We start from the raw sequence: 262,658 nt of genomic DNA, 5'->3' as shown, positions 1-262,658 counted from the left end.
AACAAAATGGGCAATACAGAGACTTTTTTTTCAAACATTAATATTATAATTGTCAGCTTTTATTTGAGGGAAACTAGAAATTGAACCATTAGAATATAGCAAAAGGGGGAAGAGGATTCACATATTATTTTACAACTGCGAGTATTTATAGAATGCCTTTAACATATCACAACATCCTAAAGGTTCACAGAGCACTATAAACAAAATGTGACAACATAATGAGATATTAAGGCAGAAGGCTAAAGGTTTGTCAAAGAGATTGGTTTTAAAGAGCTTCTTAAAGCTAGGTAGAGGCGGAGAGGTTTAAAATTATATTGCACAATGTCTAGGCAGTTGAAAACACAGTGTCCAATGATGGAGTGATTATATTGGATAAAGTTAAGGGTCAGAATTAACAGAGTGCAGCTGGAATCATAAATCACACAATGGTTACAGCACTGAAGAACTCTGTACAACCTGCTGAGTGTAAATTGGCTCTGTGTAAGAGCAAACCTGCGAGTCTCAATCTCCTGCCCTTTTCTGGTAGTCTGCATTTTTTATCTATTTATCCAAATCAAAGTCACATACAAATCATGCTTCCACCACACTTTCAGACAGTGCATTTCACAAGCAAAGGCTGTGTAGATAAAGATTTTCCCTATCTTCCCGTTAGGTCTTTTGTTATTTACTATGTATCTGTGTTCTCCGGTTCTCAACATATTTGCAATGGGAATAGTTTCTTGCTATTTACTTTGTCCGGTCACCACGATTTTAAGCACCCATTCAAAAGAAACCAACACGCCCCTCAGTGCTCTAAGCAGCTGAAGTTGGTGCTGTTGCATCTGCTCCACTTCCTTATCTCAACTCTCAGGTGTGAAGTCAATGCCCATAGTCAACAACACAATGACTGCTGTTGTCCCCTCAGAGAGGACAAGGCAAAAATCCAAGAATGAGAAGATAATTCACGCAAAAACAGGAACTGGTCTGTGATTGAGCCTACGTGACCTGCAGATGGTGATTGTCCATTTCTTGCGAGGGTGAGTGGGATCCATCCATCACTTGTGTATGTCTTGGGGAGGAACCTCCTGTGTAAAGAAGGAGTGTAGCGTGCACCCAGATTGTCACAGTCATTCATGTTTGTGTTGGGCGCTCTTGAGGCTTAGCCCACAGCAACATTTTGGCATCCTCAATGATATGTTTGACATGTGCCAAAACAGTTTCAACACAGAGTCTCTGGGCAGTGGCACAGATAGGAGGTTCCTTTTATCCTTCTCTGACTTTAGTCATGAAGGCATTAAGGAGATGGTTGGTAGAGGAGTAGAAAAATCAGAGATTATCTCTAAATGAGTACTGATCATGGTATAAGTACAGATAAATTTGAACCTCAAATCTATTTCACCATTTGATTGAATCAGGACTGGTCTGTTCCCTGGTTCCATCTACTGATGGTTCTGTATTTTGTAATGTTTATTACTCAGGAGAAATTATTAGTCTTGGTGTAGATACTTGTAATTAACCTAGCTTCAATAGTATTTGGGGGCTGTGAGTTCCTGATTCCTGTTATCCTTCCTGATATTGCTCAGAATGACCCTACTGTTAAAAAACATATTACTTATTCTGAGCTTCACCACCTTGCTAATTATTCTTTGCTACCTACCTGTAGGAGGAGCGGAGTTTGGAATTAAATGGGGGAGATAGCGTCATAGAGTCATACAGCAAGGAAACAGGCCCTATAGCCCAACTTGTCCATTTCGACCAGGTTTACTAAACTGAACCAGCCCCATTCACCTGCATTTGGCCCATATACTGTAAACCATTCCTATCCATGTATTTCTGTCAAAATGTCTTTGAAGTGATGTAATTGTGTAGCAGTTTCAGGGCAATCCCCAGTTTTAAAAGGAAAGACTGTAAGAAAATGGTCTTTTGTGAAGAACTGGTCAACCTGGCATCTGTACAGGCATCTGGGGACGGAGATCTTCAGAGGTATGAGACAACTCAACCAACAAACTGGCACCCGCCACATATTGTAGCAAGAGACAGGCATAGAAATGGTAATGAACCCAAAACTGTGAACAATGGAGCCTATCTAGTTAATGGGATAACGATTTACTCTGATCTGAAAACAGTTTGGGAGGGTCCAGAAGTCATCAAAATTTCAGTTAAGTAAATTTGGGACGGTATTGACCCTTTTGTTTCCACGAGTGATGAGATAAAACCGGCCCCAGCAATCACTGGAGATGCTTGTGAAATGGAATTGCCTGAGAGGTGGAGCTGGCAAGCCCTTTGGAATCGCAGGGGCAGCAGGGCCAGCTATCGCGGCTGCTCTTATTCTTTTTCACGCTCCTCGCTTTGAGCTTGCTGCTCCTCTGGACACCAACACCTTGGGGTTGAAGACGTTGACCCTGTCTGTGACCTCAGACTTTGGATGTCCGCAACACACCCGAGGCAGAGAGGGAGCCCCACCGGACGAGCAACAAGTCCCTGTGAGACCGTTAGAACCCTTTTCAGGCCTGGGGCACTCGTACTCTGGAGTAGTTGGTTAGGCATAGGGGGGACGGTGGTTGTGTGATTCTTAAAGTATATGTACCCTGTAAATTGTATAAGGTTAAAGATTTACATTGTGTCCGCTTCAATTTTCTTATATTTTATATCATAGTATAGAGTATAAGTTTTATCGATGTATTGTGCGGTTCGGGTAAGTTGAATTTTCCTGTTATAAATTTCACTGGCAATTTTGAACTCATATTTGAGTCTGACTGTGCTCCTTTTGCATACACCAATTTTGGCTGAGTTCACAGCAGATCCCAGACCATAATTCCAGCGTCAAGGACCGAAGGGTGATCCGGGCGATTCGAACTGCCCACTCAAGGGGGATTGCTAGCCAGGATAAGCAGTTTGATCTCTCTTTTTCTCTCTCGGGGGTACTGCCCGAGTGGGTAGGTACCAGGTGGCTGTTGTCCCACTAACGAGAGGGAATCGCCCAGGCAATGGTGGCGGTTGCGATTGCTGTGTAGAGATAAGTTCAAACTTGCTGGTCAGGCTGTAAACAGTGAGTTCGGTTCAGCGCTCCCTTCTGCTCCCTAGTGCAGCATTCCGGGTCTTTGAAGTTTCAGAGCCTGCTGGAGAGAGGCCACCACAGTAATCGGGGAACCCCAGACACCGGCCTGAGTGCGGAATAAAGGAAAGAGGCCCCTTCACAATTGTACCTGCCCCTATCAATTCTTCTGGCAGCTTGTTCCATATGTGCACCACCCTCAGTGTGAAAAGGTTACCCCTCAGGTCCCTTTTAAATCTTTGCTCTCTCATCTTAAACCTATGCCCTCTAGTTTTGAACTACCTTACCCCGGGGAAAAGACCTTATCTAAAAACCTCTATAAGGTCACCTCCTATGCTCCAGGGAAAAAGCCATGGCCTATCCAGCCTCTCTTTATAACTTAAACCTTCCATTCTCTGTAAATCTTTTTTGCGCACTTTTTAGTTTAATAACATCCTCCCTATAGCGGGGCAACCAGAATTGTATGCAGTACTCCAAATGTGGCCTTACTAATGTCTTGTACAGACATGATAGAATGCTCCAATTCCTGTACTCAATACTGTGACCATTGAAGGCAAGTGTGCCAAATGCCTTCTTCATCACGCTGTCTAGCTGAGACACCACTTTCAGGGAACTACGTACCTGCACCCCAAAGTCTGTCTGTTTGACAATGCTCCCCAGGACCTGCTGTTAGCTGTGTAAGTTCTGCCTTGGTTTGTCTTACACCTCACATTTTTCTAAATTAAATTCCGTCTGCCATTTCTTGTTCCACTGGCCCAATTGATCAAGATCCAGTTGTACTCTCAGATAACCTTCTTCACCTTTCACTATGCCATTAATTTAGCCTCCTGTATTCTCATTGATGAACAACAGTGCACCTGGTACTAGTCCTTGCCACACAATGCTGGTCATAGGTCTCCAGTCTGAAAAATAACCCTCTACAGCCTTGTCTGTCTCCTGCCACAAAGCCAATTACATATCCAAGGTACCTTGTAGACAACATCTATCACACTGCCCTCATCTATCTTCATGGTCACCTCTTCAAAAACCTCAAACAAATTTGTGAGACATGATTTCCATGCACAAAGCCATGCTGATTATTTCTGAAGAAGGGTTTAGGCTCTTCCTGCTCTTCTGATGCTGCTTGGCCTTCAGCTCTACACCTTGTTATCTCCGACTATCACTTATCAGCCCTTAACTTTCCAAATGCAGATAGGTCCTTTCTCTCAGAAGCCCCTCCAAACACTTATCCACCAAAGGCATTAGGCTCACCAGTCTGTAGTTCCCTGGTTTTTCTTTGAGGTCTTCGTTAAATAATGGCACAACATCAACTAATCTGCACCTCAACCTTCGCTATTGATGATACAAATATCTGTGCTGGGGGCTCCACAGTTTCTTCCCTAACTTCCCACAATGTCCTGGAATACATTCAATCAGGTCCTGTGATGATTTAAGGCCTTCAGCATCTCCTCTTCTGGTAAGTGGACTCTTTTCACGACATCACTACTTACTTCCTTGAGTTTCCTAGCTTCCATGTCTTTCTCCACAGTAAATACTGACAAGAAATAGTCATTTAGGATCCCACCACCTCCTGTGGCTCCACACAAAGATCACCATGTAGATCTTTAAGGGCTCTATTCTCTCCTTAGTCACTCTTTTGACCTTAATATAGAGAATCCTTTTGGATTCTCCCTTCCCTCATCTGCCAAAGCTATCTATTGTTCATTTATTCCAGAACCCTCTCCCCATCCCCCTCTCTGATGAAGGGTCTAGGCCTGAAACATCAGCTTTTGTGCTCCTGAGATGCTGCTTGGCCTGCTGCGTTCATCCAGCTTCACACTTTGTTACCATTGCTGCTCCACTGTCTTCCCTGCGACGGTCCCCTTCCAAACAACTCTGGTCATTTCCTCCCTCATGTCTTTGTGGTTGTCTTTACTCAGTTGTAATGCCATTACATCTGATTCCAGCTTCTCCCTCTCAAACTGAAGGATTAATTCTATCATATTATGGTCAATGCCCCTTAGGCATTCTTTCACCTGAAACTCCCTAATCAAGGTGATCTCATTACAATTCACTAAAACCAGAATTACCTGCTCTGTAGTAAGCTCTACTACAAGCTGCCCCATTATAGACATTCCGAAACTTCATTCATGGGTGATCCATTATCAACCTGATTCTCCCAGTCCACTTGCATATTGAAGTATCCCATGATTATTGTAATAATGCCTTTCTTACATGGGTCTTCTATCTCCTGATTTATTTTCTGCCCACATCTGATTATTGCTAAGAGGCCTATATACAACTTCCATCAGGGTCTTTTATCCTCTGTGGTGCCTCAATTCTATCCACACAGATTCAGTACCTTCTGACCCTATCAATTTAATTTAATTTCTTACTAACAAGGCAACTCCTCTCCCTTTGCCCATCTGCCTGTCCTTTCAATAGGACGTGTATCCTTGGATATCTTATTCCCAGTCCTGGTTCCCTTGCAACCATGTCTCCGTGATACCTGCAACATTGTACCTGCCAATGTCAATCTGCACTACAAGTTCATTTACCTTGCTTCAAATACTGCACACATTTATGTAAAACCCCGCAGTCCTGCATTGGCCACCTCGCTTCGCATAGCTGTGCCCTTGGCTGCTAAAAATGAGATTCCTGACCATTTCCATACTCTTTGTCTTATTACATAGACAACCTCTGCTGAGACACCACAGTTTAACTGGGTTAGAATCCTTGTGGCCAACTTATTCAGCCTTTCCACTAGGATCCCAGACCCAGACCGGTTTCTGTGGAGCCATCCCAATGGTACAGTTCCTTCCTGTCCCAATACGATTGAGTACCCATGAAATGAAAGCCCTCTTTCTTGCACCACTCCATCAGTCATACATTTACTTCCCTAATTTTCTTATCTTTACTCCCTCATACTAGTTGTTGGTACTCAATATCAACACCAAGGCATCAGAAGAATTGAGGAAGCTTATCCTTCCATTTTCCACAAGAAGATACGGTAATACAAGTGGGCACCCAGCCTACCTAGGTATGTGGAGGAACCACATACAGGCCCCCAAAATCTTCCCTCCCTACCTTCCAGAGGAACCTCATCCCTCCACCTCTACCCTACATAAAATCTCAAGCCTGTTGGGATTCAAGCCAAGGAAAGTGATCCTGTATCTGTACAGGAAATGCTTGGCATGTCCAGGACCTTTAGCCACAAATTCCCCTGGGGAAGCCTGTCCAAACCTTCTGAGTAAACAGTCTTGAAAATAGGACAAGCTCCCTCCACACCCACCTCAGCTATGGAATCTATGACTGCACCATAGCAGGAGGGAAAGGAGAAAGGAAACCTTCTAAGGGCACATATGTGGTACAGGTCAGATGTAACTGCAAACGGATTACCGCATTTGCAAATATCTGTTCACTCTTCATCACTAGCTTTGTGTGACTGTCATTTTAGCTGCAACTATGAGAATTAAGCGAGAGAAACAAGCTGCCCTAAGCACCACATGATATTCTATAATTTCGAAAGTGCCCTTTCTAAACATTGTCATGATTGAATATGGAAGCATCAGATGTTTTGCAGGCTTCCATGAGTTTATAACCTTAACTTTTATTAAACAACTTTAAAAAAAATCAAACTGGTAAACTGCATTTGTAGTTGGGATTACCTAGGGGATGTTGGCCTCTGCAGCAGGAAAATAATTACAGATAATGAAAGATGAATTCACACGACTCAATTTCATTGAATGTTCATTGAAGTTCTGCTGCATTACCTTGGCTATGCAGCAGGACTGTAAGAAGCTGAAAGTGCTATTGCTTCTGAAGAATTCCCACATTTTCTTACTTGATGCTATGCTGTGGCTCTCACGGATACTCATTGTTCATCACATAGACTTCTTGCACACTCCCCTCCCCCTGCAGTTGTACAGAGCAAAGAATCCAAGGATTAAACTGTGTCTGTTGTCTGTACTATATTGCAATGTATTTCCAGACAATCCCACAACCACTCCCATGTGGAAGGACAACAGCAGCAGATGCATGGGAACAACATCCTTTGCAATTTCCCCTCCAAGCCACTCACTATCTTGACTTGGAAATATTTCAGCGTTCTTTCAATGTTACAGGGTGAAAATCCTGCAATTCCCTTTCTAATGGCATTGTGGCTGTGTAGCAAATGGACAGCAGCAGTTGAAGAAGACAGCTTACCAACCACCTTCTCAAGGGCAGCTAGGAATAAACAATAAATTTTGGCCAGCCAGAGATACCCACATCTCACAAGTGAATAAAAAAACTTGACCCAAGTGGAAAACAGATATACAAGTAAATCCTTGTGGTCCTGTTGTCACCAGCAGAAGAGGTGGTGCATTGCAGAAATGCTGGATATCATGACATGGTGACCTGACTGCCATCTTTAAACAGAGTTTAGCACCACAGTCCCTTACTAATTTGCATGGTATTCGATGGAGAACAAGCAGTTGTGGATCTCCTGCACTTTTGTGCATCTCTATGATACCTCACTCACGGCTGCTTCACATCCACTAGAGGTTGACTGGGCTTTCAGAAGCATGTGTTTATTATCCCCTCCTCTGGGCATTTTTAATAGTACCCACAGAAATGACACAGCCTCTGAACTTGTATCCACTGGTAATGGTTCCAATGACCCAATGTGGGGCAATATCGGAAACAAAGTAGCTCTGTGATGTGATCATTCGTTAGTGCAACATACACATATAACATATAAATAGCATTCTCAAAATACTAGGTCACGAAGGCCAACAAGACGCACCTACATGGACTTTACATATCATTGGCCTCATTCAAATGTATGCTGTTTAAGCCTTTTAGCATACATGCATGTTTGGTACCAATAATGGAAGGTGTTTGGCATGGCTGCCTTCATTACTCACACCATTGAGTATAGAAGTTGGGACATCATGTTGCAGTTGTACAGAACATTGGCAAGGCCAATTTTGGATTACTGTATACAGTCCCGGTCGTCCTGCTATAGGAAGGATATTATTAAATTGTAGAAGGTGCAGGAAAGATATACAAGCCTGTATCTGCTACTGAAGGTTTTGAGTTATAAGGAGAGGCTGTATAGCTTGGGGCTTCTTTGACCGGATCATAGTAGGTTGATGATAGGGCATAGATAAGGTGAATAACAAAGGTCTTTTCCCTAGGGTGGTGGAGTTCAAAACTAGAGGGAATATTTTTAAGGTTGAAAGAGAAAGATTTAACAGGCCCCTGAGAGACAATTTTTTCACACAGAGAATAGTTTGTATATGGAGGCAGTTGTAGATGCAGGTACAGTTACAATATTTTAAAGATATTGGGCAAGTACATGAATAGGAAAGGTTTAGAGGGAGGGATGTGGCCAAACACAAGCAAGAGGGACTAATTTAGTTTGGGAAATCTGATCAGCATGGACAAGTTGGTCTGAAGAGCTTATTTCTGTTCTGTATGATTCTATGACACTATCTTCCCTCACCCCAATTTACCCAAGAAAGGCTGAATCGCTTATTGAAGAATGGTATCGATATTTCACACAACTCCTGCACTTGCTGCAGGTTATAGAACCATGGAAGGTGATTGTATCTTTTGCAACTAACATACCTTGTTACAGCATGGTACCATTTTGGTGAAATGTTTGTCTGGAACAATTGGTAAGATTGGCAATTGTAGATAACTTAGGAAATGAGGGAAGGTCGGAACACAGGGGGATGAAGGAGACAGGATTGTGAGTCATAAGGTGAGAAAAACAGGGTTCTGTCACTCAGGGTTGGAAGGATGTCTAGCAAGTGGACTCCAAGAAAGAAGAGACTGGGGAACAGGGATTAAGAAAGTTCATGACGTTGGGTGGGGATGGTTTGGTGAGGGATCCGGATTTGAACAAAAGGAAATGGGATCAGAATTTACTGCAGATTCAGGGATTGCAGCTCAGCTGCAGAAATTAAGCTCTAAAAATCTTAGGAGCAGGAAAGCTGATGTTTCGGGCCGAGACCCTTCATCAGAAATGTGGGAAGTGAAGTGGGATCTGAAATAAATAGGGACAGAGGGGGAGGCAGATCAAAGATGGATAGAGGAGAAGATAGATGGAGAGGAGATAGACAGGTCAAAGAGGCGGGGATGGAGCCAGTAGAGGTGAGTGTAGGTGGGGAGGTAGGGAAGGGACAGGTCAGTCCGGGGAGGACGGACAGGTCAAGGGAGCGGGATGAAGTTAGTAGGAAGGAAATGGGTGTGCAGCTTGAGGTGGGAGGTGGGGATAGGTGAGAGGAAGAACAGGTTAGGGAGGCAGGGTTGAGCTGGACTGGTTTTGGGATGCAGTCGGGGGAGGGGAGATTTTGAAGCTTGTGAAATCCACATTGGTACCATTGGGCTGCAGGGCTCCCAAGCAGAATATGAGTTGCTATTCCTGCAACCTAGGGGTGGCATCATTGTGGCACTGCAGGAGGCCCAGGATGGACACGTTGTCTAAGGAATGGGAGGAGGGAGTTGAAATGGTTCGCGACTGGGAGGTGCAGTTGTTTATTGCAAACCGAGCGTAGGTGTTCTGCAAAGTGGTCTCCAAGCCTCCGCTTGGTTTCCTTAATGTAGAGGAAGCCACAATTGGTACAGCAGATGCAGTACACCACATTGGCGGATGTGCAGGTGAACATCTGCTTGATGTGGAAAGTTTTCTTGGGGCCTGGGATGGGGATGAGGGAGGAGGTGTGGGGGCAGGTCTAGCACTTCCTGCAGTTGCAGGGAAATGTGCCGGGTGTGGTGGGGCTGGAGGGGAGTGTGAAGCGGATAAGGCAGTCATGGAGAGAGTGGTCCCTTCGGAAAGCAGATAAGGGTGGGGAGGGAAAAATGTTTATGGTGGTGGGGTCGGATTGCAGATGGCGGAAGTGTCGGACGATGATGCGTTGGATCTGGAGGTTGGTGGGGTGATACGTGAGGATGAGGGGGATTCTGTTTTGGTTGTTATTGTGGGGATGGGGTATGAGGGATGAGTTGAGGGAAATGCGGGAGACATGGTCTCTGTGGGGGGTGGTGGGGGGGGGGGTGCGTAGTTGCAGTCCTTGAAAAATAAGGACATTTGAGATGTGCGGGAGTGGAATGCCTCATCTTGGGAGCAGGTGCAGCACAGGCAAAGGAATTGGGAATAGGTGATGGCATTTTGCAGGAAGGTGGGTGGAAGGAGGTGTATTTTAGGTAGCTGTGGGAGTTGGTGGGCTTGAAATGGATATTGGTTTTTAGGTGGTTGCCCAAGATGGAGACAGAGAGGTCCAGGAAGGTGAGGGAGGTGTTAGAGATGGTCCAGGTGAACTTAAGGTTTGAATGGAAGGTGTTGGTGAAGTGGATGAACTGTTCGAGCTCCTCGTGGCTGCACGAGGCGGTGCTGATACAGTCATCTATGTAACGGAGGAAGAGGTGGGGTTTAGGGCCAGTGTAGGTGCGGAAGAGGGACTGTTCCACATAGCCTACAAAGAGGCAGGCATAGCTGGGGCCCATGCGGGTACCTGTGTCTGTAGGAAGTGGGAGGAATCAAAAGAGAAGTTGTTGAGGGTGAGGACGAGTTCAGCTAAGCTGATGAGCATGTCAGTTGTAGGGGACTGGTCAGGCCTGCGGGACAGGGAGAAGCCCTTAGGCCATCTGCATGGGGAATGCAGGTGTACAGAGACTGGACGTCCGTAGTAAAAATGAGGTGTTGGGGGCCAGGGAATTGGAAGCACCACCCACACCCTCCACCTCATCCAGAACTTCCAATTCCCTGGTCTCCAACACCTCATTTTTACTACGGACGTCCAGTCCCTGTAGGGGATACGAAGGAGATTACCAAGTATTGTCTCTGCAAGGTTCACATGTTGAGAAGAGGGAATATGTTTACATAACTAAACGAGTTACCACAATTGGTTTAAAGTGTGGAGGCAGGCAATAATATTAAAGAATGAGGAAAACCGGCAGTTTTTTCGGGGTAATATCTGAGGATCACAATGACTTGTAGCATTCAGTTTCTGATAATGTATATACGCAAAGTAATGCATGATATAGTAATGCATGAAAAAAAATCAAATGTCTAAAGTAGATTTAATAATAGGGATCTCGCTAACTTCAGCGTAGCCACCTGAACTTGGCACTCCCTCGCGTTCATTGTGGGTAAAACACCTCCAGCGGTTACTTTTTCTAGTGTAATAAAACGAGTGAGCAGCAGAGAGCAGTAATGCTGAGCCATTTAAAGGGGGTTGAACACAAACTGCAAGTGTATAATTTCTACAGAAACACAACTTCATAAAACGGGGCAGCAAATGATACCGATCATTCGGCATTGTCAATTTGGCGTTATAATCAGAGTATATCAGAGCAACGAAAAAAAGGATGGGGGGATGCTTAAATCCAACAGTTTGACGAATGCATACTTGTCTGCTTTTTTACACATGCTGTATGCACGTTCTGTGTTTATCTACAGTTGAAATGCATGTTTATTTTTAATAAGAAAATGAAATGTCAAAAGTAATTTTAAGAAAAGGCTATGTTTCAATGTATTATCAGAGCTGATGAAAATATAGATGGGAGCAGAGTTTAAATCCTAGACTTTGATGCGCACTTTTCTAAGGGTCCTTTTATGCATTTCTATTAACTAAATTAGAGCCAGCATTTAGAGCAGCTGAAGTGTAATAATAATGATAATTTTAAGAAGAGAATGAAAAATGCCAAAAGCAGTTTTGAGAAAAGACTATGTTTCACTGTGTTAACCAGGCTGCACTACAACGTCTATTCACAGGCGCGATCCGACTACTGATGGGCACGGGGGCTTTGACCTGCTCCGTTTCCGACCTGGGCCGATTCACCCCTCTTTACCCGACCTGGTGATCCCGGATTCCTCCAGGGACACCATATCGATGCCCAACTTAGTGAGGACACCTGATCGGCATAGTCCGCAGCAGCCCAGAACTCCTGGTCTCAAGCAATCCGATAGCCTCAGCCTCCGAGTCGCCGGATTACAGGCGCACGCCACCGCGCCCGGCGAATACTGCTGCTGCTCAAAAGATACTTCAACCCAACGTCACAAAGCCTTGTGTGTGATGTAGGCACGTCATTCATCTGTGGAGGCGGTGCCACGGTTCAGGGCCCGCGTTCTACTCATCCATATTCATAGAGGGGGCCGGGCAAGGCGCTGCACGGCTGGAAAGAAAAGTTTCTCCAATTTGGGAAACTTTCCCTTCAATGGATGAAAATTTCTGATTTATAAACTTGTCTGCCTGGTGGTTACTTATGGTAAATCACTGTAGTTAAATTACGATGAGAAATGCACGCGGAAGTAACGAAGGTGCGAAAAGAAGTGTGATCCCTGGAGTGACATCCTTCCTGTTCGGAAAATATTTTTGAAGAATGTTTTACAATAATCATAGATATAGCTGCAAGCACATTACTTCCCTTATATATATTCAGAAGCAGCCAAATTACAGTTGACTCTACAGTCTGGGTAGCCTTGTGCATGAATCACAGAAAGAGAGTATGCAGGTACAGCAAGTAGGCAGTGATAATGGGAACTAGGCAGCTCGCCAATATCTTCTCAAGGGCACTCAGGATGGACAATTAATGCTGATTGGAATCATGTCTGGCATAGAGGAATGTCAGGCAACAACCGTCTCCAGTAAGAGATAACCTAACCACCATCCCTTGATATTCAATGGTGTTACAATCACTGAATCCCCAACTATCAACATCTTTGACCATTGACTAGATACTCAATTGGACCCACCACATAAAAGCAGCAGCTACGAGATGGGAATATCACCACCAGAAAGTCTCCTCCAAGTCACTCGTCATCCTGACTTGGAAATATGTCACTATTCCTTCAATGTAACTGGGTCAAAATCGTGGAATTTCCTCCCAAAGGGCATTTTGGAACTACAGCAGCTCAAGAAGGCATCTCACCAACTTCGCCAGGGCAATCGGGACAGGCATAAAATACTGGCCAGCCAGCAATGCCACATACCATGAATGAATAAACAAAAAATCCAAAGAATCTTTAATTCTCTCAAACTGTTCATTTTTATGTAAAAGAGCAGGCAACATTATCTCTCTCACTACAGTGAATTCCCTGACTTACCCTATCCCTATTATTAAAAACTAATCATTGCTGCCTTCAGACAATAGTTCACTTTGGCTTTTGTCCTTTAAATGAGAATAAAATGAATACAGGATCTTAGGATAATAAAGTGTGAAGCCGGATGAACACAGCAGGCCAAGCAGCATCTCAGGAGCACAAAAGCTGACGTTTCGGGCCTAGACCTCTCTGATGAAGGGTCTAGGCCTGAAACGTCAGCTTTTGTGCTCCTGAGATGCTGCTTGGCCTGCTGTGTTCATCCAGCTTCACACTTTATTATCTTGGATTCTCCAGCATCTGCAGTTCCCATTATCACAGGATCTTAGGATGCGCGTGACAACGGAAGCATTTAGTGATCTCCCTATGTAACAAGCCTTCCACTCCCAGATCCCTACTGCACGTCTGGATTTAGGACAGCAACCAAAGTGTGATTATCTTCTCATATTTTCATTTGGCTGTAAAGAGAACTGGCTATGTGTTGTTCAGCTCTGACCTTTCAGTAATGCTAATGTTCACCGGACCCGAAACGTTAACTCTGTTTTTTCCTTCACAGATGCTGCCAGACTTGCTGAGCTTTTCCAGCAACTTTGTTTTTGTTCCAGGTAATCAGGATGGTGTCACTAATTAGCCATTTAAGGGTCTTAACTACTGGCAAGCCATGAGTGAATGGTCTCACTCAGCATTAATTGCTGAGGTGACAAGAACGAGGTGATTGTCTCTCCAGGGTAAACTTGCCAGATTATTTCTGCTCCTCACCACCTCCATGGACCCAACATATTTATTTCTCCTAGGAAAAAGGAATGGTTAAGCTGAATTAGAAAATTTTTAATTTGGTGAATTATTTTATCAACTTTTAGAGAATTATGGATTGCTGTTTCTAACTGTAATAAAAGAGGAGTGTACACTGTCTTAGTTATGTGTTTTAATGTTGATGGATTTATGAGAGCTTTGAGTCCCTATGGCTCGATGTGAATTATGCTTTGCTTATTTAGTGGTGATCATTAACATTTTATTGCAGTTTCTTCTTCTAGTGGTAGAAGTAGATAAAGCAGCCTTTTTAAGAAGCAGGCAAGTATAGAATATTAGACTTTGCTCTGATAGAAACATATAGTATATAATTTTGAACTGAAATGTTTAAAATGTGTTACTTTAGAGTGTTCTGCAGTCGGGTGTTGTCATTATGGAAACAATTGATGTTGATGGGGGTTGGGGGAGGTGGGGGCTGCCTGAGTGTTAAGTATTTCCTAGCCTTAATGTGCCCTGAATGATAATGCTGGATTGTGGTGATAATTTTATAGCTGATGGTTCACTGCACTCTCCTATTGTTTCTGTGACTTGTTTTCAGGTGTTGCTGAAAGTGATTGAATGCATTCTCCTTTCTCTGTGGTTGTAAGGATGAAAGTGTGTGATATTTGTTTTTGTCAATTTTAATCTCTTGGAATCAAGCGCACAGCAGCACACTACTGATAATGGAGCACTAACTGATAATGATGAGGCACTTTTACTCAGTTCAGTTTCATGAAGAGCTGGCATGGGAAGAACAGATAAAATATATCACACATTGTGCATAAATGGGTTATCTCGCAGCTAACTAGAGAACATGGGACAGCATATGGTAGGTATGTTTGTAATAATGTGTTCAGTACATTGAATGTTGAAATTATTTTCTTCAATACAGGTATTGCAATGTTTCTTAATTGAAGGGGAAAATGCTGGAGAAGAAGTGTTGAGATGCGCAGAAGCATTTAGTATCAGTGGTAAAGACTTTCAGAGATTTCTGGATAGACATAAAAAGATCAAGGGCCTTATGTCTGAATCCCACGAGAAGGTCAGATATGTGGTGATAGAAACTGAACCAGGTGTACAACTTGAGCAGCAGCATTAGATGAGGGAAGCTGCTTAGGGTTTCTTTTATGATCACTTGCTATCAGATTCCATCCTCTCTGAAAAGCGATTCATTTCATCACATCTATAGTCACAGATTTACTTTGGTCTTCAATACTGGCAGCTACCAGTGACATGTTGCATCGTGTGACAGATGCAGTCACATCTGGGACCCAAGTCCAACAATATACTGTCAATAAAAGCACATCTCTATGTCTCTAGTACCAACAGTTCCTTTGTTTGAAACTACAGAAATATGCAGTCGGTCTCTTCCAATTAACCCTGCCAAGGATGACAGCAATTTATGTGAGTGCTGCTATTGTGAGCCCCAGCACAAACACAAAGGCATCTGAAGTTCAATGAGGAAAAGATTCAATGTAATGAATTATGATTAATTATTTGTACAAATGCCCATCAGAAACAAGAAAAGATTATCTAAGTAATTTTCTTAAGCCTACTTTAGCTGACAAAAAATGACACCCACTCACTCTATCTGTCTGAGCTGAACTTCAGTCAACTGACAAAGCAACTATTTCACTGGGCAGCCATTTAAAATGTATGTGCATTCATTTTAAATTTAAATGAGGCAAGTTTTTCTGACTAAGAAATCTGAGAAGCACAAATTACGCCACTGATTGAAACTTCTTCAAGTATACTCCAACGAATTAATGATTTGATTTGTTTTGTATGAACGTAAGGCATGAAAATGTTAACAGACACTAATCAGAGAATAAGATTCTTTACAAAAGTGACAGAGCTGGCTTGGAAGTGCTCCTACCCCACAGTGCATGATCTTTGGGTCAGAAACCTGTTGCAAAAAAAAGGAAAAGAAAGAAAACAGTAGAGGCCATTCAGCTTACCATGAGCCATTCTATTTTAAGTGTACTCCCTGTATCCTGTCATTTCTTTTTACTTCTATGACATTACACTGCATAAGAAAATCTTGGTAAATCTGTCAGGAGCTGATTGCACAATGCATGTACTTCAGGAGCTGATGCTGCTACTATAGCCCAAAATAAAGGATTCTTTAAAAACATATTCTTTAGTTCCTTTAATACAATTAAAAGTCATTTGTCACTTAAATGACTAGCATCTTATGATTATCATTCTGATTACTCACTGATACAATATATTTTGACAGTAAAGTTGAAGAACTATTTTGGATTACTGTTAATATAACTTACTTTGTTATAACTCTGAAACCAGCAGGATCCATATAACATACAGGGGAGCCAGACAATACTATAAAGTGAACCTATTAAAATTAGTCCCAAAAATGAAAAATTGAATCAATATTTACCGAAGCTGTAGCTGAAAGGGTACGTGTACTATCGGTTCTATGTCAATGGGCATCTAGAGATAATACTCACAAACAGTCGGTGACATGATTAATAGTCACATTTTGGCATGAGTTTGGAATTTCAGAACATGTATGAGATTTTACTTATCCTAACAGGAGGAAAGAGCCACGTACTCCATTATTCCTTAAATTCTACTGCTCTTCGTTTCTTCTAGGGTTTTCCTAGTCTTTCATGATTCTTGCTTTCACAGAAATGCACGGCACAACATCCTTCTGTGGGTTCTGTCAAACCAGGGTAGTGTCAAGAGAGGATGCAGCCCCTTTAACTGCATTAGTTCCATCTGAAATGTAAAGGTCGAGTCTGAGCGTTAATTACTGGGTGAGTGAATGGGTGAATGATGAATGAGTGAGCAGGTTTCTGAGTGAATGGATGTGAGTATGGTGGGAAGTTGACTGAGCTAGATAGATGGGTGAGTAATTATGTAGGTGGGTAAGTGGTTAAGTGACCATGAAAAAAGCTAATGATTTTTGATATAGGTCATTGGGCATTGTCTCTCTTGTTTGGCTTACTTCCTACAACTTTATAGTCTGTAGAGAACTGGCAGTAGCTGTGACATGATCCTTCTAAATGTTAAAAGTGCAAATTTTTTTTAAGTGAGTGGCTTAATCTTTGCAAAGACTGTCAAAAATAAAATAAAAAGATATGAGTAAAATTGAAGGGGCTGTATTTGATGCTGATTTGGGGCATTGTGTTGATAGAGGCAAATACTTGTTTTATTTGTCATAGGCTTTTGATCAATAACAGTGGACAAGTAGATTTTGTTGCTGTTGTAACTTAAAGGGTTGAGATGGAAAATAGGGGAATGCAATAGGATGTGGGAGACAAGCTAGCAGCTTGTGGTGGGAAGGAGTTAAAAAAAATCACAAATAAAAATCCACAGACCAGCAAGATTTAATATTAGCTGCCACTGTAATTCTTCCATAACAACCAAGAAGTCCAAGCCTTAAGTAGAAATTTTAAAATTCAACAACAGGGGAAGATTGTAGAAATCATCATGACAAAGGTAAGGGATTATATGCCATAGTATTGATGTGTATGCATTGGGCCTATGATTCGGTAACCGTTAGGGTTTAGGAAAATTCCCAGTGTAAATGACTGACCTGAGGATGCAACATCAGGGTGTGGAAGATGGTAGAACAGCACATTCTACCAGACAATTAATAGGCTACAGGAGTCTTCATTGTGTCTTTTAAACTGCTGCTCAAACAATATGTGAATTCATATGAAAGCAATAAATGGCACAAAATAGAAAACTGAAATAAAATTAAAAATGTTGAAAATGTTCAGTTTCTATGGAGAGTTAAAAGAAAGATGTAAAATTGATGATCTTTCATCAGAACTATTAATAACTCAATCTAAATCATAACCGTTATCAGTATGTAGTCAGCTTTGAAATATTAGACAATTTACAGGGATTATTAAAGATTACAACAACGAGCTTCTGTCTAAATGTGAATTTGAACCATGTTCTAACATACTAAAGCAAAAGAAAACACCAATTAGAAATCAGACTGTTTAGGTGTATTGTATTTGCTGTTATTGATTGAGAGGGACACACAAAGTGTTTAGATATCATTGGAGTGATTTGTTTTGAGTAAAACAAAACTCCATTGTGAGTTACAGTGATGCATTTTTCATCAAGATTATGTCATCCTATTATAAGTCATGTCATCATATTTACCTCAGCTTACTTAACAAATGGAGTATCTTGAAAAGTTTATAAAATGAGGAGCTTTTTTCAAATATACATATATTTGAGTTAATGTAGTTAAGGTGTAAAATGGTATAACTTTTCCCATTCTTTTACCTTCCCATTTCATTCACTGTGTCGCTATCAAGCAGCTCCAGGTGAGGTATACTGTAATTTTGCCCTAGCAATATTGTTGCACAAGAGCTCTATTTAAATGATCTTTCCACTTTTAACATTATTTTCCCTAGAGTGTCAGAGGTGGCCTTAAAGTGGTTTATAAGATTATGAGGGGCATGGATAGGGTAAACAGAAAAGGGTCTTTTCCCGAGGGTGTGGGGGTCCAAAACTAGTGGGCATAGGTTGAAGGTGAGGAGGGAAAGAATTAGAAGGGACCTAAGGGAAAACCTTTTCACAAAGAGGGTGGTGCATATATGGAATAAGCTGCCAGTGGAAGTGGTGAAGGCTGGTATAATTGTAACATTTAAAGGGTATCAGGATGGGTATATGAATAGGAAGGGTTTAGCAGGATACGGACCAAATGCTGGCAAATGGAACTAGATTAATTTGCGATATCTGGTTGGCATGGACAAGTTGGACCGAAGGATCTGTTTCTGAGCTGTACATCTTTACAACTCTATATGGTTTCACTGAGATAGATGGTCAGTTTATACTGGGGTTAATATTCATCAAGAACTGTATGAAGATGGCTCAGAATTGCATCTTCGAAAATATTGACAACCGGTAGCGAGAGAAGACCTTGATTTTGTCGTCAAAGCCAACTTCAAACCTATATATCCTAGTGGTATTCTAATTTATGTCGTAGAGTTTTCAAGAAAGGAAGAATTAACAGCTCAGAAAAATTAGAACTGATACTCAAATGTCTGTGCAAGATTCCTTATGACCAAAGTATACCGTATTTTTCTTGTGAGAATCATGTTGGGGGTGATTATTTACATGCAAAAATTGTAATTTTGATTTAGACCGTGATGAAAAATCATACGTTTCAGCTCAGAAGCAGGCTAGTCAGCCATCAAATCTGTACTGCAGTTCATCTCTATAGCTCTTTAATCTAATCCCATACTTCTTCTGTTCCCCTGATATTTAATTGTTTTGTCAAGCGGCAGTTGAATTCTTTTTTGGAGGAATGAATTAGATCTGCTTTGGCAATGGTACAATAGGCCAACTATTCTTCTTGCATAAAATAAAACAAAGAACTGCAGATGCTTGAAATTTGGAACAAAAATAAAAATTGCTAAAGAAACTTAGCAGGTCTGGTAGCATCTCTGCAGAGAAAGCAAATTTAATATTTTCAGTCCAGTGACTCTTTTTCGGAACTGACAGTAACCAGGAATGGTGGTATTTAGACTGAAGATAGGGCTTGGTGGTGGGAAGGAAGGAGTGAGCAGACAGGCAGAGATAGAACTCAGATGGAAAGAAAGACAAGCAGGCAAAGGGATAGATGATAGTATGATAGGGAGAAAGAAAAGCTGATAATAGGAACCTTAAGTCGGTGAAAATGTGTTAGCTATGCTGAAAGCAGCCCATGTCATGACAGAGCCTAAGGTGTGAAGTTGGGTAAAGGACATAGAAGGAGATGTTTAGGTTCTAAAATTGTTGTATTTGATATTGAGCCCTGAAAGCTGCAGGGTTCTTAAGCAGAAAATGAGATGCTGTTCTTCCAGCTTGCGCTGAGGTTCACTGGAACACAGAAGCAAGCCTAAGACAGAACTGTTAGCCAGGGAGCACATTGGTGAGTTGAAGTGTCAGGCACACTGAATATTGTGCAATCATTGGTAAACATCCCCACTTCTGACCCAATGATGGAGGGAAGGTCATTGATGAAGTAGCTGAGGATGGTTGGGCCGAGGACACTTCCCCAAGGAACACCTGCAGAGATGTCCTGGAGCTGATATGACTGACCTCCAACAAACACAGCCATCTTCCCATGTGACAGGTATGCTCTAACCAGTTGTGGCTGTTGGAAGTCAGATAGCTCAGCTCTAGGACATCTCTGCAGGTGTTCCTCAGTGGAGTGCCTAGGTCCAACTATCTTCAGCTGCTTCATCAATGACCTTCCGTCAATCATAAGATCAGAAGCAGGAATATTTGCCAACAATTGCATGATGTCCTACATCATTCACAACTCCTCAGACACTGAAGTAGCCCTGGTTCAAGTACAACAAATTCTGGACAATATCCAGCTTTGAGGTGATCAGTGGCAAGTAACATTTTCGCTACATAAATGCCAGGCTATGGCCATTTCCAATAAGAGACAACCTAGCTGCTGCTCCTTGACATTCAATGGTGTTACCATCACTGAATCCCCCACTATCAACATCCCTGGGGGTTACCATTGACCAGAAAGTCAATTGGACTCACCACATAAATACAGTGACTATAACAATAGGTCAGTACCTGGGGATACTTTGTCAGGTAACTCACCTGCTGACTCCACAAAGCCTGTCCACCATCTTCAAAGCACAAAACCCGATTGTGATGGAATACTACCCACTTGACTAGATGAGCGTAACTCCAGCAACAATCAGGAAGTTTGACATCGTTTGGGCGGCATGGTGGCTCAGTGGTTAGCACTGCAGCCTCACAGCACCAGGGACCCAGGTTCGATTCCCACCTCGGGCGACTGTGTGGAGTTTGTACATTCTCCCCGTGTCTGTGTCAGTTTCCTCGGGGTGCTCCGGCTTCCTCCCACAGTCCAAAGATGTGCAGGTCAGGTGGATCGGCCGTAAATTGCCCGTAGTGTTCAGGGGTGTGCGGGTTATAGGGGGATGGGTCTGGGTGGGATACTTCAAAGGGCAGTGTGGACTTGTTAGGCCAAAGGGCCTGCTTCCACATGGTAGGGAATCTAATCTAATCGTCCAGGACAGAGCAACCTGCTTTGTAACCACTTCCACAAGCATCCGCTGATGCTCAGTAGCAGCATTGTGTATGATCTACAAGATGCACTGCAGACCTTTGCCCAAGATCCTCATACAGCACCCTCCAAACCAACAACCATTTCCATCTAGAAGGACAAGGGCAGCAGATACATGGCAATACCATCACTTGCAAGTTCCTCTCTGAGCGTGAGTTGGAAATATATTGCTGGTTTTTCAGTGTTGCTGGGTATCCTGGAATTCCTTTCCTAATGGCACTGTGGGTCTACCAACAGAACACAGACTGCAGGGATTCAAGGATGCAAGGGCAACTGGGACAGGCAGCGATGGCCACGTGCCAGGGAGAATTTTAAAACATGGCAACTGGAAGCTCAAAGTCATTTTTGTGGACAGATGTAGCTTTGCAAAGAGGTCACGCAGTCTGTGCTTGTGTCTCTAATCTAGAGAAGATCACTTTGTGAGCGGTGAATATAGCCGATTCAATAAAGTGCAGGTAAATCGCTGGCTCACATGGAAGGTGTGTCCTTAGCCTTGGAGACCAAGGAGGGTGGAAGTGAACAGGCAGACATTACACCTTCTGTGATTTTTTTGGGAAGGTGCTTTGGAGGTGTGGGAAGGTGTTGTGAGTGGAGCAAGAGTAGACCAAGGTGTCCCACAGGGAATGGTTGTTATGGAAGGCTGACGTGGGAGGTCGGGAAATATGTATCCAGTGGTGACATCCAGCTGGAAGTAATCAAAATAACAGCTGATGATCCCTTGAATATGGATGCTGATGGGGTGGAAAGTGAGGATAAGGGGGATCCTATTGGTGTAGTGTTAAGGGAAGAGAAAGGGTGAGGGCAGAATTGCGAGAAATGGGTCAGTCACAGATTAAAGGCCCTGTCAACCATGGTGGCAGGGAGTCCTTGGTTGAAGAAAAAGGTGAATATTTCTGAGGCACCCCGTGGGATGGGGCATCATCGGAACAAATGCGGGAGGGATGGAGACCCTGGGAGAATGGAATAGAAATGTTTCAGAAAGTAGGGAGCGAGAATGTATAGTCAAGGTAACTGTGAGAGTGAGTGGATTTGTTATGGATAACAATGGCCAGCCTAACCCCAGAAATGGAAACCAGAGATGTCATGGAAGGGAAAGGAGGTGTCAGAGATGGACCAGGTGAAGGTGAGAATGGGGGAAACTGGAAGCAAAAACTGACAATTTTTTCCAAGTGCAGATGAGAGAGGGAAGCAGCACTGATGATGTCATCGAGGTATCAGAGAAAGATCTGTGGGGAGGGACCAGGATAGGAATAGAACGAGGAATGTTTCACATACCCCACAAAGAAACAGGCAAAACTCAGGCCTATGCAGACTCCCATGGCCGCACCTATATTCTGAAGAGTGTGAGAGGAGTTAAAGGAGAAGTTGTTCAATGTGATGACGAGTTTACCCAGGTGGAGAGGGTGATGGTAGGTACGAATGGTTCAGGCCTTTTTTCCAGGAAGAAGTGGAGAGCCCGAGACCATCCTGATGGGAATGGATGAGTAAAGGGATTGTAAGTCCATGGTGAAGAGGAGGTGGATAGTGGAACTGAAAATTCTGAAACTGATGTGAAGTGTCAGAAGAATTGCAGACGCCAGGGTCAATAATTTTAGAGACAAAAACTCTGCAGATTCTGGAATCCAAGGTAGACAAACAGGAGGCTGGAAGAACACAGCAAGCCAGGCAGCATGTGGAGGAAAGGAGAAGTCAACGTTTTGGGTATTACCCTTCCTCAGGACTGAAGAAGGGTAATTCCCAAAATGTTGACTTCTCTTTACATCAATGATTTTAGAACCTGAACATCTTCCTCTATGTTCTTTATCCAACGCCATGCCCTAAGCCCTGACATGACATAGGCTGCTTTCAGCGCAGCTAACCCATTTTTACCAACTTATGGTCCTCATTATCTGTTTTTCTTTCTCCTTCACATACTATCATCCCTTTTTCTGTGTAATTGTCACTCTCTCTCTGAGCTCCAACTCCACTCATCTGCTCATTCCTTCTGCTCCTGATCTTCAGTTAATATACCACTTGCTGCCAGACGTGCTGCGTTTCTCCAGCAATTTCTATTCTTTTTGCAATTGGACTGATTATTTCTGATAAAATGTATCCTCACCTTTTTGTACCGTGTTAATAGAACATAACGTATTATGGCAAGAGAACAGTTTATTTTAGCACAATAACATTCATTTTATAGGCCACTTTACAATTGTGTTAAACTGTAGATAATTAACTTTCTGTGCAAAACTAATTATGAGTAATGCATATGTTCAAATTACTGAATATATTGTGTTAAGAGTGTCATATTTCTTTGAAATGTTCATATTAGATTCAATCTATAAGAACACACAAAGAGTAAACAAAATGGGGCAGCCTGTTTCTCAGGCTACTCTCACTGTAAGTGGCCTATTACTAAAGTAGATGCTTATCTCATGTTCTAAACATAATGGAGTGATATTGTGACAATCGGTTGCTGATATTGTTGATATTGTTAGGTAGTCCAGTTACTTAACCATAATGAGCTCATTTTGTTGTTATAAAGTGACATTTTCACAGAAAATAAAAATCCTTTCCTGGAATAAGTATGTTCAATGAGGTGAACTCAGCATTTTTTGATATTTTAGCTTAATTAGCATAGCTTAGCTTTAAAATATACATGCAAATTTACCAAGGTTTCTCAGACGGCGCCTTCCAAACCCACAACGACGACCACATAAAAGGACCAGGCAGCACTGACCTGGGAAGACCACCAGCTGCAAGTGCCCCTCCAAGCCCCATACGATCCTGACTTGTAAATATATCGCCAATCCTTCAGCGCCACAATGTTAAAATCCTGGAACACTGCCCTAACAGCATTGAGGGTGTACATACACCACATGAACTGCAGTGGGCTGAAGAGCCAGTTCACCAACCCCTTCTTAAGGACATCTTGGCAGGGCAATAAGTGTTGGCCCAGCCAGTGACGCTCACATCTCCCTATTAAATCTTAAACATCCCCTCCGAATTTGATACTGTGACTTTCATTTCCCAGTTGAACCTTAACTGCTGATGCTTGTTAACTGCTGGAGCTGCTACTAAGTCTCTCTTACTCTCTATTTCTGTCTGTCTTGCTCTCTTTCTCTCTGCCAACAACAACTTTCTAATGAAGAGTAGCTTTCCCAAAAGAGTAAGATTATACATTACTGATCGCTGACAGTGGATTCTATGGTAACTCAAAACATGCAACATTCACTGTAATCACTACTATTTTTTATGACCATCCTTAAACCTTTGATAATTGTTTTCATTACTGCTGGCTTTTCACAGAAATTCACCAAACTGAGACAAATGCCAGTTGATTGGCAAAGTCATTTGCAAATGCCAAATCCCTACAAAAGTTAATTACACGTACTCTTTTAGTAAGTGTCCAACTACTCCAAAACCCTGCCTCCACTCCCACATCTATTCTGCAACAAATACCATCTTTGGGTAAGATTAAAAAAAAAGAGTAATGCACCCTTATTGTTCTACTGTTTTTGACTTTGTAACATTTAATGTCTCTCCACAAATTTAAGTTAAATTGACGAAATATTACAGTTTAAAGGCAATTTTTAATACATGCTATTGCCACAATAGGGTTCATTGTTTAAGACACCACAGTGGGTGATTGGCTGTGGGAATATCAAGATGGCACATTTTCAAAAGAAAGAGATCATGGTCAAGAAAGTACTTTGTACAGGGCCTTGGAATTGCCCATAAATGCTTTTCAAGCCACACCATACACCACCCCCAGCTCTTGTTTTGCTTTAAATAAAAACAGTAAAGTGCTTATTTCCTTCTGTTTAACAGGAGAATTTTCATTGAATTCCATCAATGCTTGTTAAAAAGCTGTGTCAGCTATTCACATGTCATTGTTTAATAATCTGTATTACCTAAGCAATCTACTTCCTAGTATTATAATTCTGCAGCCCGAATGCTACCAATGATCAGAGAGACAGAAGCCAGATTTGTTGCCCTTCTTATTATTCAAACCCCGATAAACTAGTATTTAATATTTTTCTAGTGAAGCATTAACTTCTACTTAAATAATAATGGTGGAGTGTAAGAACTCCATCAATTTATTAACTACATGTTTTCTTTAGCTATTTTTGACAATCTTTGCAGCATATTTACTGATTAATGCCCACTTTTCTTTCTTTGGGGCAATCTTTTCCAGTTCTTTTAGGATTGTTTCAAATTCATGAATATACCTAAATTCAATTTTGTACATCTCCTTTCTTTTTGATTATTCCACCTTTCTGTTCCTCTGCCCTTGCATCACTTTTGTGCCAGTGACACCAACAGAATAAATGCTTCTTATCTCCTAAATATCTTTAACATTCAACAGCTCACCTTCCAGCCTCTTGATATATTTTATTTTTTAACCATGCTCTTCACTTCTTTCCAATGTGCTCCAACACACTCTGCTCTGGAGCGCCATTCATATTCCAGCTTTCTATTTGGACAAGTCCTTACCAGCCTTGGGCCAATTATTTTCCACTTTTTTACTCTGTTTAGCTTGACAAAGCTTTTGTTCTTGACTGTTATTGTGCAATGCCGAAGGGGAGTGATTAATTGTTAATTGCTTTTAAATTATTGCTGACTATGTTTTTCCTAGCATTTTGCAAACTGAAATATTTGGCAAAACCAAATCTCTTGTTTGTGAATACTTAGTCCAGACTAGGCAGCAGAATTCTTTGAGTTCAGAAGAAGTTTTACTCGACCCAAAATGTTAATTCTGCTTTCTTGCCACAGATGCTGCCAGACCTGCAAAGTTTCTCTCGTAATTTCTGTTTTTGCAGCTGAAGTACATCTTTTGACTTCCATACTTTTCCTTTCCATTATAAGTTATTGTCTAACTCTTAGAGGAGTGTCTCTAATAAATTTCAGAAAAGATTCACTGCACTGCAAGCTGAAATAAACATTACCATGTGCTACTTCATTTTGGGACATACAAAGCTCTGAACATTATGTTCTTGTTAATGGCAGTAAGAATTACACATGACCATTCATTCACTTTTTGCTATTTTGTAGATTACAAACTGAAGGATTGAACTGCAAAGTTTGGCTTGTATAACACTCGTGATATACCAACGTGACCTGCTGAAATGTTCAATGCCACAAATTGTAAGTTACAATGAATAGATTTAGTTGTAACATTGCGTGCTTAGTGTTGTAGCTTAGAACAAATTAAAACTGAAACAGCTTTGCACTGATTTCAAGATTAACAAATGTAAGCTTTGTTTGTGCATCATGAATTCCAAGTGGTGTGTCATCAAAGATACTTTTTTTAAAAAAAATTGAGAATGGAAGCTAAATAATGCTAGGCATTGTATCACAACTTTCCTGCTTTAAATGGTTTCAACACTATTACCTGCTCGAACTTCGTTTTCAAATCGATATCTGAGATTTGTGAGATAGATCACTAATTTGAACAGCCATTACTGAGACAGGAATGATTGATGTTGAATCTCCTTCCTCCAATTTAATATCAGTTGCCTCACTTTAATCTGGGATCCCTGTGGTGTGCTGAAGACCAGCTGTAGATATGATCATTATTTCTACATACATAACATTTGGACAAGACTATTTAGGGAATTCAATGGGATCAATTATTACAATTATTACAATTCTTGACCTTTAGCTATATGCATTAATATTAAATTCAGGAATATCTGGCTACATAGAAAAATTTACATTGATAAGGTAGGGTAGGGGGTTGATTTTGGATGGGATACTCTTCGAAGGGTAGGTGCAGACTTGATGGGTCAATGGCCTCTTTCTGCACAGCACTATGATTCTATGATAAAATACTTGTCGCAGATTTGTTTATACATTCTATTTGTTATCTTTCATTGAAAACCTGATGTTTCTTTTAAAGGAGATATGTTGGATAGACTGGTAGAGTGTTGTTGGACTGGATTTTCATACTCGAAATGGGTAATGGAGTCATGAAATTTGCCAACTTGTATGTTGTCTCAGAAAGCACAATCTTTTCTGTGTGAGAGCGCGTGTGCGTGCGTGGGTGTGTTTATGTGTGCATGTGTGTATACATGAAGTTGAATTTTTAACACTTGATAACAGTGCAGAAGCAAACACAGGAGCTGCTCAGTGCCAAACTGGATTTGTTAAGAGATTTCATTCCATCAATTTTATTTAATATTTGGACATCAAGCACTCCCTCCTCAACTCCTGTCCCATCCATGACACATTATGCACTCTGTCAAATGTTAATGATGCCTATAGCAACAAAGGCATACATGAAAAAGCTTTAAAAAAGTCGATCATTCATAATTTTCTTGCATTATTTCCTTTATCACTTTAGAAAAGTGTCAATCAGCTGGGCCATTAAAGTACCCATAACACATCCTACAGGCTCTTGATGCAAATAAACATCATGCAACTAACAATATGGATTTGAGAGAAAGACCAGTTAATGAAGGAATGTTTTCCATTGAATTCAACTGTTTCAATAGAGGAATGTACATTACAAACAGTCATCAGGTGCCAGTAACCTCTTCATCAAAGAATTGTCCCATATACTTTTTGTCACAAACATCTTGCATTCCAATTTTAGCCCTTGTATGGTGTCTAAAAATTGAATAACACCCCTTCCCAGGGGCACCTAGTCTGTAAATGATTTCAAAATCATTTTGATTTCAACATAATTTTGAGAGATTTAAAGATAAACACTGAAATAACAGTGCAGCAGCAACAAGTGGTGCTCACGATGCTACTCCTCAAGGTAAAAAGACATTTTACTTTTATCCAAATGAGTAATGTAACATATGAATTTCAGTGTCAATGAGATACCAAGTATGTAATGTTGTCCCAATGACTTGATGGATTGCATTAAACAGCATGTTCACACCTGACAGAATACTGACCATGCCCATCTAGCCCATGCTACAAAAGTCAAAACATAGTGTCAATATTAGATGTCTTTCTGCAATTGGATAACACTTGCTAAGAATTACAACAAGAATCAATTAAAGGTTATGTGTCAGGCTCACAGTATGCCTGTATGTGTTAGAAACCACATAGATTCATATGCAGAGTCGGCCTTGGCCAGCAGAAGAAAATGTGTCTGTGTATTGCGCCTATTTCAACTGGGCAGGAAGTGGGGACCAGACAATCCTGTTGCATTCCCATAGCAATACTTTGACCAATTAAATTAAAGCTTGGCAGTTAACTATTCCTTGTGCATTTTCCAAGGCAACAATTCCACAAATCAGAATCCACTTGGCACCATATCTGCACTCTCATACTGTGTAAATTATTGATCGATTTAAGATTTTGTAACCTTGTGATTCTGTCTTGATCATTGCAAGATGTAAACCTTCACCAGCTTGCCTCCTTTTTTCAACAGTTCTCAACTTCTATATTGCCAAACAAATATTTGAAAATGGCTTTTCTTGGTATTGATTATTAATGTTGTTTCTCCATCTGTCATATCCTAATACAGTTGATCAGCTATGATGGGCTGGGCATGTCGTCTGCATGATTGACATGAGACACCCCAAATGGGCACTGTACTCCCAGCTCCAAAATGGCAGGCAAACTCCAGGTCGACAGAGGAAATGACTCTGTGATATCCTCAAGACTTCACTGGCGAAGTGGAGCATTCCCACAGATACTGGGAATCACTGTGCCAAGACCATCCAAAGTGGAGGAGGAGCATTTGAGACTTGCCATTGGGAAAAAGTGGAAGCCAGGTGAAAACAGTGGAAGCAGTGTGATGCTACTTTAATGCCCCACCCACCCCTTTCTTTAAGACCACCTTCGGCTCCTTGTGTATCAGAGCCTGTGGCAGCTGCATTGGCCTGTACACCCACCTACAAACTCACACTGAGAGTGGAAGAAAATCATCCTCGTTTGCAAGGGACTGTCCATGATGATGATGAGTTAATGATATTACTGCACCCTACCAATTACATGACATCAGAAAATGCCAAGTTAATTTTTTCAAAAAGTTAAAAATCACACAGCAAGGAATCAATGCATATTTTTCCATCGTTAAATTCTTCTGAACACATTCTTGAAGTGGTTTATTTGAAAGTTGCACTTTCGTCTGTTTGCAGGCGTTATTGTGTTTAAAGTACTTCCATTGTTTCTTCCCACATCTCATAATATCAAAAGGAATATAATTTGCTGCCATTTTTTTCCTTTCAGTAAAACTGTAAACTTGCCTTAAACGTGCTGCCAGTTTACGTTTCCAGATGTTGCTTTCACTTGGGACTAATCTGGAAGATCTGTCGGCCCCAGTGACCTGTGCAGTTCAGAAGGTGGAAGGTGAAGAATGTGTACCAAAGAAAGAGGTGCTGACGGAAGAAATGCCTGGGCAGGTAAACTGGAGTTAAGTCTTGTGCAAGTAGCTAGTTTTAGTATTAGGGCCAGATTCAAATAGAAGGGCTTTGAAGTCTGGCTGTGATTATGGGCTGATATGGGATAGAATGAGGCATTCTGCTCTTTTCTAAGACTTCAGTGTTAAAGTTATTTAAACCTTCTATAGGTTTATCCAAAATCTTCTTAAACCTCAGAAACATCTTTTCAAGCCCAGTACGCTGTATACTTAAATCATGAAAATTAGGGAAAATATAAAACAGAGTAAAGTAGAGTTAGCAACCAAATGTCTTTTATTCCCCAGGAGGCCATTGTTATATAAATAAATGGCATATACAATAAATGCTGTTTAAACCCACAGGATTTATCTATCTGGTTTAGCTAAATCTCTGGTCAACAGTGAGCTCAAGGATATTGATAAATAGGGGTTTTGTCAATAGAACATCAACCTCTCCAAGTTAAACATAATCCTGTCTTGGAAATTGATCACAGTTGTTGCCAGTGGGTCAACATCATTGAACTTCCTGTCTGCACACACTGCAGTGATTCAAGAAGGAAGCTCACTTGAACAATTAGAGATGAAGGAGAAATGTCCTGTCTTGCAGTAATGCCCACATCCCTGAAACAATCAAAAAAAATTCACAAATTCTGCTTTATTCCCTTCACATATTTTCTCTCCCTCACCTGAGATTATTGTCAACTCAGTAGCCAGTCTGCAAGATGTGATTTCAGTCCATTTGTTTACTTGTTGGCTTTTCATCTTTATTCCACTCCAGGGCTCTGTCCACTGCGGGAGAGATTTCACAATCTTGGGAATGCTGCACAGTTAGCCTGAAGGATAGTGAAAGTGCCTGGTACATCCCCATCCAAAATAGAGGAATTAGTGACCCATTGATCCCTATCTGGGAATACTTTGTCATGTGTTGCCAAGGCCTATCAGCAGCTTATTCATTAACTGTGTATAACTGAGTAAAATGTGATATTAGCTGGTGTAGTTATCAGCTGTTGTCTAATGGGGAATTTTTTTGTTACCCAGTTTCCATGATGGCAGAGAAACCTCTTTAGTCTAGGGACAGAGGGACTGCTCTGCCGCAGAAGGCACTGGGAAAAAGAGCTTACCATTTCTTTCGTTTGCTACCACCTCACATTGACTACTGTGTCTTGCGTTTTAGGTTCTAAAGTGACTTGGTGCATTGTTGCATAGTTTGAAATTTGGCAGTGTTATGATTTTGAGGTGCAATTTGAATTTGTTACAGTAGACGTTTTTGGGACTATTATATCGGCAAGTCCTTCTGTTGTTACCATCTCAAGGTTATGTTGCGATACACTATTGGTTATAGTCTGGGCAGGATTCTGTAGTTCTGTGTATTTACCAAAACTGATGCTTTTTAAAGATGAGACATTCCCCTTTGTTGAAATATTTTTCAACAAAGCCGTTGTCCAATTGATTTCAAATAATTTGTAATATCAACCACTGATGTCATGCTTTTATGTCCATAAGGGTATTTAGCCTGATATATAATGTTTGTATTATTTCCTGTAACATAAGAAATTGAACATGGATGTTGTAGTATTGAAGAATCTAACAAACATCTATTCCAACTAACAATTGTGTACAGATAGCATATTTCTGAGACACAGGGCTAATAGTAAGCTAATAGTTTACAACACAACAAGATGTTTCTAGTATGTCATGTTCAAATGTTCTAAAGTAATATGGAGTATGAGACTTTTATAGCCTTCAGTCAATGCTATGTTAAGCGATTATAAACCTAGTGGGGCATCTGTATTGCTGCTGGGTGGTGAAGAGTAGGTGAAGAGGTTTCAAGGTGATTTAGGCAAACTAAGTGAGTGGCAAATGCAGTGCAACACAGAAAAGTGTGAAGTCGCCCACTTTATTAGGAAAAACTGAATGGCAAGATATATTTAAATGGTAATAGCTTAAGAAACCTTTAAATATAAAGAGACTGAAAGCAAGCGTGCAGGCGCAGCAAGCAGTTAGGAAGACAAATGATATGTTGGCCTTCATTGTAAGAGGATTTGAGTACATGAGCAAAGAAGTCTTAACTCAGCTATACAGGGCTGTGAAGAATCCACATCTTGATTGTGTGCAATTTTGATCTCCTTACCTCAGAAAAGATGTAATTAAATAAATGAATGAATGAATGATTTATTATCACATATATCTTGGGAGATGCAGTAAATAGTGTTCTGTCACCACAATTTGATGCCTTTGGAGATACAAAAGAATAAAAAAAAGTATTTAAATGGAGTTCATTGTCATTGGCTGGGCCCCCAAACATGGCTGTAGGACTCCTTTGAGGTTCCCCCCTCCAGGGCTACTGCAGCCAGGAGACCCTGCTTCATACACTGATATTGCTGTGTTTGATGACCTACCACTGCCGAAAGAGTGCACGCTCTGGGCCTAGTGCAGCCAAGAGCCCCACTCTGCCATCACTGCAGCCAATGCCCCACCACCACTGCAGGAGTCCACTCTCAGGCCTATGAGCCAGGAATTTCCCCGACACTGATCTGGCCAACTGGACTCCAGAGAAACATCCTCAAAGTAATTGCCATATAGGGAGAGCAGCATATATTCACTGGATTGATTCCTGGGATGACATGTTTGTCTAGAAGCTGAAATTCTGTTGATTGAGTTTATATTCACTGGAGTTGAGAAGAATAGGAACAGATCTCGTTGACACATATAAGGTCTGACAGGACAGCACAGACTGGTTGCAGGAATCATGTTTCCACTGGCTGTTGGTATCCAGAATATAAGGTCATTGTTTCTGGACATAAAGTAGACTATCTCAGATTGAGAAGAGAATTTTTTTCACTCTAAGAATGGTAAACTTGTGGAATTCTCTATCATAGAAAGTTGTAGCGGCCAAGTTAATAAATACATTTAAGATAGAACTAGATTTCTAGACTGTGAAGATGTCAGGGTGAGAGAACAGAGGAATAGCCTTAACATAGAGAATCAGCCACAATGATGGGCTGAGTAGCCTAATCCTGCAGCTCTGTTTCCATTATCAGCCTCGACAACATTTCATCTGGTCTGGTGACTTATCCATTTTCAAGGATGCTACAAATCTTAATATTTCTTCCTTCTTTTTTTTTGTCTTAACCAATAGTTCATTCTCCTCCTCTTTAACTAAAATATCTGTTTTATTTTTAACCTCCTCCTCAGCACCTTGCTAAAATACCACATTGTATCTCGACACATAGGTTACTGCTAGTTCTAATTAATCCTATCCTTAGCTAGCTCTTTGCTCTTTGGGGTTTTCATTGGTTATATTGACCATTTTCTCCCATTCTGGGCTGCAAATCCCTCACTAGTGTGGGCAGAATCATTCTATTTGTGTTTAACTGCAGGATCCAACATCCACCATTTGTGTTTCAACAAAACAACTACGACGCAAGCGTTTGGCTGAAACAACAATGAATGAAATCTTATCTGAAAGGTTTGATTTTATCTATCAATTCACATTTTGAGTAGCATTTAAATACTGAAAGCTGCTGAAAGATGAAGTTAAAAAAGTATATGTTCATTGGAGCAATTTTCAGTTTTGGTTGTCAGAAACGTTAATTTTAATTGTACTAATGAATATATATTACTTTTATATATTCTAAATCTGTTTACTTAATCAGAAAGTGGCAAATTCGTGCATGACAACGATGCTCAGTACATTAGCAAAATTGAACATTATATTTGATCTGATGGTCTGATACCCTGGAAACAACATCATTGTTTCAGGACCTGAAAATCGCATTTCCATTTCTCTCATTGTAATGACTTTCACCAAGTTCCGTGCTCACGTGTGTGTATGAATTTTTTTACCTACTGATAAAGCTAAATTTGTTTTAATTCTGTTTAACATTACTGTCTCCACTTTTAAGTCCATGTTAATTGAAGGGTATATTTATGTCCTGAATATAATGTCAATAATATGATCAGGTGTTCTTGTATTTTATTACCACAAAACAACTTTAATGTTAATATTCTCATGCTAATGTTGGACAAGCTGAAGTGTTGAATGTATTTCTTGCCATTTGTTATTGAAAAACTGTAAACCTAATTGTCACAAACTTTTGCAAATGTTGTGTTCTGAAAATCTTTAAAAGAAGTCCTGTAATAGGCCTCAATAAATCATCTAATTTTGTCTGGTGCTATTTTACAGAGAACTGAATTTTATAGTCCCTTATTCCAAAGAACGACTACTACACACTCCTGGTACAGGCTGTACAGGTTCGATAGACAGAAGACCTGCATCTAAAAGAATCAGCTCCGGTCATTTCTCAGCATGGGGAGTTGAAGATGATGAAGTCCTATACTACATGCAGGTACTACTAGAGAATGATAGCTGAAATGACAATTGACTACTTCACATTCTGTGAGATGATAAGCCTCAATTTAATAGAAGTTGCTGTTTTTGATGCACCAGTGCTCCAAGCCTCAAACTGATAACTTTTCTGTCAAAACACACACCTTCATTTGGTAAATGAGTTCCCCCTCATATAATGAAAGGTGTATAAGTTGCTGAATTGATGGTTTTGTGATTTCTCAAGGAGCTGTCTGTTCCTGAGCAAGAAGGATTGGAGGGTGCTCATGTTCAGTCAGTAACATGTGCCGAGTCGACTAAACTCACCAAATCAAGACTACTACGTTTGGGCACGACAAAAAATAAAATCAGCTTTTCCTCTTCTTGTTGTGGAGCAGCCAACCCAAAGGGATTTAGTTGCTGGCAAAAGTCAAGTGAGCTTAGCATCTGGCTGAACTGAGCTGCTGTCTATTCCACTGGTGCTTTCTGCTGAGCATGCTGTCATGTTTCATAAAGTGAAGATGGGCAGCACTTTGGAGAGCCACCACTATCTATGAAACTTTTACCAGTGCAATGTTTAAAGTTATTTATATTGTTGGAAAAGGAACAAAACAAAATATTCTTTCAGTTTACATAAAGCTGTGATCCTTAATTGTCAGACTCTAATTTGAGTGCACGTTTCAAATTCCATATTTTTGAAAGATAAGATTTTACACAACTCATGCAAAGATGTCACAGTTTACCGTAAAGGACTGAATATCAAGAAAGAAAACATCCACACTGGGGGAATAGCTTCACCCGATGGATGACAACAGATCAAGAGAAAGGAATACCAGGCTCTTTCCAAAAGCAACAAGGGATGAATAATAAATTTCACATTTGTCAGTGATGCTAACAATCCAAAAATGAACTTCAAAAGACCATCAATGAAGTTACGTGGTCTGGTATATATAAACTTAATAGTGGAATTAATGCAGTTGGGAACAAGCCACACTGGGTTGAGAGCAGAAACAGCCCTTGCTTCTGGATGTTATAGTGTATACCATGAGAATATGAAGAAAATCTCAATTCTTACTTACACACTAACTATTATTAGCCACTAGCAGTGTCCATTAACAGCTATTCACCCTCCTAGCCAGATTGTTATCCAATCCTTTGTCTGTCCACCTGTTCCTCTCTCTTCTTGGGGCCCTTCCCCACCTATCGTTTTAATCCCTACCTACTTCCCATCCCTATCTTCTGCATACAAACTGACGTTTTTGTAGCTGCTGTCAGTTCTGAGGAAGTGTCACTAGACCTGAAATGTTAACTATGATTTTTTATTTACAGATGCTGCCAGACCTGCTGAACTTTTCCAGCACATTCTGTTTTGGTTCAGTTCTTACTTTGTAGCTTGCATCATGCTATAAAATACTAACTGAAAGTTTATTTTGGAAGAAACATGTTAATAGAAATCTGCTGATCCCTAAAACAAGATCTGTTAATAAAACATAAATAGAGTGTAAAAGCAAGAAAGTGATGCTACAACTCAACAAATCATTGGTCAGACCACATTTAGAGTATAGTGTTCAGTTCTCGGCACCTTATTGAAAGAAGGATGTTAAAGCCCTGGAGAGTGTGCAAAGGAGATTTACTAGAATGAGACCAGAAATCTGAGGGATTTTAGGTACAAAGAAGCATGAGCGAAATTGGGCTTATTCTCCTTGGAGCAGAGAAGATTAAGAGATGACCTTTTTCAGGTGTTCAAAATTATGAACAATTTTGACAGCGGAAAGAAGGATATTCTGTTTCTCCAGTTGATATATCAATAACTAGGGGTCACAATTTCAAGATTGTTACCACGACAGCTAGGATTGAGATGAGGAACATAGAACATAAGAACATGAGAACTAGGAGCAGGAGTAGGCCATCTGGCCCCTCGAGCCCTGCCCCACCATTCAATAAGATCATGGCTGATCTTTTTGAGACTCAGCTCCGCTTACCCGCCCACTCACCATAACCCTTAATTCCTTTACTGTTCAAAAATTTATCTAACCTTGCCTTTAAACACATTCAGCGAGGTAGCTTCAGCCACTTCACTGGGCAGGGAATTCCACTGATTCACAACCCTTTGGGTGAAGAAGTTCCTCCTGGCCTCAGTCCTACATCTGCTTGCCTTTATTTTGAGGCAATGCCCTCTCCTAGCTTCACCTTCTAGTGGAAACAACCTCCCTGCCTCCACCTTATTTATTCCCTTCACAATCTTGCATGATTTTATGTTTTCTGAATTCCAAAGAGTATAATCCCAGTCTACTCAGTCTCTCCTCATAATCCAACCCTCTCAACTCTGGAATCAACCGAGTGAATCTCCTTTGCACCCCCTCCAATGCTAGTATGTCTCTTCTCAAGTAAGGAGACCAAAACTGCACACACTACTCCAGGTGTGGCCTCACCAGGATCCTATACAGCTGCAGCAGAGCCTCCCTGTTTTTGAACTCCATCCCTTGAGCAATGGCAGACAAAGTTCCATTTGCCTTTTTAATCACCTGCTGCATCTGCAATCCCACCTTCAGCGATTCAGTCACAAAGATATCCAAGTCTCTCTGCACAGCAGTGTATGTAATTTTTCACCATTTAAAACATAGTCCATTTTGCTGTTATTCCTACCAAAATGGATGACCTCACACTTATCAACATTGTACTCCATCTGCCAGACCTTTGCCCACTCACTTAGACTATCTATATCCCTCTGCAGACTTTCAGTGTCTTCTGCACACTTTGCTCTATCACTCATCTAAGTGCCATCCGTAAATTTTGACACACCACACTTAGTACCCAAGTCCAAATCATCTATGTAAATTGTAAACAATTGCAGTCCCAACACTGACCCCTGAGGCACACCACTAACCACTGACCGCCAACCAAAAAAAAAATCCACTTAACCTTACTCTTTGCTTTCTACTGGTCAACCAATCCTCTATCCATGCCAATGCATTACCTGTAATACCGTGCAACTTTATCTCATTTAGCAGCCTTTGGTGTGGCATCTTGTCAAATGCCTCCTGGAAATCCAGGTACACCACATCCACAGGTTCCCCATTGTGAACCATCCTCAAATAATTCCACCAGATTAGTTAAACATGACCTACCCTTCATGAACCCATGCTGGGTATTCCCAATGGGACAATTTATATCTGTATTTTTCCAACTACCAAAGTTAAGCTAACTGGCCTATAGTTACCTGCTTTTTGTCTACTTCCTTTTTTAAACCATCACATCATATTGGCCGTTTTCCAATCTGCAGGAACAACCCCAGAGTCCAGTGAATTTTGGTAAATAATTACAAGTGCATTTACTATTTCCCCCATCACCTCTCTTAGTACCCTGGGATGCATTTCATCAGGTCCAGGAGACTTGTCTACCTTTAGCCCCATTAGATTAGATTAGATTACCAACAGTGTGGAAACAGGCCCTTCGGCCCAACAGGTCCACACCGCCGCTTGAAGCATCTCACCCAGACCCATCCCCCTATAACCCACACACCCCTGAACACTACAGGCAATTTAGCATGGCCAATCCACCTAGCCTGCACATCTTTGGACTGTGGGCGGAAACCGGAGCACCCGGAGGAAACCCACACAGACACAGGGAGAATGTGTAAACTCCGCACAGACAGTCGCCTGAGGCTGGGATTGAATCGGGTCCCTGGTGCTGTGAGGCTGCAGTGCTAACCACTGAGCCACTGTGCCGCCCCAAATTAGCCCCCATTAGCTTGTCCAGCACTGCCTCCTTAGTGATGATGGTAGTTTCTAGTCCTCACCTGCTATAACCTTCTTGCCATTAGTTTTTGGCACGTTATTTGTGTCTTCCACAGTGAAGACCAACATGAAATAACTGTTAAATGTCTCGGCTATTTCCTCATTCCCAGTTATTAAATTGGCCTTCTTATATCTAAAGGACCAATGTTTACCTTTGCCACTCTTTTTACAATTTACATATTTATAGAAACTTTTGCTGCCTGTTTTTATATTCTGAGCTAGTTTACTTCCATAAACTATCTTATCTTTCTTTGTAACTTTTTTTGTGGCTTTCTGTTGGCCTTTAAATGTTTCCCAGCCTACTAGTTTCCCACTACTCTTTGCTTTTATGTTTGTGTTTTTTTTTCAATCTGATACATTCCTTCATTTCCTTAGACTTCCATGGCTGGCTCTCTCTTTTCCTGCAGTTCTTTCTTATCACTGGAATATACTTCTCCTGAACAATGTGATAAATTGCTTTGAAAGTCCTCCACTGTTCCTCAGTTGACCCACCATAAAGTTTTTGCTCCCATTCTACCTTAGCTAACTCCTCCTTCATTCCTTCATAGTCTCCTTTGTTTAAGCACAGGACATAGGTATTGGATTTAACCTTCTCATGCTCCATCTTTATTTTAAATTTGACTATACTGTGATGGTTCCTTCTGAGAGGATCCCTAACAGCGAGATCATTAATTATTCCTGTCTCATTACACAGGACTAGATCTAGCATAGCTTGCTCCCTTGTAGGTTCCATTACATATTGTTCAAGGAAATTATCACGGATGCACTCTATGAACCCCTCCTCAAGGCTGCCATGTCCGACCTAGTTTGACCAATCGATATGTAGATTAAAATCCCCCGTGATAATTGCTGTAGCATTTTTACATGCATTAGCTATTTCTATGTTTATTGCCCGCCCCACCACAATGTCATTATTTGGTGACCTGTAGACCACACCTATCAGTGACTTCTTCCCGCTGCTATTCTTAATTTACACCCAAATGGATTCAACGTTTTGTTCAGTAGAACCTATATCATCTCTCACAGCCGCCCTGATATCATCCTTAAAAATCAAAGCAACATCGCCTCCCTTTCCTTCCTGTCTGTCCTTCCAAACAGTTTGATACCCCTGGATATTTAACTACCAGTCATGACCATCCTGTAACCATGTCTCTGTAATGGCCATGAAATCATACCCATTTGCCATGATTTGCCCCGTCAACTCATCTACCTTGTTTTGAATGCTCCGAGCATTCAGATAAAGTGCCCTTATGCGAGTTTTTGCAACTTCTTTTTGGGTCCTATTACCTCCATTACCAACAGCTCTTGAGTTCTCCTTCCTTTTAACTTTTTTCCTAATTTTCAATGGAGTTGAAGCTTCCTCATCACCTGCTGCTTTGCCTTACATTAATTGTTATTGTCCCTCTATCCTCACTTCTCCCTTCTCCCCTACTTACTAGTTTAGAGTTATAGTTTAGAGTAACCAGGAGAAACTTCTTTACTCAGAGAATTTTTAGGATTTGAAATGCACTGCTTGGGAGAGTGGTAGAGGTGGATTCCGTAGGAGGTTTCAAAAGAGAGCTGGATATATATTTGAAAGTGATGTTTCCATGTTGTATGACCCTATGACTATGACGAGGCTAGAGGGTTACAGATTTAGGGCTGTATTCTTAGCACTGGAGTAAATGCTTGGTTTCATGAAACATTGATCAAATGGGAAATACACAAAAATAGAACTTTGACGATGATATGCTGAAGGTGAATCTTGACAGCTGAAGTACCCTAGGTCTGACAGAAGGCCAGTCACTTCATCCTGTCTGTTTCTTTCTTTAACAGAAAGACAGTCAATCTGTGGAAATGGTATCAGTTCCAACATCTAGTCAAGAAGGTAATGTTTGCCCAATAATTTTGTGAAAATGCAGAGTAAGCTTCATATTAATTCAAAAACTTAAGAAACTTATAAATAAATGGAATACTGAATTATAGATATTGTTTTGGACTACAGACATATTTCTTCTCATTATCATTTTAATACATTCTAACTGTATCATTGAAAGTTTCAGAATCACATCTTACTGTATTACTTTGTGAAGTGTCTTAAAGTATGTGCTATGCAGCAGGATCAGTAATGGTTTGGAATAGATTAGATTAGATTCCCTTCAGTGTGGAAACAGGCCCTTTGGCACAACAAGTCCACACCGCCCCTTGGAGCATCCCATCCCCCTATAACCCGCACACCCCTGAACACTACAGGCAATTTAGCATGGCCAATCCACCTAGCCTGCACATCTTTGGACTGTGGGAGGAAACCGGAGCTCCCGGAGGAAACCCACACAGACACGGGGAGAATGTGCAAACTCCACACAGACAGTTACCCAAGGCTGGAATTGAACCCGGGTCCCTGGTGCTGTGAGGCTGCAGTGCTAACTACTGAGCCACCGTGTCACCCGAGGTTTGATCAACTTGCAAGCAATTCTATGGAAAAAGCAATTCAATGTTGCTTTTTGCCATGAGATAATGGGTGAAATCCTATCAGGGTCTGAACAACATGGACAATGGAGAGAGTTTTGGCAGAATTAGGTGAGAAACCTGGTGAGGCCTATCTAGCGCAACCTTTTATGTTATGCTTTTGATAAGAAACATGGCAAATTTCTTGCCTTGGTCGTGGGCCAACCCACCTCATTATTTACAACTTTTTATCTTATGCATCAAATCACGATATGGAAATCAGAGTGACTACGTGGTAACTTCAGTTTGTAGTTTGTTCCGTAGGACATTTGGGTTAGACATTGGGTACAAACATCTCAGGGCATGTTCCATAGACACTGGTCCCATGCACCTTCATGTACATGGGCATTTAACATGTGTCAGCCTCTAAGAACCCACATCATGCATTTCCAAATCGCACACTGGATGCTTCTGCACGTCAATGCTGTACCTCGTGCTGAATCAGCAATGTTCATTGTAACAATATAGCAAAGACATTGGGTGTTCAGGGACACACACACGTGGCTCACAGAAAGGATTGGGCTGCATCTCTGAGCTGTTCATTTACAGTCATTGTGCTCACTCACTCTGAACCTGCCTGGATGTTCACAGCATTCCTACTTTGCATTGCCTTGTCTTTGTGTGCTTTGTCCCTTTAACCAGAACTACTGAACTCATATTGCTGCTGTCTTGTCTTGCTGCTTAGTCCAGGCACAAAACCAGGAAGCTTGCCATGGTTGTCAGCAGGCCTCAATCAATTCAAGCAGCATAGGCTTGACTCAAGAGTTCCCAGTCAAGTGAAGGGCAGCTTAGAAACCATTGCTGGCCCTGCTCAGGGCAGTCAGAGTCAGGATTCTGTCTTTATTAGAGTTTAGGAGCTAAAAGCCTATCACTGTCTCAACTCTTTCTGTCTTATTGGGGGCTGTTTTCTTCTTGGAATGAGACAGAGGCAAGTATTAAGGGATCAGATCAGATCCCCCTCTCAGCCTCCTCTGTCCCAAGGAAACTAAACTCAGCCTAACCAATCTCTCCTCATAACATTCCAATCCAGTCAACATCACGGTGAGTCTCCTCTGCTGCTTCTCCAGAGCAAACACGTCCTTTAGGTAGTATGATGTCCAGAACAGCACACAGAATTCTGTCTGTGGTCTAACCAATGTTTTATAGCATTGCAACAAGACTTCCTTACTCCTATATCTATGCTTCAATTAATGAAGACAAGCATCCCATTTGCTTTCTTCACAAACCTAAACACCTATACTGACACCTTCAGGGATCTATGGATTTGTACAGCAAAGTCCCTTTGTTCCTCTGTACTCTTTAGGGACCTACCATACTTTGTGTATATCCTTTCCTTATTAGACCTCTTAAAATGCAACAGCACACACTTATTGGGATTAAATTCTACCTGCCATTGCTCTGCCTAATTTACTAGTTGATCCATGTCAGACTGTAGCCTGAGACCATTGTCCCTACTCTCAACAACAACACCAGTTTTCATGTCATTTGCAAATTTACTAATTATATCTTCTACATTCAAGTTGTTAATATATATAACAAACAGAAGGGGTCCCGGCATCAAAGGCTGTGATATGCTGCTGGTCACAGGAATTCTGAGCAAGTAAGTAGGCAGCAGAGAGGGCACGTAGGGTTAGTGGTGGCAGGGTTTGGGGTGTGTGAGACTGAGTGAGGAGAAATGTTGCAGACAATAGTGAGAGTGGTGGCTGATGAGAATTGGTGTGGGGTGGGTACAGTAGCAGATACAGAATGAAAGTGGTGACACCGGTGGAGAAGATCATTGACATCCTTCTACAGTGTTGTGCATTCCTGCAGAGGGCTGGCGCGTTCCAGAACCCTTTATAATCTTAAAAAAACCTTCACTGTCCACTACACCACCAATTTTGATGTCATCTGCAGACTTACTAACATGCCTTCTATATTCTCATCCAAATAATTTACATAAGTGACAAACAAAAGACTATCAGAATCGATCCCTGCAGAACTCTGCTGGTCACAGAACTCCAGTCTGAATTCCGAACTCAGAACTAAGTTACTTTATTTTAAAGCTGCAAAGACAAATTGTTTTAAAATAACTTTATCGAGTTCTATGATCAAGTAACTGAAAGTTGATGACGGTAATGTAGATTTTATTACACATAGGGACTTCCAGAAAGCATTTGATAAAATACTGCACTTTGCTGGCAAAATTAAAGCCTGTGCGACCAAAATGGTAGGGACAGCATGAATATTAAGTTGGCGAAGAGGCAAAAAGCAGAATGTTGTGATAAATGTTGATTGCTCCAGCTGAAAGAAAATATATAGTGGTGTGCTCAAAGCTCCATATTGGGACCACTGCTTTCCGCAATAGATTAATGATTAGTTTTGGGTGTACAAGGGTGATTTTGATGTCCACAAATGACAGAAAACTCAGAAATATAATCACCAAATTTAGTTGGAACTTGATTTATTCATTTAACTTCAAAAGTGGGCTGCCGATTTCAGCACAACACCTATGCACACCTTCCTCCACTGTAGTTTGGGGTCAGCTCAGGGATGAATTGAAAATGGTGGACTTTCTTGCATTGTCTCACACACGCACACTGTCAGATAAAATCTAGCCCACTGCTTCCAATGGCAGAAGTATCACTGACAAGAGGACACAGATTCAAGATGATTGATAAATTAACTTGAGGCAGCAAAGGAGAGCATTATTGTACATAGTGACTTGTTATGATCTAGAGTGCACTGCCTGAAATGGTGTAATGCAGATTAAATTGTAATGTTCAAAGAGAATTGGATAAATGTTTGAAGGAAGAAACATGAATGTGGGAAAAGAGCAGGAATGTGGATTGATTAAGTATCATCATTGCCACATTTTAATGGCTTTTCCTTTTGCTTTACTTTTCTAACAGCTTTTAAAGGTTTTGACTGATTTACAGTCTGGCATTTGAATATACTGTTAAGTGCTTTCGGACCAGTTGAGGTTATGAAGAGTGCTATATAAATACAATTTCCAGTTTGAAATTACAAACCTAATATCTTTGCCTGAACATTGCAACTTGTTTTGAAGAGAGTACAATTTGACATTACTTACTCTTCATTTTTTAGCATCCAAGTCCTTACAGAATCACAACAACTGTGCGAACCAAAGTGACAGCTATACCATCTCCCCATTCAGAGCGATCCAGACCAGCAAAAAGTGTAAACATTTTGCAACCTGGATGAGATCTAACTCAAAAACAAACCCAAAGACTTTGCTTTATTCTCACTTCAATAAGAGCCCAGTCAGCTTGTCCAAAAGATCCAGTAACTGTGGTGAGAAAGATTCTCCCAATTCGAAGGAGACATGGATTTGCGACACTTGTTCAATAACAAACAAAGCTCCAGCAATTAAATGCAGAGGCTGTGAGGTACTGAAATATGGATTATCACCGCAAAGACAATGGATTCCAGAGGCTGATGTGAGCTTAGCCACAAATTATGAAGGGATCCAGAAAAATGGTAAATACTAGTGCCAAGATTTGTGTAATAGGTACAATTGGTTTTCTTAATATAGTGGAGTTAATAGAGATACCCTATTTTGAAAGTGATAATTGATCAGCCTTATACAGTGGAGTAGCTGTTTTGTGGCACAATAGGTAGTATCCCTGTTACTAAGCCAGAAGCTCTGAATTTGCTTTCCACACCAGGACTTGTTCATGATAGTACCAAACAACTATTGTAAACCTTTCTAATAGGCACCAAAAGAAGCTGATAAGAGCAGGAGAGATAATAGGAACTGCAGATGCTGGAGAATCCGAGGTAACAAGGTGTGAAGCTGGATGAACACAGCAGGCCAAGCAGCATCTTAGGGGCAGGAAAGCTGACGTTTCAGGCCGGGGCCTGCTGTGTTCATCCAGCTCCATGCTTTATTATCTCTGATAAGAGCAGGAGATGTTCATGGTCAGCAATATGATGGAAAGAATTTGAAATCACAACCGTCACTATCCTTGACTCTGTGTAAAATTGAATGATGCAACAACGGAATGGACTCCTTGTGGGGAGGTCAGTTGTCTCAGTTTATTGGATATCCAGTGTGGCTTATTGGTTCCAAAAGCATGACGTTCAATCCTGATCCAGCTGGGGTGGATTCAGGACCTGACTCCTCCCTACTGTCTATGGCAGAAGTTGTAACTTTGTGGCTCAGACCCGACCTTGGGCAGAGATCTGAAGAAGAGGATCAATTTTGGCAGCTAAATCAAACTCATTTTTTAGAAACCAAACAGCGACATTAGGCTCAAAAATGGGCTTCAAGGTGCTTTTGCACAGTTCTGATGAGAATGCACAGGACACCAAATTGGTGTGTCTATGTTGTCTCTACGGACCACCAGCAACATGGAGAGCAGCAGGCGGTTGACAATGAAACTTGAAAACACTACTGCCATTTTCATCACCTAGACCTGAAGTCTCAGAGCCACAAAGAAATATCTTTAACATACTTTGCAATATAATCAATGCACGCTTCTTCCACTGTGTACTTTGGATCCTCACAGTGGCATTTAAGTGCAGTTAAATGTAAGCTTTGAAAGATGAAGTGTTGATAACCTCTATATATACACACACAGCGTTTGACCATGGACTGAAGGGCGATGAATAATGGAATCCAGCTCTTAAATCTGGACAAATTTTACTGAAAGACAGACTTTATCATTATGGGTCAGAAATTTAGATTTAGGTTTTATTATCACGTGTACTCAGTACAGGTTACAAGAGTACAGAGAAAAGTGTACAATATCAGTGGCATAATCAATACCATCAGTGGCATAATCATAGGTACAAAATCTTAGTTACAGAAGTTTAAAAAAGGAACTAAGCTTAAAAAGTTCAGCACTACATCTTTTTGTTACAACCAGTGAAAGATAAAGAAATTAAGTTAAAAATCAAAAATAAAGTTAAAAATCATTGCTAAAATAGCGATGGCCTTTCATTTATAGTTGAGTTTGTAGAATCATGGTCACATTTCCAAGAAAACCTTTTGATTCCATGACTTCTCATTCACAGAAATGAGCACTCAGACACAAAGGCGTACTTATCTTTGCAGGGTGGAGAATAATAGGGTGACACCTCAAATCACAAGCAGCATAACAGAGATATCTACATGTTCGCTCAGCTTTACTACTTCTCCACTGCTGACTGATCCAATTTCAAAAGACTCTTCAAATGTCAGTGCAGATGAACTTCTTCCAACTTGTGCTGTGCGTCCAAGAACGCCATCACCCACTGAAATAACCCCTTCTACCTGCTCGCTCCCTGCATCTTATGGAACTGGCCTTGATGAAATTTTTCTCTCAGAAAACTGGAAACAGTGTGAAAGTGTGGAAGTGGAAAGAGATTCCCAAGTCCAAGGTCAGTGAAATTCTATTTCATGGCTCAGTATGATTTCAATTGATGTTGATGACAATAATTAATAGGTTTACAGTCATCTTGACATTCAAAAAGATTAGGAAGCTAGGTAACTGTTGCAGGGTAGCATTCTTAATCAAGCTGGTATTGATTATCTTGGTTCAGGAGGTTAGAATGTACTATCAGCGTGGGTGGAGATGAAGAATTGGAAGAGAAGTCATTAGTTGGAGTGATCTTCTGCCTCGCAAATATCCATAATGTAGGGTGAAGTTTAAAAGAAGAAATATTCAGTCCTTGTGATAAAAGGCCTGCCATAATCTTGGGTGATTCTAATTTAGATTAAAAATTGGAAAATTCAGATTGACAACATAGCTTGGACAAAGAGTTCATAGAGTGCTTTCAAGACAATTTCTGACAGCAAAAGAGTTCTGGACCCAACTGTAGAGCAGGGCACCCTGGATTTAGTATTGTATAATGAAACAGGACTAATTAATAAGTTCAGAGTAAAGGCACCTCTATGTGGCAATGACCTCGATATGCTTGAATTTTACAGTCAGTTTGAAAGACTCTAAGATTAGTAAAAGTGAAGTCACCATAGTCTTACCAGACCATAGGGCTGCCCTCCCATTCGAGGGGGATGACTTGTGGTGGTGCAATCTGAGGGTCAACACACCTCAAGCAATGTGAAAGGTCAAGATCCTCACACAAAGCTCAGCCAATGTGTGAACTGAAACCCACGTTGTTCGTGTTAACTCTGTATCATAAACCTGACTGGCATAGTTAGTGACCGTGGTCTCTGCTGCTGATCCTGGAGGGAGTGGGTGGAGAGGGGAATTCTGGTATCAGTACCATCCTGTATAGCAGCTTCCCCAGGTTCCTGTCTGCAAAGCAAGGTGCTGATTTTCCCCTATCTGTCATGTCCAAGCCAAATGTCAGGAACCATAAAGGTGTGCTCTGGACTAACCGTGTTTGTCTGAGTGCGTGATGGGCTTTTAAAGGTGGGACGGGTACAAACAATACCTGTGCATTCCAGGATTTCTCTTGAATGGTGATATGTTGTGGGTGACTTGAGGTGAAAATGGGATGTGAGAGATGCCTTCGGGCTGTGGAAGGCAATTAATGAATTTGAATTTGGTAAGATAAATTGAGAAAAATCATTGGATCTAGAGTGAGAATCACTCCTCACAACTTAACATGATTTGCACTTAACCAAGAAAGTGCAAGATTCAACCCATTAATCTTCCAGAGGATGAGAATGGAGAGCTGGTAATAAATAATAAGGAAATGGAGGCTAAGATGAATGGATAATTTGCTTCTGTTTTCACTGCAGGGGTTATAAAAGACAGTAATTATAAATTAGGAGTTGGGAGAAAGTGTATAACTTCGTAAAACTAAAATCGTCAGAGAAATAGTACTGAGCAAACTGATTGAGCTGCAGGCTGAAATGTCTCTCGGTCCTGATGGACTTCATCCCAGAGTCTTAAAAGAGATGGCTATCAAAGTTGGAGGATATTGTGGTTAATTCCCTAAAATTCACTAGATGCTGGAAATGTTACATTAGTCTGGAAAGTAGCACATTTAATCCCATTGCTGTACTGTACTTGGATTTCCAGCTGGTATTTGACAAGGTGTCACATAAAAGGTTATTGTGCAAAATGGCATCGCATGATGTAAGGGTAACAGACAAGCATGGAGAGAGATTGACTGGCTGGTAGAAAAAAGAGTTTGCATAAATTGATCTTTTTCAGATTGGCAGGATGTGATGTGTGTAGGCCTGTATGGTTACATGTCGAGGCCTCAAAGTTTTACAGTTTGTAACACTGACTTAGATAATTTATATAATAGTTATATTTGCAAATGACACAATGTTATATGGGAAACCATGGTATGTACAGGTCAGGAAGTAGCAGATAGATATGGATAGGGTGAGTGAATTGGCAAAGGTCTGACAAATGAAGTATCATGTGGGAAAGTGGTTAATTTTGCAAAAAGTAAAGAAAATATACTATTATTTACTTGGAGAATGACTGCAGAATTCTGAGGCGCAGACGGATTAAGGGAACATGAAAGCCTTGCTGTCACAAGGTACATTATAGAGCAAAGCATCAGACTGTTTTCACAAACTGGCCTACTTTGGACCATCATGCAGTAATCTGTGCTTATGTGCTGCATTCAGAGCAACATAGCCATTATGAGGGATTAGCCCTTGCCATCACTCGTCAGATGAGAAGCTGAAGAGCAACAGTAGAAGGAAGTGGACGGAAAGGAAGAAGTGGAGGAGGTGCTGGAGGGAGAAGATGGGAGACTATAATGTCGCCTGGTATATAGCCAATGAGCAGGAATTTTTTTCTGAAGAAGGGTCTAGGCCCGAAACGTCAGCTTTCCTGCCCCTCTGATGCTACTTGGCCTGCTGTGTTCATCCAGCTCTACAGCTTGTCATCTCATATAACCAATGATGCCTGGTTAAAGATTTACGAGCTTTCAAAAGTGGTTGAAGTACCTGGAACTGTTACCTCTTGAGGGCAGAGGCCTCTGCAGATGTAATCAAAATCCTTCAGGACATGGATAAATTGAAATCCTGAACACGGTCAAGGTTTCTACACCCTGGAACTGTGAATGTGAGCATAAAACTAAATCAAAGAAAGTGCATGAGCAATTTAGATTTAACTACTAAATTGGAGATTGAAAGTGATTTGATTGTATTTGTTGTGCTGATCAATACAAACAGACTATGCATTTTATATTTGGGTCAATATTTGTGGCTGATTTAGGAGCGCAAAAGAATTGAAATAAATGGTTTGGCGTTTTGGAATTGTCTCCTCACCTGAAATAATTACCCACTTGGTGTATCCTTCAAATAATTTGTTAAAGTAGTACATGGTGTCATCTAAAATAAAAGGAAAATAAGGTGGATGCTGAAAATCTTAAAATAAACACGGAGAATATTGGAGAATTTCAGCAGGTCTGCAGCACGTGTGGAGAAAGATACACAGTTAGCGCTTCGAGTTTGGTTATGACTCTTCATCAGAACTGGAAAGGGTTGGAAAATTTTTTAAAAGTACTTTATACAGAAGGAGAAGAGGGGTGAAGGGAACATATGGTATGGAGGCCCAATGGTAGTGAGAGTGAAAAAGAGTTGTAAAATATGTGTAAATTAAGGTGTGAAAGGGAGAGCATGTTAAAAATAAACATCAAGCAAGACAAGACTGTGGATGTGAGTCTGATGGTGGGGTTGGGGGTGGAGTGTAAGGAAAATGGAAACCAGATCTCATGCAGCCAGGTTCTGAAATTGTAGAATTCAATATTGAGACCTCGAGGCTGCACAGTGCCTAAGCAGAATTTAAGGATATGTTCCTTATGCCTCAGTGGGACATTGCAGCAGGTCCAGGACAGAAATATTAGTTGAAAGCAAGGAAGCTTATTGAAATGACAAGCAACTGGAAGGCTGGGGTCATTTCTGCTGTTTTACAAGAAGGACGACCGGGGGAGTGAGGAAGTGTTGGGAGTGATGAAGGAGCAGATTGGGGTGTCACAGAGGGAACAGTGCCTGCGGAATGCCAACAGTGGGAGGTAGGGAAGGATGTGTTTGGTGGTGGCTTCCTGCTGGAGGTGGTGGAAATGGCTGATAATGATGCTTTAAGTGAGGAAATGTGCACGTTGCAAAGTAAGGGCAAGGGGAACTTTATCTTTGTTCTGCGAAGGAGGGAAAAAGTGAGGGCAGAGTGTGGGAGATGGGGTCAGACATGGTCGAAGGCATTGTCAAACAAAGTAGGGGAACATCATCGGTTGAAGATAAAGGAGGTCATGTCAATGGAAGCCTGATGGAAGGTGGGATCATCAGAACAGATGTTACAGAGATGGAGAAACAGGGAGAATGGAGTGGAGTCTGTGCAGGAAACAGTCGGGAGATGTAGTTGAGGTAACTATGGGAGTTGGTGGGCTTGTGGTGGTTACAGTGGACAGTTAAGTGGAGGAGAATAACATCGCTTCTATGGAGGATCCACCGATGATGTCACCTAGCATGGTGTTGAAACATCTGAACAAAAACAAGCCAGCTCGGCAAGTTAGTCAACAACCTCAAGAGAAACTGTGTTTAACTAATCTATTGGAGTTTTACGATTGTGTAACTAGTAGAATAGATAACCAGTGGATGTAGTGTGTTTGGATTTCAAGAAGGCTTTTGAAAAGCTGCTATTTAAGGGGCTGGTGGGGAAAATTAAAGCCCATAGTGTTGGGAGTAATATACTGGCAATTGATTGAGGATTTAGTTGGCAGACCAGAGACAGAGTTGGAAATAAAGGGACTTTGACAAGGTGGTGTACCACAAGGGTCATTGGGCCCAGGGATTCATGATATAGTACATTTCCTGGATGGGGGAACAAAATATAGTATTTCCAAGTTTGTTGATGGCACAAATCTAACTTGAATGGAGTTATGAGGAGTATACAAGAATTCAGGGTGATGAAGACAAGTTGATTACGTGGGTAAACACATGTTGGAAGCAGTATAGCATGAATAAGTATGACATTTTACAAAAACATTGTTTTAACTAATACCTTGTGAACGAACACTCTTGATAAACTGACAAAAATTATTTACCTGAAATATTGGAAGTTTACCTTATTGGCACAATCTCCACGTTGTCCAAATAGTCAGTTGAGGGAGCGAGTGAGAAGTCTCTCTGCTGGTAAGTTTTATTTAATGCAAAGTTGCATTATTATTTAAAAGATTTATGCTGTAAATAAAGTATGACAGTAATGTGTATATGTCCACATTACGTTACTATTCTTTAGTGTGTGTTTTTACATTGATTATGTGGACCTCTTGATCAACTGGGATATTTGAACTCCTGGTCCCATAGGTGATAGTGAATTAAAACGTTTGCTGTACAATTTGGTATTGGAAGCAAAAAGGTAAGTTATATTTAAATGGTGACACATTGGGAAATGTGGAAGTACAAAGTGATCTGAGTGCCCTTGTATAATCAATAAGGTAAACAAACAGGGGTGCAGCAAGTGATTCGAAAGGCAGATTGTATGTTGACCTTCATTGTGAGTGGATTTGAGTTCAGAAGTAGGGAGGTGTTATTGCGGTTATGCATGGACTTGGTAAGACCACAGCTGTAGTATTATGTGCAGTTTTGGTCTCTCTATCTATTGGAGGGTATATTTTCATAGACGGTGTGTAGCAAAGTTCACTAGGTCGTAGAATAGAATCTCAACAGTGTGGAAACCGGTCCTTTGGCCCAAAATGTCCACACCAACCTGCAGAGCATCCCACCCAATCGATACATCGCTGAAGACTACGGGCAATTTAACCTGGCCAATCTGCTTAGCCTGTACATCTTTGTGACTGTGGAAGGAAACTCACGCAGGCATGGGGAGAATGAGCAAACTCCACACAGGTAGTTACCTGAGAGTGGAATTGAACTCAGGTCCCTCAGGCTGTGAGGTAGCAGTGCTAACCACTGAGCCACCATGCCACCCAAGTAGCTGGTGAAATGACAGGAGTGTAATGTGAGGAGAGAGTGGTTTGACTGAGCTGTAGTGACTTCAGGTCACATGGAATTGGAGACCGTGTTACAGGACTCTAGATAGGACGATCTTTTTGTATACACTTATGTTAAGTGAAGCCTGTTACTATTCACTTACAGTGGCATAGACATCACATTACTGCAAGTATCTGTGGAAGAACATATTTTATGAACAATTCTTGCATCCTGCAATGTGGTGTAACAATGAAGCCCTATAGCAGTGTTAAAATGCAGTTAAAGCTGGAGTGTCTGTAACTTCCATCTATACAACATTTGATTATGAAGTGAATGGTGAAGAATATGATCATTGAGTTGCGCAGCATGGAAACAGACCCTTCGGTTCAACTTGTCCATGCCAACCAGTATTTCTCAATTAATCTAGTCCCATTTAGAATACATCTGGACAAATCTTATTGAAGGACAGATATTTGCATAATGAATCAGAAACTTGACCATGGTTGAAATGCTAAGACAGTGAGAGGTTTCCATGGATAGTTAAATATGCACAAATCACAGTAGCTGTTCAGAAACTAACTACTGAATCTATGACTTCATGATTTACAGAAATGAGCACCCAGACACACAGAAGTACCAAGAAAAGCAGGGTGGAAAGTTTTAGAGTGGAAAGCCCTCAGATCATCATCAGCATAGCAGATGTGTCTATATGCTCGCCGATCTTAATTACTTCTCAGGCACATTGTGCAATTTGTTCTGTCACGCAAACAGATACTTCGAGTGACTCTTCAAATATCAGTATACATGAGTTTCTTTCATCTAGCACAGAGAGTGCAAGTACTCCCTTACCTACAGAAACAAACACTTCCACTTGCTTGGTCTCTGCATCTTCTGGATCTGAGATTGATGAAATTGTTCCCTCGGGAAGTAGGAACCAATGGGCAAGTGCGGAAGAGGGTAGAGATTCCCAAGTTCAAGGTCAGTGAAATTCTACTCCACAGTTCAGTTTGATTTCAATTTTGCAATTTGCACTTCCAATTTTTAAATGTGTATGGCAAAAATGTGGGATGTAATGGGTTTAAAAGGGGCAAACTACTTGCTACCCTGCTTACACTGCACTCTCCCAATCTCCACCATTGCCATAAATTTAACTCTGCATTTTAGTGGACAGTGTAGGCCCCAATGCAAATGGTTTAGCATTTCTTAAAGTTGAATAATCTCACCCTCTGATACAAATAAGTCAATGATGCAATTGTAACTGACGGTGAACTGGCAAAGCCTCCAGTGAAACCTGCCAGAAAAAAGGGTTTAGAATGAGTTGCAGCTCAAGAATTAACCTGCCTCTTGTTACTTTCCGTCCAGATTCTTTCACTATCCAGATGCACACTTTCAGGCAAATTTTCCAGGCAATAGTTCCAGGCAATTTTTGTTACTCACTTTGTAATATAGTAGCTTGAAATATAGAGGGAAAGCTTGGGCTTCCCACACCCTCACTACTGTCAGCAATCACTCACCAATGAGTATGATTATCCACCTAGGGAATTCTGTGTCACCAGTGATGGGTTCTATGGGCCTTTGCTTGGTTGATAAGCCCAATTCTAGAGCTGCATCTCCAACCACACACTTGGCAGGTGTTTCCATGAGATAAAACTGGTCCTTTCTCTTGAGAATGTTGGCATTTCTTTTCTCCATTCTTTTTCCATACCTCCTCTTGCTGCTGGGTGCTCTCAAAGAATTGTGTCCCTTCATACAGGAGTTTCCTCCAAGACACCTGCAGATATCCTCCATAGTCAATTACCATGCTAACAACTCATCGCCTTGTCTTGCAAATGAATATTCTTTTGAATGATGTGTTGGAGTGAATTATTGGAACTATAATGAAACTAGAAGTCAACTTTTATCAGCAGAAAATTGGCAGAAATAAGAATTGAAAGACAAATTAAACTTCCTTGCCTGTCGCACATTGAATTAGGACAAATTGAGGTGCATGTCTGTACTGAAGATTAAAATACAGATACAGTTACACTTTTAGAGCTCTGGTAAAACTTTATCCCAGTACGCTATATGATTAGCATGCCTCCCAGGACAGCACACATCCATAATGCCATCCATTATTTAATGTGTTGAAATTTCTGAGATGCTTTCTAAAGTATAAACCTGTTGTGCGTCTAACTTGATCTTGGTTAAGCAAGAGAAAACAAAGCAAAATGTAGAGATCATTTCAAGGAGAGATATGGAGCAGGTGACAATCAAATCAAGATCTCTCATTAAAATGAAAAGTATAACTTTTGGATATAACCTAGTAAAAAAGAAAATATGTGGTGCAACAAATGAGTGATCAATTTGAAACTGGGATAAAGTTGTGAATCAATTAGAATCTGAAGTTCTAAATTTGTCATGCTCTTTTGCTTCACTATTCTTGATAAGATAAGCCTAGGCACTGAAAATAGATACGTTCTGTCCATGTGTCAACTTATCAAAATAATGTGATTTTTCCCCATCATTTTGCAGATAAAACTGTAGCAACAATGTCCTGCAGGACCCAAGATCCACCAATCTCTATAACTTTCCCACGTGTTTTTGGCCCACCTGCCTATGCAACAAGCAACTCTGCAGTACTCTCTATGATTAACATGCCTCCATCATCCAGGTCAGATATGAACACAGCAGCGGTCTCCAGTACACCATTTCAGGCCCCACCTTTTGTCCTTGGATGGTCTAATGGAACAGGCAACAGCAATTTTAATTCAGGAATGTATGGATCCTCTCCCAACATCCCTCCTGTTTCTGGACAGGCAGGTAACACAGAAGTGCCTAATGCTTATATTGCTGAGAATCCTTCAACATATCAATTTACAGGTATGTGCTGCGGTGTAAAAGTTTGAAATTTTTGTGGACATTAGGATTTCTTAAGACTTCAGAGAAAGGGCTTCTTCAAATTCCTTTTCTTAATTTTGGTATGGAGTAAAGATAAAAGAAACATTTAAAAGAATATTCAAGATTTGTGACCTAAATTTAATGAAATTTAGGTCAGGTGACCAGCATAGGCTTATGGACTATCTGGTCATTATTGCAATCTTAAAAATTCATTTATGCAATGTGGGTGACGCAGCCTTGGCCACTGTTTGTAACCCATCTTGAATTGCCCTTGAAAGGGTGGTGGTAATCTATCATCTGGAACCATTGCAATTTGTATTGTTAGTGAGGGAGCTTCAGGAATTTGATCCAACCTATTGATGGCTGTGGGACCTTCCATGTCCAAATTGCATTCTACTTTTGCCATATTACAGCAGTGGCTTCAAAGCTGTTAATTGGTTACAAAGCAGATTGTTGGTTATCCTGGGACTGTGAAAGTTGCAAATTTTTGCTTTCATTCTGGTTAGCATCAATAACTATAAACCCATTTGTCTTTACTTGTTACGAAGTTCTCACATTGTTGAATCAATTTACGATATTCGTACCAATTCAAATAATATTGAAAGTTCATTGCATCTATTAATAGCTTGATAGAAATGCTTTATATATTGGCATTTTGCAGAAAAAGCTGGAAATGTAGCAATGTTTGTTTTCAATCTCATTACAGGAGCTGGTTTCCACTTTTCCGGTAACTTGGTTCCAAATTGTAATTTTGGTTGTCCAACCAGTAACGGCGTCTTCAAATTTGGTGCAAACAACATGAATCAATCAACTTTTCAAGAATCATTCAGTTTCACACCCAACCCCACCACTAGGTAAGTTCAGCAAGTTAACAACCTCACCTCCCTTTTACTCATTCTCAAAACAACAGTAACACACTAAGGCTGTATTGACTTTTCTGATGTGATTTTAATTGCCATGTTACAAATGTCCAAGTGTCCAGTTTACACTGAATGCACAAAGTGGAATTTTCCCCTTTGAAGCTAAAGTATGGTATTGAGTGTATTGACTGGAATCATATCCAACAAGGCTTGGGGTGCATTGTCTGAAGCAATCATGCGCTTCCCAACTCACTGTCTATAAAGTGAGACATTTTTCAGGTTACTCTGTGAATTGCATGGCGCACGGGCTGGACATCCAATCCACCTATGGGACCTTCCAGGATCGCAAGTTCTGCTGCTATTTTAAAGGCCAGCTAGACATGATTTCACTCGCTAGAAGCCAGGAATCTCCCCTGGGTCAAAAGCCCAGAAATATTTTTCAGGACGTCTAAGATGGCACCAAAGTTTTCTGATATTGCCCTCCAGATGCAGCTATACAGGGTGACCAAAAGAAGTTCCATCCCCTTCCTGGGAAACCGTGTTGAGAAGCCAAACCATCAGACCTGTCCAGACTGGTCAGACATAACAGCTCAGGTCAATTCCACTGACAAAAAAGGAGGGAAACAAAGCAGGGAAAATAATCACTGATCTCCAGTGCCCTGCAAGGGTAAGTGGGACCATCTTTTCTCTGCTATCTTCACAGGGCACAATAATGACTCTCACTCTGCCAACTGCACAAGCATCTCACAGAACCTCACAGTCCCTGAACCTTAGCATCGTGTGCATAATGCCCACTCAAGACTTACAACCACCTCATCATTTCAAATGACTGACCTCCTTCCCCTGCTCAACCTTCTTACTAGAAACAACTCATCACCTAGCATGACAGTGCATGCTCACAAATTACTTTTGTTCTTATTTCCATCACACCATCAATCCTTCTATTTATCTCATTGCAGGAAGAATTGGTCCACAACTGGGCTGACGGGGCCAAGACCAGCAGTTATTGCCAGCTGTAAAGATTCTCACTCCCATCTGCGAACATCAGGACCATTGCTTTGGTGATATGGAACCACCAATGGGCCACCAACTCGGTAAGCAATGTTGCTGCCTGCTCTTCTCCAATGGGAAGAAAAGCTCACCAACTCCTTCTTTCTCTTCTCTTTCATAGGTACCCAGTGCCACTCTCTAACGGAGTTCACAGCCTGGCCCCCTCTGCATCAGCACCATCCCTTCGGAGGAAGACTGAATGCTTGGAGGCTGGAGTGGCAAGACATTCACATGCACTTTCCACCAACTCAGAGACATTTCCCTTCAAGGGTACCTTAGTGAGAGTAGTCTTAGGGATGCAACCTGGTGAGCATGTCACAAACATCTGTCCACAGCAGAAGAAATGCCTGTGTACTCCAGCCAAAGTCATTTGCTCAACCTGTAGTGAGAGAGGCAGGGGAACATCAGGCAGTAGTGTCAGAGGCCCTCGGTACGCTGGAGCCAATAATGGAGGAGTCTGTTCACGTTCTCACTTACCACTGTGTGGTTCCGACACTTGGGCTTGCTGCCTCCATTGAAAAGGTGCCATCTGCCTTGGAGACCCTGTTCCAGCAGAACACTCAGCAGTGGCCAGATATACACTTGGATCTGAATTCCATAACTTTAGCTAAGGGTACTCACCTTGGGTGCATCCTCTCAGGATATTACAGAGTGGCTTACCTGCTCCCTGCATGTGAGGCCGTTGGCCCCAGTAGGTCAGACTGCGAGGATGAGCCTCCATCTGTGCAGGATACTTTCAACAGAACAGTAGCCTCTAGTCCCCTGAAGGGATGCTTGCATTTGTCAGTGGGCTTGCTGCCTCCAGCTGTAGGAATCAACACCGCACCTAGGCAGAATTGGAGTGAGAGAAAAAAGACATCCTTCTGAGAACACATTGATGACATGGGTGTTCAACCATTGATTATAATCTGCAGATTTGTAAATGTATATTCACTCGAACTGTTATGCCATCTGTTATAGTTTTGTTGACTTCATAGGATTAGGTAATGTTGTCCATAATGAAAGATGATCAGCATCTTCAACCAGCAAAAGGATGTGTTGCATTTCGACCTCTCTCGGAATCAGAAAAGTGTCTGACTGGAGAAAAACTGTTTCATCGGGCAACCACACACCGAGATATTGGGGAGTGTGGGCAAGGCATTTCAGATTACTGTGGGCGGGGTATTGACATCATTAAGAATATCTAGAGGAGGAGACAGGACTTTGAATGTCCCATTAGCAGACCCTGTGTGCCTACCTTGTAGGATTGATGGTGAAGTCTCACTAAAATTACATAAGGCATTAGTCAGACAACAACTGGAATATAACTAACAGTTTCAGTCCCCTTATCGAAGGAAAGATATACCATCATTGGAGACATACCAGAGAATGTCCATTAAGCTGATACCGGGTATGGAGGGATTGTCTTACGAAGAAAGATTGAGCAGGTTGGGCCTGTATTTTTTGGAGTTTATTGTGACTTTATTGGAACATTCAATGGGGGCATGACAGGGTAGATATTGAACAGTTGATTCCCCTCGTAGGAGAGTCGAGGACTGGCAGGCATCATCTCTGAATAAAGAGTCACCCTTTTAAAGGGTGGGAGGAATTTCTTCTCTCAGACCATTCTGAATCTGTGGAATTATTTAGCACAGAGAGCTGTCAAGGCTGTGTCATTCAATATATTCAAGGCTGAGACAGGCAAATTTTAATCAATAGAAGAATCAAGGGTTGAGGGAAAAGGCAGGAAAGCGGAGTTGAAGATGATCAAATTAGCCATGATCTCATTGAATGGGGGAGCAGACTTAATTGGCTGAATGTCTGCCTTCTCCCCGACATCTCATGGTCTTATGTGACTCATGCACCTTTTGTGCAAGGACTGTTTTAGTTCAAATATTCAGAAGTTAAGGTAGTGGAAGTGCTCACTGTGTCACAGCTGTTAATAACACTAACATTGGTTCAGGGCAAAGTTTACATACACACTGAAAATGTGAGGATATCAGAGCCAAAGATTAAATAAAAGTCAATATGCTATTGTATAGATCAAGCAAATAAAAGAAACAATCCTTGAGGAGAGTGCCATACAGCAATCAAAGCCTGATAGTTACCATTGCAAATGAAATAAGAACAGGATTGCATAAAATCTCACCTTAGCCAAGAAGCACTGGAAGCAAATCGTTGCAAGGTTCTTCCTGGTGTCTCATTGCCTTTTCTTCCCCTCTTTGACAATCAATCTGAATAATCTCAGGATCCTCCTTCTCAGTTCCTTTTTGTGGTGGGAGTGGGGTGGGGTGAGGGGGCTGTGTCCTCTTGTTCCTGCATCTCATCTTTATCCGACATATCTCCACATTGGAGATTAAGATTGATTAAGGCGCAGCACAACAATATGATGTTGGATACCCCATTTGGAGCATTCAGTACAGCACCGTTTGACCAGGCCAGATATTGGAACCTCATCTTCAGGCAGCTTGCCCTGCAGCCTGGTGTAAGCATGGGCAGTGTAGTATCTTGCCTCAACAATGTATGAGCTTTTCTCAGCAGGTGTAGGGTTGGGACTGGTATCCTTTATTGCCCAGCAACTAGTGAGATGAAAGGGCATAGGCCCTTTCAAAGAGGCTGGCACTGGTTACTCTAGGATTTTAGAGATGTAGCAGTCTCCTGCATAACTAACATACACTCACAACATCTGGCTGCTATGACCAGAAATGCCATGATTTGAACATTGGAGTCCTTTTCTGTAGGCAAAAGTGGCCGGTAGATGATATGATACTCTGACTGCTGCGTGGCTGCAACAAATTACACCCTGAGTCTGTGGGAAACCAGCAATGACTGAGAATCCTAATACCCTCGCTGCCTGACCCTGTGGCAAGGGGAAAGAGTTCATTTGAAGGTCTCTTGTAAAGAGAGGATCAGTGACCTCCCAGATGAGTTGATGCCTGTGAAATGCTGTAGAGGTCCCCCAGAACGCCCTGAAACGATGGGCTGGTAAATAATGGCAAGGACAGTGGTTACATTTCAGGTAACAGGATGAGATTGTCACTCAGTCTGTGTGACCATAAGTTCTCTCTCCAGCAGCTGGCATGTGTGACACAATGGCTCATGGCATCCTGAGTTGTATTCTGCGTTGGCTCTCAGTCATTTACACATAGCTCTGACTATCAATACATCCTATTCTGTGCCAGAGTACTCCTTCTCCTGGATTTTGTGGTGGACTCCTGGGTCTTGTGGTGGATCTTGTCTTGCTGTTTCTCCTTCTGCAGACTGTATGCAACAGACAATCGTCGCCATTGTCTTTGCTATCCTCTGTAGCAGTCCCGATGTAATAGTAGGAAATTTTAGCAACTTTGCTAAGAGTGTGTCTATGGGATGTTAGTATAATGGAACAGTTAATTAATAGTAGTTTTTATATATTATTTTGTTAAGCATTTCTAGTTAAGCCAATTCTTTTATTTCTTTTTCTTCGGTATTTTAATGGTAGTCTAAAAACAAAGTGTGTTTTCCTTAAAGTCAAGTAGTTTGACCAATCGAATTGAACCTGGAATGCAATGCCTTTAAAAAAAGAAAATGTTAGGGTCTAGGCTATCTTAATATATTTTGAAGGGGCTTGATCTCATCCGTAACCAGCAGACTAATCATGCAAGGAGACATTAAGTGTCAGTCACCATCAATGTGCCTGCTGCAGTTTCAGTGGTTCCAGCAGAATCACAATTATTACAATGAAAAATGAGGTCATTCAGCCCATCATACCTGCACCAACTCTTTGAACAAGCATCGTTACCCTGCTTTCTCCTCATATCCTTGCAGTGTTTCTATATTGCAAAAGTGATTGCGCCCTCTTAAGTGGGAGGACTTAATTGCAACAGTTTAACTCAGCAGTGAGAATCAGATTTTTGGGTTCTTTGCCCATTAATTTATCATGCTCGCCATTATTATCAACACCCAACTGAGGGGAAATTGCCACCCACTGGATCAAAAGTCTCCAAATCTGAGTACTTGTGCTTTTTGCTAATCTTTCCTGATAGTATTACATAACTATAGCACAAAAGAGTGACTTAGTTAATCAATTCTACGCTGGCTGTTTTAAAGAATAATCCAATTGGTCCCACTCCTCACTCTTCCCCATAGCCCTGCAAATTGTTTTTTGGCCAGGAATTTACCCAATTTTCTTTGGAAAACTCAGATCAAATCTGTATCCACCATGAGATTAGGTAAGAAAATTCCAAATCTTAAGCACTCATGTAAAATGGATTTTTCTCATGTTACCTGTAGTTCATTTGCCAGTCATCAAAATGTGTGACCTTTGCTTAATGGCCCTTCACTTGTTGGAAACCATTCTCTTTTCATTCTTCAACTAAATTGTCCATTATATGAAACATTTCTACCAAATTGCAACTCAACCTTATTTGATCTGAGGAGAAAAACACCATCTGCTCCAGCCTCCCCATGTAACTGGAAGCCTATATTCTTTGAACCATTGTAATAAATTTCTTCAGGATTTTCTTCAAAGCCTTCAGGTTCTTTTGAAAGTATGAGCTCATTTTTCACTTGTGTGGAAATGTACTTAGACTCTATCCAAACTATATCAGCTATAAATATCATCCATTGCTTTATTACCCTCCTGTCAACATGTCTTTCACTCCAACTAAGCAAGTTTAGATGCTTCCTCAATTATTGAGATTAGCCATCCTCCAGTTAAGTATTTTATTTGAGAAAGCTCCTTGCTCTTCTCCATTACTAATCTATACCATGTGTAGCAATATACCCATTCCTCAGGTGCTCCCCTCTGTGATGTTCGCCACTCGATCCATTTCATTTCTCACAATGAGATCTAGCACTGCCTCCTGCCTTGTTAGAAAATACATTGACAAAGTTCTCTTAAACAAATATCAGAATTTATTCCTTTCTTCCACTTTAACATGCCCAACATTGCATTTGATATTAGTTAAACTCTCCTGTTATTACCATTCAATCGTTCTTGCATCTTAATAATTTCCCTGTAATCTCCTTTACCGAAAATTGGCTGAAAACACCCAACAACTAATGTAATGGATCTATGTTTCTTAACTGCAATTAAAGAGCTGCTGTTCTAAGGAGGGGTCACTGGACCTGAAACGTTAACGGTGATTTTTCCTTCACAGATACTGCCAGGCCTGCTGTGCTTTTCTAGCAACATTGTTTTTGTAAAATGCTGCTGCCTTTGATCACTGAAAGATATTGTGTCTAGTACTAGTATTTTATTCAATCACAATTAATACCCTGCTTTTCTGAATGCATTATAGATGGAAATAGCGAACATCAGATTCTGCTCCTTTTAGAGCCTGGTCTAAAGGATTGTCACTTTGTCATATTCTTTGTGACCAAGGACTTGTAGCACCAACCTTAATCATTATATTTCTTGCAGTTGCACACCCCAGTGCATCCAGACTTCACTTAGATATATATTCAGTGAACGCTGCATAGTTGTAAAATCTTCAATAGATCTGCAACCAACTGCAATAATTGTTTGGTTGATATATAAATATGCATACGTATAAAAATATATGTATATATTTGTGAATTTAGGGAGGAGATATAAACAGGCAAATTTCACAACCCTGATCTGATGTTGGTCACCAATTAGCATAGAGGTGAGTGCATTCTAGGTAAATGGTTATTTCTATATAATTCAGGGCAAGGCAGTGAATGTTACTGCTCATCCTCTTAATCAGATGTGAAATGAAGCTGGCTGTTAACAAAAACCTGAAAAAGTTCCCAGTGCGGGAAATCTCTGAATTATTTCAGGTAAAAACAATTGGAGATAATCGTCATCGAAGGTTCTTCTCTAAAACAATAACTTATTCTCTCATGTGATATGGGCATCCCTGGCTCGCCTATGTCTAATTGCTCAGAGGGCAGTTAAGAATCAATAAAATTGCTGTGGGTTTGGAGTCATATGTATGCCAGACCAGGTAAGATTGGCAGATTTCCTTCCTTGAAGGACGTCATTGAACCAAATGAGTTCTTGCAACAATTAGCAATAGTTGCAGGTAATCCTTTCATTAACTTTTCAGTTGTGGAACATATATTTCTAATGTTCGAAAATGGTTTAATTAAATGCTTCAGTAATTTATTAGTCCCATTGAAATGAAGCTGAATGAGGCGATATTCAAGAGTTGCTGGGACTTAACCCGCTGACTTTGTAATCTGAAAGCAAATCATTAATTTTGGAACATGAGGGGAATTATTGAGGACAAATTTTCTGAAAACAATATTCTCCATTTTTCCTCTGTGGCAGAGCACCAAAACCGCTGAACTCATCTCAATCCAGTTGCTACTCCCACCGAAAAATAAAGACCGCTGTATACAGACGAAGATGAAACATTCAGCACATCTCAGTAGCTAGTGTCTGATCGTTAACATTGCACAGGCTGTCTTGTACTGTTTCATCCATTTAGCTTGCCTGCTGTACCAAAATAAATGAAAGGCACCCTCTTTTCCTTGCTTCCCCCTGTCATTTAGATACATTTTGTGCAGTTGAAGGTTATAGGCAAAACAGAACTCAACAAAAACGAGGCCAAAATGATTCAAATTTCCCTGGAAGGTGTATTATATTAGCATACTAATTTATTTTTCTAAATAAGATGCAATATGCTATTCTGACGTTCTGAGGAAGGGTCACTCAAGCTGAAACATTAACTCTGATTTCTCTCCAGAGATGCTGCCAGATCTGCTGAGCTTTTCCAGCCATTTCTGTTTTTGTGCAGCATTTAATGCAGAAATAGATACTTTTATCATCGCAAACTATTTCCATTATAATCCTGGCTTTGGCAGATGTTACTCCCAAATTACAGGCCATTAAGTTCATGATGGGAAAATAATTTTTTGGTGCAAATTATACAGATTGCATCTCTGCCTCATTCATTAGATTACTTATTTCTAGTTTATTTTCACTTAATGCCTCCATATGCTCATGATACTTCTGTTCAATTCACTTTGGGACTTCTGAATTTCCTCATGCATCTGTCAATTTATACAGATAATATGTACAGTGAGACACCACTACGTTTTAACAGTTACTCTGTAGAGAAAGCAATTGAGAGCTAGATTCTAATGGTATTCTGTCAAACACATCATGAGATTGTGACTTTTTTCTATTGGATTGAGGAAGAAATCTGAGAAACATGAGACAAGAGCTAATTAATCACAGCTTCAAAGAGCAAACACAGGCATTTATATTGATATTAGAAATGAACTTAAATAATTAAACAGTCAGTACCTAATATATTAATTTGTGGTTGTGTTAGATACAAGTCAATCAATACTCTCAATACAAGTCAAAACTCTGACAATTTTGAATTATTTATCAATTTGTCCTGTTCAGTGCAGATAATTGAATAGGACCATCAATTGTGCACTTTATTCTTCAGTTGGAAAAATAAATACACTAGGTGCTGAAATGTAGCGCAGCTTTTTGCTGTTTCAAGCTGATTTGGGTTTAACAAAATGAACCTGGTAGGTTGAATTGTGACGAAGGACTGAGCTGCCAGGATTAGATAAAACCTTTGGGCTGAACTCTGAAGCATTGATGGCAGATCTTGTGTAATTTTGATTTGCCAAGATACTATTTCCTATTAATCAACTGTTGACTATTGGCCGGTTGGATTGTGTTTTTTACGATGAAAGTTTTCATTCAATTCGGATGCAATCACACTTCAGCAGGAAAATTCCATCATTGTTTATTGTGAGCCAGTGTGCACATAAACAGATTATTAAAATTGAAGTGCAGATTGTAAAATCCACTTCAAATTATAATTTCATTCCAACAAATGAAATTAATTGAGTTGGCCAACAATGATTACTGGCTTATAATATATTTTTCAATAATTATTGTCCCCTCTGTGATGTTTCACTTAAAAGAGAATCACAATAATATCAGTTGCCAGGTCTGACCAATATGACTTCAAGATTTTGTGGCACTTCCTGAAAATTATTTGAAATTCAGAGGGCCGGATCTTAACAGAAATTAGTTGTGAATCATTTTTGGTGAGTTTCATGGAAGGTTTCTCCGAGTCATTGTGTTATTTCTTACACTATTGTCTGAAACTCACCTCATTAACCATGCACCAAGCCCTTCCGGCTTCCTGCTTGTTTCAATTCTCCAACTTGCAATAGGCTGAAATACTCACTGTGCCAATTGACCAAATGCACGATAATAAAATGTGAGGCTGGATGAACACAGCAGGCCAAGCAGCATCTCAGGAGCACAAAAGCTGACGTTTCGGGCCTAGACCCTTCATCAGAGAGGGGGATGGGGGGAGGGAACTGGAATAAATAGGGAGAGAGGGGGAGGCAGACCGAAGATGGAGAGAAAAGAAGATAGGTGGAGAGAATATAGGTGGGATTCTGCAGGAGAGCATCTGGCTGCCTGTCTGGATGGGTTGACAATTGCTATGGAGAGCCAGGCCTATCATTCTCAGAGTCTGATGGATGTAGACACAGGCCTGTATTACACCACTCCAGCCATTAGTACTCAACACCAGAAGTAAAGGAACATGGGAGCTGGAGATCATAACTCTACTTGAGGTGTCCCTTCCTCACAAGGAGTCAGGATAGTGCCACTACCCATCCACAGGGAAGTGGAGTCACATTATGTTCACCCTTGTCTTTCCCACACCCTCCTCCCTCCAGCCTGGAAGTCTTTTTTCAGGTTGTTCAAAGGTGGACAGGTTGTTATGGACCAGACCAAACCCCCACAAAACATGTCAAAGAGGCAAGTGTAAGGTACCTGTACCCTAGATGTGATTTGATTGGTTAAACTACTAGGCTTTAAGCAAAACATGTTTTATTCTTATACCACAGTTAAAACACAAACCAAGAAAAGAATTGGCACAACTTTAAACACTTTCAAAGTACTTTACAGGATAATACATATTTGTACTACTCATCAATTGTTCCAATGTAGCAGCATCCTATAACCAGCATTGGTGAAGGCAAATTCAGCAAATGAGATTTCCCTCACTTTCTATCTTCACCAGTCCAGATGAAAGAATACCGATAGAAGGAATCTAGCAGCAGAGAAAGACCTTAAGTTTTTTTGCAACAGCAGAGAGAGAGCTGTATCTTGTGGCTTCAACTCCAAGCCTGCGACTTCAACAACTGAAAATGATGGCTCTGAGTTTTTGTAAGCCTGACTCCATCCACTCATTCTTCTTTTGTCTAACTTAGTAAAAAAAATCCAATGCTGTTTACTCTGTTTTCCGTGGAGCGGGCACCTTGCCACCAGATTTACAATGGCCAACTTCAAGAGTACTAAGACAGACAATTCCCTCTTAAGGCACATATTGACACAAGGCCTTCCACTTGTACCTTGTCTGTCACCGTCAGCCCCGTGGGAGGTTGAGCTGAGAAGAGGGCAGCTGCCTCTGAATTAATCACACTCAACATGTCCAGAAAGAAATGCCCCAGAACGAACTCAACCAAAATTCTAAGCCCATTGGCTCCACTGCAGGCTGGCTCTCTCCACCGCAGTTGCAGAAATTGAAACTGCACTGAGACACAGTAGGGGTGTGGGTGGGGAAGGAAGACCACCTGCTGAGGGCACAGAGATGGCACAGGTGACACTCACTGTAAATACATGATCACATTTGTTAATACATGTTCATTTTCCATTGGCAGCTGTGTGTGTGTAAGTGTTCTTCTGACTGTAAACTACAAGATCGATTGTCCAGAACCTAACCATCGTTAGTGCTATGTGAAGATCTATGGTCCAGGGCGAAAAGTGAGCAGCCTCTGAATCATTCCAGGCCGCAGTATGTTGCTTATGTATCATTGCCGTTACTGACGTTGATTCCTAATGCTGCATCATGTGGTGGACAGGGCTGGTGGCCAGGATTAGGACTTCATATAGTTAGTGCGTAAGACGTAGTACTTGTCTGTGCTTTCAGCCTGAGCGCATGGGTCTCTGTTTATTGATGTTGTCCTATGAAGGACCTCACATTGAAATTGATCTCCCTCCCTCACAGAATGAAGCACTCAGCCACTCAGTCTGTGTATTGCAACAGCTATTGCCGGCTCCGTTGCACACTTGCTATTTGTATCGAACAGTTACTCCTCATGTCTCAGCCTTCACTCTTGGTGAACCCCCAAATGTACCCATTCCCCTCTCGGTAACCCTCCTTACCACAATGGCCTCGAGTTCCTCCATGTTCCCGGCCAATCTGCCTGTCAAATCCTCATATTCCCACTTTACCCACCTAGCCTCTGGTATATCAAGTCAATGTGAGACACTGTCTTCCCATGGAAGTTGGGTGCTGCTGACTGATACCTCGCCCACAATACCCCTTTCCCTGCATTACCTGATTGATATTCAGTTGCCCCTTTCCCCTTCACTATTATTCGTCCCTTTGCATCCCAGCATGTTGCCTCTCACTCACACAATTAAGATCCCAAACTTCCTCCAACAGCTGTGGCTCCAACAATTCCCCTTTGACTGTGGTGAACGGAGGCCAGGAGTGATGTGCTCCATTTCCTTGAGCAATGTGCACACAGAGAATGCTGGAGAAAGTCATCAAGTCTATGTAGAGACAAACAGAGTGAGCATATTGCATTCTCTAGAATGGAGGTAATGTCAGTGGACAGCAGCATTTTACAGTATGTAGATTGCATTTTCTACACAACATTGAGATCTGTTTAATTCAGAACCGGCCTGCCATCCAGCCTACTTTCATTGCTCCTCAAAGTTGCTCGAAAATGTGGGGTCACTCTTTCATCAGTTCTGAAACGAGGGGAAATCATTACCATCTATGCTTCCTCCCAGTAGAATATAAACTTGATGTTTGGCATTTGAGGGCCAGTCAGCCACTTAGGGCAGGAGATCCTAAGCTGTGGTACACATTTCCCAAACTGTGGGATTGTGGGAAGAACAATTTGCTTTGGGAGCAACTATGACATTGAGGCTCAAATTTGACTGTCTGGGATTGGCTACCAGGCTCTGATAAATGCTCAATCTAATTAGTTCTGAGGCTTGATTGCTGATGCCTACAAAATGCTGGGTGCTTTAGTTGTTATTTGTGTCTGTTATCTCTGCCGTTTGAACTCCTCCCCTGCTCATTACTCCTTTTCTGATCCCATCCTCACTAAATTTTCACTCTGGGATCCCATCAAATGTAAATTTATAAAACATTTGCCAAGTTCTGCCTTGATGTGCTCCAGGCACCTACTTTAACGTCTTTATCAAAATGGCATCTTGTGTGAAATGTGGGCTGAATCAAGGGTTGTGGGTTCAGAATTCACCATCGCTACCTCAAAGGTTCTTCACTGTCTTATGAATCCAGGACAAAATTTCCCCAATGATTCATGCCATAATGGAAGTAACATTTGCCTGTACAGAGAAATCAATAGATGACATTGCCTTTATGTTGAGAACTGTGTAAAAATATGGATGAGTTTTCATGTTATCCAATACAGATCAAAGTGAAAACAACTAATGTAGCCAGAACCAATCTGAACTGTGTATTGTTTGATTACAATAACATAACACAATAACAGAAGAATACTGATAATGTCAGAGAGGATGCATTTCAAGCTTTTAAGCATATAACATATAAGGACAGAGAAGGCACCTTTACATTATTAAACGAACGAGCAGTTGGCATTAATTATAAAACATGGAGCTGAAAATATTACAAACGGGGGTAATAAAGGGCTTTTGTTCACAATATGAGTGAGTAAAGGGAAATGATTACAGTTTGACTTGGTATTGGTTCCTTGACAGTTGACAGTGGTCTCAATTTCTTTTGGCTGAGGCACTTTTGCAAATGTGCGAGTAACTACAGACCCTCAATTATATTGCAATTCTGTACCTTACTCAAAGAATCTAACTGCTACGTGTAATATGCGTTAAATCATGCTATTTTTGGGCCAGCTTCTCACTGCTGAGTTTGTCTATCATTGTTGTGACATTTGACAGTGTCAGCAATCATTCTGCACTTTAAGCAAGACGTGTGCTTCCTTTCCACAGCCACAGAAATCGGGCTTGCACTAATGTCTACCACCTAGTGAAACAAAGGCGTGACAACATAGCTGTTCCTACATCCTTAAAGGAGCCAAACTACATGGGATAACACGGTGTAGAGTTGGACGAACACAGCAGGCCAAGCAGCATCAGAGGAGCAGGAAAGCTGACCTTTTGGGTCAAGACCGAAGAGTTTCGACCGGAAACGTCAGCTTTCCTGCTCCTCTGATGCTGCTTGGCCTGCTTTGCTCATCCAGCTCTACACCGTGTTATCTCAGATTCCCCAGCATCGGCAGTTCCTACTATCTCTGTAACGAAGTAGATGGGGATTTGTTCTGGAAATTTATTCTTTAGCAAGCAGTTACATTACAGTTACACCATCTTCTCTGCTGGTTTTCCACTACGCAAGTGTTCAAAACTGGTTCCATATTCAATAACATTTCCTGTAGCCATATTTTCAAAATAAACACTGAAGTACTCAGCCAATATTGCAAAGTGAGCAACAATCCTTTTTTTTCCAAATGTTCAACTGCAACTTTGATTGCATCCAGAAACTCAAACAGTAGAAACTTACGTGAAACTCAATCTGTTTTGATTTCCAAACTTCAATTTTCTGCCTAAATGTTGCAAATTTACCCATTACTTCAAAGATAATAGTATTGTCCTCTACTGTTAATAAATACAACAGGTTTAACAATTTAAAATTGTCAACAAGTTATGTAAGCTTTGTTATCCATAACTCGTTGGAGAATTTTTCAAGTGGTGGAGGATTGTAAATAGAAAATAAAGCGAACGGGTCTTCACGAAATCAGAAAAGGTTTTTTGAACCCGCTGTGAGATAATTGATTTACTTCAGTGTGAAATAATTTTTAAAAGTATTATTTGATTTCTGAATGCAGTTTCACAAATAGACATGAATTCAGAGGTCTGGATTTCATAGGATTCACAACCGTCACAGCTATGTTTACTGTAGCATGTCATTTTGATCACATGCCTTTTGAAACAAGAAATTGGTGCAACACTGCATGATTGAGCATTCATTTTGGGTTTTTGACTCTTAGTTTTGTAGCAACACCACTCCAACTTGCTGCTGTAGCAACGGTGGCATCATCTGGGCAAGCACCAACATTGGTGGAAGTTTTCCATTTGAAATTAAAGAATTGCTGTGAATGAGTTTCATGGTGCCATGTGCACCATCCTTCCAGGGTGTGTTATTTCACACAATTGCATGGTTCGCACCTTATTATTAATCCTAACGGAATGTTGGACACTTTTTTTTATTGTGCGACAAGCACGATACATGCTTTTGGCACTGCCAGTGCCTTCCAGGTACAAGACTTCGGTGCCATCTTTAGAGCACAGCTGGATACCAGTTCAGGTGCTGCAAACCAGGAACTGCCCAGCGTGCTGGAAGTTCATAGAACACAGAGCAGTACAGCACAGTACAGGTCCTTCGGCCCACAACGTTGTGCCGACCTCTCATCCTATGAAAATCAAACTACCCTGCATACCCTATATTGTACTATCATCCATGCGCCTATCCAAGAGTTGCATAAAAGTCTCTTAATTATCTGACTCTAAAGTGGAAAGTATCTAAAGTATCAGTCATGTCTCAACACATGGCTCACTTGAAACATATGTTCACTCCCCTCTTCATGCAGAAAGCTCTCAAGGTGGATGAGGTGATGGTAAGATCAGTACTCTTCCAGCTGACCACTATTCAGCCTCAGATATGACCAGAGTGGGCAGAAATAGCAGCACAGTCCAGTACTGTCCCCACCATAAAATGGGATGTCAGGTAATGTAGTTAGAAGGCTAATTATCTCCCATGCTCAGCAAGAGTTAGAGGCATGGCATTCTCTGTTACCTCATACTCAAAATTTCAAACACTAAATAAAAAACAAAAGAACTGTGGATGCTGTAAATCAGGAACTAAAACAAAGTTGCTGGAAAAGCTCAGCAGGTCTGGCAGCATCTGTGAAGGAGGTCACAGAGTTAACTTTCGGGTCTGGTGACCCTTCCTCAGAACATTCTGAGGAAGTGTCACCGGACCCGAAACATTAACTCTGTTTTCTCCTTCACAGATGCTGCCAGATCTGCTGAACTTTTCCAGCAACTTTGTTTTTGTTTTGAACACTTAAGTCTGCTCTTACACACCATCCCATCAAGGGTGATGGGCTAGAATCATCAATATCACATGCATCTTGTCCATTTAAGGGCTCACAGCAAGCTAACAATTACTAACTTTCCCTGTTCATTATACTCCCTATTGACTCACTGGGGGCAACTCATCACCACCCCACCCCACCCCACCCCACCCCACCCCACTTTGTGTGTGATCAGTAACTGTCCTTCCATCCATTTCCACCAAACTCAGTCCTTCCCTTTGCCACATTGCAGGAACAACTGACTTTCAACCAGGCTGAGATGTCCACAGTAAATGGAGACAGTGACAGTAGTGGGAGGCTTGTGGTGTGTGTGTGCATGTGTAAGAAGATAACTGAGTTGACTGGGGAAGACCAGGGCCTCTCACATGCTAATGCAGAAACAACTGACCTAGTAAAAATCCATTCCGTTGTGTTCCTCTCCAACAATCACCAGTATCATATCATTTTCCTTTATCTGCACCACAGTGGTATTAGCACAGAGTGTCCTCTCTATCAATGGGTTAGGCCAGCTCACTAATTGCAGGACAACCAGTACAGAGCTACTTTTGTAGAGTTCTGGTGTACAAATGAGCACTGTTTATTGTTGGTTACATCCCTTAAACACATTAGTTTCTACTTGAAACCATTTTAGAAAATTTTTTTTATGGGAGGACACCCAAACAGAAACTTTAATCTTAAAATTAACTAGTGATTCATGCATTAGTGATATTAGATTTAAACTCTCAACATGGCAAAATAAACTTTATTTTTAAGTTGCCTTTTGGAGGGAAATAGGCTGGTCCTTGATTGAGGCAAAGATTGCACGATACAGAATGTAATTATTTCTAAAGAGAGAACACATGGTTATATGGTTTCCTGGACTGGTTTGGAGTTTGGAGAGGTATTTTCCAGTATTAGCCCTGTTTTTTTTGTCCCTTCCAACTCAGGAGATTACAGCACATTGCGGTGGTGCTGGTAGGGTGGGAGACAATTCTCTGGTCATCACAATGACGAACAAACTGGTCGTCACCGGCTGGTCATTTCATACACTCAAAAGTTGGGAATCAGATAAACACTAGGGGGAGCAATTGTCGAAGTTTCAGCACCACTATTTTCTTCAAAGAGCAAACTCTCACTATTTCTTGACACGGGGCAGGGGGCAAGACGATCTCAGCCAGTAAACAAGGTGAACAGCCCAAAGCTGAATGGCGTTATCAGGGAACAGCGATTAGCTGCTTCCCAGCAAAAAAAAACAAAGGTTAAAAAACTGCGACCATTAAGACTGAAACAGGCCAAGAACATGTTGAAATAAAAAGGTTTTGTTTAGAAAAAAAACAATGATTTTGTGATGAATTGTAATACATATATATTTTGCCATTCTTTTATGGGATGTAGGTGTTATTTGCAAGGATTTGCTGCCGACCAACGAGCGGGCTTACTGGGTTGCTTGTGCTTTAATCTAAAAGAACTGCCTAAAGATTGAGATAATAGGAACTGCAGATGCTGGAGAATCCAAGATAACAAAGTGTGAAGTGGATGCACACAGCAGGCCCAGCAGCATCTCAGGAGCACAAAAGCTGAAGTTTCGGGCCTAGGCCCTTCATTAGGGTCTAGGCCCGAAACTTCAGCTTTTGTACTCCTGAGATGCTGCTTGGCCTGCTGTGTTCATCCAGCTTCACACTTTGTTATCTTGCCTAAAGATTGAGATGCTGGTCTGCAGTATATTGGGCTCTGGGTGTCAGCAAACACCCTTATGACCAGTTCATAATCCCTAATCTTTCATGGTTCCAGATGGGAATCCCCAAATTGTTATTGCCAAATTGATTGGGCCTCTTAAAGAGGCTCCCCTCTTTATTCATCCTTTCCCCTTAGTCAGTCACAATGAGGTTAATTTAAACAGATCCCTTTCTTGTGAGTAACTTTCCTTGAGAACAAATGAATTTGTTTTAAACATTGAGATAACAAAGTGTGGAACTGGAAGAACACAGCAGGCCAAGCAGCGTCTTAGAAGAACAAAAGCTGACGTTTCAAGCCTAGACGCTTCAACAGAACTTGAAAGGAAACAAGAAGCTGAAACTGTGCATTGAGTCATACGGGCACATAAACAGACCCTTTGGTCAAACTCCAGGCCAACCAAATTTCCCAAACTGAATCAGTCCCACTTGCCTGCATTTGGCCCATATCCCTTCTGAGGAAGGGTCACCAGACCCAAAATGTTAACTCTGAAATTCTTCTTCACAGATGTTGCCAGGCCTGCTGAGCTTTTCCAGCAACTTCTGTTTTATTCCTGGTTTCCCCTCTAAACCTTTCTTATTCATGTACCTATCCAAATGTCTTTTAACTGTTGTAACTGTACCAGTGTCTACCACTTCCTCTATAGCAGTTTATTCCACACACCAACCATTCGCTGTGTGAAAAAGATGCCCCTCAAGTCCCTTTCAAGTCTTTCTCATCTCACCTTAAAAATACGCCCTCTCGGCACAACCATCAGATCAGGCTCCTGTATATAGTGGAACACCTTACAAACAGACAGATTTTCAACTGCAATGTGAATGGCTGGTTGCACTGAGTAATCTTGAGGCAAACTTTGAAAAGGGAATGTTTCCACACATTGCAGCTATTTCAAGAAAGAAATTGGGGGCTATGCCAATCTCTTCGGCATTCCCATGGCAACACCCCGACCAGTCTGGACCTAGAAGAATTAAGAATAACTGCTCTTGCGCATCTTCCGCCCAATGATGGCCCAACCAATCAGCATCCTCTTCTCAAACTGTATAAGTTAGTGGTCCTTGGGTCAAGTCTATTATTTGCACTCATCAGTGCAATGATGCAAGTTGAAAGTCTCAAATTCTTCTCTCCTTTTAGCAAAATTCAAGTTCTCTACGGCCAAACAACAATTTGTTTTGGAGCTAATTCAACCAGACTTGTTGGAATAAGGAATGAGAGTTTATTATTTACTAAATGTGAAGAGAAATAAAACATTCAATACTCACCTACATTTTAGAAATGAGAAGTGAGTCACAAAAAATAAAAGATACACAGTTTAGTTTCAGAATGTTGCAGCTATGTTAGGTAATAACAGAAGCATTGATATTTGCGGTTAAGCAGTCAATTTTGAGATTCTTGACCTTGTAGGCTAGCAGCAGTTCTTTTGTCCTTTTTTTGACAGTGAGTGGTTTGCTGACCTGTTTCCAGGAAACAGGTCATTGTAATACCTTTTCTTTCCAGTTGCAGTGCAAGGATGTCTAATGGCCATCATTGAGTTGTGACCTTCAAAGCACATTAATATATCGGTCCACAAATGTACACAGACCAGGGGTTGCAATTGACTTTCACCTCCTTTGTGAATATCCCTGGGAGGGAAAAATGCATATCTTTCAATTCATGTCTAGGCTGGAATATTACCCTAGGAGGTGTTCCCTTGCTGAAAGGAGGTAATTAGATAGCCTCACATCTTTCCCATTCAAAATCCAGGTCTTTCTCTTCGTGGTTTCCTTGGCAACTTACAAGGTATACATACTGGGATACATTCAGTGAATTCAATACTCTGAAATGACATTATTAATTCGGCCTGACTTGTTTTTTTCTGGAACAGCCTAGCTCAAACTTCAACTTTTCCTTAAGCAGTTTGGTATTTTGATCCATTACATGGACAAAACACTGTTATTGATGCCACTTGCTCCTTTCAGTAAGGCTCTTCAATTTCTGATGAAGGGTCGAGGCCCAAAACGTCAGCTTTTGTGCTCCTAAGATGCTGTTTGGCCTGCTGTGTTCATCCAGCTCCACACTTTGTTATAGAACATAGAACATTACAGCACAGCACAGGCCCTTCGGCCCTCAATGTTGTGCCGACCTATTATACCGATCTCAAGCCCATCTAACCTACACTATTCCATGTATATCCATATGCTTGTCCAATGACGACTTAAATGTACCTAAAGTTGGTGAATCTACTACCGTTGCAGGCAAAGCTTTCCATTCCCTTCCTACTCTCTGAGGAAAGAAACTACCTCTGACATCTGTCCTATATCTTTCACCCCTAAATTTAAAGTTATGCCCCCTCGTGCTCGCCGTCACCATCCGAGGAAAAAGGCTCTCCCTATCCACCCTATCTAACCCTCTGATTATTTTATATATTTCAATTAAGTCACGTCTCAACCTTCTTCTCTTTAATGAAAACAGCCTCAAGTTCCTCAGCGTTTCCTCATAAGACCTTCCCTCCATACCAGGCAACATCCTAGTAAATCTCCTCTGCACCTTTTCCAAAGCTTCCACATCCTTCTTATAATGTGGTGACCAGAACTGGACGCAATACTCCAAGTGCGGCCGCACCAGAGTTTTGTACAGCTGCACCATAACCGCATGGTTCCAGAACTTGATCCCTCTATGAGGAAAAGCTAAAACACTGTATGCCTTCTTAACAACCCTGTCAACCTGGTTGGCAACTTTCAAGGATCTGTGTACATGGACATCGAGATCTCTCTGCTCATCTACACTGCCAAGAATCCTACTATGAGCCCAATATTTTGCATTCCGGTTATTCCTACCAAAGTGCATCACCTCACACTTGTCCGCATTGAACTCCATTTGTCACGTCTCTGCCGAGCTCTGCAGCTTATCTATGTCTCTCTGTAACCTAGAACATCCTTCTTCACTATCCACAACTCCACCGACCTTAGTGTCGTCTGCAAATTTACTAACTCATTCTTCTATACCCTCATCCAGGTCATTTATAAAAATGACAAACAGCAGTGGACCCAACACCGACCCTTGTGATACACCACTAGTAACTGGTCTCCAGAATGAACATTTCCCATCAACCACCACCCTCTGTCTTCTTTCAGGAAGCCAATTTCCGATCCAAACTGCTATGTCTCCCACAATTCTATTCCTCCGCATTTTGTACAATAGCCTACTGTGGGGAATCTTATCGAATGCCTTGCTGAAATCCATATACACCACATCAACCGGTTTACTTTCATCTACCTGTTTGGTCTCTTGGATTCTCCAGCTTCTGCAGTTCCCATTATTCTCTACAATTCCTCACTTTTTCTGCTACTGTAATACTGCTCTATTTACACCATTTGTCAAACACAGCTCTTTAGTGTAGTATCTCAGACCTCTCTCTTTGAATGCTCATTCCAGACCGGTGTCCACACTCTCATTGATTCAAATGTGTGTGATCAATTGTACCATCATTATTTACTTGAATCTTATTATAATAAATAGGCCATTTTGGAGGTGGTTATAAATCAATTGTATCGTTGAGAGGCGGCAGGCATATGAAGGCCAGGCAAGGGCGGAAAATGTGCTTCCCTAGAGGACATTAGCGAGCCAGATGTTCTTTTATGAAAATTAATGATAGTTTCTTGGTCCCCATTACTGATTCTGGTTTTATATTCTTGATTTATTAATCGAATTTAAATTCCACTGGCTGTCATGGCAGGATTTGGACCCCTGTCATCAGAACGTAAGGCCACAGCTCTGGATTACTGGTCTCAGTGAGAGTGCCACATGGCCCTTTGAGGGGTTGATCGTGTAGGAGATTGACACTGTCCAGTTCTGGTCGCCCTATTATAGGAAGGATATTATTAAGCTAGAGAGCATTCAGAAGAGACTTACCAGGATGTTGCTGGGTATGGAAGACTTGAGTTGTAAAGAAAGTCTGGATAGACTGAGATTTTTTCCACTGGAACATAGGAACACGAGAGGTGGCCTTGTTGAGGTTTATAAAATCATGAGGGGTATTGAGAGGGTTATTAGTAGGTGTCTTTTCCCAAGGATGGGGATTTCAAGGCGAGGGTCATATTTTTACGGTAAGACAAGAAAGATTTAAAAAAGACATGAAGAGCACATTTTTTATATAGAGGTTTGTTCTTATGCGGAATGAACTTCAAGAGGAAGTGGTGCATGTGGACACTGTTACAGCTTTTAAAAGACATTTAGGTAAGTACATGAATAGGAAAGGTTTGGAGAGATATGGGCCAGGAGCAGGCAGTTGGGGCTAGTTTAATTTGGGATTATGTTCGGCTGGTTGGATCAAAGGGTCTGTTTCTATGCTGTGTGATTCTGTGACTTATATTTCCGCAGAAGAAGAGAAAATAAGGGGGCTGTAAGAAATATTGCACTGATGGAGAACACAGTGAACAGTGACCACAGTAGTGGCAACAGGCAATGCAAGAAATGCTAATTATTTTGTATCCTGTCCAGAAGTGAAAAGTTTAAAAGGGACTTTCAAGATACAAGAACAGGATCAAACCCTTTTACGAACTTAGATTTTTTTTGTCATAGTTGACATTCTACAAGAGAAAGTGACTATTACTAATGAACTAGGGAACTGAACTTCTGATTGGCATCTCAATGACACGATTGATTTATAACCACCTCTGAAATGGAGGTGTGTTAGCTAATGTCTGCAAATCGTGCTTTTGAATTGTTAAAATGAACAGAAACATTTTGGGGCCAGATAGAATCCATATGGTGTGGAAACAGACCATTTAGCCCATCAAGTCCACAGTGATCCTCCAAAGACTATCTCACCCCCTACGCTATCTCTGTAGCCCTGTATTTTCCATGGCTAATCCACCTAGACTGCAAATCCCTGGGCACTATGAGCAATTTAGCACTGCCAATCCACCTAACCTGCACATCTTTGGACTTTGGGAGCAAACCAGAGGAAACCCACACAGACACAGGGAGAATGTGCAAAGACTGGTGCCTGAGGGTGGAATTGAACCTGGGTCCCTGGTGCTGTGAGGCTGCAGTGCAAACCACGGAGCCACCGTGCTACCCCAAAGCTATTGTTATTTAATTAGTGCACTTGAAAAGCACCTGCAGGATACATATTTGAGGGTGTGAATTTTCAATGATGTTGAGGTGGAATCAGCAAGCATGGATTGAGTTGGGTAAATGTAGATAGTCATCCACAGGATGGGAGAAGAGGGATAGAGAGGGGCAAGCCCAGTGAGAAAGAGAAGTACTTTTTTTTATTAAATTCAAATTGCTACCCTATTTTATAGAATAACTAGAATTTTATTGATGCTTTTTTGAAAAAAACTTCCAACTTTCAAGTAATACAATTGATATTGAGTTTGAGCATATTAGGTATTCAAAGTCCATCTGGTTGCTATTTTAAATTGGGAATTAGCTGAATCAGGTGAAACTGGTTAACATACATACACTAAAATTAGAACGATTCAGAGAAAATGAGCGCGGCCCCTGCGTAAGGATGACACAAATTCGGGAAGTGTTCTATATTTAGGGCCTAGTTGTGGCGCAGTGGTAATGTCCGTGTCTTCTGGAGCAGCAAGGCTTTAGGTTCTGGTCTCACCAGCTCTGGAGGGGTGTAATAATATGCCTGAACAGTTGATTAGGAAAAAATAGGTTAAATAAAAATATAAAGCAATTTCAATTTCAGACTTTATGACAAAAAAAGCCTTTGTTTACCCTCCTCTTTTCTTTCCAATGTTTAATAATTCTAATCATTTTAAACTATTTGGAGGCCAACATGTTGTAAAAAGCAGAGGTGCCCATCTACACTGCTATGTGAATCCTAACAGCCTAGACAGTCCAGTCCAATCTGTGCCTTTTTATTCTAATTAATACTTTCTTGTTTTAATTTTATAATGTCTGGAAACGTGTTTTTTTTTTGCTTTTTGCCTCAGTTGTTACTGACAATAAAATAATCTTCTTTTAATTTGCATGTTTAACTTAAAGGGTTATTTTTAGCATTTAACAATAGAAAACAAGTGCTATCGATTGGTACCTCATTAACTCTTCTAATTTCTAGTTCATACAACAAGCCACCCAGATATTGCGTGGTATTACATTGCTCCCTAAACATGTTATTGCACAGCATACGGCACGCACATTCAAAACTCTCAATGTCATAACAATGAAAAACAATGAGCTAGGGAATGAATCAACGTGAAATGCAACTTTGAGAGGAGTGTGAAACCACAATGGAATGGGACATTCCGACGAGTGTAGAAGGAGTGAGCAAAATGTGACTGTGCTTGATGCATTTCTGCTGAAAACTATTTCTCCATTAAATTTGTAGCAATTCTTTGAAGATGCAAAAATGCTAACACATGAATGGTTTAAATGAAAAAAAAGCCAAAAGGACTGAACGTACCTTTCCAAACTATCATTTTAATCCCATCAATGATAATATTCATACAGTCATAGAACTGTACAGTTTGGAAAAAGGCCCTTTGGTCCGACTCGTCCACGCCGACAAGATATCCTAAACTAATCTAGTCCCATTTGCCAGCATTTGGCATCTATCCCTCTAAACCCTTCCTATTCATATACCCATCCAGATGTCTTTTAAGTGGTGTAATTGTACCAGCCTCCATCACTTCCTCTGACAGCTCATTCCATAAACGCACCACCCTCTGCATGAAGAAGTTGCCCGTTAGGTCCGTTTTAAATCTTTCCCCTCTCACGTTAAACCTATACGCTCTTGCTTTGGACTCCCCTACCCTGGGGAAAAGACCTTGGCCTATTTACCCTATCTATGCCTGTCATGATTTAATTAACTTTTTTAAGGTTACCCCTCAGCCTCTGACACTCTGGAGAAAACAGGCCTATTCAGCCTCTCTCTCTACCTCAAACTCTCCAACCCCAGCAACAGCTTTGTAAATCTTTTCTGAACCCTTTAAAATTTCACAACATCCTTCCTACAACAGGGAGATCATGTATGGCCTCAACATGACCTCCGACTCAATTCACTGAACAATAAAGCCAAGCAAATCAAATTTGTTCCTCACTACTCTGTCTACCTGTGGTTCTACTGTCAAGGAACTATGAACGTGCACTCCAAGGTGGGTCGCTTGGTTCAGTAACTCTCCCCGAGACATTACTATTAAGTGTATAAGTCCAGCCCTGATTTGCCTTTTCAAAACGCAGCAACTCATATTTATCTAAATTAAACTCTACCTGCCACTCTTCTGCCCATTGGCCCATCTGATCAAGGTCCTGTTGTACTCTGAGGTAACCTTCTTAGCTGTCCAATACATCTCCAATTTTGCTGTCATCTGCAGACTTACTAACCATACCTCCTATGTTCACATCCAAGTCATCTTTATAAATGACAAAAAGCAATGGACCCAGTACCAATCCTTGTGGCATACTGCTGGTCACAGGCCTCCAGTCTGAAAAGCAATGCTCCACCACCCCACTCTGTCTCATCTTTGAGCCATTTCTGCATCAAAATAGCTAGTTCTTCCTGTATTCCATGCAATCTAACCTTACCAGCCAGTCTACCATGCTGAACGCCTTACTGAAATCCATATAGATCACATCGAACACACTGCCCTCATCAATCCTCTTCATTACTTTTTCAAAAAACTCAGTTAACTTAGTGAGACATGATTTCCCACAAACAAAGCCATTTTGACTATCCTTAATCAGTCCTTTCCTTCCTAACTACATGTAAATCCTATCCCTCTGGATCCCCTCCAACAATTTGCCCACTACCGATGTCAGGCTCACCAATCTATAGTTCCCTGACTTTCCTTTACCACCTTTCTTAAATAGTGGCACTACATTAGCCAACTTCCAGTCTTCTGGCATCTCACCTGTGGCTATCTCAGCAAGGTCCAAGCAGTCACTTCCCTAGCTTCCCACAAAGTTCTCCTAAATCCTGGGGGATTTATCCACCTTTGTGCGTTTTCAAACGTACAGCACCTTCACCTCTGTAATATGGCTATTTTTCAAGATATTTGCAACTTTTCTCCAAGGCCTCTGGCTTCCGTATCCTTCCCCATGGTAAACACTGATGCATGATAACCGTTTGGTATCTTCCGCCATTTCCTGCGGTTCCAAACATAGGCAGCCTTGCTGATCGTTCATAGTATTCCTACTGTGTGGAAACAGGCCCTTCAGGCCAATAAGTCCATACCAATGCACACAGCATCTCACCCAGACCCATCCCCTATAACCCAACTAATCTACATATCCCTGATCACTATGGGAAATTTAGCATGGCCAATCCACCTAGCCTGCACATTTTTGGACTGTGGGAGGAAACTGGAGCACCCAGAGGGAACCCACGTAGACACAGGGAGAATGTGCAAGTTCCACACAGACAGTTACCTGAGGGTGAGATCAAAACCAGGTCCCTGGCATTATGAGACAGCAGTGCTAACCACTGAGCCACTGTGCCATCCTAAGGGGCACTATACTCTCCTTCGTTACCCTCTTTCCTTAATGTATTTGGATTCTCCTACTTGCCAAAGTTATCTCATGACCCCTTTTTGTCTTCCTGAATTCCCTCTTTACTTTACCGCCTTTATAGTCTTCTAGGGATTCCCTCAATCCCTGCTGTCTGTACCTGACATATGCTTCCTTCCTTTTCTTGATCAAAACCTCAATTTCTCTAGTCATCCAGCATTCCATATATCTACCAGCCTTGCCAATATCCTGATCAAAAACTGGGTCTGTAGGTATAACATTGTGGGGTCCAAACTTTTCTTTTCCACAACTTTGCCTCATGTTACTGAATATTTCTACAATTTTTCTGTTTTTAGATTGTATTTCCATTTTTTTAATCAATTGTGCAAATCAGACGCTACAGGGAAATGTAAAATAGACACAAACAAAAGAGTTAGCACTGTCCAAAGATTGTAATTATTGTTTCAGAACAATACTTTCATCTTCGTGGTTTTACTAAAGGCTCAAATGTTAGCTGTCTTTGAATAGCTTACATTTTGTCCCAAGTTCTTTTTGGAAGTTTTCATCCAACCGTTGCCCCTCAACATTCAATAGCATCACCATCACCAACAATATCCTTACGGTTACATCCCAAAGAAAAGAAAGATTATTCAGGGTGGGATTAGACAGCCATGTTGACAAAGGAAGTCAGGAAATGTATCGAAGAAAAAGAGACAGCCTATAATGTGGCCAAGAGCACTGGGAAATCAGAAGATTGGGAAGGCTACAAAAACAAACAGAGGATAACAAAGAGAGAAATAAGAAAGGAGAAGATCAAATATGAAGGTAGGCTAGCTAGTAATATTAGAAATGATAGTAAAAGCTTCTTTCAATACATAAGAAACAAACGAGAGGCAAAGGTAGACATTGGGCCGCTTCAAATTGATGCTGGAAGGCTAGCGATGGGAGATAACGAAATAGCTGAAGAACTTAATAAGTACTTTGCGTCAGTCTTCACAGTGGAAGACATGAGTAGTATGCCAACAATTAGGAGAACCAGGGGCCAGAGTTGAGTATGGTAGGCATTACAAAAGAGAAAGTGCTAGAAAAGCTAAAAGGTCTAAAAATTGATAAATCTCCTGGCTGCAATGGGCTACACCTTAGAGTTCTGAGGAGGGTGGCTGAGGAAATAGCGGAGGCTTTGGTTGTGATCTTTCAAAAGTCACTGGAGTCAGGGAAAGTCCCAGATGATTGGAAAATTGCTGTTGTAACCCCCTTGTTTAAGAAAGGATCAAGACAAAAGATGGAAAATTATAGACCAATTAGCCTAACCTCGGTTGTTGGTAAAATTCTAGAATCCATTGTTAAGAATGAGATTTCTAAATTCCTGGAAGTGCAGGGTCGGGTTAGAACAAATCAGCATGGATTTAGTAAGGGAAGGTCGTGCCTGACAAACCTGTTAGAAATCTTTGAAGAGGTAACAAGTAGGTTAGACCAGGGAAACCCAGTGGATGTCATCTACCTAGACTTCCAAACGGTCTTTGATAAGGTGCCTCACGGGAGGCTGCTGAATAAGGTGAGGCTCCACGGTGTTCAAGGTGAGCTACTGGCTTGGATTGACGATTGGTTGTCTTACAGGAGGCAGAGAGTTGAGATAAAAGGCTCTTTTTCGGAATGACAACCAGTGACAAGTGGTGTCCTGCAGGGTTCAGTGTTGGGGCCGCAGCTATTCACTTTATATATTAATGATCTGGATGAAGGGACGAAGGGCATTCTGGTGAAGTTTGCCGATACGAACATAGGTGGACAGGCAGGTAGTACTGAGGAGGTGGGGAGGCTGCAGAAAGATTTAGACAGTTTAGGAGAGTGGTCCAGGAAATGGCTGATGAAATTCAACGTGAGCAAATGTGAGGCTTTGCACTTTGGAAAAAAGAATACAGGCATAGACTATTTTCTAAACGGTGAGAAAATTCATAAAGCAGAAGTACAAAGGGAACTGGGAGTGTTGGTCCAGGATTCTCTAAAGGTTAACTTGCAGGTAGAGTCCGTGATTAAGAAAGTGAATGTAATGTTGTCGTTTATCTTAAGAGGGTTGGAATATAAAAGCAGCGATGTGCTTCTGAGACTTTACAAAGCTCTAGTTAGGCCCCATTTAGAATACTGTGTCCAATTTTGGGCCAGACACCTCAGGAAGGACATACTGGCGGTGGAGCGTGTCTAGCGGAGATTCACACAGATGATCCCTGGAATGGTAGGTTTAACGTAGGATGAACGGCGATCTAATAGAAACTTACAAGATAATGTATGGCTTAGAAAGGGTGGATGCTGGGAAGTTGTTTCCGTTAGGCGGGGAGACTAGGACCCCTTAGAATTAGAGGGGGTAAATTTAAAATGGAAATGAGGAGACATTTCTTCAGCCAGAGAGTGGTGGGCTGTGGAATTCATTGCCACGGAGTGCAGTGGAGGCAGGACGTTAGATGTCTTCAAGGCAGAGATTGATAAATTCTTGATCTCACAAGGAATCAAGGGCTACGGGGAGAGTGCGGGTAAGTGGAGTTGAAACGCCCATCAGTCATGATTAAATGGCGGAGTGGACTCGATGGGCCGAATGGCCTTCCATTCCTATGTCATATGGTCTTATGGTTACCATTGACCAGAAACTGAACTGGACTAGCCATACAAATACAATGGCTACAAAAGCAGGTCAGAGGGTAGGAATCCTGTAGTGATTAACTCACGTCCTGATTCCCAAAAGCCTGTCCTACCAGCTACAAGATACAAATCAGGAGTGTGATGGAACACTCCCCACTTGCCTGTGTGACAGCAGCTCCAACTCAAGAAGCTCAAAGCCATTCAGCATAAAGTAAACTTTGGCACACATCCAGAAACATTCAGTCCATCCATCACTGACAATCTGTCGTGGCAGTGTGTACCATCTACAAAGGAGCTCCATAAAAATTCACCAAGGTTCACTGGAACACACCTTCCAAACCCATAATCATTACCATTTAGAATTAGGAGGGCAGCAAATGGCAACACTGCATCCACAAGTTACCCTTCAAGCCACTCACCACCTTGACTTGGAAATATATTGTCATTTCTATACCATTGCTGGAGAAAATTCTGGAGTTCCCTCCCTTATGGTAATGTGAGTCTATCTATCTGCAACAATTCAAGAAAGCAGCTTACCACCACCTTCTCAAGGGCAATTAGAGATGGACAATAAATGCTTGCCCAGCCGGCAATGCGCACATCCAACAAATGAATAAAGAAAACTTACCAACATTGAAGATTACACTTGATTTACTGCAAAAAATCAAAAGCACTACAAAATATGCAGCTTTGGGATGGTTGAGGTTGAGAGATTCACTGAAATAGACTTTCATTATTTGTTCAGCTGCAGCTAAATGTAAGTGAAATATGACAAAGGCCTTGTTTCAGAACTGAGTGCAGCACTGTCTTGGTGTAGTGAAAACCCCTCCCAAAATACTTGGTTAAATCCACAAGGCAAAGGTATATCACTGAATTCAATTTTAGCAGCACAAAAGTATAATGAGTACTTGCATTCTTTTATTTTAGAAAATGAGATACCAATTATATATTTTTTAAATGCAGGAATACATTTAGTTATTTACCTACAAGTTTCTTCCATGCTTAGCAATACATAGAATGGAGATCACAAGATCTTCAAACATATGAGATTAGGCAAATACTCTGCATTAGCATTCTAGAGACTGTGCTAACATTAACGGTGTTCACAGAAATATTTTAAGGCATTAAGAACTGACCCTTACGGATTACATACTTAGATTACAAAACCAGAAAGAGAGACCGTGATTAAGTCACATGGAAATATTTTGGAAAGGAGGAAAAAGAAGCTGAAATTGTTTATACATTCCTTATTGTTAATATAAAAAGACAGTAAGACACACACTAAAAATTAACATTGTTTTGCAACATCTCAGTACTAAACGACAGGCCACAAATAAACCATTAAATATTCTCAAAACGAGCATAACTATTCAGCTACACTGATTATACAGAACTTAAAGAAATGAATAATGGGCAGTTTCAACAACGTTATGACCATGTTTTAAAAAAGTACTGAGGCTAAGTGATGTGGTTTGTCACAGACAACCTTCGTATTTAGAGATATTTTACCGAAAGCAATATTTATATTAGATTGTAAACAAAAAAATTTCCATGGCAAAACAATATTGTTTATTACCTATGTGTACAGAAAATACATTTACCATAAGGACCAAAAGAATATCAACCATGTCAGAAATTTATTTTTGAGGCAATCGTATAATTAAGTACTTGGAGAGAGAGAAGGGGACATGCAGTATTGCTGATAAACTCAGATGAAGTAGACCGGCTGAACTAAATGGCCTGCTTCTGTTCTGCAAATTGTATGTCAGAAATAGGGGACACAATTTCCAACATCATGTGTTCCTTTCAAGATAGGGCTTTTCAAGAGTAAATGCACACAGGTTTTTGAGATCCTGTTCAAGAGTCTCCAATAGGGTCCTACGGTTCTCATGGCACAGTGGTAGCTACAGCGGCCCCTATCTCTGAGCCTGGAGGCATGGATTTAAGTCCCACTTGCTCCAGAGGTATGTAATACCATCACTGAACAGGCTAATTAGAAGAATTTCCAATAGGTTCCTATTTTGGGTGAAAATTATCTCAAATTCTAAAGACTTTAAAAATTATAGTAGTCAGGGAAACATATCAGGGTAGATGAAATGAATCTTCTAGTTTATGTGGCATGGAATGGCAACTCTAGAGTAATATTTTCTTCATTCATGTAACAGATAAAGGTGATTATTTTCTCCAGTGCAGAATGGAGATAAATCAAGACCATCACACTGACTTTGAAGTGATGACAGAATGGAAAAGTGGGGTCTGGGAATTTTCTGAAGCCCACTTTCTTCATGCCCACCCTTACAATTGCAGATTTTCAGACTGACAATATTTTGACAGGCAGTAATTCAAACATTTCACTGTGATTTCCAATCTGGAGGCATTTACTCAAAGTTGACTTTCCGAGTTTTTTTTGGTTTGCAAAAAAGATAGTTTTTCCTAGCACAGGAAAAGAACTAATGCTTACAATGCTGCTGTCTAAACCAAGCCAGCCATTTGTACACACTTTTTCTCCAATTTTTTTGTTGTGTTTTGAGTTTTATGATCTGACATTTAGAAAAGTGCTGTGCTTAGTAGGTTTCGTTCCTGGCAGATGACCTAGCTAAGATATGTTAAGTTTCAGCAACTTCCAATTGATACAAATTAATTGGAATATGAATTGAAATTTTATGTGGCTCCAAAGTTTTATGGCATGCGAGTATAAAATTCAGCAGGATGGGGAGGGTGTTTTTTTAGGGTGGGGGAGGTAGTTGATAACTCTAAAGGGTGAAATTGAACAAGTCTTGTCTCTTATTTGGGCATAAAACCAGGAAGGACGGATCTTCAGTTGTAAACTTTGTGGGAACGGTGGCAGTTGCCAAACTGGAACCCGGTGCTTTCCAGTTATAGAGACATACATCATGAAAACAGATCACTGAAGCTTTTGTGCTCCAGCCTCATATTTCGTTATCATGAAAACAGACCTTTTGGTCAAAACAGTCCACTCTACTCATGTTCCCAAAACAAACTAGTCCCATCTGCCAATGTTTGGCCCATTTTCCTCCAAGCTTTTCCTATTCATCAACTTATCCAAACGACTTTTAAACATTTTAGCTGTACCTGCATCTACCACTTGCTCTGGCAGTTCATTCACACGCGAACCACTCCCTGTGCAATAAGGTAACAAAGTGTGGGGCTGGATGAACACAGCAGGCCAAGCAGCATCTGAGGGGGCAGAAAAGCTGACGTATTGGGTCTAGACACTAGGTCCAAAACGTCAGCTTTTCTGCTCCTAAGATGCTGCTTGGCCTGTTGTGTTCATCCAGTTTTACACTTTGTTATCGCGGATTCTCCAGCATCAGTAGTTCCTCTTATCTCTGTGTAATAAGGTTGAAGCTTTCTGAATCCTTGTCCTCCCGCCCTAAAAATACGCTCCCCAGTTTTGAATTCCACACTGGAGAAAAGGCCCTTTATCATTCACCTTACCTATGCCCTCATGATGTTGTGAACCTAATGAGGTCACCCCTCAACTTCCTAAGTTTCAGTGAAAAAGGTCCTAGTCTACTTTTGTATCTCAAACTCTCCATTCCCAGCAACATCCGTCTTTTTTGAATCCTCTCCGGTTTAATAATATCCTTCCGATAACAGGGTGACTGGAATTTAATTTGGATAAATGTGAGGTGTGGCATTTCGGTAACACAAACAAGCACAGGGCTTACACAATTAATGGTAGGACCCTGGATAGTGTTGCAGAACAGAGACACCTAGTGGTACATAATTCTTTGAAAGTTGTGTCACAGGGTAGACAGGGTGCTTAAGAAGGCGCTTAGCATGCTTTCCTTCATCGCTCGAACCTTTGTGTGTAGGAGCTGGGACGCCATGTTGAGGTTGTCTGGGATGTCGGTGAGTCCTGTGGCATACTCTGCTGTGCTCTTCATTCACCCGAACAGTAGTTCCGGCTCTGATTATGGAAATTGAGTTCTCAACATTGGACCCCATCGTAAGTATGGTAATCGAATTCATAGGTTAAAATCCCCATACATGGTTCATATAGCTGTTCCACATTGTCAATGATCTAAGCACGGCTTGACTAAAGGTCTCCATCAGGTTTCCATTGCTTTCCAATTTCATAAAAATGGAGGCATGCGTTTGGATAACACCACCCATTCCACATTAGGATCTGGCACAAGCTGAATTTCTCCTTAAAATTTGTGATCTTTAGCATTACACAATCCTGTTCCTTTAATAAATTACCTTCTTGCTTCTCCAATTAAGCGTTGCAACTTATTATTATTGCAATGTTTAATCATGATGTGAGATGGTAATCACAATTGTTGTGTAAAGAGGGTTCATAAAGAATACTGAGTTACAGTGGGGGTTGTAGTGCCATTAGTACTTTTAGGCCAAACAAATTATTTTCAAAAATCTGGTTTGCAAGATATTGATTTCTGCAATTCTACCTTGATACAGAGAGAGAGAGGGATTAAAAATTAGGCAGTCTTTTTTAAAGATTATTACAATGTTTCTCAGGAATCTGTGGAAGGGAATAAGATCCCTCAATATAAATACAAACAGCTTCAAGGTTGGTTCAAACTATAATCCTTGTTAGATTTAATTTGCGAATTTAAAACAGTCTTTCTTAACTTGGTTGGTTTAAATTAGGAGGTTTGCACCGAGTCTTGGTAAAGGATTTACAGTGGAAGTAGATGGTCCACCCTGAGAAGCAGATAACGAGTGAACCTCACAGCCACATCACACTGTGGGTGGGCTAAATTACTGCAGAGCTGTTCCTCCAGGAGAGAAACTCCCACCCTCTGAATCGGAGTGGCAGCTCTGATGGTGGCAGCAGCTGCCAGGGCTGCAACCTGTCCCATCAAGGCAGTGCAATGTAACCCCTACCCAGGTAAATTCAGGGGGATTTGGTGGGGAGAGTTTGACCACCTTGGAAGATTGGAAGGGTGGATATTAAAGTCCGTGTGGGAGGAAGGAAGTGGCACTATCTTCTGAGGGGGTTGGGGGAAGGAGTGTGGTGCCCTTGATATATACATCCTTCCTTCCTGGCATTTGACAAACTTCTTTAAAGAAAAATGGGTTACTCACTCCCACCTTCCTGCCAATCAGCCCCATGACCATTTGGGCAGGGTATTTAGGGTGATATTGGGGTCAAATGAACGTAACTCTCATTTATTTACTTACAGGGGCTGGTTGCTGATTTTGTCATGTGCCCGCCCTCCCATAGTATGAGGGTGAGCTCACAGCCTGATGGAAAGGTGCAAGGGTGGGGTGCAGCGGGGTGGCACCCTCTTTATTTCACAATTGGCAGTGGCATATAACATTTGGCCCCTTTATAGAATAATCACACTAGGTAGTTTCTTTAGAGGGAAGAATCAGAAAAAGATATAAGAATACAAATACGTAATGTAACACAACAGGCTTGATCATTACCTGTATTCTGCTTGCAAAACTAACGACTGAAGTATGTACTTTGTGTCACTGTAATTCTTGACAATCTTTTACCATTTGGCATCAAAGGCCAAGTCATGGTCCACTGTAGCATTGTTGCATCTTGGGATAAATAAACCGGAACAAAGTGAAAATCCATTCAATCCCTGGGAATGCAATAAATTGATCGGATTCTGTGATGAAGTGAAGGCAGTCTTTGTGACATATGGAGTCAAGGCTCACCTGCTGGAGAAGTCAATGATACTGAACCTACCCAAAATATAATAAGGTGCAGGCAAGTAAAAAAGTAACAAATGCTCTTCGCAATGTTAACTTGCTTTGTGCACACTTCTGGATGATAATTTGAACATTACTAAGTAAGAATTATTTTGCAGAATTATTTTGACAGGAGGTGATGACAAGCTTTAAAGCCAGATGTCATTGAAGACTTTTGAATATTCATTCCATTTCATATTTCAACTCTATTTTGCTATTCCCCCTCACCTCCTCCATCACATATGCTGCTCATCATTACCTGATGCTGTGCTTAATTGACATTTCCACACAAATTAACTGCTTGATAACAAGTAAAACTAAGATTTAACCTGATCGAGAAAAAAAAGGCACATACACATGTAGCCCACTGCACTTCAGGTACCTAATAAAAACAAAGGGCTTTGACCTCTTTCTTGCTGGTGACTGTAAATGATATCCCTACACAAATCATTACAGAGAGTATTTTTGGCCATTATAATAAAATGGCTTGCAATGTGGAGACAGACAACATATAGATATCACAATGAGCTGTTAGGATAGAGAGAAGTTGACAGCGAATAATTGGTTGATAATAACACCAAGCTCAGTGGTTTGATTTTGCTCTTCGATTTGATTTTTATTTTGTAACATACTTATTGTCAATTCTTCTACGTCAGAAGATTTGGTTCGTTCAAAACTGATGGTGAGCCATTGGGAATCTTGTCCATGTTACTCCCCTTCCCTTTATTTTCTTCTCCCACTTACTGGTCACTCCTCCATCTCATGCCCACCGACAAATTGGTAAATTACAAGAACCGGATCAGGAAAGATGCTCAAAATCATTGGATGAAACCATTAAGGCAATGATTTGGAGTGAGAGCAAATGTAACAAAAGTTACAGATGCTACCCTTTACGCTGAAGTGCATCTCTGACATCTACACTATCAACTGAGACCACACGTTAAGACATATACCGCGTTGGCAGCAGAGATGCCAAATCCTACACACATCTTGAGAAAATAGCTTCAAATTATGGCCTTAATTGGCTGCCTGCCCCATTGACTGAGCTACTCATCCTATTCCCATCTCCTTCCTACAAAATTCCTCCAACGGCAGGAAGGCCTTGGGAAGGTGATCTGACATGTTCTTCCCCACTTTCCATGACATTTGCCGTGAAACATATTTCTATAGTACCAGGAAACTTCAGCCTTTTATTGCAGGTAACTGTTAAGAGTCAGTGCACCTTTACACATTTAGCAACTTAAAAACAGAAACATAAAAAGACAGAGATACTAGAAACGGATTCAGATAAAAGGCATCTGTAAATGACCTAATAAGTATGAAATATTTAAATGCCTCATAAAATCAACAAAATGTCTTATGAAGGGTTTTTCTTTAGTAAAATTGACTACTGGTTTTTTACAGTCAGTAACGTGCGTGCTTTTTGCAATAAAAGAATGAACTTATTTTGATAAATAGATAACCTATGATGACATGACCTGTTACAACCATCTATTCTGACAGGACGGTCTGAAATATTGGTGTGCCTATTGTCTGTACAAAATCTGAAGCATCTGTTGTGCATTTTCTGTTAAATAAAACATTGCAAATTTTTTTTCTTCATGTAACCTTATACGTTTTGTAGTTAAGTGAACAGCAGCACATTGCTACGGATATTGCTTTTTTGAAACCATTTAAACGAGAACTTTTCTAAGCTTACCAAATATATTCCAGAGCCTTCGTGCAGAGTACTATGTTTCTGTTCATTTACTATGAATAAATTGTTGTCTGGAAAACCGGATTTCACCTCTTCCAAACTTTTGCGTTTTGATTCACTGCACTCTCGGACTCTGGAGTGTGATTTAAATGGTGGAAATCAGGAAAGCAAATTCTGGCACTGGGATATATGATGGGCTAAAATAAGACAGTTTAAAACTGCAGTTAAAACAGAAAAAACGTTCATTAAATAACTTTGCCCCGTTTCTGAGCACCGGGTCTATGTAGGTAAAGGATCATCATCCCCTTTGTTACATTTGCACTTGCAGCAGAGGACAAATGGTGTGGCCAGCAGGAGGAAAGGTGATGCCACCAACAGCAAAAGGCCAAAGCCTGCAAATATTCCAACTACCTAAACAGGAAAAGAAGATAAAACATGATTATTACAGCACGTAATAATGGATAAAACTAGAACACTTCCCTTCAACAAAAGGTGACAGATCAATAACAATCTTACGATATATAATGGAGAAAAAGATTCCTTTATTGTCTGCATGATGCATAAATGTAATCAGTTATAACAAATATAAATTGAGAGAATTGACCATGACCATTAACCAAGTGTTAACACTATGGGGGACTTTACAGACAAATATATGGGTGATGTGGTAAAAATCAATGGGAAATCTTCCTGCGAATTATCACATCAGAATAGTTCTGATTTTAGTAACTGACACAAACCTTTTCCACATTGTTCCAACTTCAGAATAAAGAGCTTAATTTCTGATTTAAGTGGAAAGTAATTTCATAAGGAAACAAAAGTAACCTGCCGTTCAACAGACCTCAAACCTATACACTCCTGAAATTGCATCAGAAAGCTGTCTAAATTCTGCCAGAACCAGAGTTGGTTTTTTTTCAAATTCTGTGTACAATTAAACTAGCCAGGGTTACTGTTACATTCAAAGTTAGATGCTGCAAAAGTAAAATAAATTTTGAATAGAACAGATAAACATTCAGATTCTAATGACAAACTTCATAAGGAAACTCTGATGTTGTGAGGTGTGGTGTCTCAGTAAAAAGTAAATGTATAGCTGCCACAGCCTTAGTGGACCATAAGACTCTTGTCTCAGTCGAAAGAAACAACTGGCAATGGTTTAAGCAGATGGTCACCACACCTCAGGCAAGGAGCGAGGTCGAGAAGCAGAGTTCCTAATGGTAGCTGCAGCCAGTGTGGGAATTGACACCATACTATTAGTCTATTTTGCATTGTGAACTAGCCTTCCAGCTGGCTGAGCTAACCAATGTTGCAGTTCGTCATGAATTTTCAGTTGATCTGACAAAAACTGGACACACTACTTAAAAGGTTACCGAAAATCACGTGACCTCTGGCAACTGAACTATAGGTAATCCAAAACCTTCAACAAAAAAAAATTAAACAGACACTCAGAGCTAACCAGGGTTTCAAAGCTCTCTTTGGTTGAGGATGAACCAACACAGTAGGATTACAGAATTTCCACCACGCATATCTATTTCATTCTGGACAAAAGATCACATTGAAATGTAATTTCTGGCAGGCGGAAGAGAATGAATACTGATTAACCTTCAAGGAACAGAACCACAAACCCTGCAGTCACAATTACTTTGTTAAGCTCCTTTATTAGATCTATTCCAACAACTACTTGTTTACTTCAATCATTCCACAGTACAATGATGGGTCTGAATCTCAAAAAAATGATAACAACGCAAGATGTTGTAATCAACACACATATCATTTGGAATAGGATTTCAAAGTTGTAAATGTCATATGAGGAGGAAGGCAAGTTATTATCTTTTGTTTTCAAATGAGTTATAAGCTGCTTTGCAGTTAAAGCTTCAACAAACTAGCTGCAAGTAGTTCAAGCAGCCAAGATACTGAACAGCTATGGCTTGTAAGAAAATCCCGATAGAGAAAAGGACTTTCCACAACCTGTTCAAACTCCAAGGTCGTTGGAGAAATAACCTTCTGGAAATCAGGCTCCAATAAACCGCTCAAGCTGCTGAGAATCTTTCGTTTCCTAAGATGCTCACTTCATCTTTAAAGCATGAACACCATTTAAGAAACCAGGCCTGACACATGAACACTCGAGATTGTAAACCGGAGACTGAGTTAACCATAATTTCATCAAAGCGTACAATTTTAGTTGATAACCAATCTTTGCGTGTATGTCAGCATGCGTGTGAGGACAAGTGTGTAAGATGTTGAGTTTTAAATTCAGGACAAGTGTGTCAGAATAAATAACACACTTTGTTTTATATTTGCAAAAGCCTGCTGCCATTTTGGAATTCACACTTACAGGGTATGAAAAGGCACACTTCTTACAAACAAAACACACTTATTACACTCCGTACAGAGACCCCAAATTCTGTCCAAGAATATCTGTAGGACTTCACTGTATTCTTTTGCCTAGAAGATGCTGTCAAAAGTAGAAACAAAATCCACTGTACCAAGAAACCTGTTTGGGAATAACTATGATCCAGAATACTAGAGTGCAGAGGTTATGATGATCTGATATAGGACACTGGTTAGACTTCAACTGGAGTATTCTGTGCAGGTCTGGTGACACTTCAGGAAGGAAGTGAACACAGAAGACATTTACGAGGATGGTATCAGGGAACGAGAAGTCTCCATTACGCAGACAGATTGCAGAGGCTGGGACTGTTTTCAATGGAGAGGAGAAGGTTAAAGAGGATTTGATAGAAGTTTTTGAAATCATGGGAGGTTTGGATAGACTATACAGGGAGGAACTGTTCCTGCACAGAAAAGGATCCAGATTGGGATGGCATAGATTCAAAGTGATTATGAAAAGAAGATATTGCAAATATGAGAAAAAAGAAATTTCATGCAAAAAGGGGTTTGGGTCTGGAATGCAGTTTAGGAAGTATGGTGGAAGCAGGTTCAATTGAGATACTGAAGATGGCATTTGATGATTATTTAAATAGAAATAGGGTATGGGATTATGGCAAAATGGTGGGAGCATGGCACTATGTTAAGGTTATTTGGTGCAGACATAATGGGCTCAACAGTCTCCTTCTGCAATGTAACAACTCTGGTTTACTGCAGCGTTACATTTTCAAGCCTAATTAACACAACAGTAGTAATAGTGAGTAGAAAGCACTAAAACAGAGCTAAATCCCAATTTGGATTCAATTAGCCACGAAGCACAGACATTGAACTTAACAGCATCTGATATGCTTGGTACAGAGGCATCATTGTTTACTAATCATATAGTCATGAATTTACAGATTTATCATCTAATTGATTATAGAGGCTGAAACTTAAAATTACATATTTCCTCAGAAAGAGCCAAACTGTTTGCATATTAGTATTCTTTTCAAGAAGTCATGCATGACCTTAGTGCAACAGTTTTACTGCCCAATAACATCCAAGGTTAGAGAAATGTGGCGGAACATTTATTTTCATTGTACAGAATTCCTTTGTCTAGCATCCTCCCAAATATAATGAAAAAATGAATTTAAGAATAAAGCCTCCTATCTCATGGGAAGTTTTCATAGTTTGCTACTACGGAATTCATCATTTTGTTCTCTCCTCTGTAGCCGTTGTCCAATAGGATGAGTATTAGTGAGCTGTTCTACATTTAACCCTACAAAAGCAATATGCTTCCAGCTTATATACACCAATCAGAAAGTACAGATATTGATGAAAACAACAGTACCCTAACAATGTACACAGCTTTTGTTTTCTCTCACTAAAACTGTAGGATGAGAAATAATATGTATTGTGTCTGCATCAGTGTTTCTGTATCTTGCTGGTAGCTCTGTAGCTCGGTCACAGGACTCATTAAAAAAAAATTCCAAAGAAAGAGAAGCCGAAAATGAAATGCTGAGTATTTCTACCTGATTACAGTCATTTTACCATTCTCCTATATTACCTGGGTTTTGATTTCTTTGGGAAGGAGACAGAAATAGGAGGACAGTCATTTACGGTGAAATTGTTGCCTGTTACACCTACAGTTCTTGAGTTATTTTTTACCAGTGGTTCTTGCAAATGCTACTGGCAGGAAAAGGCAATAATAAGCTGATGAGCTTCAATGCTGGTGAAGTGTGAAACTGGCAAGTGTTCAGAAAAGATTTAGAAGGTTGGAGCTATGAGGAAAGGCTGAATAGATCATAGAATCCTTATAGTGCGGAAACAGGCTATTCAGCCCAACAAGTTCACACTGCCCCCCCCCCCTCAAAGAGCATCCCATCCAGACTCTCTTCCCCACCCCTACATTTCCCATATTTAACCCACCTAACCTGAACATCCCTGGGCACTATGGGCAATTTAGCATGGCCAATCCACCTAGCCTGCACATCTTTGGACTGTGGGAGGAAACCAGAGCACCCAGAGGAAACCCACACAGACACAGGGAGAATGTGCAAACTCCACACAGTCACCCAAGGCTGGAAACGACCCCAGGCCCCTGTTGCTATGAAGCAGCAGTGCTAACCACTGTGCCACCATGCCACGCTAAATAGTCCCAGACCCTAGGCAGAGGAGTGGCAGAAGTGGACAAGTGACCTTATAGAAGTTCATAAAATCATGAGCGGCATGGAAACAGTGAATAACCAAGGTCTTTTCCCCAGGTACAGGAGTCCAAGACACTAGAGGACATTGGTTTAAGGTAAGAGGGCAAGGATGTGAAAGAGCCAAAGAGGGACCTTTTGCACACAGAGTCTGGTGTGTGTATGGAGTGAGCTGCCAGATGAAATGGTGGAGACTGGTAGAATTACAACATTTAAAAGGCATCTAGATGGTTAACGAATAGGATGGGTTTAGAGGGATATGGGCCAAATGCTGACAAATGGGACTAGATTAATTTAGGATGTCTGGTCTGCATGGGCCAGTCGGACCGAAGGGTCTGTTTCTGTGCTGTACAACTATATGACTCTTTTTTGAGCCCAAACTTGCAAACTAAACGTACCACCCATTTACTGAGATTGTGCAGCAGAGATATCAGAAGTAAGTCAGATACTGAAATCTGTCCAGAATCAACATAAAAACTTTTCATGCAGTTAAAAGCTGCTCCCACTTTGATCAGGATTTACATGATCATTGACACCACTAGATAATGAGGAAATCTATCTTGTGTACTGTGATAGAGACAGAACTTTTTCTACTCACCTGGGTTCTGTGCCAAATGACAGAGGCGCGAGTGTGACCAAGTTTGTTGCGGCAAGGTCCTTTGTCATAATGAATTAATAGAAAGTCATCCTGATTTAAAGGGAATAATTTCAAGATATTAACATTGTAATCCAGTCAAAATACACTTAACCTTCTTTTTAAAAGGGTCATTGAAAAGATAGGTTTTCATTCTCCAAATTAATTCCTCAAAAATTTAGATAGGAAATACTATCCCATCCAAGAAAGGAAACAGAAAGTTTAATCTCATTGGATAAATACAATAGATTTTTTTTTATTTACAAAAACAAGTCCCATGTGACTGTCCCTTCAACGATTTTATTTTAAATGATCACACTTACTGGCTGCTTCTTTTTTTCCCATTTGCTGCTGAGAATTTGCTAAAGCATAACAACCATTTACTAGGGACAAGTAATGGGAAAAAGGTTCCCCAAGAGGCAACTGTAGACTGTCAAAAATATGAAAGCAACTTCTCTTTGCTGCAAAGTGGATCCTCTGTGGAAGCTTTATTTGTGCAGAGTATCATTACAGCACATCTCAGTCAATTCACTGATAAACCACTAGCCCAAAAAGCCTCAGGTCAGTGCTAAATGTTAAAAAGGCGAATGGAATTTTGTCTGTCATTGCTCGAGGGATGGAGTTTAAAAACAGGGAGGCTACGCTGCAACTGTATAGGGTCCTGGTGAGGCTATACCTGGAGTACTGTGTGCAGTTTTGGTCTCCTTACTTGAGAAGGGATATACTAGCACTGAGTTGGGGCACAGGATATTCACCTGGTTGATTCCAGAGTTGAGAGGGTTGGATTATGAGGAGAGACAGAGTAGGCTGGGATTATATTCACTGGAATTCAGAAGAATGAGGGGAGATCTTAGAGAAACATACAAGACTATGAAGGGAATAGATAAGGTGGAGGCAGGGAGGTTGTTTCCACTAACAGGTGAAACTCAGACTAGAGGGCATCACCTCAAAATAAAGGGAAGCAGATGTAGGACTGAAGTCAGGAGGAACTTCTTCACCCAAAGGGTTGTGAATCTATGGAATTCCCTGCTCAGTGAAGCAGTTGAAGCTACCTCGCTGAAGGTGTTTAAGGCAAGGCTAGATAAATTTTTGAACAGTAAAGGAATTAAGGGTTACAATGAGTGGGCAGGTAAGTGGAGCTGAGTCTCAAAAAGATCAGTCACGATCTTACTGAATGGCGGGGCAGGCTTGAGAGGCCAGATGGCCTACTCCTGCTCCTAGTTCTTATGTTCTAAAGCAGAGTCCCCTTAACTGGAGATGTAGTTGTAAGCCATGCAAACCAGGAAGGCCTGTTGTTAAATCCCTGGTTTGTACTTCAATTCACCAATCTTTCCCAAGGTGGCAGAACTGACAAATGAAAAAAGACTGGATTGACTGGGCTTGTACTCGCTGGAATCTGGAAGAATGAGAGGGGATCTCATAGAAACATATGAAATCCTGATGGGACGGGACAGGCTAGATGTGGGAAGAATGTTCCCAATATCGGGGGTGTCCAGAACTAGGGATCACAGACCAACAATAAGGGGTAAGCCATTCAGGGCTGGGATGAGGAAGAATTTCTTCACACAGAGAGTTGTGAGCCTGTAGAATTCTCTATCACAGAAACCAGTTGGGGCCAGTTTATTAGATATATTCAAGAAGGAACTAGACGTGACTCTTGTGGCTAAAGGGATCAAGGGGTATAGGAGAGAAAGTGGGAGTGGGGATACTGAGATTGCACGATCAGCCATGATCATATTGAATGGTGGTGCTCAGAGGACCAAATGACCTACTCCTGCACCCATTTTCTATGTTTCCAAGACACACATTAGTAACTACACCATCCCCAACCTTGCTCTATCCTCTTGGAGGCAGGAACAGAAGAAAACCAGGACCGACTCTCACTCTCTTGACTGCTTTCATTTGCTGGAGGATGTGGCCTGCGTGGTCATTGTGATAGAGGTCTGCTTGTGGTATCAGCATAATATAAGCAAAATTCAACGAACCATTGTAAGATGTCAAGGAATTCTTAATGTATGAAACTCAAGCTTCAAACCACTTGCATTTACAAAACTTATCACAACCACACTGTGAACGTGAATCTCATCCAAACACCCTTGTTCTTTAAACTGCACTCATCTTGCACAGGTGCATATTGGCATGTTTTAAAATAGCTTAATACATTAAAAAAAACTACAAAGAAAAAGATTAGTGTACACAAACAAAACTAGCAATTGGTTTTATAGTTCTTTCTTTTAAAACATAATTCAGTCATTTTAAATCAGGTTATTTTTAGCTGGGACATTGGACATTCTTATGAAAGTAATTAGTTCTGCTGATAACTTGTTTTCAGCCTTATTAATAAAACTTCAGCATATTACCATTCTCACATATGTTTAAGAAATACTGCTCAATGGAAAGAAAGGAAAATTAAATAATATATTTTATTATGCTGCAAAAAATATACTGGATTATTGAAGATTTTACTTTTAGTAAATTAATTTTCATTAGAAATTTGACCTGTACATTGCTCAAATCAATTTTGAGCACATTTTGAGTTAATTTTCTCAAATTGCTTTCAAAAGGAGAAACTCCAGCTCATCACATTCAGCTTTAGGATACTGCTGCATAATAGAAACTGCACTATTGGGTTCAGTGATTTACTTAAAACTGTTATGAGATTGACAATAATGACATGTGAATTAATTGAAAGACCAACTGAAATACTGAAAAGGTGAAAATTATTCATTCAAGACTTTTACCCAGAGGCACTGATTCAAAATTAATGAAAATGGTCTTTTGGTTGCTCCTTCTACAATGCTAACATCTTGTGGAATTTACAACTTGACCAAAAATACTCCTCTATAAAAAGAATAAAAATATAAAGTAGCAAATGTTGGAATGGCAATGAAGAAAAGGATTGATATAATCATATTTCTGGAGGCTTGATAAACAAAGTGCACTGCAATGTTCTAACTGCAGAAAGTGATGAAGGGAGAAGGAGAAGAAACATATGGAGGTCTTTAGAATCCAAACAAAACAGCTATAAAGATTTGGCAGATCACTAACACTTGACACTTCTTACAACCTGGAAAAATGTCTAATCATGTAGAAGGCCAGCTCTTAAAACACAGTGAACATTACAGTGCCCAAACAAGGGTTGCTTACGAATGATTCACTATTGTTTGAAAAGTATATCAAAATTATTGATCAGAACTTTAACCATCTATGAGTTTGTACTTGTTGTGTTTATGCACTGATACTGCAGTGCATTTATTGCATTATACCTTGACTGGATGATGAACTAGAATAGAGTTTATCAATGTCATTTGACCCAACACCAATTGGTGAGACTCAACTGGACGGTATATTGTGCCCTTAACTTAGCAGAACGTCCTAATGCGTTTCACAGGACAACATTTGGCAGAGATCATAACTATGTGAAAAGAAACTGTTACTAAAATATCAACAGAGATGCTTTTGAAGATCTGACTGATTTTACATAGTTATAGTGTGGAACTGAAGTGGAATAGAATAGAATAGATGATACAGTTTAACCTCCTAATATCTGTAACCTCAACTGTGAATAGATTTGTTTGGTGGTGGAGTGGGGTTAAACTTAAGTCCTTTTTTGGGTTTGTTGATAATTTATATAGTGTTAAGAGATGCGAAATTTGTCATAATTTCAGCATCTATTTCCAAATCTCACACCTTGAATACCAGTAATTGGCCTCAATTCCTGGCTAACCTCAGCAAAACACTCAATAAAAAGCAATGCCAATAAAATAAATGATCCATTCTCCTACATGTTGAATAGGACACAAGAACAAACAAGCAGAGAGTTATACAATTGTTACAGTGTAGAAGAGGCCATCAGAGAATTTGACTTAGGGCCAATTTCTTGCCTGTTCCCCTTGCACATTGATTCTACATTCAAAGCACAAACATCAGAATGCTTATTTTAAGATGATCGTAAAAACTGTATTTCACAAATAATAAGGTCATTGCTGAGTAATACTTGTTGTCCTGGTAATACCATTAAGATAACTGCAGGCTGGATGTAATTTCATTATCTTCCTTTGGTGGATGGCAGCATGTAACTAATAAACACATTTTGAAACTGCTTTTACAATATTCTATGCACAATTACCTCACTGTCTGGAAAGCAAGCTATTTATAACGGCTACATGTGGATTTTAAATAGCAGCGCAGATAACTTCCAGTCCCAGTGAAAAATGTGCAACGTCCATGACTCCTCCTATGTGAATGTACTAATGTTTGTGTTTCACACATTAACTATTTGTGTAACTCTGAATGTGGATCATTTATGACTGGGTAAATGAGCAAAATGCATTGGGCAGAGCAAATCCTAAACTTAAACCTTTCAACAATCAAAGCAGCACACATGAAATCATGGCGAAAATTGCACTGTATCGTGATGCAGTGAATTTTGAACTGCACGTAGAACATTTGCGTCAACGGAGTTCGTTGAAGTACATGACATTGTGTACGCATGTGGTCTGTGTAAGATCAAGCAACTTCGCATAGCTTATTAATAGTCTGCAAATTTTCTTTTTACATTTTCTGATTTCAAACTCTGCAATGGACCAAAGGACAGTATTAAATATAGAAAGGCTGTTGCTCAGAAGATTAAGTTGCCCTGTGATCTTTTTCAGCTCACTCTGGATGCAAGCAAGAGTCTAACGGTCTCTTGAATGATTCCAGAGTGTTGTTTTTTATTTGCCAACTGTAAATGATTTGGTGACCATTGATGGTACATTACTGCATTACAGGGGTCAATGTGTTTCTTACAAGCTACCTACAACTGTTATAAATGTCAATGACAGCTTCAATTTGCAGGTATCTAAACAGTGGAAGTACTGTGCACAATGAATGAGTCAAGATCACATGTTGGGCCACTCCATTTACTGCGAGCTAGTTCTACGGCCATAAGGAGAAAAGGTAAAAGGTACGTATTTTAGATCTATCTTTCAGAAAACCATGAAAAGACACAGCAATGTCTTTCTTTATTGGAAATAATAAAGTGTATTTAAGAAAAAAGATTTTTAAAAAAGTGTTTTTGGTTGATTAGGGAGCTGGGAGCAGGGAGAAGTAGATCATGTGACAGCTCCAAAAAGTTTGAACAGATGCCTTTGTATAGGGTTTTAACTCAAGCTGACATCAATTTGAAATGCATACTTTGGAAACGTTGCAGTGGCAAATGAAAAGGATACCATTTATGATCTCAGAACTTGTTAAAAAGTTAACTTTTAATCAATTTTCCCAAACTAATTCTATCATCAGACACAAGGCACTGCATCCTGCTTTTCAACAACAACAGGATTTGACACCTCAGTGCTGATGTCCACTAGCCTAAGTAGCATTATCACAAATATGCAGCCAACCAGCTGATCAGCTCCATGGTCGGTCAAGGAAATGGAAATTGGCAAAATTTTAGAAACCAGCGAACTGACCAAAAAGTTGATGAAAAGGGAAGGAAAAAGAAACAATTGAGAGAAACTAGTCAGGCACATAAAATTGAAGGTAAGATCTTCTACAAGTATTTAGAAAGTCAGTAGCACCGGGCATACTGAAAAATAAAAGGGTCAATTCTGGTGAAGCTACCACAGAGGACTACTCACATCTTGAGCATCATGGAATAGAGGTACGTGACCCAACACCAAAGTATCAGATCTAAGCTCTGCAGCTCTATGACATCTAATCATGAATGGGCAATTAAACAACCCACTGGAGAAGGAGACTCGACAGATATCCCCATTCTTAAATGACGGTGAAGTCTAGCTCAAAAGATGAAGTCAAAGTATCTTTAGCCAGAAGTACTGAGAAAACACTTCAAATTGGCCTCATCCTGATAGCCCTCAGTCTTCTTCACATTAGAAAACTCACCAGAAACGGAATGCAACCAAGGGGTTTATAACAGGGAAGAACTTCATGTAGTTAGTACTAACTGTGATAAAATATTGGAGAAAATTAAGGAACTAGAAGAACAAAAAATCCCGAGGATCTAACTGATCACATCCTAGGATTCTAAAAGAGATAGCTACTGAGACAGTGGATTCATGAGTTTTCAAAACTCCCCAGATTTTAAAACTGTCCAAGCAGTTTGGAAGCTAGCAAAGGAAACATCTCTACTTCTGAGACAGAGAGGAAAAGAAATGGAACAACAGGCCAATTACCCTGGCATCAGTCAAAGAAAATGCTGGAATTCATTATTAACAAAGTATCAACATTGCACTTAGAAAATCATTGCATAATCAGACAAAATCAATACGGTTTTACAAAAGGGAAATCACATTTGATGCATTTATTCAAGTTCTTTGAGGGTATAGCTAATTGAGTCAATAAACAGGAGCTAGTCGATGCAGTAGACTTGGATTTCCAAAAGACATTTAACAGAATGCCATATACAAGGCCAATATGCAAGATAAGGGCCCAGTGTGCTACTCGTCATGCATTAACAAACTGGAAGATTGATTAATAGACATAAGCCAGGAAGTGTAAATAAATGCGGCAGTTTCAAGTTGGCAGGCTGTAATTAGTGCAGTGACTCAAGGGTCATGGGGATATTTTCCCAGTTGAGGATACTATATTAATGTATATTGTTGTTGACAGGGTTGATTTTGCTAATTACATTGTTTACTGTGCCATCATTGCATTTAAAACAACTGCCGTTCCATCATGTGAACGCATTTTAAATGGTGATGATCTCCCTTTGGTAACACCTTAGATATAAATATGATCTGAAATGCTCCAGTGTGAACATCCATTTATTTCCTTGCTTTTGCTTTAAAACAAATGTTTATTTCACTTACATCAAGCGATTCCAGGCAGTACCAGCAAAAGGCATGCTTGCAGTTTTTACACATCATCTGTGCACATCCTTCGTCTCTTTCAATGTAGACTTTGCACTTTGGACAACGTTTGATTGGAACATCATCCTCCTCATCATTTTCAAAGAATGAGCTGGGTGGGAAACAAAACAACTATCTTGAAAAAAAATCTGGTACCACTATGTTAAGAAACAGTGCAAAGAAATGTACCACACACACCATTACTCAAAAGCCACACCAGGGTTTCTATTGAAGTAATGATCTTTCTTTACAACCTGCATTCCAACAGCCATCCATCAAAAACCCATAAAACACCGTATGTTTAATTTCGAAGGCATCTTGCATATTTTGGAGAGTTAAAATCCAACTAATCTAAGTGTTCAAAATATTGACACATACCTCTCATTACTCTGACTACAGCAGGTGTCTTATTTGTTTGAAAAATAAGTGATTTTAAAATTGGAAATAAGAGATAACACAGCGTGGAGCTGGATGAATGCAGCAGGCCAGGTAGCATCAGAGCAGCAGGAAAGCTGACGTTTTGAGTCGGGACCCTTCTTCAGTCCCTTTTTCTGAAGAAGGGTCCCGACCTGAAACGTCAGCTTTTCTGCTGCTCTGATGCTGCCTGGACTGCTGCGTTCATCCAGCTCCACACTGTGTTATCTCTGACTCAGCATCGGCAGTTCTTACTTTCTCTTTCAAAATTAGAATGTCTGTTCGCTCAGTTTTTATCGAGGTGAGGAGTTAAAAATCTAATCATCACCTTTTCACATGACCATCTATTTGCTGAAGTGGATGCAAAAAGGTCTCACTATGTTGTCTGAAGTGTTCTGGCCAACATTACTTCTTCCTTAACGAACACCACTATTAACTATTTAGGACTCTAGAATTCAACATTGAATTCAATAAGTTCAGAGTCTGATTCCATTCTTCCATGGTTTTTATCCAATCCTGTTATGACATGGCTCGCTCCTAGCATTGTCACACAGTCCTAGACCTATTATTTCATTAGATGGGTTGCATTCTGTACAGCTCACCCATTTTCTCCTACTCCCAGCTCTAAATTGTCACTTGTTCAGTTTTTCTTCTGTCCTGGCCTCCAAAATTTCCGGGTTTACCTATTCCTTTTCTATACCTCTGGGCGTTATCTCCACTTATCTTTTCAACTCTCCTTCTCTCTCTCTCCCCTCCCTTCCTGGCCCCTCTCCCCACCTCACCACCAAGTTCAGCTTCAGCATAAATACCACGGTTTCCTCTCGCTGCTAACGATGAATCACTGGACTCTAATCATTAATCCTGGTTTCTTCCCACAGGTGCTGCCAGGCCTGCAGCAATCTTCTAGCAATTTCTGTTTTTGTTTAATTGTTTATCTGGTCATTTATTCATGTTTTAAAAAATTGTATGCGACAAATTAGCGTGCTGCTGGCAAGGCCGGCATTTGTTGCCGATCTGTGGTTAACCTTGAGCTGACTGTCCTCTACAATGGCCTAGAGAGTCAAATAAGACACATTGTTGCTGTTCTGGAATCACTTACAGGCCAGATCAGGTAAGGACAGATTTCCTTTCCTGAAGGATATTAGTGAGCCAGATGAGTACTTAGAGCAATTGACAATTGTTATATCGTTGCTGTCAGACTTATAATTCCAGGGTTTTTGGAATTCAAGTTTCACCACTTGCAATGGTAGGATTAGAACTCATGTCTCCAGAAGTTTAGCTTGCATTTCTCGATTAGTAGTCCATTTACTATCAGTGCGACATTCATGATGTAACTTATTCTTTGTATAGCAACTTGAGTCATGCAGAAACTGTGATACAGCATTGGAGACATACAAGTCTTCTTTCTTTACTCAAGCAGTGCAACCTTCATTTCAGTGCAGGCTGCTACTGTTCCTGTTTAATCTTAAGAGTTTGAACTTGTGGGAACACTTAACATTCAACACCAGAAAGTAAAGCGCAGAACGTATAATGCTGCTGTTTCCACAACTGCTGCACTCAGAAACAGGCATTTGGGCTGTCGTGCCTTTGTTTAAGACATACTGCATCTCTAATGAGGGATCGCTGGGCAGAAACATTAACTTGATCTCTCTCTCTCGCTTCCTCTCTCTCTCTCCACCAACATTGTCAGCTCTGCTGAAAATTTCAGCATTTTCTGCTTTTAATCCCAATGTTGACTAACAGTTCCACTGCACTTACCAAATAATATGCCTGGTTGGAAGACCATCAATTAATGGCAGCCTTGTTTCCAGTTACTCTTACAAAGTTCAGAGTGGTACCAGGAATAATCCATTGTAGTTTTGAGGAACATCTTTAAAAAAAAAGGACTGTGGCATCACTCCTCCTTAATGCAACAGCCTTAACAGCAAAAGTAGAACCTGCTGCATTAAGCAAAAACAGTACCTTGATTCACCGGGAAGAAGTGAGCTAACAGGCAGGTTTTCTTGGCAAGCCTGCCCCGGATGCCAGTTTGCTTTGCAAAGGGAGCAAAACTCCAAGTTACAGGCTGCACACTGTACCAACTGGGGCTTCTGTAATTCCTCCTTCAGTTGGCAGACTGACTGGCAAGTGGAGGATGGGCACCAGGTTCGGCATGGATCCAAAAGTACTTCTGAAAAATGAATGGCTTTGTAAATGAGTTAGAAGCCCAAAATATGCCCCATGACAGACAGCTTCTAATAAGCTGATGTACCCACCTTCAAACTATACTGCAATCTTGTATTAGGACTAAGCAATAAGACGTTCAGTCCAAGCAAACAAACAAACAACTGTACTTACTAAGTGCCACATGAAAGTTCATTGCAAAAAACAGGATCACACACACACACTGTTAGGGGCAACATACTTGTATGGATAGAAGATCGATTGGCTGGCAGAAAACAAGCTTAGATAAATGCGTCTTTTTCTGATTGGCAGGATGTGACAAGTGGTTTCCCGCAGAGGTTACGCTAGGGCTTCAACTCTTTATAATTTATATCAAAGACCAAGGTGAGTGAAGTAAATTTACAGATGCAACACAGATAAACAAGAAGGCATGCTGTGAAGAGGATGAGGATGAAGATGGATATAGGTAGTTAAGGGAGCAGGCAAAAATCTGGCAGATGGAGCAGTGTTATGCCGGCCAATGTGAAGTACTTCATTTTGCCAGGCAACATTAAAAAACAGAGTATTCCTTAAACAGAGAATGAGTGCAGAATTCCAAGGTGCAGGGGGGGTTTAGGTATACTAGTCCAAGTCACAAGAAATTAGTATGCAGTTAAGCAAGTAATTAAGACTAATGCAATGCTGTACTTCATTATAACAGGATCATTACAAGGATATTATCACACTAAAAAGGGTACAGAGGAGATTTACTAGGATGTTGGCTGGATTGGAGTGCTCCAGTTATGAAGGGAGGCAAGATAGGCTGGGCCTGTTTTCTTTAGAGCAGAGAAGGCTTGGGTGGCGGAGGCGCGAGAACCTGATTTCAAATGTTCAAAGTGTTGAGGGGCATAGATAGGGTATACAGGGACAAACCTTTCCTCTTCGTCGAGGGGTAAAAAACTAAGAGCATAGTTTTAAGGTAAGCAACACGAGGTTTAGAGGAGATTTTAGGAAATTATTTTTCACCCAAATGAAGGTGGTCAGTATTTAGAACTCACTGTCTAAAAGGGTGGCTGAGGTGAGAATCCTCACAATATTTATGAAGTATTGAGATGAGCACTGATATGGGCCAAGTGCTGCAAAATTGGATCAGAATGGATAGATGCGGATACCCAGCACAGACACAACGGGCTGAATACCCTGGTTCTGTGTTGTAAAACTCTGACTCAAACCTAGCAGCCACAGTTCAAAAATTAAAGATTGCCATTTTATGTCAGCAAATTTTTCTCTCAGGATGTCATGTAATTTTGGAAGACTGCTTCAGAAGGCAGTGCAGATGCAGTCATTAAATATTTTTAATGTGCAAGTATGTAGATTCATGTAAAATAAGAGAATCAAAGGTTATTGTGGGGGTAGACAGGAATTGAATTCAAAATAGCATCAGATCAGCAATGATCAATGCAGCATGCTCAAACGGTCAATAGCCTATTTCTGCTTCTAGTTCACACACCTGTATAACATAATTCACTTGCCTTTTTCAAACTGCAATCTTTTATATCTCTGCATAAGTTCTGCTGCAACAACACATTCGATCTATTGGAAAGAGTGAAATACTGGTAAATGCAAAAAAAAATCATATTTCAAGCCTCATCATCAATGAAATAATGGACAAATAGGCATGATTCTAAATATCCTTTGTTTTAGTTTTATTTCCAGGTCATATTTAAATCAAATACATTTAAACAATAAAACCCACTCGAATATTATACGAAGAAAATGGACAAGCTACAGATGCTGAGTGTACAAATATATGCAGAGTGCAAACTGGAGACAGTAATTGTCTTTATGATGTCATTTAGTGACTACAAAGGCACATCCTTTACCTCATTTTCCTGAAGGTGACCTCGCTTTGGGCAGGCAGCATCAGGACAGCTGATTGAGGATTCCAGGCCCTCTTTAATTAAAAGTTCCACGTATTGTTTCAGACACTGTTGGCAAACCACAGCAAAGTAATAAAACTCTTCTGCCCCAGGATTTATCCATCTTCCCACACACAGCTCTCTCTGTCTCTCCTCCCCACCTCTGTACACCCCCTCCTTTTCTGTCTCAATCCCAAGTTTTTAAAAAAGTAGAATTTCTCAAAGTAAAAACACCTTGTGCCCATTGTCAGATCACAGTTTACTAGACAGAACTTTTGACCCAACTATCACTATCTCAAACAGTAAAGTGCCCAGGCAACATTTGTTTAAGTGACACAGGAACTATTACTCATGCCTTTCAAGTGAGATTGCCAGTCATCAACTGTGCAGTGCTAAACTCAAGCACGCTTGCTGCTGGTTATCAAAACTGTCCGAAGACTCTTCCATAAACCAGACTAGGAGGATTTTATCCAAACAGTCTGGGCTGGATTTAAGTGACTTGGAAGTCTGGTGTTTTCCACAAAACACTCCATGGCCAACACAGTCACTGCTGATGGGGTGCCCATATTTTCTGAAGGTGCATGGCAGCCAATTTAGTCTGAGCAAGAAGTCAGTAATAATAAAACACCAAATGGCTGCATAATTTGTTTTAGCTGATGATAAATTGTCCAGGACACTAGGGAGAACTCTCCTGCTCTTCAAAATCATATCATGGGATCACTCGCACCCACCCTGAAGAGCACATGTTTTAATGTCACATCTGAACGACGGTTTCTCCAAAAATGCAGTGTTCTGTCAGTGCAATGCTGAAATACCAGCTTGTTTACTGGACTCTAGACTCAAGATTAGGAATGGCATCAGGAGGCAAGGCTGCTATTCACTGAAGTCTCATGATGGTAGCAGATTGTGAAAGCCCAATCCCTAACTGATCACGCATTCCTGAGAAAACATTTCACAGAGTATCGTCTCATATTCTGCAAGTCAGAAGGTAACAAGCAAAGAGAGGAGGACATTCATTAGCAATAATTAGAGCAAAGACTCTGGAATTTGGCTCAAATCTAAGCAACAATTTTCAACACCTAAGTGTGTGGCTGCAGCATGCCCAGTTGGAAGTAACAACTAGACTAAAAAGATACACCATTAATCATTCAATTTGATTAAACACAACTAACTCCTGAACAACTCAGGGATCTGAAACTGAGCCAAACCAATTAAAGTCAAACCAGGTTTGATTTTTTATTTATGAGAAATGAAATTGATCTCAAACAGAGTCCTATGATGCCAACAATGGGCACAACATGCCATGAATTCAGGACCACAGGATAATCCAGGGTATTATAATCAGAAACAGAAAAACTGCTTCCCCTTCCAGATGAAACAGTGATTTTATTATATCTTCTTTTATTCAGTATACTGAATGTAGCATACTATACAGTTTCCTCTACACTGAGGAGACCAAAGGGACTGGGTGGGTGACAATCTTGTGTAACACCTCCACTCAGTCAAAAGCATGACCCTGAGCCTCTGTTCATCTCCATCCCTTTCCTTGCCTCTGTACTTCCTTAAAACCTCTAACTTTTCTCAGTTCCAACGAAAAGGCTGTCTGCTTGAAACACGAACTGGGTTTCTCACTCCATGGATGTTGCTAACTATTTCCAGTAGTTTTGATTTTTATTCTAAAAGCTGGGATTTCTGCTTTGTCACTCACTATTCTGATTTTGAAATAACAAATGGCTACTTTAACCAAACGATGGCTATGGAATGGCTTTCCACCAATAAGTGAAGAATAACAAGGATGAAAGGATACTTCATATGCAGCAATCAGTCAGCTTCTGACTTCCAAAAAGTAAATATATGGAAGGTTTTACTTCATATGTCTCATCATTTTAAATTCCTGAGCTAATTTAGTCCAGGAGAATTGGGTTAGGATCAGTAATGTCAAATGTTTTGCAACAGGTAATGAGGGTTAGGGAAGACTTGATAAGCAAATTAAGGAATGAATTTCTGGCCCAATATTGTTGAACAGTACGGTTGTTAATAATATACATTTAAAATAGAGTTGGCAGTGGAAAAGAAAGTACAGGATATCTATTTACAGACAGAACTATTCTTATACACTAGAAAAAGAAGGAAGTACTGATATATAGGCCAGCTTACTACGTCAAGCCAATGTAAATTCCACACTGGTTGGTTCTCTTTCAAAAGAATCATTATTTTTGAAATGGCCAACCAGAAGACAAGAAGCTGAAAACAAATGGCACAAGAAATCCATGCAGCTAATCCTACTATCATCATATATTTAAGATCTACTGCTAGTGAACTCAGTTATTGTTTGAAAATTGTTCAAGCCTTTGAAAGTTGATAGATACAATTCTCACCAAACATGAATTCAGTAAGATGATAATGGAAACCAAAAATACGAAACTAGAGACAAACCACAAAATTATGCACTGATGCCCAGAAGAAGCCAACCTATTTTATTCCACAGGCTTCTACACACAAGAGGCTCCATAAAATAATACTCATTGTTAGACTAGCACATTGAGTGCCCAATCTCCCAAGAAATAATTGAGAACATTGGAACTGCCATCTGCTTGTGTGGTAGAAAGTTTAGCTTCTTTTAGAAGAAGAGGTTTGCGAAGGTGAGCAAATAATTGAATGGTGAATAATGACTATTCAGTTTTAAACTGAATCAAAATGGGGAGTTTAACTAGATCCTATGAACTTCGATCAGAACTGTTGTTTTTGTATTTGTGCATTAGTTCTCAGTCAATGAGAGGGAGATGTGGTAGAATTGGTCACAGCATTGTGGAGAAACTGAAGTCAGCCAGGAATCACAGAATTGAGTCATTTATCTGCTCACACATGCTGAGGACCTCTTGAACAATATATCAACATTGTGCCAGTTGCAATATTACACATCCATAAGGGGAAAAAAACTGGCAAAATTTTGAGAACAAATAAACAATGCAAGTTTAGTAGCCAAAATCTCCAAAAAGGTTTCTTATTACTTAAATAAAGACACAAAATGGGAAATTCCTTGCAAATGAATATTCTGTTCATTTATAGGGTATTATGTGTGCATTATTGTCTTTTTTGGAGGGGGGGGGGGTTAGAGACAAGGTTCCAGAACAATATCGCAACAAACTAATTAGAGGGTGCCTTAAGGAAATAAGGATCAGAGTTTCAGAACTGCCAGTCTGGCTGTATCATTACAGATTTTGGCTAAGCAAAGAGGCTGGCTCTTAATCTGGCTGGGCCACATGCCCACTCACATTCTCGGGGTTGATTATTGCAGGGAAGTACATTCATATATCACCAACACTTCATCCTTAATTTTTGCACTCACTTATCTTAGCACCCATGGCCTTTATCAACAAAAGCTTAGTTCTTCGCACTCTCCACAGTGGAGCCATACAGACATTTCCTGACTGCACCCAGCTAAGAATGGGATTTTTAACACGGGCTTATCAGCTGAGCTGGGATGGACAAACCACCAGTGATTCTATTCCTGACCATTATGCAGAAACCTCTGTGTAAATGACGTATTGTTAGATTAAGCTGTGATGAGTCCAAGGCCTGATCAGCATTCTAACGTTGATACTTCTAAATTCATTCACAAAGAACAATCACTTTGGTTAGCTACTGTCAGCACCATTGGAACTGGAACTTCATTTCTTTAAGGATATCTCAAAACTCTGAAGAAGGGAAAAAAAACGTGCTGCAGCTACCAAAAACAGCAAATTCATATGAATTACTTCTATGAAATCAGTCTGAGCAATTTGCCTTTAGAGAATTTCAGAGTTTGGTCATTTACTGTGACTCAGAATAACAGCTTTACAATGGATAATCCCTCACAGCATACGTCTTTGACTTCAGTAATCAATGATAATTGAGACACTACCGTATCAGCTTGTGGATCCAGAGCATATGGAGACTAATGTACCACGTTTACACTTGCACCTTACAACATCTGCTGTTTGATGTAGTGCAATGACACTGTTTATTACTGAATCATACCCAGCGGAAGGTTTATGCGCTATTTCTGTTGAGAAAAAAATCTGCCTGGTCAGCTTAGTAAGACATTATTGCTCAATAGTAATAAACCCATTATCAAAATGTTTGAATGTCATTTGTTGTTGAAGTTGGAGAAGTTCTGTATAAGGCAAGCACCATTGAGCACATACTGGCAGGTTGAAGAGTCAGCCCATCCACAACTAGAATAAAATGGCAGCCAATGGCAAATTTCATGAATTAACTTGCTTTTGATTTTCTATCTGTGATAGCCTGTGTTGATGACACCAGCTACAACTCAAATTCAGCAGGCTTCTAATGTCACCTATTGAGTTAACAATACCACCAATATAGAGTTCCCTCTTGTACTTCTATTGTTGGAGTCTGGGAATTTCGTTGTTCTACATCCCATAATATTCTTATAGATCCAATTAGACTTCAGTCTATAAACTGCTGCAGACTTTAGCTTTGCTGCCACTACACTTAATCCAGGAGCACCAGCCTGGCTTAAAGGATTTAAAGCATGTAACATTAAACTATGATCCAAAAAAAAATCTTCAAACACTGATGGGAAGGAGTACAAAATAAAATTGTTGAAGTCATAATACTACAATATATGCTCAATGTGCACTCCATGCTCTTGTAAACCATAAATTCTACTCAATTCTTCTTTCTGTGTATAGCAATTGTCATAATTTAGTCATGTTGTTCTTCCTTTATAAATCATGTTTCAATATGTTTTAACTTGCTCAGTGCAGAGTAAGCAAGATTTTTAAACATGTCCTACAAGCCCAAAATGGTTGGTCCTAAGGCAACTTCAGGATTTTTTAGAAAATAGAACCATTTTCTCAGTTGGAAGTTTAATAGTTCTGTGTATTCGTACAGGAAATAGTTTAATTATTTTTCTTCACAGTATCAATTACTGATAAGCACTTTGTCCCTCATATTTGGTTCCTTCTATGTGTTGATAAAATGATTTAAACCAAGGAAGACTTGTATTTATCTAGTGTATTCATGTCTACTGGATATCCGAAACTACTTTGCAGCTAACGAACTTCATGAAGTGTAGTCACTCCTAAGTCTGCATAATAGCCGTGTCAAAGAGATAGAGTAATCTGTTTGCCATGCTGATTGAGGTATAAATGTTGGTCAGAACACTGGGATAATCCTGTGCTCTTCTTCAAAATAATGCCATGAGACTTTATATCCGCTTGAAATGCTATTTGGGGTCTTGGTTTGATATTACCTGGAAATGGCATCTGGAAACGGCAACTCTGACAGAGTAGCCCTCCCTTAGAGCTGCATTGGAATGTAGACATTTTTCTAATCAACCTGTTCCACACCACTGGAGCAGAAGGGACTTGAACCTGGGCCTCCTGGTTCAAAGCAAGGATCGCCATGACTGCACCACACTGGAGTGCAAGCTTAGATCGTGGTACTCATTTCTTACGAGATTAAAACCCACAACCTTCTGATTCAGATGAACATGCTACCGAGGTAGTGGATATACTCGATCTTCATCTCACCTGAGACTTCTTGCTTACTATTCAGGTATTCTCATCTGGCTACAATATCTTTTGCCATTTGCCTAGCAATACACAACACAAACATTGTTCACACTTTAGAGAAACTCATTGGAATGTCCAGATACTTAAGAGGTCATGCAATACCTCAAATCCCCAGTAGAAACTGAGATGAAGAAGCAAGCAAAAGGTGAAAGAGAATAAAACATTGACTCACTAAACCTCATTCCTCTAATGCTCAGTCACCAACTGTATTGCGAGTATACTTTATGCCTTGGAATGAGAGTGCTACGTCGTAAATTATTTCACATTTTTACTGGTCATAAGAGTGAAGCTTTTGTTTCCTAATATTGGTTTTACATTCACTTTTCATCGGTTTACATTTACCTTGGTCTGACTTGGCTTGAAACAATATTCTGGGCTCATCTTCTGTTTTTATGCACATACTGTAGGCCATTTTAAGGAAACTGGGTTCTGCATAGTCTGGCAACTTAGCACAGGACATTCCAAGGATTTGAACTGAAAATATCTATTTTTAAGTCACATTATTTTAAAGGGAGCACAGAAACAGGCAGAATCTGTATGGTTACAGACAAAATCTTTAAAAGGTGACAGGGTAAATGTTTTTGTGTATTTATGCAAATGTATTTATGTATTTTTCCCCCTCTTCTTACTGCCTTCCTCACCCTAGAGAAGAAACTCTTCACAAAAACAAATTTCTGGAAAAACTTAGATCTGGCAGCATCTGGTGGAGAGAAAATAGATTTAACATTTTGGGTCCTGTGACCCTTCTTCAGAACTTCACTGCACCTCAGATGTTAAGAGATTCTGAGTTGTTTCAGCGATTTCGATGTCTAACATCCGTCGTTCTTTCGGATGTTCATTTAGAGGAAACTCCTTGTTTTAATCCTTCAAACAGGGTTCCAGCCATTAGCAGAGTACTCAAATAACTCATTGCAAAATCTTAAATGATAATCTCTGTGATTGTGACATAAGTAAACTTTCCCTCCTCCTTTTTCACCCTTACAGTTGCCAACACTGTCCTCTTCTAATACCTCTCTGCTCTCATCCACCTCGGTGTGACTGCTCTCATGTGGCTCCATCAATAACCATCTAGTCTCTACAATCACTTGTAATGGCTTCTAGTTCTGCACAGTCACTCTGGTGTTTCCCAAAGGTCTATCCTTGGAGCACTTGTATTTCTCATTTATATGCTACCCGTTGGCAAAGGCACAACACTAGTTTCCACTAACACCCAGTTTCACCCCATACCACTTCCCTCAAATACGTAACTGTTGTTAAATTAGCAGACTATTTTATGCACCATCCAACATTGGATGGCCAAATGTTTCCTACAATTGAATATTTGAAAGACTGAAGCCATTATTTTTGGCGCTCACTTCAAATTATATTCCCCAACTATTGACCCCATCTCTCCATGTGACAATAGTCTGTTTAAGCCTGTGTTTTGCAATGGTGTGACAGTTGATCTAGAAATGGTCTCATATTCATGTCACTTATAAGACTGTCTTTTTCAACCTCCAAAACATGGCTCAACTTTGCTCTTGTTTCAGTCCAACTAATGTTGAAACACTTCCCTGTACGTTCAATGTCTCCAGACTTGACTATCCCAGTGCACTTCAAGCTGGTCTCTCATACTCCACCCTCCGTAAACTTGCTAAAATAAATTCTGCCACCTGGTTCTTAACTTGCAGCAAGCTCTGTTCCCCCGTCACTCCTGTGTTTGCTGACCTTCTTTAGTCCCTGGTCAAATAATGGAGCTCCACACCTTGTTACAGAAGAGATTGGTACAGATTAAGCAAAAACACCTACTAATCCATAAGAGGTTAGAGACAGAAAAAAAAACTTTAGATGCTGGAACCTAAGGTAGACTAACAGGAGGCTGGAAGAACTCAGCAAAGCCAGACAATATCTGGAAGAAAGGAGAAGTCATCGTTTCTGTATTACCTTTCTTCAGGACTGGATGTTGGATAAAGAGCAGAGGGGGAGGGGAGTAGCGGAATGGTGATAGGTGGACACCAGTAGTAGATGTGACCTGGGAGGGATGAATTTGATTGGTAGCTGAAAGGGCAGATCAGTAGGTGGAATGGAAGGGAGGAGTTGGGGCTGGAAAGGGAGCTGGGAGATGGGTGGAAGGGTCACTTGAAATTGGAGAACTCGATATTGGCAGAAGCAGGTTTAATCAAGGGATTCCTTAGGACATTAGTGATTTTTCAGTGAAATAATGTACAAGGTTATTGGAAAAGAGTGTAAGGATGGTACTATGGCTTGACTCACATTTGGAGATGAGTGCAGAAATGTTGGGCTGAATGCTGCATTTTAGGGGCGGCACAGTGGCTCAGCGGTTAGCACTGCAGCCTCACAGCACCAAGTACCTGGGTCTGTTTAAGCCTGTGTTTTGCAATGGTGTGACAGGTGATCTAGAAATGGTCTCATATTCATGTCACTTATAAGACTGTCTTTTTCAACCTCCAAAACATGGCTCAACTTTGCTCTTGTTTCAGTCAAACTAATGTTGAAACACTTCCCTGTACGTTCAATGTCTCCAGACTTGGGTTCGATTCCACCCTTGGGCGACTGCCTGCGTGGAGTTTGCACATTCTCCCCGTGTCTGCGTGGGTTTCCTCCGGGTGCTCCGGTTTCCTCCCACAGTCCAAAGATGTGCTGACTAGGTGGATTGGCCATGCTGAATTGCCCATAGTGTTCAGGGGTGTATGTGGGTTATAGGGGGATGGGTCTGGGTGGGATGCTACAAGGGGCAGTGTGGACTTGTTGGGCCAAAGGGCCTGTTTCCACACTGTAGGGAATCTAATCTAATCATTATCATCCTGGTTTTCAAACTCTTTCATGACCTTGCTCCTCCCTTTCTCAGGGATCTCCCTCAAGCCCGTAATTCTCAGAGATACCTACACTCCTCAAATTCAGGCCTCTCATACATTCCCAATTTTAACTGCTCCAGCATTGACGGCTGTGTCTTTAGTTGCCTACACTCTAAAGAAGTGAAGGGATGACCATTTAATCAGATTACAGATCATCCCTTTGCTTCTTATTTAGCTGTTCACACTTTACTCACACCATCTGACATTTCTGATCACCTGCAGGGGCTTATATTCGACACTCCGCTCACACCATTTGCATGATCTTTTTATCTCTCTGCCCATAACTTCTGTGTTTGTATGGGCCTGTCTCATTTCACTTGATGAAGAGACTAGCACTCCAAAAGCCTGTGATTTCAAATTTCAATTTCCTGAAGGACACTAATTCCATAGATCCATGATGATTTGCATGGAGAGAGGGACCTTGACACAGATTTGACAGACTCAACATCAGAGAAACACAAACAGAAATCAACTGTTGTTCATGCTGAACAAGTTCGATTCAGAACACCAGCACTGACACAGCTGCTCTTCTTCACCTCAGTCAAAAGATAAAGGGCTCCTAAAAACTAGATGAAAACTCAAGCTGTTAAACTCTCTTCAAATAAAGCAACAGTGCACCATTGTTGAAATTCTGTTCCACTGGATCAGTGAATGCTTCAGTAAAATTACTCAAGATGACATTTTCCAATTTGAGCCAAGTTCAGTAAAGATGTGGAAAGATTGTTTTAAATTAAAGTACAATTCCTCACTTGGGTTAGTAACATTTGATTTGATTGCTGGAACTGACAACATTCATTCTGAGTTCTTCTAGATTCTTTAAGACAATGTTTTGAAAGGTTCTACTCGATTAAATGAAACATCAAGTCCACTCTGACTAATTCAAAAAAATTCACAGATGTAGGTGTCGCTGGCTAGGACAGCATTTATTGCCTAAATTTAATTGCCCAGAAGATGGTTAAGGAACTACCATGTTGCTATGGGTCTTGAGTCACGTAAAATCTAGATCAGATTTTCTTCTCTAAATAGTTTTAGTGAACCAGATGGGTTTCTAACAATTGGCACATTTCATGGTAATCATTAGACTCTCAATTCTAGATTCTTATTGAATTTCAATTTCACTGTCTGCTGTGGTGGGATTCAAACCCGGATCCCCAGAACATTATTTGGATCTCTAGATTAATAGTCTAAGAACAAAGAAAAAAGAAAATTACAGCACAGGAACAGGCCCTTCGGCGCTCCAAGCCTGTGCAGATCAAGATCCTCTGTCTAAACCTGTCATCTATTTTCTAAGGGTCTGTATCCCTTTGCTCCCTGCCCAACCATGTACCTGTCCAGATACATCTTAAAAGACACTATCGTGTCTGCATCTACCACCTCCGCTGGCAACGCGTTCCAGGCACCCACCACCCTCTGCGTAAAGAACTTTCCAAAAATATCTCCCCCAAACCTTCCTCCTCTCACTTTGAACTCATGACCCCTAGTAATTGAGTTCCCCACTCTGGGGGGAAAAAGTTTCTTGCTATCCACCCTGTCTATACCCCTCATGATTTTATAGACTTCAATCAGGGCCCCCTTCAATCTCGGTCTTTCTAATGAAAATAATCTTAATCTACTCAACCTTTCTTCATAGCTAGCGCCCTCCATACCAGGCAACATCCTGAACTTCCTCTGTGCCCTCTCCAAAGCATCCACATCCTTTTGGCAATGTGGCGACCAGAATTGTACGCAGTACTCCAAATGTGGCCGAACCAAAGTCCTATAAAACTGCAACATGACCCGCCAACTCTTGTACTCAATATCCCATGCGATGAAGGAAAGCATGCCATATGCCTTCTTGACCACCGTATTGACCTGCGTTGCCACCTTCAGGGAACAATGGACGCGAACACCCAGATCTCTCTGACCATCTAGTGACACCACTTCTCGGTCATTGCCTCCCCTTATCCATAAATTTAAAACTAAATTGAAATTGTGTATAAACACTATGCGTCACTTTATGAAAATTATTTAATTTGAGTTATTACATAATTGAACTTATTGCAAACATAAACAACTCAGAGCAGTGGAATGGCTTCTGAAAAGCAATACCATGCCAATTTACTGCTTTTATTTTTATGTCAGGCAAATATTTCTTTGAGCTTTCCAGTTAATCGGCCATTGTTGCTGGTGTACTGTTCCTATAAATTCACAGAATCACAGAATTCCAACAGTGCGGAAGCAGGTCATTCGGCCCATCAAACCCACACCTACTCCATCCCTGTTACCCTTATTTCCCACAGCTAATTCACCTAGCCTGCACGTCTTTGGAGAGTGGGAGGCGACCAATGTACCCCGTGCAAACCCATAAAGACACGGGGAGAATGTGCAAACTCCAAACAGACAGTCACCTGAGGGTGGAATTGAATCTGGGTCACTGGCACTGGAGGCAGTGCTAACCACTGAGCCACCGTGCTGTCCAAATAACAGGGAGTTTTACAAAAAAAAAGTGATTAAGAAGCGCTAATGAAAACATTCTGTGATTTGTCAAAAGGCTTCTTGTTGTGAGGACATCTACCAATTTAACGAGAGATAATCGGAACTGCTGATGCCAGAGTCTGAGATAACAAGGGGTGGAGCTGGAGGAACACAGCAGGCCAAGCAGCATCACAGGAGCAGGAAAGCTGATGTTTTGGGAAGGGACCCTTCTTCAGAAAGGACCAATTTAATGATCCTTTAAAACAGACAGGCGAGATCCAGATTTGAAATAATTGCTAACAGGCTCAATTTCAACTCTTAGGGAGAAGGGGGTGTGGTGTGAGTCACTCAGGAAATCCCAAACACAGCAGAGGTATTTAAATTTAGTGCTGAATTCAGGTGGATAATGTTTTAGTTGGTCCAAGGGTCTAACCCACAGGGTGGAAGTCACAAATATAGCAATACATTTAGATGCTCTCAAAGGCTGATGAAGTTCCATGATCTGATATTTTCTAAATTCCTCATTCGTGAAAGAAAATCAACCGAAGTAGATGAGAGCTTTTAAAAATACCTTTGTCAGGTTGCTTTGATAAGCCGTCAGCTGTAGGTTAGAAAACAAATTACCATCGGCTCATGCAGTTTCAATAGAGGTTATTATCCTGGCAACTGTTGTCATGTCATTATGAATCCTTGACTGAATTTCAAAAAGCTACACTTATTTCAGCAAAATATATTGGGACACTACAAACTTCACAAAATTATTTAAAGACTGTGCGACCAGTTTCAAAGCGAAAAACAAAATCATACCAACCAGGGTACAGAATATGCATTGACATTGTGATAATGTTGTCATTTGCTCCAATGGATATTCCCCAAGGCACAATTTACAAGAGACAAGGGGATCTAGTGCCAGGTCCCAAGTAGGCCTATATCTTGCTGTTGTCATTCTAAGCTGAATCTGGAAGAGAGAAAAGAAGTAAATTGTCTGCAATTTAAACAATTTAATTGACAATGGTCTTCCATACCAAACAATAAGAAGAAAAACACATTAAAAAGATCAGAAATGAGAGACCGACAGTCTGATAGCAATCAATTATATTAACAGCTGTTGTTTTATTTGAATGCCTTTGTAATACAGTTTACATAATGTAGCATGGCGTTAAAAGCTGCATTTATTATTTTGTAGGTTGCATACCAGATCTATCAGCCGTCGAAAGCATGATTTTACTACTTTGAGCTAAATACCCCTATTTTCAACAAGAAATTGATTATTTCAAATAATTGGCAAGTGTTCTACAATTTCACAGTGCTGTGAAACAAGCAACTTCCCTTTACGAAATCCTATCATGGGATCTTGCACCCCAGAGGGAGTTCCTTCAGCGAATTTTTCATGTGCCAGCTCTATGGAAGAGTTAACCATTTAGTTCCATGACGGCTGCTCCTTTCCCATTGTCCTACAAATTTCTCCCTTTAAAGTATTTATCCAAGTTTTCTTTGAAAGCATGACAAGATGTGCTTCCACCACCCTCTCAGTCAGTAAGTTATTTATAAAAATAACTACTGTGCCATTTCACCAGTGCCTCTTCTGTCAATTATCACAATCTATGTCTTCTCTGACCGGCCCTGATGCCAGTGAGAACAGTTCTCCCTTAGTTACTCTGGATAAAATTCTTCATAAATGTCGAATGTCTCTGTTAAGTCTCTACCTAAATCATCTCTACTCCAAGAAGAAATGTCCAGTGTCTCCAGCCTCACCACAGAACTTAAATATCTCATTCCCTGGAATCATTTCAATAAATCTTCTCACTTTTTCCAAAGCCGGGACATTGTTCCTGACATGCAGTGTTCTGAATTGGTCACAACATGCCATTTGAACCGCTGACACTGTTGTTCAGAGGTTTAGCACAGGATCCTTGCTACTGTATACTAGAGACTAGACCTTGTATTTCCCAGCTGGCTGAAAAAGGTAGAATGGAGAGTGAGTGGTTCACTCCCTTCCTGTCCTACATCTGCTCAATTAACCATTAGATGTGCAAAGAGGGGGTCTACAGCCAGCTGGGGAACTAAACAGAGACAACTTAGGGATTATACAGCAAATAGGAATACAAATACGGCTACAAATATAAAGGTTCCCACTTCTCTGACTCTGTCTTCATTTTCAGTTGAAGAAGCAAAAAAAGAGAATGAACCCAAGAATGATACAGATGTTGCCCACCTTCACCAGCAGACTTTGCTGCTAAATGCAGCCATGGTCCCAGCGACAGACCTTTCCCTCCACACTTCTACAATCTCTGACTGGTGTGTTGATGGTGTGTCATATTGCTGTTCCAAAGTCATAGGTTATGTTTAATGTTTGGGATTGTTTAATGTTTGATCTATGGTTGACACCTCCACTGTCAGTCTGTGCCCAATTCACTTAGCTCAAATTGGGTGGCATTAAAAGAAGTGGAAATTACAATTAGCCTCTCTGTCTCAGAGAAGGTTCAACAACAAGACTGTATTGAAAACTATTAGGGAATTTGGCAGTATAATTCAAGAAAAAAACATTCCACTCGGAATTGAGTTAGTATCTAAAGGCCTAAATAGAATAGCTTCTTTCTATACTTTTTCCAATGGTTTCAGATACCACCTAAATTATGGTGTCCAGAATCAGACACAATACTCCAACTGAGATGGAACCATTGTTTTATAAAAGGTTCACCATAATTCCCTCACTTTTGTAGTTCCATCCTTGGCTCCTATATCCACCTCTAGGATTGTATCTTTATTTTACATTGTGTTTCCTCTTTTTTCCAACCAAAATGTACTACTTCAAAAGTTCCACATTAATTTTCATCTGTCGACCATTCCATCAGCTGATGCATTCTTGAAATTCATCCTTACAGTTTAAAATACTTCCAAGTTTTGCGTTATCTGCAAATTTTCACACTGTGCCCTGAATACCCAGTTCTAAAATAAAATTAATATTGATAAAGACATGCATCAGTTCTAATATCAACCCCCAAAGGACCTTGCTATATCTCTTTTTCTAGTCTGAAAAAACAACTGTTTTCCACAACCCAGTTCCTGTGTCAGAGCCAAATTCTTATTGATGATGTCACTGTTCCTTGATCTCCATGGAGTTCAACTTGCTGACAAGTCTACTAGGTGGCACATAATAAATATGCCTTTTAGATTTTCACATGCATAACTTGTCCTGATGAGCCTTGTTACCTCATCTAACAGCTTCATGAAATCGCTAACACCATTTATCCTTAATAAACCTGTGTTGGTCTCACTTAATTAATCCACTTTTATCTAAGTGATCATTAATTTTTTCCTGGGCTATAATTTCTGACAGCTTCCTTACCTTTGAGGTTAAACCGACTAATCTGCAGTTCGTAAATTTATTGGTGCACTCCTTTTTGAATAAGGGTCTAACACATACAAATAAAAATACATTATGTGCAACCCTTTTAAGTGTCACTTTTATTGTTTGTAGTATCTTTTCTGATTATTTGTTGAACCATTTTCCTGTGGCTATTTAAAAGTCCCGTAAATAATTATGCAAATCATTTTTACTCATACATAAATTCCTTAGCAATTATTCAAATTTAGCTTCAGTAATCTACTTACTGATGGACCAAGTTCCAAAAGAGGTGGTGAACAAAGAAGTCATTGGTGGCTGATCTTAAACATAACATGAAACTGACCTGAAATTGACAAGTAAAAAGTTGTAAAAACAAATGTTTTGATTATTTTCAGAGTCACATTACAATAATATCATGGATTATCCAAACCCAAATGTTCTGCAGAGTTTGTTTCTCCAAAGAGCGAGCTTACATTACTCCTATATACAGCTGCTTCATTAATACAATCACAAATAAACATTGCCAAATATGTTTAATGTAGAACGATGCTTTACAAAAGGATGATAGAAACTAATTTTATAAAGCATTACAGATCCCAGCATAAACCAATCTAAAATGTCAATTTTTCAAGTGTGGAATTATATCGCTTAACTTGAATCACCAAATAATCTTATTCTTCTAAACGTAAAGACTCAACTATCCGAGAATGATAAAGAACATAGGAAGAACATCCATATGATCTCACCGCTGTCAAATCTTAGAAACAATTAAGTTAACTTAATTTCTTTGCTGTTCCACCGCAATGCCATGTCCCATAAAGTGTCAATCCAATCACATTTTGAAAGATACTATTGAATCTAAACTTATCTTTTCATTTTGGATTGCAACAATAGGCTGTGTTAAAACAAAATGCTCACCCCACCTCTGGTTCCTTCACCATAAATCTATTTCCTCTGACTACCAACTCATCTGTTGTTGAAAACATTTTATCTGCTTTACTTTTTCAATGCTAGTTGATGATTTTCGATACCACTAGTACATTTTGTTTAACTTTTTTGTTCTCCTTGAGGTAAATTCCTGCTTTTCTCTAACTGAAGCTCCTCCGTTCTGATGTGATCCTTTTAAATTTGCTTCCACGTCCTGGGCTTTCTTTCAGGCCTAACCAGTTTTTGAAAAAAAATTGTTCACAGGATGTGGGTCTCATTGGCTAGGCTAACATACATTTCCCAGTGGGCAGTTAAGAGTCAACCACATAACTGTGGGCCTGAAGTCGCATGTTGGTCAGACCAGGTAAGGAATGCAGTTTCTTTTACTCCAGTATATTAGTGAACCAGATGGGTTTTTCCTAACTATCAACAACAGCTTCCTATTCATTATTAGACTTCTAATTCCAGATTTCCTTTTTGAATTCAAACATCACCATCTGCCATGGTAAGACTCGAACCCAGAACATTACTCCAGTCTGTGAACTAACACGTTTAGTGACAATACCCCAGACCAATGCCTCCACAACATTCCTTTTTGCTTTCTGTGCCAGTTTATAAAGCCAATGATTCTGTATATTTTGTTTAAGAATAGGCCTTCTCAGCTTGCTCTTCCAGCTTCAAACATTCATAAAATGTGTCAGTTTTCTCTGTTTCTGTAATCCTTAAATCACATAAATTCAAACATTACTCTTGAATTCTTTGTACCAAAATGCATTACCTTGCACCTCTCTGCATTAAACCTCATACAACATGTGCTTGGCCATTTCATCAATCTAAAGCCCCCTGAAGTCAGGAATAACTGATTTATTAGGAAAAGACTGAATCCACAGAACTTGATGGCTTATAATGAAAAAAAAGTTAACTGTCTCACCATTGTTTCAATAAATTTAAAAAATAAATTATATTTTTTGTATTTTGACTGAACAAAATAAAATTTAACAATATGTTTTGTAGAGTTGGCTCAAATATAATTGCTACTTTTTGAAATCGAAGATGCAAATCTGATCTTATTTTTGTTCAAAATTTATCACCCTCACCAGCTCTAGCATAGGCTGTTTTGATTTTTGGCAGCTGCTTTTTTTTTTAATTTTTAGGGGGCTCCTTTTTTGTTAACTCCTTCACTAAGGGCCCATGTCACATAGTGACAATAACTCCTGTATTTGTGTAGATAAATGGGGAATTTTGATTTACATAGAAGCTGAAAGGAAGAACTGACCAATTTTCCCATTCCCAACAGTCTTCACCACTGTCTTAAACTTCAATCCATAATATAAGTCAGAGTCATACAGCACAGAAACAAGGCCTTTGGCCCACCATGACAATGCCCACCAACAAGCACCAAGCAACAGTAAGCTCATTTAGATAGCAGGAACTGCCGATGCTAGAGAATCTGAGATAACACGGTGCGAAGCTGGATGAACACAGAAGGCCAAGCAGCATTAAAAGAGCAGGAAAGCTTGATGTTTTGGGTCGGGACCCTTCTTCAGAAAATGATGACCCGAAACATCAAGCTTTCCTGCTCCTCTGATGCTGCTTGGCCTGCTGTGTTCATCCAGCTTCACACCGTGTTATCTCAGTAAGCTCATTTACCTGCCTCAGTCCATAGCCTACGATGCCCTAGAATTTTAAGTACTCATCCAGATGCTTCTTAAAGCTGCCTCATCATCCTGTCAGGCACCACTTGCCATATATCTACGGCCCATTAGGTGAAAAAAAATTGCTCAAATCTCTAAGCCACTTGCTCCTCACCTTAAACTTATACCCACTGATCTCAGACACGTTTGCTAGAGGTTAGAAATTTTCATAATCTACTCTGTCTGTGTCTCTCATAATTTTGTATACCTCAATCAGATTCCCCCTGCAGCCTCCCCTGCTCCAGGGAAAACAAACCCAGCCTTTCCGGACTCTCCTCTTAACTGAGACTTTTCATCCCAGTCAACAAGGAAAACATTAATTTCCCAGGTACCCAGACTATTTAAACTGCCAAAAAATAACAGGCAGAAGTTAGCACCAAATGCTTTCCTTAAAAATATGGCAAGCTATCGACCAAAGTACATCACCTTAAATTACGTTTGCTACAGACTGGTGCAGTCATGGAGAAAATGTAGTACGTTTGTCTCTCATGGAGACACTGCAATCCCAGTAATTCACAATGGGGAGGTGTGGTGTTGGACTGGAGTGGGCAGTGTCAGAAATCACACCACACCAGGTTATAGTCCAACAGATTTCTTTTAAATCATAAGTTTCTGAAGTGCTGCTCCTTCATCATGACATTTCCCTCCACTTCACCTGGCGAAGGAGCAGCACTCAGAAAGCTTGTGATTTTAAATAAACCTATTTGACTGTACCCAGACAAGTAATTCACAGAAGACACATTTTAAAACAGGATAACACATGAATACAAATTTATTAAATAAAACTGTTCAGTATTAAATGACACAATTCACAGAGAGTTCATTACAATAACATCCACCACACTTCTCCTTTATAATGCAGCACCAGAACTCCTGCAGCATTCATTTAGGGTCACCATGTGCGTTTGCAAGGAATTCGTTAACTTTGGTTTTCCAGTTTTGTGGTATTTCCTTTTCTGAAGAGTTTGAAACTTTGTGGGCTCTCCACCCGACCCTGTTCCTCTCTCTCCACTTTGCCACCTTACTGCACCCTCAGGCTCTTGGCCTTATTCCCAATGTCAGGACTCACCTTGACTTCTTGATTCTCTGGTCTTATTGAATGGTCTCGTGCCTTTGCTCAGCAGCTTCACTCCTCATCCTGTTCTCACTTCCTCTAGCCTTGCTGACAGCTGCCATTTACCATGACCCTCCAATCATGGAATAGTTTCTCTCATGCTTCCTGCCAATTGGTTCACTATGAACCTACCAAGAACAGGCACGGGAGTAGACATCATCTGACTGGAGAGTGGTTTCTTACCATTTCCCTGCATTGATCTTAAGAAGTGACTTTTTTCATAACTACTTAGGAATTCAAATCATACAAAGTCTACAAGTCACCTCACTTCCAAAACAGACTCCCTACTGAACTAACACTTTTACATAGACAGTAGAAACTGCAGATGCTGGAGAATCTGAGATAACAAGGTGTAGAGCTGGATGAAAACAGCAGGCCAAGCAGCATCAGAGGAGCAGGAAGGCTGACATTTTGAGACTAGACCCTTCTTCAGAAAAATCCTTCTCCACTCTCCACTTTGCCACCTTCCTGCACCCTCAGGGTCTTGGCCTTACTCTCAACGTCAGGGCTCACCCGACGTTGACGAGAGAAAAATTTTTCTGAAGAAGGGTCTCGGCCCGAAACGTCAGCCTTCCTGCTCCGCTGATGCTTCTTGGACTGCTGTGTTCATCCAGATCTACACCTTATTATAACACTTTTACATGTCTGGTTTTTCAGCGAAACATGCATCATGAATGCAGTAACTAATATCAGTGGACCTTGATTAAGCAGAAAAAAAAGCAATTCAGAATATGCCTTAATGTTTTGGCCATTGCTACAGCTAGTAGTTAGCTGCCCAAGATTAATGGAATTCAGTTAAATTAATTTTTGGCTGATATAAATCGTAGTTTGTAAAACTTGTCATTGATAAACTTCAAGTAAGAGTTATTTGATATAACTGTTTACGAGTTTGCATTTTTAATGACTAAAAAATTAGCATTCAGATGACATATCTATTTTGATCCATTGTTGTCCAATAATATTTCAATGTTAACTAAATTAATGGAAATAAAGTCATCAAATGTGCGAGGGCATGATATAAACTGTACACAATGTGAAGAAAGCAACTGGGTAATTTTTTTGGACACAGTTTTCAATTTTAAACCATCAGCAATGTCCTCCTTTCTCTAGCAGTAGTCTTTAAAAGGACTTTGGAATTCTACAGTTCTATAAAGCAAGCTGCATATCCTGCTGCAAACACAATCCACTGCCTGAAGTGATAATGGGAACTGCAGATGCTGGAGAATTCAAGATAATAATATGTGAGGCTGGATGAACACAACAGGCCCAGCAGCATCTCAGGAGCACAAAAGCTGACGTTTCGGGCCTAGACCCTTCATCAGAGAGGGGGATGGGGTGGGGGTGAGGGTTCTGGAATAAATAGGGAGAGAGGGGGAGGCGGACCGAAGATGGAGAAAAGAAGATAGGTGGAGAGGAGAGTATAGGTGGGGAGGTAGGGAGGGGATAGGTCAGTCCAGGGAAGATGGACAGGTCAAGGAGGTGGGATGAGGTTAGTAAGTAGGAAATGGAGGTGTGGCTTGGGGTGGGAGGAAGGAATGGGTGAGAGGAAGAACAGGTTAGGGAGGCAGAGACAGGTTGGACTGGTTTTGGGATGCAGTGGGTGGAGGGGAAGAGCTGGGCTGGTTGTGTGGTGCAGTGGGGGGAGGGGACGAACTGGGCTGGTTTTGGGATGCGGTGGGGGAAGGGGAGATTTTGAAGCTGGTGAAGTCCACATTGATGCCATTTGGCTGCAGGGTTCCCAAGCGGAATATGAGTTGCTGTTCCTTCAACCTTCGGGTGGCATCATTGTGGCACTGCAGGAGGCCCATGATGGACATGTCATCTAAAGAATGGGAGGGGGAGTGGAAATGATTTGTGACTGGGAGGTGCAGTTGCTTATTGCGAACCGAGAAACCCGCAGACGAGGGTGGCGCAGTGGTAGTATGGCACACTGACCTCTACATCGCCGAGGCCAAACGCCAACTCTCCGACACCACCTCCGACCGACCCCTCGATCATGACCCCACACCCGAGCACCAAACCATCATCTCCAACACCATTCATGACCTCATCACCTCAGGGGATCTCCCACCCACAGCCTCCAAACTCATTGTTCCCCAACCCCGCACGGCCTGTTTCTATCTCCTTCCCAAAATCCACAAACCTGCCTGCCCTCGTCGACCCATTGTCTCAGCCTGTTCCTGCCCCACCGAACTCATCTCCACCTATCTGGACTCCATTTTCTCCCCTTTGGTCCAGGTACTCCCTACCTACGTCCGTGACACCACCCACACCCTCCATCTCCTCCAGGACTTCCGATCCCCTGGCCCCCAACACCTCATTTTCACCATGGACGTCCAGTCCCTATACACCTGTATTCTGCATGCAGATGGCCTCAAGGCCCTCGGCTTCTTCCTGTCCCACAGGCCCGACCAGTCCCCCTCCACCGACACCCTGATCCGCCTAGCCGAACTTGTCCTCACCCTCAACAACTTCTCTTTCGATTCCTCCCACTTCCTACAGACAAAGGGGGTGGCCATGGTCACCCGCATGGTCCCCAGCTATGCCTGCCTCTTTGTAGGTTACGTGGAACAGTCCCTCTTCTGCACCTACAAAGGCCCCAAACCCCACCTCTTCCTCCGTTACATTGATGACTGTATCGGCGCCGCCTCTTGCTCCCCAGAGGAGCTCGAACAGTTCATCCACTTCACCAACACCTTCCACCTCAACCTTCAGTTCACCTGGGCCATCTCCAGCACATCCCTCACCTTCCTGGACACCTCAGTCTCCATTTCAGGCAACCAGCTTGTAACTGATGTCCATTTCAAGCCCACCGACTCCCATAGCTACCTAGAATACACCTCCTCCCACCCACCCTCCTGCAAAAATTCCATCCCCTATTCCCAAATTCTCCGCGTCCGCCGCATCTGCTCCCAGGATGAGGCATTCCACTCCCGCACATCCCAGATGTCCAACTTGTTCAAGGACCGCAACTTTCCCCCTGTAGTGGTCCAGAACACCCTCGACCGCGTCTCCCGCATTTCCCGCAACACATCCCTCACATCCTGCCCACGCCACAACTGCCCAAAGAGGATCCCCCTCGTTCTCACACACCACCCCACCAACCTCCGGAATCAACGCATCATCCTCAGACACTTCCGCCATCTACAATCCGACCCCACCACCCAAGACATTTTTCCATCCCCACCCTTGTCTGCTTTCCGGAGAGACTACTCTCTCTGTGACTCCCTTGTTCGCTCCACACTGCCCTCCAACCCCACCACACCCAGCACCTTCCCCTGCAACCGCAGGAAATGCTACACTTGCCCCCACACCTCCTCCCTCACCCCTATCCCAGGCCCCAAGATGACTTTCCATATTAAGCAGAGGTTCACCTGCACATCTGCCAACGTGGTATACTGCATCCACTGTACCCGGTGTGGCTTTCTCTACATTGGGGAAACCAAGCGGAGGCTTGGGGACCGCTTTGCAGAACACCTCCACTCGGTTCGCAATAAGCAACTTCACCTCCCAGTCACAAACCATTTCCACGCCCACTCCCATTCTTTAGATGACATGTCCATCATGGGCCTCCTGCAGTGCCACAATGATGCCACCCGAAGGTTGCAGGAACAGCAACTCATATTCCGCTTGGGAACCCTGAGGCCAATGGCATCAATGTGGACTTCACCAGTTTCAAAATCTCCCCTTCCCCCACCGCATCCCAAAACCAGCCCAGTTCGTCTCTGCCTCCCTAACCTGTTCTTCCTCTCACCCATCCCTCCCTCCCACCCCAAGCCGCACCTCCATCTCCTACCTACTAACCTCATCCCACCTCCTTGACCTGTCCATCTTCCCTGGACTGACCTATCCCCTCCCTACCTCCCCACCTATACTCTCCTCTCCACCTACCTTCTTTTCTCTCCACCTTCGGTCCGCCTCCCCCTCTCTCCCTATTTATTCCAGAACCCTTTCCCCATCCCCCTCTCTGATGAAGGGTCTAGGCCCGAAACGTCAGCTTTTGTGCTCCTGAGAAGCTGCTGGGCCTGCTGTGTTCATCCAGCCTCACATTTTGTTACCATTGCCTGAAGTGTATGGTTTCTGACCGTTTGCTCCAGTTTATTAAAAAAATATCAAGAATAGGCGGTCTTGATTTAGTCAGATTGATACATTATGAGACTCAGGAAGGGAAAGGACAAGAAGTGACATCTCCCTACATTTAGGCTTCTGACTCTTGCCTTAAAACACATTGTTGCCAGGCAATGACAAGGAGGATATAGACATTTAGTATACCTTTGGTAAATTGTCAAATGATCAACTATTAGCAGTCCTCACTGGAAACCTTAAGCGTATCGAGGGCACAGCCCTTTTGAAGGCCAACGCTGCTTTAAAAGCACTTCAAAGCTATCTAAAAAATCTAAACGCATTGTCATTTATACAGAGAAAACAGCAATAGAAGATGTCAAACTATTCTTCTTGTTTCCTGGAGCACGCTGCCCTTCAACATCAAGATACTCTGATATAGTCACGGACACCTCTCTTACAGCAACATAGCTGATTCTTTCTTGTAGAATTAAGGATGGGCAGTGAATAGTAGTCAAGTGAGGAACACCATATTTATGATGACTGCTGAAACTTTAACACAACTTAGTAAAATAGGGTGGATAGGGAGAGCCTTTTCCCTCGGATGGTGACGGCGAGCACGAGGGGGCATAGCTTTAAATTGAGGGGTGAAAGATATAGGACAGATGTCAGAGGTAGTTTCTTTACTCAGAGAATAGTAAGGGTATGGAACGCTTTGCCTGCAACGGTAGTAGATTCGCCAACTTTAATTACATTTAAGTCGTCACTGGACAAGCATATGGAGGCACATGGAATAGTGCAGGTTAGATGGGCTTCACGTCGGTATGACAGGTCGGCACAACATCGAGGGGCGAAAGGCCTGTACTGTGCTGTTATGTTCTATGTTCTATATTGTCTGCTTCTTAAAAAGAACAGCAATTTGCTACAAGGTAAATATCTTGGACAGTAGTTTTAACTTGACATTACTGGATAGACAGTGCCAACACTTGGTTGGGTGGGGGGAACACCTGAAAAAAGACACATTCAGGTGCAAGTGTGAATAAATGATGGTTTTATTTGTTTTTAGAACAATATATTTTTAATTTCTATTCCTGCTCAATTGAACTTCAAAAGATGTAATCACAGAATGTCCTTCTATTTATTTAATATTAGACAGTCGCCTGGTGGAATTAGACATGTGTGTGCAGGTAAAACTTCAAAATAGGACTAAGAGCTTTTATTTGGCCCCCAAGGCACATCCAAATTCATTCATGAGTGAGGAGAGCAGAAATAGAATAAGAAATCTGAATATGGGGAATGAGCAAGATGCAAGGGCAGAAAATGGTTCAGTGGAATGAAACCCAATAAATCGCAATAAACAACTGCACCTCCCAGTCGCAAACCATTTCAACTCCCCCTCCCATTCCTCGGACAGCACGTCCATCCTGGGCCTCCTGCAGTGCCACAATGATGCCACCCGTAGGTTGCAGGAACAGCAACTCACATTCCGCTTGGGAACGAACAGCAACTCACATTCCGCTTGGGAACCCTGCAGCCCAATGGTACCAATGTGGACTTCACAAGCTTCAAAATCTCCCCTTCCCCCACTGTATCCCAAAACCAGCCCAGCTCGTTCCCGCCTCCCTAACCCGTTCTTCCTCTCACCTATCCCCTCCTCCCACCTCAAGCCGCACCTCCATTTCCTACCTACTAACTTCATCCTGCCCCCTTGACATGTCCGTCCTCCACGGACTGACCTATCCCCTCCCTACCTCCCCACTCATACTCTCCTCTCCACCTGTCTTCTCCTCTATTCATCTTCAGTCCGCCTCCCCCTCTCTCCCTATTTATTTCAGAACCCTCTCACCATCCCCCATTTCTGATGAAGGGTCTAGGCCCGAAACGTCAACTCTTGTGCTCATAAGATGCTGCTTGGCCTGCCGTGTTCATCCAGCTCCACACTTTGTTTTCTAAAATGAACAAGGGATTGGGTCCAGAAGAAAGCCAGAAAGCAATCTCAGCTGAAAGAACAACGATGGAGCAGAAGCTCTTGAAGTGGGGAGGAGGACGTGTGAGCATTAGGAGGTAAGAAATCTTAGCAACTAAAGGGCTGTGTAAGCAAATGTACTGGTTGTTTCTATCTGCCACACAAATAGGTTGTATCAGATTTCTGGAGGAGGACAAAAGATACCCAAATAGTCTGCCTGAAATGTGTACTTTGGTTCAATCAGCTGGTCAGTAGTTCAAGGGTAGGGGGTTGGTAGCTCAGTTAGTTGGATGTCTGGTTTGTCATGCACAGGCTGAGGTTACCGTGAAGGTCCCACCTTCTCTCCCTCACCCCTTGCCCGAGGTGGAGTTACCATCAGGTTAAACCATCACCAGTCATCATTCTCTAAGAAATGAGCAATGCTATGGTCCTCTGGGACTATGGTGAACTTTTGCCTTTATTTTGAGGGGCAGAAATTTGACCAAGATCATTACAATGGCCTTGATTTTGAACCAGGGACCCGGAAGTGGCCAGAACGGAACATCACGCTGATCTTCCTGGAGCGACCAACAATGAAGTCCAAAGTGAGATGCTGAGTGGACCAGATGCAGTGATCCCTAGCTGGTACAATATGAGAGCGACTCCAAAGTGGTAGGGCTCTCTGATGCATTATAAATTTGTAAAATAAACACCAGGACATATTATTATGGAGGAAAGGTTCAGCTCTGTCAGCATCTCTGGCCTGCCAAGAGGAGGCTCTCTCCATGTCATGGCTGGGTTTTGACCTCAACAAGGGACCCATATGCCATTGGGAAAGATCAACATTGGGTGGGCACAACCAAGCCCAATTAGCAATCTGCCACAGCAAGATGGGTAACTGGTGCCAGTCAGACTCCAGGTCCAGCAAATTTGCTCAAAGGCAGGGTGGCATTGATGTGACCTCTTCTAATTCTGCTCCTGGTCCAACCTCCTAGTCTATCTCCACAGGATGGGAAAAATTCAGCCTCCTGTAATTGCGATGCGTAATGTGATCCAGCATTTTCAGATTTTGCACTTTGAATCCATCAATTAGATCATCACTTGGGGGGGGGGCACAGAATTCAAAATACTGTTGAGATTGATTACAGGACTGGCTCAGGAGAAGAGGAGTGAGGCAGAATGTTTCTAGGATTTCCTCAGTTATCCAGCTATTGTAATAACAACTGTAATTGCTGTTGTCCTTTTCTGGTAAAAGAAAATAAAAGACTCTGCATCCGAACATGGGGGTTAATTAGAACCTGGGGTTGCACAACATTTACTTCTGAAAGTGATCAAAACCCGTCTACTTTCGCTGAAGCTCATAATGTGTGGATTCTAAAGTTGGCACAAATGTATGAAGCCAGGGCTGGAGGTTTCTGCGGTTATATTTGTCACTGAAGTTGCTTGTTAGTTATATGTTATACCTTTAGCTTTGCCGTGTAGTTAAACTCAGGAATAATTTGCAGCGTTGTAGATTTGAACTTTAATTATTAACCTAGTCAGCTTAGCAATTAACGCCTGAGTCTCCAAAGTACAAAATTATCAGCAATATTAACTACAAAGTAAAGCTCAACCACTGGTACCAAGTTCCTTGCAACTTCAGGGACAGGCCATAACTCAACCATATCATCGTTTGGGGAGATTTACATGTTGCAATGAAGCTGAACTTTGCACAATATTTTGAAAGGTCTTTTTTAGCTTAAGGTGAAACAGAATGATTTGAAAAGGGAGATAGTAAAGCCATAATAGATAGTTACGGCCCGTGTGATTGGTGGTTACAGGACAGAAACACAAACAAAGCCTGACTGATGGATATCTTACCTTGAAACAGGAACACTCAGAAACATTATTGTTTTTGTGTTGAGACGGGGACGTATGAAAAGCACCTAATGCAGTCAGGAGAACAAGTCAAAGCAGCTGGTGGTTGAAACAAAAGGACTGTTAGAAGGAGATAGTAGGAACTGCAGGTGCTGGAGAATCTGGGATAACAAGGTGTAGAGCTGGATGAACACAGCAGGCCAGGCAGCATCAGAGGAGCAGGAAGGCTGATGTTTCGGGCCTAGACCCTTCTTCAGAAATTTTCTGAAAAAAGGGGTTGTAAGACATATTTTGATTGCGAAATGTGAAAATACTTGTTCATAGAATCCTCACAGTGTAGAAAGGCTATTTGGTCCATCGAGTCAATGCCAACCCTCCAACCTGGGGGCAGCATGGTGGCTCAGTGGTTAGCGATGATGAAAACCTCATCCAGGTTTACAGGAGTAGGGGAGGGGGTGGGACGTGCTTTAGAGGGTTGGTATGGAATCGATGGGCCAAATAGCCTGCTTTCCCGCTGTAGGGATTCTATGATTTTATACTTGTAATCCTGCATGAGGTTTTCACCACATCTAAGCCAACTAAACTGCACGTCCCTGGACACTATGGAGCAATTTTTAGCATGGCCAATCCACCTAACCTGCACATCTTTGGAGGAAGCCCACACAGACGCAGGGAAAATATGCAAACTGCACACAGAGGGTCAACCAAGGCTTGAATCGAGCCCAGGTCCCTAGATTTGTGAGGCAGCAGTGCTAACTACTGATCCACCGAGATGTCCTGTTCTTGTGCTGTGGTGACATTAGGTGGGAGGATGGTAGGACAGGGTGTTGAGGAAGTGAGCGCATATGGTGGGAAGGCAAAATGCCAATGTGTTTTATTGTGCTGTTAAGTACTCTCATCAGGAGGGTGAGGAGATGTGGGTCATAACTGTTATGTGCTTGCTTGACTATGAGAGTTTGTGTTCTCATCTGGAAGAACATGGATGGCAGAGCTTCTTTGTCTATTTTGCCAGTTACATTTGCTAGCATTAGGGTGCTTAATATGTTTCGCTAGATGTCCTCTCGCGTGTGTTCTGGTCAGCGGATTGTTGAAACCAGCAAACAGGCTAACTACAGTCGTGCTTTTCAGCCCTACCACACTGGCCAAAACTGGGGAGCAGTGGTACATAAGAGCCGGGTCACCTGGCCGACTTACCTGAAAGCAAAATCACAATCGTGGGGTTGGGCACAAAGTGGGCAGACATTAGATCCAAAACCACAGGGCTGAGAAACTACAATTTGACATCTTGAAAAATTCAATGTTAACATTACATCATAGATTATTAAAATGGAAAACAAGATCAATCTTAATAATGGTGCTCAGAAGACAGACCCCAACCTGTTGCTGAGCTTCTGTGTAATAAGGGATGACATACACTGCTGATTCAAATCATAAAGGCACAATGCAACTATTTATATATCTTCTCATGTTAAGTGACAGGATTGTTAATGCTATAAAAAGCTGATCCCGCCTACATGCTTAACAGGTACTGCATCCAAATGTTGACATTTTAAATGGATTTATACATAATGTTGCAAGCCATTTAATATTTTTTTAAATGGAGTGGATTGAATATATTAAAAACAAGCAAATGAAAGTTTTTTTTCATAAATGATGATGATGTTTGCAAATTGCTAACTTATTTATTAGTGGGAACAGTGAAATGGCTTTGTGGTTAATGAAATAAAGACTTCCAATGCGAAGAAAGTAAATTCCCGATATGGGAATGGAACACAAAAATAGGGAAGTTTTGCTAAAACTACGCAAGGCACGAGTCAGACCAGAGCTGGAATACTGTGAACAGTTTTGAGCACCTTACCCAAGGAAAAATATGTTATTGTTGGAGGTGGTCAAAAGGATGTTCACTATGTTGGTACCAGGTATGGATGGACTGTCATATGAGGAGAGGTTGTGTAGATTTACTCAGTGGATTATCGAAGAATGAGAGGCAACCTTATTGGAACATACAAGACTTGCAGTGGACTTGACAAGGTAGATGCGGAAAGACAAGTGAGACAGCACATGAGAGACCGTGAGAGTGAGAAAGAATGTGTCAGAGAGAAAAAGAAAAAGAAAGTACAAGAGAAACAGCATGAGAAAGAGAGTACAAAAGAGAGAAAACATGAGAGAAAGAGAGTGTGAGAGAGAAAAAGAGAGCTTCAGAGGCAGAGAGAGTGAGCAGATAAGGATTCTCAGTCTAGAGCTGCCCACACTCTGCGATTTGCTCCTTAAACTTCTCTGCCTTCCTATTCCTAAGGTGCTCTGATGAACATGTTTCTTTAACCAATATTTTTGACAACGGCCTAAGTATGTCCATGTGCCGCTTGGTGGCAAGTTATAATACTCTTGTAAAGCACTTCGACAGAGGAGCTATGCGGACAGATGTTGTTTCAGATGCTATTAAGTATGGCAACAGGTTGCCATAAATGTCAAGTCAGTGGATGGAAGAATGACAGAAATTATTTTGGATATCTGGGGGAGTAGTGCATCACAGATAGTTGCAAAGCCTGGTAACATGGCCATCTGAGGTTAAAAATGGAATGACTGTCAAAATGAAGCCAAGCAACTGCATGGTAGTAGTTCACTGACCAAGGCTACCCTCAGTAAATTGGGCGCACACTTCTTATCCTGCCTTTGTTAAAACTGAAAGCAGGTAAGATGGTTCTTTTTCCAGCTCTGATGTGATCCTAATCCACCATTTTTGATGATTCAGCGCCATAATTTTGTAATGTCGACAGAGAAGAACAATGGAAAAGGCAAATGACAAATGACCTGGTTTCAGTAAGAGGCAAGTGTCGCTGTTGTATGCTCTTGAACGCTCAAGGCAAGGGTATCAAAGTGCTCATCCATAACATCCATGCAGACAGTCAAGGACTTGGACAGACATGCTGGAAATGGTAGAAGTGGTGATGACTGTTGGTATGAAACACAATCTGGGGTAATGGTGGGTGCCATGATTGGGCTTGCTGTAGATCTAGATCTGTAGTTGAGATACAGGAACTGTATGGGTTTATCTGTATGACCCACAGAGGTCAAAACTAGAAATGACACTACTCACCATAACAGACTAGAGAGCATAAATTTCAAGCGGAGCAGAAATACACCGCTTTCTTGGAAGCTCCAATGATGATGTCACTTAGCATGGTGATGAAACGTCTGAACAAGAACAAGCCAGCTCAGTGAGCAAGTCAACAACCTCGCCCACAACCCGAGCTACAGCTCTTTGCCAAAGCTTTAAACCAGCAAAAACTCTCCCAATTAGACTGGGGGCCAGGGTTACAGGCTACAGCAGCAGCCGGGTATCAATTAGGCTCATTAACAAGTTCAGTGGTGGATTGAGGATTAGCTCAGGGAGGGGATGGAATACGTGGATGAGGAGATGTATAGTCCAGCACTCTCAAGGAACCTGCCATCAGACAGAGGTGGTTGCTGAAAGCTACCCTCTGCCCTCATACCTTTAACCGAATTGCACCGCCATCCTGTTCTCCACCTCGACTCGTCTTTGGTCAGGGGACCCAACTCTGTGGGTGCAGCAGCAGGAGACGCTGCTGGTAGCTCTTGACAGACAAGCCCCAACAGTCAGACAGGATTCCAGTAAAGATGCTAAGAAATACTTCCCAGCACTAGGCAATTAAAGCTTTGAGAAATGGGTAGTAGATAATCTCATGCAGTGTGTGCCAAAGTGATTTAAAACATGCACCTAAAATGGTTTCTGAACAATAAACAAATTGGTTGCATGGCAAAGCAACAACTAATACTGGGATCAATTGCATCAATCTCATGTTGCAATTCTGTCAGCGAGTCACAACGTCCCACTAGATTACAGCTGAAATTTGTTTTGCAATACACAGGAAAACGAAACAGGGGTTTTCAAACAGTGTTAACACACAGGACGTTGCAGAAGTACAAAACCATTTCCACACTGTACTGACTCTAAACTTATAGAGGTACAAAGGCTCAAAGTATTTATAACACAAGAACTAGGAACAGGAGTAGGAAATTCAGCCTCTAGAGCCTGCACTGCCATTTAACATGATAATGGCTGATATTACTTGGTCCCAGACCCCACTCTCCTTCCCACTCTCCATTAGCCTTCAACCCACTACTAATGAAAATTCTGCATCTCCTGAAACAAAGCAAGATTCTTTTCTCTCAGAGTTTCCTCTTCTCTGATGTATTAGGTCCCACCCAACTCCAGACTGAAATGCATTCACACAATGGTAGTGGTGCTAAGAACAACAGCAGTACAACGAATTCTTCCAGAGTCAGGAAACTACATTTCACAAAATTAGTGGTTGTGCTGGAGGTGCGTGTGGTTAAGTTCTAAATTCCACGCAGCAGTTACAAGTGCAACTGCGCTACATTTGGGTGCAGCGGCTGACACCAATGACCTATAAGAAGCACATACATGTGGCAACACGCAAGCTACACTCCAGGCTGCTAAAAAATTGTCCTCTTTAGGACACAGCTCATACACGGCTGCACAAAGGAAATTAAATGTACTGTGCACTGAAATGAGCAAGACATGCAACAAAAAGTATATTGATTGGCTTTTGAACTGTACATCTACTTGCTCCCACCTCTTCCCCTTTCTATATTAGCAAGGGAACAGACTACTTATAGTAGCTCTAAAGATAAGCACATACAGTTAATAAGGCAGTGGAAGAGCACTTTTTGTTTTACAGAAAATGGCAGGTATGAGTTTGTTGACTTGCTTACCGAGCTGGCTTGTTCTTGTTCACAACATGCTAAAAACTGCCAGACCATAGGAAACCTTCGCCAACTGACTGAGCTCTACCCGCGAACAACTTCACTTTCTCCACGAATGCCTCAGAAACCAGGGGCTGCCCTGCAGCGTGAAGTACAAACCTCCACTCAACAACTCACAGGCTACAAAATAGCTGAACAGAACGGACTCAGACTGCTACGAGCAATGACTAATGATGCCCATAACCGACTCCGCAGGTACAAATGAGAAATTTCACGCCAAAAATCACCATATCTAAACTCTACGGGCCAGCAGTGGACTAGAATCCTAAAACAGGCCATCACCATCAATCAACACAGGACCAAAACTAAGAAGAGACACGAGCTACAGGAGAAACTTACTAAACTGATTCAACACAATGATGACGACAACCACAAACTGGACACATGGATGCGAAACCTATCCAGCAGACAACTCACACAAACTGAGGAAGCTCTGCAATTATGCGGACTGAACAATAACCGCAAAATGCAAACAGAACAGACTTCATGGCCGCTCTGGAGAATACATTAAAAGACAACAGACGCACAGACGAGAAACAAGCCATCCGAAAAACTATAAACCCCCACAGTACTCACAAGGAACAAAGCAGACAACCTGAACACATCAGAGAGAAAAACACTAGATAAACTCGAGAAAGACAAGAACACCATAATCACAGATAGTAGGAACTGCCAATGCAGGAGTCTGAGAATAACACGGTGTAGAGCTAGATGAACACAGCAGGCCAGGCAGCATCTGAGGAGCAGGAAGGCTGACGTTCAGGCTGGGATCCCTCTTCAGAAACATCATAATCCTACCAGCAGACAAAAGGCGCATGACCGTCATTATGAACAAACCAGACTACGTTAAGAAAGCAGAGGCATTGCTTGCCGATACAACCATGAATGAGAACAAACCAGCACGGCGAGCAAGTCAGCAATCTCACCCACAACCTCGGGCTACAGATCTTTGCCAAAACTTTAGATAGCAGGTATTTCCAAAACTGCATAAGGGGATCCATGCTCTATACAGATTACCATTATGTAACGTAAAGGTTTTCCACAACATAAAAGAAAGAACTGCAGATGCTGGAATTCTGAAATAAAACAGAAATTACTGGAGAAACTCAGCAGGTCTGGCAGGATCTGTGGGGAAATAACTAACAATCCATGTGTGGAGAAACACAGATACTGCCAGACCTGCTCAGTTTCTCCAGCAATTTCTGTTGTTGTTAAAGACTTTCCAGTCGTTTCTTGATAAATGAACTGGGCTGCAAGGAGATTACAAAGCTTCCGAAGGAACTGGGGCCAGGTAATTTATCTAATTTCCACAAGCTATTCAGCAGGAGTTTCAGCTGCATAACAGCATAACACTATGTGGTAAACAGCAGCAAAAATAAAACAATGTCTTAATTCAGAGACAATGGGAACTGCAGATGCTGGAGAATCCAAGATAATAAAATGTGAGGCTGGATGAACACAGCAGGCCAAGCAGCATCTCAGGAGCACAAAAGCTGACGTTTCGGGCCTAGACCCTTCATCAGAGAGGGGGGTGGGGAGAGGGAGCTGGAATAAATAGGGAGAGAGGGGGAGGCGGACCGAAGATGGAGAGAAAAGAAGATAGGTGGAGAGGAGAGTATAGGTGGGGAGGCAGGGAGGGGATTCGTCAGTCCAGGGAAGACGGACAGGTCAAGGAGGTGGGATGAGGTTAGTAGGTAGATGGGGGTGAGGCTTGGGGTGGGAGGAAGGGATGGGTGAGAGGAAGAACAGGTTAGGGAGGCAGAGACAGGTTGGACTGGTTTTGGGATGCAGTGGGTGGGGGGGAAGAGCTGGGCTGGTTGTGTGATGCAGTGGGGGGAGGGGGCGAACTGGGCTGGTTTAGGGATGCAGTTGGGGGAGGGGAGATTTTGAAACTGGTGAAGTCCACATTGATACCATTAGGCTGCAGGGTTCCCAGGCGGAATATATGAATTGCTGTTCCTGCAACCTATGGGTGGCATCATTGTGGCACTGCAGGAGGCCCATGATGAACATGTCATCTAAAGAATGGGAGAGGGAGTGGAAATGGTTTGCGACTGGGAGGTGCAGTAGTTTGTTGCGAACTGAGCGGAGGTGTTCTGCAAAGCGGTCCCCAAGCCTCCGCTTGGTTTCCCCAATGTAGAGGAAGCCACACCGGGTACAGTGGATGCAGTATACCACATTGGCAGATGTGCAGGTGAACCTCTGCTTAATGTGGAATGTCATCTTGGGGCCTGGGATGGGGGTGAGGGAGGAGGTGTGGGGACAAGTGTAGCATTTCCTGCGGTTGCAGGGGGAGGTGCCAGGTGTGGTGGGGTTGGAGGGCAGCGTGGAGCAAACAAGGGAGTCACGGAGAGAGTGGTCTCTCCGGAAAGCAGACAGGGGTGGGGATGGAAAAATGTCTTGGGTGGTGGGGTCGGATTGTAAATGGCGAAAGTGTCGGAGGATGATGCGCTGTATCTGGAGGTTGGTGGGGTGGTGTGTGAGAACGAGGGGGATCCTCTTTGGGCGGTTGTGGCGGGGGCAAGATGTGAGGGATGTGTTGCGGGAAATGCGGAAGACGCGGTCAAGGGCGTTCTTGACCACTGTGCGGGGAAAGTTGCGGTCCTTGAAGAATGTGGACATCTGGGATGTGCGGGAGTGGAATGCCTCATCCCGGGAGCAGATGCGGCGGAGGCGGAGGAATTGGGAATAGGGAATGGAATTTTTGCAGGAGGGTGGGTGGAAGGAGGTGTATTCTAGGTAGCTGTGGGAGTCGGTGGGCTTGAAATGGATATCAGTTACAAGCTGGTTGCCTGAGATGGAGACTGAGAGGTCCAGAAAGGTGAGGGATGTGCTGGAGATGGCCCAGGTGAACTGAAGGTTGGGGTGGAAGGTGTTGGTGAAGTGGATGAACTGTTCGAGCTCCCCAGAGGAGCTCCCTTCCTCCCACCCCAAGCCGCACCCCCATCTACCTACTAACCTCATCCCACCTCCTTGACCTGTCCGTCTTCCCTGGACTGACCTATCCCCTCCCTACCTCCCCACCTATATTCTCTCCACCTATCTTCTTTTCTCTCCATCTTCGGTCTGCCTCCCCCTCTCTCCCTATTTATTCCAGTTCCCTCACCCCATCCCCCTCTCTGATGAAGGGTCCATGCCCGAAACGTCAGCTTTTGTGTTCCTGAGATGCTGCTTGGCCTGCTGTGTTCATCCAGCCTCACATTTTAATGTCTTAATTCATTCATTTTCACCTTTTAATCACAGTATTAATTGCTGCTTTGCCATACAAATTTTCTTATTGTTCAGATACCATTTTAGACGTATACTTTAAATCAATTTGGCAAAAATCCATGAGATTATCTGCTACCTATTTCTCAAAGCCAGTTCTCTCTAACTGCATAATGCTGGCTCTTGATCTGCCTTGCCATGAAAATAAATGGATAACAAAAATTATTTGTAATATCTTACTGAGCTCAAAACAGAGCCTAATAATAAGGAAACAGAGAAACGTACTGTTAACAAATCTTGTTGTACTTTTTAGTTCCAATTTAGACAGCAGTGAATAAGTAACAGTTTAAAATAACAGTGGAACGGTACATGCAGTCCAAATAGTATTCAGGCTTCTTAAATAAAAAAAACTGTACCTAATTTTCCAGAACACAACTAGACAACTTTGTCAACTTCATCCAGTGATCCCAAGCTTCAGAACTACTCATTGTATACTAGCTTCCCCTCTGGAATAGTTCACAGGGCTCCAATGATCACTAGAAACGTCTGTCAACTATTTGCCTAACAAATTCCTTCCACAGCTAAACACCTGCCTATTTTTGTCCTATTTACTTTGGTGATGTCTAATAGTGCAGATAGCAAGGGGAGGGCTACAGACTGTAATTATATTTCGATGTTTATTTAACGTATATATCTTGTGTGATGATACAAACTTTCAATTTTTTTTGGCAAAAGTGCAAACTCCATTCAGAGCTGTTAAGAGGCAAAATCAGCAAAGGCTGACTTACTATCAAGACAGGAAATAGTCACTTTTTTTTACACTTGACAATTGGATGAGAATGTAAGTTTTTCAGAGGTACCTCAGACACTACTTCTAACAGTTGTAGAACTTTCAAAACTTCTCATTCCACCATTAAGGATCAGGGACTGGGAAATATGGGAAGCTACCAACGATTTCAGTGTGACGAACTCCACCTATCAAAAGGCAGGCTCTGAAGTGCTACAGCCAGAGTGGTCCTTGGTAAACACGCTCAGTCCATGCCAGGATCAGTGCACAGACAGCTTCCATTACAGGGGCCTCCGTCTAAACCCCTTGTGCACTTGTGGAGGGACAGAAACAATGCCATACATCCCTTCAACAGACTAAAATATGAAGTTGCCATGGCGCCAGAGAACCATCGGACTGCTCTCTGATTACAGAATGATGACTGCTGGTGGTTTAACCTGAGGGACATCCCACCTCAGGCGAAGGGAGAGGTCAAGAAGGAAAGTTCCTCATGATGGCCTCAGCCATTGTGGGAACTGAACCCACACGGTTGGCATCACTCAGCTTTGCAAACCAGCTGTCTAGCCCACCTCTTTGAAATGACTAAGTGGTTAACTAATCACATTCAGCTCAGAAAACTAGTAGGCTTTTGCTTCACTTTACATTCGCTAAATAGTAAAATCATCAATTATTTAGATTTGTCCCATCCCAGTTCAACTCTGTGGTCTCCTGAAGCTGCTGCCTCCTGTTGGGGTACGTGATAATTGCATTGCTATCCCTCTAACACCCAATTTCAGTGAGGTCAACCTAGATTTCACAAAATTTAGTCACTCATGGAACATGTCACACCTGATAACAATTCTTTCAATACAGACTTGTACTAAGTAAGAGGAAAGCCATTTTAGAGCCTTTAGCTTAGAGACACTGATAGTACCTTCCACCTCTACTGGTGCATTAGCTGATATAAAGAGATACAAAAAAAAGATAGTAATATATAGATGCTAATGGTAGAGAAGATATAAATGAAAGCAAATTATACCAGAACTCAGATTACATCTAGCAGAAAACAGACCAGATCGTTTTGAAGAAAGAGAAGGCTGAGGCATGATCTAATACACACATATAAAAATTATTAAGTGTTCCATGATGTAGATCAGTGCTTCCAAACCACTTCACACTGTGGCCCCATTTTGAGGCCTGAAAACTCAGTCATCGGTTGGAACAGAAGGAAAACATCAGTAAGAGCTGAGAGAGGGGGCTGTGCCACTGTTGTCTCAGAACACATAAAACAAAGGTTTTAGCTCACAATGTCCCTGACCGTCCTAATCAGAAACTGACCAAGTGTCATTTTCATCGAGTTCCAGGAGGGTTCTCTTCGAGAGGCCTAACAGGTTTCTCGTGCAATCGACTTGATCTTGCCTCATTGGCTACCTACCACGCCCCTCTATGGCATCCCTCTGATCCTACACTAGACCGATTCTCCCATCCACCTGAAGATGTGCTTGCCATTGCTGGGGTATCCTGGGACCCTGGCGCCAGTGCCATTGTTAAAAGGCAGATGTGCACCAGTCAGGCGCTGGGAGTCTGTGGCTGCCCTGCACAGTTGGAGGCTTTTGCCCCAGATATGGCAGACATGGGCAAATTGACATGCCACATTTCGGACAGGAGCCGGAGGGTCCTGATGAATAGGGCAGTAAGGGGAGAGAGCTCTTCTTCCCCTAAAACTGGCAGAAGAGGTCACAACAGCAGACACTGTCATCCTGGTCCCAGGTCGACAGCGACGTCCATGCAGTCTCAACAGTCCACAGAAACACTCAGCTGTTTTGCAAGATGGTCAATGACCTTCTCCATTTTACCAGGTCACTCTGCCACCTCACCACACCTGTTCCTAAACCCACCTCCCACCAAGGCTCATGTTCCACGTCTCTCATTATCACCTGCTTCCCCTCACGTGGCCTTTGTGCTGCCTACTCTTTCACATGGGACATCTCCCCACCTATCCCTCCAATCTACACTAGCACTACGAGCTGTGTCATCCACTTAAATTTCACTCAGTCCTTTCCTTTCTCTCATCCCAAGTGAAATTGAGCCATAAACGGTCTGAAAGAGCCAGGATGGTGATGGGGTACCTGACATTTGGCTGATCCTCACCCACAAGAAGGAACATCTTGACCCTTGCCTTTGAGGACTAGCACCCATCCAGTGGAGATACTGAAAACACTGTTTCACTGTAATGTTGCTATCCCAACATCCCAACTGTGGATGGATTATCAACAAAGCAAACCATCTACCCCTTTGATAGTGACAAATTCTCTCCTTTATCTCCTGCAGTTATCAGCAGGAATGCCATGGTCTCTGCAGCCAAGAGGGTAGTGCCTCAAGACTTGTCCTCCTTCACTTCTGAGGTACAGACCATGGACGCCAGTAAGGCAGCCTCTTACATGCCCACCCAGCTCAGTTGGCATGCTACTTTAATTAGAATTGGTGAGCACTTCACTCCCATGTCTCTGCAGCCGGTCAGAGGACCAGGCTTCTGCTCAGCATTCGGCAGGAGAGGATGTCATGGTGGCAGGAAGTGGGGACGTTATCGACAGGCGAGCAGCGGGCAGGTCTGTCTGTCAGGTTGGCAGCGATGTCTTTGGGGCCCTGCTGCCTCAGGTATGCTGAGCATCTGGCTGCCTCCATGGTTTTGCTGGCAACTACCAAGAGAGAACCTGGTCTATCACACTCAGAGTCTAATGGATATGCGCACAGACCTGCGCTCCAATGCTCTAGTGACTGGCATTCAGGCCATTCAGCAAAGAGTCAGGTGGCTGAGAAACTCTGAACTCACTCCAAGTTCTCCATCCTCACAAGAAGGCAGGGCAGTGACAGTAGACACAGCCAATGGAACCAACACATACAAAGGACATACACCCCACAGGAGGCTCACCTCGGGACACTCTGAGGTGCCGGGCCCTCCACCTCTACCCACCTGCTGCCATCAACCCTCTGGGAGTTCAAGCTGAGGAGGCGTACCTGGCCTCTGGACAGGTCACACCCACGATGTTGGGGCTCTCGGGACAAAAATGCCCTGGCGGTCATTTGACCAAGCTTCCCAGGCAAACAAGCTCGAGAAGGCTCCCTCCACGCCAGCTGTGGAATCTGGGACTGTATTGAAATGGTGGGGGAAGGAAAGAAAGATGACGACCTTCTGAGGTCACAAATGGCACTGGTGATACATGAATGTAAATAAGTTTTCAAATGCGTAATTATACATTCACTTTTCACCACAGGCTGTATGTGTGAGAGTCTGTGTCTCGACACAACTATACACTGAGGGTACAAAGCTTTTAGTGCTGCACGATGTTTGATGGTACAAGGCGAGAAATGAGCAGCTCTTGCAACATGTACAGGTCTGAGTGAATTGCTACTTTGGCAACTGCAGTCAATTTTTCAAGATAGCAAAGCACTGCTCATGTATCAGACCCATTTAGTGAGATTGATTCATTATGTTACATGAGATAGCAAGAACTGCAGATGCTGGAGTTAGAGATAACACAGTGGGGAGCTGGAAGAGCACAGCAGGCCATGCAGCATCAGAGGGGCAGGAAAGGTAATGTTTCGGGTCGGGATCCTTCCTGATGTGTGTCTGAGGTAAGGATTTGGACACCAGACAAAATCGAACTCTGACACTTCTGGTGTGGTCACATTTGTTTTCATCTCCATTGTGACTTGTTATTTACAGCAAAAAGGAAGGAAACAGAATTGTTCCTTTATTAGTGAGTCTCACACTCAGCTACTTATGATTGGTGCACTTCCAGATGTAAGCATTCCTTCCCATTTTGTCCCTCCCCAGCCCAGGCATCTTGAGTAAATATGGCAGATCTAGGAATCTAATGCCAACCCCACTCTCTCCCATCCTTTCTTTTCAATGCTCTATTGTTACATCCCTTTGAATATTGGGTGGCCACCTTTTTCACACGGCAATCTCCTATGCTCCAAATCCCTGTAATTAAGCTCCCCAGCTACCCTCCTTCCCTCGGCAGTGGCCCCGATTATTCCCAGACTTTCAGTGGAAGCATTGCACTGCTGGGCAGCCCGGAACAATGCGTGACCCTCCCTGAAGGTGCACATCCAACTCTGCAAACTGGGTGCATTGACCCACACAGCCGAACATGTCCCACTCCGCAGGGTATAGAGGCACAGACAACCTGACCATGACTACCCCGAGCCCAAACGACTGTGACCAAGCCCCTGCAAATATATCTGAAGCTGCCCTTCATACACTATTCTGGGACCTGCTTGCCTGGAAGTTTCTTCCTCAACTTGATTGAGGGCTACTCTCCTTTGAGCCATGGCCATTTGGTTGAAGCTTATGCAGTGCCGTTGGCATGGAACATGGTATAGGTGTTACACTGATGTAGCAACGTCTGTTGCAGCAACATGTCCACCTTCTTGATTGCTGACTGCTGACAACTGTGACTAGCTGCGTGGTGTTGTGTCAGCCCTAAAAGGCAAGTCAACAAATAAGTACTGTGAGCCTTTATGGTATGCTACAGGGGAAAATCTGCGAAAAGGCAAGGCAGGGATGCTGTGAACGTCAAAGCAGATGCAAAGTGAGTGAGTGTTAAGAGGCAAGTGACCAGCCCTGAAATACAGCCTGTTCCAAACCATGAGCTGGATGCCTGTGCACTCAACAAACTGTCCTTGCAGGATCATTGCAAAGAAACTGCTAGTACACTCCAAATTGCAGCAATCACGTGCAGAAGCGAGCTGCAAACGGTTTGGATATGTGCCATGATGATGCAGTGAGGCTGTTAATATATTGGCTGCCAATGTCTCTGCCCTTGGGGTGTGTAGCTCCTGTCTATGGAGCATGCTCCGAGATCTTAGGGCCAGGTCTCCAACATGGAGGTCCACAGACATCGCAGTGAGCCGGATATGCCAGGTACTCACGCTGGTTTCCATGTTCAGAACTGTCGGCATCTAGTTTCTATCTGACAGCTGGTAGTACCAAGTAATGCATGTTATAATTAGAATTTATTGTCATGTGTTCTTGAGTACAGAAGTACATGAGCAGTGAAAAGTGTACAATGTCGCCATTCCTGGCGCCATCTTCGGTACAAGGGTACCTAGGTACAAAATCTTAGGTACAAAGTAGAGAAATAAAGAAACAATGATAAACATCATAGCCCATCTTAGTATAAAGTCGAAAAATAAAGAAATGAAGTTAAAAGTTAAACATCATAGTGCTTTTTAGCGTTAAGTAAAATAAAGCAGAAAGTTCATTAGTCTTTTTTAAGTGCTTAGCCATGCTGAGCTCGCACTTCCTACAAGGGCTCAAGCTCCTCCACTTTGACTTATTCTCTGGGAGACCTCAGGCTTCCTTGCTCTTGCTATTATTGCAGATGCCAGGGGACATCCTCACCGCCACGTTGGGCTCACTCTTCCCGCACTGGACTCCCATCTACAACTGTTTAAATCTCAATCTGGGCTCCCAGGCATCGCCATGCTCTGGACCTGACAGGGCTGCCATGCTGCCTCCACGACCAAGCTCTCTTCAGAAGATAAGTTCAATCTCCCCGTGTTTGCGGCCACCGCAGGTGCTTGGGGGGGTGGGAGACCATCTTGCACCATCTCGTTAGGCTCGCTCTGCTCGCGATGGCTCACTCTCCTCCGCACTAATCTCCTCCACACTACACCTTGGACAGGGCAGCAGAGTGGTGACACTGATTGGCCGATGTGGGGAATATCTGCATCAGGCAGTCACTGTTTCCAGAAGGTGGTTTGTGGAGGAGTTGTTGTCAAGTGACAGTTCAACCCCAAACACTTCTTCAGTGTTTCCCTCCCTAGGTCCTCCTCTAACCAAAAAAAAATCCACACAGCCACTGTGAGGGCAAGAAGCAAAGGGAAAGGCAATGCTAGATTGCCTGTAGTGTGTTCAGGGATATGTAGATTAGGGGGATGGGTCTGGCTGGGATTCTCTGAGGGTCAGGGTGGGCCTATTGGGCCGAAGGGCCTGTTTCCACATTGTAGGGATTCTATGATGTAACGTGGCTACACAGATCTCCTTCGCGCTCCACAGAAGGTATGTTGATTGAAGTAAGCAAACAGTGCAAGAAGGAAACAATGTAAAAGTGAACAGAGGAGTGAGCGCCGGGCAGGAGGCCTCACACTGCACACCTCACTCTCCATTGCCATCTGGTATTAAACTTCATCCTTGGACTACTGAGGTGAGATTAAGTAATCATGAGGGCAATAATGAGTGACAAGCCCTGTTCATGGGCCTCTCACTGCTCACTCATGAAAATCTCACTTTGACATCCAACACTTGTTTATAAACAGGGCTTTATTGTTTTTGAAGTTGAAAAGGGCCTCGAAGACTTCTCATTAGGTTTTCCCAAATTCCCTACCAAAGCCCATACTGTGCTGGGGATGGGAAGATTCTGCACGTAGAGATGTTTCCTCTTTCAGGGGTCTAAAACAGGAAATGTAAATCCAAGATAATCAGGGAGTTCAGGAGGAAGCTCCTTACCCAAAGTGCAGTGAGACTGTAGAGCTTGCTATGACATGGCGTACTTGAAGGGTTTTATATTTTATGACTGTGATCGAGGTCGAAACTATTTAACAGAATGTAGTCAATTACAAGGGAGGTGTTTGAGTGAAAATATGGAATAAACTAGTGAGGAGAAAAATAAACAAGAGACTGACTCAACTATTTAAAGATGCACGCACAACAGAGACAGAGATACAAATTATTCAGTTCCAAATGCCGTATTACATCTTAGAAAACAAAATGTGGTGTCAACCATTTCTTCCCTCCGCAAACTCAGTCTACAAGTTACAACAGAAACATAGAAAATAGGTGCCGGAGCAGGCCATTCAGCCCTTTGAGCCTGCATCACTATTCAATACGATCATGCAATCTCAGTATCCCATTTTTGCTTTCTCCCCCTACCCCTTGATCAATTTAGCCAGAAGGGCCACATATAGCTCCCTCCTGAATATATCCAACGACCTGGCTCCGACAGCTTTCTGTGGGAGAGAATTCCACAGATTCACAACTCTCTGAGTGAAGAAATTCTTCCTCATGTCAGTCCCGAATGTCTTACTCTTTATTCTTAGACTGTGACCCTTAGTTCTGGACTTCCCCAACATCAGGAACATTCTCTCCACATCTAGTCTATCCAGTCACAGCAGGATTTATATATTTATATGAGATCCTCCCTCATTCTTTGAAATTCTAGTGGGTACAAGCCCAGTCAATCCAGTCTTTCTTCATACGTCAGTCCTGCCATCCTGGGAATCAGTCTGGTGAACCTTTACTGGGGTCCCTCAATAACAAGAATGTCCTTCCTCAGGCTAGGAGACCAAAACTGCACACAATACTCATACAGGTGAGGCAACGCCTTGAGTGCAGCAAGACATCCTTACTCCGATATTCAAATCCTCTTGCTATGAAGGACAGCGTGCCATTAAGTTTCCTCACTGCCTGCTGCACCTGCATGCCAACCTTGAGCAACTGTTCCACAATGAAACCCAGATCTTGTTGCACCTCACCTTTCTCTAAACTGCCACCACTCAGATAATAATCTGCCTCCCTGTTATTGTGACCAAAGTGGATAATCTCACATTTGCACACATGATACTGTATTTGCCCACTCAGCTAGTCTGTCCAAGTCACCCTGCAGCCTCTTAGCATTCTCCTTTCAGCAGACACTGCCACCCAGCTCAGTGTCATCTGCAAATTTGGAGATAAGGCATTCAATTCCTTTGTCCATATGATTAATGTGTATTGTGAACACCTGGGGTCACAGCACTGAACCCTGTGGTACCTTACCTGGCACTGCCAGCCGCTCTGAAAAGGATTTCAACGCTGGTTCCTTTCGGCCAACCAGTTCTCCACCCACATCACACACTGCCTCCAAAGCCATGAGCTTTAATTTTCCTTACTAATCTCTTGTGTGGAACCTTGTTATAAGCCTTTTGAAAGTCTAGATCCTCAACATCTACTGATTCACCTTTGTCCACTCGGTTGATCGCATCCTCAAAAATTCCTGAAGATTTGTCAAGCATAATTTCCCTTTAGTGAATCCATGCTGACTAGGACTGAATGTGTAAAAACCAAAAGAACTGTGGATGCTGTACATCAGGGATAAAAACAAAGTTGCTGGAAAAGCTCAGCAGGTCTGGCACCATCTGTGGAGGAGAAAACAGAGTTAACGTTTCGGGTCCGGTGACCCTTCCTCAGAACTGATTGTGGCTGGGAAACTGTCAGTTTATATGTAGAAAATAGGGAGGTGGGTGGGATAGGGAGTAAATGATACGATAGAGCCCGAAGAGAGAGAAAGACGGTTGGACAGACAAGCGAGTTGCTAATGATCAGGCTGGGAGGGTGAATAGTTATAGATGGGGACTGTTAGTGACTAACAACAGGGAGTATGTAATGGCAGGCTGTGTGGTAACAAGGCCTGGTGTGTGGGGTGGGGGAGCTGGGACATGGGAGAGTTAAGGCTCTAAAATTATTGAAATCAATATTGAGTCCAGAGGGCTGTAGGGTCCCCAAGCGGAAAATGAGGTATTGTTCCTCCAGCTTGCATTGGGTTTCACTGGAACACTGTAGCAAGCCAGAGAGAGATGTTGGCTGGAGAGCAGGGTGGTGTATTGAAGTGGAAGGCAACAGGTAGCTCAGGGTCTTTTTTGTGAGCAGAACGCAGATGTTCTGCGAAGCAGTCGCCAAGTCTACGCTTCGTTTCCCCAAAGTAGAGGAGACCACATTGTGAGCAGCGAATGCAGTAGACCAGACTCTTGCGAGTGCAGGTGAAGTGTGGCTTCACCTGGAGGGTATGTTTGGGCCCAGGGATAGTGAACTGAATCTGTCATCGCTTTCCAAATGCTCAGTCATGACATCCTTAATAACTGACTCCAGCATTTTCCCCAGCACTGACATCAGGCCAACTAGCCTATAATTTCCCCTTTTCTCTCTCCCACCTTTTCTAAAGAGTGGTGTAACATTAGTTACCTTTCAGTCCACTGGAACTCTTCCAGACTTTACAGAATGCTGGGAAATGACCAGCAATGCATCTGCCATTTCTAGGGCCACTTCATTAAGTACTCTGGGATGCAGAGCATCAGGCCTTGGGGACTGATCAGGCTTTAATCCCCTCAATTTCCCCAAAACCATTTCTTGAATAATAAGGATTTGCTTCAGTTGCTCCTTCATGCTTAACTCTCTGTCCTGAAGGGAAAGAACTTTGCCATGGACATTGCACTCTGCAGCCAGCACTGAATTTCAATAAAGATTTAATCAGGAAACTTAATAGTTTTGATCACCGGTAGGAAAGTACATAGTTGTAACATTATAATATAACCTCATCAATGGTCTGCATGCCAATAACTTCAAATATTGACAGGTACTGCAGATATTTCCAGTATTTCTGCTTTCTCTCAATATTTGTTGTATGTTCTATCGCATTTTGACCCACATCTGAAGGCTGTCAGTATTGGATGTGATTTCCAACATGCTAATTTAATTGTACATCATGTTAGAATGTTGAGCTCTGGAAAATAATAAGCCTATATTTAATTTGGTAAAATGCATACATTTTACAAGGGCTTGGTGATAAAGCAGCGTGCCATAATGCATTATTTTACTTACTCTGTTCGTCAGGCAAATTATTCTTCAAAATTAAACTTTTATTTGGGAATATCTAACACATACAAATCTCAACAAAGGACTGACTGGACAAAAACAGCTCGATTTTTCCATTTGTAACTTTATCTAACAAACTGTGAATTCTTATCATACTCTAATTAAAATGGAGATGTGCACTGACTTAGTAAATTGCCCTTAGGAAATATAATGCAAAAAACAAACGCTTTGCGCTCAAGTCAATTAACAAGAAAGGATCACAAGGAGTGCAATGTGATGGCGCTTCAAAAATCATCTGTTGGCCATGAAGCATTTCTGATGTGACTATGGATTTATTTACCTAATAAACAAATAATTTATCCTTTCATTTATGTTTATCAGCACAGGGCCAGAAGTCTTGAATGTCTTGTTCGGCCTCACTTGAGTAGTGCACTGGAAATCAAGCCTGTTACTACTCCCAGAGTCGTCACAAAAGTTAAAGGTTTTTTTTTAAAATGCAAAATTCTGCAATTTACTTGACTTTTGGCTCCAGGGGGTTAACAGAAAACATGCATGGTTGCTATACTTTACAAGCATTACTATTTATTATAAATAGGTGGGCAAGGTGGGTCAGTGGTTAGCGCTGCTGCCTCACAGTGCCAGGGACTTGGGTTTGATTCCACCCTCAGGTGACTGTGTGGAGTCTGCACATGTTCCCCATGTCTGTGCAGGTTTCCTCCAGGTGCTCTGGTTTCCTCCCACAGTCCAAAGATGTTCAGGTTTGGTGGATTGCCCATAGTATCCAGGGATGTGTACTCTAGGTGGGGTAGCCATGGGAAATGTTACATCGATAGGGTGGGGGTTGGTGGGTCTGACTGGGATGCTCTTCAACTGGTGTGGACCATAAGAGCCAAATTGCCTGCTTCCACACTGCAAGGATTTTATGAAATAGACCTCACAGGCATCAATTATGAGCTGTTGTCACATAACGCTACTAGGTAAAGCTGTAGCCCCTAATGAACTTCCACATACAACAGAAACAGAAGGGGGAAAACAAATGGGTGCGTTGGGCAGACGGAAGGAGTAGGAAGACAATTCGGTGGCCCTTAGTGCACATAGCTTGCTGATCAGAACACAGCTCCTTTGTCTTCCTTCACCAGATGTTTTCACTTGTTTTAGGAGACACGGGATGACTGGTTCACACCATATAAAAAGTCACTGGCACATCAAGTAAAAGTCACAGCTTCCAGCAACTGCTGAAGGAAAAATAAATGGATTTTCTTCAGGAGTAGCTGTTTTTACCGTAGAGAACAGGGACCATTTCTGAGTTTGTGGAGATCTGATGGTTTCTCCACATCTTGTTCACAACCCCAACCTGCTTAGCTATGTGGGAACCAGTCATGTAGTTGCTGGCAAGCAAAAGGCCTTTTCCATCAATTACTGGTCACTAGTTCACAGAGAATTAGCTACATTTTGCCGACTGATTCTCCATTTTTGCAAACCATTTACTGCTGCTTGAACTGGAAGATGTATGAACAGGACTTACAATGACTGACAGATTACTTGCTTTCAAAAACAGCAGTAATCTTTCAGAATCATAGAATCCCTATTGTGGAAAAAAAGGCATTTTGGCCCATCGGGTCTGCTGCCTTCCGGACGGCATCCCACCCAAGCCCAGGCTCCCATCCTAGCCCTTATTTACGATAATTAACCCACCCAACCTGGGTCATCACTGGACATATCACTGGGCACTATTAGGTGTTTTAGTATGGACAATCCACCTATCCTGCACATCCTCGGACTGTGGGAGGAAACTGGAGCATCTGGAGGAAACCCACGCACACATGGGGAGAACATGCAGTCTCCATGTAGACAGTGACCCGAGGCTGGAATTGGAGCAGAGACTCTGGTGCTGTGGAGTGGCAGTGCTGACCACTGTGCCATCGAGCTGCCCAGAAACCTTTGGTTTTGGAAACAATTCTTTAGCTTTTTTCTGTCCACAATTTGAAAAGTCCTTTGAATTATGACATAATTTCAATAATAAAGTTACATCTTTTGAGTATACAGTAGCCAGAAGTTAACTGCTGAAGATTTAATTGTAAATGTACAATAGAAATGATATCATCACTTCAGAACAGTTTTATGTAAAACAATAAATTGCAAGAAGCCAAAAAAAATGTCTACAACAAACTAAACAAGGAAATGTTTAATTTTTTTTCCCTATTCTGAAAATTGTGAATACAGACTATGTCTGTGGATTCTTTCAGTTCTCAGTAGAACTGAATTGCTCTACACAACAGGAAAGCTGTAAAGGGACAAAATGCATGCAAAAGATTTAAACCTAAGGAGCCATCATACTGTCACACTCTAAACTGGCTAAGGATCTCAAGTGGAATACACTGAATGAAAAGAGCGACTGTTCACAATCAATAGTCACAAAAAAGCTTGCAAGAGAAGCATTACCTCTTCGTTGATTATTGAATAACTTCCTTCCAATATATGACAGAGACGTACAGTAGGATGCTGAGACGCTGATCCATTCCACACAGTCTTTGTGTACTGTTTAGTTATTCAAAGGGACTGTTCCATCACTGCTGCATGAGAAATATGTACATAAGAACATATCTTGGGAAGGAAGGGCTATTCAGGCTACCAAGCCCATGCTTTCATTGATCTCATGTGCTATCCCTAATATATTATATGGTAACCTACTTAGTTAGATTCCTTCAAGAAAATTTCTCCCAAAGATAATCTATGAAAGTGCCAGTTTATTGAGCTATCAATCTTCATTCTTTAACCCGCTGGCAAACCTTTGAATAAAATTGACAGTAAATGCCAGTAGTACACAAATCATTGCATTTCATCAATATTTCATCACTGTAGTATTCTGATGACTTGTGGGTACATTAATACAAATATTTCTCCAATTTCTCAATGAATTAAACAACATAATGTTAAAGTGTGGTTGCTCTGCTGATCCATTATTCCATATAGAAAAACCATTAAGATAGTGGAAACAGTTCCTGCATGATGTACTAGGAAGCTGTTGGTCACCCTGATTCTCATCCAAGGGCTAATTTTAAGGCAACATACGCTTGCTAACCTAAGTTGACTCCTAATTCAACAATACCTCAATTTCAGAACTTTTATCCTTGGTTTCATATCTTTCCAGATGTAAGAATCATTCTAATTTGATTGCAAAAGACGTCCATGTGCAGAAAATAACCTACCCCATGAAAATAATATGATAGAACTCTTTTGCACTAGCAAATAATAATGGAGCTATAAGCACTGGGTATTTACTGGCATGTATTCCAAGTTGATTTAGCTTCCTCGATTATCACAGTGCCTTTATGTTGTGTTCACTGCAGAATTTCAGGAAGTGTGGAAAACCCTTGGAAAAACATCACAGTTAAGACGCTTGTGTGCGTGCAGCTTGGAATGTACCATGCAGACTTCATTTTAGGTTAAATACTGTGCATGCATTGCCAGCCACAAGAATTTAATGGTACTGTGCAGTGAGAAAAACTGGCCATGCACAATCTCAAATTTTTACATGAAATATTGCTGTAAACCCAACAGTGAACTGGAGTGCATTGAAATGGTGCTCTGACAACTCACCTGTCCTTAAGGAGTAGTGCACAATGTGGAAATCAGCACACTAAAACTGGCTTCCCAACGTATGTCAATTTCATCTATCATCCACTTGCAGTGCTCCAGCAAATTAAAATTCCACATGTTATTTCTGCAAATCAGTTTTAATTGTTTTGTGGTAACTAAGACTAATTACATAATTAAAAAGTGTGCTTGCTCTGTAATGGGCAAGCACTCATCTTTTGTGGTAAATTTAATCCCTATTGACCATATTATTACAGGGACTTCACACACTTCAATACATTTAAATAGGGAGTCAAACGGAAAGATGATAATTTCCTGAAGCATCGACACTGCAGCTTCAGGCTCTCTATGTTTAACTGATCATGTTAAGTTGTTTTTCACTTTAAGTATACATATCAGTGATCACTCTTAGTCTCTCCTTTATTTTTACAGTAACTTTGAGCCTGTGACTCTATATAACAAGGACGTTGAAACATTTTGCATTGGACTCTGACTGTCTGGAATTAATACTTCAGATGGAGTATTCAAGGGTATCTTCGGATAACATGATTTGGCTTTTCAGGGGTGCCTCTGCAGGACATAAATATTGTGCATTTTGGAGGTCATTGAGCACCTCTGCATCGAATATTCCACTAGATTATAGTCTTCAATTGTCAAATATTGGCGAGCACGGTAGCTCAGTGGTTTGCACTGCTGCCTCACAGTACCAAGGACCCGGGTTTGATTCCAGCCTTGGGCAATTGTCTGTGTGGAGTTTGCACATTCTCCTACATTAGAGTGGATTTCCTCCAGGTAGTCTGGTTTCCTCCCTTAGTCCAAAAATGTTAGGTGGACTGACCATACTAAATTGCCCAGAGTGTTCAGGGATGTGCAGGCTAGGTGAATTAGCCATGGGGAATGTGGAGTTAATAGGGATGGAGTGGTGGGGGGGGGTTTGGGTCTGGGTGGGATGCTCTTCTGCGGGTTGGTGTGTACTCAAATGACCAGAAGGCCTGCTTCCACCTTATCGGGATTCAATGATGCTAACAACTGCTTTTTTTTGAAGTTACATAAAACAGGATAATCCAAGACATATATGTCAGTACACCCACAGTGATGCACACTTTAAAGTATGTAAACCATCAAACAGTGGGCAATTTCTATTTCTTTCTTACAGGGTAAACAGAACTTTGTCTTTAATAATGCAGTTATTTAAGCACCCAAGATTAAGGAGGTGAGCAATCCAGATTTATGGCTGTGTGCTTTTAAAACTGCTGCTTTCAGGATTATTTTTTCAGGTAACTGCATTATCTTTGGCATCAGCAGCTTTTAGGATTGTGTCAAAATCAGCCAAATGCTGAATTTGCTCTCTCAGAAACCAATGGCATTTACAATTGGAACTGGTTTAAAGCTTTCAGGCTCTCTGTTACATACATGTCAGCTCCAGCAATTTTGTATAAAGACACCATTAATAGAGTAGCTGTTAGAGAAATTGCCTAATTCCGCTTCTGAGCTTGCAAAATGTGCTAGTCATAAAGTCGTTCCTGAAGTGCAGAACTTGCCAGTAGGCTTCAGCTCAAGCCTGTGGTTGACTCAATTTCTTTCCCCTTCAAATTCTGAAGCTTGCAGTATTGAGTGAAATATTGCAAACAGTTTTCAGTCACAGCAATCTTCCTAATTAGGGCCCTTATAGAAATTCCTAACTGTGCTAAAACCTAAATACACTTGTGTATCCTTGCAAGGGGGTGGCATGGTGGCTCAGTGGTTAGCACTGCAGCCTCAGAGCAGCAGGGAGGCAGGTTCGATTCCACCCTCAGGCAAATGTCTGTGCGGAGTTTGCACATTCTCCCTGTGTCTGCGTGGGTTTTCTCTGGGTGCTCCAGTTTCTTCCCACAGTCCAAAAATGTGCAGGCTAGGTGGATTGGCCATGCTAAATTGCCTGTAGTGTTCAGGGCGTGTGGGTTGTAGGGGAATGGGTCTGGGTGGGATGCTCCAAGGGGCATTGTGGACTTGTTGGGCCAAAGGGCCTGTTTCCACACTGTAGGAAATCTAATCTACTATTACAGTGAAAATTACTTTTTAACTTCTGCAAACAGACAAGAAGCAATTTCTATAAAATATTTTACAGTAATTGCTCTTCCTACACTCCCCCACTATCAGCCATCAGTGGGTCTTGAGTGGCTCATTTGAGATTGGGCAATTGAATTATAACAATTTCTCTCTGTGTCAGTGACTGTGAAGTACTGCATTTCAGCATGCTCAAGATGATAGGAGATTGTCATTTTGCCTACTAACCTTTCTGCTTCAACAGGCAATGTACAATTTGCTGGACTTCATCTAATTTAGTTGACTTGTAGCAAGTGTGAGAAAAATGAATAATCACAGGCAAAACAAAGCCTTGAAATTCTCCTTCTAAATTAAAGTAACAGAACCCCATAGGATATATCGATACAAAGTTGCAATCTGTATCATTTAATTCTGACCAGTTTCATTCCCCAGGTAAAAGTATTTTCTTAATTATTAAAGATTCATAGCTTTAGAGAGAGTTTGATTGACATTAACACGTACTTTCCGAACAACACTGTACTTGAAGGGGCACAGACAGGAAACCAAACATTATCGCAGAAGGCAAATGAACTGGAGATGTAATAAAATGTTGGGACAATGAATTTCCTGATTATTTATGCTTCATCTGATCTAAAGACACTGCCTGATGCTGGATTATAGTAATGAGTGGTAGTTCTTTGGTCTGTTACTTAAATGCAAATTCCTGTATGGTCTGTTAGATTGTGGGGTCAGAGTGAAACCCAAGACACAAGGTATTTCCTGCAACCTTTTATATCTTCCTTGGACCCATCTTTCATGAGGCTATAACTCACTTTCCCCTTCACCATCATAACTTTTCTCAATTGACTCTCCTGCTCTCTACTGCATCACAGACACTCCTTTTTGTCATTTGCCCATCTCTGTGCTTCACAAAAAGTGAAAATCATTGAGTTATAGTTTTTAAAAAAATCCTTTCATTGGGCCGTGAAAACATCACCGACAAAGCCAGCATTAAATGCTGATCACTAACCACCCTTAAGAAGACAGAAGTGAGACACAGTTTGAACTGTTGAAGCTCATCTGGTCTACATGGAAATTCATAAAATTATGAGGGGTACAGACAGAGTTAAAGATGAGGGGTTTCAAGACTAGGAGACACATATTTAAAGTGAGACGACAGGGATTTAAAAAAAGACGAGGGGCAATTTTTTTTAATACAGAGCCTGAGGAAGTGGTGGAAGTGGGTACAATTACAACATTTAAAACGAAGTGGAGGTGCCAGTGTTGCACTGAGGTGGACATGGTCAGAAATCACACAACACCAGGTTATAGTCCACCAGGTTTATTTGAAATCACAAGCTTTTGGAGCACTGCCACTTTCTTGTTTGGAAGAAAGCTCCAGAAAGTTTTTACTCACTAACAGTGAAGGAATGGCAATATAGTGCTACTGAAGATGTCAGTGACTGGAGGGCAGATTGTAGGTGGTGCTCCTGTGTGTTTACTGCACTTGCCCTTTAAGCAGTACGCATTGTGGATTTGGAAGGTGCTGTCAACAGAAACGTGGATGCTCTAAAGCAACTCACTTAAGGTACGAAAAGCAACCACTATGCATCTAATGACAGCAGAATGAATGCTTAAGGTAGTGGATCAGGCACAGACGGTGTAGGTTAATGAAGTTCGCAACTTTTTCCTAGACTGTGTGGAGCTTCTAGACTGCTGTTGAGGGTGCACTCATTCAGAGAAGCAGAGTGTCTTTCTTCACACTACTGATTTGTTGATGATGAACTGCTTTTGAAAGCCAGGAGGGGAGTTACTCCCTGCAGAGTTCCCAGCCTTTGACATGCTCTTGCGGCCAAAGTATTTAAAAAGCTGGCCCAATTCAGTCCCTGCTCAATGATATCCTGGGATCTTGCCAGGGGGCAGAGGGAATTCAAAGGTGCTATGGCCTTGAATGTAATGGTTAGAATCTCTATGATTGGAAATGATCACTGCCTGGCATTTCTCTGGTTCAAATGTTACTTGCCTTATGTTGTCCAGATCTTGGTGCAGATAGTCACAGATTGCTTCAGTAGTGGGTCAGGTCTGATTGGTACTGAACACTGCAATCATCTGGAAACATCTTCACCTCTGATCTAATGATAGAGGGAAGGCAATTAATGAAACAGCTGAAGATATTTGACCCCACGACACTATGCTGAGAATCTCTGCGGGAGCTCCTAAGCCCCCAACAATTACTACCATCTACAGTACTAAGTATGACGCAAAACAGTGAAGTTTCCCCACTAATTCTCATTGGATTAAAGTTTATTCGTGCTTTATGATCCTATACTCTGTCAAGATCTTGATGTCAAGGTGAGTCACTCCAACCTTATCTCTGGAACTCAGCTCTTTTGTTTATGTTTCAACCAAGGCTGTAAATAAGGTCATTGATCGGTAACATTAATTCTATATACTATTACCACAGATACTGCTTGACCTGTTGCCATTTCTACAATTTTATGTGTTAATTACACAATTTTTCTGAGTAACAGTAACTCGCATATTTAAAATTGAAACAACATGTTTTCAGCTTTACATTCAAAATTTCATTCCTCCAGCATTAAGTTAGTAGACTCCCTTTCCTGCCACTCTTTTCACATTTTTTCTAAATATCATTGCTTTATTTTACACAATCCAACAGTGGCATTGAGCACAGACTGGTCATACTAGTAGATTGTCTAGAATAGGTGTTCTCTCTGAGCATCATGGCCTGTAAGGATCTGTGAGAAAGTTTCACCAGGGGTGTTAAAAGTAACCCAAAGAAACGCAAATGTTAATTGCTGTCTCAATCTGCCACCTTTTTGGTCAATAACCTTTGTATAACTTCCTCTTGGTGTTGCTACGCAGCTTATATCAACTGTCCAACCAGAACAGTTTTACAGGTGGGATGAGGTCAGGGGCTGTCACTGTGCATCAGGCACTGCCAAATAAGGCATAAGATGCTCAGGGAGGTACAGAAAGACTTGTACAGCATTCAGGTTATCAACAGCAAAGTCAAATTATAATGGATTTCCACATATCAACATCTATTAGCCAAAGACAGATACAAGTCTTGTTAAACTGTTACTCAGCATCAGCAATATGTTTCACATTAATAAGTAAAACATAAATAATACATAGTTGGTGAGCATACCAACTTTTATGTAGAAAAAAATTTACATAAGTTTGTGTTATGCTATACCAGATGAGTGGAACTTCTATGATACAAGAATGGGCCCTCCGAAGCAAAATGTTTCTGATTTGGAAACTCTAAATTCAGACTGCTAATACTTTAACTTATGCAAGTGAAATCTTGTATTTCTAACATGTTGAGGTGCTTTATCTTTGGTTTTGGTCTTGTTCAATATCTCTAATAAATTAATAATAGTTTTATCCCAAAGTAAATTCTTACATTTTATTCTATTCTTGCTAGCAATGCTGATACAGGATTATCTTAATGTTCTGAGGAAAATAGGGTAACAAAAAGCGAGGTATATGATCACAAAATCGCTTAACTACTTCACTGTACTGCAATTACCCTGGGATTACAGATAGCAGGGAGTCATGAAGTTAAATTAAGGTAAACAAAAAATAAGCAGACAAGCAAGGAAGAAGCAGCAGGGAATTCTTTTAAAATAAAAGAAATTTAAAAAGTACAGAGCACAGCAAACTCATTCTTAAAAGCAGCTGTCATGAGTAGCATGAAGGAGGTAAGAAATATGTCCAGTATAAACAATAGGTTATACCAAAACACATATTTTTGCTTCAATGAAAATAGAATCAATTTTAGAGTCTTCGCCTTTTGTGTGTATTTTTCTTCCTACAGCAAAGTGAAGAGAGAAACATAATCATAATAGGTCAGCAGGGGTTAATTGTCAGATGATAATCAGCACAAGTTTTGGGTTACACCATAATAATACTTCTGTCTGTCAAATGATATACCTGCTACACTTGTAATTATGCACTAAAACGGCCCTAAAATAAAGATGAATGTGAAACTAGGGAGTAATTTCAAGTGCCTTGCTCAATTTTCAAGCTATTCAATTTCTCTCAAGCAGATGAGAACTGTACTATATATTCCATTATTACACTACTTGCTTCTAGCTAGTTCAGGGAAAGGTTCATTGAAATATTCATTCTTGATATTTAAAACAAAATCAATTTTGTGCAAGCGCTCTATTAAAATGCATGCCATCAAAATTACTGAGAGAAAATTGAGGGGGCGGGAAGGTGAAGATGGGCATGATAAGATTTGTGCAGCAGAAAACGTTGCTCCAGGATATCCCAGGTGATCAGGGTATGTGACAGAGTAAGGCTTAAGGTGTGCAAGCGCCTCAGATAAAGATCAAACACCACTCTAGCATATTTTACATCTTGTGTCAAGAAGTATGACAATAAAGCTTGTGGCTTCAAGAAAATGGTATACCATTCAAGTAACATCTTTCAAGGAGTGTAATTGTGATTTACTTTTAGCTTGATCTATATATAACTTATTATAGTGACGCAGGCTTCACGTACACTTTTAATGTTACACACAGATTGCTACAGGCATAATGTTCAACCAGAATAAATTATGTTCATCACAGTTCAGTGTCAGTAGGTATAGACTTTAAATATCAAACAGCTAGGGTCTTGGCATGAAAATCCAAAACTCACAGCCCAAATCGCTTAATTCTGGTGCTTGTGGAAGAGTTACGTCTAATGTTCTGAAGTAAAACTTCCAGTTTTCCATTTATAATAGAAAGGCATAAAGAGAGGAAAGTAAAGTAGTGAGGAATGAAAATGAGCAAGAAAATTAATTCAATGTTAAGATGTAACCACTTGAACAAAATCAAAGCAAAAAGGAGAGACGGTAAGACAAATGAAATGACCCACTTTGGTGTCAAACAGTAAAATACTATCTTCAATATATTCTGTTAAATAGGTTTAATGCAACAGCACCTTCATTCAATGCAAGTTGTTACGATCTCGATGAGGCCTTTAAGTTTAAAGTTCAGAGAAGTTGCCATCATATCAGTGAGAAAGTTATTGGGGTTACTCGTATTTGTGTAACATTACTGTACAAGAATTAAACACTGCAATTTTCAATAATTAGCTCAACGGCAAGATTACATGCAAGTTGTCATATCAGGCAGTGAATTGCAGATATTTAGGACTCAGTTTCAGATTTTGTCCAAATAACCAGTCACCTTGGTCAATACCCTCTGTACAGCTCCAATAATATATCATAATGCCTATCATTGCCTAATTAGGTCTTTTACAGAAATTTTAACAGTGCCAAAGTGCAAACATTTAATGTTTGACAAGCAACACATTTTTGATTCATGGAGTGGAATTTTCCCTGTGCATAATGCATGAAGAAAACCTTCCACTGTACACCATGCTGCTGTTGAACAGGATTTTTCTTACTGTATGGGTCTCTATGTCTGCTATTTGTAATTGGCATTTCAGCAAAAAAGGAAATAATAATAACTCACAGTGCTACCAACTATAATCCTAAGACTATGATCATAAGAAGGAGACGGAGAAAGCAAAGAAAAACAAGTCCTGGAGAAAATGGGAGATCTCACAGTAGTGCCTTTCAGAATTTTGTTTGGATTACGCTACCCACAGAGATCCAGCTTCAGCTTTCTGTAGGCCAGGCTGCTGGCAATTCAAGAGACAGAAAATCTACTTACAATGCTACCAACTAGTGTCACCTCCGATGCAAACATTTTGCTAATGAAATGCACTTCAGATTATAAATTACCTGTCTCTAATAAAGCTTATGCCAGTGTAGATCCATCATTTTCTGGGGCTCAGAATCTGCTGCTGGCAGTCTGACCTGAGTCTGTGACATGTCTGTGCCATGACGTAAAACTGTATTATAATGCATGTATGAGATACCAGGCTATCACACCACCTGTTCTTGCACAGGCTTTAATTTTATTTAAAACTGTAGAACATGACACATGTCAATTTCCTGTGGTATCACTCACAGAAAGTTGGAAAACGAGCTGTTTAGCAATAATTTGAGATGTTCTTAAAAAACAATGACAGAAAAATATTACATGAGGTTAATAAAATGACTTTTGCTTATATACGGCCTTGCATTACCTAAAAATGTTACAATGAAGTACTTGGAAGTATAGTCATCATTATATTATATGACATGCAAGTGCTATTTTGCCCTATCAATATATCGATAAACAGTAATGAGATAATGATCAGACTAATCTGTTTTGTGGTGTTGCTCGAAGGATAAATATTGGTTAGGATAGTCTCCTGTTCAATCACAGATGTTGCGGTCCTTCTGAGAGGGCAGATGGGACTTCTGTTTAACATTTGATATTACAGCAAATGCTACAAAAGGTGCACCCTATCTTCTAAACATTATTGACAGAAGAGGAGCACTAGGAATAGGAATAGGAATAGATTGGTCAAGCCCTAGAATCTTCTCAGTTCAGTTCGCTCATTATTGAAGTGTAGGTCAATGCTACTTAACTTAAGCTCAACATCACTCAAGAAAAATCCATCCTGGTTCTGCACTCCCACACATTCTTACAGAAATTGAAAAGACATAGGCTTTTGAAATATTTTAGTTCATTTATTCATGGGATTTGGGCATCACTGGCAAGAAAGCATTTATTGCTCATCTGTAACTGCCCTCAGGAAGGTGGATGTGAGATAACTTTTTTGCTGCTGCAGTCTATGCAGTAAAGGTAGTCCCTACAGTGCTGTTAAAGATGAAATTCCTGGATTTTGACCCGGCTGGAATGAAGGAATATTTCTGACAAAGAATGATGTGTGACTTGGAGAGGAACACAGAAATGCCTTCTGTCCTTGTCCTTTTATTTGGATATGTACCTGAAATGCCACAGGACAAGAGCTAAAAATTGGCATTAGGCCAGACAGCTATTTTCCCGCAACACACACAAAGGGCCAAATGGCTTGTTCTGTACCAGAGATGTTTGTCGTGGTTGGGGTCAAGAGTTTAGGAATGCTGTTGAAGGAGCTGCTGCAGTGAGCCTTGTAGGTGGTGCAGATCAACATTGTGCCTGTGAAGAGGGAATGAATGCTTAAAGTGAGGAATGGGCTGTTTTGTTCTAGATGGTTGTTTACCTTGAGTATTTTAAAGTAGGATCATCTGGGTACATTCAGTGCATTCAACTGCACTCCTGACTTCCAGCCTTAAAAGATGTCAAGAAGACTTTGGGGAGTTAAGAGCTGAGTAACATGCTTCAGAACACTGTAGCCACAATATTGTGTCAAAGGTTCTGTTAAGACAGAGTAGCACCTGGGATATTAATGGCAGCGGCTAAAGGTTAAATTTCCATGGTCCTACCAGACAATAGGAATGTTTTCCATTGGAGAAATGATTGGTGGAGATTTAATCTGAAAGTCACCATGCCTCAGGTGAGTGGAAAGATTGAGAACAAAAGACCTTCGTTCTAACCTCAGCCAGTGTGGGGAGATGAACCCATGATAATGGCATTCCTCTGCATCACACATCAGCCAATTGAGCTAACCATGCCCCCAAATGTCAGGTGGAAGTGCTTACATTTTCTCTGGTTTCTGATGGTCATTTTCATTGGCTTCTAGCAAACAGAATTTTGTTTAATATGGAATTTTTGAAAAGTTTAATTTGTAGCAGCAACAGCAACCAATGTTAGTAGTACAGCATAACACTTAATTGAGCCATTTGATTGCCACTTCCTTGAGCCACCACTTATAAAGTATCTTTGCAATCTGGATAAGATTTTTGATATATTAGGATTTTCAAAAATATTTACAATGTAAAAAGGTGTTTTTGATGGAACCACCATATATAAACCACCTAAAAGCACTGAGATCAACTCAGTCTCACTCAAGTCTGTCATGCAAAACCAACCTCACTGAAGCTGCCATCTACACCTCCCCAGGAGCACAATTTTGAACCTCAGTATCATGGTGAATATTGGGACAGTCACTGGATATATTTCCACCCGCAAATTATCACAGCTGCACTGACTGCCCCCAAGATTCAGAGCATTACTATTGTTAATGGTGTGAGACATGTTTGTCAGTTAATGCATAGTGGTGCTCTGAGCTTTTAAATCAGTCAGACCATGTGTCTGTACATACAGTCTATAAGCCTTTTCTGGAAAAATTGAAAGAGTGCTACTCACTCTACTGAAACAGTAAGCAGCGACAACAGAATGTAAGCATTCACAGGATTGTAAATCATCTGCTCTCTCACTGTAAAAGATTAAACCTTTTTGAAACCAACAGGCTCTGGTCATCTATTTACATTGGGTTAAATATAAAATCCTCTTCATCTTCCAAACTCCCCACAGTCACACCACACCCTACATCAGCCTCATGCAATGTGGCATCTCTTCCTGTTCTGTCTCCTTACTCCAAAATCTTTTGCAATCACATCAGCGACAAAACCAGCAGCAACCTTGGCCTACTCTCAAACTCCCAAACTGAGTTTCCTTTCTTTAAAAATCTTATGGAGTCATTCAGCACGGAAACAAATGCTTCAATCCAACTCGTTGTCCCAACCAGACACACATTCTAAGCATTCCCCTCCATGAATCGTTGTCGATATCCACTTAAAATACGATTTCACTTGAGACTTCCTGTCCTGACTTGCACCTTCAGAATAAAATATAAGATACTTGAAGATACTTCCCTGTTGAACCATAAAAATGTTATCATCTCTCCTGCATATAGGGGAGAATTTTATTTTTAAAGTGAGTCTTGCTTTTCAGTGTGAATAAATTTTAAAATTAAAACTCATGCTAAAGATTTAACTGCAGTTTATCCAATGTTCAATATTAATTACCTCTCCTGGAAAAGAGAATTTTACGTAACAAATTATATGTGTAAATGTATGATCATTCAATGAAAGTACATTTGTTCATATAAAAACATTTCCTATAGATACTGACAACTCAATGTCTGTACCACGATGCATAAGCCATATAGTAACCGGCGCGAACAAGAAGCGAGCTGCATTAAGTCACGCTATTTTCCATGAATTGATCACTTGTATAAACCGAAATGTGTGACAAAATCAGAACGACAGCAATGCTATGTTCTGTAGAAAGACAGAGATGAAATCAACCACCTATGCCCGATTTTATCAAGGATTTAGTAGCTGACATCCTGGATCTTTAAATACGTCTGCAAAGCAAAGTTAAAAATGGAATCAATTCTTGCAACGTCGAGGCACTTCCGTAAATAAGCACTCGGTGCATTTTGACGAAATGGAAATCTTTGGTTTAAAAGAAATGTTCGAACTAATAATCTGGTTACGATTGAGGCACGCGTCTGCTCTTATGATTTGGCAGACGTTACAACGGAGACACGGTTAAGTGCCAACGTCGGGCGACAAATAAGGGCATCGAGATATTAAAAAAATCATGGCAAGCAGTTCTTTTGTGTCTAATTCGCCTCCGTACTTCTGATTGTCATCTTAACTAAGTATTGGTACTATGAGGTTGGAACTAACGTGATACATACGCGATTTTGACTGGCTAGACGTGATCCCGGTGCAGCGGAGACAAAGCAGTGGATGCAGAATTTCCTTCGTTGTTCGCCTGGTTTATTAAAAAGGAAGCGGGCAATATTTCTAACCGATTCGGAAAAAAAGTTGCCAAATGCATAAAACCTAATGAGAGTGGATCCGGAGTCGTGGATTATTTCAGATTCTGCTCCACGCACAAACATATGTAAAATCACACACAAGACCCACCTTTGTCTCTTTGGTTGGAGGTACAGTTGCAAAACCTGTCGAAATAGGCGTTTTTTCGGGAAAGTCCTGCTCTTTCTCCGCTCCCGGATACTCTGCCCAAATTTAAGTCTTGAGTATTTCTGTGTGTGAGACTGCGTGTTTGCTTCACTCCCCTATTGTCTACATAGGTGGCACCGGCTGCACCCGGCAGTAGAACCGCGACGCAGATTGCACTCCATGGGCGGCTAGCTGCGTCACTGCCAGCTTCGCCAGCCAGCCCACCTCCTGGGCTGCGCTTGCTGCAGCTGCAGCCAATGAAACCACAGGCACCATCAAACCGGGAGAAAGTGCATCTGTCTGTCTGTAAGTGGAGAGCGCGGGAGAAGTAGCGGGCATAATGGCAATGGAACACAGGGTGAACCGTTGCTAAGTGGCCGGACAATGGCAGTAGAATGCTGTGTGAACGGTTGTTAAGTGGCAATCGAACGCCGGGTGAATCATTGCTACGTGGCAATGGAACACCAGGTGAACCGTTACAAAGTCGCGGGCCACTGGAAATGGAACGCCGAGTGAACCGTTGCAAAGTAGCGGGATATTGGCAGTGGAACGCCGGGTGAACCGTTGCAAAGTAGCGGGACAGTGGCAAAGGAATGCCGGGTGAATCGTTCCTACATTGCAATGGAACGCCGGGTGAACCGTTGCAAAACAGCGGGACAATGGCAATGGAATGCCGGGCGAACCGTTGCTACATTGCAATGGAACGCCGGATGAACCGTTGCAAACTAGCGGGACAATGGCAATGGAACGCCGGGTGAATCGTTGTTAAGTGGCAATGGAATGCCTGGTGAACCCTTGCCAAGTGGCGGGAAAATGGCAATGGAACGCCGGGTGAACCGTTGCAAAGTAGTGGGACAGAGGCAATGGAACGCCGAGTGAACTGATGCTCAGCAACGGCTGGAACATGGCCGGTGTGTCGTGGCCCTTGCTAAGCAGCGTTGACCCCCTACGTCGTCGATCGAGGTGACAGCGATGGCTCGAGTTGTCGGGGTGTTGCAGACTGGGATATGGGATTGTAACCAGGATTTTGTTCCACCTATCCCCCTGTAAGATGATCTGAGCCTTGACACTAACTCCTTCCCCTCGGGTCACATACTGCACGCGGGACTGAATGCGGTTTCATAAAACTAAAACAGAGGGATACAATTGTTTAGGCAACGCCACTGGGGCTCTGTTAATGCAGAGAGTACAAGGGAACGTGACCACCATTGGCAAAGGCAGCATTTCGCTGCTCATCTCTAACTGCTTTTCAGAAACGAAGGTGGATTCTGAGCCATCTTGTTTAATTTGTCCATGAGGTGCAGGAATATCCATAATACTGTAATGTGCCATTATCAGGATTCTGAAGTCGCCAAAGTATTTATGTGGCTGCATAGGTTAAGTTTCTGGTCACTGGGGATTCAAGCCCTTTTAATACCAGTGGATGTAAAGGGTAGATGTTAAGTTGGCTGTTAGAGATGGCTATTGCCTGGTAATTGTGCATTGCAAATATTACTTATAATTTATTAGCCCAAGCTTGGACACTGCTCGTGTCTTGCTACATGCAGACACAAACTGTTTCAGTATGTGGAAAATTGCAATCGTATCGAATACTTTGCAATCATCAGCAAACATCTCCACATGCGACCTTTTGTTGCAGGGAAGGTCATTGATGAAGCTGAAGATGGTTGGGCATAGAAGACTATCCTCGTTATGACCAGATTCCAGAAGAGTTCCTAATTTGTTATGATCAAATCACGGGTGATGTTCCCTAAATTATCATTGTTCTAGGTGAGATACCACAAATTATTAAGTTCCTGGGTGAGGAGTGATGTATTGGCTCCCCTTCTTTATTCACCTGTCTCCACAATTGATCTTAATGAAGTTAATTTGCAAAGGAACCTCTGTCGCGTAGACCAAATGAGTTTATGTTTTAAAAGGAGCCAACTTAACCGGAGTTTTGAGAAACTGAGTTTATTAGGTCCTAGATGCAAGAAGAAATCATAATGTAACACACACACACTCAGATTAGAAATGGCAAGTGAATCTAAAACAAACATTTAAAAGGCATACAGTTCAGTCCCTGCATCATTTGTGAAGAATTTACAGTGGAACATTAATAGTTAAATAGTCAATTTTGGGATTCTTGACTCTGTAGTTTAGTCAAAATCCTTTTGTTCTGATTAATTTCGAAAGTTGTTGGTTGGCTGCATTGAGAGCAAGAGAATCCATCGTTTGTCCTGTTTCTTTCTGATTGGCTTGCTAACTAGGCCTCAGTGGTGAGAGAATTATTTACCTACAAGTGAGGGTTGAGTATTAGCAGGTCTCCAACAGTGACCTTCACAGCACACTGGCACCAAACCAGGCTAGTGCATGAGTATCTCAGCCCACGAGCACACCCTCTTCCACTAGCACATGTATTCTTGTGTATTTTTGAAAGGGGAGGAAATGAAATGCCTCTCATCCAGTCTGCACATATTATTTGTATGAGATCATTCCCAGGATGCTACAGTTTGTAGTGCATTTCTCCTTTTTCTCTCATTTCTTTGAAGCTTATTCCATATTTCACCAGGAGTGACATTCCAGGGCCTTTCCAGACTGCCACTGAATTTACATCCGCGGTCCTTTGACTGTAGCAGTCCTGTTTTAAAAAGGCACTTGCTGGAATTAAAAGTTTGATATCTCCATTTGTGCTCTGGGGTTATAGTCTGTGATTATGAGACTGAGACTGATTACTATGTGATCTGTGACACTGACCAGCGGAGAGTTTACCTCAAATCAAAATGACTTCAAATTTGTTAGGGTTCCTTGTTTGCCAGAATCAAGTAGTATTGTAACTCAAGGGCAGTCTCTGTCTTTTCTGGAACCCTCTTTACAGAGGTGGAAAGGGCACAGTGCTGTGTAGAGCAGAGAGACTTCAATGATCTTTGTGGTATTGGAGCTGTCTTGCAGTAGTTAATAAGAATAAAATGTCACGGACTAGAACTTACTGCCTGTTTTCACCCCAGCCATTTGCAATCTGAATTCACATTAATAATCTGGCCGTAAGAATCTTGTGTGCCATTATGGTGTCTCCGAAGATCTCAATCCTTCTGACCATAATAATTACTTTGGATACACAGTGATAAAACAAGTTGTTTGGCCCAACTCATCGATACCATTGTGTATGCTCCATGTGATCCCTGTACTACCATAAGGATCACTCCTTAACCTTCACTTTTCTAAAGATCCCACTCAAAATACACGACACTTGCTTAGAAGACCTCTTCAAAGTCCCTGAATTTTTCTGGTACTTTATTGAATTTTTGAATATATATTGAGAGCAGCACTGCACTTTTTGTTTTTTCAAATACATTTTGAATCACATCAGTATAATTCACATTAAAGGTTGTATAGTTCCATCAAAATGCAGGTTCTAAATAATGCTGTGTCTAATGCATACTTGTAGAGAAAATTCAAACTTATCTTACTTGTGAATTACTCAGGATTCCCAGTGTGTCGAGCAAGATGAAGGAAATATTTAAAATTACTGCATATGCTAAAATTGGATGCAGAATGTTGGAAACAATCAGCTGTAAGGTAAATTTATTTTATGTTGCTTGTTTGCCATAATTTCATGTAGGTTATTTTCTGGCAGTTCTATGACTCATCTTACGATAAAACAGTGGAGATATTGTATTTAAAATTAATTTAATAGAAGAAACAAGTGTTGCCTTCCTGGAAAATAAATTTACCCACAATAAAATTGAAAACAAATGGAGACATTGAATAAAGTGGAAAAGTATGCAAACTTCTTAAGGTACTAATTGATACAAAACATGACAAATTGATGCCAGCACTATTAATACAAAATATAACTATTAACATATACTTGAATTGCAGTGCATAGAATGTTGGGGAAGCTATTTAGAATTAAAAATTACAGACACTATTAACCAAGCATCTGAGCTTAGCGTGTGCTTGAGAGAAAATTTATTTGGATTGCGATTAGTCTTAATGTGGTAACATTGGTGACAAGTTTCAGTGTAAGTGCTGCCTATTATCAGGATGACAAGTAGTGGAAATAGAATCCTTAGAAACTGGAATTGTGAGGCTGTATCAAGATAGTCCCAACAGTGACTTAGGCAAAAAATATAAACCATTGTTGAAACAATGACATTTGTGACAGAAATAGTGAAGATAAAAGGCTGATAAAATTCTGACAAGTGAGACATTTCTACTCAAACAGTAAATAATTCTAAAGTGATTATTCACTAAGAACTGACAAAACAGACAATGTATACTCCAAAACAGTGTTGTTCATCATGTATTTAATGCAATTCAAACATTAATTAATGAAAGCATTTAAAAAAACTAAAGTAAAAATAAGATTTCCACATTAATTTAAAAAATGTTCATAATCAACATGACTGCTGATATAATGTAAAAACCAGTATTTGCTCTTTTGTGTAAAAAAAAACATAGTTCAGTACAGCACAGGAACAGGCCTTCTGGCTCACCATGTCTGCGCTGAACATGACACCATTCTAAACTAATACTAATATCTGCACTTACACAGTCTGTACCCCCATTCCCTAATTTCTATTTGTTTTTCCAGTTATTTTAATTCTGTGCTCTCTTCCTGATTGTTTCATGAGTGGGAACAGTTTCTCCAGACCCATCATGATTTTGAGTACTTGGGGCCTACTGAGGAACTCCTGCAACAATCACCAGGGCCTGAGATGATTTACCTCCAATAACTTTTCAATCCTTTGTGCAAAATTTGACTTCAACCAGCGGAGAACTCAGTTCCTCTAATTTTCTCTGGCAATGCGAAATGAGGTTCATGCACAGCAACAACTTCCAGAATCAGAAGTCAATGGGAGACTTTTGAAGGCTTTTTAAAAATAATTACTTGAGCCATTACTGTTATACTTTGATCAGCCAGATTGTAAACTGTTTGAATCAAGTAAAAACACCAACCATTCAAAATACAACCAGTGTCCCTAAATTTACCTGTCCATAATGCAGCTGACAATTCCTTCTACATGCGGTAATGCATGCCAACAATGTTTATTTTCTGGGCACATCAAATCTTTTCTTCAACCTTAGCTTTGCAGCTTCATATTGCAATTCAACCAATAAAAATCTTTCACGCATTTCACTTGTTTGGACATAGCATTGAGTGCCAATTCTTTTCAGCAGGTAATATCATCCTAAATATTGCACTGTTTATTGTTTTAAAAAATTACAATGTTGACACCTGAGGACAATGGTACTTGACAGGATTCAAAGTCATTTACTGAATCCATAAAATGTGTGTGGCATGAATGCTTCATGATTGAGACAGTCAAGAACAATAAGCAACTTTTACCATTCCAAGCGCATGTCTGCTTTGCTCCATGTATATTTCCCTCCACGTTTAAAAAACATTTTCTCGTCAAACCCACTAAATTTAATAGCATTCTCAACGCCTACATCCAAGATAGATTTCGATGGATCTTTTCTGCCTTGGGTACAATCTAGGAAGCGCATCTGAAAAATATTAACAGAAGGTAAAGATAGAAATAATGAATCATAAAATTCTTTGATAAACTATACAGTACGCATCATCTGTAAGGTACTTTGGTTACTTCATTCCAGAGATGACAATGGTAGCACTTCTGACATTGCATGTTTTATATCACTGCTGAACTAGGTTCCAATGAATGTGTGCCACTCTTTTTGTTTTTTCAACAACTATAAGCTGTGAAATTGTTACTTTTCACAATTTATTTAGCAACAAAATCAAATGTTAAGATGCCCCAATTAGTTCAATTGTGCTTGTGTGTGCACATTATTTACCTGGTCCTCAATTAATTCATTGTATCCTGAGAATATGAATAAATTTCACTGCATTCCTATGTTTGGAGAAGTTGCGGTAAACCTTGACAAATATGATCTGCACAAGGAGATTCATGTAAATTTTTGCAATATGGAGTCTTTGTTTTTCATATCTGGAAACTGGTACACAAGCAAAACAATTGAATTTCACTGTGATGTCAAATGTACAGGATTATGATAGTGTCATTTCATTGTAATGTGACCACAAGAATGTAAGAAAGAACCTAGGATTACAATCCTGTGTTCCTAAGATACTAAACAAATCCAAATGCAACAAGACTGGGATAACTTTTAGGTTGGGGGGAATGCCAACTATTGACCAGAAACAGAACTGCACCAGCCCGATAAATATTGTGACTCCAACAGCAGGTCAGAGGCTGGGAACTCTGTGGCAAGCAACTTGCTAAAGCCAGTCCACGTTCTACAAGGCACAAATTAGAAGTATGATGGAACAACTGTCATGGAAAGGAGATTGACTAACTAACAGAAGACAGACATTTGGCATTTTCAGGATGGCAATCTGCAATTACTGGTTTGTTTTTGGGATGCCCAAGCATACTGTTCTATACGTCAATGAGTACAGACCCATTTGACTCAACCTACTTCCAGAGATCGATCTCTCCATAGCTGGTATCAGCCTAAGCTAACAGTCAAATGCTGGATCCATATACCCAGCAGATGGAGATTGACAGCGCCAAGGACCCGGGTTTGATTCCATCCTTGGGCGACAGTCTGTGTGGAGTTTGCACATTCTCCCCCTGCATGGGTTTCCTCTGGATGCTCTGGTTCCCTCCCATGGTCCAATGATATGCAGGTTAGGTGGATTGGCCATGCTAAATTGCTCATTGCGTCCAGGGATATGCAGGCTAGGTGATTTAATTGCAGGAAATACAAGGTTACAGAGATAGAGTAGGGGGGTGGGTCTGGATGAGATGCTGTTCCCAGGGTCAGTGTCATTCGACAACCTGAATGGCCTGCTCCCACACTGTAGGGATTCTACGATTAGATTTGCAGAATTTTGCAGAGGCATTGCTAGTATTGCATCTCGAGAGATTTGAGGTATCTGCTTCACATCGTCCATCTCTCTGACAGGCAAGTAATGCTGATAAACTGTAACCCATGATCTTGCTACTAGATTTCATACCTATGTGTACTTTGCCTGAAAGAAACTTTCCCTTTTCTGGCTCCATATATTGTGTGCATGCAATATTCTGACTCTGCCTGGCAGCTAATCTACTTTGGTCTGTATCCTGCACACATCCATATTGGTCTGCTGTAATGTCTGCTCCACAACTTGTAATGAGTTTTAAGGAATAATAAGTTCTGAAGGAGGGTCACTGGAACTGAAATGTTACTCTACTCTCTCTCTACCTTTGCTGCCAGACATGCTGAATTTTTCCACCAATTTCTGATTTGTTTCTGATTTCCAGAATCTGCAGTCCTTTGGTTTTTTGTAATTTTTTTTGTAACTGTTGGAGTTTTGCTGTTTTAACTAAACTGACCCACGTAGTTAATCAACCTCTGAAGGGCGACTGATCATTAGGCCAGTATGATTAGCAGGACAGTTGTCACCAAATATTTTGTCTTTCAGATGGCTACACTGGCGCACTGCAGGTGATGTTAAAGTGCTTCACTGATGTCTGCAATAATTGAGAGGAGGTTCCTAAGTTATGAGAATTAGTCCACTTTCCCCAATGCTTTTCTGTGCATCATGATAGTCAGCAGATAGTAATGGCTATTTCCTAACTAGTCTCTTCAGAGACGTTATTGCACACCTCTGGGTCTTGAACCCAGGTTTCCTGGACTAGAGATACGAACATTACCAGTGCACCACAACTATAACATCACCACAAGGTTGCCCCTTGTTTAGAGAGAGAGAGAGAGAAAAAAACAGCTGCTGGTGGTTTAAATTGAAGGTCATGATACTTTGGGTGGAGGAAGCAAGGTTGCGAAGTTGGGAGCTTCATGGTAAACTCAGCTGGAAGGGAAATTGAACCTGCATTATCGGCGTCACTCTACATCACAAATCAGCCATCCAGCCAACTGAGCCAAAATGAAAGGCAAACAATCAGTATTGGATGGTAGAAGCACACATAAACTATGACCTTTCAGGCAGGCACTTCCCCACTACTTTTCCAAGGGCAGTTACAGAACAACAATAAGTACCTAGTCAATACATCCAAATCTAGTAACTGCATGAAAAAAGCTCTTGCATATGTATAAATTGCACAGTTTCTGTCATCTGTTTCATTGTTTGTGTAACTTTAGAAGGCAACATAAACAATACAATTTTTCATGTAATTTTGATCTTCAGTTTATCTGTGCCATTATCAACATAATATTTTACCAGTGGAAGCAGAATTTGAAATTTGAGTGAAGATTTGTGTTTCATAGGTTTGTTATGCGTATAGTAATTAATATAGTTCTGGGATCCATTCACCTATCATTCTCCGTTCACTAATCTTATCACATCAGCTCATTTAATTTACTCACATTTCTCAAGTGTAGAAATCATCATAAATTAAATCTCTTACAGTAGAGGATTGAGTCGTGCTCTCTACTTTTAAAAAGTTGATGTTACACCACACTGTTATGTGTGGAATTGACAATCATCCTTTTACATCCTCTTAGTACCTTTCTAGAAAGTATTGTTAGGTAGAATCATGCATTACAGAAGAAAGTAATTTAGTGCACAGTTTCTGTGGTGGTTCTTTGAAAAAGAGCTATGGTGAAGGGTTTAGGCCCGAAAAGTCAGCTTTTGTGCTCCTGAGATGCTGCTTGGCCTGCTGTGTTCATCCAGTTTCACACTTTATTATCTAGTTAGTCCCATTTCCCTGTTCTTTTCATATAGTAGTCATGTTTTACATATATGTCCAATTCACTTGTAAATATTCATTTGAATTTTCTTCCAGCACCCACTTTAAATTAGTTTTCTCTTGAAATATAGCTACGGTGAATGTCTGTGTTATATTAATGTGTCCACTTGTATTAACATTTTTAAAATATGCAAATTATAATACATAGCAATGAGAACTTAACAAGACAGCATTGTATTCTCTTAGGTTTAATAACATAGTACTTACGCATTCATCAAGGATGAGATAGGAATCTCGCATCTGTAGGGAGATCACAAGCATAAATTAGGATCATGACTGTTATTTGTTCATAAGATAAGAATTACCAATTTTTAAAAATAAATTATGCAAGATTGCATACAAAAGTCACAACCACACCAGTGAAACAAAGACAGAACTGATGAACTAATACAGGACAATGACTGTGCATTATTAGCAATGGGGTATATCCTCAATGTGGACATTCTAATAGCTGGAAAGATCAGCAGTAATCAACAACAGAAAAAGTGACAAGGGTTTTCAACAATTCTTAGCAATAGCACTAGCATGCAGACGACACAAAAAATTGCGACAAAGATGCAAACAGTTTACAGAGAGATATTGAAAGGTTAAGCAAGTGGGCAAACAGTTGACTAATGGACTATATTGTGGGAAAATGTGAAGTTATTCATTTTGGAAGGGGGAACAAAGAAAGTATTGAAATGGAGAAAGGTTGCGGACAGCTACAACCCACAAAGTGACTTGTGGGTACTTGTGCACAGAATACAGAAAGCTAGCATATAGGTACAGCAGGCATTCAGGAAGGTCAATGGAATGTTGGCCCTTATTTCAAGGAGGTTGGAGTATAGGAGTTGGGAAGCCTTATGGCAATTGTGCACAGTACTGGTGAGATCATATGTGGAGTATTATGAGCAGTTTTGGTCCCCTTATTTATGGAAAGATATTGAATCATTGGAGGCAGTTCAGAGAAGATTCATTAGGTAGATGTATATAAAGATGGGGGCAGGTTTTTGTGTCAGCTTTGATTTGTTGGGCAAAATATTTTGTGCCTCATTTATATCAGCAAGCCCATCAATTTCTAGTTGTGTAATATCACCAATCTTTGACCCTGTCTCATCTTTTCTTCTGCTTTTTTATTGACAGTATAGTAATGGACTTGGGTCCCAGATGTGACTGCATCAGTCACACGCTGCAGCATGTCACTGGTAGCTGCCAGTGGTGAAGGCCAAAGTAAATCTGTGACAACAGATATGCTGAAATGAATCACTTTTCACAGAGGATGGAATCTGATGGCTGGTGATCATAAAGGAAAGCCTAAACAGCATCCCTCATCTAATGCTGCTCCGCAAGTTGTACACCTGGTTCAGTTTCTAATCCCACATATCTCACCTTCTCATTGGATTCAGGCACAAGGCACTTGATCTCTTTATGTCTATCCAGAAATCTCTGGAAGTCTTTACTGCTGATAGTAAATGTTTCTGCATGTCTCAGAGCTTCTTCTCCAGCATTTTCTCCGTCAATCAATAAACATTGGAATACCTGTATTGATAAAAATAATTTTAAATTTCAATTTACTATACTTGATATTATAAATGTAACTACTCATGTGAGGTCCCCAAAACATGTTGTTCAGTTACCTGAGAGATCATGCATTGTATTTGTATTTCTCATGCCACCTCTCTAAGAGACTGAAGTAAAGCTGCCTTATTATTGTCAGTTAGTACGACATTATAGGTGGTGTAAAAACCTGCTGAGCTTCTCCAGCAACTTTGCTTTTATTGTAGGTGGTGTGTTGTTGCACACTTGAATGCAAGATTGAATCCAAAATTGATAAAAACAAATTTCACACACTTTCATTTTTGCAGCGACAGAGAAAGTGAAAATACATTCAATCATTTTCAACAGGACTTTAAACAAAGACACAGAAGCAGAACGATAAGGCAGTGAACCACCAGCTATGATATTATCACCGTAGTCCATCATTGTCGTTTGGCTAACGTTGAGGCTAGGAAGTAAACTTGTTATTCAGCAGTGGATGTTTCCATGATCACCACAACTGAATGCAGAATCTTCTGAAATAACCTACTCCTTGCCATTTTAGTTCGAAATATATATATTGCATGGGCAGATTTCTACAAAAGCACAATATGATACTCTTAAGTAAAGTTTTGCTTCCTCCTGCTCCTCTCATGGGTTTCTTTATATTTAATAAAACATCTACATATTCTCACTGTTAGAAGGGAAAGATACTAGAAACAGGCTTCAGTAATGATCACTACTAAATAAAACAGCACAACTCAAATTCTAAGACTTAAAATAACTTGGTTTTCACAAAACCACCGACATTTAAACTTACAAGGGAGACAATCCACTGAATACTATGGATATAAAGAGCTCCATTTTCTGAAGTTAAGCTATTCATGTTACCTATATTGAAGGTTTTACCTATATTAATTTGGTTTGAAAATTTCACCTAAGCACCAGCTGAAAGAGGAAGAATCATAACCATTTGTAACCAAATGATTAATCATGAAAACTACTGTATTAAAATTGGTCTTCCCAAATGCCAGATTTGTTCCTGTGATCAATAAAGGCACTTTCAGTTTTCAAGATGAGGCATACAGAATTCAAAACATTAACTCTGATTGTCTCCAAAAATGTGGCTCAACATGCTGAGTTTCTCTAGCACTTTCTGATGATACTGTTCTGAAGGCAACAGTGAGATCCTCAGCAGTTCTCAGCTGGTGCTTTCCACTTAGTCATCAGATTAGACAGCTAACAACTCTCATGGAAGCCGATAGACACACACTCTCAAGACGTGCATGCAAACAGTTTTTCCAAATATTCAGTGAGCAGAAACAGAGCCTTTGTCCGCTTAGTTAGGATTTTGAGGCAGTCAAATTAGTAATTTTCTCCAGCAAAGTTGCATTTGAGTTCTTTCCGTAATCCTCCACATTCTTATAAGTAGTTATAGTTTGGAATATCAAGAAAGGTGAAGTAATTGAATTACCTTCCACCTTATTGGATTTATCATCCTGATTTGTTCATTCATATCCTCATCAACATTGAATCGGTTGATGACAGAGTTGATTTTAAAAGCCACATGGTAGTCTTTGCACCAATTTCTGACTTTGAGGAGGTTCTCGACATGATTTTTGTTCCCTTGCCCGCGGCCAATGAGACGATTGGTGTCCTCTTCAAAACTGTCACATGAAATCGCCAAAATGTCCAGATCCTTACCTGTAACATTAATGTTTTATGTTAAACAGCGAGCTCCAGCCATAGTTTAGAAACTGACTAATTACAGTTGTCATTCCTGCTTCCAGCATGCAAGTTTAGAAACAAAAACTACCTGGTATCATGTTACAAAAAGAAAGCTCTTCTGGACTGTAACATTTCTGAACTGCAACCAAACTCACTGGAGATGTTAAAAGATAATAAAATGTGAGGCTGGATGAACACAGCAGGCCCAGCAGCATCTCAGGAGCACAAAAGCTGACGTTTCGGGCCTAGACCCTTCATCAGAGAGCCCTTCATCATCATCTTCACGTCATCCAGCTTCACACTTTGTTATCGAAGACAGAGAGTCCGCCTCCCCCTCTCTCCCTATTTATTCCAGTTCCCTCTCCCCATCCCCCTCTCTGATGAAGGGTCTAGGCCCGAAACGTCAGCTTTTGTGCTCCTGAGATGCTGCTGGGCCTGCTGTGTTCATCCAGCCTCACATTTTATTATGTTGGAATTCTCCAGCATCTGCAGTTCCCAGTATCTCTGGAGATGTTACTTAGTTCAGACAAGGTTTCTCATCCACGGTTGGCATTTCTTTATCTATCCCTGTAAAACTGTGAACACACTTAGTGGAGAATCATTAAGATAGATTTAATGACCATTGTACTATATGTATCAGAGCACTTGGCCTGAGATCAGTGAACATTTTTATTGGCATCATGATTATACGTAGTATTAGTGAAACTAGGGATTCACTTTTAAACAAACTTCAGTTTTCAAAGTGGTGAATGAAAGAATTCAAGAAAAATGTTCTGGCCCTAGACATGTTAACATACCCCCAACAGTTATTCATTCTGAATAAGTTACACCTAGTGTTGAACATACAGGTATCATGTTTGTTTTTGATTCTATGGGTGTAAGCTGCTCTTACTACTCACCGAAGAAAACATTACATACTGAATGTTACATCCAGTTTCTTAGTCTGCGTGGTTGAATCATACATTACACAGTATAATGAGGAAATGAGTGATTGGACGATATTTTATCAAAACATAGACAGTCATTGAGTCATAGAGATATATAGCACAGAAACAGACCCTTCGGTCCAAATCGTCCATATTGACCAGGTATCCAAAATAAATCTAGTCCCTTTTGCTAGCATTTACCCATCCAGATGCCTTTTAAATGTTGTAATTGTACAGGCTTTACCACTTCTTCTGGCAGCTCATTCTGTACATGCACACCTGCTGTGTGAACAAGTTGACTCTTTTACATCTTGCCCCTCTCACCTTTAAACCTTCACCCTTTAGTTTTGGACTCCCGACCACAGGGAAAGGACCTTGTCTGTTTATCCCAGCCATGCTCCTCTTTATTTCATAATATATATAAGATCACCCCTCAGCCTCCGACGCCCCAGCCTATTCAGCCTCTCCCTATAGCTCAATCCCTCCAACCCTGGCAACATCCTTGTAAACCTTTTCTGAATCCTTTCAAGTTTCACAACATCCTTCTTATATCAGGGAGACCAGAATTGTATACAGTGTTCCTAAATTGGCCAAACCAACATCCTGTGCAGCTGCAATATGACCATCTGCCACATCCCAGGCCATTGACCCATCTGGTCATGATCTCTTGTTACTCTGAGGTCACCTTCTCCACTGTCCACTAGACCTCCAATTTTGGTGTCATCTGCAAACTTACTAGCCATACCTCCTATGTTCACATCCAAATCATTTACAAAAATGATTGAAAGGATTGCACCCGACACACTGACAGCCACAGACCTCCAGCCTGAAAAGCAACCTCCCACCACCACCCTCATATTATTAGTTTAATCCCTCTCAACAGTGATTAGTTAGAATGTAAACAGCAATCTCAATCGTATGTATAGATACGTCCACCCCATTTCCAGACTTGGGTACGGGCATATTACCGTAGTTTTTAAACCACTTCTCGGTGATCCGACTCCCATTGCTCACAACGCTGACACTGGGCAGTTTCAGCTCCTGCTTACAGTATTGAACCAGCTTCCCGAGAAACTCCCCATGATTGACCAGAAAAGGTTCTCCTCCAGAAAAATTAATTTTCTCCATGCCTGCACAATAAAAAAACAATTGGAAACTTTTGAATCAGATCTTGAGATGCCAACAGTTATGGATGGATATTTAATAAAATTTGTCTCAGTGCATATTTAGAAAATAGGAATTCAGACTTCAGAACGTAAACAAACTTGTTGAAGTTAATGCTGCCAATTTGCCTCTGGAAATGTAGTAAGATCACTGAATTGGTTTGTTAACATTATTAACTGGTCCACTCAACTATTATATTTTTAACAGGAATGCTCGAAGAAAGGTTCATTTTTGTAATCCTCCCACTTCAGTAGTTAAACAAATAGTGGAAGTACAAAGTAAAACAAAGAATTGAGTTTTGCTGGAGATCTGAAACAAACACAGAAATTGCTGGAGAAACTCAGCAAGTCTGACAGCATCTGTGGAAAGAGAAACAAAGTTAAAGTTTGGACCTAAGCGGCATTGGACTCTAAACGTTAACAGTTTTCATTCCACAGATGCTGCCAGACCCTGTTGAGTTTATGTTTTTGTTCGTTAATGAAATTTATAACATTTTCAGCTCTGCAATGTTTGCACCCACTATTATTCCAATCCCACATTAAAATTCCACTACTAAAACACCTGAAAATAAACTTTGCAAACATGACAGATGGATGGTGAGTAGGTGTTCCCCGTAGTTTCGGTAATGAGCAAAGACTATAGCTTATTTCCTGTCACCTTAGTCTATCTACAGCCAGAAATATTTCACGATATTTTAATCAAGCTGTTCCGACAGGTAATGGCACAGCTCTGGAGCAGGCCTCCTTGCCCAGAGGGATCGCTGTACTACAAGAGCCCTAAATAGTAGTAATGATATCCGCAACGCAAATATTATATTGTGTGTGAATAGTTGGCTGCAGCCGACTGTTTCCTCTGTCCGATCCGATACTCTCCACCCTCTCCCGCCCTATCACACATCAGCATTAGCAATGGGATTTTGTGCTTTTGCCCATAGTTGTACTTGGCAGACATTTCTGTGACAATAAGCAATAATGTTCCACGCAATCATGAAAAATAAACGACTGTCACGCGTATTCGATAACATCTCCATCCAGTTGAATTCCACTTTTCGCTGCTCATTCGGTTTTGCTTTAAAGTCACGGGCTATTAATCTTCATATTAGAACGGCATTCTCTCCCAGTTAATTTTAAACTGGTACTGGTAGCCAAAAACAGCATTCTGAAGGAAGAGAAATTGAATTTTGCACTTGCAAAAGGCTTAATTCTGCTGCTTGCTTACCGGCTGCTTTTAAAAGCTTTAGCCCCCTTTTGGCTTCTTCCAGGGGCAACACAAACGATGTCTTGGCGGTGTGGAAACAGAAGCCACACTTGTAGTTACACTGTCGGGTGAAATGGTAATTGACACTGGTGGGTACGGCACTCCGCTCTTTGGTCCCATCTCTGCCTGTTACTCTTTCCCCTCTCCACTCAATGAGCCCAGATCTACGCAAGGCTACCAGCCTCAACAACCAGCGTGAGACTTCGCTCGCCCTGTCGATGCAAGCTTGCAGCAGAAGTTTAATGCAAATAACCACCACGTACATTTTTCCCTCCCGACCACAGCTAACTCGGAATGTGTCACCAACAAGCCTTGTACAGATTGTTGATGTTTTGTTCTAGTGAGGTATATATGTACACTATCCGACGTAAGCAGAATGAAACCATAGCTCACGCATAGTATCACTTCATCAGAACGGAAATCGAAACTGAAAACAATACCTAATTTCATAGCTTCCCCTAACATGCTAGCAACGTGTCCCTTGTTTACAGTTCACTCAATCTAAATTGCTGATCCGGATTCTTCCTCATTCTTACCACATGCTATTGGTAAGCTTTGGAAGAATGTATAGGTTGATTATTCTGTTTAGTCCTATATTGACTTTGGTGGTCATTCGGTCTTTGGGTGAGACTTCAACTTCTGGCTCGAGACAGAAATGCTATCCACTGTGTCACAGAACCTCCCATTGCCTTGTTTATTCATTGAAACTTTTAACTACCATGATATGTAATAACAAGAATTTCCCCGATTTCTTCTGGTCATACCTTTAACTCTGTTTTCTCTCCACAGATGGTGCCACACCTGCTGAGTTTCTCCAGCACTTCGTCCTTTCGATATTACTAATTGCCTGAACATGGAAGAGGGCTGGAGACAACAGCCAGGATTTTGCAGTTTTGGCAGAAGTGCCACCTATGTTAGAACATAGAACAGTACAGCCACAGGAACAGGCCCTTTGGCCCACATTGTGGCAAACATGATGCCAAATTAAACTTCTGTCCTGCCCTTGGTCCAACTCCCTCCATTTCTTGCATATTCATGGACATACCTAAAAGCCCCTTAAACCCCCTTACTGCATCTGCCTCCACCAAAACCCCTGGCTGTGCATTTCAGACTCCTACCACTCTCTGCGTAAAAAAAACTTGCCCCTCACATCTCCTTTGAACTTACCCCTTTTTCCCTTAAACATATGCCCCTCGTATTAGACATTTCAACTCTGGGACTGTTGACACATCTTGAAGACCCACACCTGTAGGGGCCTTATTTTGCTGGCAGCAATGCTGAAGAACTGAGCCTGTTTTCCAAGAACTGCCTACCTTATGGGACAGAGCAGCTCCGCTACTAGTAGTGGCTAATGCTGAAGCTGCATCTGGAGGATGAGACTGCATTGATGACTGTATGGCCCCGAAGGGTGGTAAATTGGGTCACTGAATACAGAAAGCACTATTACCAAGGGGCATTTATTGTCACTTGTGAGGTGAGGCTACGCAGCATTCCATAGGCCAAACTATTCCCAAACTAAAATCTCTCTCCACTACCTGCCAAGAACCTGTGAGAGGCCAATACATTTGACTGTACAATGTCTTCATGAAGAGGTAGACCTTTCTTGACTTAGACAAAACTCCCATTAGGCAGCAACTGGCCTTTAAGTTACCACTTAGGTGCATCAGTTTAATTGTTAGACAGCCAATCTGCCATCTTTCCACCTGCTGGTGAAATGACATCATAGTAGGAAAGTATCTGGCATGGCACTCAATTTATTTTTACCCATTTTTGTTGACTTTCTTCCCTGCTACTTCATCCCCAAAGGGCAGGTAAAATCCCTGTGCATGCTGTTGGTACTTGCTATAATTGAAGGCACATTTCAGAACACAATGGCTGCTGTATTTGTCCATTTCTCATTTTATTAGACAGAAATGATTGTTGCACTGACTTGTTTTGCCTGTAAAATCTGCCTGAGTGTTACCCTTAACGGAATGCCTATTGTATTCTTAGTGTCACGCACAGTATGAAAGAAATTGTTCCGTTCTTGTTCCCTCACAACTTTAATATTCTTCTTTGTGAATTTATGGTTTCCATTCATTCCATGGTTGTTTATAGTAGTAAATCTCCTGCAAGATTCCTCTACATGTGATTGTTTGCAGCTTTAGTTTATAGTAAGACAGATCAGGAAAGGTCAGGTGAGTAAACACGTGACTTCTGCTCCCCCATGTCACAGAATGCACAACCCTGAATTCTCCAGCCTTCTTATCGAAGGCTGGCAGGTATATGGAATTGAAGTCATGGTCAGATCAGTCATGATCTTATTGAATAACAGAGCAGACTCGAGGGGCCAATGGCCTAGAGGGAAGTAATGGCCTAGTGGTATTATTGCTGGACTGTTAACCCAGAGATCTTAATGACATTCTGGTGGACCTGGGTTCAAATCCCACCATGGCAGATGGTGGAATTTGAATTCAATAAATATATGGAATTAAAGGTCTAATGATGACTGTGAATCCATTGTTGATTGTTGGAAAAACCCATCTGGTTCACTAATATCCTTTAGAGAAGGAAACTGACATCCTTACCTGGTCTGGCAGCAATGTGGTTGACTCTTAACTGCCCTCTGGGCAATGAGTGATGTGCAATAAGTGCTGCCTGGCCAGCAACACCCTCACCCTATGAATGAATTAAAACAAAAACTCCTAATTCTCAGCCTGTAAATAAGCTGGTTTCCCACTATATATTTCATGTTCTCTTGTTGTTTAGGTTTCTAATTCATTTCAGTATGAGCATTGCACTTTCTCTAGCATTAAAAGGGATCTTAGAAAATTGAAAGGCATCAAGCCATATTTAGGTTGTGTGTGAGTAAAGTGCATGAAGTGTGTTTAAATAAGGTTGGTGGCCTTCAGACACAACAAGCATATGAAAAAGTGAAGCCATCTCAAAATTGGGAGAAATGGATACATCTAAATCCTTAGAACTTGACCCTTGGCATTGCCCTCTATGACCATGTGCTCCCACTGCCCTCTGAGCATGTTCTGAAGGGCCTCATGTGAGTACAAGAACATCTTTCCTCATTTCTGTCCCTTGCACCAAAGCCCATTTGTTGTATGTAAATCACCATGTTACCATTAATTCAGGTACTTATTAGGAAATCTCACAATCAAGTACTTAAACTATGATTTTAACTTTATTGCACGTAACTACCAAAATAAGAACCCTCATATAAGCAAGTTGGGCCTTACAGAGTGACTTGATTATTACCCCATTAATGGTGGAATTTAGCTCCCATTCCAACCAACAGTGTCTGCTAACTGTAAGTGTGTGGGGTTCGATCTTTGTGCAGTGTTGTTCTTCCATGTTCTGCTGCTGAATTGCTCATTTTTTGGATTCTTATACAATTTTCTTTCATGTTTGTGATGTGACATTATTGATGATCCTTTAGATTCTTACATCCCCAACATTAATTACATTTCCAGAGATCTCAAGTCTGTAACTTGCCTTCTTATTAGAAGTAGCTCCTCTGTTTCTTGTTACATGCAGTGTTAGTTTTCTGTTTGCAACAGCCAGTGCTACAAGTAACCTCTTTACTTCAGGACCTTCTTTCAGTAGGCAGTCTTAATTGCTCCTTTGTCATGAGGCAGCTGTTGTGCTGCTATTAAACAATATTATCTCCTCTCTCTTCCAGGAAATAACTTGTTGATGTTGCTTTGACTCTTTTTCCCAGGATTAGTTAATTCGCACATTGTTTTTAAATCCTTTATAACAGTTTATCTTTGTCCCTTTCATCTTGGGAAACAGTTAACTGCAGAAAGAGTTATTGCTGATTCTTTCAATCTATGAATGGTTATTATAGTTCTGTTGCACTTTGATCACAGTTGAAAGCCTTTGGAGCTTGCTTTCTTCCACATGTAATACTCTTGCATCTTTTGGACCCAAGGAAACCTAACCAGATAAATAGAAAGTGGGACATAACACCAGCGCTTCATCGGAGGCTCACTGATGATGTTACCTAGAATGGTGACGAAACGTCTGAAAACTAACCTTCTAGCTCAGCGAGCAAACTCACATCCAGAACCTATTTCTAACTTTTATTTAGGACTACCATCTTGTACTCACTTACGGATTTATACTTTTTAAATACATATTAAATAAAGCCACAAGCCCTTTAAGAAAATTACTTTCCAAATAGCACTTCTGTGAAACTACATGAATGAATGCATAAGAATTGTCAAAAACCAACAATAGCAGATGAGCTCTCAGGACCCAGCTGCGGGAGATCAGTTTAATATCCTCTATACTTTCATTTAGTACACATATAATTTCTCACTTATTTAGATCAAATAGGTCTGATGTTTTTACGTCAGGTTTCCTAACCTAACCAGATAAATAGAAAGCGGGACATAACACCAGCGCTTCGTCGGAGGCTCACTGATGATGTTACCTAGAATGGTGACGAAACGTCTGAAAACGAACCTTCCAGCTCAGCGAGCAAACTCACATCCAGAACCTCAACCTCAGCTACAAATCTTCTCAAAACCCGTTAGAAATAGGTACTACAGTGTTACAGAAATAGGTAGTGTATAAGGAAATTTCAAAGAGATAAAAAGCAGTAGATTGTAGGGACATGCTGGTGGAGGAAACTGTTTGATGTCCTGCAGCCTATTAAGATGGTTACCAAGGGTTAATTAATATTATAATCTTTCCATAGTTTTGAGTGAGTTATGGAGACACGATGGTGAAACAAGATGAAGCTGTCCTTCAGAGAGGTGGAACAGATGCAATGTGCTGAATTGTTCTGAGTAGGTTACAGTATTAACACTTATTCAGGTGTAGCCTTTGATACAGGAATAGGTCTAAACACTGCTTGCAGCATATGTCCAATAGGAATTAAAAGGTGTAAAGGAACAGTCATAGTTTGGCAGCCTAGGAAGGGATGTTTAATTTACTTTATCTTGTCGGAGGAAAGCATACTACAAAAGTGTACTTTTATGAATGAGTGGTAAAGTAAACATAGAGTGCTTGTGAGTGAGTTAGCAAAGAGAATCATAATACAATATCTCATACTACCTTTAATTGCAGCTCATCATAATATTCAGGCAATCAGTTATGCAGTTCGTGTTGGATGGAAGCTGAAATCATGGAAAACAGTGGGTCATTGCTTTCATCACAAGTGTGGGCTAATTGTGCATCCAGATTTCCAGGTTATGGGGATGGGGAAGGAGGAGCTGGCTATTGGATGGAGCCACTGTAGAATCATGATTTGATGCAATACAGTAGGGGCCCATTTAGCTTATATATCTGTGTTGACTCCAGAGCTGTCACCATTCTGCGACACCCCAAAGCTCTCTAAACCTTCCCTGTAAATGCAGTGTCCTGTCAGTGGCAATCAGCACAGTGCATCTGTGCCACCTCTCTGAAGGACAGCTTCATCTTGTTTCACCCCCCTTCATAGTCTTCATTAGGAAAATAGGAACAAGAATGGGCTTTTCAGCCTGTCAAGCCTGCCTCACTATTCTAGGTCATGGGTAATTGTCTCCTTAATGCTATTTCCCTTAGTGTCATCAGTCTCCAGAAACCTCTCCATTTTTGTATTGAACCTGCTCAATGATTGAGTTTCCACAGCACTCTGGGGCAGAGAACTGCAAAGATTCAACACTCTCTAACCAACCTCACCTCAGTCTTAAATACACTGTCCCTTACTGTAAGATTATGCCCCCTAGTTGTAGACTCAGCAGCTGGCAAAACATCATATCTATATCCATCCTGTAAGAATTTTGTAAGTTTCAATGAGATCACCTCTTACTCTTCGACATCCTATAGGACACAGACCCAATTTCCTCAATCTCTCCATGTAAAATAATACTGCCACCCCAGGAAATAATCTGGTGAACCTCTATTGCACTGCTATCATGGCAAGTACATCCCTCCTTTAATAAGGAAAATACAACTATCCAGGTGAGGTCTTAGCAAGACTGTTTCCAACTGCAGCAAGACATCTTTACTCTTGTACTCAAATCCCCTTGAAATGAACACCAACATAATGGGTTCAAACCTGCGTTCAAACCCCATAACCTCATCTCTAGCGTGGTTCAAATCTCCAGTTATATAATGCTGGCACAAATTACAGGGAGGCCTGGGTTCAAAGCCCATAGCCCTGTCACTAGCGCGGTTCAAATCTCCAGTAGTACAATGCTGGCATAAATTATATCCTCAGTGACTGCCTCCGGCTCAGAATCACGCCACGTGGATTCCAACTGAGTTTCATCCCTCATGTTTTGAATCCTCCCAGGATCACAGGTACCTCTGTGATGTTCAACCTTCCACCGACAGCTGCTCTCGCTGCATCCTGAGATCCACACTCAGTGCCATGTGGCACCACATGCACAGGAGTGCAGGGAAGTGGAGGTGAAATGCCCATCAGCCATGATTTAAATGGCGGAGTGGACTTGATGGGTCGAATGGCCTTACTTCCACTCCAATGTCTTATGGTCTTATATTACATTCTGAATTTATTCTGTCTGATTTTCTAACAAAGTCAATAACTTCACAATTATTCCCATTATATTCCATCAGCCATATTCTTATCTATTCACTTAGCCTGTCTAAGTCCTCTTGGAATCTCCTTGCATCCTCCTCACAATTTACATTCCCATGACTTGGGTGTCATCAGCAAATATAGAAATATTACAATTGGTTCTCACATCCAAATCATTTACAAATGTCAGTCTGGCATTTGTCTCAGAGATTTACACCTGGCTCAATTCTCCTGACTGTACTAATACAAATTCTGTCTGAGTTCCTCAGTTTCACAAGCAGTGGTGTGTCCCGGAAATTTTCTGGTATCTTTAATGAAGATACATACACACAAAGTAACAGTTTGTTCCTCTGCTGTTTCCCTGTTCTCCGTTATAACTGCTCCTGCCCCCACCTCTAATGTGCCTACGTTTACACCTGTCACGCCTTCAGAGGCTTTTACTGTCTACTTCTCGTTAGATTTTCTTTTTAGAGTAATGTTTGCAGTGAGAGAGTAAACAAAAAATCCCTCGGGAAGCAACGAACCTAACTTCGAGCCATGATCCTGAGCTTACTGCTAGGTTTTGGGTTTTTGTTTATGGTTAGTTGTTGAAAGCAGGACGCTCCGTTTCTGGAAACTTTCGTTTCCTGGCGATAACACTTGGCCCTCAGCGTCGCTTTCACTTGTCATGTTTCGTTTGCTGAAAGCTGCGTTTCGATTCCGCAGCGGCTGTAGTTTCAGTCTCGATCCGAGGAAGTAACGCTGGGGGGGCGGTGGGGGAAGGGAGTGGACTCAGGCCGTGCCTCTCGCCGAATCACCGCGGCCACAATGAACGCTCGCTGCAGCTTCGAGATGGCTGTGTCACTGGGCTCGGCGCTGTACCGGGAATGGGCCAAGAGGGTCTTTGCAATCGAGTGCAGCAATAACTCAGAGCCGCTTTACTTCGCCCTGGCCCCAACCTCGGAGGGGCCGTGGGACGAGAATTCCCGTTTGCACCAGGTCCTCAGCCGCGGTCAGACCTACTCTGTTTGCATCGACTCCGAGAACAGGATCCAAGGCGCCGAGTCCTATGTCCAGCTGCGCAATGAACTGACCAGGCTGCCCCGGAGGTGCCGCGTTCTGGAGCTGATGGCGTTTACGCCCAACAAACAGGGATCTCTGATCAAGGGATTTCTGGTTCAGGACAATCACAGTGACGAGAGCACAGAGCGTCTCCTGCAGGATCTGGTCTGTGAGAACGGGCAGACCAGTCTGTGCAGTTATGCCAGGGACGGTGATGGCAGAATCTGGCAGAGACTTCGGCTCCTTACTGATGGCCAGGACAGAGAGATCTCCCGGAACTGTCTCTCTCTGACTGAGAGACCAGCGCTCCATCCTTCGGTGCTCAACATCAAAAGTTCGGTTGTATTCTTCAAGTATGAAGACGCATACTGCGTTTTGGAAGAGGTAAGCCAGCAGTTCTCTCCCCCACCCAACCCCCATGATTTTTTTAAAGGGAGCTGTATTTAACAAAGGTACATCGGATGAACAGTCAGACGCTACCTGTACACTGGTCACATGAGAGGCATATGCCTTTTTATGAATTAGGCGCACTGGAGGCCATTCAGCCCACCAACCCAATCAATACTATGCTTTTTGCTTTTCCTTCCAAAGTGAACAACTTCACATTTTCCCATCTTATGCTCCATTTTATAGAATTTACTCACTCACTTAACCTACCTATGTCAGTCTGCCTTTTGTTATGTCAACTTCATGACGTACTTTCCTACCCATGGTCTTCAAATTTGGCTATAATGCCTTGATCCCCCCCATCATTCAGCAAGATCGGTTATGTTCTGAATATGACATTCCCACCTACCTTTGCCTTCCCTACCCAGCAAGAAGCAACATTGTGGGCTGAAGGGCCTGTTCTGTGCTGTACTGTTCTATGTTCTATGTTCTAAGCATGCCTCTGCCTTAAAAATCTTCAATGACCCTGACTGTACCATCTCCTGAGGCATAGCATTCCAAAATCTCACAACCCTTAGAGAAAATAAAGTCCTCTCCTATCTGTCCTAAGAGGTAAATCCCGATTTGAAGTTTCCTCATTGTTCTGAACAAGGGTAATCATTCTTTCCACAACTATCTTATTAAAGCATTCAAGATGTTATAAATTCCAACGAGATTGCACCTTGCTTTTCTGAACTCCAGTGAAAACAAGCCATGCCCGTCCAAACCGTCCTATTAAGGACAACCTGCTTATTCCAATACTGATCTTGTGAACCTCCTCTGGACCAATGCTTTTACGCCCTTCGTTAAGTAACAAAATCAAAACTGCACACAGTATTTGCCAAATGATCTTGCCAATGTCCTGCATAACTGAAGTATAACATCCATTTTATGGAACAGAAACAGAAGTTGCTGGAAAAGCATCTGGCAGCATCTGTGAAGAAAAAAAATCAGAGTTAATGTTCCTCAGAGGGAAGGGTCACTGGACTATTTTTCTGCCTCCCTCTCTTCTTGAATAGTGTGTTTTCTTGGCTATTTTCTGGTTTGATGAAACCTTTCCAGAATTTAATGAAATTTGGAAAGTTAGTAACAATGCATCTGCTGCTTCATTAGCCATTTCTTTTAAGGCTCTAGGATGAAGTCTCAGAACACAGGGACTAATCAACTCCATTACTTTCTAAATTGTATTCATCTGATGATGGGACTACACTCCAAAAGCTTGTGTTTTCAAATAAACCTGTTGGACTATAACCTGGTGTCATGTGATTTCTGATCTTGTCCACCCCAGTCCAACACTGGAACCTCCACATCATCAATTGTAATTAAGCCAGGAAACATTGTCAAATCCCAAACTTGTCTTCCTGACTCATTTCATGCCGATTGTTTCCACTTCACATCCATTCCCTCCTCATTCAGCCAATGTGCAACATGCTATCCCCAATCTCATTGACTTTGCGATCAAAGGCAAGTCCATGCAGGTGGACACTGGAACATGTCGCTAATTGTGAACAAACCAGAGCGAACTGGTGGGCCTAATGGCTGATGAAGGGCTGCAGCTTCAGTGAGACTGACAGGTGGTAACTGCTGACACTTCAAGGAGAAGGAGAGAGGAACCTCTTCCTTGTGCTTTAATGTGGGATACCTAGGGAATTTATAGTGGGAATCCTCCAGTGATGGCGATATTGAGTTTGCTGGGTGCCCATACACTGCCCATTGGATGGCCCCCTCCCTGGCCCATGAGTTCTATGTTCTCAGAAGGCTGCCAGGACACAGCTCATAATCTCCCGTGGAAGCAGGAGGTATATGTTGGTGGGATGAGGTGGAGGATGGGAGAGGTCATGGTGACGTTGAGTTGGCACATTCTGATGCTAACTGCTTGGTAAAATTGTCACTAAAAGGCCAATTAATTCACTGTTGATTTGCGGCAAACAAGCAACCATATCGCTTTCATTCACACTACACTGAGAGTAACTTGTCTTGCAGTTACTATGTTGGTTTTGCCTTACACTGTCTTTCATTGCCATTTTCCCACAGTCCCACCCCTTCCCCAATGGCTCATAAAATCCCAGTCATGAGATCATCAGCCAAGAGTATCCCAGAAGTCAGAGCAGGGATCTGATCAGTTCAGCTTTAACCTTCACTGAGAAGTGTGTTTTGTAAAAGTGATAAGAAAAGGAAGAGTAATCTTTGTAGTTCACAAACATATGCACTTGTGTCTGACAATATGTTAAGCTGCTACATATCTGTGTGGAACTGGAGGAACACAGCAGGTCAGGCAACATCAGAGGAGCAGGAAAGTTGACATTTCAGGGGTTGAAGAGGGATCTCCAGATGAAATATCCATTTTCCTGCTCCTCTGATGCTGCCTGACCTGCTGTGTTCCTCCAGCTCCACACTATGTTGTCTCTAATTCCAGCATCTGCAGTTCTTACTATCTTCTGTTGCATTTCTGTTGTTTAGTCAGTTTCATAAAATGAATTACTTGTACAACTTTCCTGTGTTGCCTATTTTGGTTGACTCACCTTTTCAATTCTCATTGACAAATAGGAAGATCTGAATTGACAGACCAATAGATAGAACATTAGTTGAGGAACTGCTTTGTCAGTGGGATTAATTAATGGGAGGAGTGGAGGTCACGCGGCTGTTGAATAGAAATGTAGCATTGGTCTGATGTGGTGGTTAACTGGGTCTCATAGCTATAAGGAAGTTCCTGCTATATTGGGCTATGGTGTGAGTGGCTGGGTTGCTTTGTGGTCACCATTATCCTGTTCCTCATCCACTTCAATGGTGAGCTATTTGTTGCTGTCACGACTACAAGTCTCACGTAGTGCAGCACACCACAGTCATCCTGGATCTCCTGACTGGTGTGTACATTATGGAACAGCAAGATTTCTCGGTGACAGATCCAGTTGTACCAGCTCTCTGCTTCATTAGTTGAGGAAGTGGAGGGAAAGGAAGACAGGAGTTGAGTGTATTTTCAGTTAGATGTCATCAGCCATGTGTGAAAGGAGAATTCTTTCTCTTCCTGAAGTTACATCATCTGTTTGTGTGTTTGTGTGTATGTTGCAGGATGAAAGCATCGTGGCATCTCCCAGGTATTTGGTGCTGCACATCAGGTGCACGTTGACAAGATTAAATTTTTTTGGCAGTTCACAAATAATTATGACGGAAATGGGTGTGTGAGGATTGTATCGAGTTTGATGATGCATGTGGGAATCCAGCAGTGTGGATTCAACTTAAGCACTCATTCTGACTCATGCTAACACAGGCAAACCTAATGTAATTGTCACCCCCGAGCAAACAATCCATCTGCCTCGCACATTTGAGGTTTGCTGAGAAGCTTGGTCTCTGCCGGTACGCTCTGCAGTTAGTGCCTGTAAGCTTAATGCCTTTGCTTTTCACCCACCGAATCTTTCCCTGACAAGTCATTGCTGTGGCTGTTGCAGCCCTCATCGTAGAGCATTTGTGGTTTTCTTCATAGTAAGTTGTGGCTGCTGCTCATGCCCATCCTTCTCCTTATGCAAGGTTCATTGTAAGGCAGTGGTGGTGCCACACATCCAGATCTGGAGTCTCCAAAGTACACTGCACAGCAGAAAATGTTGGCATCATTTTTGCACTCAAATATGCCCAGAAATGATCATTTGACATCAAAAGTCACAATTTGGAAAACATTCTCAGCAGTAAGTTGTGATTTGCTACCAATGCAACCAAAAATCCTTGAAAGCATCAAAGTTGAAAAGGCATCAAGTGGATTCACAGATAACAAGGTTTAGAGGTGGATGAACACAGCAGGCCAGACAGTATCAGAGGAGTAGGAAAGCTGGTATTTTGGGTCTGGACCCTTCTTCAGAAAGTGGACTCATAGGCCTGGAATGTGCTCACAGGTGTGGACTACGTTCAGAAACCCAATGCATTAAAAACAAAACACAAGGAAATTATTTATTTGAATAATACCCAAATTTATTTTAATTTTCATTTACTGCAGAAATCTTCCTACTGTATATGCTTGAGAAAATGAGAACAATAAAAACGATTAAATCAACTAATGTCATAAAATATGTACATAAATCCCATAAAATGATAAAAACTCAAAACACGATAATACTGCTAAAAGCTATGCCAATGCAAATCCCCACCTGTTTTTAGTTCGGCCTGCCTATTACTTGATCCCACTCACTCCCATTCTCTCAGAAACACCCATACATGCACACAAGGACTTTTGCACTTACCCAGATGTAGACACACAAACATGAACACACAGAAACAGGCAGATCAATAGAAGGTCAGACACTCATGCGCACAGACAAGCAGGCAAATACATAGACAAAAACAAACATGCCCATGCACACAGACAGACTCATGCACAAACAGAGACAATGCAACAAATGTGACAGAAGAAAGTGTTGACCATCAAGCATTCCTTGATTTCATGCTACTACCCTCAATTCTTTCTCTGCTACATTGATGATATCATCAGTCCAAAGCATGTTTTTCTAGGTTTAAATGATGTTGTTCTCAAAGGTGTGATTCTGGGTACCCACATGGGTCCCTACTGTGCCTGCCCCTTTGTGAGATATGTGGGGCATTCCTTGATTTCATGCTACTACCCTCAATTCTTTCTCTGCTACATTGATGATATCATCAGTCCTGCTACCTGTTCACATTCAGAACTAGAAAATTAAATTAGTTTTGCTTTCAGTTTCCATTCTTCTCTTACCTTCACCTGTTTCACCTCTAACTCTTCGCTGTCTCAATTTCGCTCTTTCCATTGATCGCACCATTAGTGTAATAGTTAGGACTCAATTACCAAGTGGCCAATTGTTTCTCTTTAGTACTGCTGCCAAAGATAACTGGAACTTCACCAGGTTTCTTTAACAAACTCAAAATATTTGATTTATTATGAACAACATTTAATCTTAAAGCAAGTAGCATCTACTGATTAACATCTAAACTGCGATCCAGAATTGAAACTACATCCCTCTTAATCCCACACACAAACAAGCTCACACACAAAAACACGTCTTTGCAGAGATGAAGACCAAAAGAAAAATAAACCACTCTCATGGTTAAATGTTTGGAAACAAAAGATAATGCATAATTATCTTAAAATGCCCATGGAATGTCCTGTTGACGATGCTGAGTTACTGTGGCTGTAGATTGATGACACAATTGTAAGAAATCACATTCTTTTGAATTCAGAAAATGATCAAATAATGCCTTGTTCTAGTTCCCTCACATTGTCCTTAAACATAGCTATGTACCAACATGCCTCCACTCTTAGAAAATGAAATACCAATTCTAAGTGCATTTCATTACAATGAGACAAAAACATTTTAAAAAATGGTTTACATTCATTCATCTTCATTCACCCATTTCACTAAATCAAGACAATTTCTTTACATCCAATTAATCTCCAAACTATTCCATATCGTTGTACTCTTGATAGTGCAGCAGCAGTGGCATTATCTTTTCCAGCAAAATTAACAATCTTTATGTTATAAGGTTAAATTATTTTGCCTGCTCTTCCCAGGTGTTACTGTATTTTAATACATCACCTAATACATAACGTAATTATGTACTGGTTGCAGCTGGTTCATAATTTTTGGAAAGTAGGTGGAGAGTTTTTAAGAGCCAAATGGCGTGACTCAGCATTGATTAACTTATTTATTAAACAAGAACTGATTGCTCCTAATCTCTTGATGTTGTACTTGCCCTTAACCCTTCATAGTAAGGAACAAAACTCTGCCAAACCTGTCAATACAAACTTCTAACAAGGAAATTGAATATGAATTTATTTTTCCCACTGCATTTACTTCTCTGTAATCTCTGCAGAATCTAATTGACCCATTACATTGAAATACCAGTACCATTGATAAACTCTAATTACTTTTGCTAGGTTAAGTCAAGTGACCTTTCAATATTTGATAGATCTCTGTTTTCACCAAAGCATGTTTTTCTAGGTTTAAATGATGTTGTTCTCAAAGGTGTGATTCTGAGTACCCACATGGGCCCCTGCTATGCCTGCCCCTTTGTGAGATATGTGGGGCATTCCTTGATTTCATGCTACTACCCTCAATTCTTTCTCTGCTACATTGATGATAACATCAGTCCTGCTACCTGTTCACATTCAGAACTAGAAAATTAAATTAGTTTTGCTTTCAGTTTCCATTCTTCTCTTACCTTCACCTGTTTCACCTCTAACTCTTCGCCGTCTCAATTTTGCTCTTTCCATTTCAGGGAAAAGGCTGTCCACCAATATTACCTCCTCACAGCCTGCTTCCTTCATTCCTTTCTACCAGTTTCTCCATCTCTAACTCATCTGCTTTGATGATACCACCTTCCATGGGGTGCCTCTGACATGATCTCCTTTGTCATCAACTTAGTATTCCCTTCCACTTTAGTTGATAAGGCCCAATCTATTTCTGCTTCAATTCTGCCCTCATCCATTTCTCTTCCACCCAGAACAATGACTGGATTCCCCTTGTTCTTACTCGCCACTTACCAGTCTTTGCATTCAAAGGCTCATGTTCCCAAATTTCAGCCACTTCCAGCAGAGCTCCCCCAGCAGAAATACTTTTTGCTATCCTCCACTGTCATTACTGCACAGGGAGTGTTCCCCCGGGACCACTCCTCCATTGCTCCTGCACCTCCATCTATATAATTATGAAAATAGGATTTTAAAGCAAAAAAGTGGGTAGGATTGCAAGGGATCAAGTTTGGGAACATGTGATAAATCAGACAGTGAAGTCAAGGCCAAAGATAAAAGTATTATTAAGGTAACATATCAACAGACCATGATAGGAAGGGATAAAGAATACAAATCTTGCAGTTAATCAACATGTAAGGCTAGAATTTAAAAAATAGAATTAAAGGATGAAAATAATCGTTCTGTTTCTGAATGCATATAGCATTCAAAACCAAACGAATGAACTGAGAGTGCAGATAGAAATAACTAGGTATGAACTTGTAGCCATTACAAGAGACGGCTGTGGATGAATGGTTTGGGACCTGAAACTTGAAGGCTATAGGATATTTGAGAAGCAGTGGAAGCAAGGAACAAGTGGAAAGGTGGTTCTATTAGTTAATGACGGTACTAGCACAGCAGAAAGGGACGACCTAAGTTTTGGGAACCCAGGACATGAAAACAGTTTGGGTAGAGAGATAAGAATTGATGAAGACATGAAGTTAGTTGTGGGAATAGTGCGCTGACCAGCTAACAGCGACTACATGTAGGGTGGAACATAATGGAAGAAAATGTAAGAGTTTGTCAGAAAGTTATGGCAAAAATCATGACAGATTTTAATTTACATATTGACCAATAATGTCAAATGGGCAAAGGTAGCCTCAATGAGTATTTTATGGAATATTTTCATCATAGTTAGCTTCTTAGAACGGCATGTTCTGGACCCAACCAGGCAGCAAGCTGTATAGGACCTGGTGTTGTGCAATGAAGTAGGGTTAACTAATTACCACTTAGTGAACATGTTGCTGGGTAGCAGTAAAATGTTTGAATTTTGCATTCAGTTTGAGGGAGAGAGGAGTGGGTCTGAGAACATCTTTTAAAAGTTTAAATATGGACAATTAAGACATGGAAGCAGAGCTGGCTAAAGTAAGTTGGCAAACTAGCCTGAAGCCTATGCCAAAAGGAATACAGTGCTAGACATTTAAAGAGATATTTCAGAACACACGGAATAGTAATGTTTCAAAGAATAAGAAAAGTTCAGAGGGACAAACCACCAACTACAGTTTACTGGAAATAATAAAAGCAGTAGTGAACTTAAATAAAAATGCATATAATTATTTAAGGATGGGTGGCAGATAGGAAGATTGGACAGACTACAAAAAACAAGAAAGCATGACTGAAAAATTAATAAAGTGGGGACAATTAGGGTCTGAGAAACCTAGACAGAAATATAATAACAGGAACAGAATATGCAGAATTTTAATAAATATTTCGAAAAGAAAAGTCCATGGAGTATTAATAATGCCAAATAAGAAAAGGAATATAAGTTGAACAAGTATTTTGCGTTGGTCATTAATATGGAGGATACAATCAATATCCCAGAAACATTCAAGAAAACAGAATCATGACAGTTCTGAAGGAGGGTCACTGGTCTCAAAACGTTAACTCCACATTTTCTCCGGAGATGTTGCCAAATCTGCTGAGATTCCTCAGCATCTACCGTTCTTTGTTTTATTTTATCACAATCACCACAGAATTGATACTGAGTAATTTGCTGGAGCTGCAAGCTGACAAGAGCTTGGGTTCTTGATGCTACCTTGGTGCTCACCACATCCTTCCTTGCTATTGCTGTGCTATACCTTTTCTTGTGTTTGGTTTTAGTGCTTTGAGCCCTCAGCTGCATCTTAAAAATTTACACTACTTTTCTCTTGCCTTGGAGATTAGCGCAGACACAAAGCCAGGCAACTTGTCATGCTTGTCAGCAGTCATCAGCTAAGGGGGTGGACATTGTTCTGAATGCCACAATCCAAAAGCAATCTCTCACCTGCTCCAGGTGCCTGCTGCACAAATGGCAAGTACACTGAGTGAGCATCAACCAATTGGCCATGTTTCATAGTCTAAGGGGACTCAGCCAAGCACAAGGAGGCACCCTTCAATTGGAGGGTCCCAATACAGTAAGTCAAGGGCAACCGCCAGTATCAATCCATGGGTATGGCCAGGTGGCTGGTTGGGAAGTTAGAGTCAGGCTCTCAGTACCTCCGTAGTTTGCAGAGTGATGCACAATCAGCTTTGTGGGCCCTATGTAATGCAGTAGGATTTACTGTAGACTCCACCAACATAAGACAATGGGCTCCTTTAAAAGGTGTGGTAAAAGCATAATTTTTTTAATGAACGAATGTGTCTTTTTGTGTTAGGCATCATTTTGAAAGCAGCTAATGGGGTTAAGCGTAAGCATTCAGATACCAAAAGTTGAGAAAAATAACCATGATTTACAGACAATTCTGAAATTCTTCTTGCATTGAATATTGTGTTTGCATTTTTCTTCACCAAAGTGTGTTGAAACAATCCCTAAAGCCAAGGAAATTCTGGAATTGGCAGATCAATATGACAGGACTCCTAGAAAAGGCCAACATCCAGTAATTGTGATAGAGGGACTTGATGCAACAGGTAAGAATCATGGAGATTTATATGTTCTACTCAACTGGAATACTGGAGTACCATGTTTTTATCCTTATTGTGATGTATGCTGTGAATTCAGCCTCGTAGTTTGTTAATTAGTATTGTATTAAAATCCCAAACTATAGTCAATGCGCAAACCAGGCAGTCAACCATTTAAGAAACTACTTCCATTAATTTAGTGTACTTAAACCTTCTAAAATTTAAGTCTTAAATATCATATGATTGACATTGACTGTCCTAACAGCGTTGTAGAGTGATCAAATCCATAAAATGGATTTCAATAACCTTCGTAAGAATAGCAAATAAGTAAATCAAGTCATCGTTTTTTAAAAATTTAACCTATTTATGTGGTTATCTTGTTCTAAGATGTTATTACACACTGCTAGAGCAGGTGGGACTTAAACCCATGGCCTCCTAGTCCAGGGGTAATGACACTACCACTGTGCAACAAGAGGGCCCTGTCATGCTATTTGTTTGGTTAAACCCTGAATACATTGCAGATGAGATGGTCTTCATTTCAGATCATTCAGTTACTCATAATGTACAGGTGAGGCCAGAAAAGGTTTCTACTCTTCTTCAAAAGATACTGAATTATATCAGGGAACCTCACTCCGGAGTCTCTTTTGTATTTTTTTCAAATCAATCTTTTCAGAGATGTTATTACATGCTTCTGGAGCAGGTGGAACGTGAACCCAGGCCTCCTCACAAGAGGTAGAAGGCGTCATAGGTAAATGTCATTCATTGCTCACCCAAATACATTAGGAGTTTTTGTGGCACAGTGGTAATGTCTCTACTGCTGGACCAGGAGGTCTGAGTTCAAGTCCCACCTACTCCAGATATGTGTCATAATATCTCTGAACAGGTTGATAAAATATCTATATGTGACCTTGCTGACATATTTTAGGACATAGAGTGAGGCCATGGCTCGACTATTTTCTTTCTTTAGCCACTTGTAGTGACTACTTTCCCATACCAACTATAACATCAAATTGACAATCTCACTTGGGGCCTCTGTCCTATAAAGTTCACTAGATAACCCATTTCATCAGTAGATTATGAGTAAGTAAAATGTTCAAACTTATATATTTCCCTTCCTTGGTCTTTGATTATCTTTACAATGAAATAATGAACAATGAAAAATATCTCCTCCATAATGCACTATGGCATAACTTTTAGCCCTTTGTATTTACCTATAGGCAAAAGTACATTGACTGAAGCTTTAAGAGACTCCCTCCAAGCAACACTTCTAAAGTCCCCACCAGACTGCATTAGCCACTTGAGAAAAACATTTGATGCGAAGCCACCTCTTATTCGACGGGCTTTTTATGCATTGGGCAATTACATTACTGGCTCCATCATAGCAAGAGAATCCGAAAAGTCTCCAGTAATTGTGGATCGGTAGGTATAGCGTTTAGAAGTATCCTATTAGCAGTCATTGATGAATAACGCTCACAGCTTCCAAACATGGTCTGTTGTTGTATAAGTTTCTTTGGTAGGCACAAATGATCCAATGGTATGTAACTTTCTTAAATGACACTGATGCTCAATTGGTATAAACTTTTGGTTGTGTCCAATGAATAACTAACACTGTCTAACAATGTTGATCTCCAATAAAAACTGATGTAGATGTCATTTTCAATTCTGAATTCATTAAGTTCTTTCGCACGATTGACTGATAGTATAATTAAGCTGTAGTAAATAGAAACCCACTGGAAAGAAAGGCAGTTTATGTGATCACTTTCCCAATGTTAGTGTAGAAACACATATGCTGCAACTTTAAGAAACTAATGAAGAAGGTAAATTACTGTAAAGTGGAACCACTGATTTTGCTTAAAATTTACAAATCACTTTCATATTGGAATCCAAACCTTTGGACAGCAACTAATTGCATTATTTTCCCACATTTAGTTACAGAGAGTGCAGCCCCTCTTCGTGTTGACCAACTGGACTGTGTGGCCCACCATCCCCTGTATCACCCTGACATTTTGGTTGCTGCGCCAATTAAGGCAACAAAAATCCCAATGTTGTGTCACAGAAGAGAACAGCCACTCGAACACCTAATTCTATTAGAACATCGCTGCCACAATATAGTACTGCAGTCAAGAAATGTGCTTACTTCAGCAAGCTGCTATAAAGTAGTTGCTTGTGATACATTATCTGAGCACTGCTGAAAAGGAGACATGTTGCTGTTGCTACTTTTCATTCTGCTCTATCAGGGCAGGCACAAGAATACCTTTTTTAGGGGAAGCCACGATTTATATTGAATGGGATTATTTGGTAAATGAGCCCTGACTGGATGAAGCATTGCCATGAAGAATGCAACTATAGTTCTCCACGCTTTTGTTTTATTACAAAAAAGAGCAATTCTTAAGCAATTCAAAGAACATTTCCTAGTGAGCATTGATCTCTATATATCAATGTATATAGCTTCTAGCGAGTGTGAACTGTATTGCAAACTTGACCTTTAATCTCAAATAGGTTGGAATTGTAATTTTCAATGTGTTCTGTGTTGTTCAGTTCGGTCTGCCCACTTCTAATTTTAGATACAATGGTCTGAGTTTTGTAAGCTGTTTGAATACAGTCAGTACTCTGCCAGTTGAGAACAGCAAATGGTCGTGTTATTTTCTGTGATCTGCTGTTCATTGAGATATGCAGCCTTTTGTAGCTGGTATTGTACAAACACTGAAATTCACAGAGTACATTTTTGGTTTATTTATTTGATTTTTTTATTGTCACATATACCTAAGTACTGTGAAAAAGTTTGTTTCGCGCACAGTACAGGCAGATCACGCCATACAAAGTACATAAGGGTAATAGAACAGAGCAAGAAATACAACATTATAGCTGCAGGGAAGACACACAAAGAGTGAGGTCAACATTAAATTTGAAATTTGAAGTTTGAAACATCCATTCGGAAGTCTAATGATAGCGAGGAAGAAGCTGTTCTTGAATTTGTTGGTCCGTGCATTTAAGCTTCTGTATCATCTGCCTGGCAGAAAAGGTTGAAAGAGATTATAGCTAGGGTGGAAGGGGTTTTTGATTATGTTGGCTGCCTTCCTGACAGCAGGAAGTATAGACGGAGTCAATTGTTGAAAGGTTGGCTTGTGTGGTGGACTGGCCATGTTCACAACTCTTTGTAGTTTCGTATTCATTCGTGTGGTAGCTAGAACATTTGTTTGGCTTGACAGCAGCTTCTTATTAGTAAAAAATATCATTTGTGTTGCAATTGCCCAGAAGTGGCACAAAATGGCTAGCTTTATCTGCTGCTCAAATTATTGAGATGCCACACCTTTCTAGGGTAACTTGAATTCCAAAAATGTTGGCCATAGATGTATTTGTGAGTGAGCACAATACTCAGCAAAGAAGGATCTGACTGGGGATCCATTATCACATGGAATAGCTCAGAATGAGCATTATTTTGGCATCGAGCTTGCACAGTGTGCAAATGGCTTGGATCCATTTACAAAAGATTGCTGATAAAACCAACTTTATATTGTGTGGGACTGTATAAAACTCACCTATCTATTCTGTCTACCACAGAAATGAGCCACGAGTTATAGAACAGGGCTTCCCGAAGTGGGGTTGGGACCCCAGGTTAAACTGAATATTTGGAATCATGAGCTCTGAGGCTGAAATGTCTGTTTCCCCTACCCTCTCATATGGCTTCTCGTCCACCCTCTCCCCACTCTGAGGGATTGTGACAATTTTCAAACCTTGAATTGGGGTTATAGTGGGAAAATGTTTGAAGCACTGATACAAAAGCTCCCATGACACAATTTCAGAGAAAATCAGGTGAATGATCTGTGGGGAGCTTTTAAGCACACACATGGGAAATACTTTAATTGAAAATAAGACTAAGCACTTTGAATGAATCTGCATAGTAGAGGGTAAAGATAAAAGGAGTTATGAGGAAAAGTTAAAGTAAATCAAGCCGAGAAATTCTCTGTATTAATATTGGTGAAAACACAATCGTGAAGGAACCAACGAGATGAAAAACAGACAAATCTCAACTTTTATGACTTCCATTACAGGATATTAAGAATGAATGAAGAAATTGAAAAATTGCTAATTGTGATCTTCCAGAACTCTCAATCCAGGATTTGACCTCTTGGATTGGAAAATTGCCAATTTTTCTCAATAATTTAGAAATGAAAGAAGAGAAATGGTTGGCTTGTTATCTTGTAAAGAAATGTCCAAAACAATAAAGGGATCACAGCAGTATATTTGGAGATAAACTGTGCCTGTTAGCATAATGATCTACAACCAGAAAATGCAAATTTAACGTGATTAGAGGCAAAAGAGTCAAGTGCAACGTGAGGAATGCTTTATGCAACAAATTGCGATGTTCTGCATTGCACTATCTGAAAGGGTGGTGGGGGTAGATTCAATCATCGCTTTGTAAAGGGAGTTAAGTGCTGAAAGGTAAACAGGTAGTTGCAGGGCTATGGGCCAAAGTGAGGGGAGAGTGATTAAATATTCCATTTGCAGCAGGTTAGCATGGACTTGGTGAGTCCAATGGCCTCATTCTCTGTTGTTACCATTTTATTCCATTAATCTAACATGTACTGTGGGGGAGTTTGAAAAATGTATTATTAGGAGCAGACTAATGAACTTGAACTGATCAGAGGGGCCCAGCATTAATGATCAGTCATCTCAATAGATGCTGATCAGAATTTCTGATGTGAGTAACTTGGCAGCTGTCTGAGTGTTTGTGGATATTACTGATGCATGCTTTCAGAAAAAAAATCAATAAGTTTCCACTTAAGAGATTTAACAAAAAAGGGAACAAGTGGGATTGGAAACAACCTGTTGACCTCGGTAAATAACTGATTAGCAGGGTAAAAGTGAATATTGAAAATAAGGATAGTGGGTACACAGACCCAAATTAGTAGGCTATGACAATGGTTTCCCCCACGGAACTGTGTTTATACTTCAGCTTCTCTCTGTAGTTATATGTAACCCTTAAAGAGTTCTGCTTCGTCTCCCTGCTCAATGATGGATCTGTCTCGCAGCACGTGGTCTCAACCTTGAGTAGCTTGATGACGTAGGTCCTAAATCTATCCCCAGCCGGAATGGGGAGTGAATATGTGCTTTTAGCACTGTTCTGATCAAAACAAGCCAAGCAGACAACTGAGCCATCTAGATCCCCCTGAAATCTGAATTGCTATGGCAATATACATTCTTCCACCTGTGTTGTAGATGGAGTTATGGGCAGAATAGTAGACGCTCCAATTTTCTTCCATCACCTGACCGAGCAGTGAGCTTTCCCACTCTTACTGCCGTTGTTGACATTTGTTAGAAAAACTAGTATCAAGAGCATGGAGTTTGAACCCGGTGCCTTTGCGATGCCTCCTTGCTCCACCAGTGGTGAAAGTCCTTCCACTTTTGTTCAGATCAGTCTTTGGCCAGGGTACTCAAGAGGAATTTTCTTGATAACTTTATTATTCCTTGGATCAGAAGTTGCAATTTCACAAGATAATTTAATACTATTTGCTGATGAACTCATCCTGAAAAAGTAACCATTAAAAAATCAATCCAATGCAATTTTCAAAATGTACCACGTATCATTTGTTGTTTGTCTTGTCTTTTCATTTAAGAGGCTACATGATTAGATATACTGATCCTTATCAATGCATCTTTTGACAAGACATTTGTGTGCAAATATATTTTTCCATTCACTCTATAAAGCCAAAAAGGAAACTGGACCTTAATTCAGTGTAAAGTAAGCCTTTTAGAATTTTGGTTAGAGAAAAGAGACCAGTTTTGGTATGTTTATACATTTCATAATTTATTGTTTTTTTTCCCCACAAGGTATCATAGTTTAACTCACTGTTTGTAGATACTGTGTGTCTTCATAAGGTTTTGAGTATATTTTGTTATATTCCAGATTCTGGCACAGCACTGCAGCCTATGCTATTGCAACAGAAGTCAGTGGAAAATTGGAGAACCTGCCACCACCACATCATGAATTATACAGGTGGCCCCAGGATCTAGTTCAACCAGATTTGGTGCTGTTGCTCACAGTTGATGCAGAGGAGAGAGTCCGTCGGCTAGACCGAAGAGGAGAGCTGAGAACAAAGGAAGAAATTGAGCTGGAAGCAAACAGTATATTTCGACAAAAGTAAGAGAGCTTTTCCTTCAAAATAAGGAATAAGGAGGCAAGGTAGCATCTTTTGATTTTATTTGAAAACTAAGTGCTCCTTCTGACTCCCCACATACCTCCCTAAAACCCATCATCTCTCCGTGCAAGAAACTTAATTCCTTAGATTTTAATTCATCAGTGACCAACAAAGAAGTTCCAGTACTTCATGATTTGTATTCTTGTTTTTGAACACTTCCATATTTTCTTATCCAAAAATTTGTGTCTTCTGCTCCTCTGACTCTTCCTGCACCAATTCCTTTAGTTCCTGTTTATCTTGTACAGTTCTGTACAGTGTTAGGACATTGTTAAGATAAATACTTGTTGTTATAATTGTAATGTTTAAGACATCTGATATACTGACACTTATCAATGCATCTTTTGACAAAGCATTTCTGTGTAAATTGACAGCATTTATTCCATTTATTGGCTAATCTCTCTGAAGTCAACCAAGAAGTTGGATGTTAGTTTAGTGTAAAGTAAATGTTTTGGAATATTGATCAGAGAAAGAAGACCGGTTTTGGTATGTTTGCTTTCTCATTGAAATTGTTCTACAAGTGGGATTGCTCCAGAGTGCTGTGGAAACTGCGAGCTCAGCATGACCCTCCAATCCAACAGTGGTAGCTGGGTGCCAGTGGGAAACTGGATCCATTCACTGGGACAAAAAGAAAAGCTGTATTTCAGACATCTGTGAGCAGTACCGCAGGAGGTTATATTATGCAAGGAAACAGTTCACACTGAAGTTTATGGAATAGTTAACCACAGAAGGCAGTGGTTCAGCCATTGTCCCTAGGCCAACTAATTTTATTTGTAATGATTTATTAAAAATAGAATGCCCGTTTATAAGATGCACTCTGCGTATCTGGTCTGCACTAACCTCAGGAGGAGACCAGAGATCCCCTATAATCATTATTGAGGCTCAGTAAGTGTCACATGCTGTAGTCACTTAGATGCTGAGTTCAATTACTGAAGGTGAAATGGAGACTGGTATTTCAGGTCACTCATTTGTAACATAAACTAAGCTCCTGAAACAAATTGTGTAGCTTATACGAAGAACTGTTTTGATTTTATTTTTAATGCACTTCTTATCTCTTGCAAAATAGGGTGGAAGCAACTTACAGAAGAATGGAGAATCCAGCTTGTGTTGTGGTCGATGCTAGTGCCTCAAAGGAAGCGGTCTTCCAAAATGCTGTTCAAGTAATTGACAGATATTGTGGCATTGAACAAACTTGACTTCATACATTGGTGAAATGGAACTGCTGAAATACATTTCAATCCTTTATTTAATATACTGCATCAATGGCACCAATCTCTTACGAAACTATATTGCTCATGCTATTCCTTTTGACTTGCTTAATGGGGGTATCAACTAGTCTTAAACTCTGACTGAGAGGGATACAGGTAAGTGATTTATTTTCATAGAATCTATCTTTGCATCTGTGAGTTATTTTGTTTGTGGCAAGGCATCTACAGTTCTATTTCTCTTGCTGTGCATTTTGTGCAGGTCTCTACAAGGGATGGGTGAAAGAGCAGAGTAAGGGGGGGAACATTTGTTAAATGGATGTATTGCATTCAGTGAGGATGACAATGAAACACATGCATCACATTACATAAGGAATGAGATGCTTGACACTGGTGGCTGGATGAATGGGGAGGTGTTAAATCATGTAGAAAACTAAAGCTGGATGCCTCTGAAAATTAAATGAGTGTGAAGATTCATGTGATGGAGAACACTTTGCAAACCAAAACAAAAGAAAAGCAAACTTAAAGAAAAAGACCTATGTGAATCAACAAGTATACTAATTTTTTTTTACCTACGTAAGCCATTAGACTGGTTTCAACATTGCGTCTATGACATGGACACAATGCTGTTTCATTGAACACCTTCCTTAGCTGTCTCCAACTACATTAGCTTGGTAAGAATGGCAGGTTTCGTCATCCGTTGTTGAAGAAAATTAAGCCTGCTTGCTCTGGACTGCTCCTCGCTGTAACTTCAGCATGGCATGATTAAGTTAGGCTCCTGAACACATCCTATTTCCATTGTGGAACTGGCTCTTTAAATGCGGTTTGGCTTATTCTATGCAGGCAAGCATCATATCCACTGCACAGTTTTGGAGGTTCAAAACCTAGAAGTAAAATTAACTCATTCAATTAAGTTGAGAATGCAGATCCTAACTGAGTCAGATGATTTCCTTTGGCAACCTGTTGCAATTTAGGATTGTGACTAAGGTCACAGAATGTAGAGTCAGAGGAAAAATAATAGAATATACAACATAACTACCTAGAAAACAGAAAACTGAGCCGTGGTTAAAAGTAGTCACTCAGATAAGTGGTATGGAGGCTTTTCACAAAGATTGTTGAGGTCCAATCTTGTTCGCCATTTAGAAAACCAGTCTGGTCGCAGGACAGAGAAGGACATTGTCGAAATGTATGGCTAACACCAAGCTGTGAGATATATTCAATGCAGCTGAGAGTTGCTACAAATTCTAAGATGCTGTAAGTAATCTTAGATTTTAGAATTTTAAATTCAGTATTTGGTTGGTTTAGTTTTGGCTATTTTAAGATGCTTTTTATGAATGTGTATATTTTGCAAAGCTATCAAAACAAAAAGTAATCTTGTGTTGCCACACAACCACACCAATGAATATGGAACACTAACAAACTGGAATTATAAGTAGCAAGCTGACCAGCAACAGTCGATTAAATTAAAAAATGGACCTTAATTATGCTGTATTGAAGGATATATCATTAGTAATCAGAAGCCAATAAAGGCTGCCTTTATAAGTTAATTTCTACTGATTACATTACTTTATGCGTTTTTTTAAAAAGCTGTTAAAACAGACTGTGGGAAAGTCCTAAGCAGAGCACTCCAGTGTCTCATCAACAGTGTTACCCTCGAGATTCAGACAGTAGGGATACTAATGAATAAAGGCTTGGCCAAGTTTCTGATAAAGTGAACATTGTAAAACACTTCATTGTTTTCAAGTAAAAGACAATGTATGCACATGGATACATTGCAATCAAATTGATGATAACCACATTATTAACAAATTAGAATTTCAACAGCAACCTTTAACTAAGAAGGTATAAAAAGAAGACCTCAAGTGCCATATTTTTGAGTTCTCCAGGTACACCATAACAGCCAGATTGTAGACCTACTCAGGCAGGGATTCAGAATGATCAAAATGAAGATAATTTTCAGGGGAAGATAGCAGGGATTACTGTCAGCATGAAAACTGGAGGTGTTTTCTCTCAGGAAAGGAAAACATTTCCCACCTGTGAGCTTTGGGATATTCAATTTGAAGTCTATGATGCTTTCCTGATATGTTTACCTTTGGTGTTTTTTTTTGTTGGTTGCTAAAATATTCCTTCATTATTTGATGAGTGTATTGTTTGGCTTGATTATATTCAATAAAGCTTGATTTTATTCTTTGATTAATGTTCTATTCCTTCATGAAAGTATGTCTCTGTTCAATTTGAAGTACGTAAACTAAAGAGCTGAATTTTCTTAAACATCATCTAAGTATCAATTTCACAGATTTCATGGAGGGTTTCTCTTCATGAGCTCTGATGAGTTATCTCACGCTGCTCCACATTGCTCACCTCATTAGGTCTGCACCATGTCTTTAAAACTGTGCACTTGTGCGAGCTTGCATTCGCCAGCAACTGAAATACTGCCAGATCCTTGTGGGTTCTGTGCTACTGGCACAGTATTTATAGTTCAGTCATGGACCAGGTCAAGCCTTCACAGTAGATAGAGTGGAAAGGAACCAAAACTGGGTGCCTAGGTGACACTGGTAAATAGATTATCATCTTTGTAAATATATTGGCACTTTAAATTATCACCTGGTCTGATCAACTGTGATTGTAACTGCGATGCAGTTGACGTTTGTCCTTCTCAATGTCCTGATTGTCCTTCTCACCAACTCTTCAGTGTCTATCACATCCCCTCTTTGCCTGCTAAAATTGCAGCATGCAAATGTTGCACATTTGGGTTGGACTGTACTCGAAGGCTCTGCCAGATTGATTTAAGCATGGGAACTTCATTTTCAGGAAGCCTATCATCTACTCCACAGTGGCATTGACTGAAGAGTAGGCTGCATTGTATGTATACTGCTCCTCACTTGGGGGTTGAGTAATGGAATCATCAACCACGGTTGCGGAGGGTAGCCCTTGTCTTCCAACAACCATCCTTGTAAGACATCCGGTCCCTGAACCTAAGTATATATGAAAAATATAGGCTTCATGACATGTCCCAGGATACCGCTGCAGATTTCTAAACTGTGATACTAATGATCACAGAGGACATGAATTAATGGAAACTTTTCTATTGATGAAGTCATCTACATTACTATATGAGGCTGTCAAAATGACAATGTGTACACTGGATATTGCACCCTGCACCTGGGGGATGGCAGCTATGTTGGCAATGCTTTCTTCCAGGGCCACAGCACTGGCCTTGTCACAGAGGAATGGGATGAAGCTGTGTCCTGGCACAAATTGCATCAGTCATACGATTGGTGCATTTTTGGGAGACCCCACACAGGTCCTTGGAAGCAGCCAGACACATTAAAAAAAAATAAGTGCAGCTCACATGTTATGGCCTCTTGGGTATGATGGCCAACCCCCATCCCATTTCAGTTTGTAGATCCTGATTCAGCAGATGACCCAGATCTGTAACTGTGCCCACATTCAGATGCAACACTATGCCTTGCTTGTTAGGAGGAAATGTTAAAATAACCTTGGAAATGATACAATCTGGGTTTCCTTTACCTTTCGTGCATGCTCAGAGGATCTTCTGCTGTGACTACTTTATGTGGGGGCTGTTTAGCAACTGCTGGAGGTTGCTGCTTGTCCTGAACATTACAGGAAATTTAGCATGGCCAATCCACCCATTGTTGCTGGGAGCAATTATGTTAATGGGACAAATCCACCAAACCATGTCTCGATCAGTCCATGATCGTGAATTACACCATCTTAAAGTGTAATTAAAAGCAGTGCTCAAACAGCTGCAAAAGGAGAGATCAAAATGAGAAAAAGCTGAACCTAAAAAAAAGGAGCTTGAGAAAGTACAAAAACTAAAGGATGATATAACATCATCCAGTTTCTTTCCTGATTCCCAAGCTAATACAGAATTTGTATCCAACTAATCACTACAACCAGGAAATGGTTGGGCAAAACCTAGCTATCACCCTTGGGAAATGGAGGGACGAGAGTAATGGGTCCTCTAGCAGTGAAGATGCAGAGAACCCCTTAGAACCAAGGAGGTAAAAATAGAGGAAGTGGTAAGGCAAATGTTGGAGGACAGCAAGGATATGGATATTCCGGTAAAACAGACTGAAAAACACACTGTGCATGGACCTGTGACCCCTGAAAATATAGACAGGTGGCCCAAGGGAATACCTCACCCAAAGAAAGGGCCAATGAAGATATGGGAAAGCCTAGACTGGTTAAGGTGAATGTATGTGCCCCATCCTGCGACGAGCTACGTATTCTGAATGCCATTGTCACTAAAAGAGAAAGACACCTCCTCCATGAGGCAGTTAAAGATGCCCTTGGAGAGTACATGCAGGAGTTGCAGGCTGGCTGGACAGCAATAAAATGTTGGTTGTGGGAGTATAGTCCACCGAAGACAGATTGGGCAAAAGTCATGGCTTGCTGTCAAAAAGCTACAGAGAAAGCCCCAGAATACGAGGAAAGGTTTAGGACGACCTGGGAAGAGTCCGTAGGAGTCTCAAGTGTGCAGGATGAGAGGGATTTCGAAGGCTGTGATTAGAGCCTACTGAAGTCTGCTTTTGCAGCTGGACTTAACCGGAGCTCACTAAGGTGCTAAAGCTCACCAAACCAGACTGGAACCGGAGGCAGAGGGAAGGGATTGGGGTTTGGGAGGTGTGGGTTGAGAATGTGGTGGGGTCGGGGTGGGGCTAACTAATTATTATGAACTGGTGGACAGAGCGCACTGGCTTAATTGAAATATAGGTGCCAAATTGTGAGCTCTCCAGACAGGACAAATGGCACAGACCCTCAGTAGCCCTGGAAAAACCCAAGACAAACTACCGAGGAAGTGCTACATTAGTGGGAAGGAAGGCCACTGGGCCAGGGGTTTCTGGCAAAGGGGAAAAAGGCAAAGTCTCCAATAGCCACTAAAGAAGGGGAGAACTGGGAGTATTGAAAAAGGCTCAGATCACCCAGAAAGGGGTAGTTTATCTAGGACAGAAAATCTCCAAAAGGTCAACCAAAGGTGGACTGTAGCCACACAGGCTGCCAAACAGCCTACTACAATTCAAGAACTGAGGGCTTTCCTAGGTTTGTGTAACTTTAACTGGTACTTGGTTGATTCATAAATTCAAATAGTCCAGACATCCTGAAGGGGAAACAGGACTTGAAAGAACAAATTGCACTGTCAAAGGAAAAGGAAGTAGCCTTCCAGGACCTGAAGAGAGCACTTTGTTCTTCACCAGCATTGAGGGCCCCCAATAACGGAAAAACCTTAACCTTCTTTGTCCATGAGGTGGAGGGCTATATGACAGTGTTGCTGGCCTGGGAGCACAGGGACAGGTTGAGACCTATTGGGTGCTACTGAGGGAAATTGGACAGCATGGCTGTCGGATGGGGGAGCTGTCTGAGAGCAGTGTAAGGTACGTGTATGGTGGTGGAAGTTACTGCAAGTCTGGTGTTGGATCAGCGATTAATAGTTAAGTGCCAGCATGCCATACACACTTTGCTCTCTAGGAACAGAGTATCCCAGGTAAATGCTGCCAGTGGATGTGGTGCACAGCAGCCCTAGAAGTCCTAGAAATAGTTCGTGTGAGTCCGGTCAATTCATCCACACTATTCCTGGTGCCTACAGAACGGGAAGGAGATGAACATGATTGTGCTGGGATCCCGTAGGAAGTGGATGACAATAACTAAACGCTGAATGAGGCTTTGTAAAACCAAGACCTCTTCTTCTACAGTGACAGATCCTCTTTTGTGGAACATTGTATGAAGCTGTCATGATACTCCACACTGTCATGACATCAGGAAGACTACCCCCTGGAGCGTCGGCACAGCAAGCAGAATTACGGGCTCTGACTGAAGCCTGTAGAATGGCAGAGGATCCATCTGCCAACATTTACATGGACACCAGCTATGCTTTTGGAGTTGCCCATGACTTTGGCCAACTGTGGAAACAGGGTGGATTCCTAACAGCTGCAGGTAACCCCCTCCTGTCAGAAATGGAAAAGAAGTCATGGACTTGCTGGAAGCTCACCAGCAGTTGGGTCACATTAAAGTGGAAAGCCCACACTAACAATAATGCCATGGAGAACCCAGGGGAATGCCCTGGCTGATCAGGCAGGTAAAAAAAACAGCCTGTAATCACTCCTGCCAACAGCCTCAAGCGCATGTCTGCCAGCTTGCCACTGTGACAGCAAATCAAAATCTGCAAATGCTGCAGAATGAATGTTCTCAAGAGAAGAGATGGGAATGGATTGATAATGAACACAAACTATGCAAAGATGGAGCTTGGAGACATCGAGAATCGACTCGACCAGTCGCACCCATTGCCTTGATGCCATGTCTGGCACATTGAATCCACTCCTGTGGGTGGCAGCCCTCTCCTAGTACAGCTGGTGGAGATGTGATTTTAAAAGATATGCCCAAGCGGGAGTGGGCCACTGCCTCATTGCCAAAAGAATAACCCCAGAGCCAAAGTGAAAAGTCCCCAAATGAAAGCACCAGTGCCTCCAGGGCTGTTCCAGCACTTGCAAGTTGATTAGTTCTCACTCCCACACTGTCAAGGTTACTCAGATGTCCTTGTAATTGGGGACAAGTTTTACAAATGTTCACTGTTCCTATTATCCACAATCACTGGGGCAGGTGGAAAGAATGAATCAGCGGCTGGCGAAATACCACCAGGAGGGAATGCCCTGGCCCCAGGCTTTACCAATAGTTCTGTGCAGTGTCAGAGCTAAGCCCAGTAAAACGACAGGTTTGGATCCATTTGAAATACTGACAGGCAGGTCAATGTCCCTGCCCAGGACAACCAACCTACGGAGGGCTGACTGTCACCTTATGAGTGTTGCCCTATGTGTCCCTGCCAAGCACCAACAGATGCTGTAAGTTCTGCCTCCTCATAGGTATCTGCTGTCTGGAAGGAGCCGTTGGAGGGAAGTCACAACATTGTACCAGGTGAGTGGATTCTTGTGAAAAAGATCCATGAGCAACCCTTAGGTGCAAAGTGGGACGGACTATACAAGGTCCTGCTGATCACCCAATTAGCTGTCAAAGTCCGAGGAAATAAGGCCTGGATTAATGCGATCCACATCAAGTGGGCATCCTACAATACAGTACCTAGAGTATGACTGACCATCATGGTGCTTATGGTCATTTTGCTCAATTATGGTTACTGCAGTCTTTGTACTATTGAGATATTCAGAGTTACGTGTAAATACTTATCTCTGCACGTTAAACTATGCCAAAGCTTCTAATCTGTCCAAGTATTAGATATGTTCCCTCATTCCCTCTAACTTTAAAGGGGTAAATCCTACTCTACCCTATTTCCTTCTCTGAATCTGAAATGGCAGAGTCGTATGCTTATCAAAACTTCAAATCCTGCCCCTCTGAAGGACCTGAAGTGTTCACCAATGTACATAACCCAAAGGGAGGGGAACTCAGTTCTCTCATAAAAATGACAGTGAGCATTGAAGCCTGGGGTTCTGCAAACCATCCCCCGACCCACTTTTCTAGGTGATACCCAGCCCAGCTATGATCATACCCATAATCCTCCATTTCTGGCCCCGATATTACCTCAAATCGGAGAAGACTGCAAGGGTCCATGTACTTTATCAGCTTCTCCAAGGGGTTCAAGAGATGGGATAGAGCAATTGCTCTTGGTATTTCAATGCCACAGCCTCATTCAGTCAGTTGAGCAATTTTGTTAAAGGTACAAGTGGAGCCACCTCCTCTGTTCAACGGTATTCTGAGGCTATCACTGGCTTCACCTCCCATAATGGCACTTATTTCATCTGTGGTTATAAAGCGTATCTGTGGACCCCTGCTCGCTGACAAGGTTCACGCTACCTTGAGTATGTATCACTCTGCCAAACCACCTAGCTGGAGACACAAGTGAGCAATCTCTGAAACTGAGCATTTCTTTGCTGTTGCATTTCCTTTCTATGGTACAGCTAAACTGGCCAAAGAAGCTATAACTCCAGCTTTGGTTCTGGAAAAGGTGGGAAATGATATGTTCTCCGCCCTTTGTCGAGTAAATGGTGAAATGGTCACTATTCGCATGGTACAGCTCCAGAACCGATTGGCCCTTGATTTTGTTTTAGCTGTCAGAGAGGGCACCTGTGAAAGTATTACTGATCTGGCTGACCATATTAGGAAGGAGAGCAAAAAGATCTGACAACCTCATCCTTCTGCCCAGTGGAGTTGGGCTACAGGATGACTGGAATCCTTAGGCACCCCCATTGTACAGGAACTGATGATGCTTATTATTGCTATTCTAGCTGGGTATGTTGTTTTCTGTTTTATAAAGTGCAGTTGCCAACAAGCTATTAAAAGTACGAGCCATCCCCAACTATGAACCTTGTCTCTATAAGCCCCTCCAACCTTTGAAAGAACCAAATGGTACATTTGAGATGTGATAAGAATTGAGTGATTTTCTTCAAAGGATCTCAGTGAAACCAAAAGGGAGAACTGTGAGATACCGTGTTATGATTCTTTTTACCAACTGACCCACAAGCGCTCTACGTTTACTCTACTGCATTTCCATTAATTCATTCATAACTCTTTAGTAACTCACCCACAGGCACACAATGTTTACTTTACAGCATTTCCATTCACTCATTCATAAAATCGCGTTAAACTAAACATCTATTCTAACCCATTACTGCTTCTTTACATCTTTCAATTCTTATCAGCCACATGATGCAAGCAGTGTTTAGAATTGTTTCTCTATCAAAGGCTGCCCCTGAATAAGTGTTAATGCTGTAACCTACTCAGAACAATGCCATCCCTGCCATCGTGTCTCCATAACTTATTCAAAACTATAGGAGGATTATAATATTAATAAGCCCGAGGCAAGTGTCACTCAGGACCAAAATAGGTTGCAGAACATCAAACAGTTTCCTTCACTAGTATGTACTTTTTGAATACATATTGAATAGGACTGCTACCCCTTTAAGAAATTTACTATGAAACTGCATGAATGAATGTGTAAGAACTATTAAAACCGACAACAGTAGATGAGACCTCACAACCTAGCTGCAGGAGATCAGTTTAATATCCTCTATAATTCTATTCAGTGCATATATAATTTGTCACTTATTTAGATCTAGTATTTTTACGAGCATTACTGACTTTCAAGACAAAAGGACTAATTACGTAAGCATAGACTGGACAGATATTCTAATCCCGTCAGGAGTAACAGCCAGCATTTAGCAAATACTTTCCCAGGAGACATGTCAACACAAACTTGTGTATAATAGATACAACTATATGACACCAGAATGTTAAAATTTTAATGTATGTATAAACTGTGTTAAAAGAGGATTGTAAAACTATACTTTGAATTCCGTCGTCGCCTTGAACTGTGCTACTGCAGAAACTCAATAGAAAGGCTATTTTTGCCACATACTGATCTCATTCATTATTGAATACAATCCCACTCACATTCAGAATGGCAGTATGCCTTTAAGAGACATGCTCATGATGTAATTACTGTTTCATAGCATGTGACTTGACAGTCTCAAACTCTATCTTATACTGGCATCACTTAGAACACAGCGTTCAAGTGGGGAGAATGCTTCGCAATGTTTTCTGTTGTGATGTTTATACAAAATAGATTGTTGTACTCTATGTTTGTTGGATTCTTCAATAACACGTCGTGGAAACTATATATAGCAAGCCAGTAAGCACGGTGAGGCAGTGCAGAATTCCATCCTGTGACCATTCCCTCTTAAACAGGTATACTGTTTTGAATACTGTTAGTGGGAGTGGCCTCTCAGGGGAAAGCAGCAGCAGTAGACAGGGATAATGGGAACTGCAGATGCTGGAGAATTCCAAGATAATAAAATGTGAGGCTGGATGAACACAGCAGGCCAAGCAGCATCTCAGGAGCACAAAAGCTGACGTTTCGGGCCTAGACCCTTCATCAGAGAGGGGGATGGGGAGAGGGAACTGGAATAAATAGGGACAGTGGGGGAGGCGGACCGAAGATGGAGAGTAAAGAAGATAGGTGGAGAGAGTGTAGGTGGGGAGGTAGGGAGGGGATAGGTCAGTCCAGGGAAGACGGACAGGCCAAGGAGGTGGGATGAGGTTAGTAGGTAGCTGGGGGTGCGGCTTGGGGTGGGAGGAAGGGATGGGTGAGAGGAAGAACCGGTTAGGGAGGCAGAGACAGGTTGGACTGGTTTTGGGATGCAGTGGGTGGGGGGGAAGAGCTGGGCTGGTTGTGTGGTGCAGTGGGGGGAGGGGACGAACTGGGCTGGTAGTAGACAGGGTCAGTGGCACCATGGTTGGCATTAAAGTTTTGGCAAAGATCTGTAGTTCAGGTTGTGGGTGAGTTTGTTGACTTGCTAGCTAGGAATCATGGTAGCCCACAAGCCTACAGCCACTCTACAACAAACACTCATAAGGATTAAAGACCCTGTTCCCACAACATGTGGAACCAATGTGGCTTATAAAATACCATGCAACAACTGCCACAAATAGTACATCGGACAGACAGGAAGGAAACTAGCCATCAGAATACATGAACATCAGCTTGCAACAAATCGACACAATGAGCTCTTCTTAATATCCGTACACTCAGGCATTGAAGGCCATCAGTTTAACTGGGACAAGGTAACCATTGCAGCCCAAGCTAAACATAGACATGCATGGGGATTCCTAGAGGTATGGTTCTCTACCCGTCAACAAACCATCAACGAACACATAGAGTTGGACCTCATATACAAACCCATACAGATCAAAACCAGAAATGACAATACTCACCAGAACAGACCCAACAGTATAAATTCCATGCGGAGTAGAATAAAGTTGCTTCATCGGAGGCTCCACTGATGATGTCACTTAGCATGGTGATGCAACGTCTGAATGAGAACAAACCAGCTCGCCGAGCAAATCAACAACGTCATGATTGGCTTTGTTGTACAGCAGGGAGGGTTAAGTGTAGGCACCAGTAGTGACAGGGGATGCTATCGTTAGACACACAGATCGGTGTTCTTGGGGCCTCAAGTAAGATTCCAGGATGGTGTGTTGTTTCCTTGGTGCCAGTATTAAGGATGCCTCTGAGAGAAAGAGAGGACACAGGATATTCTGGAGGGGGAGGGGGAGACGCCAGAGATTTTGATCCCCATAGGTGCCAGAGGCAGGAAGAAAGATGAGGTCCTGCAAAGAGAGTTCATGTAGTTAGGTAGGAATTTGAAAAGCAGCACTCTATGGCTGTAATCATGGGATTATGCTCGGTGTTATGTGCCTGTGACACTAGGAATAGGAAGATAGTACAGTTAACTATGTGGATAAATAGCTGATGTAGGAGGGAGGACTTAAGGTTTGTGGATCATTGGGATGTCATCAAGGGCAGGTGAGACCTGTATAGAGGGACAGGTTGCGCCCAAACTAGAGGGGTATCAATATCCTAGCAGGGAGGTTTGCTTGTCCTGTAGGATTTTAAGTAATGTTGGCCGGGGCATGGTGGTGCGGTAGTAGGCTGGAGGAGATGTCAGCAGCCAGAGCAATAGGTCAGCAAGTAAAACGACTGAGGGGGAGTCAGAGACTAAGGTCGGTAAGGCAGAGAGGAAGAATAGACAAGGAGAGGTTACTGAACACAACAGGACTGGCAGTCTGAGGTGTACATGTTTTAATGTGAGGAGTATGACAGGTAAGGCAGATGAGTTTAGAGCTTGGATTAATACAGATAACTATGGTGTTGTAGTTATTGCAGAGACTTGGTTGAGAGGGGGACAAGACTGGCAGATTAACTTTCTGGGATTTAGATTTTTCAGGCAAGATAAAGAGGGATGTTAAAAAAGGTGGGGGAGTTAGGTAATAATAAGGGAGAATAACACAGCTTTACTGAGGCAGGACAGCTTGGAGGGCTCATTCAGTGAGACCATAGAGTAGAGCTCAGGAATAGGAAGGATGCAATCACTTTGATGGGGTTGTAGTCCAGGCCTCCCAACAACCAGTGGGTGATAGAGGAACAGATATGTGACAGATTATGGAAAAATGTCAAACAAAAGTGGACTGTTGTGGTGGGTGGTTTTAGCTTCCCGTGTGTTGATGAGGACTCGCTTAGTGCCAGGGGCTTGGATGGGGAGGGATTTGTAAGGTCTTTTGAAACAATATGTAAATAGTCAAACTGGGGAATTCTTTAAGTTTTAAGTAACTTATAAATAAGTATAAGAGCAGCTCTTTGGTGACAGTGCTCAAATGGGGGAAGGCAGCTGTCACAATATTGGGTAGGAGCTGGGAAATGTAGATTGGGGGTGGATGTTTGAGGGTAAATTCACATCTGGCGTGTGGGAATCTTCTAAAGGTGAGTTGATTAGAGTTCAGGACCAGCATGTTCCTGTGAAAATGAAGAATAAGGATAATGAGATTCAGGATGTTTGGATAGCAAGAGTAAATGAGAGCTTAATCTTTAAGATAAAGGAGACATGTGTAAGGCTGAGGAAACTGAATACAGATTGAACTCTCAAAGAGTACAAAGATAGCAGGAAAGAACTCAAACAAGGACTTATGAGGGCTAAAATGGGACGTGAAATGTATTTGACAAACAGGGTTAAAGAAAATCTCAAGGCATCTTATAAGATATCTTAGGAGCAAGAGGCAGCTACCAAAAGGTATGGCCCCTCAAGGACAAAAGATGAAATATATGCATGGAATTGGAGGAGATGGGTGAGGTCCTGAACGAATAATTTGCAGCCATGAAGAAAGACATGATGGATGGTGAGTCACAGGAAGAATGTGTTGATATGACATGTCAATATAAAAAAATGTGGTACAAAATCTTTGTATTCTCTTTAGTCACAAGAGAGGTCCCAGAGGACTGGAGAGTAGCCAGTTTTGTTGTTCTTTTGTTTAAGAATGGCAACAGGGATAATCCAGGATAATACGACCTTTGAGCCTAATGTCAGTAGTTGGAAAATTATTGGAGAAGATTCTTAGGTTTAGAATTTTCTGACATTTGAAAAACTATGGACTTATTAGCAAAAAAAAAGCACACCGTTGTGTGGGGAAGGTCACGTCTCACAAACTTTATTGAGTTTTCTCAGGAAGTGACAGAAATGATTGAGGGCAGGGTGGTAGATATTGTTCATACGGACTTTAGCAAGGCCTTTAACAAGATCCGTCCTGGCAAGCTGACACAAAAGGTAAACTTGCATGGGTCCCACGGTGATCTGGTAAGATGGGTACAGAACTGTCTTAGTCATTGAAGACAGAGAATCGTGGTAAAAGGGCATTGTTCTGACTGGAGATCTGTGGCCAGTGGTGTTCTGCAGGGATTAGTGCCAGGACTCATGTTGTTTGTAATATATAGAAATGATATGGAGAAGAATGTAGATGGCCTGGCAAGTAAATTTGCAGATGACACAAAGATTGGGGGAACCACGGATAACGAGGAGGATGCCAGAGGATGCAGAAGGATAAAGATATAGGCTGGAGATGTGGGTGGGGAAATGGCAGATGAAGTTTAATTCAAATATGAGCAAAATGATACATTTGGAAGATCTAATGCAAGAGGGAAGTATACAGTATTTGGCAGAACCCTTAGGAACATCAACTTTGAGAGGGATCTATGCATATAGGCCCACAGTTCCTGAAAGTGTATAGGGTGATCAAGAAGTCATACAGCATGATTGCCTTCATTGGTCAGGGCACAGAGCATAAAAGTTGGCAAGTCATATTGCAGCAGAATAGAACTTTAGTTCAGCCACATTTGTAGCCACCTACCAGAAGGATGTGGAGGTTTTGGAGAGGGTACAAACATGGTTTATTAGGATGTTGCCTGGTTGGGAGGAGAGATTGGACAAACTTGGTTCATTTTCATTTGAACTTCAAAGGGTGGGGAGACCTGGTAGAAGTTTTCAAAATTATGAGACGCATGGATAGTTGGAGTCTTTTTATCAGGGTATAAATATTAATTACCAGGCAACATAGGCTTAAGGTAAAAAGGGGGTAAAATTAAAGGAGAAATGAGAGGCAAGCTTTATATAGCGAGCATGTTAAGTGCATGGAATGCGCTGATTGATTGATTGATTTCATTTATTGTCATGTGTACTTAAGTACAGTGAAAAGCTTTGTTTGCTAGCAGTACAGGCAGATCATAGGAATCAATGACACACAGATCATAAGGTGAAAAAGTACTTGGACCATGTTAGGCATACAGGTTATGTCACACAGAATGCATGTGAGGCAAGTTCAACATTAATAAGATCAGCATTATTTGAAATTTGGAATCCGTTTGAAATTTGGAGTCCATTCATTAGTCTAATAATGGCAGTGAAGAAGCAGTTCTTGAACCTGCTGGTGCATGTGTGCAAATTTCTGCATCTTCTGCCTGACAGAAGAGCTTGTAGGGTGCAATGGGCCTATGATGATGTTGGCAGCCTTCCCTGTGGCAATGAGCTGTGTAAATGGAGGGCTGGAAGAGTGGTGGAGGTGGATTCAATAGCAACAATTTAGAGGCATTTTGACAGGGAGATGAATAGGCAGGAAATAGAGGGATATAGACAGCATAGAGGCAAAATGATTTTAGTTTAAAAAGGCATCATTTGTTGGTGCATTCTTGTTGGTCTATTCCTGAGCTGTGCTGTTCTTTGCTCATGACATTCACCTCCAATTTCTTATGTTACAAGGGGTCACATAAGCATTGCATATCAGATAAAACATCCTCCTGGAGACAGATTCAGTACTGGTTTCCTCTGGTGTTTGAAATGTCTTTCAATTTCTGCTTTAATTGGCTAATAAATCTGTCTCCAATCAATAAAGTGAACCCCACAAAAGAAATCTGAACTTCAGGCAGTTTCTCACTGGAGTCAGGTTCCGGATACAAAAAGAGAGCTGGGTCCAGTTTCCTACCTCCATGACAAATATCTGGCTACTAGAGTCTATTTTACAAAACCAGAGAAAAAAACACAAGTAATGATTATATGTATGAGCTCAGAACTGACAGACTAACCAGCAAAGATTGTAGAGGCTGATTAATAGCATTTCCATATATTTTGGTAAACTTGAGATCTGTCTACCTTTCTCAATCACATGGTCAAAACATAATGAATTGAGAAACCACATTTTTTAAAGTATGCCGATATTGTTCAAACAACTTCAGGAATGAAAAGGGAGGAATTTATTCACTCCCCTGGCCTTCATTGTAACAATGTGCCAAATTTCATGATAGCAAATACTTGGAGTTGACAACTAAATCATATGCGAACTTGCTTCATCTTCACCATTCCATTATCCTTGACCTCAGGGTAACACCTAATATGACACCAATATAAATGTTACACTTCCTAAAGTGGCCATTCTTCACCTTTAGGTGACATGCCAACTTGATTGCAATTTATACTAGTCCACATCAAGTCCACCAAAAACTGAGTTGCAACCAAGTTTATTTCAGTCATGATTTTTAGACAGATAAAATCTAAAATGTTGACTGTAATGATGCATCAAATCACTTCAATATCAAGCATGTCCTGTTCACACCTGGGAGTCACCTGATAAAGTTGAAATGTGTTTTGTTCACCATTTAAATTCATTTATATCCCTGTCAAATAAAAAAAAATGCCAGTTAAGCACATTAGATGGGACATATATGACTGCTTCAATCAATGAGAATTCTACCCTAGGAGTCTTGTAGATGGTTGTAATCCTAAATTTACCATAAGGTAAGGGAATCTGATAGTTAATTCTACTCATTGTAAACTCATATCAAAATTATTAAGTTTATTTTCCTAAGAAAAGCTCATTGCCATTGAGGTTTCATCCTCTTCGTTGACCCCAAAAACAACTTTTCCAAAAATGACAAAGATTTTTGCACATTAAAAGTAGTAATATTTTAATACAGCTTAATAAAAGATCCACAATAATGCAAGCCAGCAATGCCAGAGCGAGAAAAGGATCAAGTAAGAAGTGATCTGAAATGAAGTTTGCAAAAAATGTCATTTGCTGTAATAATCAGAAGATCTGTAGTTATGGGATCTCTATTATTTTAAAATACATCAAGCCTTGTATTTAAATTATTTTTTAAAGGCAATAATTGCCATATTTTGCAGTATTTATGAAATGTATTATGAAAATATAATTCAAAGGAACATTCAATGGATTAGATTTCTTGAAATGTTAAATTAAAAATTTTGAATTTTTTTTTAAATTTCCACCAGAAGATGGGAAGAAGTTGTTCTTAAAATTGTCAGAGTTATGCTGGGATGTTGGGGACCCTCTGGGTAATGCACATGTTGATATCCAAAATAAATTATTTGAACTGTAAATATTTCTTACAAACAGTCAGATGTTTACTCAAAATTATTAATATCGTTCAGACTTGCTGGTCAGGCAGTTTGGTGATTCTTATGTCAGAGGAGTAATCGAGAATATATAAGAAAAAATGGATAACTAAGATTGATCATAAGGCAGTAATCGTTCTGATCAATCTTGTTGGACTAGATTACTACTTGAGAGGGATTTTATGGTCTGAGGAATTTAGGAAAGTTGCATAATGTTTTGTTCCTCACAAAGGTTGGTCAAAATGAAGGGGGTACACAAACTGTTCATTTGATGCATGGTTCAATCCACACTGAATAAACAATTTTATTATTAAAAATAGAATCCTATTGATGAATATTCAATGGTTATTCAATGGGGAATTATGTATGTTGCATATAATAATGACATAGAAGCTTGACATGACTTTTTTTCCTTTTGTTTTCAGAACCTGCCTTTGAAATTTGTGGTTTTCTAGGCAGCAGTTTAGAGTTAACCAAAATACATCTGGAGTCACATGTAAGCGACACTAGATTTTCTTCCTTATTCACCGTTAGTAAACTAGATTTTTATTTCACATCAATCAATGATAGCTATCACTGTTACCATTACAAAGAGCAGGTTTACATTCCAGGCATTTTTTAGCTTCTTCTGGGGTAATTGAACGCCTACACCCTGAGCGTTAGCCTGAGCTGTCGATTACTAATCCAGCAACATTATCTCCGGACATGGGCAGAGTGGGAAATAGCCCATAATTAACCACTTAAGTGCTAAAATGGCCCCGATGCAAGGTCCTCGCACATTATAGAACATAGAACATAGAACAGTACAGCACAGAACAGGCCCTTCAGCCCACAATGTTGTGCCGACCATTGATCCTCATGTATGCACCCTCAAATTTCTGTGACCATATGCATGTCCAGCAGTCTCTTAAATGACCCCAATGACCTTGCTTCCACAACTGCTGCTGGCAACGCATTCCATGCTCTCACAGCTCTCTGTGTAAAGAACCCGCCTCTGACATCCCCTCTATACTTTCCACCAACCAGCTTAAAACTATGACCCCTCGTGCTAGCCATTTCTGCCCTGGGAAATAGTCTCTGGCTATCAACTCTATCTATGCCTCTCATTATCTTGTATACCTCAATTAGGTCCCCTCTCCTCCTCCTTTTCTCCAATGAAAAGAGACCAAGCTCAGTCAACCTCTCTTCATAAGATAAGCCCTCCAGTCCAGGCAGCATCCTGGTAAACCTCCTCTGAACCCTCTCCAAAGCATCCACATCTTTCCTATAATACGGCGACCAGAACTGGACGCAGTATTCCAAGTGCAGTCTAACCAAAGCTTTATAGAGCTGCAACAAGATCTCACGACTCTTAAACTCAATCCCCCTGTTAATATTATGTTATTGAGGAATGAAATCAGGCTCCCCTCCTGAGAGCTGTCTTCTAGCTTAACTTCCAGTCCTACTGTCTTGAAGCCTGTCAGCAATGAGTTTAGGGAACTCAGCTCTGTCTGTGCAACGGGTGTAAAAATTAAATACTAACCAGGCGATTTACGCTGGCAATTTCACCTGAGTTTCCGTCTAGCAGTTTTTATTTTTCGATTGGAGAAGCCACTGGATTGAAATGAGTTTGGCGGTCCCTGAGTCCTGTTACAAGCCAAAAAATGAACAATGTCAATTTGAACTAGTTGCTCAGTATTTGCTTTTGCATTAGTTGTTTGCTTCACGATTTTATTTCTTATAAAGGAGATGGCTAGCTGCTAAAGTCTCAGCAATTATGGCAGGTTCCCTGTTCTCGCTTCAACCCCAAAGAAGTAAGGAGGAAGTTATTGAAATATTTGCCAATGCATAACAAATTGACATTTCTGAAATGTGCTTCAAAAATGCAAAACCAGTGCAGGAATTCCTGGCCTACCTGTAGTGATTGTTTTTGAGAGAATCTCTGGTAAAGGCTATTCATAGAATTTATGCAGTGCAGAAAGAGCTTATTCAGTCCATCTAGTCAGCACCAATCTTTTTTTTAAATTCATTTACAGGGTGAGGACATTGCTAGCTAGGCCAACATTCATGAGTCAACCACATTACTGTGGATTTGGAGTCACACGTAGGCCATGGAGGCAAGGATGGCAGTTTCCTTCCCTAAAGGACATTAGTGAACCAGATAGGTTTTTCCCAACAACTGATTCACGGTTATCATTAAATCTTTAATTCCAGATATTTATTGAATTCAATTCCATCGAAACCACGTCCCCAGAACACCACCTGGGTCTCTGGATTAACAGTCCAGCGATAATACCACTAAGCCATTGCCTAGTTTATACCAAAGATCAACTCACTTAGACCTAATCCCCTACTCTATTCCTCTCCAACAGATCCCTGGACACTGTGAGGCAATTTAGCATGACTAAACAACCTAACTTGCACATCTTTGGAGTGTGGAAGGAAACAGAGCATCCAGAGGAAACCCACACCAACATGGGAAGAACATGCAAACTCCACACAGATAGACACCCAAGGCTGGGTCCCTGGTACTGTAAAGTAGCAGTAATAATCACTGAGCTGCAATGCCACCCTAGTTCCTGATTGTCATTTTGTTACATAGTGTTGGTATCAGTATTGGTGAATGCTTCCAGTTTTATTTTCAGATCAGATTAACTGGAGTATGTGTTGATTATCGGTGCTTTAGTCAAACTTATGTAGAAACCCTGCTTAGAGATAATAGGTCATTTGAAAACTTATCCCTCAGGATTATTACTGATCAATGTTTGACCAACGATTATAGAACTTGTCCGTTTAAAACTTTTTCCATTTGTTGACCTGACAAGAGATAGAGGATACACATTTTGTACTTTGGAAAATAATGTGGAGCATGAGGTTGGATGGGAAGATCAAGGGTGAGGGTTGAAGCACCTGACAACTTTTTACACAAATGGATTGAAATCTCAGAACAAATGGGAGAATATGATGGAAAGGTGCACTTTTAAAGGAGATGAGCGGCAGAGTAAGAAAATTACTCAACCCCAGCTTTCTGCCTTGATAGCAAAAATGCAGTCTGATGACTTTGTGACTCCATCATTAAGCCCATAAATACCAATAGTCAACGTGGAGAACTGTATTTGTGCTAAGGTGCCTGCTTCACGTGCAAAGTACACTTTACAGACATTATACAGCACTTGTTGAATGTGGTAGAACATTAACAACTGCAGAAACCTTTACTGTATATGAAAACATTTAATTATTTCTATTAATCCAAAATAAACAGGACAACTGAACATTTAGAGCATCGCTTCAAGATGTTCGCAAAAATGTCAATCTAGCAGAATTGAACTTCTCTAGTGTCAGACAAGTGAACTTACCCAATGGTGAGGATAGAAGTGAAATTCAATGATTCTTGGGAAATTGGCTGCTTCTTGTTGCTTGCTCCAAAATGAAAGACATTGTTAGTGTTTGGACAGCCAAAATTACAATTCGGAACTAAGTTACCAGAAAAATGGTAACCATGCCCTGTAAATGACAGAAAAAGTTCTCAAGCTATGTTCCATAAAATGTCATTATACCAAACACTGCTTTCATCAACAGGCTTTAAATATACACGACTGAATTGAACTGATTAGACAGCCTCTTATAATTTTAGAACAGAACAATTATATGCATCTATGGTTAATGATGTTATCATAAAGAAATAACTTAGATTTTGAGAACACTTCTTGTGACCTTAGGATATCGCAACGACCTTTGCAGCTAATGTTAAATGTGTCAGCCAATTTATGCTCAGCAAGGCTGCACAAACCACAATGTGGCAATGGCCAGCGAGTTTATATTAGAAGTTGCTCACCATTTATCACTTAAATGAAATTTGTTTTGATGAATCAAGAGCTGGAATTATTGCTCAGACACTATATAGATGTTGTGCCTTTGCAGTGAAGTACTGGCATAGGTATTGTCCTGTAGCTACTAATTGCCTAATGAAACATAAGTGCGTTTACCAGATTATTTTTTGCTTTCATTCAATGAACAATAATGTTCAAATCAACTTATAGATTTTTCATAATCTTCAAACTGAATCACAGAATGGCTACAGCTCAGAAGGAGGCCATTCAGCCAGTCATAGGGTGGCATGGTGGCTCAGTGGTTAGCACTGATGTCTCACAGTGCCATGGACCCAGGTTCAATTTGACTCTTGGGCGACTGTCTAACAGAATCACAGAATGGTTACAGCACATTCTCCCTGTGTCTGCATGGGGTTCCTCCGGGTGCTCCAGTTTCCTCCCATAGTCCAAAGATGTGCAGAGTAGGTGAATTGGCCATGCTAAATTGCCCATAGTGTTGAGGGTTGTGTAGATTAGGTGGGTTATAGTGGAATGGATCTGGGAGAGATGCTCTAAGGGTCAGTGTGGACCTGTTGGACCAAAGGGTCTGCTTCCATACTGTAGGGATTTTATGATCTATATCTGTGCTGGTTCTCTGAAGAATTGATGCACTTAGCTCTACTTCTGCCTGCTTGCCTAGGTCTTCACAACTTTTCTTTACAGATGACAATCAAATTTTCTCTTAAATATCTAAATTGAGCCTACTTTCACCGTACTCTTAGTCATTGAATTTTATGTCAACTTCATAACCAAGTTCTGGGGGTTGAGAGGACCCGAGACCACACTAAAGCAAACAGATTAATATTTATTAACTATTTACAATAGGTACAGCGGTATGATAAAGCAGGACTTCAGTCGGAATTTTATCCCATCAAGTTCTAGACGCATGTGATCAGACATAATTTAACATCTCTGATTATGTAGGCCAACTAGTAACATATAGGTATCAACCCCTGGGAGGGTATACATCACCACAAGTCCATGCTACCCATAAACAGTTTACATCACAAATGATTTGCAGTTCCATCCTACACCTACTACTCTGTGCCTCCAAGCCTTTTCCACACAATATAAGAATCTCCAAAGGCCTTCTCAGCTTGTTTCTATAAATAAAGAAATGTGTCTTTCCTTATCTTCTCCTTCGAAGGTCAACACATTGACAGATTGCAATGTAACCTTCTTACAACAGCTGGTACTTGGGCTGTAATACTTATTGTGACATGAAGGCAACATCATCAAAGACTGGATAAAAAAGGATTGACCCACAAGGGACAAATCTTCAGGCCCTGAAACATTAGAACCTCAAAAAGTCCCCAAAAGAAATTCTCAGTCTTTTCTTCTTCTTCTTTTCATTCTTCTCCTTTGCCACTGGAGAGACACTGGCTTAAAGCACTGGCTTGAAATAATGTGGCACTTTCAGCCCCCATGATAAACTTCACAGCTGTATTATCCACTGCCATTGCAACAGGAACAGAGCATCTCCTTCAGGAGTGAAGCAAGGAGATTAAATCAAAAATGAAGTACATTTAGAAGTTAATGCTGAAAATGTAATGATGAGATTTACCTACTGCTTCTAGAGTAAGACTGGTTCCACATTATCTTTAGCTTCAGGCTGCTCTTCTACAGAAAACGACATCCTCAAAACTTCAGCAGAAAGTAGCACTTCACCATCACAAACAATCGAGTAAACCTGAAGATTTGTGAAAACTACTTTTGGACACTTGCCTCTGCATTGGGATTGATAGGAAGCTCCATTGTACTGATACAATTTACAGACTAGCTTGAACATTCAGAAAATTCAACATTGTCATCATGTATTTTCTCTACATGTGCTATGTTGTAATAGGAAGGACTAGTTTCAGTACTTCTTCGGAGACTTGCCCTGTAGCCAATGTTTTCCACTTTTTTAACACTCTTGATTTGCAGTACAGCATTTACACTTCCCTCTACTGCAGTATGTTCATTTTCTTTCATTACACCATTTCTAATTTCACCTGCTTGATTGTGCTTTGTAACTCCTAAAGGTGAATGTTTAATTTTTCAATGCCTTTTGGATAGTTAGGCTTTTCAAAAATTTGCTTAATTTGAATGTTCTCAAGTTCTATTTGACTCTCAGCTTTAAGGTGTTCTAAGCTCCTTGGCTCCAGAAGCCTCTGTTTCCTTCCTGAAAGAAAACTTGAGCTCTTCTATGGTTTGCTGATGAGATTCAATTGCAGACTCCAGTTACGTTTCCACGGATTAATAAACTCTGAATTTTCAATGACAATAACAGGAATTTGCTGGAAAAGCTCAGCAGGTCTGGAAGCATCTGTGGAGAGGATTCAGAGTTAACATTTTGGATCGAGTGACCCTTCCTCAGAAGATTCTTCAGAACACCTCTGGAATTTTCAATGCCCAGTTTGCACTTGTCTCATTCTTCTCCGATACAGTTTCACTGGCAGCTGATTTCTAAGATTTAAAGTTTTGTTTTGAATTTATTAATTTTTTAATGCTCTTTGCTCATTGTTATGATTTTATTTTGCATATAAATGATTTCTACCAGCAGAGGTGAGGTACTGCCTACATTGCTCGAACTTCTGCTATTTAGATACCACGGCACTTGGTTGACTTCAGATAATTATAAAACTTCATTTGTGTTCATTGGTGTCTTAGCTACCTTAAGCTTCCTTTCCAGTCTTTTGATGTCCTCTTTTTGATTCAGCTTCTTGCCATAATTTGTATCCAGTCACCATCTCTGCAGCTGCTGCTACATTAGCCATCCAGGATTGTACAATTTGTGCCTGTTTATTGCTCATAGCCTATACCACTTGCAGTTCCTTTGTCTTCAGTTCAGTTTCCTGTAGCTTACATGGAGCCTTTATTCCCAGAGGAAAAAACCCGATGACTTCTACACACTTTATTTCCTTTTGTGACAAAGATGACATTGACTAAAATGCATCATAAAATGAACCATATAATTTAAAGGAGTAGCACACTTTTATTTTCAAAGCAGAATCTCCCATTTGAGCTCTACTAACATACACAGCAACAAAACATATCACTTCATTTTATACCACTTTACTACCACTGAAAGTCTTCTTTTTCTGTAGCAATAATGGAAAGCAAATACATTAATGCAAAACTTCATGGATTTAGTTAGTGGGCAGAGACACTTCATTCGTTAGACAACTTCAGTCTGGTTCCTTGAACCATCCTCAATGTCAGGCCCCATTCGAGCATTGTTTCACGATCCATACAAGTCCTTCCCAGTAAACAGGCAATTAAAAAGTGAAGAAGACCATGTCCCCTTAAAGCCTACTTGAGGCTGCAGGTCCATTGTAGCACCTGACAATTAGATTCAGAGCTGATATATGGCCATGATTGAGGAAGTAATTTTGAGTTTCATGAAGGAATTTAAGCCATTGTGATTTGTTGCAGAATGGAGCATTATTGCTGGTTGCAAAGAGGAAACCAAACATTTAGCAAGTGGTGTTCATTTGGTTCTGGAATTCTGATGACTACTTGCCATACTCATTACTGAAAAGTCCACTTTCATTAATTGTAAACTCAGGAAGTGTGGTGGCAGAGGATTCTTTACCACTATCCACTGAAAACAATTTTTCACTGGTCAATATACATATCAAGATTCCTGCAATTTCATGTGCTATAAGATTGGCTTCATGAGCGACCTTACATATAGGGCCAAAGCAATTTGTTTACACTACAAATGTGATGCTCAAATTGGATGCGTCAAAGCTATCTTGCAGGATAATGGCTTCTCTGATCAGGTCATTTCTCGTTGTATATTGCACAAATTCATTAAAAACCGAAAACACCTTTGGGTCCAAAAGTGTCAGTCCAAATCAGGTTATCCTGCAAGGGGAAAGTATATCAAATGTTTGAACAAGGAGTGCAGCTAGCACTTTCAGACTGACACTATGCAGCAGTCAACCCGACTAGCAGTCTCTATGAACAGGATGCTGCTGTCAAGCCAAAATGATATGTTACTTGTCACACATATGAGTAATCTGTTAAATTAATTTTAGTGCTGGTGGGATGTTAGACATGTAGGTCACACATTCCAAAGTCTAGTAGATCATACCAAACAACATATTCCTTCAGCTGTTTGCAACAAGCAGAATACTGATTGTATCCAACGAGCCCATACCTACAAATCTAACAATACAGTGTCCAACATTAGATATAATTCTCTTGCTGGACAATGGGGAGGCAGTGGCCTAGTGGTATTATTGCTCGACTGTAGAGGTAATGTTCCAGGAACCCTGTTCAAATCTCACCACGGTAGTTGGTGGAACTTGAATTTAATAAAAATCTGCAATTAGAAGTGTAATAACAGCCATAAATCTATTGTCAATTGTGATAAAAAAAATCTGGTTCCTTCAAGGAGGGGAACTGCTGTCCTTACCTGGTCTGGCCTACATGTGACTCCTGGCCCATAGCAATGTAGTTGACTCTTAACTGCTGTCTGGGTAATTAGGAATGGGCAATAAATGCTGACCTAGCCAGCGATGCCCTCACCCCGTGAATGAATATGCGCTGGATAATCCTGAGTGTGCTGATTATGCTGACAAACACTTGGATTTGCAGTGTGTCATATTTACAGGCCTTGGAAATCACACAAATTAATTAATTAGGCAATGCCCTTTGTGGTGGCAATGTGCTTGCACTGTGCCTGTATCAGATCAACGGTATAAATGACAACTCTTTGCCGGTCCATGTCTGGCTTAACTAGAATCAATCTGTCTGGTTTAGAATTTAGCAAGGCCTGGCTGTTAACCTTAACTCATTATTAATTAGTGCATGGTCCATGGCAATGCCTCTACAATCAGAGTACCCACTTGCCAACAATTTAGTACTCTTCTTTCAGGCAGTATTAAATGTTGGTTTTCCCCCTGAATTGTTATTCTTGAAAATTATCCTGGTGAGTTAAGAATCTTCAACAAATTGTGTTTTTTAAATACAAATGACTAATAACTAGCCTATAAACTTGAACATTATTTCAGTATGTTTGTTTTTCTTTCCTGATCTTACAGCAAAGTTAAGCCCCCACAAGAAAGTTCTACTCCAAGGTATTTTCAGAAAAGCCATTTGTCACAAACTTATTAAAACAGCACCGAGCATACCAGTGAAAGGATATGATGAAGGGCTCCCACTGGTGATGGCCTTAGCCACTCCAGTGTTAATCAGGGTATTTGCCAAAGTCATATCTGTGCATCCAAAGACAGGAGGGAGGTTGTCGGTGAACGCAAACATTCCGGGATTGGTATTGTTGATGCCTGTTTTGTTTGAGCAGCCAAAGAGCAAAGGCAGGAATGGAAATGGCTTGCTGGAGACTGCTGTTGTGGTCGTGTCTGACCTGGCTGATGAAGGGACACTGTAGCGGGTAGATTTGGGTAGTGTTAAAGAACAATTTGTCATGTAGGTTGGAGATGGGCCAACGATATCCGGCAAAGATACAGTGGCCGACGACAGTTGGATTCTGCAGGCTTTTTTTGCTACAGGTTCATCTGCGCATAAATGGGAAAATGCTTATTATTTCAGTAAATTTATTAATTACTGAGAGACATAAAATAATTGTTTTCAGAGTCTAGGTTCATTACAGTTTCATGGGACTTGTCAATAATTATAAACCAGGAAAAATAATAAAGTTTGAAATAGGCTGTAATTGCTTCACAATATCATCTCATTTATAGAGCCATAGAGTCATTTAGCATGGAAATGGACTATTTGGTCCAACCAGTCCATGCCAACCATAATCCAAAACTAAACTAGTCCCACCTGTCTGTGCTTGGCCCATTTCCCTCCAAACATTTCTTATTCATGTACTTATCTAAATGTCTTCTAAATGTTGTAACTGCACCCATATCCGCCACTTCCTCTGGGCATTCATTACACACACAAATCACAGTCTGTTTAAATGAACTGCCTCTTTGTCTTTTTTAAATCTTTCTCCTTTAAACTTAAAAATATACCCCTCCCCCCGTCTTGAAGCACCCCACCCTCGGGAAAAGACATCTGCCATTTACCTTATTTATAGCCCTCATGATTTTATAAAACTCAATAAGTTCACCCCTCAACCTCTTATGCTCCAGTGAAAAAAGCCCCAGCCTATCCAGCCTTTTTTATAACTCAAGCCCTCCATTCCTGGAAACATTGTGGTAAATCTCTTCTGAACAATCTCCAGCTTAATAATATCCTTCCTATAACAGGGAGACCAGAACTGGACACAGTATTCCAGAAGAGGCCTGACCAACACCCTGTACAACCTCAGCTTAACATCCCAACTCCTATACTCAAAGGTCTGAGCAATGAAGACAAGCATACCAAACACCATCTTAACCACACTGGCTATATGTGATGCAAACTTCAAAGAATCATTATACCTAAACCCCTAGGGCTGTCTGTTCTAGAACACAACCCAGGCCCTACATTTAATTGTATAAGTCCTGCTCACTTCTTTTTAACCAAAATGCAATACCTCATATTTATCCAATTTAAACTCCATCTGCCACTCTTTAGCCCATTTATCCAATCGATCAAGATCTCTTTGTAATCTCACTGTCCACTATACCAGCAATCACAGCATTATCTGCAAACATACCAACCATGCTTTCTGTATTCTCATCTAAATCATTTATATAAATGACAAACAAAAGTGGACCAGTACTGATCCCTGTGGAACACTGCTGGTCACAGGCCTCCAGTCCGAACAACAACTTCCAAATTATGTTTGCTCTGCTCAGTCACTAATTACTGCATTAACTTTCTCTTTTGGTAGTTTGTATTTTTTTTTTCTCTGTTTTAATCAGAGACTTTAATTTGATTCTCACCTGTTCCACATCGTTCTTTAAAAACTTTCGATATGTTTTCTGAAGCTATGTTAGAGGACAGAATCTGAGTTTTGAACAAGTAAATGAATAACTGCAAGTTAGCGACAATCTCTTTCATTGAATTAAAGTCAATGCTCCTAAGGTGAAACTCTGCCTGTATTTTAACCTGAAAAATGGACATATGCTCTCAATCTGCTTTAATTCAACCTACAGCATATATGAAACTTTAATTTACTTTTCCATGTTCACTCCTGTTATTTTTCTTCTGATAATACTGACTTCTTACTACATTTTAGCACAAGTGGTCTCCAACATCTTCCTCAATTGATTATTTTTCATTTATAAAGCATGGTAGTGAGTGTCAGCAGAGCAAGACACTTGGCAAGACACTTCAGTCAAGGGAGAGAAGACCCAACATTTCCATGTGAATCCTGAACTAATATAGCAGTAGGTGAAAAGCAATCATCAGTTCACTGGAATTACTTGCAGCAGTGCAGTGAGAGAATCTGAATGTAAAGGACTGCCACTTTTTCACAAGAAAACTATAATCAAAAATAATGAAAGTAAACTCAGACTTAGATCTTTGCTTCTAATAGCCAGAACATTTTCCATCTTCAAACTAGGTTATTGGGATTTTCATTCTGTGGTGGCAGGGTTCCCTGTGACTAGGGTCAAGTGACCCTGGAGTGTGTGTGGAGGCCATCAGGTGTGGAGGCTTGCCTTGAGGCACTGACACTGTTACAGCAGTTTGTGTTAAAAAAAGAATGAAACATATGACAGCCCTCAAACCCCCAGTCATCGCATCCACCCTCCCCCAATCCCCCTCCATGACAAGCTCTCATTTCTCTCCACACACCTTCATAACACTTCAAACCTTCCATGCCATTCAATGCCCCTCCACCCATTCCCCAAGGCCAATTATAGATCCCATTACAACCAAATGACAGATCTGTTGACAGTTTCAAACAGCTTTATAGTTAATTAGTTTATACTTTTTTAATGTATACTTTCAATAAGACCAGAGGGCACCTCACCCCTTACAAAAACCACTTTGCCTTTCCAAAGGTGTCCCAGGGCCACATCTACAGAGATCATTCTACCTCTCCAAAAAGATGCTCTAGCTCTCAAATAAACACACAAAATTCAGACATACTCCTATCAGTCCTACTAAGTCGAATCTGTGCAATCTTGTGCTACAGAAACCTGTAAAACCAAAATTAGACACAAGTGGAGGCAGCTGGTGATTTCAACGGCAATACACTTGCATGAAACACAACCTGACCACATTCCATCTCATCTCCCCCATTAAAAATGCCAGGGGAAGGCAAGGCATTCAATTTCTGGGCTCATCTGTCATATTTACAATGACAGATTCTCTAACAATACAAAAGCTCAGGTCCCAAATCCTCGATCTCTTCCCACCACAAACCCTCTTTGCTATTGGGTTTAATTGGGTGCTTCAGCAACAGCTAGTTTGATGAATGTCATTGCAAACTAAAATTGTCAGTAGATCATCACTAACTGCTACTGTTGCTTCTCCTCTTTAATTTCTCCAGCAGGTCAACAACAGTGCTTAAACAGGAATTATTGATTGGCTGTTTAAAGTCTCAGACAAACAACAAAACCAAATAATCATCACCATCAATAGGTTTCAGACTGAACAATGAAATATAAGCTAACACACCTGGATCTTGGTCATTATTTTCCTTGTTGCCATCCTGTAGTGTTGATTTTGCTGGAAGTGATGTAGCATGGAATAGTTTTTCATCAGGCTTGGTAGTTCTAATGGGCTCAGATGATAATAAAGCAATTGTAGTTACTTCAGTGGGTTGGCGAATGGTTGCACACTCTGAGCCAGTTGGAAGAAATTCCATTGTCATTCTCTCTTCAGTACATTTGCATGTGGTGCCAGCTGAAGAGTACATTTCTGGAGCAGAGCAAATTATTCCAGGCATGCGAGAAGAAGTGAGGGTAGCCAAGGATGTAGACATCTCTGTTACTCTTGTAATCGTAGGCGTTACTACTGTACCGGATTCCATCTTGCATGTCTTGGTGCTTCTTCTGTCGGTGTTCATTTCTGGAAAGAAGTTGTGGATTCAGTATGTTTTTCAGGGAAAGTCACCAGGACTTTCATATACTCAAGGCTGTCACTACCACACCATTCTACCCATGTTCACGTCTTTGATTCCTAACGCAAAAATCTAGCATTCGATATGAATAGAAATTAATTTCATAATCTTGTCTGATTGAATTTCCGAAATTAATCCCTATCCATGATCCTGCCATCACTTTTTTTACTCAAATATTCTACTTCAGTAACTCCATCCTCCCTCCCGTGTCGTCCATTCCCTTCTGGAGATTTGCTCTTTCAGTCCATCTGACCGCTTAGGCATGGCAGGAATTTGCTTTGACTGCTGCAGTTTCAGTTTTCCCTGGTTCAACAATGGTACTTTGATTTTAATGACTCCACTGACAATTGCCTTTTCAATTACCTCTTTCAGTGAGAAGATGTGCTTCATGCAGGGGAATTACTGAAATTCACAAAATCAATTTGACACATCTGCCATGAGATCTACGAGTGCAGTTGTTCCATGTTATTTAACGTGAAACACTTTTTGATGCAGCAGAATGAATATTATGCAGTATCATTTAAATTTATTAAAGGCACATTTTACATCGTTATGTTGCATACTATAAGGAGTAAAATGCAGTAGAAATCTAGAGTGTATAGTCTCCCAAAGATCAACAGAGAGAATATTTTACTCAAATTTGTACAATACACCCTCCTTGATCTCACATTGTATATTGAAAAGGCTTCTTCACCTGTAAAGTGTTCCTTTTACTGCACTTACTAAGGACCTGCCCTTACTCCATGGAAGAATGAATTAACATTAAAGATCTAGGTCCTGTAACCTAAAATTCAGATAAGGCCCTTCAATGAATGAAGTGATCATTGTGCACAATTACCTGCTCTTGTCAAAAGTATTTAAGGCAACATGGCAAAGAACAAAGTCACTAATTTACAAGGCTCATACCCTCGCACACCTGCCACTTCTGCAAACCTTACGCTGCTGCTCAAAGATTCCACATGCTGTCAGCTATTCAGCTTTGACAGGTATATCAGTCAAATGCATGGCAGCACACTCAATTATCATATCACTCGGAAGAAGTGATACTGGACTTGAAACATTAACTCTGCTTTCTCTCCACAGACTTACGGAGTTTCACTAACAATTTCTGTTATTGTGGCAGTAGCTGCTGCTGGAATGACACTCATCTTTGGACTCGCTGTAAGTGAGTGATGGTGCGAGGCTGTTCCCTGGGTGAAGATGTCAGGGAAGGATGACGGAGGATCAAACAGCAAGGGCAGGGATTGTCTCTCAGTGGGATCCCACTCTCTTGATTGAGGAACCTGCTTAGGAGAAGGCAAGCAAACATATTTTGCTTTATAATGCTCCTGTGAAAATGCTTGGGATGTTTTGTTATGTTAAAAGAATAATATAAATGCAAGTTGTTGATGTTGTCACTATCTCCTATTTTCTACATATATTGTAAATAGCAAAACTCAGCCAGCTTTCAGAGAGAACAGAATCCCTGACACTCCTGTTTATACCTGTCAGCCAGGGGTCCCTGATTGGACAAGATTAACAGCCCCAATCAGGGAACTCATATTCTATGAGGCCTGCCTGGCTGACCTCGTTTCAATCACTGCATAAATTAATTCTGCAATTTGAAAGAGCTATTGTACTTACAGAAGAGGAAATTATTTGTAACAATGTTTACCTTTTGACTGGTTTAATTTACAGCTCTGCAGTATTATTCCATATTTCAGTATATCACAGCCCCGACATCTCACTGCTGGAGCCTTGTTTGATATTGAACATGTGTCACAAATCCATATCTCTGGTGAGGTGGGAACGGTTGTCTCATCACACTTATCAGTTTCTTTGGGCAAACCAGAATTGGGCGTTTGGAGTAGTTTTTCACTAAAGTGCATTTTTGAGTTAACATTCATCCAGGTTGCATTGTGCTTTTGTTTTCTGGTGTTCTGTTCCTGAGTTGCTGAAATTGCTGAGTTCCTTTGATTTACAAGGCTGTTCCTCGAATTCTGAAAACTTTGTGGTGATTTGCGTGCTAAAAAGAAAATAAATAATGATTGGGGTTAAGCCATCTTCTGCTCAAAGCAAGAAGGTCACAGCACTTGTCGAAAGTTACCAAATTAAAAATCCATGAAGACTTAAATATATACCTTCCCTCCAACCTTGCAATCAGGGCCAATGGAATTAACAGATTATAGTTTCAGTATATTAAAGAACCAGGAGGGGAACAACATGAAACTGTCAAAAAAATGTTGAGCAATATGTGGACTTTAAAAATATGGTCATTAGCATCAGTACAAATTCAAAAACTCAACAAGGCGTTTCCCATTTTTAAAATGAGGCCAGGACAAAGAAGCAAAGAAGGACTTAGCTTGAAATCAAGCAAACGATATTTAGGGCAGGCAGGAGAATATGAGACAGGAACACACATAGCAGCAGACTGCAGTCTGCCACCATTGGACCATTCATTCAATCATTTACTCACAACACTGATTCACTTAGACCTGCCTTACCTCAGGATTTTAATCAGACGTGTCTATGCCGACCATAATCCCAAACTAAACTGGCCCCACCTGCCTGCACTTGCCTATACTCCTCCAAACATTTCTTTTTCATGTAATTAAATATGTTTTAAATGTTGTAACTGTATCTGCATCCACCACGTTCTTTGGAAGCTCTTTCCACACAAGAACCACTCTCTGTGTAAAACAAAAAGGCCCCTCATGTCTTTTCAAAATCGTTCTCCTATCCTCTTAAAATTACACCCCTAAGTCTCAAAATCCCACACCCTGGGAAAAAAAACTGCCATTCACCTAATCTACACCCCTCATGATTTTATAAACCTCCCTAAGTCACCCCTCAACCTCCTATGCTCCTGAGAAAATGTTCAGTGTATTCAGCCTCTCCTAATAACTCAAACCCTCCATTCCCAGAAACATCCTGCTAAATCTCTTCTGAACCCACTCTAGCTTAATAATCTCCTTCTTATGACAGGGTGACCTGAACTGGTCACAGTACTCCAGAAGATGCCTCACCAACATCCTGCACAACCTCAACATTTGTTTTAATAAAGCTAATGAACACATGCTTGACATGGCCTATCATAGTGATATTTGATCACATGATCTCCAGTTTTCCAGTAAATATTCTCCCTTATCATCCCTTGTATGTAGCTACATTTACTAAAGCTTACAAAAGTGTGGACCTCATCTCAACTACAATATTTCAAATCTTCACTGATCTTGCTGGACACTTTAAGAGAAAATTGGCTTCTTGTAAATTCATAACGACAGATTTGGAAATGCATTAAAGACAGCAAGGCAGAAAAAAAAAATCATCCATTGTCTAGGAATGTATAAGCAAATGAATATTCTAAATTCTCCTGCAAGCTCCCCTCCATGCCACATACCATACTGACTCTGGAACTATATCCCTGTTCTTTAGCTGTCATTAGATCAAAATTCAGGAGCTCCATTTTTAATGGTGCTGTGGGAGTGCAGTTCATTATGGCAGTCTGACACCTCCTTCTCATTGGTAAAGACTGATGGGCAATGAATGCTGGCCCTACCAGGATGACCCACTTCCCATGAGGTGAAATCAAAATGATTACTTATCCCCTCCACCTATTTCAATCAAGTTTGAGAAATGATTTGCAGCTAGAAGCGCTGACTTTGTATGAAGTTTAGCAAATGTTACCTTCTGAGCAAGATGCTGGAATACCAAAAGTATGCTCAGATTTGTCATCACTGGTGTCTTTCTATTAAGAAGGAGAAAAAGAACAATATAATTGGCTATTTTAATGGTCAAGTTACACTCTCACCATCATTGTGAAAGATCCCAATTAAGTCCATCTCATCTTATTAACATTTTGTAATGTTGAACATTCAATCCAAAACCAATAAGATTTGTGTTGAAAGCCTTTTAAAAATATTAATGTACTGTTCTTCTTGAACCAACCCAGTACCAATGGAAGAATAATTACGTGATCAAATTCTGGGTCCAAACCAGTTAATGTTTAGCCCCTCCCAATTTTATAATGTCACATAGTCTTTGGGTGGAGATAGTTGAGTTCTGCACGAGTACATAGGAGACTGGGTGTATTCTGTACAGCTTTTGAGAATCCTTAATAATTATGCCTAGCTAATGTAAACTGCACTTAGTGCTATTATTTAATTAAAAATAAACTGGTTATGTGAGTCAAATGTCTCTTCAGTTTAGACTCACCGGTGGTTTATCCTCTTACACTGATAATTAGACAGGCCCCAGACTCAGCATTGAGGAAACAGGATTAATGGTAGTGAATTACCCACAGCAGAAAACTACAGACTGGCCGCAGTGTCTGGAAATACTTGTTGGGATTTTGTGTGACTTTCAGAAACTATTTCCACGCTTCTACTGCTCTTGGCCCTTTAGGTGGCACACATTGGGGGTTTTGGTGTAGCTGCCAAAGAAAGTACGGTAACGTGCTGCAATGCATTTGTTGTCATTACACACTGCAATCACGGTATGCCAGTGGTGGAGGGATGGTGGGATGCTGATCAAGCATAGTGCTTTGTCATTGATGATGTTGATCTTCTTGAGTGTTGTTGGAGCTACAACTATCCATTGAGGAATATTCCATCACACTCATGCATTAAAATAGAGAAGTTTTGGGAGTCAGGCACTGAGTTGCAGAATATTGAGCCCTAGCCTGATTTAATAGTCATAGCACTTATGTGGCTGCTCCAATGAAAGGGTTCAATTTATTTGCAGTTAAAGTAGAACTATAGCAGTTTTGTGTTTTTGGACTTCAGTACTTCACGGAACCTGCCAAGCTTTTGACTGTGTTGTGTAAAGTCATCACATTTAAATGTGACGGAATATGAAACATTTGCTCCAGATGGAATGTGATGGGGTACTCTCAATTGCATCTATGAATGCACCTCCAACTACACACAAGCTCAAAGCAATCCAAGACAAAGCACTTACTTGATTGCTTCCCATTCTATCAGTGTAAATGTTCACTCCCTCCACCATTGGTGCACAGTACTATCTGCAAGATTCATTGCAGCAACTTGCCAAGGCTGTTTTGCCAGCAAATTCATGGTACTGAACATTTTAAATAACATATCCTCTTGATCTGAATTTTCCTGCAGTTCCCTCATTGGCACTGGATCAAATTCTTTCTCACTAATAATAAGCTGAGTACACCTACACCACAAGAACTACAGCAATTCAAGAAGGTAGATCTCTACTACTTTCTCAAAGACAATTTGCGATGTGAAATAAAAGCCTACATCCTGCGAATTAGTAAAATGCAAAATTAATAAAACAAAATTTGAGCTTGCTGCAAGTTAAGGAACAAACTGCATGGAAATTTGCAATTTTTCTTTAAAAAACGTTCACAATTCGAAATTTTCTCTGTTCCTTCTCCTCCCTTAATGACATTGTTCTCTTCACATTCATTGTCGTGTGGCGACTTGCTGATAATTTGCTCAACTAAATTATTCAAGAGCAAACATCAGCTAGCTATGGAGCTGTAGACAGCAGCTCAACCCTGCCTGCTTCAGTTCCCACCAGGTGTCTCTTAACATCCTTACCCTGTGTGCTGGCTAACCCATGATAAAAGTGGGAATTCTAATTCATTTTCTCAATGTGGCTAATTGTTGTAGACTTACCTTTACCATGGCATTTGCTGAGATTAGCTAACTTAGCACCGACTGTGACAATAAGAACCCTCTCCATTCAACATTTCCTGTTCAGAAACACTCTGCTTGCTTTACATCTCTGAGCCAGCAGGTCAGCTACTCATTTGTACTTAACACACCTAAATGAACTGATCTTTCTCATCAAAACACATGTTTTGCTGAAATTAATTCTCTGCCCGTGGTTTGGAACACTGGTTTATAAGAAATAGAGCAAAAGTGAAGGCTTGCCACCTCATACAGATAACTATGTCAGTTGCTGATTCAGCAGTAATTCTCTAGTATACCTGCATGTAGTATAGGACTTCATCATCTTCTACCCCCCATGCAGAGAAATGTCCAGTGCTCATCCTAATTGGTACAGGGCTGCTCTTTATCATGTACATACAGCCCATATTGAGGGTGTGTGCTGATGATACTCTTGGAGAAGGAGTTGAAAGACTTCTTTTTCTGCAAAATATTTCCAGAACCATTTAAGTTATATACAGTAATTATCATAGCGTACGGCAAAGCTTTTGGAATGTTCCAAATACATTCACTCACAGAAGCCTGCAATCTGCGTATGTATATATATGTATGCATATACATGCATATATATAACTAAACAGTTATGATTGACAATACGTCCTCTGGTCAACAATTCACCTGATGCAAAGTAAACTGCACTACGTGTATGAGTGGTCGCTCTCAATGCAAGGAACTCAAGCTTAACTATTACCATTAAGGCCAGCAGATTAGCTATCATTATTAATTGAAAATTGATGTTAATCAGAAATAGATAAGTAACTGTTTCTTCCATAGCTGATACAGTGAACACTTAATCAAATGAGCAAATTGTGTACAATTATTGAGAGGCAAATTTAGATTTCAGGTAGGAACAAAAGGTTAACTCAATCACTGAGAAACTATCAAAATGCATTATTAGTTTGTGAAGAATAAATAATTTAACCAAGATCAACTACACATCATAGCATGCAGTTCAATAGTTGCCTCAATTGGAATCACTGTAGCAGTGGAGTTTAATTTATTGTGAGATGTGCAATTATATTTGGGTAGCAAATATCCTGAAGCCTAGCACATTTTACACAAATCAACTTACTGTCCAATGTTAATTTAAAAAAATACTGGTATTATAAAAGGCTATGAGCATGCTATCAACTTTATTAACTTTATCTTTCAGCAATTATTGGGATTTAAATGACAAATGAAAGACATTTCAAACCTTTTTGGCATGCTTTCATTGAGTGGTGCTTCAGCCAAACGCTTGCGTTGGTTCGTTGAAGAACTGGTGGTGGGTATTTGATCCTGGAATTAGACACAAATGGAATGAATTTGATTCTCTCCTCACTACTGTTGACTTACAACCAGCTCTTGTGTCGCTATGTCAGAATTTCAGAAAGTACTTGGAAGAAATATTCCCACAAAGTGGGCATAATGACTTAGGTCATTGCCGAAGCAGGAGAAAATAAATTGGAGGATTCTTGTATTGGTAAGGGATGAAACAACTTACTGAACTAGACTTCCACGGAATATTTGGAATTCTGTTGCAAGAATAATGGTCGTTCTTCTTTTCAGCAGCACAAATCGATATCTGTAGCATCTTTAATGCAATAAAATGGTCCAATATGCTTCAAAGAAGTGTTATAGAGCAAAATACAGAGCCACAAAATGTGATATCAGGGTATTTCACCAAAAACTCAATCTAAGAGTTTTAAAGAGTGATTTTGATGAGGAAGTGAGGAGGAGGGGCTTAGGGATTAGAATTAAAGAACTCAGGACTTAGGTAGTTGAAGAGTGACTAACCAACTAAAACTGGGGATAGAACATGGAAAGAACATAGAAGAGTACAGCACAGTATAGGCCCTTGAGACCACGATGTTGTACCGACCTATTATCCTACTCTAAGATCAAACTACCCTGCATACCCTACATTTTACTGTCATCCATGTGTCTATCCAAGAATCACTTAAATGTCCCTAATGTGTCTGAGTCCTCTACCACCACCAGCAGCGCATTCCACGCACCCACCACTCTCTGTGTAACGAACCTACCTCTGACATCTCCCATATACCCTCCTCCAATCACCTTAAAATTATGCCGCCTCGTAATAGTCGTTTCCGCCCTGGGGAAAATGTCTCTGGCTATCTACTCTATCTCTGCATCTCGTCATCTCGTAAACCTCTATCAAGTCACCTGTCATCCTTCTTTGATCCAATGAGAAAAGCCCTAGCTCTGCCAACCTTTCCTCATAACACCTGCCCTCCAGCCCAGGCAGCATCCTGGTAAACCTCCACTGCACCCTCTCTAAAGCTTCCACATCTTTCCTATAATGAGGTGACCAGAATTGAACACAATATTCCAAGTGTAGTCTAACCAGGGTTTTATATAGCTACAGCATAACCTTGTGGCTCTTAAACTCAATTCTCCTGCCAATGAAAGCAAACACACCATACACCTTCTTAACAACCCTATTAACTTGGGTAGCAAATCTGAGGGATCTATGGACATTGACTCTAAGATCCCTCAGTTCCTCCACACTACCAAGAATTCAGCCAGTAAGCCTGTATTCTGCATTCAAATTCGACCTTCCAAAATGAATCATTTCACACATTTTTTGTGTTAAATTCCATCTGCCACTTCTTTGTCCAGCTCTGCAACCTGTCAATGTCCCTTTGCAACCTACAACAGCCCTCCACACTATCCATAACTCCTCCAGCCTTCATGTCATCGGCAAACTCACTAACCCACCCTGCTACTTCCTCATCCAAGTCATTAATAAAGATCACGAGGGGGCATAGTTTTAAAGTGAGTGGAGGTAGATATAGGGGAGATGTTGGAGGTAAGTTCTTTACTCAGAGTGGTAGGGGCATGGAATGCATCGTTGGAGTGGGGAGTGGAGTTGGCCTCATTAGGGGCATTTAAGCAGCTATTAGATAGGCATATGGATGATAGTATAAGGTAGGGGTGGAGGTTAGATAGACCTTAAGTTTAGGGTAAAACTTTGGCACAACATTGTGCCGAAGGGCCTGTACCGTGCTGTACTGTTCTATGTTCTATGTTCTATCACAAAGAGCAGGGGTCCCAGAACAGATCCCTGCAGAACATGAATGGTCTCTGAGCTCCGGGCTGAATACTTTCCATCTACTACCACCCTCTGTCTTCTTTTGGACAGCCAATTCTGTATCCAGACAGCCAAATTTCTCTGAATCCCATGCCTCCTTACTTTCTGAATGAGCCTACCATGGGGAACCTAATCAAATACCTTGCTAAAATCCATGTACACCGCTCTATCTTCATCAATATGTTATGTCACATCCTCAAAGAATTCAATAAGGCTTGTGAGGCATGACCTGCCTCTCACAAAGCCATGCTGACTATATCTAATCAAACTGTGCTTTTCCAAATAATCATAAATACTATTTCTCAGAATCCTCTCCAATAATTTGCCCACCACAGAAGTAAGATTGACTGGTCTGGTATTCCCAGGATTATCCCTATTCCCTTCCTTGAGCAAGGGAATAACATTTGCCACGCTCCAATCATCTGGTATTACTGCAGTGGGCAATGAGGCTGCAAAGATCATTGCCAAAGGGGCAGCAATCCCTTCTCTCGCTTCCCATAGTAACCTTGGGTATATCTCATCTGGATGCTTAAGAGACCAGAATTAGAGGAGCACTGATATCTCAGAGTTTTGTAGATTTGGAGGAAATTACAGAGATAGGTGGGGCAAAGATGCATAAACAAAGATGGGAACTAAACGTATTCACCTACAGATGCGTAGCAGATGAACTAAAATTTTTGAAGGGTGGAAAATTGGGTTGAAAGCTGGTGAGTAACATTCGAGCCACACAAATGCCAAGCAGTGATCATTTCCAATAACAGAGGATCTGACCATTAATCCTTGACATTCAATCGTGTTACCATCAGCGTTTCTCCTTATCAACATCCTAGGGGTTACCACAAACTGAACTCAACTAGCTATATAAATACAATGGCTACGAGAACAGGCCAGAGATTAGGAAACCTGCAGAAAGTAACTCACCTCCATACTCCACAAAGCCAGTCTACCATCTACAAAACACAAGTCAGGAGTATGATAGAATTGTCCCCATTTGCCCAGCAATCCCAACAGCACTCAAGAAGTTTGACACCGCCCAGGAAAAGTCAGCCTGTTTGTTTGACACCACATCCGCAACCCTCCCACTGTCGATGCACAGGGGCAACAATATGTAGCATTGACAAGAAGCATTGCAGAAATTCACCAAGGCTCCTTAGACAGCATCTTCCAAACACATGAACACCACCTTCTTTATGTTCCTCTTCAAGGCAATCACCATCCTGAGTTGGAAATACATGACCGTTCCTTCAGTGTGGCTGGGTTAAAATCTTCCCTACTAGCATGGTGGGTCTAGACTGTAATGATTCAAGAAAGCAGCTCTCCACCACCTCCTCGAGAGAAACAATTTCTAGCTCACCCAGTGATGCTGGCAACTTATGAGTGAATGAAAAATATTGGATGCTAGTCCAGGACTCATTGGAATTGTCAAGTCTAGAGGGAACAAAGGCATAAATGCAGGTTTCAGCAGCAGATTAGATTAGACAGGATCAGAATCAAATGATATTGCAGAAGTGAAAGTAAGCAGTTTATAGTGATGTCATTGAACTTCATCTCAGGGTCAAATATATCACCATGTTTGCAAATATTTTGGTTCAGCTTTGGATAATTGAAGTGAGAAGTATATCATTGTTAGTTAGGATAAAAAATTTATCGTGGGGACTGAAGACAATGGTTCAGTATTCCCAAAATTTACTGGAGGAAATTTATGCCTAACTGGATGCCAGAAATGCAATTTGTTTATCTGTTGGAAATTTTGACAGTTACCTGGATTGGTAAAGGTGGCGGACGAGGTTAGATCATGTATTATTAACATGAAGGTGAAAACCAGTATTGTGTTATTGAAGAGATGCGAAATGGAAGGCTGTTCCTTAGGGGACACCAGAGGTAATGGTGTGCAAGTGAGAAGAAAAGCACTCACACTCATGATTAAATAGATAAGAATATAACTAGACAAGAGTAGTCTTTTCCAGCACAATGACTGTAGCAAGGTGTTGAAAAAAGATTGTGTGGTCAATCAGGACAAAGGAACACAGGAATAAAAAGAAAGGAAAATAGGAACAGAATATGATATTCAAACCATTGAGCCTGATCTGCCATTTAATATGATAATGCAGATTGAATATTTCAATGCCTTTTAACCACACAATCTCCATAACCTTTTACACTACTGGTAATCAGAAATTAATCAACTTCTACTTTGAATATACTCAATGTCTGAGCTTCCACTGCCCTTTGAAGTAGAGAATACCAAAGATTCACAGGAAGAAAACTCGATTGTTTTGACCCAGTGCCTTTGAAGGAACAATGATATAATTCCAAGTCAGGATGGAGATTGGCTTGGAGCAGAGCATGCAGGAGGCTCTTTTTCATGTATCTGTTGTTCTTTTTAGAGGTTGGGATCTTTGGTGAATTTCTGCCATGCATTATGTAAAAGTACATTCTTCTGTAACTTAGAGTCAATGGTGGACACAGCAAATATTGGTGGCTGTGGCATCAATCAAGTGAGCTGTTTTGTCTCAGATGATATGGTTATTGTCTGCACTTGTGTGACACTAATGTTATTGCTACTTGTCAGACCAAACCAGGATATCGATGAGATGTTGCAGCACTTGGATGTGGACTGTTTCAATATCTGAGGTCTTGTGAATTATGCTGAACATTGTATAATCATCAATGAACATCCTCCTTCTGACCTAGTAATTGAAGGAATTTCATTGATGTAACAGCTGAAGATGATTGGTTGCTATGCTAGAGATTCCTATAGATTTGTCCTGAAGCTAAGATGATGACCTCAAACAACCACAACTATCTTTCTTTGTGCTCGATAAAACTTCATCCAACAGGGAATTTTCTCCCCAATTTCCATTGATTTCAGTTTTGCTAGGGTTCCTTGATGCTAAACTCAGTCAGAAATGGCCTTTACGTGAAATGCTGTCACTCTCACCTCACCTCTGGATTTCAGCTCTTTCGACCGTGTTTGACCCAGAGTTGTATTTAGGTCAGGAGACAAGTGGCCCTGCTTTTTGTGCACAGGATATAACTGAAAAATTTTCCGTATGGTCAGGTAGATGTCAGTGTTGTAGCTGTACTGGAACAGCTTGACTAGGGGAGTGACAAGTCCTGGAGTGCAAGTACTCAGTACTATTGTTGAAATGTTGTCAGGCCTCATAGCCTTTGCAATCCAGAGCCTCCAGTCGTTTCTTGATATCACTTGGAGTAAATTGAATTGGCTGAAGACTGGCATCTGTGATTCTGGGGACCTGTGGACAAGGCCGAGATGGAAATGGTTTTACTGGGGACAATGGCATTAAAGGTGCATGTGATCCTGAGCTGATTAATAACTCCATAATGTTGTGATCAACCAAGGAACAAAAATCAGACATTTGAAATTTAAAAATGCCATTGCAAGTTAGTTGGGAAATAGATTCTGGGAACACAGAGGATGTGGGACATGGAAGTGAAGATATTTGTGGAGAGTGGTACAAGGAACTGTTCAGAGTTGACTTTGTCCAGAATTCATTTGTCAGAATAATGAGGTCACAATGAGCTGGCAAGGTCAAGGGTGTAGCTCTGAACAGTGTTGGGGAGTTTACACAGAGGAAGAGATTAAAGGAGATTAGGTGGGCAGCAAGAACACAGTGTGTTGAGATGAAGGTTGAAACTAGCAAGATTATGTCGTGTACAGGATGACAGAAGAAGACAGTGATGGAACTACAACGAGACAATTTTTATTGTACTTGTGTGGCGGTGTGGTATGGTTGAGAGTGAAGCTTTTTTTAAAATTTGAGGTGAAACAGAGTGAGGTGTTCAAGTATAGAAAAAGTGCCCAAGAAATAAAGAGCAGACCCGAATGAGATTTGGTAAGAAGAGTGACTCCACCAACATGATCTGGATGGTGTAAGGGGCAGAAAGTATAACCAGGAGGGGAGTTAGAGGGAAGGTCATCACCCATCAGCCAGGCTTTCAGTCAGACCATGATGGCAATACAATGCTCCACATTAGCTCATGGATGATGAAGGCCATGTTCACAAGTGAATAGACATTCTGGATGCACTTCTAGAGAGAGATAGCAAGAGCTGAACAAATTGTAAAATCCACAGCATCCCCATTGGAATGAATGATTTGGATGGAACGGAGAATTGTGAGATTAAATCCTTGTGGACACATTGTGTAAGTGGGATGGCTGTTTGTGATGAATGAGCCGAAGCACCTTTGTCAGTTTTTTGATATATGTCAAAGGAGGCTTGGAGAGAAGCTTAGGATAACCTAAGAGAGGGCCAAACATGGTATAAAAGACCCGACTGCTTAAGGAGTACTGACAATTTAGAGTTGGAAAATGGAAGAATTGAAAGGATGCATCAGGATAAAACAGAAGTGTCTAGGAGGGGGAAAGGGAAAATGAGTTTTTAAAAAAAGGAGAAAAATGCCAAAATAGAAATGATGGCATTGTGGTCAGGAATGACAGTCAAAACATGCACATACTTGAACAGAAAGGGAACTCAAATTCCAATTGCAGGCAGGAGCAAGAGTAAGTTCCTCCTTATTCCATCAGTCTAGGCTGGATTCAGCCAAAAGTTCAGAGGAAAAGTGATAATGAATTAGCTTTTATTGTCACATATCCTGACTTGTATGAGTACAGTGAAAGGTTTACAAGCTGCCACTCACAGCTCCATCTTAGGTACATACATATACATAGGGACAGAATCTTAGCACAAAGCAGAAAAATAAAGAAAGCAAGTTAAGAAGTCAAACATTACAGTCCTTCTTACTGAAGTGTAGAGTTACAATTTCCATGTTGAAGATGGGCTGTTTGCAAGTCCAATTAATTGTTGCGGTTGAGTTTCAGTTATATTGAATAGGTGAGCTGCCAGCAGTTGATCAAAGTGTTTATGAATGGCTCACTGTTTCAGAGTAGGAAATTTGATGTGGCAACTGATATTAGTGAGTCTACAGCAGCAGCTTAGAAGGGAAGGGGCTGAGAAAATTAAATGGTGCAGCAGTTTACAGCAGCATGAACATCTTGGCAATGCCAGAGCCAGTGAAGTGGTTTCACATTGAAAACTGTTACGGCTTAAAACATGTAAGTGAGCACTTTCAAAGAAATCAGAGATGATGAGAACTGCAGATGCTGGAGAATCCAAGATAACAAAGCGTGGGGCTGGAAGAACACGGCAGGCCAAGTAGCATCTTAGCAGCACAAAAGCTGACGCTTCGGGCCTAGGCCCTTCATTAGAAACGGCAGTTGGAGATGAAGAGGTCGAGGGAGGGTAGGAAGCCAGGGGGTGGTGTCCAGGAGGAGGACTTGTGTTGGAGGCGGGAGAAGGGGTCAGTGGAGGGAGTGTTAGGCTCCCGTTTAAAGAAGTAAGCATGGAGGCAGAGGGGGCGGAAAAACTGCTTGATGTCCAGACTTGACTGGTATTCGTTGATGTTTGGATGGAGGGGGACAAAGGTGAGCCCCTTGCCGAGGACTGACCATTCATCTTCTGTCAGGGGGAGGTCTGGGGGGATGGTGAAAGTTCGGCAGTGCTCAGTGTGGCTGTCTTCTCTGGGGTTGCTGGCTGTAGAGGCTGTGGACGGAGTGATGTGGTCATCGGCTGTGGGCGGGGTTGCGTTGACGGTGGGCGGAGTGTTGCTGGCATCGGTGGTGGGCGGAGTTGCGTTGGCGGTGGGCAAAATTGTGTTGGTGTCGGTGGTGGGCAGAGTTGTGTGGGTGGGGGGCAGAGTGGCGTCATTGTTGGCGGTGGGCGGAGATGCGTCGGCGTCTGCGGTGGGCGATGCGGCGTTGGCGGCGGTGGGCAGAGCAGGGTGGGCGGCAGCAGCAGCGGTGATGGTGGTGTTTGTGGTGTAAGTAGTAGAGGTGGAGGCAGTGGCCCCAGCAGCGGTCATGTTCGTGATCCTGGAAGTGGTGTGCCTGGCGGTGGTGGATGTGACATCATTGTTGGGTTCACCGGCCGTGTCCTCATGGTCAATGGCGGCGGGTACATTGTGGGGGAGGTGCAGGGTCAGGCTGGGGATATGGGAGGTGGAGGAATCCACCTGTTTAAGGTGGCAGGAGCCAGTGAGTTTGTTGTACTTACGGTTTTTGGTGTCCAGTAAAGCTGAGTAGAACTGTGTGTTCAGTTTGTAAATCCTGCGGAGGATAAAAAACAGGAGAGGTCCTTTGCAGGTCTGGGAGAGGGAGGGTCTGAGCTGGGGCAGGCTGGATTGCAGTACATGGAGATGCTGGCGCATGGCTGCGCGTGTGTGTTTCAGGAGTCGCAGGAGAAACGCTTCTGAAGGGTCTCGATGCTCTGGGTGTAGAGGTGGTCATGGTTGGGGCCAAATTGGGAAGGCTTGAATGTAAACTGTAGCACATTGGGGATGATCTGGTTCTGTAGGCAGGTGCTGAGGAAGTCAATGTGGCTGCCGTACCTGGTTTGCTTCAGGACATGGTCGAGCAGTTTCAAGGCCGAAGAGACCACAAGAGAGTTGCAGTGGGAGAGAGATCCCCTAAGGTTGGTCCGGAGGGAGGAGGGTAACTTCTTCAGGTTAGGCATCCCTGGAAGAGGCTTCGCAGTGAGGTTAAAATTGTATCAGAGAAAAGCTTCTGATGAAGGGTCTAGGCCCGAAACGTCAGCTTTTGTGCTCCTAAGATGCTGCTTGGCCTGCTGTGTTCTTCCAGCTCCACACTTTGTTACTTTCAAAGAACAGCCAGGTTGACTTCCACCTGCCAAACTGAAGTTCCGGTTTCTTCTCAGTGATGTAACAGCACAAAATTTGTGGATGGGGTTGAGGAGTTGCTGATAATGAGCAACGCTGCTAAGGATGAAAATAGCATTGAGGTTCTGAGCCAACGTGTAAATAAACATGTTGTAACCTTATGAGAGTCAGAATGGGTGATCCTCCAACCAGAAGGTGGCAGCATTGTTTAAATGATCTTAACTCTGCCGAAAGAGTGGGAATGGAGAGATAAAAATCAGCTCTAATATTTTTGCTCAAGTCTTGTTGTCAAAAGCTTTTATAAGGAATGAAAATATTTTGGAAGAATATTGCAGAAAATGCAAATGGTTTGAACAGTGAAAGATTTGTTTTGTACTCTCCTGAAATGTATGGCCATAACTCCCACAATTCTATATTAAAGGAAATCTGACTTTAATTTGAGGAGAGAAATTACTCCAGCTTACCTGCGCAGGCATTTCTTCCATCAGTATGTTGTTCAGTGGTTCACATGCTTTATCCTGAACCATCTGCTGAATTGCACAGGGCATTGGCTCTGTAAGATCTTGAATTTGAGGTCCTAGTGCGAGCCTAGTCGAAGGCTGGAAATGTAAACTTGCAGCAGGTTGAACATCAGGTTTAAGGTTTTTCTGAAAAGAATAAAAAAAAGCAGCAAATGACATCCACTTTAAATAATCAGTGGCATGCGAAGAAACATTGGAAAAACTGCAACCTGTGCCCAGCGATGGTTGTAATCAGAATTGAACCCAACCTTCTGATAAACTGATTCTAGAATCTCTACGGCTGAGTTGAAAGCTGAAAACAATCTCACCAACATGCATTTAGCTCGCTGAAAATATATCTCAATAAGACTCTTCGGATTGATTCTGAGTACATTGTTAGAATTGTCCTGATGGATTTTATTTTCGGTTCTTAAAAGAAATAATAAAACAGTTGACGCATCGGTTTTAACTTTTCAAAATTCACTGGATTCAGGGAAGGCTCCTTTCGATTGGAAGATAGTCAATGAAATTCTTTTTTCAAAAAGGGAGGAAATCAGAAAACAGGCAACTATAGGGCAGTTAGCTTAATATGTGTCACAGCGAGAATGTTAGGAACTATTATTAAAGAAACTGTAACAGGCACTTAGATAAGTTCAGTTCGCAGGACCAACATGACTTTGTCAAAGGGAAGTCATGTCTAGCTAATGGAGCTTTTTGATGAAGTAACTTGTGCTATAGGTAAAGGAGCACCATTGTTTCTAGATTCCTTGAAGACTTTTGACCAGGTGCCACATCACAGGTTATTGTGGAAAATAAATGCACATCATGAAGGGGGTGACCTAGTAGTATGGGTAGAAAATTATGAGGAGGCAGAGAATAGGAATAAGGTCTTTTTCGTGCAGGCAGGATGTCACAAATGGTCTGCCACAGGAATCAATTCTTGGGTCTCAATTCTTTACAATTTATATAGCTGACTAGGATGAAAATATTGAAGGTATGGTAGCTAAATTTGCTGATGACACAAAGATTAGTAGGAGAGTGAGTTGTGAACAGAGCTAATGTGAAATTGTCCATTTTGGCAGGATGAAAACAAAAGAAGCATATTATGTAAATGGTGAGAGGTTGCAGAGCTGTGAGACCCAGAGAGATATGGGCGTCCTTGTGCATTTTTTTCTACTCATTTGTGGGATGTGGGCATCGCTGGCTGGCCAGCATTTCTTGCCCCTCCCTAATTGCCCTTAAGAAGGTGGTTTAGAGCTGCCTTCTTGAACCACTACAGTCCTCCTGCTGTGGTTGACCCACAATGTTATTAGGGAGGGAATTCCAGGATTTTGACCCAGTGACAGTGAAGGAACGGTGATGTATTTCCAAATCAGGATGGTGAGTGACTTGGAGGGAAACTTGGAGATGGTGATTTTCCCATATATCTGATGGCCTTGTCCTTCTAGATGGAAGTGTTTGTGGGTTTGGAAGATGCTGTCTGAGGATGTTTGCATGGATCATGAAAGGTTAGTACTTCGGAGCAGTAAGTAATCAGGAAAGCTAATATTATATTATGTTTTATTATGAGGAAAATTGAATACAAGAGTAGGGAGATTATGGTTCAGTTTTACAGGGTGTTGGTGAAGCCACATCTGGAGAGTTGTGTATACTACTGGTCACTGTACTTATGGAAGGATGATAATGCATTGGAAGCAGTTCCTAGAAAGTTTACTGGATAATTCCTTGATTGAGTGGTTTGCCTTATGAGGAAAGGCTGGGCAGGCTAAGCCTGACTCACCTGGAGTTTAGAAGAGTCAGAGGTGACTTAACTGAAAATTTAATACCCTGAGAGGATCTAAAACTAGGAGTCATAGATTAAAAATAAGATTGTGCCTGTTCAATCCAGAGATAAAGAAACATTTTTTTCTCTCAGAGGATTGTTTGTCTTTGGAATTCCTTTCCTCAAAGGGCAATGGATGCAAAATATTTAAATGTTTTCTAAGGTAGAGGTGGGCAGATTCTTGATTGCTAAGGTTATTTTTGGGAATATGCAGGATTACAGGGTTGAGGTTAAAATCATCAACCATGATCTTATTGAATGGTGAAGCAGGCTCAAGGGGCCGAGTGGCCACACTTGTTGTCTATTCATATGTTCATTTGATTCAACATTTCCCGAGATGCCTTAAATGGGGATTTAAGTCAACTATTTCTGAGAATCTAGATAGCATGTGGCAGAAAGGTAAAATGTGTGGGAATTGATTTAGACCTTTGGGGACAAACACAGAAAATGCTGGAGAAACTCAACAGGTCTGGCAGCATCTGTGGAGACAGAAATAGAGTTAATGTTTTCATTACTATATGACTCTTCTTCAGATCCCTAAAAAATAAGTCATAACAGACTTGAAACATTGGCTCTGTTTCTCTCTTCAAAGATACTGCCAGACCTGCTGAGCTTCTCTATTATAAGATAATAAAATGTGAGGCTGGATGAACACAGCAGGCCAAGCAGCATCTCAGGAGCACAAAAGCTGACGTTTCGGGCCTAGACCCTTCATCAGAGAGGGGGATGGGGTGAGGGTTCTGGAATAAATAGGGAGAGAGGGGGAGGCGGACCGAAGATGGAGAGTAAAGAAGATAGGTGGAGAGGAGAGTATAGGTGGGGAGGTAGGGAGGGGATAGGTCAGTCCAGGGAAGATGGACAGGTCAAGGAGGTGGGATGAGGTTAGTAGGTAGGAGATGGAGGTGCGGCTTGGGGTGGGAGGAAGGGATGGGTGAGAGGAAGAACAGGTTAGGGAGGCAGAGACAGGTTGGACTGGTTTTGGGATGCATTATCACTGAGCTTCTCTATTATTTCTGTGTTAGTTCAGATTTCCATCACTTGTAGTATTTTTGCTTTTATTTGAGAAGACAATTGGAGTCAGAGAAAAGTGCATAACCATAATTATTGCACATTACATCCAGCCAATCAGGGAGAAATATGACCCTCCATTCTTAAGCATTGTGAGGTGTCCCAAGAATGGGAAATAGTGTCTGAGATAAATAAGAACACTTTCAACAGAAAATATGTCAGATACCACCTTGGGAAATTGTATTGTTGGTTTAGCAACTCAGCAGCTCTATAAAACTTTTAGAAGTTAGATTGATGGACTGCAACGTTGCTTTAGAGTTTTGTTTAACCTTCAGTTTATAGTGGGTGGAATACAAGAGACAGGCCATGAATATGGAACAAGTAAGTCTAGAGATAAATGATAAAGCATGGATGACTATTTCAGCTGCAGATGAGCTGGGGAGAAGCAGAGTTAGACAATATTACAGAAGTGGAAAGTGGTGATCCTAATGATAACACTAAAGTTATCAATGGTCAAGTTCAACCTCAGGCAGTTGTCAGATAATAGGATGGAATCACAAGCAAGGATATGGAGTTTTTCGATGGGATTAGACAATATCTTCAGTCTTTAGAATATATAGTTGGAGTTTGATAATTTACAAGGCATAGAAGAATCAAGAGAGGGCTCTTGTGGTGCAATAGTTGTGTCCCTACTTCCGGGCCAAGAGACGTGAGTTCAAGTCCCATCCGCTCCAGGAGTGTATAATAACATCTCTGTACCGGTTGATCTAGAAAAAGAAAAAGTGAGAGACGTGTGGGGAGGGAGAGCCAGGAGATATCAGCATACAAACTGATGCTATGTATTTCAATGATGTTAACAAAAAGCAGCAAGAGAAGGAGAAAGAGGCTAAGCAGTGATCCTTGGGAACAATAGAGATAATGGTGGTGGAGCAGGAAGAGAAACCATTGGAGGTGAATCCTCTGGATACAAGTTGATTAGTGAGAATGGAACCAACTGTGCACAGCTGCACCCAGCTGGCTGATGGTTGATGGATGGCGATAGAGGTGCTATGATCAAAAAACTGCAGACAGGTCTTGAAGGACAGAAAGCATACATTTCTTCTGTCACATTTGCATAGCATGCCATTTGTTACTTTGACGCTGCAATGTATTTGGGCAGGGGTGAATCCTGGTTGGCAAGATTTAAACATGGAGTTCTGGAAACGATTTACACAATCACGATATAAGAACGTGTTAAAGGGCTTTGGAGTGGAAGTGGAAGAATGATGGATGTCACTGGAAATCTATTAATAGGGAGCAGGCATGAACAAGCCAATGGCTAAGTATTTAGTTACTAATAGATTTGTTTTTAAGTGTGTAGAAACCTTTCTAATGTCAATCATAACCTTACTGAATCTGCTGTTCAATGCTCAAGATCAAGGTCAAAGTAATTTGAACTCCATCGAATTCTTATAATAGGCCATATATATGTATTAGCCACAGAGAGCTGATAACCATTTTACTATTGATTCTTCAATATGCTGCAACAGACCTAGATAAAAATGAAGGAGCTGTTGTTAAACTGAAGTAAGTTGACCCAAAAGCAATTATCCCTGCCCCATCATAAAGGCTGTTCAGTTCAGTGACTTGTCCCTTCAACCTTAGACTTACAGAGTTAGTTTGAGAGGAGGAGAGTGTTGATGCCCATTCCCGATAATGCCTGCTTTACTGCATATTTTATTCCGCATTGTTTAGGTAACTATATAAAATTACTTGTTGAAATAATAACCTCATGATAAGAAGGACGTAACTTTTTTAATTCAAAATTTGAGACCTAACTTACACAAAAACGATTATTTATTTTATTCTGGCAATCTCTTAGTACTCACTTGGTTCAGCTTTAACTTTTTCTAAGGCATGGCACTGGCATAGAACTGTTACAGCTAAATTTATTCACTAGTACTCACAATTTCTAGTGTTGAACATTTCATCAGGTCATATATGTTTTTAACTTTGGTGTCGTTTAAGCCAAATTTTGTGGTGCTCTTCGAGGGTATTTTTATGCTTCTGACTGTAAACTAGAAAATAAAGATCAGTTAATTACATTTATTATTCACTGTTATTAGCTGCAACAAAAAATGTTCAGAGCATTTCTGATGACTAAGAAGAATGAACGCAGATATGCATAGCTATCATTTTAGCTCTTTGTATGCCATAGATTTTCTCAGTTATATTGGAGTCAGTCACTCCTCTAAATCATCTAACTCCTGGTGAGGGCAGATGACTGATAAAAAAGAACATTTTTCTCCTTAAACTAAATAAACATGAGAGCTTTGATTTTGCCAAATAATTATAATGTTTTGCAATGCGGGAAGTAACATTCATAGAACATAGAACTGTACGGCACAGAAATGGGACTTTTGGCCCACAATGTTGTGTCGAACATGATGCCAAATTGAATTAAACCCATCCGCCTGCCCTTGGTCCATATACCTCCATTCTGTGCACGTTCATGTGCTTATTCATGCCACACAGATGCGAGGCAATGACCTTTTCCAATAAGAGACAATCTATAAATCACCTGTAACATTGTTGTAGAAATACAGTAATAAGTAACTCACCTCCAGACTCCTCAAAGCCAGTTCACCATCTACAAGGCACAAGACAGGAGTGTCATGGAATACTCCCCACATGCTTAGATGGGTGTTTGACACCATTCAGGACAAAGCAGCCCTCTTGACTAGCATCACATTCACAAGCATTCACTCCCTCTATCACCAACATTCAGTAGCAACAGATTGTACAGTCGAAAAGTTGCACTGCTGAAATTTACCAAATATCTTCAATAGCACTTCTAAACCAATGGCCAATTCCATCTATAAGGATGTGGGAATAACACCATTTACGATTTCCCCTCAGAATTAGTGGAGGCTTGGGATCCTAATATTTCTTAACTAAATCCATCAAGTCTTGAATGGGTTCAGTATCTGGCGCTCGAGGGGAAGTCAGGCTCCTAATAAACAAAAAAGCTGCAGGTCCACAAGCTGTCAGGAGACTTACTGATTTCTTTTCATTTGGCCAGTGTCATATGTCTGGAATAAAGAACACATTCTTTCCACATACTGGGCCCAACCTTTGGTGGCAGTATCAAATGAGTCAAGTATCCTAAATAACAGCATGATGCCAGAAATGCTTAACCCCAACTCTAAGATGAGTGTCACGAAAGTATTTCTTCAGGAGCATGCTTTTCTCTTGTTGCCCCTAAAATAACCCCACAAAGGTCAGTGTCCCAAAACCAAGTCACCCTTTATTTACACTTGGAGAGTCCTTGACATTGACCCAGCTCCCTCAGCACCAGCTCTCAGAGAGAACAGGATGTCTGACACTCATTCAATCTGTCAGCCAGGACTCCCCGATTGGACCAGATTAATTATCCCAATCAGGGAACTCATGTTCTCTGAGGTCTACCTAGCTGACCTCATTATAATCTCTACATCACTGTTCATTGAGGTGTACTAGTTCTCAATTCTTCCAACAGAAGGAACAGTTTCTCCCTATATGTCCAGGTGTCAGCATTTTGAGCACCTCTGCAAAATATCTTCTTGATCATCCCCTCTGGAACCAGAACATCTGCAGTTTCTTCAATCTATCCTTGTAGCTGGAGCTTCTCATCCCTGGAAATATTCTTGTAAATTTTTTCTCCACTATCAGTAAAGCCTGAAATATTCTGCCCAAATTATACTTCCTTGAGGCCTGGTCAGCTTCTTACTTAGGTTTATTATATAAAACATTGGTGATTAAGTGCTTGAGCAATATAAGTCTTTTTTCTTATCAATGTATCTCCAAAATTATCCAAACTCTTTATTTAACAGTAAGCAAGGATCAAAAGGTTTCGACTCTCATTGAATCCCATTAATAGAGTGGTCACTATACAGTTGCTAGCCACAAAGAAATTATGATCACTTCTTTTATTGACACTCCAGTGAATTGCAAAATTACTGGGATTAGATTGCAGCAGTTAACATTAAATTAGAGATTTAATGGTTCCTGACCCAATAATGGCTTCTTAGTTTGTCACTCATCCCACAAATGTTAGTTTTTGATTTACATCAGAAATCTGAGAGGCCATGCGTGCAGAGTCCATTAAAAATAGTACACTTGTGGTACATTGTCAGTTTCATACCACCTCTTGAGTGGAGCCATGGAGGTTACTTCATGAAACCACTTAACAAAATAATACCCATTATAAAAAGAAAGTACTTTTCACAGTATAATGTCTGGCACTCATTACACACCAAGTTATTTTCTTGTTTTCATCATTAACTGTTTTTATGACATTGCACTAGACTATAAATATTACATCTGATCTATTCACCAGGACTCTCAATTTCTGGGTTTGAACGTTTTACCAGGTCATATATGCGTTTAACTGCCGTGTTGTGTAAGCGAAACTTTGCAGACCTCTTCAAGGATGCTTTTACCCTTCTGACTGTAAGCTACAAAATAGCAATAAGTAAATGTGTTTGGTCTTGTATGCTTTTATTGTAATTGGCAGGAAGAAAATATTGTTTATAGCTTCTACAATTCCTATGAGGAATTAACACAGACTTGAGGCAATATATGTCTGCGCTTTTTGAATGTCAATGTCTTTTCAATTCAATGAAGTCACTCTGTTGTAATGTGATCTGTACTGATTTATACAGGGGAGTGAGGGCTTGTAATCAAGGAATATCATTCTGCTTCCTATCACAGATAAGAGATCTGTTTTTTTTCCAAATATTGTTTTGTGTATGCTAGGAAAGTTAGTTGGCACAGTGTCTCAGTGATTATCACTGCTACATCAGTGTACCAGGAACCAAAGTTCAATTCTACCCTTGGGTGACTGTCTGTGTGAAGTTTGCACATTTTCCCCATGTCCGTGTGGGTTTCCTCTGAGACCTCTGGTTTCCTTCCACAGTCCAAAAATGTGCAGGCTAGTTGGATTAGCTATGCTAAATTGCCCATTGTTTGTAAACTGGGTGGATTAGCCATGAGGAATGCAGGGTTATAGGGGTAGGGGTTGGAATGCTCTTCAGAGGGTCGGTATGGACTTGGTTGGCTGAATAGCCTGCTTCCACACTGCAGGGATTTTTTGATTCGAAAGAAGGACATTAATCTTTAAACAATAGAGGTGAGAAGTGACTTAATTGAAACATATAAAATAATCAGAGGGTTAGATAGGGTGGATAGGGAGAGCCTTTTTCCTAGGATGGTGACGGCCAGCATGAGGGGGCATAGCTTTAAATTGAGGGGTGAAAGATATAGGACAGATGTCAGAGGTAGTTTCTTTACTCAGAGAGTAGTAAGGGAATGGAACGCTTTGCCTGCAACAGTAGTAGATTCACCAACTTTAGGTACATTTAAGTCGTCATTGGACAAGCATATGGATGTACATGGAATAGTGTAGGTTAGATGGGCTTCAGATCGGTATGACAGGTCAGCACAACTTCGAGGGCCGAAGGGCCTGTACTGTGCTGTAATCTTCTATGTTCAATACAAGACAAATGACTTTCTATGGTTTTGCACACAGGGAGTCAACAATAAATGTTGCCTTCATGTCAAGCAAAGTTGGAAAGTGGAAAGCAGTTGGACCCGAGCTAAGGTGGGATTGTGCTAATAGGTTAGAATACAAAATGTTCACCAGGATCAATAAGGGGGAAAATGTGCTGATCAGGATAGAGACTGACATGACAGGGCAAAGAAAAGAACAATGCTAAAAGATCAATGCTAAAGATGCCTGAAGATGATAGGTAGATATTTAAATGGTAGAAGGAAAGAGAGATTTGGAAGTTCACCACACAGTGTTAAAACTATTTTGGCAATAAGATTTGGCTCAATTCTGTTACAAAAATGGAAGGAATTGGATGTGCAGATAAAGACAAAGTCAATCAATGAAAAAGCTAACAAAAACAATGTAAGCTATACACTCAAGAAACTGACTGAACTCTATGCCTCACCATCATTCATCAAGTAAAATACAACATTTCTCTTGAAATATTAAGTACAAAACTTTCAAGAGGCTGATTGTTGAAAATGAAGGAAGTGGAACTGACTGTTTGCAGCTTCCCAAGGCCACAAGAAATGGGCTGGCCAATCAAAGGTAGTGGCTAAACATTAGTAGGTTGAATGGCCCAGTATCTGAGGCAGCCACTTAACAAACACTGGTTGAAACTGCACAACAGTAACATCAATACTAATGTTAAACAGAGGCGACTGGGTGGGAACCAAGGATCAGCAGAGAGATGTGCATTTTGAGCACAGTAATGTCCCTGGACAATAGACACATCTTTACTGTAACATTTGTTGTTCTCTGGAAGTGCACCACTATGGGATTACCCAGGGTATAACTTTGCGTTAAACATTAAAATTAACATAAAAAGCTTAAATTTCAATTGATTGATTTGTAGAAGGTTAGCTGACATACACAGCATTCACAGTACACCTATCGGCATAGACTCTTTAGAAGTCTATCACCATTCACTTTTTAACATATTATTTGATATTATCACAATATTTGGTGTCATTAAGATTTTGAAACTTTTTTTTGCCTATAGGATGTGGATTTTGTTGGATAGACCAGCAATTGTTGCCCATTCTTAGCTGTCTTTGAAAATGCACTGGTGAGAGGTCAGAGAAATGGCGGAAAATACATCCCATGAGCATTTTGTGCATAAATTTTAAACATACACGTTAATGAAACATTTCCTGTGTTGAAGATGGATATGGTTGAGAACCAGTTTTTAAAGAAGTTAGAACTTTGTTTTAGATTTAATTCTGTTTGAGATTCATTGTCTTCCCCAGTAAAATTAGATGCACTTATCCTTGTAAAAGATCTTCTCTGGGGGACAAAAGAAGTCACTGCACAGTCATGTACCAGTTAACAGATAGCACAAGCCATTTGTTAACATTACCAGTGCCCAATCTTTATTGTATCAGCTGCATTATATTTGAGGCAGCAGCTAACAGCAATAGTGCTTTGCACCTTTTTGTGGTGCTAGTGCCCTTACCCCTAAACCAAATGACCCAGGCTCAAGTCTCATCTGCACCAAGAAGTGTATAATAACATCTTTGAATAGGTTGATTAGAAACGTAGGCTAACAATAACAAAAAAACTAGCAGTGCTATATGTATAATGCTTACTGGGTTAAGAGACTGAGAAGCAGGCAACCCCATTTCGTTCACACCTTGGCTGGTCATTTGGATTGGATCTATAATGAGAATTCTAAAAAATTATAATACAATAAATTTCTTTGCGCAATGTATTAAACAGTTTGTGCAATAGCATAATTAGTTTTACAAGGAATTGTACAAATATATGTATGAATGCAAAACATTTGTGGATCTCTGGTGAAATATTTGGTGTAGCCAAATATCATATCTCTATCCAGCATAAATAATACACGATGGAATATTGCAAAAAGATCATGCTTATTATTGGTCACGTCTGAGTAAAATCATCTAGAAGCTCAGAGTGACTTCAGTGACGTGAAGTGGTAGATTGGACACTGTATACTATATGACACCTGATAAGGAAACATAGTTTGTGATAAGCTGACTTTTCTCAATCTGCACAATATTATCTAAATAGCAGTTACATTAAAAAACGAGGTACACAACATTGGAAAATACAGTTGCACAAAGAATTAAGGGGGCAGTTTGCCTGTCATAGGGAGATTAGCATGTGGAATTTGCTTCCTATGAGCTTTTTTGAAGCAAACCCCACATATCCATCTAAGACAGCATTCAACAGAATCTCTATCTGCCCAGGGAGCAAACAGGAGATTATAACAAATAATTGGTTTAATTTAGAAGATGATTAGCAAATGAGCTGAATGGCCTGTTTCTAGGTTACAATATGGGATGATTTTAATATTTTGCAGGGAAATTATAGTTTATGTGTATAAATGTTTTCATGCATCCATTACATCATGTTCAACACCAAAGCAATTTAAACTTATGTCACAAAAGCACATAAAAGCCTTTCTAAAAATTATCTTGCTTTTTCCATGCATAATTAAATCAAATAAGACATTTGAATTTAAACACTTTTTTCTGAAGTGATTTTCTTTCATTCCTGAGAATGAATGATATGTGTTTGAGCACTAAGATATATTGACTGTATCTGCTTCAGATGTTGGGATTAATGCATTCACTCTGCTCGTTTTCATAATGCAACTCTGAATATCTTTACACAGTTCATAGCTGATTAATCACCATGCAAACTGGTACCTATCGCAGGGAAACCACAATGATGTCTGAAATAGCAAAGCAATTCACTGATGCTCTTCTGTGTCAATACTGCAGTGTAGTGGCATACCTGACATGGGACTGCTTGATAGAGGCACTGCGACTGAAATGAGAAAGCATTCGATTCTCCAGAAATTTCATTTTATACCTCAACTAGATTAACTGAAATATATGCAGTATGAAAATAAACCTTCTCATTTAATAAATTGTCTGCAAAACAATCCATTTGTTAAGTAAACAGGGATGAGCGTGATGACATAATTGACAATTGGATGACATAACCTTGATTTTATCACATGAATTGTGCATCACTGTTACCTGGTGGTATCTTCCCAGATGACCATTGCTGGCATCTTGTAGTGTTTTCTACCTCTGTCAGTATGTGGTACTGGGTAAGGCCTGCTGAGGCAGTTCAATACAACCAATCCTCCTTTGCCTGTGCTTTGTCTTGTGCTTATCTGTTGATTCATGGTGGAAGATAATCTATCATAGAGCATCTACAGAAGACAGAGAGTTTTTAAAAAACAAGAATGCTTATTGTATAATAGAAATAAGTACAACTAAATTTGGTCAGGTGTAATTACTAGATACTGTGGGAACTGGTACAGATATATTTGCTTCTGAAAAATAGAGAATAACTCCTTGTCTCCACATGTAGATTG

General features: G+C 41.1%; 3 protein-coding genes, 1 long non-coding RNA gene and 1 other non-coding gene across 10 annotated transcripts; 3 read left to right on the top strand and 2 right to left on the bottom strand.

Moving 5' to 3' along the window:
• Positions 1 to 76,835: 76,835 nt before the first annotated feature.
• Positions 76,836 to 76,940, top strand: LOC125452988 (U6 spliceosomal RNA). Its single transcript, XR_007247656.1, has one exon. It is a non-coding gene; the product is annotated as a U6 spliceosomal RNA (small nuclear RNA).
• A 6,444-nt stretch (positions 76,941 to 83,384) lies between these two features.
• Positions 83,385 to 166,273, bottom strand: LOC125452793 (probable E3 ubiquitin-protein ligase RNF144A-A). Of its 5 annotated transcripts, none has more exons than XM_048531645.2 (10): positions 166,015 to 166,271; positions 153,096 to 153,226; positions 120,905 to 120,981; positions 118,101 to 118,247; positions 106,363 to 106,467; positions 106,012 to 106,072; positions 104,300 to 104,507; positions 101,885 to 102,035; positions 95,037 to 95,126; positions 83,385 to 90,284 (listed from the first exon to the last, which is right to left on the bottom strand). In XM_048531645.2, exons 4-10 carry the CDS (start codon positions 118,233 to 118,235, stop codon positions 90,153 to 90,155), a joined length of 882 nt encoding a protein of 293 aa, XP_048387602.1. In that variant the 5' UTR covers positions 118,236 to 118,247; positions 120,905 to 120,981; positions 153,096 to 153,226; positions 166,015 to 166,271; the 3' UTR covers positions 83,385 to 90,152. The 5 variants fall into 5 exon arrangements, with proteins under 5 accessions (XP_048387602.1, XP_048387603.1, XP_048387604.1 ...); XM_048531646.2 differs by having other exon boundaries at positions 153,096 to 153,223; XM_048531647.2 differs by lacking the exon at positions 166,015 to 166,271 and adding an exon at positions 165,783 to 165,824.
• On the top strand, positions 165,809 to 177,235 carry LOC125452795 (uncharacterized). 2 transcript variants are annotated; one of them, XR_007247600.2, is made up of 4 exons: positions 165,809 to 166,356; positions 167,690 to 167,820; positions 169,515 to 169,608; positions 175,890 to 177,235. It is a non-coding gene; the product is annotated as an uncharacterized LOC125452795 (long non-coding RNA). The 2 variants fall into 2 exon arrangements; XR_009445706.1 differs by having other exon boundaries at positions 165,809 to 167,820.
• On the bottom strand, positions 170,410 to 181,733 carry rsad2 (radical S-adenosyl methionine domain containing 2). The gene is made up of 6 exons (XM_048531644.1): positions 181,319 to 181,733; positions 179,905 to 180,066; positions 177,757 to 177,986; positions 176,136 to 176,285; positions 174,975 to 175,007; positions 170,410 to 171,543 (listed from the first exon to the last, which is right to left on the bottom strand). The coding sequence occupies exons 1-6, from the start codon at positions 181,620 to 181,622 to the stop codon at positions 171,379 to 171,381; spliced, it is 1,044 nt and encodes a 347-aa protein (XP_048387601.1). The 5' UTR covers positions 181,623 to 181,733; the 3' UTR covers positions 170,410 to 171,378.
• A 6,565-nt stretch (positions 181,734 to 188,298) lies between these two features.
• On the top strand, positions 188,299 to 208,060 carry cmpk2 (cytidine monophosphate (UMP-CMP) kinase 2, mitochondrial). Its single transcript, XM_048531643.2, has 5 exons — positions 188,299 to 189,302; positions 198,360 to 198,474; positions 199,683 to 199,884; positions 204,374 to 204,607; positions 205,729 to 208,060. Exons 1-5 carry the CDS (start codon positions 188,685 to 188,687, stop codon positions 205,856 to 205,858), a joined length of 1,299 nt encoding a protein of 432 aa, XP_048387600.2. The 5' UTR covers positions 188,299 to 188,684; the 3' UTR covers positions 205,859 to 208,060.
• The last annotated feature ends 54,598 nt before the right edge of the window (positions 208,061 to 262,658 follow it).

This window comes from Stegostoma tigrinum, chromosome 4 (assembly GCF_030684315.1).
Source record: "Stegostoma tigrinum isolate sSteTig4 chromosome 4, sSteTig4.hap1, whole genome shotgun sequence".
Classification (NCBI taxonomy): Eukaryota; Metazoa; Chordata; class Chondrichthyes; order Orectolobiformes; family Stegostomatidae; genus Stegostoma; species Stegostoma tigrinum.
Note: the sequence above shows the minus strand (reverse complement) of the source record. Positions and strands in the feature narration are given on the sequence as shown.

What these genes read in the sequence shown, in the direction of transcription:
- LOC125452793 (XM_048531650.2), bottom strand. Translation starts at nt 118,235, where the DNA reads ATGACAACAGCAAGATATAGGCCTACTTGGGACCTGGCACTAGATCCC. An exon ending in GTCACCTTCAGGAAAATGAG is followed by an intron (nt 106,073 to 106,362) that starts GTAAAGGATGTG and finishes TCTTTCCAATAG; the next exon opens with ATCGAATGTGTTGTTGCAGC. An exon ending in TCATTTGGCACAGAACCCAG is followed by an intron (nt 90,285 to 95,036) that starts GTGAGTAGAAAA and finishes TTTCCTGTTTAG; the next exon opens with GTAGTTGGAATATTTGCAGG.
- rsad2 (XM_048531644.1), bottom strand. Translation starts at nt 181,622, where the DNA reads ATGTACGTGGTGGTTATTTGCATTAAACTTCTGCTGCAAGCTTGCATC. An exon ending in AAAGCTTTTAAAAGCAGCCG is followed by an intron (nt 180,067 to 181,318) that starts GTAAGCAAGCAG and finishes TTTATTGTGCAG; the next exon opens with GCATGGAGAAAATTAATTTT. An exon ending in TGCCTGAATCCAATGAGAAG is followed by an intron (nt 175,008 to 176,135) that starts GTGAGATATGTG and finishes ATCTCCCTACAG; the next exon opens with ATGCGAGATTCCTATCTCAT.
- cmpk2 (XM_048531643.2), top strand. Translation starts at nt 188,685, where the DNA reads ATGAACGCTCGCTGCAGCTTCGAGATGGCTGTGTCACTGGGCTCGGCG. An exon ending in CATACTGCGTTTTGGAAGAG is followed by an intron (nt 189,303 to 198,359) that starts GTAAGCCAGCAG and finishes TCTTCACCAAAG; the next exon opens with TGTGTTGAAACAATCCCTAA. An exon ending in TCTCCAGTAATTGTGGATCG is followed by an intron (nt 199,885 to 204,373) that starts GTAGGTATAGCG and finishes GTTATATTCCAG; the next exon opens with ATTCTGGCACAGCACTGCAG.